Source organism: Miniopterus natalensis, chromosome 2 (assembly GCF_054644295.1).
Source record: "Miniopterus natalensis isolate mMinNat1 chromosome 2, mMinNat1.hap1, whole genome shotgun sequence".
NCBI classification, from domain to species: domain Eukaryota; kingdom Metazoa; phylum Chordata; class Mammalia; order Chiroptera; family Miniopteridae; genus Miniopterus; species Miniopterus natalensis.
Genome location: NC_142082.1, coordinates 70,180,766 through 70,469,123, shown reverse-complemented (window position 1 = coordinate 70,469,123; position 288,358 = coordinate 70,180,766). Strand labels below are relative to the sequence as shown.

The 288,358-nt window shown below is 38.0% G+C and overlaps 5 protein-coding genes, 5 non-coding genes and 3 pseudogenes across 14 annotated transcripts; 9 read left to right on the top strand and 4 right to left on the bottom strand.

The window, feature by feature from the left end:
- Nucleotides 1–7,716: 7,716 nt before the first annotated feature.
- MTRF1 (mitochondrial translation release factor 1) lies at nt 7,717–57,803 on the top strand. Of its 4 annotated transcripts, XM_016205407.2 has the most exons (11): nt 7,719–8,010; nt 9,593–9,707; nt 10,207–10,632; nt 16,179–16,270; nt 17,854–17,935; nt 18,118–18,225; nt 25,988–26,160; nt 32,475–32,592; nt 44,934–45,070; nt 47,978–48,076; nt 56,989–57,803. In XM_016205407.2, the coding sequence occupies exons 3-11, from the start codon at nt 10,215–10,217 to the stop codon at nt 57,103–57,105; spliced, it is 1,344 nt and encodes a 447-aa protein (XP_016060893.1). In that variant the 5' UTR covers nt 7,719–8,010; nt 9,593–9,707; nt 10,207–10,214; the 3' UTR covers nt 57,106–57,803. The 4 variants fall into 4 exon arrangements, with proteins under 4 accessions (XP_016060894.1, XP_016060893.1, XP_016060895.1 ...); XM_016205408.2 differs by lacking the exon at nt 9,593–9,707 and having other exon boundaries at nt 7,717–8,010; XM_016205409.2 differs by lacking the exon at nt 47,978–48,076 and having other exon boundaries at nt 7,720–8,010.
- A 12,511-nt stretch (nt 57,804–70,314) lies between these two features.
- Nucleotides 70,315–74,956, top strand: KBTBD7 (kelch repeat and BTB domain containing 7). Its single transcript, XM_087814311.1, has one exon. The coding sequence runs from the start codon at nt 70,582–70,584 to the stop codon at nt 72,622–72,624; it is 2,043 nt and encodes a 680-aa protein (XP_087670437.1). The 5' UTR covers nt 70,315–70,581; the 3' UTR covers nt 72,625–74,956.
- Nucleotides 74,957–79,004: 4,048 nt separating this feature from the next.
- On the bottom strand, nt 79,005–86,505 carry LOC107531329 (ADP-ribosylation factor-like protein 2-binding protein pseudogene; annotated as a pseudogene).
- Nucleotides 86,506–87,919: 1,414 nt separating this feature from the next.
- On the top strand, nt 87,920–88,022 carry LOC148093700 (U6 spliceosomal RNA). The gene has a single exon (XR_015714199.1). It is a non-coding gene; the product is annotated as a U6 spliceosomal RNA (small nuclear RNA).
- A 1,551-nt stretch (nt 88,023–89,573) lies between these two features.
- LOC107531353 (rRNA-processing protein FCF1 homolog pseudogene) lies at nt 89,574–90,085 on the top strand (annotated as a pseudogene).
- Nucleotides 90,086–100,744: 10,659 nt separating this feature from the next.
- LOC107531373 (kelch repeat and BTB domain-containing protein 6) lies at nt 100,745–105,258 on the top strand. Its single transcript, XM_016205400.2, has one exon. It carries the CDS (start codon nt 100,926–100,928, stop codon nt 102,936–102,938), a length of 2,013 nt encoding a protein of 670 aa, XP_016060886.2. The 5' UTR covers nt 100,745–100,925; the 3' UTR covers nt 102,939–105,258.
- A 2,438-nt stretch (nt 105,259–107,696) lies between these two features.
- LOC148093699 (U6 spliceosomal RNA) lies at nt 107,697–107,799 on the top strand. Its single transcript, XR_015714202.1, has one exon. It is a non-coding gene; the product is annotated as a U6 spliceosomal RNA (small nuclear RNA).
- A 9,667-nt stretch (nt 107,800–117,466) lies between these two features.
- Nucleotides 117,467–117,657, bottom strand: LOC148093698 (U2 spliceosomal RNA). The gene has a single exon (XR_015714117.1). It is a non-coding gene; the product is annotated as a U2 spliceosomal RNA (small nuclear RNA).
- A 235-nt stretch (nt 117,658–117,892) lies between these two features.
- LOC107531328 (cytochrome c oxidase subunit 6B1 pseudogene) lies at nt 117,893–118,492 on the bottom strand (annotated as a pseudogene).
- Nucleotides 118,493–122,391: 3,899 nt separating this feature from the next.
- On the top strand, nt 122,392–122,495 carry LOC148093697 (U6 spliceosomal RNA). The gene has a single exon (XR_015714194.1). It is a non-coding gene; the product is annotated as a U6 spliceosomal RNA (small nuclear RNA).
- Nucleotides 122,496–133,272: 10,777 nt separating this feature from the next.
- Nucleotides 133,273–166,088, bottom strand: WBP4 (WW domain binding protein 4). Its single transcript, XM_016205399.2, has 10 exons — nt 165,965–166,088; nt 164,922–164,994; nt 162,454–162,516; nt 162,245–162,368; nt 154,422–154,589; nt 151,700–151,746; nt 151,159–151,234; nt 149,107–149,300; nt 145,567–145,730; nt 133,273–134,557 (listed from the first exon to the last, which is right to left on the bottom strand). Coding segments are annotated over exons 1-10 (1,122 nt in total). The 5' UTR covers nt 165,967–166,088; the 3' UTR covers nt 133,273–134,346.
- A 166-nt stretch (nt 166,089–166,254) lies between these two features.
- ELF1 (E74 like ETS transcription factor 1) lies at nt 166,255–280,417 on the top strand. 2 transcript variants are annotated; one of them, XM_016205398.2, is made up of 9 exons: nt 166,255–166,769; nt 225,292–225,641; nt 252,832–253,012; nt 262,572–262,679; nt 263,747–263,911; nt 268,682–268,765; nt 269,497–269,689; nt 271,103–271,552; nt 279,138–280,417. In XM_016205398.2, exons 2-9 carry the CDS (start codon nt 225,570–225,572, stop codon nt 279,739–279,741), a joined length of 1,857 nt encoding a protein of 618 aa, XP_016060884.2. In that variant the 5' UTR covers nt 166,255–166,769; nt 225,292–225,569; the 3' UTR covers nt 279,742–280,417. The 2 variants fall into 2 exon arrangements, with proteins under 2 accessions (XP_016060884.2, XP_087670436.1); XM_087814310.1 differs by lacking the exon at nt 166,255–166,769 and adding an exon at nt 194,663–195,054.
- TRNAE-UUC (transfer RNA glutamic acid (anticodon UUC)) lies at nt 166,800–166,871 on the top strand. Its single transcript has one exon. It is a non-coding gene; the product is annotated as a tRNA-Glu (tRNA).
- Nucleotides 280,418–288,358: the final 7,941 nt, after the last annotated feature.

Genomic DNA, 288,358 nt, shown 5'->3' with positions numbered 1-288,358 from the left:
CAGAATCCAGGGCAGCACCCTGTAATCCGACAGATAAATATTTCTTCAGTAAAATATATGAATATTTATTCCCGGGGGATAAATACAGAGATAAATAGCCTTACACTAGTCCCAGTCAGGTTTGCCTGACAAATTGGTTTGCATTAAGACAGGTTTGCCCATCAAATAAGTTACAAAAAAAAAAAGCCTTCAGTTTTCAAATATTTCTTTTCATTGAAAATAAGGTTTTTCAGAGCTTTAGGGATTTGGGTTTTTCAGAGCTTTAGGGATTTGGGAATTACTGTATTACCACAGTAAAAACCAAAAAGGGATAAGATTGAAATAGAATTTGGAAATCTTGGAAGCTGTTCATAAAATAAGCTTTGAATTTGATCACCTCTCCACTTTGGCAAAATTTTAATTTTTTCTTTTAAAAACTACAAAGCAAAGGCAACAACAAATAGTTGATGAGGAAAATTTTCTCTTTACAACAAATTAGGTTCTGAAAACAGAATGCTAAAATATCACCATTTGTAACCTCTAATGATGCAATGGACCTAGGCACTCTTAAGTATCTACTATAATTTTTAAAGGACACAACTAAATATCTTCCTTTGGAAGTAGCTAACCCACCTATAAAGTAGTTTTGCCCAAAAAATGTAAATCTGAATCTGATCAAGCTTCTAGATCCCTTTATAGAAAATACGGGGGGGGGGGGGGGAAGAACATGATAAACACAAGTCTAGAACAATCTAGACTGTGTGAAACCCTTCAAGACAAAGGATCCAGTTTCTTCAACAAATATATTGCAAAGAAAAAACACAAACAAAAAGAGGAGGTAACCTATAGATTAAAACAAACCAAAACTATAGCAACAAATTGCAATGTATGGACCTTATTTGAATCCTAATACCAACAAACAACATGCCCCAGACCAAAAGTAACACAATTAGGGAAAAATTTGAAAACTGACTAGATATTTGATAATGTTAAAAAGCTTTTTTTAAGGGTGATTATCTATTTTAAAAGTCTTTATCTTCTGGAGCTACATAATAAAATATTTATAGATGGAAAAATAATGTTTTATATTTGTTCCAAAATAATACAGTGAGGGTAGGGAATAGGGGGAGGGAGGAGGGCAGGTGAAATACTGAGTTGATAACTTTTGAGAATTCAATGATGGGTGTATGGGGTTCATTATATTGTTCTATTTTTTAACATGTTTAAAAATTTTAATAACAAAAAGGGGAAAAATAGAGAGATACATGTCTACACACACAGTATAGATTACATTGTACTCCTGAATTTAGACCATTTTGGATCTAAGTTGGAAAACACATTAATGCTTATAATGGGAATTTGAAAACTACTTATAAAGGGTACTTGAAGGAGAAAAAGATGGAAAAATGAAATTTATTGAAATAAAGGTTTGAAAATGTACAATTTAAAACCAAAGTAAATGATTTAAGAAAAATATTTAGGATGATAATGGAAGAGAAATTTAGGATGACAGAAGAAATGAAATTACCAAGAAGTTGTAAGAGACAACACTAAATGATCTTGTTAACAAAGTTGACTTCACCCAACAGTAATACTAGTTTAGCAAAGGAAAAGGGAGTTTCCAGAATTAGTCTTTGAACCGTCTTTGCTTTTTTTTTTTATAAGAGTAAAAGGAAGATAGTAGGTTGACCTTTCAAGGCCTCTTAAACACTTTTGACAGAAAATTATTTGAGTGCTCTAGTTTCAATAATGCCAGCAGGTGGCGCATTTCATCTCTCTTTTTTTTTCAAGCTAAGAAAAATCTGAGAACCAGTATAAATACAAAAGAAATGCTGCCTTTTCATTCTTTGTATTCTGCTTGTCTAGGGGAAAATAATAAGAATATAAGGAAAATGATCTTTGTTTTGCTACTTTTTTTCCACCTTAGAGCCTGAATTTTGTATTAAATTGCTACATAATTCCTGATTTCATTTTTTTTCTACAGTAAAATATACCTGGTTAAAATCCCAAACTGTTGCTAATCTTCACATTGTGGGATGTTTTAAGATGCAGTCAAGAGCCTAAACTCCAGGGAACCAGAAAGCCAAGTGCATCTTCATAGTGTGCTATGAGCCATAGTGTGCTATGGCTTGTGTGCTGGGATTTTATGTTGCTTTCAGTGCCTGTGAAATTTTCCCAGATAGGACCAAGGGTTTCAACTTAGCCTGGAACAATCTCTACACCCACTCTGGTCTGGTTCCCCAAAAAATGTCCAGGGCTGAGGCAGTTTGGGTGCCCTGCTTCTGTAAGGGAAAGCCCTGTGGATGCAAAAGGGGATCGAATGGGAAGTAACCTCTCAGGGTGATCTGATCATAAAGTCCTAACTGGGCAGGTCATGGTAGGTAGTCATGCCCCAAGCATATAATGTCTTTAATAAAAGGTTTATTTTTTTAAAATATATCTTTATTGATTTTAGAGAGAGGGAAGGAAAGGGATAGAAACATCAATGATAAGAGTCATTAATTGGCTGCCTCCTGCATGCCCCCAACTGGGGATCGAGCCCACAAGCTGGGCATGTGCCCTGATGGGGAATTGAACCCCAATTGCCTGGATCCTAGGTCAACGCTCAACCACTGAGCCACGCCCAGCCGGGCTAAGGCTTATTTTTGTCAGAAGTAAGCCATGTCCATTCTTTCTGTGCATCCAGGTTAACACACCTTAGAAATAAATCTTGTTAACTATCCTGAAATACAATCTCCGCCCGTCTTTCTCCTATTTTCATGTACTGCCCTCCTTAATTTCAAATGCATAAAAGAAACTGCAAAACTGTTATTCTCCAGAGCATTTAAGATCTTGCTCCTCAGTAAATGTCATCAGTTTGGCTCAAATACACTTTGTAAAAATTCTCTACAGCAGTAATTTTCAATCAGTGTGACCCAAGACTTTTAAAAACATGCAATACCTGACTATTTTAGTCAGGGGCACTGACCTCCTTTCCCTTATATTGTCAAATTAAAAAATGGTAATAGGCCTGGCTGGGTAGCTCAGTTGGCTGGAGCATTGTCCTGATAGGCCAAGGTTGCAGGGTTGATCCCCGGTCAGGACACATACAAGAATCAAAAACAGCCCAAGTGCCCATCAGTAGATGAGTGGATAAAAAAGCTGTAGGACATTTACACCATGGAATACTACGCAGCTGTAAAGACAAAGAATCTCGTACCCTTTGGGACAGTATGGATGGACCTGGAGAATATTATGCTAAGTGAAATAAGCCAGGCCGCGAAAGACAAATATCACATGATCTCGCTTATACGTGGAATCTAAAGAACTTAATAAACTGATGAACAGAATAGATTCAGTGACATGGAAGCATAGATGAGACTGATGAATGTCAGAGGGATGGAGGAGGGCGGGTGGGTGGAGGAGAGAGTTACCAAAGAATTTATGTGCATATATACATAACCCAAGGACATGGACAATGGTGGGGAGAGGGACTGGGGAGGGGCAAGGAACGGGGTGGAATGGGTCATTGGGGAGAAAAAGGGACATCTGTAATATTTTAAACAATAATAATAAAAAAAAAGAATCAACCAACGAATGCATAAATAAGTGGAACAACAAGTTGGTGTTTCTCTTTCTCTCTCTCTAAAAATCAATCAATAAAAGAATTCTTAAGTGACAACAGCCAACACAATACTTGTTCAGTGTGAATGAATTAAAATTATACCTATTCTTTTTTGTCGGATTTACAAAAAATATATTTTTTGGTGTGCTGCAGAATTTTAGTAATTAGTTTATATGTGCCATGAGATGAAAAGGGTTGAAAAATCACTGCTTTACAGGTTTGGACATTTGTTAAATCCACAGCCCTAAGTGGATGGTTTATTGATGTGGGATCCCTGCAGGACACAAATCAACCTTCTGTTAGTACTGTAGACATGAGTGTCCTAGGAATCTTTTTTTTTTTTTTAATCCTCACCCAAGGGTACTTTTTCCATTGCTTTTGAGAGACAGTCGATGGGAGAGACAGAGAGAGAGAGAAACATCAATGTGAAAAAGACACATCGATTGGCTGCGTCCCAAATGGATCCCAACCAAGGCGGGGGATCAAGCCTGCAACTAAGGTACATACCCTTGGCTGGAATCAAAACAGGACCCTTCAGTCTGCAGTTCAACACTCTAACCACTGATCCAGGCCAGCTAGGTCTGTTCTAGGAATCTTTAAAATGATCTGGAGGTCTCTGAAAGTGAAAATCTGTGAAAATCCCCATTTTCTATCTCTTTGGGTTTTGGCTGACTTGCTCTAAATGGATCTGAAAAATGGCTCCACCTATTTTGTTGTTTTAGATTGCTTCAGGTTGGAGGGAGACAGAGGCCATTTAGTTTCTCAAACAGATGCCAAATTGTCAGTGCTTGTTACAAATTCATTTAACAAAAGAACTAAAGTTGACTTTTTTATTGATTTTTTTCCTTAGAAAGAAAGAGTAAGGGGGAGAAAGAGAGAGAAAGAGAAACATTGATTTGTTGTTCCACTTATTTTTTAAAGATATTTAATTGACTTTTAGAGAGGAAGGGAGTGAAATATCAACGCAAGAGGGAAACAGTGATAGGCTGCTTCCTGCACACCTTCCGCTGGGGAATGAGCCCGCAACCTGGGCAGGGCATGGGAATTGAACCAGCAACCTTTTGGTGCACGGGATGACCCCAACCAACTGAGCCACACTGGCCAAGGCTGTTGTCCCACTTATTTATGCATTCACTGGTTGATTATTGCATATGCCCTTACCAGAGAGGAAACCTGCAACTTTTGCATATCCGGACCATGCTCTAACCAAATGAGTTACCTGGCCAGGGCCAATAGTCAACTTTAATGTGAGAAATATCTCAGACATGTTTCCAATTTAATCAAAATGCTGTTTTCTTCCATTAAATCAATTTCTTTATTATTTCTTCACATTTTTATCCTGTAATATAAAAGACTCTTTAGAAGTTATTTAACTTCATAAAATCATTCAATAATAACAACTTCCATAAGGCTTTTCAATCAAACGTTAAAGAATCACCCAGCTGGGTGGCTCAGTTGGTTGGAGTGCTGTCCTGTACACCAAAAAAGCTGCGGGTCTGATTCCCAGGGAGGGCACATACCTAGGTTTTGGGTTTGATCCCCAGTCAGGGCGTGTTTGGGAGGCAGCCAATCAATGTTTCTCTCTCCTCCCCCCTCCTCTCTCTAGGATCAGTAAGCATATCCTTGGATGAGCATTAAAGAAAAGAATAACTTTTTTCTTTTATAGCTTTCTTGTTCACAATAATGCTCAGCAGAAAGCTTCAGGAAATCCAGAATACTACAGAGGAAAATAAACATTACCGATAATTCAGCCAGACTTTTAAATATATATGCATTACATATGGTTTATTTATTTATTTATTTATTTATTTATTCTTTATATATTTATTGATTTCATAGAGAGGAAAGGACAGGGATAGAGAGATAGAAACATCAATGATGACAGAGTCATCGATGGGCTGCCTCCTGCACGCCCCCAACTGGGGATCGAGCCCACAACTCAGGTATGTGCCCTGACTGGGAATCGAACCCTGATCGCCTAGATCCTGGGTCGACGTTCAACCGCTGAGCTACACCCAGCCAGGCAGTATGGTTTTTTAAAAATGAAATAGTTTGCTGATATTTTTAGCATCCTCTTTCACTTAATAATATATTATGAACATCTTTGCATATTAACAAATATAAATATACCACATTACTTTCTTAAAAGACATGGAGGAGGAAGCAGTATTTATAGTACCAAACAGAAATGTCTTTAGGGATTTTTTTAAATTAGGAATAACATACATAAAGTACATAAAGTTGCATGTATATTCCAATAAATTTTTACATATCTATCTTAGTGTGTTTGGGCTGCCATAACCAAATACCAGACTGGGTGGCTTAATTAAATAACAGAAATTCATTTCTCACAGTTATGGAGGCTGGGAAGGCCAAGATCAAGGTGCTGGCAAGGTGTGTATCATTCTGAAGCCTCTTCTCTTTACTTGTAGGTAGTTGCCATCTTGCTGTATGCTCACATGACCTCTTTGTGCTTGTGGGGGGAGAAAGGGGGACAGAGAGAGACCAAAAAAGCTCTTTGGTGTCTCTTCTTATAAGGGCATTAATGCTATCAGATCAGGGTCCACCTTTAGGACCTCATTTAACCTTAATCACTTCCTTAAAGGCCTTATCTGTACAGTCACATTGAGGTTAGCTTCAACATATTAAATTTGGGGGGGGGGAGGGTTGTCACAATTCAGTCCATAGCAGTAAGGCTTATTTTTTAAAAGGAGAGTAAAGCTTTATAAATAATACTTAATTTATATATCTACACACATCAAAAGAAAGAAAGTATTTTATTGTGTAATGCAGGAGAATGACTTATATGGTCCTTTGGAATTTGTTCTCTACTGGGACATGAGCTCCAGGCAGGCAAAGATTTTTGTCTTTTCTATTCATTGCTAAATTCTCAAGTTTAGAACAGTGAGCACATAATCAGTGTTCAATCTTTACTGAATGATTGAATGTTTTTTTCTTTTTGTTTTTTTGAGAAGTGGAGGCAGTATCAGAGCTTAGGAGTCACAGATCACTAAGGATGATTGATTGCCTTGATTGAATCTCTGCTCTGTCACTTACTAGTTCTTCTACCTTGCACAAGTTACTTAAGCTCTCTGTGCCTCAGTTTTCTCTTATGCACAATGGGTAATGTCATAAGGATGAGATGAATTAATAGGTTTAATATGTAGCAGACAGAAGTAGATACCTCGAAGTAGGTAATAAATGTTGGATATGTATTTACATTTATGGCTAATTCTTCTGATATGTATGGTCATAACCTAAAATATCCTGTGAAGTTGGTAATATGGGATTCTTTTTGCACTTTTCAGGAAGAAATAGTGTTAAAAACCCACACCTGGAACCTACATGTTCATATTAACCATTGTCACCCCAATAAATTTAATAAAGTGTTTTTAAAAATTTTTTAAAGGAAGAAATATTGTAAATGTGGTTGCTAATGACTGTATCCCACTGGAATATTTAAAGGCAATTTGTTTGCATTTTCCTGGAATTGTTTATTATTTGGATTTTTAAATTATTTAATCGGTGGTTTACAAGCTACGAACCTAAGTTGAGCCCCTAAATTCTGTATGTGCATGCAACATCTATAAAATCACTAATTTGTATATAACTATAGTCTTTCTTTTGGATCCCGTTATGACTTTAAAAATTACAAATTTATACTCTCATTTAGTCATTAGGTATTTTCTTAGGCAATGGAAGCTGAAAGTACAGCTATTAACAAGCAGATTCCACTAAATTTTTGAATGAGAAGGGGGTCCTCATAAAAGAAATTAAAGAATCACTAATTTAGTAGCTCCATATATAAGGAAATTCTTGTAATTTTACATTAAACATATGATACATCTTGATTTCTTAATCAAAACTGTAGAGAATTCTCTCCTGAGCTTGCCTTACTGAAAACCAAAGCTCCACCTTTGGGCCAGGGGGTGGGGGCGGGGCGCCTGTGCCGAGATAAACTACAACTCCCAGGACTCCTGGGTGGGTACTACTGGGAGTTGCAGTACATTCTACACTCCACGCTCACCGTCTCGCGCCCCCGCCCCCTCGGGGATCCCGCACCTCCAGGCCACCTCCACGCCTCCTCCGGCGCCCTTCGTATCGCAACCCACGCCCCGCGCTCCTGCTCTGGATAAGTACGCCACCCTGTCGCCTCATGGGAATTTCTCTCGCCTTGTAACTTTTTTCTTTCTCGCTTTCAGTTTCTTCTTTTGTTTCCTGTTTTACCTCATCGTTTTAACGAAGCCCAAGCACTACTCCGCCGGGCGAGTGTCCAGACAGAGGTGAAGCCGGGAATCAGCTATTAACCCGGAAGGAGTGACCCAGGAAGTGAAAGTGATTCCGTGCTTTTCCGGCTGAAATGTACCGGGTTGGAGAAGGTTCCGACCTCAGCGAGGAAAGCTGACGTCCTCTCTTTTTTATTTTAGGTACTCACAGTTACTTTCTCTTTTATGATCTTAAAAAGCCTTTTTTCTTTCTCCAGTTTGTTTTCCATGTTGTGTTTTTATGGGATCACTCTTTTTCACTGAGTTTCCCAGTATGGTTTACAAGTGGTGCTCTCGCCCCCGATAGGGTCAGTCCGCTGTACGGACGCTGAGACTTGCTCCAGAGTATCAGAGCTGTCGGGTTAACTGTGGGGGGGAGGGGGGGAGACAAATTTCTGTTCTCAGGTGTAATCCTGGAGAGTAAATGTCTTGGTCTTTTACCCCCTTAACATCGAGGTTCGTGACCTTGAGAGTTATTCTACTATGGTGCCTGAGATGGAAATTTTAGCCAGAAGTGTTCTAACGAAAATGTTTACCATCCTTTTATTCTGTCCGTTTTCAAGTGGACACACCTCTGATGTGCTTGAAACTCGGTGTGAAGACACACAGAGGCTTCTGGAGGACTGTAACTTTTGTGGTTACTGGGCGTAGATGGATTCTTCCACAGCCCTTCTAAAATGTGATTCAGTAGGTTAAAGTTCATTAGTAGAACCCTGCACACTTTGAATATGTTCTTTCCTAGGTGATAATGATATATGAGTTAGTAGGCTTATAATGATCAAATGAGCTAATATTGAATGCACCTCCTAGCATAATAGGAACACCAGAGACAATAAAGGTTGATTTTGATACATTTTGACCTTTATTTCAACTTTGAACCACAGGATTTTAGGGGCAAAGTGTTCTTCTTCGAACCCTTTCTTACTCAATAAAATAGTTGTGTACTTTTATTAGCTCTTGCTTATCTCTGTTAGAGGGGAAGAGAACAAATAATTATTGTACACAACCTATTTCACCTAACTTGTAATTTTTTAAGTAACTTTTTTTTCCTTGATTGTGAAAGTAATACATGCTATAAGTGTAGAAGATTTGGAAAACACTAAAAAGTAGAAAAGTAGAAAGCAAGCAAAAGGTAGTCATAATCCCACAACTAGAAACCATCTTCTGAACATTTTGATGTATTTATTTTTTAGTTTTCTTTTTTCAAAATATTCTGTACTTTTTTTACCTGTATATCTTGTATTGTGGATAAAATTCAAAAAAGTAATTGAGATTATATTGTTTTGTACAGTTGGTCCTTGAACAATGCAGGTATTAGGGGCAACAACTCTGCCCCCACTCAAGAATTTGCATATAACTTTTGACTCCCCCAAAACTTAATTACCCTTATCCCTGAGTATACATGTTGTATTGGTTGTAGAACCCCCAAGGATACCAAAATCCCAGCTGCTCAAACCTTTCTATAAAATGGTATAGAAAAATGCATGCAATTGGACCTCTGCCTCCACTAATTCCCAACAGCAGATTGAAAATACTGTTTTCAGCCATGGTTGGTTGAATCTGCGGATGAGAAACCAGTGGATACAGAGGTCTGATTATATATTTATTGAAAAAAATCAGGGTGTAGGTGGACCTGAGTAGTTCATACCCATGTTGTTCAAGGGCAAACTGTAATTATCACCTTTGTCCCTTTTTACCAGACCTACTTTTCAGCCTGTTAATATTTGAAGCTTTCTTCCTTTAGGATTTCGGCTGAAAGGGAAGCATCTTTGAAGAGTGATTGTAGAACTGAGAATGAAAAGCACAGAGCTCTGAATAGGGAACCTGCATTCTAAAATCAGCTCCATCTGCCTGGCTGAGTAAATAATCATGATTAAGTTACTTGACTTCCTTGGACATCTGAATACCTAAAATTAAAGAGTTAAATAAGAAAATAGTTGCTATTTACATCAAACTTTAGAAATCTATGAATATGTAAACCACCTAAAGTTTGCATGAGTATTTTTTACCTTTCAAGTGCTTGTTCATGTACTCAATTCTAGATTCTGGATACTTTCTAGAAAATAGCTGAATTAACCCATTCTATTGATTTACTTATTGGTTACAGTCTTACATTTGCCTTAATTTTATATGTATTGAGTGGGTAGAAAACAGTGCTTTGTGCTTTCTTGATTTATTTTAATGAATTCTTTTCAGAGGTTTGAAGAATTCTTTTCTTTTTGTGAGTTATGGAATTTGAGGACTGTTTGGAGCTGGCTCAGGCAGTAAACTGAGCAAGATTTCTTGAGGCTCCTTCTAACTTTATTATACCTGTAGAGTTTCTTTTTTTCCAGATTGTGTTTATGTATTATATTTCAGATGCTGAGATGAATCGTCACCTCTGTGTTTGGCTCTTTAGACATCCATCTCTTCATGGTCACCACCAGTGCTACATCCACCCCTTTTTTCATCAATTTACACAGATACATCTTGATACAAGGCTGTGGGTTTTTAGCCAAAACAGGGATCACATTTTCCGTCGTCTGTTAAATAAGAATTGGTCCAAGAGATATTGTCATCAAAACACTAAGATGCTCTGGAAGCAAAAAGCGCTACAGAAATATATGGAGGACCTAAATAAGGAGTATCAAACACTTGATCAGTGTTTGCAGCATATCTCTGTAAATCAAGGGGACCAAAGGTCGTTGAATCGAAGACATGCTGAGTTGGCACCACTTGCAGCCATTTACCAAGAAATTCAGGAGGCCGAACAAGCAATTGAAGAATTAGAGTCAATGTGTAAAAGTAAGTAAAAGATATGTGTGTGTACAAGTACAGGATTGATTTTCTAAGTTAAAGTTTTATTGAACTAAGTCTTTAAAAAGCCTACAAGTAATAAGCTTTACACTTGGAAAGGACAGGACTCTCTGGGTATTAAAAGTATTTCAGCAACTAAAGATCAACTATTAAGAGACTGAACTCCTCATGGTGCTTGCCAGGAAGTTTTTAGGGTCTGGGAAACCTTTTTAGAAGCATTTAATTTATGGAACTGACCCTTACTGAGCACTGCCCTTTAGTGCTACATACCAGGGACACAAAAATACAGTTCCTACCCCTCAAAGGACTTATTTGGTCTAGGTATTATTTTATCACTCTTTAGCCATCTCATCCTAATCACTCCCTTCCCTACTAGCCTTAGGCAACAACTAATCTACTTTCTATCTCTGTAGATTTATTTACTTCAGGCATTTTATATAAATGGAATCATATGGTATGTTGTCCCTTGTGACTGGCTTTTCTCACTTAGCATAACATTCTAAAGTTTCATCTATGTTGTAGCCTGTATCCATACTTCATTTTTTTTTTTTTTTAAACCCTCACCAGAGGATATTTTTTCCATTGCTTTTCAGAGAGAGTAGGAGGGAGGGAGAGAACAAGAGAGAGCAAAACATTGATGTGAGAGACATCAATTGGTTGCCTCCTGCACACGCCTGACCAGGGCCAGGGATCAATCGAGTTACATGCCGTTGACTGGAATCGAACCTGGGACCCTTCATTTCACAGGCCAATGCTCTTAACTACTGAGCCAAATCAGCTAGGGCCATGCTTCATTTTTTTTATTGCTGAATTATATTTCATGGTATGGGTGTACCACATTTCATTCACCCATTCATCAATTGATGAATATTGAGTTGTTTTCACTTTTTGATTATTATGAGCAGTGCTGCTATGAACATTTGTTTGCACATAGATTGCTCTGTGTGGACATATATTGCTGAGTTGTATCGTAACTCTATGTTTAACCTTTGGAGGAACTGTCAGATTGTTTTCCAAGTGGCTATACCATTTTCATTCCATCCCCAGTGTATGAGGGTTTGAATTTCTCCACATCCTTGCCAATCCTTGTTATCTGCCCCTTTGAGTCTAGTGATCTAGTGGGTGTGAAGTGGTATCTCCATGTGATTTTTATTTGACTTTCTCTGATTGATGTTGAACATTTTTTGTGTGCCTATTTGTCATATCATCTTTGGATAAATGACTGTTCAGATCCTTTGCCCATTGAGTTATTCGTCTTTTTTTATTGATTTGTAAGAGTTTATATTATAAATAGTTCTTTTATTATTATTTTTTTTTTTATTGATTTGAGAGAGAGAAAGGGAGAGAGAGAGAAACATCAGTGTGTTGTTCCACTTATTTATGCATTTATTGGTTGATCTTGTATGTGCCCTGACCAGAGATTGAACCTGCAACCTTAGTGTATCGGGGCAATGCTCTAACCAACTGAGCTGCCTGGCCAGGGACAGACACAAGTTCTTTATCAGATATATGATTTCCAGAAATTTTTTCCCATTTTGTGGATTGTTCTTTGAAACACCACACTTTAAAATTTTGATGATGTCCATTTATCTTTTTATTTTCTTGTTGATTATGTTTTCGGTGTCATATATAAGAAACTATAATCTAAAGTCACAAAGATTTATATTGTTGTTTTCTTCCAAGAGTTTTATATTTTTAGCTCTTACATTTAGGTCTTTGATCTACTTGAGTTAATTTTATATATAATGTGAGAGGTGTTTATTTTTAATTTTAGTATTTCTTAATATTGGTATTGCCTTAATATTTTTTTCTCTTAGGAAAATTTTTTACAGTGTGCAGAAGTTGAAAGAAAAGCATAATGGACTAACCTGAGATTTTAACATTTATCCAGAGTTTGCTATTGGCTTTTAGTTTCTAAACTTTCTTCTGTGCTCTCTTCTGTTTAATTGAGCTTTAGAAATGTAAAGCAGCCCTCGCTGGTTTGGCTCAGTGACTAGAGCATTGGCCCGAGTACTCAAGGTTTGATTCTGGCCAAGGGTACGTACCTCTGTTGTAGTCTCCATCTCCAGCCCTGGCCGGGGCACATACAGGAGGCAATCAATTGATGTATCTCTCTCACATCGATGTTTCTCTCTCTCTCTCCCCCTTTCACTCTCTCTGAAAAGCAAGGAAAAAAATACCCGCTGGTGAGGATTTAAAAGAAAATAAATGTGAGCATTGTCAAGTTCATAATTATACCTGTGAAGCTCTGGGTATCCAAAGCCTTATATTTGCCTGCCTTCCATTGGTGGCACTACAAATATCTCACCTATATTTAATGAGGATTATTTTTTACTCTTTAGCATAATGCCATTCAAATTTGTAATTAATTAATTTTGGGAAAGTTTCTTACATGTAATAGAAGGTTACTGAATGCTTTCTAAATTGAATTAACTTCTTTAATCCTTGGTTGGATTAGATTGTTTCTAAACTCTCTTCTAGGTTTACAGTTCTACAATTCTGTAATAATAGTAGTACTGGCTACATTTACTCTACAAAACTGGAAGTTTTAGCCATACTAGATTACTCACAGTGTGCTGGATAATGGTTGCCATCTTTAGACAAGAAGTGACCACCCCAGATTACTCCAAAACATTTTATTTGGATGTATATTTAATTTGCCATTCCCTTTTTTTTTTTAATTTATCTTTATTGTTGAAAGTATTACAGGTGTCCCATCCCCCCCCCAATTGACCTCCTCCACCTCGCTCCCACTCCATCCCCAGGGCCCCACCCCATTATTGACTATGTCCATGGGCTATACATACATGCATATAACTTCCTTGGTTAATCTCTTCTCACCCTCCACCTCCCTTCCCTCTTCCCTCTGAAATATGATCATCTGTTACATGCCTCAATGTCTCTGGATCCATTTAGTTCATCAGATTCTCTTGTTCATTAGCTTCTTAAAAGAAGACCCTTCAACATTTCCTGTAGTGCTAGTTTGGTGGTGATGAACTCCTTTAGCTTTTCCTTGTCTGAGAAGTTCTTCATCTGACCTTCAATTCTAAATGATAGCTTTGCTGGGTAGAGTAATGTTGGTTGTAGTTCCATGCTTTTCATCACTTTGAATATTTCTTACCACTCTCTTCTGGTCTGCAAAGTTTCTGTTGAGAAATCAGCAGTCAGTCATATGGGTGCTCCCTTGTAGGTAACTAATTGCTTTTCTCTTGCTGCTTTTAAGATTCTCTCTTTGTCTTTAACCTTTGGCATTTTAATTATGATGTGTCTTGCTGTGGGCCTCTTTGGGTTCCTCTTGTTTGGGACCCTCTGTGCTTCCTGGACTTGGAAGTCTACTTTTTCCCCCAGGTCGGGGAAGTTTTCTGTCATTTTTTCAAATAGGTTTTTCAATTTCTTGCTCTCTTTCTTCTCCTTCTGGCATCCCAATAATATGAATGTTGGGCCTCTTGAAGTTGTCCCAGAGACTCCTTATGTTATCTTCATATTTCTGGATTCTTTTTTCTTTTTGCTCTTCTGGTTGCATGTTTTTGTTTCTTCATTTTCCAAATTGCTGATTTGATTCTCAGCGTCCTCTACTGTTGATTCCCTGTAAATTATTCTTCATTTCACTTCCTGTAGCCTTCATTTCAAATTGGTACTTTATTATGTCATTGATTTTCTCAGTTATTTTTGTCATACTCTTACTAATATCCTTGAGCATCCTTATAACCATTATTCTGAACTCTATCTGTTAGCTTGCTTGGATCTATTTCATTTAGTTCCTTTTCTAGAGATTTCTTCTGTTCTTTCTTTTGTGACATGTTTCTTTGCCTCTACATTTTGGCTGTTTCCTGGTGTTTGTTTTTATGTATTAGGTAGAGCTGCTATGTCTCCTGGAATTGGTAGAGTGGCTTTATATAGTAGGTGTCCTGTAGGGTCCAGTGGCTCAGCCTCCCCAGTCACCTGAGCTGTGCCTTCTGGGTGTTCCCCTGTGTGGGCTGTGTTCACTGTCCTATTGTAGTTGAGCCTTAGTCGCTGTTGGTGTCCCTGGGAGGAATTGACCCCCAGGCCAATCAGTTGTTAGGACCAGCTGCAACTACAGCTGAAGAGCTGCTGTGCTGGATACACCCCTATGGGACAGGATTTACTTCAGTGGAGCTTTGGTGTTCACCGAGTGTGCCCCTTGAGTGTGTCACTTGTGGATGTGGTAGGGTTGTAATCCAGCATGGTCGAGTCTGACCACCAGGTGCACTGTCTCTGGGGCCTCCTGGGAGGTGCAAAGTCAGCCTCTGCCAGTGCCTTTCCCAGGGCCACCCAGCATGAGCTACACAGCCAACTGTAGTTGGCTGCTACTTGTGCTGGGCTTGGAGGTGTCCAGGAGAGGCCCAGCTATGAGCCAATGCAGGCTGCCACTAGTGCCAGGCCTGGGACCACTTATCAAGGTGTATGGGGCCCGCTGCTGCTTGTTTGAGAGATTTTAGGAAAGTCTTAAGCATGAGGCTCAAGAGGCCACTTGCATAGAAAAGCCACTGGAAATGTCCTGGATGAGCCTGCAGGTGGGGAGGGGCGGGGCCTCCAGGAATCACTGGGGCAGGGCCAAAGTGTGAGTCAGATGCTGGCGATTCAAATATGGCCCCTACCTGCCGGCTCTGTGCGGGGAGGGATCGCCAAAGGAGCAATGGCATCTGCCAGCTCCTCTGCCTGGGGGGAAGCTGCCCCTCCAGCTCTCGCCCCAACTTCAGACAGGTTAGTTTCTCCCCAAGTGTCCCAGGTTCCTTTCAAGCTGCTGCCCAGCGCTGAGGCTCAGAGGGAGGGCGTCCGAGTGAGTCTGTGCGTGGGCCCTTTAAGAGGAGCTGCTGGGGCTCCCGCAGCCTCTGCAACCCTCAGCGACCACCCCCACTGGTTTCACAGCCTGGAGTTGTGGGGACGTCTCTTCCCAGCCCTGGAGCCCTGGGCTGGGGGCCTTCTGTGAGCCTGGGACCGCTCCCTCCTCTGAGAAACCCCCACTGCCGAGATTCCCTCCTGGGTTTAACCCATGGCCCTGGGTGTGGGCCCACAGTGCATCTCCACAATCCAGTCCCATCTGCCCGTGTCTCTGCCCCTCCTACAGTTCTTGGTGCTGCTTCAGTTCCCTGGTTGTAGGGCTTCTGTTCAGCCAGATTTCAGGAGGCTCTGAGTGATGGTGGTTCTGTATTTTCCTTGTAACTTTGATGTGGTTGCGGGAGGCAGCGGTTGCATCTGTTACCTACGCTGCCATCTTGTTTCCTCTTCCTGCCATTCCCTTTTAAACCTGTTTGATTAATTACTGATTTGTATAATTACTTACAGACATTCAAATCACAAGCTCTTGGGGCGAGATTGTGCTTTTCACACTGAAATTTTTGGAAATACTTTACAAATACTTGTTTATTGATATTCTCTAACTATTCTAACTGTTCTTTTGTATAAGCCCTTGCCTTCATAACTGAAATAAAACTTAATAGGCAGAGATTAGGTAGTTATTTAAGAGCCTCCCTGTTAAGTATTTAAAAACTTTACCATTGTTACTGTTGTAGGTCTAAATAATCAAGATGAAAAGCAGTTACAAGAACTTGTGATGGAAGAGAGGCAAACCATTGCTCAAAAAGTCAACATGTTATACAGTGAGGTAAGTTTTAGGAGGTAAACTAATCTCAGTAGTGTTAATATAAAGAATACTGTTCTTGCTAGGTTATGCACTGGTGCTCAAAGTGCTTTCCAAATACCAGTTATTAAATCTTCTTTTATAATAAGTGATTAGGCTGGGTTTAGTGCTGTAATTTGCTACAGAATGAGATTGAAGAGATTGTGATAGATATCAAAGAATAACCTCCCCCACCAAACAGCAATATTCTAAAGTTGAATCTATTAACTTGCCAGGCAATGGAACATATGCTGATAAGGAAATTAGGGGAAGCACCAAGGGTTTTTATTTTTTTATTTTTTTAAAAAATATATCTTTATTGATTTCAGAGAGGAAAGGAGAGGGAGAGAGAGAGATAGAAACATCAATGATGAGAGAGTTATTGATTGAGCCCGTAACCCGGGCATGTGCCCTGACCGGGAATCGAACCCTGATCGCCTGTATCCTAGGTCAATGCTTAACCACTGAGCCATGCCCTGCCAGGCACCAAGGGTTTTTAAGTCTTAGAAAGGGGGAGTGGTTCATGATGATGTGTTAAGGATTGAAAATTTGCATTTTGAATAGAATGGAATGAATCCAATGCTATAGAGACAGTTGCTTAACACAAGTCTTTAGCTTCTTCCAGCTCAATGGACAATTTGTCTAAAATCACAGAACTCTATACCATGTTCTCCTCTGTCATATTTGCCATCTCCTGCCTTCAGTCTTCCCTACTCTGGGAATCCAGTGGAGAGGAGCTTTGTGAGGGGTTGAAGGGGATGAGGTGGAGGTATTGGTTTTTGTCACTGATTTAACCAGCTAATCAAAGTAAGATGTCTGATTCTAATATTCTCTCCCATAGACTAGATTATTTTTAACAGAGATAGAGTATTTCAAAAATTGACAGTGGGGAGTATTGTGACACGTAGGTACTTTTAGTTTGATTTGAAAGACCTTTTAGTAATTAAAATAATAATAATAATAATGGCTTCCCTTTTCTTCTTAAAAGGAAGGCTGGTTACTTTCTTTGTTAGTATGCTCCTTTTTTTCTTGTCACAGCTAAGAAACTATTTGAGCCTTATCTTGGGAGTCCTCAACATGCTCTTTAAACAAAGCAATTCAACTGAAAAGGCAGGGCACAGTCTGGTGCTCGCTGTCATTTATGTCAGGAGAGAATATGCAATCATGTGTGAAATGAAGACTTTCAAAGCTTTACTTTATTCATTAGATGAAAGAAGCTACTGTTCAGAACTAATAAGAGGCAAGATCTGAAGAATATTGAATGGAACACTGGACTTTGATCTAAACTTCTGCATTTTAGAAAATTGAGATAATCTGATAGTATTGTAGAGAACATCCTGACAAGTAACTTCATTGTTAACATGAGATGATCACTTTAGGTCTAATTAGGTCTACTTATTAAAGCATTTTAGGAGTAGACCTCATTGGGATGCTGTATGATTTTGTTAATTACTTTTTTTTTTAATGTTTGGGGGTCTTTAAGTTTAAGTAATAATAGTAAATATATTTATATATACATACATATATACCATATACACACTGATGCTTATAATTTTTCTCTTTTTTAGCTTTTCCAGAGTTTAGTGCCAAAGGAGAAATATGACAAAAATGATGTTATTTTAGAGGTGACATCTGGAAGAACCACTGGAGGTCTGTAAAATAATTTTATTGTAAATAATCTAAGAAATACCTAAATTTTACTTTGATTTGACACACTATAATTTTAAAAGTTTCACTTTTGAAGTAGTTACTCGTTTCTTAACAGGCCTATAATTAAGAATGGTTCTCTTAGAAATTCATGCTGACTGAATATTTTTTGTGTTTTCATTTAGGTGATATCTGCCAACAATTTACCCGGGAAATATTTGACATGTACCAGAGTTATTCAGGCTATAAACACTGGAAATTTGAACTTCTGAATTACACACCTGCTGATTATGGTAGGTGCAGTTGAGGATTCTGTCCATAGATAATGCTGAGCTTCATTAGATCTATGTTGTCCTATTTTTTAAAATACTTGCTCTGTATGTACTAAATACTGTGACATAGGCTCATCAGTCCCAGTGGCTTACTATAGTAGAGTTTTTAACTGGGAGAAGAGAGTGAGAGGCAGGGAGATAGCCACCTAGGAAGGAATAGCTGAAGAGGAGAAAATTTCTCTATGGAAGATAGGTATATACCTTGCCCAGAAAAGCATTGCTTTTTTGTTCAAAGCAAAGCTATATTAAGGTTTTAACTCTAAAGAACTTTATCATTTATGTGACATATAATCAGAAGGTTTACCAGTTCAACTAAGTAGCTAATGATATGTTAGATTTTTATGGGAATGCAGAAAAAGTTAATCATTAGTCTTTATTTTCCATCTAATTGGTCTGATAAGAACTTAAACAACATAAACAATAGCCAGCAATGCAAGCCTTTAAACTTGCAAGTATGTTAAGTATGTTAAGTAAGAACATGTGATGGTAATTTTTTCCCCATTCTTTTAATCCACCTGGAAGTAGTTGTCTGCTTGGTTACACAGTGATACACTGTAGTAGACAGAGGGTCATGAATAATAGGCCACAAACTATCAAAGTGAAGAAAGAGAATTAATGTAAATTGAACAACCTAGGGAAATGAAAACCAGTATACAGCATAAGTAAGTGTGCTTGGTACAGATTTTAAATACAGCCAGTGAGAGCAGAGGGAAGGAACAACCTGAGCAGCAGCATGGTGATGGGCAAGATTTTGGTGTGTGTGTAGGACAGTGAGGAAGCCGATTTACCCAGGGCACATTCATGGTGGAAGTAACAGGAAGTAGATTTGAGTGGGTAGAGTTTGAACATCCTTGAAAACTGAACAGGCCTTGATTGTTAGGGAATAGAAAGCTGTTGAAGATTTTATTCATAAGAATATGACTTGATAAATACACATTTTAAGGAGGTTATTTTGACACAATCTAAAGAATGGATTGAACAGATTTGATTTAATGCAGATTGCAGAGAGGTTATTAGAGTAATCCAGATACGACTGAGAGTTAGAATTTGGAGTAGGGAGACGCATGAGACACCTTCAAAGGCAGAAGGGGCAAAATTTGGTACTGACCAGATACAAGAGGGGCTGTTGCTTGCCCACTGTGTCCTGTGTGCAGCGGAGGTGGTTTGATCCTTGCAGTCCAGTGAGATGGATATTAACCCGCTCACAGATGAGAATGTAGACTCACAGAGTAAGTAACTAATCCAAGATTACACAGTAAGTAACAATCCCAGGATTAAATTTAAGTCTGATCCAGAGCCACACTGCCTCCGAGTAGTCTATTCTGACATAAAGGTGAGCTACCGGGATTCTAACCCTTGTAAGCTAGCAAGATTGCGACTCACTCACACCATTGAATGGGATAGAAGTTGAAAGGTGGAGCCAGCACATTTGGGAAGAATAATGGTAAGTGGGCTTTGAATTATGAAGTTTGTGATTATACTGAGCATTCATTTAGAAATATCCAATAAATTGTAAAGTTGTGTAACCAGAGCTTTGGTGAGAGAACAGAATTGAGGAAAGATATTTGATAGCTGTTAGCACAGAGGTAATGTCTGATACTGAGAGAACAGGTGAGGGAGAGGCCAAGGCACCAAACCTTGGAGAATGGCCACATTTAGAAACATAGACGAGTTGGCAAAAGAAAAGGAGGAGTCCGATAAGTAGAAAAAGGATAATATTATGGAAGCAGGAGAGGAGAGTTTCATGGAGAATAGAATCATAAACAGCAGCTTATAAAAGGTAGAAGAATGGGAAATGTCATTAGTGACCTCTGAGATGTATATTCTGAATCCAGCTTTCAAGAATGAGAGGGAGATGAACTTAAGAACAGGAAGAGATTTTGTTTCAGGTACGTAGAGCAGCCTAAACAATGGTTGAGAAACCTTTTTTTTAGGCACACTGACTCATTGGCAAAATAAAATAAAGATATTTAAAGTAAGATATTTTTCAAAAAACAAAACTTTTAAATATTTTTCTCATACCTTTAAAATCAAAGACTAGGAATAAACCTCTATTTATTGAAATTATAATGCTTAAAAATTGGTTGATTGATTGTAATTAGGAGAAGAAAACAATGTGGATAGAAAAACACTAAAATAGAGAAAAAGAAAAAAGCACCTACCTTTAAAATATGTATATTAAATGACACAAAAGGGGGTCCCAAAAAATGTATACACACTTTAACAGCTGATAGCTCAATTTTGAAAATGAAATGTATTTTAATAAACACTGCCTTTATAATTATTCAAAGTGTGTTTATAATTTTTTGGGACACCCTATATATGTGTATATATAAATTTAATGTTTAATTGACATAGAGAGGAATTCCACAGAGATATACACAGCACTAGAAGCTGAGTGAAAAAAACACACTTCCTTACAAAATTTCATAAATCAGGTGACCTAAAGTCTTGTAGTTTTTGTTTGTTTGTTTGTTTGTTTTTTAGAGAGAGCGAAACATCGATTTGTTATTCCACTTATCTATGATTCTTGTATTTGCCTGACCAGGGATTGAACCCACAACCTTGGCGTATTGAGATGATGCTCTAACCAACTGAGCTACCGGCCGGGGTAAAGTCCTGTAGTTTTGTGACTATAGATACAAATAAGGACAATACTCAACCACACATAAATATTCCAAGCTAAATTTTAGATTACCAGATAGTCGTTGTGCAAGCAGTGGAGGGTGATGGCTTTTGATATGTAGTATAGATCTGTATTACTTTGTGATATCTAATGAATTGAAATATTTTCCAAGTTAAAGGGATTCTATGACAGGTGTTATGATATCTCTTCCCTCCCAAAGGATTAATGTTTATAATTATGTTTTGTTATTGTCTGCTCACTAGTTGAATTCATGGAGAGGTCACTTAAAGTTATCTGGTGGTTAATTTTATATATCCAAAAGACATACTTTTCACCACAACAGTGAAAAATAAATTTGTGAGGGGAGCTCCAGCATCCTTGAAGAGCTTTATGATCATTCTTCTTTGTAGACAGAACAGGCCTTACAATGGGAACTCTGGTAGCTGGATTGGGAAAACTAAATGCAATTGGAGTAATTGGATCTCAGGGTGTCAGGGGCTAAGTGGTGGCTCTCAGTGGCCAAAGGCAAGATGGGTTTGGTTACCATAGCGGACAGCAAAGTCAAAGCAACAACTGACTAGTCTGATTTGTGCAGACTTATGTTGGCTACCTGATTGACCATGGTATCCCTAGAAGTAAAATAGAATGAAAGGCTACTAAATTCTTACTTGATCTGTATGAGCACTTCTAAGTCAAATGAACAAAAGTCTAACCTGAATCATAAAAACAGAAATCATGGCCACTCAATTAATTCCTTGAGCCAGTTTACAGACTCAAACCCCTTGAATGAACAGGAGGCTAAGTTCTACTAAAGAACCGGGTACACTGCCAGAAATTTATACTGTAATCTTTCTCCCAGCCTTCCCCAAAGGGACCTATGCTTTTTTTCCCAGGGTAACTGTGCCTTGCAGAAAAGGAAATAATCAGATATTTAACGGATTTCTGGGCACTGGATCTGAAATGACACTTATTCCAGGAGACTCAAGATGTTATTGTAGTCCATTCGTCAGGGGAGGGACTTACGGAAGTCAGGTGTCAATGCAGTTTTAGCTCAGGTCTGTCTCACAGTGGGCCTAATGGATCCCAGAATCATCTTGAGGTTATTTCCCCTAGTTCTGGGGTGCATATTTGGAGCAGATACACTCAGAAGCTGGTAGAATCCCTACAATGGTTCCTTGACCTGTGGAGTGAGGACTGTTATGGTGGGAAAGGCAAGTGCAAGCCACTAGAATTGCCTCTACCTAGGAAAATAATAAAGCAAAAGCAGTACCTCATTCCTGGGGAATTGTTGAGATTAGTGCCACCATCAAGGACTTGAAGGATACAGGGGTGGCTGTTCCCACCACATCTCCATTCAGCATTTTTGGCCTGTGCTGAAAGCAGGTGGATCTTGGATAATGACGGGATAATTGTGAACTTAACCAGGTAGTGACTCCAATTGCAGCTATACTAGATGTGGTTTTGTTGCTTGAGCAGATTAACACCCCTTCGTTCCTGGTATGTAGCCATTGATCTGGCAAACACTTTTTTCTTCATACCTGTCAATAAGGACCACTAGAAGCATCTTGTTTTCAGCTGGCAAGGCCAGCAGTACATCTCTGTGCCATCTCAGAGGTATATCAACTCTCCAGCCCTACATCATAAGTGAGTTTGCATCCTTCCCTTCCACAAGATATCATACCGATCCAGGCGAGCCAATAGTGTAGTTTCAGTTACTATTGGTACTTGTTGACAGCTGTCAGCACTGCTAAATGCTCTTTGAGTATTATCTCAGTAATTCCTCACAACAACCCTTGAATTCAGAGCTATGTCATATGCTTACATATGCCTTGAAGCATTACTCAAATAATCTGCAATATGAATGGCTCCCCCTTCAGGTGTGCAGTGCTGTAGCCCAGGTTATATATTATTATCATTTATAAATAAGGAAGCAGAAGCATGGACAACTTAAGTAACTTGCCTGTGGACATACAGCTAAGAAGAGGAGGAGCTTGAATTTGAACCCAGGCAGCCTGAGATTGGCTCTATTAACACAGTAAAGTTGCAGCTTTCTCCTTTTCACCTCATATAAATTCAAATATTTTCATTCAACATGATGTAAAGGGGTGGGGGAAATAATTTTAAAAGTACACAATGAGCCCTGGCTGGTGTGGCTTAGTGGTTAGAGTGTCGGCCTGCACACCAAAGGGTTTCAGGTTCGATTCCCAGTCAAGGGCACATACTTAGGTTGCAGGTTTGATCCCTGGGCCTGGTTGGGGCACGTGCAGGAGGCAACCAATTGATGTCTGTCTCTCACATAATGTTTCTCTCTTGCTCTCTCTCCCTCTCTCCCTTACTACCTCCCTCTCCCCCTTCTACTCTCAATGGAAAAAATATACTAGGTGAGGATTAACAAAAAAAAATACACAATGATTGTGAGATGGGAAATTTAAATTGTTGTGGCCTCACTCTCAGTTCCTGGGTATCTTTCATAATATGACCATCTTATTACGCTGACTGTGAATGACAAGTTTTTCATATTATCTACCCTTGAATGCATGTTAGCTTCTTTATCTGGTAGTCAAAAATATAAACTAATCTGTTTAGTCTCTGCAAGAATTCCAGCTGTGTTGGACTTACTAAGAGGTAGTATGTTAATTTCTGATAAGTGATTGAAAATCCTAAGGCATTTTCTAGGGTGATCTAAAACTATACCCAATTTTTGTTTAACATGCTAACTTCAGAAACCAAGTGGGTTCAGTCTGACTTCATAGTACTGAGTCCTCATTAGAAACATTAGGAACAGTGGCAGCATAGTTTTCCATCCCGCTGAGTCCCCACATAAAAACAAGCAACTAGATAGCAAAACCAAGAATCCATAGACAACATTTACACTAAAACTAGTTGCAAGGTATCTTCACAGAACACCAAAATACAAGAGGAAGGGACAAACCACCAACAGCCATAGGATCTGTATAGTATAAACATCTGTGGAGGAAGAAGGAAGCAATGGGGTGGCATCTGACAGACCTGAAAACTGGAGAATCCTCCTAATAACTAAACAATTATTTCCTGAAATTTGAAGGCCAGTTGAGAACATGAGCTGAACCTGGGAGTGGGTCTTCATACCTTAGGTAGGAAGACCTGAAGGGGCTGGAGCAGTCTAGCCCCATGACATCTCAAAACTGGACCATTAGGCACACTCTCCCTCCGGGGAGCATACTCCCATTTTTCCCTTCCCTGTCTTCTCCCATGGGCATGCATCCCCTAAACTCATTGCAACCAGGGGAGCAAATGGGCAGCAGCAGCTCATCCCAGGCTAACCCCCTGAACCTGTCCCAAGGCCCCCTTTTCTCTGACTCTCCAGTGAGCTGACAGCAGCCCTGCCTTGGCTCACTTTTTTTCTGTAATGTTTCTAGAGAGCCAAAGCAGCCCCACCTAGTCTCTCTCCTGTTGCTTCTTCTACCCCAGGCCCTTCCTTGTTTCACTGTCCCCAGCTTTAATGTAAAAAAAAAAAAAAAAAAAAAGATTTTAAAAATACCCTGGGCCATTAGGGCTCCCTTCCAGAACAGGTTCCCACACTAAAGAAAAATTACTGCAGGTAGAATCAAAATTGAGCAGGACAGGGATAAGAGAGAAAGGGAGGATAAAGTCTAGACCAAAGTCAGGGAGAGGAACAGAGCCAGGAAATCTCAGAAAGCAAGGTACTACTTATTTGAACATTACACAAAGCCAGAGAATTCTGAGAAGTTAGAAAAACCTTCCTGGATTTAGCCTCTTTTTGAATTTAAGGAATACTAGTTTCACATAAAAATGAGCCAAAGAGCTTCCTTCTCCCATCCATCCTTCCATCCATTCATCCATCTAGATATGAATATATTAAGAATTTAGAAACTAAAAAAAAAAATAGAAATATGGTTTGCAATTGGATTCAAAAGGCAACTGCTGTGCTAATTCCTATCCTTTTAATACACGTCTACAAATTATGAGGTGGTAGTCACCAGGACTCTCAAAATCTTAAATCACGCTCCTCATGCAGCTGTTATGAAACAGCTCTCAAGAGCCAGTTTAAACCCAGTGAGTTCATGTCAGCTCCAACCTAATACTAAGCTCTCACTATGTGCAAGAGACAGGAGCTTTGGGGAGGGCTGGAGAAAAAAATAAGAGCCATTGGAAAGTACCAAAGTCAAATTCCATACAAAGTTTTATAATCTAATAAAATCATTGGACTTTTTTATTTAAAGGAAAAAAAAAATATTAGACTTGGAGAAAAAAGAATCTGTGACTTCTAAACGAAAGAAAATGAGATTTTCAACAGACTATTTGGTAACAACACTTTGTGCCAGAAAGAGATGGAGTTCACTCAAAGGAAGGAAGTTTGAGTTAAGGATTTTATAACCAGCAAAACTGACTTATAAGCATAAGGGTACTAACTGTTATCAATATCTAGGAATTCAGGAAATACTTTTCCCATGATCCCTTTCTGAGGTATATACTAGAAAACAAAACCAGACAATTAAAATGTTATCAAATAAAGAGTAGGGTGAGCATTATGTATTTGGGTACCTGTAGAACTAGGTCCAACTGCGGACTAAGAAGCTAGTCTAGGCATTAAGATTCTTTTGTGATAATCTTCCCACTCAACAAATAAGCAAGGGCTACATTTCAATAGATCCTTGAAAACTTGGAAGGACCTATAGGGTTATTCATCATTATCAAATTATGTAATTGAGCATTCTTTTATATATGGCACCATGTTAGCCTAAGATGGCATAGGCTAGTTCAAGCAGAAAAGTCCTAGTATTTTTTTTCTAAAAGTATTTTTATAAAAGTAGAACTTGTTTAATATAGAAAATTTAGAGAAAAAATAAATATAAAAGGTAAAATAAAAGCCTGCTTGCTATTATTCTGTTCCTCAGAGGTAACCATACATAATATTTTGGTATGTTTCTTTTTATATATTAATACATTTACATTTGGAAAATACAGTTTTGTACCTACTTTATGTTCTCATCTCAGGTAGTATACTCACATGCAGGCCTTAAATTAAAGATATTTAAGATCTTGATCCCTTTCAAATTAGAATTCATTAATAATTTCTGGATATTTTTTTCCTAGGTGGGCTACATCATGCAGCTGCCCGAATTTCTGGTGAGAGTGTCTATAAGCATTTGAAGTATGAAGGTGGGATTCACCGAGTCCAGCGAATCCCTGAGGTGGGCCTGTCATCAAGGATGCAGCGTATTCATACAGGAACAATGTCAGTTATTGTCCTCCCTCAACCAGATGAGGTAACCTTACCAGGAGACATTGAAAACTTACTCTTTGTAAATGGGTGTTACGCTGAAAAGTCTTAGCTTCTAGGAAATTCAGTGATTTCTCAGGGTTACTTATTGAACTTTACAATCACTTTTGGGAAATCTTTAACTCTTCCCCAGGTAAAGGTACCCCTCTTATCCCTGACCAAGATGTTTTGTTTTGTTTTGTACTAAGTAGAAGTCACTTTTCTTCATAAAACAGAATCCACAAAACTTTTTAAATGTTGTTGCCTAAGTTTTAAGAAAAAAATGAATTGTACAGGTAATATTTTGAGGTCAGTGATATATCTATATGGGAGTCTATATCTTAGTTGAATACATCCATATTCCCCTATTTTTATTTTTCCCAACCTTTTAAAAAATTATATTAAACATACACAAAGTTGAAAGAATACCACACTGAAAACTTTTATTACTTTCACCTTTTATAACCTTCCCCTGGAGTCAGTTGTTTACATTTTACCGCATTTGTTTTGTTTGTGTGTGTGTTTTGTGTGTGTACCCACAGGAATATATATATAATATATAATATATATGTAGGGTGTCCCAAAAAAATGTATACACACTTTAACACCTGATAACTCACTTAATTTTGAAAATGAACTATATGTTAATAAACACTGACTTCATAATCATTCAAAGTGTGTATACATTTTTTGGGCCACCCTGGGTTAAATCTGAAAAGAAAGAAACACTGGAGTTAATAATTATTCAAAATGTGTATATATTTTGGGAGGATACCCTATATAGTTTTTTTCACCTTTAATTCTCACCAGAGAATATGCCTATTGCTTTTAGAGAGAGGGGAAGGGAGAGAGAAAGAGAAACATCAGTCATTTGCCTTCCCGTATGCACCCAACCAGGGACCGAACCTGCAACCTAGGTAAGTGCCCTGACTGGGAATCAAACCCGCAACCTTTTGATGTGCAAGACGAAGCTCCAGCCAACTGGGCCAGGGCTACACACACACACACACATACATGTGTGTGGGGGGGTATATATATACATATTCAAAGAACTATTAAAGGTGCCTGTCCAGCGTGGCATAGTGGTTGAGCATCAACCTGTGAACCAGGAGATCACCGTTCAATTCCTGGTCAGCACACATGCCCGGGTTTCGGGCTTGATCCCCGGTACGGGGGGGGCGTGCAGGAGGTAGCTGATCAATAACTCTCTCTCATCATTGATGTTTCTATCTCTCTCTCTCTCTCCCTTCCTCTCTCTGAAATCAATAAAAACATATTTTTTAAAAAAAGAACTATAAAGGATATAGCCGACACTATGAGATTTTAACTCACCTTCCCCCCCCAAAAAAATCTGTAACTTAAATCTCCAAAGAATAAGGCATTCTCTTACCATAAACTCAATACCATTACTATGAAAATCAAAAATGGTTCTCTAATATTATTGTCTAGGAAAAACTTCTGTGTATTCTGTCTAATACTTCTGTACTCCAAACATTTGGGTATTTTTCCCCATCAAACAATTCACCAGTTCTCTGCAGACACCAAGTGTGGGTGTCCTACAATTTAATTAAGTGTGCCACTGTCTACCTGGAATTAGCATCAGATCTCACAGGCTAGGGGTTCAACTCACAAGATTGCCTCCCTTCTCATTTCAGAAGCCAATAGGAAACCCAGGTGTTGCCTTGCTTCTGACCAACTGGAAGGTTCCCACAACCCCTTCCTTGGGTTTGGTAATTTGCTAGTGTGGCTCACAGAACTCAGTTTACTTACTAGATTACTAGTTTATTACAAAGGATAAAATTCAGAAATAGCCAAATGGAAGAGATGCATAGGGAAAAGTATGTGGAAAGAGCTGCAGAGCTTTCATACCCTCTCCAGGCTTTCCACTCTTCTGGCACCTCGACATGCTCACCAACCTGGAAGCTCTCTGAACCTTACACTTTTGGTATTTTTATGGAGTCGTGATTGATTAGATCATTGGCCATTGGGGATTCATTGAACCTCTAGCTCCTCTCCCCTTTTGGAGGGGCTGGGTAAAGCTGAAAGTTTAAACTCTCTAATCACGTGGTTGGTTCCCTTGGCAGTCAGGCCCCATTCTGTGGTTATCTAGGGCAGCACTTTTCAGCCTTTTTCATCTCATGGCACACATTAACTACTAAAGTTTCTGGCACACCAAAAAAACAGGTATTATTTTGATTCATTCACACTGGACAGCTATTGTTGCGTTGGCTACTGTTATTTTTTATTTGACCATATAAGGGAAAAGAGGTCAGTGTCCCTGACTAAGTAGTCAGGTTTTGCATGTTTTAAAAATTCTCTCAGAACACCGGTGTACCTCTCTTGCCATACCATTGTTCCTACCTCGGCACACCGGTTGAAAATTGCTGATCTAGGAGCTTTCTAGAAATTACCTCATTAACATAATCTCAGATTTGGTTGAAAGGGGCTTGTTATGAATAACAAAAGATACCCATATCATTCTTACTCTTATCACTTAGGAAATTCCAAGGGTTTTAGGAGCTCTTGCCAGGAACTAGACAAAGATCAAATATATATATATTTTTACTAAAAAATCACAAAATCAGCCCAGGTAAAGTGGCTCAGTGGTTGAGCATCGATCTATAAACCAGGAGGACATGGTTTGATTCCTGGTCAGGGCACATGCCCAGGCTGCAGGCTCAATCCCCAGTAGAGGGTGAGTAGGAGGCAGTCGATCAATGATTCTTTCATCATTGATGTTTCTCTCTCTCTCCCCCTTCCTCTGTCTTAAATCAATAAAAACATTTAAAAAAAAATTTTTTTAATCACAGTTATCTAATGTCTAGTGCATATTATAGTTTCGCCACGTCATCTTGTTTTTTTAACTATTTATTTATTTATTTATATTGAGAGAGACACACACATCGATTAGTTATTCCATTTATTTATGCATTCATTCGTTAATTCTTGTATGTGCCCTGACCAGGGATCAAACCTGCAACCTTGGCATATCAGGACAATGCTCTAACAAACTGAGCTACCCAGCTAGGGCCTCATTTTTTAATTTTTATTTTTTTGTTAATCCTTACATGAGAATATTTTTTCCATTGCTTTTCAGAGATAGTGGAAGGGGTAGGGGGAGAGAGAGAGAGGGAGATGTGAGAGAGACACACATCGACTGGTTGCCTCACGCTGGGGAGTGGGGAGTGAACCTGAAACTCAGGTATGTGCTCTTGACTGGGAATCGAACCTGCAACCCTTTGGCATGTGGACCAACACTCTAACCACTGAGCAACACCAGCCAGGGCCCCCCAAGTCATCTTAAAAGTATTTTTGGATCTATTTTTTTTAACCAGGATCCTGTCAAGTTTCACACATTGCATTATTTGTTAATTTCTGTAAGCCTGGAAGTCTCCCAACATTTTTTTTTTTTTAAATGACATTGACTCTTTCAAGAGTCTAGACCATTTGTCTTTTAGAATGTCCCACATTCTGGATTCATCTGATTGTTTCCTCATGGTACTCTTTAACTTGTTCCTTTATCCCTGCGTTGTATTGAAAGTTATATCTAAATGTCCCATTCTGTTCAGGATACATGTTTTGAGCAAGAATACTTTATAGGTGTAGTTATGTTCATATTGCATCTTATCAAAAGACCCATAATATCCGATTGTTATACTTTTTAGTGAAGATTAGTTTGAATGTTTGTTTAAGACAGTAACCACAAAAATATCTCTATTATAAAAATGTATTTTTCCTTTTGCAATTATTAAGTAATCTGTAGGGTACACATAACTTATTCCCAACAACTTTTCTTCCATGGTTTTAACATCCATCTTTTCCTGATCAGTTCTTTAGTTTGGCTTTGCAACATGGTGAGTTTCCTTTTTCTCTTTTTTAAAATTTTTTAAAAAATTGATTTGAGAGAGAGAGAGGAAGGGAGGGAGAGAAACATCAATTTGTTCCACTTTATCAATTTATATATTGTGTTTCATATATTGACCTCATTATAGATTTATTGATTTGTTTTTTTAAATTCAGTGAGTTATAATCATTATTGTTTCTAATGTTCAAATAGTCCCAGATTTAGCCAGTAGTAGCCTTTATAGGGTAACTCTTTTGAAGTGACTCCAGTGTGGCTCAGGTTGGTTGAGTGTTATCCCATGCACTGAAAGGTCACTGATTCAATTCCCAGTCAGGGCACATACCCAGGTTGTGGGTTCGATCCTTAGTCAGGGTGCATATGGGAGGCAACCAATCAGTGTTTCTCTATTGCATCAATGTTTTTTTTTTCTCTCTCTCTCCCTCTACATTTCTCTAAAAAAATTGATAAATCATATTTTGAAACTAAATAAAGTTACTTAGTAAATTAAGATTTCTGTCCTTAGAATATAACCCACCAAGAAAGCATAGTCAGAACACTATGTTCAAAGACAGTCTGAAATAATGTTTTTCTGTGTGGTTATACTGTTATTATGGTAAGTACTTTGATTTATTTGTTTCTGTTTATATTTAATTTTAGGATTTGATTTTTTATTCTTTTTTATCTAATTTTATTTTTGGTGTATGTAAGTATTTATATGGGTCAGAAATCAAAACCATAGAGTTATCTTGGTTCCTCTTTACTCCTTCCGCTCAATTCCCAGCTATTTGCTTGTTTTCTTCATATCTTGAAAATTAAATTCATTTAGTGGAGCTTCATTTTTCTAAAAGAACAAGGACTTACTCTCTTAATCAACACTAAACTTTTTTTGTATATTATTAAGTCACTGTTTCTGTGTTCGGAATTCCCCAAAAGTCATTTGGTAGTTTCAGTAACATTTGGGAGACTATCACATACAATATCTACGTATTTGCTATGTAACTACTTCATATACTGTAATCACAAGAAATGGGAAATTACTCTTCATCTCTTTAATGTTTATTTAGGTAGCCAATAATGGCATATTTTAACAAAGGCTATATAATCTTTTTCTTGTACACTATAGTACTCATTATAGAGGAAACAAAAGAAGAACCAACTAAGCTGTATATTAAATTCTAACCTTGACCCTTTATTAATGTACTTTTCAAAGAGAAAAGTCACACTTGTTGTCTGTCAGATAAATAAGGGATAAATTTGGAACAGAATGTTGGATCTCCCCTCAAAAACAGCGTACTTAGTAACTATTTTTACTATATATGGATATAGATATGGATATGGATATATATATATATACGTGTGTGTGTGTGTGTATATCTCCAAAGTCAAGGTCATGCAGGGTCATGCTCTCTCCAAAGCTTTTAGGGGAGAATCCTCCCTTGCATCTTCTAGCTTCTAGTGTCTTCAGGTGTTCCTTGGCTTGAAGCTGTACAACTCCAATCTCCGCCTCTGAATTCACATGTTCTCTCTCCTCTAGGTGTCTCTTCTAACGACAGGTCATTGCATTTAGGGCCTATCCAAATACTCCAGGGTGGTCTTATCTTAACTCAGTTACATCTGCAAAGAGCCTTTTCCAAAACAAGGTTCCAATGGTTAGAATATGAACATATCTTTTTAGGCGCCTTCATTCAGCCCAGTAATAAGTGTGCGTGCACTCACACAGTCGATTCTCATTCATAGTGATGTTGTATAAAGTTTCAATGAATGCTGACTGAACGAATACTGAACCATTTCTCCTAGGGGAAATATGTATAATCTCACATAGATTATAACCTTAAATCCTAAAAACGACCCATCCTGGTAGATTCCTTTTTTTTTTTTACTTTAAAAGAGAAAATGAGATTCAGAAGTGTTAAGTGACTTGCCTGAGGCCACCTTACTAACAGGTGCCCGAGTTGGGATTCAAATCCTGTTCAGCCAGCCTCAGAGCTGGAGCCATGGGCCCTTTCCTGTCTTCATCCTCTGGTCATACTGAAACAAGAAAGCATAGTGTCACCTTGTTTGTCCGTAGCTGGGGATGTGCACAACTTGAATTTTTTGCTGCTCTGTGCATGTCTTCTAATGACTGAAAGTGCTATAATAATTGATTTTTGGAAACAAATTTTAGCGAGTAGGTGAATGTGCAAACACAGAATCAGGGAATGAGGATTACGTATATTTTGTATATTTTATATCTAATGTAGTTTTGTGGGATGATGGATAATGAAACTTGAAAGATTGCATAACTTAGTGACCTCATAGCATCTTAAGTCACTTGAAAAACAGTATCCATTGAAATAGGGAGTTTATTTCACCTCTTATTTTAATGGCTATGATTTAGGACACAAAGTAATACAGTTTATTTGAAAACTTTTGTAATAAATTTAGCATTAAAGTATTCATTGAATGTAAAATTTATTTATGTTAGCTTTTTCTTCTAGGTAGATGTGAAAGTGGACTCCAAGGATTTGCGAATAGATACATTTCGAGCCAAAGGAGCAGGAGGCCAGCACGTTAATACAACTGATAGTGCTGTCAGACTTGTCCATGTCCCCACAGGTAAGCAAGTCCCTTTGCTTTTGTACTTTTAAGCTTTTTTCATGGCTTATAAAACTATTTAGTATTTAGAAGGAAATAGTCCTATATTAGTGCCTGGTTCCTTATACAAACTCTTTAAAGGTGACATTGGGGTCATAGGTTTGAGGTCCCTAGTGTGTTCATACTTCGCTTCTGTTTGGAGAAGATAACTCTCTCAAAGGAGGCAGAGAGGGAGTGGACCTATTCAGAGAAGCTGTCCAGGTATGCTGCACAGGGGTAAGCCCCAGCCTAAAAACAAACTTGAGAGTAGCATTGGACATGCCACTGTGATGGATCTTTTGTCACCATGCAGACTGACTGTTAGCTCCATTAGGCTCTGCTGCATGAATGCACTTATTTTGAGTACTGGTAGTTTTTGTATACTACAAGGTAGTTTTGCAATCCTTAATGTGATTTTAAATATTCCTATCATTTTTCAGATTTTTAAACTTTTTAAAAACTTTTAAATTTTTTTTCTTTTTAAATTTATTTTTACATGACACATATATGGTTTTTAAAGTCCAGTGGTAAAGTCCTATAACAAAGAACAGCAAGCTCCCTGGACCTCTTCCTCCCCCTCCTTCCTTCCCCTCCTTCCTTTCTTGACCTTAAATTTCTATTACTCGGAGGCAATCACTTTGAACTCTTTTAGCTATATTTTTGGGTTATTATCTCAGTGTTTTTAATTAATAGGCAGGTCTGATTGAGGATTTTGGCTCTTACAATATCTTCTTTTCCTATTCCTAATATTTTGTCAAAATTAATCTTCACTGTTTTCATATGAGGAGCAGGTAAATAGTGTTCACTGCTGAGCCAAGTAATATCCTATGATTTCATTTCATAAAGTTCATAATTACGTCATTGTTTTTTCATTTGCATAGTTTTCTTTGACTCCTACATCTTTCATAAGCTCTGTAAAATGAAATTAACCCAGTGTTCTACAGGGCTAATGCTTTTGACAACATATCAGACAGAACACTCCATTATCCTGCTCTAGTCTGGACAAGTTGCTCCCTAGGGCTGCAGTCAGGGAATTCCCTTAATTCCCTTAATGTCTATTTTGTGTTGGAGCCTCCTGTTTCTCAGATTCCATCTCATTGCTCTTAGTTTACTCTCTCATTTTAGAGCAGTTCACCTTTAAGTGGCTTCCTGAGAAAAGGTGCATGAGATGTAAATATTTTGAGACTTTGTATTTCTGAAATAGTTTTATTCTCACACATCATTGATCATGAACACTTGTTGGAAATCATTTTTACCTGGGACATTTAAGGCTATTGTAAATTATTGTATTTGTTGCTTTCAGTTTGGACACTCATGTTCTTTCTTTATTTTTTTAATTGAATTTATTGGGGTGACATTGGTTAATAAAATTATATGTTTCAGATGTACAATTCTGTAATACATCATCTGTATATTGTATTGTGTGTTCATCACCCCAAGTCAAGTCTCCTTCCATCACCGTTTATCCCCCCTTTAACCTCTTCTACCTCCCCCCACATATCCCTCCTTTCCCTCTGGGAATCGCCATACTGCTGTCTGTGTCTGAGTTTGTTTTTGCTTAATCCCTTCACCCTTTTCACCCAGCCCCACAATGCCCCTGCCCTCTAACAGCTGTCAGTCTATTCTCTACCTACAGACTCATGCCCTTTAGTTCTGAAATTTTTGTTCAATAATTTTTTTACTCATCATTGTTTTTAATTGAATTTATTGTGGTGTCATTTGTTAATAAAATTATACAGGTTTTAGGTATACAGTTTTATAATACATTATCTGTATATTGTATGTGTATTTACCACTCCAAGTCAAGTCTCCTTCCATCACCATTTATCCCTCCTTTCCCTTCTTCTACCTCCCCCCATACCCCTTCCCTCTGACAGTCATCATACCGTTGTCTGTGTCCATGAGTCTTTCTTATTTATTTTCTTTCCTTAATCCCTTCACCCTTCTCACCCAGCCCCCAAACCCCTCCCCTCTCACAGGTGTCAGTCTGTTCTTGGTATCCATGAATCTGTCTCCACTTTGTTAGTTTATTTTGTTCATTAGATTCCATATATAAGTGAAATCATGTGCTACTTTTTTTCTCTGCCTGTCTTATTTCACTAAGCATAATATTCTCCAGCTTCATCCATACTATCACAAAAGGTAAAAGTTCCTTCTTTTTTACAGCTGAGCAGTATTCCATTGTGTAAATGTACCACAGCTTTTTTATCCACTCATCGGCTGATAGGCATTTGGGCGGCTTTCAAATTTTGGCTATTGTAAATAATGCTACAGTGAACATAGGGGTACATATATTCCTTCAAATCAGTGTTTCGGGTTTCCTTGGATATATTCCCAGAAGTAGAATCTCTCGGTCATAAGGCAGTTCCATTTTTAATTTTTTGAGGTAACTCCATACTGTTTTCCATCATGATTGCACCAAACTGCAATCTCCTTTCTCCACATCCTTGCCAACACTTGTTTGCTGATTTATTGATGATACCCATTCTGACAGGTGCGAAGTGATACCTCATTGTGGTTTTAATTTGCATCTCTTTGATGATTAGTGACATTGAGCATTTTTTCATATTTCTGTTGACCATGTGTATGTCCTCTTTGGAGAAGTGTCTATTCAAGTCCTTTGCCCATTTCTGGATTAGATTTGTATTTTTGGTGTTGAGTTATAAGTTCCTTATAAATTTTAGATATTAAGCCCTTATCAGATATATCAGTGAGTATGTTCTCCCATTCAATGGGTTGTCTTTTCATTTTTCTGAAGGTTTTCTTTGCTGTGCAAAATCTTTTTAGTTTGATATAGTCCCATTTAATTTTTTTGTTTCCCTTGCCTCAGGAGACATATCGGAAAAAAAGTTGCTATGAGAAATGTCAAGATCTTACTGCCTATGTTTTCCTGTAGAATTTTATGGTTTCAAGTCTAATGTTTAAGTCTTTAACCCATCTTGAGTTTATTCTTGTGTATGGTGTAAAGAAGTGTTCTAATTTCAGTTTTTTGCATGTACTTATCCAATTTTCCCATTACCATTTATTGAAGAGACTATCTTTAATCCATTGTATGTTCTTGCCCCCTTTGTCAAGTATATATATATATTTTTTAATCCTCACCCAGGGGAATGCTTATTGATTCTAGAAAGAGGTGAAGGGGGAGAGAGAGAGAAATAATGATGTGAGAAACATCGATTGGTTCCCTCCCATACGCACCCCGACCAGGGATCTAACCCACAACCTGGGTGTATTTGCCATGACCATGACCAGGAATTGAACCCATGACCTTTTCTTTGCATGAGATAATGCTCCAACCAACCACCTGAGCCACACTAGCCAGGGCTTAGGTTCCTTTTCTAATAGTTCATTATTGGTATATAAAAATGGCAACTGATTTCTGGATATCTATTTTGTGTCTGGCTACTTTATTTCTTTATCAGTTCTAGTAGTTTTTCTGGTGAAATCTTTAGGGTTCTCTATATACACTAGCATATCATCTGAAAATAATGACAGTTTTACTTCTTCCTTTCCAATTTAAATGCCTTTTATATCTTTTTTTGTCTGATTGCTGTGGCTAGGACTTCCAGTACTATGTTGAATAAGAGTGGAGAAAGCAGACGTCCCTATCTTGTTCCCGATCTTAAGGGAAATGCTTGTTTGCCCATTGAGTATGATGTTGGCTGTGGGTTTGTCATATATGGCCTTTATTATGTTGAGGTTGTGTTCCCTCTATTCCCACTTTGCTGAGAGTTTTTATTACAAATAGGTGCTGGATTATGTCTAATGCTTTTTCTGCATCTACTGATTTGATCATGTGGTTTTTATCCTTCATTTTGTTTATGTGATGTGTCATGTTTATTGATTTGCAGATATTGTACCAACTTTGCACCACTTGATCATGGTGTATGATCTTTTTTTAATGTATTGCTGGATATGGTTTGCTAATGTTTTGTTGAGGATTTTAGCATCTGTGGTCATCTGAGGTATTGGCCTATAATTTTATTTCTTTGTAGTGTCTTTATTTGGTTTTGGAATTAGGATAATTCTAGCCTCATGAAATGAGCTTGGGATTCTTCCCCACCTCTTGAATTTTTTGGAATAATATGAGAAGGATAGGTGTTAGTTCTTTGAATGTTTGGTAATATTCACCTGTGAAGCCATCGGTCCAGGATATTTGTTTGTTGGGAGTTTTTTTATTACTGCTTTAATTTCACTAGTTGTAATCTATCCATTCAGATTTTCCGACTCTTCCTGATTCAGTTTTGGAAGATTATATGTTTCTAGGGATTTATCCATTTTGTCCAGACTGTCCAATTTGTTGGCATATAGTTGTTCTAATATTTTCTTACAGTCCTTTGTATTTCTTGGTTTCAGTTGTTACTTCTCCTCTTTCATTTTTTATTTCATATATTTGGGTCCTCTCTCTTTTTTCTTGATGAGTCTGGTTTGTCAAAGGTTTGTCAGTTTTACCTTTTAAAAGAACCAGCTCTTGATTTTGTTGATCTTTTGTATTGTTTTATTAGACTCTCTTTCTGCTCTGATCTTTATTACTTCCTACCTTCTGCTCACTTTGGACTTTGTTGTTTTTTCCCCCCTCCACTTCCTTTAAGTGTAAAGTTAGTTTGTTTATTTGAGATTTTGTTTGTTTGTTTCTTGAGGTAGGCTGTAATGCTGTGAATTTCTCTCTTAGGACTGCTTTTGCTGTGTCCCATAGATTTTGGATTGTTGTGTATTCATTTTCATTTGTTTTCAGGTATCTTTTGATTTCTTCCTTGATCCCATTGGCAACCCATTTATTGTTTAGTAGCATGTTATTTAGCCTCCATGACTTTGTGTGTTTTCATTTTTGTGTGTGTGATTGATTTCTAGTTTCATGCCCTTATGGTCAGAGAACATGCTTGATAATGATTTTAATATTCTTAAATTTATTGAGACTTGTGGGTTGTTTTTTTAATCCTCGCCCAAGGATATTTTTTTCCATTGATTTTTAGAGAGTGGAAAGGAGGGAATAGGGAGGGAGAGAGAGAGAGATAGAGATAGAGAGAAAAACATTGACATAAGAGAGACACATCACTTGGTTGCCTCCCGAATGCCCCCAGCTGGGCAGGGATCGAACCTGCAACCAAGGCATGTGCCCTTGACTGAGAATCAAACCTGGACCCTTTGGTCCACGGGCTTACGCTCTAACCACTGAGCAAAACCAGCCAGGGCTATTGAGACTGGTTTTGTGTCCTAACATGTGGTCTGTCCTACAAAATGTTTCATGTGCACTTGAAAAGAGTGTACATTCTGCTGCTTTGGTGTGAAAGGCTCTGAAGATATCGATTAAATCTATCTGATCTAATGTGTCATTTAAGCCAGTTTCCTTGTTGATTTTCTGTCCAGAAGATCTGTCTTTTGATGTCAGTGGAGTGTTAAAATCCCCTACTATGGCTGTATTACTGTCAGTCTCTCCCATTATGTCCATCAAAATTTACTTTACATATTTAGGTGCTCTTATGTTGGGTGCATAAATGTTTATAAGACTTATATCCTCTTGTTGGATTGTCTCTTTTTATCATTATGTTGTGCCCTTCTTTGCCTCTTACTGCCATTGTTTTAAAGTCTATTATAAGTATTGCTACCACAGCTTTTTTTTCATTTGCATTTGCATGAAATATCTTTTTCCATCACTTTACTAAAAGTAGAGTCTGTGTGTATCTTTCGTTCTGAGGTAGGTCTCTTGTAGACAGCATATATATATGGGTCTTGTTTTCTTATCCATTCAGCTACCCTATGTCTTCTGATTGGAGCATTTAAGCCACTTACATTTAAAGTGATTACTGATAGATACGTATTTATTGCCATTTTACTGTTTTCACTATGTTCCTGTTTTGCTTTGTTTTTTTCTTCCTCCTCTTCTACTACTACTTCTTAAAGCCAGGCCCTTTAACATTTCTTGTAATAGTGTTTTGGTGATAACAAACTCCTTTAGCTTTTTATTGTCTGGGAAGCTCTATCTCTCCTTCAATTGTAAATGATAGCCTTGCTGGGTAAAGTAGTCGTGGTTGTAGATCCTTGCTTTTTATCTCTTTAAATATTTTATGCTAATCCCTTCTGGACTGGAATGTTTCTGTTGGAAAATCAGCTGATAGTCTTATGGGAGCTCCCTTGTAGATAACTTTCTTTCTCTTGCTCCTTTTAAGATTCTGTGTGTCTTCTTTGGGACTCTCTGTGCTTCCTGGACTGTGTATCTTTTTCCTTCACCAGGTGAGGGAAGTATTAGATCATTATTCAAATAGGTTCTTGATTCCCTTGCTAACTCTCTTCTCCTTCTGCTATCCCTATGATGTGGATATTGTTATGCTTCATGTTATCCCAAAGGTTCCTTAAATTATCCTCAGTTTTTTATTAATTTTAGAGACAGGGGGTGGAGAGAGATCAATTTGTTGTTCCACTTGTTTATACATTCATTGGCTGATTCTTGTATTTTCCCTCACCTGTGATCAAAACTGCAACCTTGGCATATCGGGATGACACTCTAACCAACTGAGCTACCTTGCCAGGGCTATCCTATTCTTTATCATTCTTTTTTCTTTTAGCTGCTCTGATTGTGTGTGTTTTTTCTACCTTGTCTTCCAAATTGCTGATGGGATCATCTGCTTTATCCAACCTACTTTCTATTCATATTTCCAGTGTTTTTGTGTGTGAATGTTTTGTTTTGTTTTGTTTTGTTGTTGATCCTGACCATAGATTATTTTTTCCATTGATTTTTAGAGACAGTGGAAGGGAGGGAGAGGAAGAGAGAGAGAAGAGAAACATCAGTGTGAAAGAGACATGTTGATTGGTTGCCTCCGAATGAGCCCTTACCTGACCCAACCAGGCTCAGCCAGGGCCAGGGATGGAACCTGCCACCCAGGTACATGCCTTCACTGGGAATTGAACCTGCGACCCCTTGGTGCACGGGCTGATGCTCTAATCACTGAACAGTACTGGCCAGGGGCCTTCCAGTGTATTTTTTATGTCAGTTACAGTATTCTTCATTTTCAACTGGTCCTTTTTCATGGGTTCTATATCTTTTTTCATGCTGTTGTAGTTCTAAGTTTCTTGAGTGTTCTCGCAATCATTACTTTGAACTCTATATCTGATTATTTGCTTGCCACCATTTCATTTAGCTTTTTTTCTGGAGAATTGTCCTGTTTTTTCATTTGGGCCCTGTTTCTTTGTCTCCCCATTTTGATTGCCTCTTTGTGTTTGTTTCTATGTATTAGATAGATCTACTATGACTCCCTGTCTTCATAGGGTGGCCTTATGTAGTAGGTGAATCCCAGTGGTGTAGTATCCTTGATCTCCTGAGCTGGGTACTCTAGGAATATACCTTGTGTGGGTTTTGTGGGCCCTTCTGTTGTAATTAAGTCTTTTTTTAAATCTTTACCCTCGGATATATTTATTGATTTTTTTTTTAGAGAGAGATGGAGGGAGAGAGAGAAAAACATCAATGAGAGAGAGAAACATTGATTGGTTGACTCCCATATGCACCCCAACCGGGGATTGAACCTACAACTTAGGTATGTGCCCTGACTGGGAATCGATCCCACAACCTTTCAGAGTACGGGATGACACTCCAACCAACTGAGCTGCACCAGCCAGAGCTGTAATTGAGTCTTGATGTCTGTTGGCCCATTTGCGGGTTGGATCAATCCTCAGGCCTGCTGACTGAAGCTCAATTCTGACCACAAAGTGTGAGCTGCTGTGTAAGTGTTGACCAAAAAAGAAAAAAGAAAAGAAAAGAAAAAAGTGATATTCTTCTCAGTAGGGTTTAGCGCCTGCTGCAGTCGTCCTTTGCATATGCTGTTTGTGAAATTGATTGGATCCTGCTTTGATGTTGTATGAAGTTGGTCACTTGGTGTATTGGTTCTGGGCCTCTTTGGAGGGCCTCTCATCTAGACCAGTGTCTGATGTTGTCTGTGCCTGGCCCTCAGCAACCTGTTTGGAGCTACATGCAATCCACAGTTTGTGGCTGCCTCTGCTGTGCTTGGGTGCACATGGGGGAAGGACCAGGCTGCACTCGCAGGCCAGCTTTTATCAGCACTGGGCCCGATGTCAGGTCAGCAAACGTCCCAAGGCACTCCAAGATCCTCCTATGCCTGCCTCCACCTGCTGCCTGCCTGTTAGGCTCAGTTACTGAAAGAGCCTTTGATGGAATTGGGAGGATGTGGCTATGGGACCTCCCATGAAGGGCAGCTGCTGTGCTGTTCAGGCTCAGGGAAGGTGGTGGATATGGTCCCTGCCCCAGAACTGTAGGACACGGTCAGTCCCAGATTTTGCCCCAACCTCGGCGAGGCAGAGCCATTAGGCAGCAATCCATTGCCTCCAGAGCCCAGAGGTTGGGTCTACTGGAAGCCGGGAGGGTGGTTTTATTAGATCTCCTGTGAAAGGGCAGCATTGGTCAGGCTCATAGGAAAGTGGGGGGAATGGCCCGTACCCCAAAGTCAGACCACTTAGTCACTGACACCCACTGAGTCCACCTAGACTTCTACACCCCAGCCAAGGCAGCTGACTCCTCAGCAGGGCCTAATTTCCACAGGGTAGGGAGAGAGGTAGTCAACAGGGTGGGGTAGTTGCTTTCTGAGCAGGTTGATGCCACTCCGAGGGGTGTGCTCCACCCAAAAAAGATGATGACTACAGTATCGGAGAATGACTCAATATAGGGATTCTGGCGACTGTCCCCCAGCCCCCTCCCCAGAGCCACAAACCCCAGACTCTCCTCAGGCAACTCTAGTTTGCTTTGCCCTTTCTTGGCTGGAGCCCAGGTTGAGTGGTTGTGAATGAACTTTCTGCATTGGCCTTTTAATAGTGTGCCTGTGTCTCTAGTGGATTCCATCTCTCCCTGATGGACAGAAACCCTGCTGCTTTTCACAGCTGGATTTTATGTGGGCTCCTCTTTCTAGTTCTGGTACTTTGGGCTGGGAAGCCCAGCCTGGGGTTTAGGCCCCACGCTTCTCAGGGGGAACCTTTGCCACTGAGATATCCCTCCAGAACCTCAGCCACTGCCTATAGGAGCAGGGACAGCCCTTCTTGAGTCTGTGCCGTTCCTACCAGTCTCAATGTGGCTTCTTCTGTAAGTCCTTGGTTATAAGACTCTTCTTCAGCTAGTCTTCAGTTGGTTATTAAGGATGATTGTTTGTTAATTTAATTGTATTTCCAGTTTGGTCCTGGGACTGGGTGATTGTAGTTCCAGATACTCCGCCACCATCTTGAAAATCTAAACTCACAACATTTTTATTGTTGTTCTTCAAATTTTTATTAGTGAGATGTTAGACCTCTTGGATTTATTGTTTAATTTTCTTTTTTCCTTTCACATCATGTTACACTTTGTGTTTTTGTTTTTCCAACATTTATTCTCAGAATTGTCCCTTTCTCATAGCATCTTTTTATATTGTTGATACATTTTTCTTATTTTATTGCCCAAAGATATTAATTTTAGTTTCCCTGAAGTTTTCTTCTGCTTCCTGCAATGTCTATTTCCTCTAAGTTTATTTTATTATTATTTTTTTTTTTTTTTTTATTGATTTCTGACAAAGGGAGAGAGAGACAGAAACATCAATGATGAGAGTCATTGATTGGCTGCCTCCTACGTGCCTCTACTGGGGATCGAGCCTGCGACCCAGGCATGTGTCCTGACCAGAATCAAACCTTGATGTCCTGGTTCATGGGTCAGTGCTCAAACACTGAACCACACTGGCTGGGCCCCTGAGTTTATTTTTTCTGTTTGGTTCAGTCTTGCTTGCATGTTGGAAATGTCTAGGGATCCTTGGAGGTTCTAAAAGTTCTGAGTGCATAGGTGCCACTTACCCACTTGTAAGTTTCATTGCAGGGCAGTTAGGTGATTAATCAGCTCTTTCCTAGGAACCCCCAAATGCCAGTGTTTTTAGATCTTTTGTCTGTTGGGTAGTTTTCTCCTGAGAAGGATCCTCCAGGGTATAACTGAGAGTAAGTTTAAGGTCTCACTGTTCAGTAACAAACTTTTACTAATCCTCTTGTTTTCAGTGCCATGCCTCATATTTGCCCTTCTTTGTACCTAGTATCAAATCTTTAACTGTCCTTATGTAATTCTCTAAGGACTGTACCTCCTGCCTGCTACAGGTTGAGGGAAAGGCTTCACGATCTACCTCAAAACTTTGTGTTTTTAGTCCTCAAGTCCTTAACCCCAACTTCTGAACTATCTGATGCCTCAGTTCCTACTCCTTTCTGGCACTCAGCAGGGCAAATTGGCTTGTTTCTGGTCAGCATCTTCCTCTACAGGGAGCTTTCACCTTCCTCCCCTCTACTAAGACATTTAAATTCTTCCATCTGCTTTCTGTCTGTATATATTGTGTTTGGGGGCTACATACATCACCTCATTTTATTTCAGATTGAGTTTGTGTTTCTGTTTCTTGTTCTTATTGTTTTAGTGTGATTTTTATTTTTTTATTTTTTTAAAAAACGTATCTTTATTAATTTCAGAGAGAGGAAAGGAGGGGGAGAGAGAGAGATAGAAACATCAATGATGAGAGAGTCATTGATCGGCTGCCTAGCCTGCAAACCGGGCATGTGCCCTGACCGGGAATCAAACCCCGATCTCCTGGATCCTAGGTCGATGCTCAACCGCTGAGCCACGCCCAGCCGGGCTTTAGTGTGATTTTTAAAAGAAAGAGGAGGGCCCGGTTCAATTCCCAGTCGGGACACATGCCACGTTGCGGGCTCAATCCCTGATAGCAGGAGGCGGCCGATCTATGACTCTTTCTCATCATTGATGTTTTTATCTCTCTCTTTCTCTCTCTGAAATCAATTTTTTAAAAAAAAGAGAGGAGGCCATCTTGAAATCAGATGTCACTTAAAAATTTTAAATTCATTTTTAGCCAATTATTGCTTGTACTGTTTGTAATAGCAAAAGTTAAAACAACCTAAATATCTAACAGTAGGATAATTTTATTATATCTCTTAAGTTTTCTATATTGATTTTTATTCTTTAAGGAACTGTAAAAACTTAGAATATATACATGAGCAAAAAAAGAACAGAAAGCATCCATAAACACACCATTAACCATTGTTGGTATATATCTTTGGTGTGTATCCTTTCAAGTTATTTTCTATACATATAGAAATATGTCCTTTATCACCAAAAATGAAGTTATAATTTGTGCAGCTTACCGGAATTTACCTAAGAACTCTACAAATTATTGGATATTTGCGTGTTTTACCTCATATTGTAGGATATTGATCTATATTATAAGCAGTCCAGAAGTTTGCCATGATTTTAGTATCTACTGCAGGGGAAACTTGGTGTTTCTTCTATTTCTTTCATCCTAAGAATGGAAACTATGGTCTTGATAGAATCAAAAGTGAGAACTGTAGATCATTCTTCAGTTTTCTCCATGCACATTTTCTCCATTTGACTCTGAAGAATCACATGCTTTTTAAGCTACTGCTTCTATATAGCTGCATTGTTATTTAATCTTTGATTATATATAACATTTCATCTGATTTAAGAACCTATTCATTGAAAAACACACGACTTTTATTTCCATAAAGAAACATAAAAAACACTGCCAATTATATGACATGCCAATGATTGTAAGATGCAATTCAATTTCAAAGAAGTTAAAGAAAATTTAAGGGCTTTTTAGAATAAAAATATGGTATTTTTGTTCTCATTTATAATTGAAAATCTTTTAAATAACATACATAGTTATTCAGCAAATATATGTTAAATACCACTTAGTACTATTACTGCCTATAACTTAAAAAACCAATTTCTTAATCCTCACCTGAGCATTGGTTGTTGTTTTTTTAATTAACTTTTAGAGAGAGAGGAAGGGGGAAAGAGAGAGAAATGTGAAAGAGAAACAGGTGTAATTTCTGAAGTATGCTAAATCTAAAATGTATTTAATGCGCCTGGCTAGGCATGGCTCAGCTGTTGAGCATCGACCTTAGATCCAGGAGATCGTAGTTTGATTCCCAGTCAGGGCACATGCCCGGGTTGTGGGCTTGATCCCCAGTGGGGGGCATGCAGGAGGCAGCCAATCAATGACTACCTCTCATCATTGATGTTTCTGTCTCTCTTCCTCTCCCTTCCTCTCTCTGAAATCAATAAAGATTTTTTTTTTTAAATGCAACTTACTATAAAAAAAATAAAATAAAATAATAAAGTGTATTTAATCTTGGTGATCTTTCCCTGATTAACCTTTCCCCCTTTAAAATAGTCCTCAAGTCTCAACCCCTCCCCCCAATTTTATTGAACTACATGGCTGACACCTCACTTCTATCTTAGTTTGGCTTGTGGAGGCTACAGCTTACCTCTGACCCCTGTTATTTTTCAGGGCTTGTAGTAGAATGCCAACAAGAACGATCGCAGATAAAAAATAAAGAAATAGCTTTGCGTGTGTTGAGAGCTAAACTCTACCAGCAGATTATTGAGAAAGACAAGTGTCAACAACAAAGTGCTAGAAAACTGCAGGTAAGATTTGTTTGGTGTAATAATTTAATACCTCTGTACAAAAAGTTTTATGTGGGAAACATAGTATTTGTTTTTGATCAAATGGAAAACTCTTAGAGCATAGGGAAACATGCTGATTTGTAAATAAGCAATAATTTTAAATGCATTTGAACTGACAGATTATGACTAAAATTGGACATGCCCACTTGCAAGTGAGTAGATGACATATGCGTAAACTAAAAATTATTTCCCAGTTGTTTCTCTCCAGTGGTTACACATAACTTTTTTTAAGTTATTTATTTATTTATTTATTTATTGTTATTTTTTAATCCTCACTTAAGGATATTTTTTCCGTTACTTTTCAGAGGGAGTGGGGGAGAGAGAGAGAAGCATCAATGTGAGAGAGACGCATCAATTGGCTGCCTCGGGCATGTGGCCTGACCAGGGCTGGGGATTAAGCCTGCAACCGAGGTGCATGCCCTCGGCCAAAGTCCAAATCGGGACGGATGCTCTCAGCACTGAGCAGAACTGGCTAGGACTCTATCATAACTGTTTTGAAAGGAAATTAGTGTAAAAGACAACGTAATTCTCTGGAAATTAAGAGATTTTTAGATTTTTAAAATCTGAAAACCTATGCTTTTATTATAACTTTATGTGAGATCAAAAATACATGGCACTGCAAAAAACTGGTAACAGTGATTGCTAGATGGAGCCTGGGGACAGGGAGTAGAAGATTTATTTTTCATTATATGCCCTTTTATACTTTTGGAATTTTGTACTGTGTACATGCACAGTATTATTTCTTCAAATATATAAGTAGATGAGTTCTAAGCAAAATGAATAAATGTCATTGTTTTAGGTAAACAAAGTGTTGTATGATTTTAAATTCCAAAAAAGTAGTTTGTTTTTGAGAGAGAGTGGAAGAAAAAGTGGAATCCAGAAATAACTGTTCTTAGATCTGTATGCATCAGTAAATTTGGAAGATTTTGTGGCTTTAGGATAATCAGTTGCATAAAACTAAACATTGTTTTTTTTGCCTAGATGTCCTAGTCTTTTCTCACCTCTGCCCTTCTAGTTTCCCTTAACCACATTCTAATTTGCACGTAGCTAAAGCAACAGGATAAATAATATATTAATCTTCTGTTAGTGGTAACCCCAGGTTGTGGCACAGCACCAAGTGTATACATTTACAGGCAGGAATGCTCATTTACAAACCATTACTTCTTGGCTAATAAGTGATACCATAAATATTGTGAAAACTGCCACATTTGATTTAATGAAAAACATTGGGATTTACTTTCCATTTGACATTTTGGGACTAGACGTTTCACATAGTAATTTTTAAAATAAGTATTCAACATTGGCCTTATGCAAATTGTGTATCTTCTTCATCTGTTTTGAGAAACCAGAAAAGAGTTTAGGTAAACAAAGTGTTGTATGATTTTAAATTTTAAAAAAAGTAGTTTGTTTTTGAGAGAGAGTGGGGAAAAAGTGGAATCCAGAATGCTTCCCAATTAACTTGTCCATCTGTTTGAAATTTTCTTAGTTGATACTTCTAATGCTTAGAGTTTTTCTTCAGCTAATACATACAGTAGCTTTTATGTGGAAGGCATTATGCCAGGTTCTGAGCCCTGGCTCCGCTTATCACCTGAAGAGCTTTGCAGGTGCCTAGGCTTCACTCTTAGAGATTCTGCTGTAGTTGATCTGGGTAGGGTCCTGGGCATTGATACTGTGCTTTGAGGTAGTAGTTTCCGAACTTGGCTGGTTACAGAATGATGGATAGGAAATGTTTTAAAAATGCACAATCCCTGATTCAGTATGTCTGAGCTTGGGCTTTGGAATCTTTAATTAAAACTCTCCTGATGATCAGCCGTATTTAGGAGTTTTATTTCATATTATTTGCTTTAGAAAATAAGTTACAGAAATGTCTTTTTTGTCTTAAAAAGTGAAGTGAGAGAGAGGATATTGTATGCTGCGGAAGTAAGGGAGATGCACAGACTAAGAAGGTTACAGATAATCACAGCATAAGGCAAACTTTGGTGTGTGAAGATTCCAAGTGTGTGCAGTTTCAAAGAAGGCAGGTATCATATTTCAATTGTTGGGACCAGGACTGGCAGAGGTGGCAGAGATGGTTAGGAAAGGGCATCCCTTGAGATGAGGTTTTAGCAGAGTTCACGGGCACACATATTAATGATATGGTACAATAAATAGCATTATGAGGTACACATCATTTTCAGAAATAACATTGGGGAAGTTGGCCACATTATGAAGTGCCTTGAATTCTGAGTTGAGTCGTGTCTGCTTAGAAGATAAGGAACCAAAGAAGAAAATTGATCAGAAAACTACTTCAGGAAGGCTCACTAAGCAGGGTAACACAATGTCAGCAGAGAATTGCAAGATTAATCAGGAGATTTTACAGGAAGTAATGAGCCTTGAACGATAGTAGAAACAGAAAGGGCAGGATGTAATGAGAGACCCTTGGAACCATTGGAAGTGGGCAGTTAGAGAATGGGATGAGTTGAAGGTGGCATCAGTGTCTGTATCAAAGCCTGTCAGATAGTAAGCTCCCGTGAAATGTTTGTTATATTGCAGGATGTCAGAGTTTTCTACTTGGATCAAAGGGAACATTGTGGTGTCATTTATAGAAACCAGGAGGAAGAACTGATTGGGGTGGAAAGATAATTTGGTTTTATACATACGGAGTTTGAAGTACCAAAGAGATGTAAATTCTTTTCCCATAACTAAGCTTTAAAACCTGTAGTCTTAAACATTAAGTTCTGCTCATTTTTGCTCTTTGCTACTTTGTATATATAACTTTAGAAAATATTTAAACTGTTAAAATAGGAAAGTAATTTACAAGTACTGTTTTTTATTGTAAAAGAGGTAATCTTAAAGTTAAAATATGACTTGCTTTTTGTTATGGCACAGGTGGGAACAAGAGCCCAGTCAGAGAGAATTCGGACATATAATTTCACCCAGGACAGAGTCACTGACCACAGGATAGCATATGAAGTTCGTGATATTAAGGTACTATCACTGAGTATGCTTTATGTACCTTCGACTTTTGAAGAAAGTATAGTCCAATTCTAGACAGTAATGTCTAAATTTCAGCAAGTAATTTAAAATCACTAAGCCAGTTTATGTTAGGTAGTCCCCTAAAATTTGCAAACATTTTTATTAGTTTGCTGGTAAGAAACATGGTCTTTATGCCAGTTTGGAACAGCTATCTTGTAAATTCTAATTTTTTTGTTATGCAGCCACAATGTATTAACATATTTTAAATATAGCCATGCACCGCTTCACCAGGGGGATATGTTGTGAGAAATGCATCATTATGTGATGTCATCGTTGTGCAAACATCAGAGAGTGTACTTACACAAATTTAGATGATATAGGCTATTACACACCTAGTTATATGGAGCGCCTATTGCTCCTAGGCTGTAAGCCTTTTCAGCATGTTACTGTACAAAACAACATGAGATTACATCAAGCACAAAATTAAATGCTGCAATCAAGAGACATGGTAAACACGAGATGTAGGAGGTTGCTGCCAGTGTAACCGGGCATTCTGTTTTACAGCAAACATTTTTTTTAATCAGGAAAAAGAGTACACTCTAAAAATAACAATTAAAAGTATAGTACAGTAACTATATAAACCAGTAACATAGTTTATTATTATTATCAAGCACTATGTACTGCGCATAATTGTATGTGCTACTTTTATACGACTAGTAGCACAGTAGGTGTGTTTGCAGAAGCATCACCACAAACACAAGAGTAATTCGTTGTGCTAGTACCATAAAAGGGCTACAACGTTATGATGTCACTAGATGATGAGAATTTTTTTAGCTCCGTTGTAATCTTATAGGACCACTGTTGAATTGCAGTTTGCTGTTGACTGGAGTGGTGCTATGCAGCGTATGACTGTATACATGTGTATCAGTTTTCTATTGCTGCGTAACAAAGTACCACAAACTCTGGGCATGACAGAGCAGAGTTCACTGCTCCACGTCTCACAAGGCTGAAATCAGGGTGTTGGCCAGATCGCATACCTTTCTGGAGCTTAGAGCCCTCTTCTGGGCTCATGTGGTTGACAGAATTCCATTTCCTTCCATTGTAGGAGAGAGGCTCCCATTTTCTTGCTGGCCATCAGCTGGGCGATGCTGCTCGCTACTCTTCAGGACCCATGCAGTTACTTGCTATATGGTCCCTCCACATGCCCTCTCCCACTTTGAACCTCTTGCAGAAATGGCTCAGGCCCTTTTAAGTGCTCACATGTTTAGGTCAGGCCCACCTGGGTAACACTCCTTTTTAACTTAAAGTCAGCCTAATTACTGGAGTGATATTCCATCATAGCCACAGTTTTTGCCTGCAGTTAAGGGAGGGAATTATGCAAGGTGTGTGCACTAGAGGGCATCTTATGTGCCTGCGCACCACAAATGTGTATTCTTTAGATTGAGGTGTTACAGTTATAATGTTGAGGAAAAGACAATGTCAGTTTGGTTCGAATGTTAACCTTACTAAATCCCATCTGGCCAGGACCACTGACATTAGTACATTAATGATGAAGCACAGAAAAATTTCCCTTTTGCTTCCACTGAGGGCTCAGTGAACTAGGTCCTTTACAGGACTGCGTGGAAAAAGCAGGAGACACAGTTTTTATCCTTTCCTTGGTGCAGGGATACCTAGGGGCTCTGTCACTTGATTCTAGTCTATTTTGTACTCAAAATTAAAGTTCTAATTTTACAAAGGAAATGTCTACTTATTTATTGATTGATTTTTAAGGAAGGGGAGAGAGAGAGAAACATTGATTTGTTGCTCCACTTAGTTATACATTCATTGGTTGATTCTTGTGTGTGCCCTGACTAGGGATGAAACCTGCAACCTTGTTGTATCAGGACTGTGTTCCAACCAGCTGAGCGACCCAGGGCTACATTTTCTAGTATTTAGAAATTTCTGTGTGTCTTATGCCATTTCCTCTGTTTTCTCAGCAATTTAAGGCTGCCTTGCATAGGAACTTAAGTGCCTTGTTGAAAAGGAGAAAATATTTGCCAACTTCCCTTTCCTCAGGAAACACACCGTAATAACCAAACACATTTGATCATATTGTTCTAATTACACCACAATCTTTCAGTTATTTTTCTAGTAGTGGTGATGATTTTCTATGAGACAGTGACATTCTTATAACTAGTAATATATTTTAGAAGGGCACATAGGTGCTCGGTATAGTATTTCGCCATGAAACGGAAGCAGGTTAACTGGCTTTTATAGTTATAAAATATCTGACTTTGGCCTAAATAGTAACATGTTATTACTAACCAAACAAGCACATCAGAATCAGAAATTACAGGAAAATCATATTGGTATGCTCTAATAATCACTAACCAGCTTATTGGAAAAAAAGAAAACATTCCATATTAGTGAAAGGAAAAAATGGCATAAAAAGTGTTGTAGTAAAGCATTAAAGTCTGCATGCAGGAAAGACACTAGTTTAGGAACTGAATAGTTAAGTAACTGAATAGTTGTGAAAGTGGCAAGAAAAGTGGCAAGGGCCTTAACCCCAGGGCAACTACTATAAGACAATGGAAGGAGTGGAGAGAAAAGAAAGTGGATGCCTGTGGGACTCTGTTCTCTCCTTATTATCTAGACCTTCTCTCTATTCCACCCACATAGTTCCTGATGGAACTGCTATGTTCTTACATGATCATGACCCTGACCCAAGACAATACTTGATTTGTTTGAAGTTTGAACACGTCCTAGCCAATAAGTTCCTTCCCAGGATTTTTAAACACAGAGGGTCATCCTCTCCCTTGGTGACTAAAGCTGAAATACATAAGTTTACAAGAGGTTAGAAGCCACATTTCCAGCCATGGAGAGAAAGCAATCTTCAGTGAGAAAAGAATGAAGCTGATATAGTGAAAGGGGCAAAAATGAGAACTGGATGGAAAATATCCTAATGAGATGAATTCCCATATTCATTTACTCCTGAGGCCCAGCTGCATTGCCAGGGTGGTGGCAGCAGCCCTGTACCTCCCTACCCTTGGTGTCTGTAAGGTCACCCAGTGTTCCTATGAATTCCCTTGTAGGTATTTTTATTTTTAGTTATGTAGATTATAAGTACAGGCTTCCATGTGATACACTATTTTGTATTTTTATTGTTTCTCAAAGTCCTTGCGCACATTTCTTAGCATCAGCCTACTTCTTGTCCTATATTCCATTTACACTGGAAATTTCCCCTGCCTTGCGCCTTAATGTACAGTTGACCTTTGAACAACACAGGGGTTAAGGATGATGAGCCCTCATGCATTCAAAAATCCATTTATGACTTTTGATTGACTCCTCCAAAACTTTACTAATAGCCTGCTGTTGACCAGAAGCCTTACGAGTAACATAAACAGTTGATTAACACATAATACATTATATGCATTGTATACCATGTTCTTGTAATAATGTAAGCTAGAGAAAAGAAAATGCTATTAAGAAAATCATAAGGTTCATCTGTGAGTTTTTTTAGATTGTAGCAAATCTCCAAAAGATTTGCCAATATATTTGAAAAAAATCTGCATGTAAGTGGATCCACTCAGTTTAAGCCCATGTTGTTCAAGAGTCACCTATACTTTGTTTCCAGGTCTTTCTTCATACTTATTCCTTATTTTTTTCATTCATTTTTTATTACTATGAAACAGTAATTTTCATTACTCTTGGCATATTTTTTATGTGTATGTTTTTTTTCTTTTTTTTAAAGTTTATTTATCTTTATTGTTGAAAGTATTACAAATGTCCCCCTTTTTTTCCCCATTGATCCCTTTCACCCTGTACTCCTCCCCCCAGGCCTTCACCACACTATTGTCTGTGTGTGTGGGTTATGCATAAATGCATATAAGTTCTTAGGTTAATCTCTCCCCACTCACCGAGCCACCCCTGCCTTCCCTCTGAAATTTGTCAGTATGTTCCATGCTTCTATGTCTCTGGATCTATTTTGTTCATCAGTTTATTTTGTTCATTAGGTTCCACATATGAGTAAGGTCATGTGATACTTCTCTTTTTCTGACTGGCTTATTTCACTTAGCATAATACTCTCCAGGTCCCACCATGATGTCTCATAGGGTAAGGGATCCTTCTTTTCTACAGCTGCATAATATTCCATGGTGTAAATGTCCAAGAAGATGCTTGGTATGATTTCACTCTTCTTGAACTGTAGAGACTTGTTTTGTGTCCTAACATGTGGTCTGTCTTTGAGAATGTCCCATGTGCACTTGAGGAGAATGCCTATTATGCAGCTTTGGGGTGAAATATTCTGTAAATATCAGTTAAATCCATCTGATCTAGTGTGTCAGTTAGAGTCACTGTTTTCTTGTTAATTTTTTTTGTCTGGAAGAAATATCCAGTAAGTTAGTGGGGTGTTAAAGTCTCCTACTATGACTGTATTGCTGCCCATCTCTCCTTTAAAATCCTCCAGAAGTTTTTTTTGTGGATTTTTTTTTCCAGCCTGTGTGAGTCTTTTGTTCTAAGGTGGGTGTCTTGTAGACAGCATATATTTGGGTCATATTTTCTTTTTTTCACATTTTTATTGATTTCAGAGAGAGGAAGGGAGAGAGAGAGAGATAGAAACATCAGTGATGAAGAGAGTCATTGATCGGCTGCCTCCTGCACACCCCCTTCTGGGGATTGAGCTCGAAACCCAGGCATGTACCCTGACCAGGAATGAAACCAAGATCTCTTGGATCATAGGTTGATGCTAACCGCTGAGCCATGCTGGCCAGGCGGGGTCATGTTTTCTTATCCATTCAGCTACCCTATGGTTTTTTATTGGAGCATTTAATCCATTTATATTTAAGGTTATTGATGGTATGTACTATTGCCATTTTATTTCTTTATGCCTATGTTTCTCATTCTCTTTATTTCTTAATTTCCTCCATAGTTTCAATTTCTTTTCTCATGCTTTTGAGCATTTTTATGATCAGTATTCTGGACTCTGTATTTGATAGATTGCTTATCTCTATTTCCTTTAGTTCTTCTGGAGAATTCTTTTGTTCTTTCATTGGGGACTTGTTTTTTGGGGTTTTTTGGTCCCCCCACTTTGACTGCCTATTTGGATTTATTTCTTTGTATTAGGTAGATCTGCTAAGACTCCCAGTCTTTTGGAGGGTCTCTGGTCCAGGCCAATGTCAGATGCTGTTTGTGACTGGCCTTGAGTACCCTGTTTAAAGCTTTCCACACTCCACAGCTTGTTGTTCCCTCTGCTGGGGCTGGGGGCTGGGTGTATTTGGACAGGACCAAAATGCTCACCAAGGTCTGCTTTCCCAAGCCCTGTGTCCAGAAACAAATCAGGCAAAGACCCAAAGCACCCAGAGGGTGATTGTTATTCAGTCTCTTAATGAGCCTCAGGCTGTAGAAACTCCATGGGGTGGGGCAATTGCTTCCACTCCCAGGCAAAAGCTGCTTAGATGGTAAATGTCTGCCTGGGAAAGATACCCTTTGCTGTATGGGGGAATGACTAGGCACAGGAATCCACATGGCTGCCCTCTGAGCTCTGTTCCCCAAGCCAGCAATCCAGGATTCTCCTCACACTGCTCCAGTCTACTCTTCCCTCCCTCTGCTGGAGCCCAAGGTGAGTGGCTGCGCACAAAATTGTGTGTGTTGGCTCTTTAAGAGGGTGCTTGAATTTCCAGCCATTTCTCTCTGCCAGACAGAAACCTGGCTGCTTTTCACAGCCAGATGTTATGTGAGCACCTTCCTCAGTTCTGGTGCTCTTGGCTGGGAAGCCCAGCCTGGGGTTTAGGCCCCAGAGTCCTCAGTGGGAACCCCCTCAGCTGAGATCTCCCTCTGGACCTTTAGCTGCTGCCCACCCTCTTGTGCCTCCTCACTTCCTGCCAGTCTCTATGTGGGCTCCACTTTTCCTCCTTGGTTATGAGTGTGCTCTCCAGCTAGTCTTCAGTCGCAGTTGATTATTCGGGGTGGTTTTTCTCTATTTTAGTTGTAATTCCAGTTAGGTCCCAGGAGAGTGTCAGTGTAGCTTCCACTCAGTCTGCCACCATCTTTAATCTCCTGATTCTTTTGACTATAATGCTCTGCTTGTCTCTGTTGGAGAAATACTATTTGATTTTTAAGATCTAATTCAAACTTTTTCTTTCCCTGATGACACCTTCTTTCCAAAATAATGGCTCCCTTAAGACCCTTTCTTCTTTTCTTTGATAGAGTGGGAGGGAGAAAGGGGGAGAGAGAAAGAGAGAGGCATTGATTGGTTCCCTCCCGCCTGTGCCCAGGGAACATGCCTGCAACCTAGATACGTGCCCTTGACTGGGAATCGAACCAGAGAGCCTTCAGTGTGAGGCTGACACTCTATCCACAGGCCCACACGACCAGCGCAAAACCTTCTTTATTTTTAAATTTCTTGCACAATATTATGATGCATACCTATTGCCTAGCTCCCCACTAAATTATGAGCTTCTGAAAAGTAGGAACTATAGCTCCTTCCTCTTTAATCATTTTATCTTTAGCACTCAAGTTAATCCAATTGAGCTGTGAATGTGATGTGGTTATTAGGAAGACATAATCCTAGCTACATAATTTCCAAATGAAGAAGTCACCGTGACAATGCTATAATAATTTGAGATCCAGACACACTAAATTTATAAGAAATTTTCATATTATGCTCAAAGTGTATAAATCTTAATTAAAAATTTTCATTATAGTGCTTTTACTTTCTGTTTAATTTTTAAGTTTTATTAAGTTTCACTATATGCCAGTGTTTAGTGGAATACAAAGATAGTAAGGCATTCTTTCCCCCTACAGTTTAACTTGAGAGATAACTTAAGTGTATACACTTAACCTAAAATTCAACTTTAAGACCATTCAGGAAAGACTAAATGTAAGATAGTTCATGCCAACAGCAAAACTTTAAATGTTCTGTGTTCTGGATGCCCACATTAAAATATTTCCATGAAACCAATGTCTAGACTTTGAGCATTTCTAAAATATGAGAATGTGCTAATTCATTGATGCCAACAACTGTAACAAAACTTCTTTAACACCGGAAACGTACTTGAAGTTATCATTTTAGTCATTTCTCGGAAAGGGACTTTATGGAAGACTATAGGGAGGTCTAATTGAAACAGTGTTCATTCAGTGGAATTATTTGGAGGTTAACATAAGAGAGAAAAAATTTTCTGAACTTTTTATTTTGAAGTTTTCAAGCACACGTTTGAAGACATGTTCAATATACACCCTGTACCTAGATGCAACAGTTGTGAACATTTTGCTGTGTCTGCCTTCTCTTCCTCCACTCTCTCTCTATACACACCAGTATTGCTATCAAACCATTTGAAAGCAAGTTGTACACCTCAAGATACTTGTCCCCTAAATATTCAAGCGTAAATATTTTTTATTACACAAGACTTCCGGATTTTAAGACTCCTGTACAGTATTTCCAGTTTAAGAAAAAAAAAAAAAAAATTATAAACCACTTATGGATTAAGGAATTTATTTTATTTTATTATTTTTTGTAATCCTCACTGGAGGATATTTTTTCCATTGCTTTTCAGAGAGAGTAGAAGGGAGGGAGAGAGAACAGTGATGTAAGAAAGACACATCGATTGGTTGCCTCCCGCATGAGCCCCAGCCAGGGCCAGGGATCGAGCCTGCCACTGAGTTACGTGCCCTTGGCTGGAATCAAACCCAGGACCCTTTAGTCCAAGGGCTGACCCTCTAACCACTGAGCCACACCAGCTAGGGGTGGATTAAGTAATTTAAATTTGGGGGGGGTTGGCATGAGATGTGTGAGCTGGAATGTTCTGGGGGGCTTTAGCTGAGCCAGATCCAGAGTATTCGGCAAGACAGAGGATGTCAAGGAACAGTCTGTACTTTAGCCTGGCAACAGGATGCCTGGGGCATTAGGGCATTTCAGTCGTCTTTTCCCTTGTGAAATAACGTGATCTGAATGAAAAGGATGGCATTTTCAGGACAAGAATAAGAAGCCTTATTTTTCTAGGGTACAAGAGGAGAAAGGATTCAGCAAATATATCCTCCCTAAGGTGGTTTGAGAACTTAGAACTGTTTTGTCAGAAAAGTCAAGCAGAGAGGAATATTCAAGAGAGGGGGATGGTAAATTTCAAAAGATGATTCAGATCTCTGTTTTGTTGTCTCCAGAGTTATTGGAAAAATCCAAATTCTACAAGATTGATTTTTAAACAAAATACAAATTTAAACAGTTTAAGATAGAATATGCCCTAGCTGGTTTGGCTCAGTGGTTAGAGCGTCGGCCCTCAGACTGAAGGATCCTGGGTTCGATTCTGGCCAACAACACATACCTCAGTTGCAGGCTTGATCCCTGGCCCTGGTAGGGATGTGTGCGGGAGGCAGCCAATCGGTGTGTCTTTCTCACATCCATGTTTCTCTCTCTCTCTCCCTCCCACTGTCTCTGAAAAGCGATGGAAAAGATATCCTCAGGTGAGGGGTTAAAAAAAAAAAAAGATAGAATATAATTCTATTTACTATTTTGCATTCACTTTTTACATAAAAAGCCATACTAACCAGAGTTATGTGGTATAGGACAGGTTACTTGTTCTCCTTATATGCCTTTTTTTCCCATCTAAAATTAAACACTTTTTTCCATCTGTTAATTCAGGACTTTATAACATGGTAAAATTTAGTGATGTAAGATTTTTCAACTACTTTGTAAACCCCCATTTAAAGACAAAGTATTGTTAACTATGTTGCACTTAGGCTTAAACTGCTACTTTTCAATAAAAATGAAGAATACGACTCAATAACAATGAGCATCCTTCTAAGTTAGCAGTTGTAGTCATTATATTATAGATTAATAATTCTTTGTTGCTATTAAACAATGACTGTAAAGAGACGAAATAAATATACACTTAAGTCTTTGCTTCATTTCTTCTTTATTTCTACTAATCAGATTTTCGTAACTCTCTTACCAGAAATTTTTATGTGGGGAGAAGTGCCTGGATCAGCTAATTCAGCGACTGCTTCAATCAGCAGAGGAAGAAGCCATTATTGAATTTTTGGATGAAAACCTTAAATCAACAAAATGCTGATTTATTATTTATTATTACATAAATGAAATGGACCTATGCCAGGAAGCTGACTGAGGCATGGGAATCTTTGAGAATGTTCATAAAGTACAGCTAAAAATACACAATACTTACAGATAGGTTTTTGGGTTTTTTTTAATTCTTACCCAAGGATATGTTTATTGATTTGAGAGCGAGAGAGAGAGAAACATTGATGTGAGAGAGAAACATTGACCGGTCACCTCCCACACGCGCCCTGCCTGGGGATCCAAACGGCACCCTAGGTATGTGCCCTGACTGGGAATTGAACCCATGACCTTTTGGTGTACAGGACGATGTTCTAACCAACTGAGCCACCCAGCCAGGGCCATACAAATGTATTTTTTAATGAATCAAGTCACATTTCTTGACCTAAAAGTTTATTTAGGTTTTCTGTAAAGTACACACTGTAGAAAACAAGCATACATCATTGAAAAGAAAGTCGAGAATTATGTGATTTCGGAAAGATCATTTGTTCTTTTTATATGCCTTTGTTTTAACCATCTATAAATTAATTTAAACACATTTTTCTCTATTCAGGACTTTATAACATGGTAGGATTTAGTGATATAAAATTTGTAACTTTGTAAACCCCTATTTAAAGACAAAGTATTGTTAATCATGTTACAGTTAGGGATTAAACTGCTACTTTTCAATAAAAAATAAATAAAAGTTGTAAAGAATATGAGTCAATAACAGTAACCTCTAGAATACAGATTGTAGAGCTCTTTGAGAGCTGAATGAATTCTCTATCCAAACCACGAGCCAATATTTGAGGTAGACTCTCGCTTGGCTTCTCTTACTGTTCTTCGGCTTAACGTCATGAGCACGGGCAGGTGTGGTGTGAATTGAGTAATTGACTGCGGTTGGTTTTGTGCAGTGATATATAAAACCTAGTCCTTACCTCGCAGAGATTCCAGTTGAGTGAGGGAGCCCAAAGAAAATCGCCAGCCCGATACCGAGTGGCATGATGTGCAGCAGTCCTCGCTGTCCACGGAGGATACGTTCCCAGGCCCCCCGTGAGTGCCTGAAACCGCCGTAGTTCCTCGTGTCGTGTCACACCGCTGCAATGTCGACGAGAAAACACGATTCCCCGCCAGAGCCACCGTCCGTGGAGTCTGCACATTCTCCCATGTCTGCATGGGTTTCTCTGGGCACTGGTTTCCTCCCACATCCCAAAGATGTGCACACGAGGTGACTGGCCTCTAAATTGTCCCAGGCTGAGTGGATGTGGGGGTGAGTGCGCCCTGCAACGGGAAGGTGGCCTGTCAGGGTGAGTGCCGCTGTTCGCCCTGAGCTACTGGAATAGGCTCTCGCCTCCTCGGACCCTGAACTGGAATAAGCAGGCTGGAAAAGGATCATCTCACTTGTTTTTATTAATCTTTCTTAAATGTACACATAGCTATTTATTTCAGTGCTTAATAGAAGTGTTTTGGGTCTTTATTTAGAAGTTGGGCGATGTGTTTGTGACCAGAAATGTGCTGTAGGAATGTAACTCTTGTTTACATCAATTAGCCCGTGGTAAAATGGTTTCATCATACATTGTTTCAACCTGAAGTTTTCAAGAACCTATGGATGATGTTAAGTGAGGACTTACTGTATATACTATGTGTTTTCTATACCTACATACCTATGATAAAGTTTAATTTATAAACTTAGGCACAGTAAGACATTAACAACAATAACATAATAAAACAGGAAAATTCTGACAGTATACTGTAATAAAAGTTATGTGAATGTGCTCTTCTGGTACTGTGCTCACCCTTGTGATGACGTGAGATGATAAAATGCCTGTGTGATGAGACAAAGTGAGGTGGATGGCGTAGGCATTGTGATGGAGCATTAGGCTACCGTAAGGGTTACTCGAACATAAAGCACTTCAGCCCTAGCGTGTTTGGCTCAGTGGTAGAGCGTTGGCCCAGGCACTGAAGGGTCTCAGGTTCAATTCCTGGTCAGGGCACATGCCCAGGTTTTGGGCTCAATCCCCAGTGGGAGGCACACAGGAAGGGGCCAATTGATGTTTCTCTCTATTCCTCTTTCTGTTTCTCTAAAATCAATAAAAATCACATATATATATATATATATATATATATATATATATATATATATATATATATATATTTCTAATCCTCACCTGAGGATATTTTTTCCATTGCTTTTCAGAGACAGTGGAAGGGGGGGGAGAGAGAGAGACAGAGAGAGACATTGATGTATCCGATTGGTTGCCTCCCACATGAGCGCCAGCCTGGGCCAGGGGTCAAGCCTGTAACCAAGGTATGTGCTCTTGATCGGAATCGAACCCAAGACCCTTCAGCCGATGGGCTGACACTCTAACCACTGAGCCAAACCAGCTACAGCTCAATAAAAAACCTATTTTTAAAAAATACCAATGGTATATTTTACAGATCTAGAACAAATATTCCAAAAATTTATGTGGAACCAAAAAAGATGCTGAATAGCCTCAGCAATCTTAAGAACAAAGTTGGAGGTATCATAATACCTGATATCATACTATACTACAAGGCCATTGGAATAAAAACAGCCTGGAGCAGGAATATAGATCAATGGAACAGAACAGAGCGCCCAGAAATTTACCCCACCCCTTTGTGGTCAATTAATATTTGACAAAGGTGGCAAGAGCATGCAATGAAGTGAAGACAGTCTTGTCAATAAATGGTGTTGGGAAAATTGGAAAAGTAGATGCAAAAAAATATGAAACTAGACCACCAACTTACATCATACACAAGAGCAAACTCAAAATGGATAACAGGCTTAAATGTGCCCTGGCGGGTTTGGCTCAGTGTTTTTGGTCCACACAGTGAGGCATTTATGAATTGCTTCCAGTACTCAATGCACAGTTCCAATAATCCATGTGCAGTGTTTTAAAATCTTACATATTATTTGTTCTTTATATATTAAAATTATGTATTGAATCTAAAAATGCTAAACTTTATATTATTTTATGTCATTTCATAATAATTATTTACCAAAAATTGTTATCTTGGAATAGTATATCTTACAAAAACAACTTTTTAAAATCAATTACATTATAATCAAGTCTATAACCATGCCATTTTAAGTTTTGTCATTATTTTACTCTGATACATTTACAAATATGTTACATTTTGGAAAAACTTGTGAAAAGGACTCTGACTCTAAATTACAGATTTCTAAGCAGGTCATCTCTTTGAAATAGATAAAGATTTATAGAACTCTACAGAATAACTGGATTCATGGAAATACTGGCAAATAATCAGGACAAAAATTTGTTATATGGGACTGAATGAACAGAATTATTATTGTTATGACTTTGTTCAAAATATTGCTGATTTTTAAAAGAAATCTTTTTGTTTTCCAGATATTAGAAAACTTGTGTCCCGTCCCCCCCCCAGAACAGTTTGGTAAATTATACCCTCATAAACAACATTGAAGCATTTATATTTTTCTCCCTACCTAATCCCTCCAAAATTTGGTAACTCTTCAAGGAGTATTATTTTCATGATAATACATTTACACAAGTCTAATAAGAATCTGTTCTCTTTATAATAGGACACATAAAACCAGGTTCCAATTGTGGTTTTATTAACCAAGTCTTTGACTAGAATGTTATAATCAAGAGAGACATTCCTGGACTCTGGATGTCACCCAAAAAGCTTTAAAAAATAAAAATTGACTTTAAAGCCAATAAAAGCTCTTTGGAAAAATGGCCTGATACCTTGCTTATTTACATGGTTCATAGCAGTCTTTCCAAGTAAGGAACGACTGCTTTCCTTAAAGATGCCAAAAAAAGAACCTGAAGACATTTTGGGGACCTCAAGAACTTGAAAAATCCACCCTATAGGTACTGCTGGCAAAGCCAGATGGCAACTGTGTGGCTTGGCTTCTGCGCCCTTTGGGGCTGACAAGCTCAATCTAAAGATTCCTTTAAGTGAAATTCCAACAAAGATTTTAAAAAGTCTATATAATCAATGCTACTCTTGTATTTATGCAAATAATCAGGTGAAATTAAAATGGGACTTAATACAGTCTCTTTAATGAGAAATGAAATAATTTTAGGGGAAAAAATGTGTTTCAATAAAAATCACAATGCCCAATTGTGAATATTGGACTGTAGTGCAATTGATTGTCTTCAAAGTTTAAAATTTTGTTTTTAGTCTATAAACTGAACAAATTCCTGAATTCTAGTTGTCTTCAACCCTCCAAGTTAGTGTTTTATTTTTCTCCCATCCTTTGACTTAGAATTATTGAGAACTAATGCAGTGCCAACCATACAGAATTTACCTGAACATCTGACGACATCACCAGAAATATGTAAACTACAAATTAAAAAATCTGTCAAATTGTCACTGCTTACTTTTATTCCAGCAAAAGAAACTTTAAGCCTTCTTGACTGAAAATCTTAGACCTAGAAACCGGCTTATAATTTGCTGTCATCATTAACCTTTTTTTCTTCTATTTTCATAGACACTCCTTATTAAATACCTGATTGCTTGCTTACACAATATAGGTCTCTCTTTGAAAACCCATCAGCATTACTGCCTCCTGAAATAAGACTCAACAATTTAAACTGACTTATTTTCAGGACTAAATAATTGAGTCAGTAAAGTATGGAACACTCTACCAACTTCGCTTCTGGAATGATACAGCAATTCCATGTCAGGATGATGATGCTTTGGGGACTCCAGCCTATTCCTACTTTGGGAAACCAGCTAACAGCCTGTCTATTCCAACCTCTGATTTCATTCCGTTTTCCCCCTTAGATCAGGCAGGAAGAGACCTCCATACCCTATATAGTCAAGGACCACAGCCCCTATCAGCAGGAAACAGTTACTGAAGGTAGACCTTCCTCATCACCCCTGAAAGATTTTAGGGCTGGAACTCTCTGAGGGCGGAATGAGACAGGTCAGTAAACCAGGACAAGTGGAATAGGGAGAGGGAGAAAATTTAGATGCCAAGCAGTCTGCAGTCACCTAGTAAATCCTATCTTCCCTGAAAAGGACACTTGACTGGTTTGCACTTCTCCCCACGCAGAGGGTAAATAGCTTAAATCTCCCTACTCAGGGAGACTGATAGCAGAAATCCAATTAGTGCCATTTGCCAACCACACCCAAGGACAAAAGTTAGAATAAATCTTATTCTGGTCTATCAGCATAAAGACGAATATTCTATTAATCTTCCTCTAAGACTTCCCCTAAACGCCCAGCCTTTAAAACCCCTCAAAATGAAAGTCCAACAGGCACTCCTTCCCAGGAGCAGGCGCACACTTCCCACTCCCCCTCTGTCCCCACAGGCATGCATTTCTAAACTCCAAGGGACTCCACAAGGCTTGTAAAGGGCAGCAATGGGCAGGCAGTTCATCCTGGGGAAACCCCAGAACCTGTCCCCAAGGTTCCCTTTTCTCTGACTTAGTGAGCCAAAGCAGACCAGCCGAGGCTCACTTCCCCAGCCCTTTCTTGTTTCACTGTCCCCAGCTTTAATAAATGTCCTCTGAAATTCACCCAGACTCATGCTGTGAAATGTTTCCTATTCGAAGTCAAAACCCCACACACTACTGGCTGGCCCTAGGCAGACCCGCCAAGGCCAGTGTCCCCTTTCTGGTAAGAAGCTTTCTAATTTTCACTTTTCTGTTTATTATTAAGCGCCATTTCAAATTAATTTTTGTATATGGTATAAGGTAGGGATTAAGGGTAATATTTTTTTCAACTCTCATCCAGTTGTTCCAGCACCGTATGTTGAAAAGACTTCTCTCTCTCTCCATTGAATTACATTGATACCAGTGCTGTTTCTAAAATTTTAAATTCAGTTCCTCAGTTACACTAGCCACGTTTCAAGTACTCAGGAGCTACAGGTAGGTGGCTTCTAGTTACCATATAAGTCAGGGTAGATATAAAATATTTGCACATCATAGAAAGTTCTGTGACAGCAATGTACCTACTAAACATTTTAGATTCTGCGAAAGGTAATCTAAACCAAATAACATATGGACAGATATAAAAATTACTGAACTTTATATTAAGTACCTAGGGTAGTCAAATTCAGGGACAGAGAGTAGAACAGTGGTTACCAGAGCTTCTGGAGAGGGGGGAAGGAGTTACTGTGAATGGGTACAAACTTTCAGTTTTGTAAGATGAAAAGAGTTCTGGAGATGGATGGTGGTGATAGTTGCAAAACAATGTAAATGTTCTTAATGCCAAAGAAATGCATTTTTTAAAATTGTTAAAATGATAACACCTTTTTTCAAATTATAAGGGAATGTTTATTTTAGAAAGTTACATAGGTACTAGAAGTGAGCCAGCTGGGCTGCTTAGGCTCAGGAAACAAGTTACAGAAGCAAAAGAAGGGCCCTGGAGCTTAGGAGAGGGAAAGGCATAGGTAATGTGCCTGGGGCAAAGAAAAAGAGGGCAGGAAAGGCACAGGTGTGCTCCCCAGAGGGAGAGCTAAAGTGGTAACTTTTATGTTAGAGATATTTTCCAATATAAAAAAATTTAAATTGCTTTTTCCCCAGTTGGTGTTTAGTGCATGCAAGAAAGCAATCAGTGTTACTAATGACTTAATTCTTTCTAGTGTATCTGGCAGATGGATACCCAACAGGTCCAGAGGAGATATTGAAAAGCAGAGGCCCACTCTTTCTTGGGATATTTCTAGTAAATCCACTTCAGCTAATAGGAAAAGGGAGAAAAACAATTTGAGAATTATTCTCCTGCTGTGTGTTATCCACCTATTTGTGTAATACTAAAGATTTCATTCATTAGGTAACGGTAACACATGGCAGACTAGCCCAGGAGCAGTCTGGTTTTTAAATGAAAATTCCTTAACTAAAAAAAACCCTCTAAGCATTTGATTTTGAAAATTCAACCAGCAGACAATGTGCGCACACACACACACACACACACAGAAACACCATACTTTTGTAAAGCATCAACTCTACTATATAAATTTAAGAAATGTCAGGTCATGTATGTATACTCTAAGCTCTGAGGACCTTGTGCTTTTGTACAATACAAAGTCTGTTTGTTAAAATATTTTAATGTATCCCTAGCCAGTTTGACACAGTAGTTAGAGTGTTGGCCTGTGGACAGAAGTGTCCCAGGTTTGATTCCACCCAAGGGCACGTACCTCGGTTGCAGGTTCGGGGCACATGCTGGAGGCAACCAATTGATGAATCTCTCTCACATCCATGTTTCTCTCTCCTTTCCACTCTCTCTCTGAATAGCAATGGAAAAAATATCCTCAGGAGAGGATTAAAAATATATCTATATATTTTTTTAATTTAAAACTCTCGTTAAAATTTCTTAATAAAAAACAATTCCAGAATCTTCAACTAATTTGTAGAAAGGAAAAGAAATAGTATTAGACAACTTGAAAATACATTAAGAGGCTATGAAAATAATCTTGCTGGGGGTGTGGAGGTACGGGGGGAGAGTGGAATGGGTCAATGAGGGAAAAAGGGGGACATCTGTAATATTTTCAGTAATGATAAATTTAAAAAAATAATGAAATGGATATTCAATTAAAAAAGGAGAAAACTTCCCTAAGCTAATGAAGGAAAAAGCCACACACGTTCAGGAAGCACAGAGGGTTCCAAACAAGAGGAACACAAAGAGAACCACACCAAGACACATCGTAATTAAAATGGGAAATGTTAAAGACAAGGAGAGGATATTAAGGCTGCAAGAGAGAGACAAGCAGTGACCTACAAGGGAACCCCCATAAGACTGACAGATTTCTCAACAGAAACTCTTCAGGCCAGAAGGGATTGGCATGAAGTTCTCAAAGTAATGAAAAGCAAGAACCTGCAACCAAGATTGCTTTATCCAGCAAGGATATAATTTAAAATTGAAGGTGAAATAAAGAGCTTCCCAGACAAAAAAAAGGCTAAAAGAGTTCAGTACCACCAAACCAGCATTGCAAGAAATGCTAAAAGAACTGCTCTAAGAAAAAGAAGGAATAGTGAGAGAAACGTACGTCAGCAAAAAGGGGGAAAATGGCATTAAATAAGTATATATCAATAATAACTTAAATGTAAATGGAATAAATGCTCCAATCAAAAGGCATAGGGTAGCTGAATGGATAAGAAAACAGGGCCCATATATATGATCTCTACAAGAGACCCACCTGAGAGCAAAAGATTCACACAGGCTAAAAGTGAAGGGATGGAAAAAAAATATTCCATGCAAATGGAAATGAAAAAAAAGTTGGAGTAGCAATACTTATTTCTGACAAAATAGACTTCAAAATAATGACCATAACAAGAGACAAAGAAGGTCACTACATAATACTAAAGGGATCAATCCAACAGGAGGAAATAAGCTTTATAAATGTAGCCCGAACAGAAGTGGCTCAGCGGTTGAGCATTGACCTAGGATCCAGGAGATCGCTGTTCGATTCCTGGTCAGAGCCCATGCCCAGGTTACAGGCTCGATCCCCAGTAAGGGGTATGCAAAAGGAGGCCAATCAATGACAACTCTCTCATCAATGATTTTTCTCTCTCTCTCTCTCCCTCTACCTTCCTCTCTCTGAAATCAATAAAGATATATTTTAAAATAATAAATAATAAATAAATAAATAAATAAATAAATAAATAAATAAATAAATAAGCACCCAATATAGGAGGACCTAAATACATAAAAAATTTCTTGGTGAACTTTAAGAGGGAGACCGACAGCAACACAATCATAGTGGGGGACTTTAACACCCCACTGTCATCATTGGACAGATCATCAAGATAAAAAATCAGGGAAACACAGACCTTAAATGAGACACTAGATCTAATGGATTTAATTGACATTTACAGAACATTTCATCCCAAAGCAGCAGAATACACATTCTTCTCAAGTCCACATGAAACATTCTCAAAAACAGATCACATGTAAGGGCAGAAAGCAAATCTCTACAAGTTCAAGAAGATTGAAATCATATCAAGCATCTTCTTGGATAACAATGCATTAAACTACAAATCAACCAGTATAAAAAACCTCAAAAATATTCAAACACATGGAGGCTAAATAGTATGTTATTAAACAATGAATGGATTACCAAGGGGATCAAGGAAGAAATAAAAAGCTTCCTGGAAAAAAATGAAAATGAACCGACAACAACTGAAAATCTATGGGACACAGTGAAAGCAGTCCTGAGGGGAAACTTCATAGCATTACAGGTATACCTCAAGAAACAAGAAAAAGCTCTACTAAACCATCTCACACGACAACTAAAAGAATTAGAGAACAGCAAAAAAAGTCTTGAGTAACTATAGGAAGGAAATAATAAAGATCAGAGCAGAAATTCATGACATAGAGACTAAAAAAAAATACAAAAGATCAATGAAACCAAGAGCTTGTTCTTTGAAAAGATAAATAAGATCGATGAATCTTTAGCCAGACTCAACAAGAAACAAAGAGAGAGGACCCAAATAAATAAAATCAGAAATGAAAGTGGTCATATAACTGACCCAAGAGAAATACAAAGAATTGTAAGAAAATACTATGAGCAACTATATGCCAACAAACTAGACAACCTGGGTAAAATGGACAAATTCCTAGAAACATACAACCTTCCAAAGCTGAATCAGGAAGAATCAGAAAATCTGAATAGGCCAATAACAGCTAATGAAATTGAAGCAGTAATCAAAAAACTGCCAGCAAACAAAAGTCCTGGATCAGATGGATTTACAGGTGAATTTTACCAAACATTCAAAGAAGAATTAATACTGATTCTACTCAAACTATTCCAGAAAATTCAAGAGGAGGGAAAACTCCCAGCTCTTTTTGGGGCTAGCATCATTCTAATCCCAAATCCAGATAAAGACACTAGAAAGAAAGAGAATTACAGGCCAATATTCCCGATGAACATAGATGCTAAAATCCTCAACAAAATACTAGCAAACTGGATCCAGCAATACATTAAAAAGATCAAACACCATGACCAAGTGGGATTTATTCCAGGAATGCAAGGCTGGTATAATATCCACAAATCAATAAATGTGACACATCACATAAACAAAATGAAGGAGAAAAATCATATGATCATATCAATAGATGCAGAAAAAAAATTTCAACAAAATCCAGCACCCATTTTTGATAAAAACTCTCAGCAAAGTGGGACTAGAGGGAATGTACCTCAACATAATAAAGGCCATAGATGACAAATCTACAGCCAACATCATATTCAATGGTCAAAAACTAAAACCATTTCCCTAAAAACAGGAACAAGACAGGGATGTCCGCTTTCACCACTCTTATTCAACACAGTAGTGTACTGGAAGTCCTTGCCACAGCCATCAGACAGGAAGAAAACATAACAGGTATGCAGACTGGAAAGGAGGAAGTCAAACTGTACATAGAAATCCTTAAAGACTCCATTGAAGTACTACTAGATTTGATAAATGAATTTGGCAAGGTAGCTAGATACAAAATTAACATCTGAAAATTGACAGCATTTTTATACACCAACAATGAACTCTCAGGAAGAGAAACTAAAAAAAAACACAACCATTTACCGTTGCAGCTAAAAAAATAAGATACCTAGGAATAAACCTAACCAAGGATGTAAAAGACCTGTACTCAGAAAACTACAGGACACTGTAAAAAGAAATAGAGGAAGATATAAACAAGTGGTAGAATATACCATGCTCATGGATTGGAAGAATTAATATCATTAAAATGTCCATACTACCCAAAACAATCTATAGATTCAATGCAATCCCTATTAAAATACCAACAGCATAATTCACAGAGCTAGAACAAATATTCCAAAAATTTATATGGACCAAAAAAGACCCTGAATAGCCACAGCAATCTTGAGAAATAAAAACAGAGTTGGAGGAATCACTTTACCGGATATCAAACTATACTACAAAGCTATTGTAATCAAAACGGTCTGGTACTGGCACAACAACAGACATATAGATCCACAGAACAGAACAGAGACCCCAGAAATAGACCCACACCATTATGGTCAGTTAACATTTGACAAAAGAGGCAACAGCATACAATGGGGTAAAGACAGTCTCTTCGATAAATGGTGTTGGGAGACTTGGGCAGGCAGGTACATTCACATGCAAAAAAATGAAACTACATCACCAACCTACTCCACACACAAGAATAAACTCAAAATGGATAAAAGACCTAAATGCAAGTCGCGAAACCATAAAAATCCTGGAAGAAAACATAGGCAGTAAGTCACAGCTCACTTAGTGGAATTTTCACTGATACATCTCCCAGGGCAAGAGAAACAAAAGAAAAAATAAACATATGGGACTACATCAAACTAAAAAGCTTCTCGTCCCCTTCTTGTATTTTGAGAAATCAGTCTCAAAATACAAAGGAACCCCATGGTGTGGGAGAACATATTTGCCAAGGATGCATCTAATAAGGGGCTAATTTCCAAAGTGTACAAAGAACTCATACAACTGCACAAGAGGAAGACAAACAATCCAATTAAAAAATGGGCAAAAGACCTGAATAGACACTTCTCCAAAGAAGACACACAGATGGCCAAGAGGCATATGAAAAAATGCTCAATGTCGCTAATCATCAGAAAGATGCAAATTAAAATCACAGTGAGATATCACTTGACACCTGTCAGAATGGCTACCATCAACAAATCAACAAATGAAACGTATTGGTGAGGATGTGGAGAAAGGGGGAACCCTACTGCACTGCTGGTGGGAATGCAGACTGGGGCAGCCACCATGGAAAACAGTATGGAGGTTCCTCAAAAAATTAAAAATGGAGCTGCCTTTTGACCCAGTGATCCCACTTGTAGGAATATATCCTAAAAATCCTGAAACACTAATAGAAAGAATATATGCACCCCTGTGTTTATAGCAGCACAATTTACAATAGCTAAGATCTGGAAACAGCCCAAATGCCCATCAGAAGATGAGTGGATAAAAAAGCTGTGGGACATTCATACCATGGAATACTACAGCTGTAAAGAAAAAGAAAAAAAAGGATCTCTTACCCTTTGGGACAGTATGGATGGTCCTGGAGAATATTATGCTAATCGAAATAAACCAGGTAGAGAAAGACAAACATCACATGATCTCACTTATATGTGGAATCTAAAGAACATAAACTGATGAACAAAATTGATTCAGTGACATGGAAACATGCATCACATTGACAAATCTCAGAGGGAAGGTGGGGGTGCATGGGTGGGGAGAGATTAACCAAAGAATCTATATGCATATATGCATGATCCATGGACACAGACAATAGTGTGGTGAAGGCCTGGGAAGGGAAGTGGGGAGTGGGGGGTGGTGTCAATGCAGAAAAAAGGAGACATCTGTAATATATTGAATAATAATAATAATAATAATAATAATAAGGCTATGGAAATAATCTTGCTGGGGGGGAGTGGAATGGTTCAATGGGAGAAAAGGGGGGGACATCTGTAATACTTTCAAATATAAAGATAAATTAAAAAACATAAAACGGATACTCAATTTTTAATAAAAAGAGAAAATAATCTTGCTCTCTAGGAGATTAAGTGTCGATAGATACTGGCTCATCTACCTACATTCCTGATTTGCCTATTTAAGGCCATCTACAAGTGCTGTTTTCTATGACGTCATTTTTGTCTATGACATCTTAATGAACCTATGCATATCGTTTATTATTGAAACTAGTGTAATACCCCTCACAACCTTTCAAAAGAAGCATCATGAAAAACTGGCAGTTTCCTTTGCACAAATTGCTCATGGTTTCAAATTAGGGGGATGTCTCATTTTTCAAAAATTCTAAAAGGAAAGCTAACAATGTTTAAATCTTTATATGCTAGGCACGGCGTAAACACTTAATTTCTGTTCTAATCAACAAACATTTATTGGAGCTTCCTACATCCTAGGCAATTTATCTCAGTCCATCCAAACACAATCTTATGAGTACTATCCCTATTTTATAAAGAGGGAAACGTTCTCTTAAAGAGATCATGTCACTAATGCATATTAAAATGGAGCAAAGCCAAAGCTAAGCCACCAGATCCTGGAGAATTACCGCTTTTCTGATTTTGTTAGTCAAAGCAGGCTGACCCAAGAAACCTCGCGATATTATTACTCAAACTACTACTCCCAACAGGCAAAGCGGCGTCAGCTCAGCAGCCTATGCGCGTGGGTCTGAGGGCCCCGGCGTGCCTCGAGGCGCGAAAGGCAGCCTGGGAGTCGCAGTTCAGGACGGCTGTCGGGACTGCCAGCGCGGCGGCGGCGGCTCCCTGGTGTCAGCCCGCGGGCAGTGACGGCGAGCTGAGGCAGAGAAAGGGCGCGGAACTGCGAACGGGTGAGTCAGGCACCCCCTACGCGATAAAGGGAGCGGCCCCGCTGCCTAGTGCGGAGTTAAGTAGGTGCGGCCCCTGCTGCGCGCTGTACCGTCGTTGCGACAGCGATAGCAGGGTGAGTGAGGAGGAGCCAGAGCCCGCTCCTAGCCTAACCCGTGCTCGCCCTCAGCTCCCGCCGCCATCTCCACCATGCAGTCCCGGGAAGACGCTCCCCGCTCTCGCCGCCTCGCCAGTCCCCGTGGTGTGAGGCGGCCTAAGAGGATTTCCAAACCCTCCGTTTCTGCCTTTTTCACGGGCCCAGAGGAGCTGAAGGACACGGCCCATTCTGCAGCCCTGCTGGCACAGCTCAAGTCCTTCTATGACTCTCGGCTGCTGTGTGATGTGACCATCGAGGTGGTGACGCCCGGCAGTGGGCCTGGCACAGGCCGCCTTTTTTCCTGCAACCGTAACGTGCTGGCTGCCGCATGTCCCTACTTCAAGAGCATGTTCACGGGCGGCATGTACGAGAGCCAGCAGGCCAATGTGACCATGCACGATGTGGATGCCGAGTCCTTCGAGGTGTTGGTCGAGTACTGCTACACAGGTCGCGTGTCCCTGAGTGAGGCCAACGTGCAGCGCCTTTACGCCGCCTCCGACATGTTACAGCTGGAGTATGTGCGGGAGGCCTGTGCCTCCTTCCTGGCCCGCCGCCTTGACCTGGCTAACTGCACCGCCATCCTCAAGTTCGCTGACGCCTTCGACCATCACAAGCTGCGATCCCAGGCGCAGTCCTTCATAGCCCACAACTTCAAACAGCTCAGCCGCATGGGTTCAGTCCAGGAGGAGACTCTGGCAGATCTGACCCTGGCCCAGCTGCAGGCTGTTTTGCGCCTGGATAGTCTAGATATCGAGAGTGAGCGGACAGTGTGTCACGTTGCGGTGCAATGGTTGGAGGCGGCTCCCAAGGAGCGGGGTCCCAGCGCTGCAGAAGTCTTCAAGTGTGTCCGCTGGACACATTTCACTGATCAAGATCAGGATTACCTGGAAGGGCTGTTGACGAAGCCCATTGTGAAGAAGTACTGTCTTGACCTTATTGAAGGGGCCCTGCAGATGAGATATGGTGACATGTTATACAAGTCTGTGGTGCCAAAGCCAGACAGCAGCAGCAGCAGCTCTGTTGTATCCACAGCAGAAAATCCACCCCAGAGGCTGGGTATGTGTGCCAAGGAGATGGTGATCTTCTTTGGACATCTTCGAGATCCTTTTCTCTGCTATGACCCATACTCTGGGGACATTTACACAATGCCATCACCTTTGGCCAGCTTGGCTCACACTAAAACGATCACCTCCTCAGCTGTCTGTGTTTCTCCAGACCATGACATTTATCTAGCTGCCCAGCCCAGGAAACACCTCTGGGTGTATAAACCAGCCCAGAATAGTTGGCAGCAACTTGCAGATCGCTTGCTCTGTCGTGAGGGCATGGATGTGGCCTATCTCAATGGCTACATTTACATCTTGGGTGGGCGAGACCCAATTACTGGAATTAAGTTGAAGGAAGTGGAATGCTACAGTGTTCAGAGGAACCAGTGGGCACTGGTGGCTCCTGTACCCCATTCCTTCTATTCCTTTGAACTAATAGTGGTTCAGAACTACCTTTATGCTGTGAACAGTAAGCGCATGCTCTGCTATGATCCTAGCCACAATATGTGGTTGAACTGTGCTTCTCTTAAACGTAGTGACTTTCAGGAAGCCTGTGTCTTCAATGATGAGATCTATTGTATCTGTGACATCCCGGTCATGAAGGTCTATAACCCAGCCAGGGGAGAATGGCGGAGGATTAGTAATATTCCCTTGTTCTCAGAGATCCACAACTATCAGATTGTCAGTCATGGCCAAAAGTTGCTCCTCATCACTTCTACCACTCCACAGTGGAAAAAAAACCGGGTGACTGTGTATGAATATGATACTAGGGAAGACCAGTGGATTAATATAGGTACCATGTTAGGTCTTCTGCAGTTCGACTCTGGCTTTATTTGCCTCTGTGCTCGTGTTTATCCTTCTTGCCTTGAACCTGGTCAGAGTTTCATCACTGAGGAAGATGATGCACGAAGTGAGTCTAGTAATGATTGGGACTTAGATGGATTCAGTGAGCTGGACTCTGAGTCAGGAAGTTCAAGTTCTTTTTCTGATGATGAAGTCTGGGTGCAGGTTGCACCTCAGCGAAATGCACAGGGTCAGCAGGGTTCTTTGTAAATATTTTGAATCACTAAGATGTTTCTACTGCTATGTAATGTATTTAAAAAAATATTCTTTTCCTAAAAAAAAAATTGATTAGGACCGCAGATTTGGTTTAGAAAGGCTAATGTTTGAATTACTAATGTTAAAAATTTTAAACAGTCCATGAATCAACCTATATAATAATTTACTATGTTAAAAGTCAAGATTAAAATATGCAAAAAAATGAACTATGTAATTCATTAGAATGCTTGGTGGTTTTTTTCATTGTTCAAATATTCATTGCACCAGTGAATTGTATTAATTAGTTGCACTGTTTACATTTTGGTTATCTAATATAGTCTTTTGTTAACTTTAATTCTATTTAGTGCCTGCCGTAAGGAATTTAACTTTTTAATTTTTAGAATAGAAAATTAGACTAGAAACATGATAGGGTTTTGAAGATTTATATTTTCCTTCAGAATAATGAAAGTAATAGATTTACCAAATTTTAAAGTATTCTTTAGTATTCTAAGTTAATCTAGTTTGTTAAATTTGGTTTGGTTTTCTTCCCTTTTGCAAATGAAAAAAATTGAACATATAAAGCTTATTAAATAGTGATTTCATTTTGATATAGTGCAGAATAGAAAAGCCCACAGAAAGTAAAAAATAAAAAATCAGGATTCCATGGTTTTAAAAAAATTTAGCCTCTGATTTTGAAATGTAAAATGTATTTTTGCTAAATGACCATTTTTCTATCTTAAAAAACATCCATTCTAGTAGAGTCACCAAATACTGAAACACCCTTCTAAACCAAAACCAAACAAAAAACCCAAGGTGATATGTAAGTTCATATTTTTCATATGCAACCTGATACATGCTTCATCAAATCAGAGAAACTATCCTTTTCACTAGACAAATCATTGAATAACGTAAATTTTGTCCATTGGTGACGCCTTGTCTTAAAAAGTTTATATGCTCTCCTAAAATATTTTGGCTGTATAGTTTTGGTGTTTGTCTTAGAGGATTCTTCAGCAGGAAGTGATTTATTCTTTACTGTTTTGTGAGGTAATTCTGGTTTTGAAAATATGTATAAGCTAAAAACAGTATTTTATTGAGATCAGTAGTTACTGTGTCCATCAACTATAAAATCAAGGGCCAGCAGAGAACTTTAAAACTTTTAAGCCGTGTATAGAACGGTTTTGTGTAGCATTGAAATATTCTGTCAGTTTTGTAAGTTACTATAAATGAGTATCAGTTTGAAGGTATTTTTGTATTAAAAGTTGACCGTTAAAGAACATAAGTGGATGATGGCATTTGGGGCCAATAGTGAAAGTATATTTCCTTTAAAATATTTCCCTAAGCAATGATATACATGGTTATTTTATTAGGGTATTTATATCTGTTCTGTATTTCTCTGTGAACCAATGTTCTAGTCTTTGGTTTTTTTCATTTTTATTTATTTATTTTTTTGTATCACCATGATGTGAGGGGAAGGCCAGAAATAGAAACTAAATTGCACAAAATTGACATTGTTAAATACAAGAACATATAGGTGCTTACCTTTTAAGAGGGTCTGTAAATACATAAGGTTTTCATAATACCTATACATGGTAAATGGTGTACATATACAGATGCTTATGGTCCATAAATTTTTTTATACCACTTAGAATTATCTTGGATCTTTGTTCAATAACAGGCTAATTCCTTTTCTCTGTTAATTCTCTAGTGACCAAATACATTTATTATACCCTGGTGGAGTACTGAGGAGTGTGCTCTGGGATGGGGAATTGAATTTTGAATGAAAAAAAAGAGGGAAAGAAAAGTATTAAAACAAAACAACACACAATGTTGTTTTCTTAGCCATTTTGATTGGCCATTTGAAGAGCCCACAAGACATTCCTGCTTAACATTATTTCTAGTGAAATAAAGCAAATATGTTTTAGTGGCCTAAGGCTAACTTTTGTTCCATTGATAACAGGGATGGTATAAGCACTGCTTTTAACAGAAAAGCGAGTTCTCTAGAGTGTTATTTTTTTGGCCAACTTTTTTTCACCCGTAACTTCTGTTGATACCTTTTTGTTTTATAAGGTTGAAATAGGACAATGCTTATCTCAACCATATTATTCATCTGCAGAATTAAGGTATGCAACCAATTGATAAAAGACAAATCTTTTAAGTTGTCATTCTCAACTTTTAAGTTAGGTATAAGCTAGTTAGTAGTAATATATTGGTTTACAAAGAGGTTTTCTTGGGAAGGATTTTGGTTTCGTGATGTGTTTGTGAATTAGGGAATAGGTGTTAATCATTATTTTAAAGATAAGTGATTTGTACATGGTTAGTTACAAATAAAACTGGCACTAGAACCCGGGCCATCTGATCTCTTAATTTAGTGTTTCTGCTAAATGTGTGAAACCCTTACTTACACATTGAGTGACACAACTAGAATGATGAAATCCCTTCCTGACAGGAAAGCACCTTTATCTCAGTATGCATTTAATTGGCACACTTTTAAACAAATGCTCAATATAATGTCATTTTCAGGGCTACTATTTGTAAGATCTAGAATGATCTTAATGTTTTGTATCTGTGTGCCTCTAGTTCAAAAACCTTAGAGAATCCAAATTATTTCAGTACTTTAAAAATTCAAATGATAAGTGGCTTTGGAGTTTTCAAAAGGGTAAAAGACTACTTTTAACAAATAACTTGTTTAATTTGGGTTTAGTATTAAATTTAAGTTATAGTTTGCTACTAACTGCTCATTAAACTAGGGACTACTGTTTGCCTGAAATTATTTAAGTGTAATTTTAGTTTATAACTCATTCATCATGTTAAACTTCAAAAGAAATTTACTTGTCTTTGTCCTTTTTAAAAATATATATATATATTTATTGATTTAGAGAGGAAGAAACATCAATGTGAGAGAGAAACATCAACTGGTTGCCTCCTGTATGCATCCCAACCAGGGATCAAACCAACCCACAGTCTGGGCATGTGCCCTGACTGGGAATTTGAACTGACGGCCCTTCACTGCATGAGATGACACTCAACCAGCTGAGCCACACTGGCCAGGGCTAATGTTTACTTGTCTTTGAAATTGTAAATTGCGATATGTAGACTACAGTCTGCTTTAGATATGAACTCCTGGAGTCAATTTATGTTGCATGCTTCTTAGCTGTTTTACTTTGCCTCTGTCCTATCATGTATCTCCTGTAGCTTTTCTTTCTTTCTTTTTTGATTTTAATAACCTATTTTATTTAACCCAATCTATCAAAAATATTATTTCAAAAGTAATCAATACTGTTAAAAGTGATATATTTTACATTCTTTTTTCATACAAAGTCTGAAACTCTGTATTTCACATGTACCGTAGCATACTTCATTTTGCACGAGCATGTTTTAATAGCTATTTGTGGCTACTGTATAAGACAGTACAGACCTAGATTTTTGTGACTTTCCCCTAAAACTGAAATCATTTCTCAGTCTAGGGACCCTGAGGTGCTGGCCCATAGAGATCTCTCATAACCTCTTAAAAATTTCAACACCTTTTCATCATTACAACTTTAGAAGAGTGTTCATTAAAGCAAATGTGATAAATATGAAAGTATTAAGAGGCAAAATTACTTATAGAAAATATGACTACCAATCTTAAGAGAATTAATTGATAAGCTATTTTAGAACCATTGAGATGGTTAAATATATACAAAACAGTTTTTTTTTTTTAATATATCGATTTCAGAGAGAGGGAGGGAGAGGGAGAGAAAGAGAAACGTCAATGATGAGAGAGTCATTGATCGGCTGCCTCCTGCACACCCCCTGCTGGGGATTGAGCCTGCAACCCAGGCATGTACCCTGACTGGGAATCGAACCGTGATCTCCTGGATCTAGGTTGATGCTCAACCACTGAGCCACGCCCGGCCGGGCAAACCAGTTGTTTAATGGAAAAAAAGGGTATACAGAAGCTGCCAAGTCTGAGAGTACCAGATAGGCAATAGGTTTTGTGCCCTCTCCTTGACTTTGGGCCATTTAGTCACCCCATCTATTCCATCATCTCCTGTTCCTCATTTTTTTAACCTTGTGGACTAAACATGGTCCAAGACACTGGGGAACAGATACTGTTGCATACCATTCCCTCCATTTTTGAGACATTTTCTGAGAAACTATCCTACTGTGGGCAGTCACCTGTCTCCAGTGGAATCAACTTTTTATATTCTCACCTCCAAAGCAATTTTAGCTGCTTGTAACCATATCTTTTTCTTTTAAATTTTACTCACAGTACAAAAGTATTTAATAGGTGCCACATCAGTACAGAAAACATAGCCAATAGTTTATCCTTTAAAACCAGAACAGTCAAGTGAAAAGTCAGTACAGATTCTTTTTTTTTTTTTTTTTTTAAGGAAACATATTTTATTATGATTTCCCTACAAGTTACCTTCCCATTTGCTTTGAAGATTTTGTTGTCACAAATGATGACATTTGCAGTCTTCCTGTAAGAGGGTCTTCATGAAGGAAAGTGAAAGTCGATGACCTTGTGCATTCTGAAGCAGGGCTAAAGAAGTAGCCCTAAGTTTACTGATCTATAGGAAGCTAAGATGAAGATCAGAGAGCTTCTTGAGAATGATCTGTGGGCAGTGGCAGTCAACTCAGATTCTTATTTTTACTTAAAAAAATAAAAATCTAAGGTACACATTGGGAATTAAATTACTATTTTTTTTCTTTCTAGAGATGTGACATCCATGGTTTCTGGTTAGTAATGTTCTTCAAACATACTAAGCCAGCAATTTTCAACCTTTTTCACCTCTTTGCACACATAAACTAATTACTAAAATTCTGCAGTACAACAAAAAATATATTTTTTGCCAATCTGACAAAAAATAGGTATGTGTGTATATATATATTTTTTACTCCTTTTTAAACATGCCTTTATAGATTTCAGAGAGAGGAAGGGAGAGGGAGAGAGAGATAGAAACATCAGTGATATGGTTCATCATTGATTGGCCGCTTCCTGCACGCCCCCTACTGGGGCTTGAACCCGAAACTCAGGCATGTGCCCTGGCTGGGAATCGAACCGTGATCTCCTGGATCCTAGGTCGATGTTAAACCACTGAGCCACACCCAGCTAGGCTAGGTATAATTTTTTTATTCATTCACACTGGGCGGCTATTGTGTTGGCTGTTGTAATTTTTTTTTCATTTGATAAACTAAGGGAAAAGAGGTCAGTGCCCTTGACTAAATAGTGAGGTATCGCATATTTAAAAAATTCTCGTGGCATACAAGCATGTTGCAGCACACTGGTTGAAAATTGCCATGCTAAGCATGTGTACTAAATCAAAGCAGACAGATGAGTAGAGAAGTTGTTTGCTATCTCCTATTCCTGCTGAGTTAGGCCAGTAGAACATGTCTTGATAGGAAGATTTTGTCAGGAAGAATTGCAGAACCCCTACCCCAACAGAAAACCTAATAAACTGATTTATACAGAAAGGGTTTTAAGCAAACCCACACAACACTTAACATGCTCTAAGTAAAGGAGAAAATGATAACTTTTGTCTACTTCCAGCATAAGGACACATTCACTGGTGCCCAGTAAAATAGGAGCGCCAACATAGAAAGCATTTTGCTTTTATAGCACTAACAAAAAACACAGCATATACTACTTTGATCTTTAAGGAGGTAATCGTGAAAGTCCCACTATTACATCCACTTAGGTTGGCCTGAGTATTCATCTATAAAAATATTTTTTCAAAAATGCTTAAAAGAAATTTCTAAATACAGCGGGTCTTCATCAGGAGCAGCAGAAGACATGGAGATACAGGGACTGCAAGTGCAAGACTAGGAATTAATTTTCACATGTAGCTTTTAGGTAAAGGACATCTTTCACTTGATGCCTACAGCCAAGACTATCTATGGCAATTGGAGCTCCAGAAATCTCAAGACAGGCCACTGGCTTGTGCCCTAGATAAATACTCCTGAACAGTAAAAATCCCATTGAGGCTGGAGGACTGAAACTTGGATGCATGGAAAAAGCTGTAAGTGCACAAACAGATTCATGCAAAGTCTGCTGGGACAAAGAGGGCTGGTCACCGTGGGTGCTGACATACCAACATCTGCGCTGGGGAAGGCCCCCCAGGTGGAATGCTGAGTGTGGACTTGCTCCAGAGGAGCCTGACTCAGAAGCTGCTAAAAGAGGCATCTACTTGGGGAGAAGTATCAAGGTTACTGAGCATAAGGTTTTTCTGGAGAAATAGGTCCCAGGAGGGTCAGGTAATTTTTTTTTTTTTTTTTGATCCATCAAAACTTACTGAAGAGTTGCAGAACAGAGCCAGTCTTTCCAAGATCTATCCTTTTGCCATGGGCTGAAATCTCTCCCAGTATACTGGGCTGCTAATGTCCAGAACAATCTCATTGCCTAGAGATGGGACCTAGGGCCACAGATTGTTCTGCAAAGCTGGCACAGGGGATAATTTACACAATGAAATCACCACCAAACTACTGCTTGAGTCCAGTTCCCAGCCTTTTTCTGTTCTGTAGTCCAGAAACATTTCTTTAAGTGCCAGAAAATCAGTAAACATGAGCAGCACGTCAAATACGTCACCAGCTACTTCACCTTTATGGTGCTGTGATATTGTGAAAGCCGCCATGTTAAACCCAGGAGTCTGCTCCTGCAGCTGTTCTTCAATATACTTTTCTATCAAAGAAATATATTTGTTAAAAATAGGTGTGTAGGTGAGCTTATTCTCTTCTCTGTCTTCAAACTCCTAGTAGTACTTGTCTGTAAAATTTCTCTAATAACTGAAACTCATCATCCATGATAATGTCCTCTAAATAATCAACCACAGCATCAAATTCTGCATCAGAGGCAGAAGAGAAAGACAGCCTGAAGAAGCTCTTTTCCTCTAGGCAGCGATTTTCCACCAGTGTGCTTCAATACCTATGTAGTCAGGGGCACTGACCTTTTTTCCCTTAGGTTGTCAAATAAAAAAACAGCCAACACAACAATAGCTGTCCAGTGCGAATGCCCAGTCTTGAACCATAATATATAGGTCATATAGTGGAGTTGCATTATTGATCACATAGTATGATATGGTTGTGTCTGATTGGTTAACTCTTGGTATCAGAAATCCTTATATACAAGTATAGGCACCTGATTTTTTTTTTAAGTTACTTTGGAGCAAATGGTAGATCGTTATTATTATTATTATTGTAAATCAATCAAAATTCTATCTTTTTGGTGAGAGTGTTGAAAAATATATCCTTTAGTGTGCCCCCAAATTTTAGTAATTAGTTTATGTGTGCCATGAGATGAAAAAAGTTGACAGTTGCTGCTCTAGGGCATCCATCACCTACATCTGTTGGCCTTCTACCTGGTCTGCGTGTGGGTTCCAACTTCCATTCTGCTTCACAGGATCCCAGCCAGCAAAGGGGAGGCCTGGCCACCAAGGAAAGCAGGCTCCCAGCTCAGCCTGGTCAGAGCCTGATGCTAGGCCCTGGCCTGAGGCTCCCCGGCTGCAGCCACACCACCGACAGCCAGGCCTCTCTGCTGGGCCAGGCCTCTACGCAAGCTGGGCTGAATTGCAGCGCTAGTTACTCACATCAACTATATCTTAATCAGGAATATATGTGGGGAAGTGGCAAATGCTTCCTTAATTCTGGGGAAACTAGCAAATAGCAATGGTTCAGAGTCTCAATGATATGGCTTTTTTTGTACAGAGAAGATATTATAGGGCAATGTTCCTCTTAAATGGTTTGAATTTCTGTATGTTGTTCTTGTCACTAGGTAATTCTTGATTTTTTTGTCAATAGAGTAATAGAATATTAGAGCCTAGTTTTCTCATCTAAACCCAAAGAACTTTAAGTAATATGCCAATGATCACATTGCTAGTTATTAGCAAAATCGGAATTACAACTGTGTTTTCTGTCCCTGAATCAGGGAACTTTTTAGTATGCCCTTTGCCTCCTGTATAGCATTTATGATGAAATCTATGCCATTTTTTCAGTGTGAACACCATCTCAAACATGGAACTTGGAAAGTAAAATTTTTGTTGATCTGCTTGAACTTTACTTGGCCCTCCAATCTAGTAATGCACCTTAGGGCACTGAGTCTGGAATTACTGCACTGCTTACCAAGAACTCTGAATAAAGGGAGGCCCAGACTTGAAGCAAAGCCATCTTAGTACAGTTGAGAAAGGAAATAAAAAATTGGTTTTAGTTAAAAATAAAACCCAAGAAAACCTCCATAATCAAATTATGATTTTTCACATATTAAAATATAGTATTCTTTTTAGTATTATGCTTATATTTTTAGTATTATATTAAGTATTTATACTATTTATATTTTTAGTATTATATTTTGATCCTTTCAGTTTAGATAAAGTAATCTCTAAATCAGAGCATTGAGCTAACTTAATAAATATCAAATTGTTCTTATTTAAATTCAGTTATGATATTAAATATGTCAAAATAATAAGGTATACTTTCTCAAATACTACCTCTGTTCTGTAACTCACCAAATACCAGTTGAATGTAGATTTAAGGAGTAATAAAATTGCCTCTAAATTTGAATCAATTTGCATAGTATTGTACCTCTAATTTAAAGAAATGATCATGTCATATTTTATTTCAAAATGCAATCTAAACTTATCAATAGTCTGCACATTATTGTGAAGTTTTGAATTATAGCTGGAATCAACCTTAGAGTTGCTATATGATATAATAATGCTTGAGGTCTCTGAAATGTCAACGATTCATCATATAGTCAGTTCTGATTTTCTAGGAACTCAGGTCTTTTTATCCCCCCCATGTTAGCTATCTACTGGTTCTGTGAATGTTCAAGAGAAGAGAACTGGTATCAGTCAACTGTATTGCTTGTCAAGAGACTCAGAAGATTTGGGGAAAGGTGAGGCACAACCCAGTGTTTAAAGTAAGATGGGTTCCTACTCACTTTTCTGCATATGTTTTTCCAGTTTTCCCAACCTCACTTGTGGAAAAGAATATCCTTTTCCCATTTGGTATTCTTGGCTCCCTTGTAAAATATTTGTTCACCACGTATGTGGGAGTTTATTTCTGGGCGCTCTATTCTGTTCCACTGATCTATATGTCTATTTTTATGCCAGTACATACTGTTTTAATTACTATAGCCTTGTAATATAGTTTGAAATCAGGAAGTGTGCTTACACCACTCACAGAAATTAACTTGAAATGGATTAAACACTTAAACATAAGCCCTGTTACCATAAAACTCGTAGAAGAAACATAGGAAAGCAGCTCCCTTGACATTGGTCTTTTTCTTTTTTAATCCTCATCTGAGGATATTTTTTCCATTGCTTTTCAGAGAGAGTGGAGGGAGGGAGGGGGAGAGAAAGAGAGAAGCATCGATGCGAGAGAGACACATCGATTGATTGCCTCCCATACTCGCCTCCAGCAGTGCTGGGGGTCGAGCCTGCAACTGAGGTACGGGCCCTTGGCCAGAATTAAACCCGGGACCCCTCAGTCCTCAGGCTGACACTCTAACCACTGAGAAAAACTGCCTAGGCTCCTTGACATTGGTCTTGGCAACGATTTATTTTGGATATGACACCAAAAACGCAAGCAATAAAAGCAAAAATAAACAAGTGGGACTACAAACTAAAAAGCTTCTGCATAACAGAATGAAAAGGCAACCTGTGAAATGGGAAAATATTTGCAAACCGTGTATCTGATAAGGGGTTAATATCCAAAGTATATCAAGAACTCATTCAACTCAGTAACAAAAAACAAGCAATCCAATTAAAAAAATGGGTAGAGGAACTGAATAGACCTTTTTTCCGAAGAAGACATCTAAATGGCCAACAGGTACATGAAAAGACACTCAACATCACTAATTATCAGGAATGGCTGTCATCGAGAAAATGAGATAAGTGTTGGCGAGGATGTGGAGAAAAGGGAACCCTTGTATACTGTTGATGGAATATAAATTGGTTCAGCCACTATGGAAAACATTATGGAGAGTCCTTAAAAAATTAAATATAGAACTTCCATATGATCCATCAGTCTCACTTCAGGGTATATATTGAAAGGAAATTAGAACAGGTTATTGAAAAGATATCTGCAACCCCATGTTCATTACAGCATAATTTACAATAGCCAAGATATGGCAACAACCTAAGCATCTGTCAACAGAAGGATGGAAAAAAGATGTACATATACACAATGGAATATTATTCAGCCATGAGAAAGAAGAAAATTCTGCCGCTTGTGACTACAGTGAAGGACCTTGAGAACATTATGCTGAGATAAAACAGAGAAGAGACAAACACTGTATGGTATCACTTATATGTGGAATCTGAAAAAGCCGAACTAGTCACCTCACCTCTATGAAATTTTATGTTTCAGAAAGGGATGTCTCACAAAAGTAAGGCATAACAACATTCCGGCATTTTCTGTGCCTGAATTATTTTTGCAGTGGTATGTGAATGTAATCTACTCATTAACACCTCAAAGTCCAGCTCATTAACCATAGTAACCTACTGAAAACTTAGTTGCTTGCCCAGTTCTTATGCTGACTTCACATTAATCAGGCTATCCTCGTATATTTGAGATACACATACAGTATCTTTTGTGTGTTTGTGAAAGCCTCAAAATAGCTGCAGAATATTTTGAATAATTGCTTCTTTCAACTGTGTGATATAATTTTCATAATTATAATTTCCATTATGAACAATGATATTTTTTTTGCTTCATTTTTAAAATGAGATTATTGCCCTGGCCAGCGTGGCTCAGTTGGTTGAGCGTCATCCCATGCACCAAAAGGTTGCTGGTTCGATTCCCTGTCAGGGCACATGCCCAGGCTGTGGGCCTATTGATGTTCTCTCACATCCGTGTTTCTCTCTCCCCCCCTCCCTCCCTTCCCCTGTCTCTCTAAAGTAAAAAATAATAATAATTTTGAGATGATTGTACATTCACATGCAGTTATAAGTAATAATTCAGAGAAATCTCATAAACTCTTCACCCAGGGTCCCCCAATGATAACATCTTGCTTCATTATTGTACAATATCACAACTAAGAAATTGACATTGCTACAAATCATTGGCATTCATATACATATTACCACTTCTACATGCACTCATTGGTGTGTGTATATTTAATCCTATGAAATTAGAATATCAGTACAATTAAGATACAAAACAGTTCTAACAAATAACTTATGGCTATGCTTTTTTAACCACAGCTGCCTTCTTTACATCTCTAGCCCTTGTCAACCCATGGTTTGTAATCCTAATTATTTTATTTAAAGAATATTATTTATTGAATCATACAGTATATAACCTTTTGAAATTTATCCAAGTTATCTTGTGTATCAATAATTCTGGATGTAGACACTTGTGAGTGGTCCAGTAACAACCCCCTAAATATATGCTCCTTAAAAACAATGACAACACCAGCAAAAATTCTCAAAATAAATGTAGTAGAACTTTGGAAATTAACCAAAGGCTGGCAACATTCCAGAAAGTGTTTAATAAAAAACAAAAACAAAAAAACCCTGAATCTCCAGCTCCATGGGAGCCTGGAAATTCAATAGTTTTGCAACTACCTATAGTAACTGTGAAAAAGAGCAGGTTAGCAGTCACTGGAGTGGACAGGATGGACTTGGAGTTCTCCAAACGCTCGTTCTCTGGAGAACGGAGAATTGTCAGCTACCACTCCCAGGTATGTATTTGCCCAAGAGAACTGAAAACATATCCAGAAAAAAATTTGCACACAAATGTTTTGACCTGTCTGATAGCTAATTTAAAAGCTCCATTATCGGGACTTTTCTTTATTTGACCTATTTCATAATACACTCTATGAAAACAGCTTGACATACAGGGCATTTGTGGGGGGGGAAATCAGTGGCACAAAAACAACGAAAACAGATAAATTGGACTTAATCAAAATTAAACTTTTATGTTTTATATGATATCAGTAAAAGGAAGAGACAACCCATGCAAAGGAGGAAAATACTGGCAGATAATATATCTGATAAGGGACTTGTATCTAGAGTATGTAAAAACTCATATAATTCAATAAGAAAACTACAAAAAACCCAATTGACAATGGAGAAAGTATCTGTACAAACATTTTCCCAAAGAAGATATACAAATGTTCATCAAACACATGAAAAGATACTCAACATCAGTAGTCTTTAGGGAAATAAAAATCAAAACCACAATGTGATACCACTTTACACCCACTTGGATTACTATATTCAAAAACAAAACATCAACAACAACAAAACAAAATAAGTGTTGGCAAGGATATGGCAAAACTGAAACCTTTGTACCCTGCTGGTGGGGAATGTAAAAAGGTGTAGTTGCTTTGGAAAACAGTTTGCAGTTCCTCAAAACATTAAACAGAGCTACCACTCCCAGGTATGTATATGCCCAAGAGAATTGAAAACATATGTCCAGAAAAAAACTGGCACACAAATGTTCATAGCAGTAATATTCATAACAAACAAGTAAAAAACAAAAACCAAGTGCCCATCAACTGATAAATGGAATGAAACACTGTCAGTATCAGTGCAATAGAATATTTGGCCTTAAAAAGGAATAGAATTCTTATACATGCTACAACATGGATGAACGTTGAAAACATGATTTAAGTGAAAGAAGCCAGTCACAGAAGAACACATATTGTATAATGAATATGTGTTGTTCTGTGTGAAATATCCAGAACAGGCAAACCTGTAGAGACAGAAAGTAGATTAGTGGTTACCAAAGCCTGGGAGGGTTAGGAGGAAACAGTGACTGCTAGTAGGTATGGAGTTTCTTTGGGGACGATGAAAATGTTTTGGATTTAGTGGTGATTGTTGTACAACATCTGGATAGTTTGATATGAAACAGTACCCATTAAAAAACTACAAACATGCCCTAGCTAGTTTGGCTCAGTGGTTAGAGCATCTTTCTGTGGACCGAAGGGTTTGATTCTGGCTAAGGGCACGTGCCTCTGTTGCAGGCTGGATCCCCAGCCCTGGTCGGGGCACTTGCAGGAGGCAGCCAATCGATGTGTCTCTCTCACATCAATGTTTCTCTCTCTTTTCCTCTCACTCTCTCTCTCTCTCGCTCTCTCTCTCTTTCTCTCTCCCCCTTCCACTCTCTCTGAAAAGCAATGGAAAAAATATCCTCAAGTGAGAATTAAAAAAACCCAAAAACCACAATCCTTATTTTCATTTTGAATCCACCCAGTTCAAGAGGAATTCAGCCAGAACAAGAAGAAGAGGAAGAGGAAGAGGAAGAGGAAGAGGAAGAGGAAGAGGAAGAAGAAGAAGCAGCAGCAGCAGCAGGGGAGGAGGAGGAGGAGGAAGGAAAGGAAGAGGAGGAGGGGGGAGGAGGAGGAGCCGCCCAGCTGGTGTGGCTCAGCGGTTGAGCATCAACCTAGGATCCAGGAGATTGCGGTTCGATTCCCGGTCAGGGCACATGCCCGGGTTTTGGGCTTGATCCCCAGTGGGGGACGTGCAGGAGGCAGCCGATCATTGACGACACTCTCATCATTGATGTTTCCATCTCTCTCTCTCCCTTCCTCTTTCTGAAATCAATAAAAATATATTTAAAAAATAATAATAATGATAATAATGCTTCAGTTAGTTTTTTTAAAAATTATTTTTATTAATAAAGACTATAAGACTTCATTCATTCTTTACTCCACTTTACTAAAGCTCATATACCCTTAAAGTCAAGATTTATGACATATCCATATTCTATACTGGAACAACCGTTCTCTGCTTTGTCCAGTATCAGAGCCCATTGTTTGACTGCCTGCAGGGCCTTTCTCACATGCTGGAATTCTTTAGTGCATTGATTTATTTACTCAGTATTATTACCTGTCTCCTCCACTAGAATGTGCACTCCATCATAAAAGGGACCATGTCTATCTTTTTCACCAGTTCCTAGCATAGTGCCAGACATGGAGTCGGTACTTGTGAAAGAAGAAATAAATTAATGTATTTGGTGTTTGTTTGCATTTTTATAACAAATGCCTGCATTTATAGATGTCATCATTTGATGAGTTATCTGCTTTGAGGGAGATCTATTATTGTACCTTTTTTTTCTGGTTGTTATAGCAACCCACTGGTCTCCAGAGCTACAAGATAATTCTGATGCACTCATTTTCCCAGAAAACCACAGTATTTTCCATTATGAAATAATGATGCTATTACAAATCACATTTTTCACACAATAAAGGGGGCATTGAGAGGTTTTCTCTTTATCTTTTATGAAGATGGCAGAGAATTAGAAAGGAAATCTTTTCAAACCAGTAAATGCTAGGAAAAACAAAACAGTATGACACACATTTCCACTCCTAACCTTTTCATATTTCCTCCAAGTATACCTTTCCACAAACATCTGTGAATTTGCTTGGGTTTTTTATCCAAGCTTTTATGGAAGTTTTGAGTGGTAATTGTTTAAAAACAAGCTCTAAAGAGCTTTGTTACACCCTATATATTTTCTCCTCATACATTGTCTATTGTTTAAATTTTCATGTTAAATTAGCAAATGATAAAAGTTGAGATTTTTCACTGAAAAGGCCCAATATAAGACACCTCTATCCCTCCTCCCCACTCTCACATTTTAGGGAAAGGACTTGATAAAGGTTTTATTAAACTGGGTTTGTCATCATAGAATACTCATTATTATCAGTTTAATAAAACAGGTTTATCTGGGCCATTCAACCAACCATGAATGTAGTTTTTAAAACGCAGAGTGTATTTTCTAATGATGGATACATTCATGCTATGCTGTATTTTCTCTTCTGTAGGTTTTGGCCCCATGTACTAGGGAGAGTCAGGCACCATCCAGTTCCAAGGTAGATCCTATAATAAATACTCCCCTATACCCTTTCTCTGTGCAGTTCTGAATGCTTTTCTCATACATAGGGCTGTAATACCCACTAGTAAGCAGTACCATTATCTTATCTAAAAAAAGTTATATTGCAATTAGCTTACGTCTTGGGCTTTGACATTGTAGAACAGAAAAATACAATAACAGAAATAAAACAACTGCTCTACTGGATGGGCCAAATTGTAGAATGGAGATGACAGAGGATCAATAGAATTCACCCAATCTGAAGAACAGAGAGGAAAATGAAGTAGGAAAAAATAAACAGAGCCTCAGGGACCTGTGGGATGATAATAAAATAACCAACATTTATATCACTGAAGTCCTATGGGAGGAGAAAGAGAGTGGGACTGAAAGAATATTTGGAGAAATAATTGCTGAGAACTTCTCAAATTTGTTGAAATACATAAACCTACAGATTCAAGAAGCTGAGCAAAACCTAGATGGGATAAAACTTAAAAATATCTATTCAAAGACACATCATGTGTTCTCTTCAGTATCACATATACTAAAACTGGAATGATACAGAGATTAGCAGGGCCCTGCGCAAGGATGACACCCAAATTCGTGAAGTATTCTATATTTTTCAGTGATTGGCCTACTCTGTTCTAACTTGGGTTTATTTAAGTAAATTTGCAAATTAAAAATAAAAGACATAATAATTAAAGTACTCGAAACTAAGACAAAGAAAAAGTCTTGAGGGAAACCAGAGAGAAATGACAAACCATTACCTTTAGGATAACATCGATTTGAATAACAGTGTATTTCTCATCTGAAACTATGAAGGACAGAAGGAAGAACTACCAACTGCAAAGCCCACATCCAGCAAAACTGCCCTCCAGGAATGAAGGGGAAATAAGGACAGATGAATAAAAGTAAAAAAAATTGTTGCTAGCAGACCTATATTTAAAGATTACAAATGATATGGTAAAAGAAATTACCTTGTCTATTAGGAAGGAAGATGGAACAACTGAAAGAGCAGAAACATGAGTACATACAAAAGTATGTCTTGTTAATCATACAATGGTATATTTTATAAATCATGTTTGATGGTTGAAACAAAAAGAACACTGTCTAATATTCAAGATAATAATGATTAAATATAGGGAAGGTAAAGAGACCTATAGGGAAGTAGGGTTTTCACACTTATCTCAAAATGGTAAAATGTTGATTATAGTAGACTGTGGTAAGTCAGTAGGTATATTTTAATACCAAAGCAACTGCTAAAAACTATACAAAGAGATGCACTCAAAAATATTACAAATAAATACATACTAATCCCTGCAAATGTTTAAGTAACCCACAAGAAGGCAAGAAAGAAAAAATGGAACAAAAACAAGAGAAAACAAGGAGAAAATAAATAATGGGTAACATAAAGGCTAGCATATTGATAATGACATTAACTGTAAGTGGTCTAAAAACACTAATCAAAAGAGGAAGATAAAAGAGTGGATTTAAAAGATAACCCAATCTATTGTTCTTAAAAAAAAACTCATTTGAAATTCAGTGATATAAGTAGGTTAAAATAAAAGGATGGAAATAGGTATACTATGCAAACACTAATTTTTAAAAACCAAGAAAGACTATGTTAATGTCTGAGAGTAGACTTTAGAGCAAAGAAAATCATTAAAGTGGAGTTGAGATGACAAAGGAAGACATTAAATAATAATAATATCAACGGACTAAGAAGACATAATGTCCTCAAATGTGTATCTACCAAACAACAGAACCTTAAAATACATGAAACAAAAACTGATAGAACTGAAAGGGAAAATAGACCGCTCCATAGTCATTACTGGGGAATGCAACATGACCTCTTAGCAACTGATATAATTAATAGATAGAAAATTAACAAGGACATAGGAGATTTGACTATCACTCCATTAAATAATAACAATATACACATTTCTTTTCATTTGCCCATGGAACATTCACCAAGATGTACCATATCCTGTACGTAAAACAAACTCGAACAAATGCAAAATAATTGTTATCACCTGGTGTATGTTTTCTGATCATAGTGGAATCAAACTAGAAATCAAAAATAGAATCACAATTTAAAAAGTATCTAAACACACAGAAATTAAACAATATAATTAAAATAATCCATGCAAAAGAAAACAAGGAAGTATATGACTATGAAGGGAATGCTTAGTGTCAGAGATCAGACACTTAAAGGAAAGGATAGATAAAAACTCAAGGAAAGACCCCCCAACACCTTTCCTGCTTATTGTTCCAATATAACACACAGCTGGGCCCACTTTACCACATCCTGGTTGGTACCAGCTTTATCAATTTTTCCATTAAGACCAAACTGGACTTAGTGAAATCAATGAAGGACTGTCTGTATGCCGAGTGTATCCCTTGTATAACTGTGTAATGGCTGAAATTAAGAAATTGGGACAGAAGTATCAAGGGTTGCCAAAGATCCAAGATTTGAACAATTACTATGCACATAGGAAGGGAACCTATGCAGATGACTGCTTAGTACAGAGAGTACTGCTCAGCACGTGTGACATTGTGGCCACTGGTTGACCTGGACCTTCAAGGAATAATCAGGATTATCCCTGGAGTTCTCATCATGTACGTTTTTAACCATAGGTATAACATTGAACAGATGCCAGATGATTATGGAGCACCTCGGTTCTAATTCTTAAAAAAAGAGTTCCTCTGCTTTTCTTTAACTTTCTCTGTTGCCAATTTATTAAACATAGCCCTAAGCATGGCCCTAAGCCGGTATGGCTTAGTGGTTAGAGCATCATCCGTAGCACTGAAGGGTCGTGGCTCTGATTTCCAGTCAGGGCACATACCCAGGTTCCAGGTTCCACACACAGGGAAGGCAAATGATGGCCATGTCCCTCTCACATCGACGTTTCTCTCTCTCATCCTCTCCCTCTCTCTCTACAATCAATGAAAAGAACATATCGTCAGGTGAGAATTAAAAAAAACAACATGCTACAGCATGAATTATTATTCCATTTACCTATTTGCTCTGTTATGAGCTGAGTATGGTTTAATATATTCACTTTTTGATGTTATTTTGAAAATATTTTGTATCATTTTAAAATTTGTTGCATCTTTTTGTAAATGAGATGACTACTCACAACTTTTAAAAAATCCGTATATTAAAGAGGAAATTTCAAAGAATAGAATTGATGCCCTAGCCAGTTTGGCTCAGTGGTTAGCGTGACGACCTGCGGACTGAAGGCTCCCAGGTTCGATTCCCGCCAAAGGCACATCCCTCAGTTGCAGGCTCGATCTCCGGCCCCGGTTGAGGTGCTTCCAGAGGCAACCAATCGACGTGTCTCTCTCACATCGATGTTTTTCTCTCTCTCTCCCTTCTACTCTCTCTGAAAAAGCCATGGAAAAAATATCCTCGGGTGAGGAATAAAAAAAATTTAAAAATTAAAAAATCAATAGAATTGACTGAAAATAAAAATACAACATACCAAAATAAGTTGGACGCAGCTAAAGCATTGCTGAGAGTGAAATTTAATGCTTGCATTAGACATGACAAAATGACTCAAGTAAATAATCTAAGTTCCTACCTTAAAGCACTAGAAAAAGAAGAAAAAAATAAACCCAAGTCAGTAAAGGGAACAAAATCAGAGCAGTTAAAATAGAAAATAAGAAAACATTAGAGAAAAATCAATGAAATAAAAGATTGGTTCTTTTTTTTTTTTTTTAATCCCCACCCGAGGATATTTTTTCCATTGCTTTTTCAGAGAGAGTGGAAGGGAGGGAGGGAGAGAGAGAGAGAGAGAGAAACAGCGATGTGAGAGATAAACATCAATGTGAGAGAGAAGCATCAGTTGGTTGCCTCCCACACGTACCCAGACAGGGGACTGAACCTGAGACCCGGGCCTGTGCCCTGACCCGGAATCGAACCTGCAACATTTTGGTGCACAGGACGATGCTCAACCAACTGAGCCACACCAGCCAGGGCTCTTAAACCTCTGTGATTGTCCAAGCAACCTATATTATTTTTTATAGCTTCCAGTGGTTGTGGGTGTGCCAAGATTAGTTAGTGTCCCAAAGGGGAGGATCTTAGCACCTAGATTCAGGCTGTTTGGAAGCTAGACTCTCATGCAGCAGCTTCTAAAGAATGCAAACATATTCCCACTGGCCACCAGAGCCGAAAGATCTGGAGGTGTCCCTCAGGCGGCATTCGCAAAAATTGGGACTCCATTTGAGTGTTTAAGCTCCTTTCCGGGAGATCCTCCCGAGCTGTAGTGTGGCAGAGGGAGCGTGGAACAATAGCAACCCTGGCATATGCTCCCCGAGAGCACCTCTGCGGCCTCTAGATGCGGGCTAAACCTGAAGCCTGGCCCTAAGTCGGCAGCTCCAGGGTAAGCAAGCAGGCTCTTTCACAGAAAGGCTGGGGGCGTGTTTCAATCTGTGCAGTGCCCTGGGGGTGGTGGGCTGTCACAAACTCTCTCTCCAATTGTTACAATCCCAGGGAACCCAGGAATGCAAGCCCCCTGGCCTCCAGAGCCAGGTGGTTAAGGGACATGGCCTGGGGCCAGCCACAAAAACCAGGTCACCAGGCTTGAGTAGAAGTTCCCCCTCTGGGAGATATTGGCACTCTGGGGCACAGCAAAGGGGGAGTGCAAAGATGGCACCTGCTGGCAAAAGAAAGAAGAAGAAGGAAAAGGGGAATAAAAAGGAGAAAGAAAAGGGAAAATAATTGTTGACCACTGGTTCTAGCAAGGCAGAGAGCACAGAATACAGCACCTGGCCGCTGGAGCATGAACTTGGCACCCAGTGTAAAGAAGGGGTCAAAAGGGTGCCTGCTGGCTCTTGCCATGCAGAGCGCGAGCGAGACGATGTCACCCACTGTTATCTGGGAAACTGGGGTGTCCTTTTCCCCACTGGGCGCTGGTGGTGGGGTCCTTATTATATCTCGAGAAAAATAATTTTCTGAGACTGGCACAGGAGGATGAGTGATTTTTCTTTGCGTGAAATTACACCCCTGGGCTTCCAAAGTCCTATTCCAGTCATAGAAGTGTAGCTGGGGTTTCACTAAAGTTAAAAGCAAAGCCAGTGTCCAGAGTTTCCGTTCCATGTTGCACCCTGGTCCAGTTCAGCATGAGGCCAGCAGCCGTCCATTAGTCCACTGTGTGTGGGGGGACCCACATGGCGGTGGGTCACGTGGGCGAATGTCAGGAAACGGGGGCGAAAGAGCCCATCAGGCCTGGAGTCAAGCACAATACACCAAGAGGAACCAGGAGGGCTAAATCCTTTGTTTAGGGGATTAAGTTTCCCAAATTTCACGCCCTTGTGGTAGCCACATCCATTCTGGTCAACGACCTGTTCCTCAGTGTGACTGACAAGAAAGTACTTTCCCAAGGTCACCCCAACTTTACTGGGCATGTGTCTGTTCCCTTCCCTCAGGGATCTGTAGGGAGTAGGCCTGCGGCTCCCCGGGGAGTGTAAAGCCTTAGCTTCCTTAGGGGGGTAGAACTGGGATAGGGTGGGCTGGAGTTGGCTGTTTCCCTTCTCCCACCTGGCAGGCTAGAGCCAAGTTAGGCTCTGATAAGACCTCAGCAGGTTAGGCGCTGGTTAACTAGTTTCTCCTGAGGGCAGGCCTTGTTAAGAACAGAGTGCTTTGGTGTATTTAAAAATGGTGCCTTTCCCCTCCCTTCGGAACTGTGAGGGAATTTTTCTCCCATGTTTACTGTAAAAACTTGTCAAGCTCCTGCAGGTAAATCTCACGATATCACTGGACCCTCTGGAATTTTTAGCTCTAGACTGGACCCTCTGGAATTTTTAGCTCTAGAGAGTCGTTGCTGAGCCTCCAGCAATTTGCCCATTGTATTTCAGGTTTTCCTGCCTTGGCCCTGGTTCCTGCAGCAGTGACTGCTCCTGGGGCTCTGCTCCGGTAAGGTAAGGCGTTGCTCCCTGCTTCTCCTGTGTGTGCCTCCAAGCTTGGGGGCAGCTGTTTGCCCTGTGCCCTCCCCTCTCTTGTGGATCCAAGAAGAGTTGCTGATTTTTCAGTCCGTTCACCTTTGTACTTGTTGTTAGGACAGAGTGGTGACTTCCAAGCTCCTTACATGCAAAACCAGAATTGTCTTGCGTTTTTTTAATTATGAAACATAAAGTACGAGCAGTACCCCTTTAGCTTTGTAGCAGTATTGGTGGTTAGAACACAGGGTCTTTTGGTGGTAACTTTTCTAGTCAATTAAATTTCCAGTTTGAAGATCACGTAAGGCCTGTGGTAGGAAAGGAAACCTGACCTGTTGATGATGAATATGAGTGTATTTAATAAGACTTTTGCAGTACTTAAGGGATAGATGTTGGCTTAGATAAAATTAGGGTCACCTAAGGACCAAAGGAGGTAAGGAATCCTCATTGGCCTGCCAGGATTATTTCATAAGGGATTAATCAATGCTGACTGGAGGTGGAGGATTCAAGGATCATCAGGCTAAGTGTAGGACTTCGGACATGCTGAGTTCCTCAGAGTTTGGCTAGTTTGAATTTAAGAGCATTGTTTGCCTTAAAAAGCATTGTTTTATTTTTCCAGAGGCTTGAGGGTGGTAAAGATAGTAACATTTTAGGCTATGAAGTGAACTCCTCTATCACAAGAGAGGAACAAAGGGATCCCTCAAGTTGGGGAAATTCTTTCTGGCAGCAGCAGCTTGATTGCTGAGAAAAGCTTCTAACCATCCTGAAAACAAGAATTTCCCCTTTTCGTGTATAAAAAGGGGGAAAGGTGATGAATAATTGGAAAGTCCAAAAGCAAGAGAAGAGCATAGAGAAATATTTAGGTTTTGAAATGCACACGTGGAAGGAGAGTCCCAGTTAGGGGGATCTGTGCTGTTTTCTTATTCAAGGCTAAGGAGAGAGGCAATAGTGAAAAAGCTAGCGAGCCAGTTCCAGCAGTAGCCAACTAACCCTAGAAACCCTCAGAGCTGTCTATTGTTCTCGGGGAATGGGGAATTGATGACGAGTGTTAATACATTTAGGGGACAAAGTTTTCCCTTCAAGAGAGACAGCATGTCTTAGATAATGCTCTTGAGAGGGCTAAATAATTGCATTTTGTTTTTAGAAACTTTATGTCTGTTGTGGGCAAAAGCTTAGAGCAAATGAGTTGTCAAAACCGGGTAGGCAGAGAAGGAGGTCATCTACACATCAGATAAGGAAAGAATTGCAGAGAAAGATTAAATTTCTCAGGTTTTCATTTAGAGTCCTAGAAAAATAATTAACCCCTATGGCATGGCGATAAACCCCTGAGGTGTGGCAATCTATGTGCATTGTTGATTTTTCCATGAGAATGCAAAAAGGGTTTTGTGAGTCAGGGTGAAGGGGTGTACTGGGGAAAAAAACAAACCAAAAAAAAACACACACAAAAAAAACACAGAACATAAACTGAGGACTGTGAAGTGAGTGATATTGGATGGGATATAAGCTAGAACAGTATTGGGGTTAGGAACTAGAGGAAACCTGTGTTTAACTGCTTTATTGCTTGCAAGTGTTGGACTAGTCATGACTGGCCAAGATCCCCTGCCATTGGGATTCTTTACTGTGGGGGTCAGAGTATTACAGGATGTATTGATAAGGCCTTGAATCATAGGTTGAAAATTTTGGAGGGCTTCTAATTTTAAGTATGTTATGGTAATCTTCGGAGTTTCATGGAAGGGTCTATTCCCACTTCAAGAGGTTCAGTCTCCCAGATTTGGCTTATGTCAGTGGGGTGAGCAGCCCAGAGGAAGTTAGGAATTTTAGTGAACATAGTTTGTACTGAAGTGTTTGGGGTTTTTTATAAGAGCAAGAAAAATCTGATGCTCAATGAGAATCATAAAAAGAAAAAGGTACATAGATATGGAGTTAGGGACTTCAAGGGTGAGGCAATTGGGAGGGAGAAAAACCACCTGATATTTCCGTAGGAAAGTAAGTCTATTCCCAGAAAAATTACTGGGATAGTAGAGCTAAGCAGAAAGCTATGCTTTGTAGTGAGAAGTACTAGTGAGGCAAAAAGCGACGTAGAAAAAGGCAAGTCATGTGGTAGGTTATCACGTCCCACTGCAGGCCTGGTTTGTGTACTCCCAGGGAGGGTAGTGGGAAAATAAAAGCTGTTCCTATTCGTTTTCTAGGGCTGACGTGGTACTTTGTTATGCACCACAGACTGGGTGGCTTAAACAAAAGAACTTACCATTTCACATTGTGGAAGCAAGAAGTCCAAGGTCAAGATGTCAGCTCCTCCCGAAGGCCGTGAGGGAAGATCTGTTCTAGGCCTTTCTCCTTGGCTGGTAGGTGGCCGTCTTCCCTTTGTGTCTCTGCACATCCTATGTCCTCATTGCCCCTTGTCATAAGGACACTCATCATATTGGATTAGGGCCCACCCCAAAACCTCATTTTAACTTGGTTACCTCTGTAAAAACCCTGCATTCAAATAAAATCACATTCTGAATTATTAGGGGTTAGGGATTCAATATATAAATTCTGGAGGAATAATAGTGTTAATGGTGAAATTGTTGCCTTGTGTCCACTAGGAAAGTGATAAGATGTCCATCAAGGGTGATGATTATTCCGACTTATACATTAACAGTTAGTTAGTTGTTGATTTCACTTACATGTGGAATCTAAAAGGCAAAATAAACAAGCAAGCAGACAGGAACAGACTCATAGATACAGAAAACATTTTGCTGGTTGCCAGGTGGGAGAGGGGTTGGAGGGATGGGTGAAAAAGGTGAAGGGATTTAGAAGTACACATTTGTAGTTACAAAATAGTCTGGGGATGTAAAGTAAAGCATAGGAAATATAGTCAATAATGTCATAATAACTATGTATGGTCTCAGATGGATACTAGAATTATTGGAGTGATCACTTCATAGGTTCTATAAATGTCTAATTACTATGTGGTACACCTGAAACTAATATAATATTGTACATCAACTGTAATTTAAAAATTTAAAAAAGGAGTGAGTTAGTTCCCCTAAAAATAAGGGTTTCTCTGAGGAAAGTCATTAAGAGATGGAGTTTTGGCTTCTTGCTCACTTTTGCATTTCAAGGTTGGTTAATACCAAATCTTATGTCCCTTTTCCTTATAATATCTGTAATTATCTCTATCTATGGAAGTTTTAGAGGGAGCGATTGTCCTGGCTTGTTCCCTTCAAATAAAGTTGTAATGTCTTGAGTTTGCATTGTTTTTGTTTTGTTTTATAAATATGTTTTTATTAATTTCAGAGAGAAGGAGGGAGGGAGAGAGAAAAACATCAATGATGAGAGAGTCATCGATGGGCTGCCTCCTGCGTGCTCCCCACTGGGGATCCAGCCCAAAACCCGGGCATGTGCCCTGACCAGGAATCAAACTTTGACCTCCTGGTCCATAGGTGGACGCTCAACCACTGAGCCACGCCAGCCCGGCGAGTTTGCTTCATTTTGATTTGACCTTTTCTGCAACAGAATCCTTGTGATGTGGAGCTAGTGTTTGTATTTCAGAGAGCGATCACCTTACTAATTTACAATGTGTTTTGAATAATCTCTCGAATTTCTAGTCAAAACCTTAATGAAGCTAGTGACTAAGGTGGGAAGGGTTCAGTTATTTAGAGGGAGACCACTTGAAGAGTGGCTGGCCCATTTGGCTTTTCAAACAATAAGGTGGCATCTCTGGGACCCACTAGTAGTAGAATAAGTTGTTATAAGTCATGGATCCCAAGAGAATACACCCCAAGATCAGTCTGAATTGATTACTAGATTATTCCCTATTTTTATGGAGGTCCAGAAAGACTTTAACAATAACATGTAAATCTGAGTGAGATCAAGGTGTTACTGGACAGGGACCCCCCTAAAGTGTGTGGGTTTTTGACTTTATGTAAGAAAGATTTCACAATACAAGTCCAGGTGATTTTGAGAGTGTGTTTATTAAAGTTGGCGACAGTGACACAAAAGAACTTAGGGTAGAAGGAACAACAGGAGAGAGATTAGGCAGGGCTGCTTTGCTCTCTAGAAACATTATAGGAAAGAAGTGAGCCAAGGCGGGGCTGCTGTTAGCTCACTGGAGAGTCAGAGAAAAGGGGGCCTTGGAGACAGGATCAGGGGGTAAGCCTGGAACGAGCTGCTGCTGCCCACTGCTCCCCTGGTTGCAAGTCTCATGGGAACCCTTAGAGTTTAGGAGGAAGTAAAATGTTCATGCCTGAGAAGGGGCATGGGTGTGCTCTAGAGCAAGCCACATCGAGTCTTTGTCCTAAGGGCTTTCTCTCTCTCTCTCTCTCTTTTTTTTTTCTAGAAGTTTGAATCTTAGGGGAGGATTTCAGCAGAATATTCATCAGCTATCCAGATACATTTGTAATGTGCTGATGCATCAGATTGAGAGTATAGGGGAGCTTTAAATTATTCTTTGGTCTGTTTTACTATTTTACATTTATCTTGGGAATGTCTGGCTCTAATGGGGTATTTGTTATTTGCACCCGATTTTTTTGTCCTTGGGTGTAGCTGGCACAAATGGCATTAATTGGGTCTTTGTTCTCTATTTCTCAGACCAGGGTGGTTTAAGCTATGTATTCTCTGGTTAGGGAGGGGAGGTATAAACCATTTGCTCTCAAGTGTCTTCAGTTAGGGGAGATAAGGTCCTGTGATTCGCCAGCTGACTGTAAGTTGTTCAAATTGTTTGGCCTTCTTTAATTTTCTTGTCTCAGTTTCCCTATTCCACGTGCTCAGGAATTTTCTTAGCTTCTTACTATCCTTCCACAAAGGATTAAAGAATACCTGCTCAGGTGGGTGCTCAGTTCATTGACCTTTCCTCACAGGTTAAGAAGGACCCAATAAGGGTCCTTATCATTGGGAGTTGGGGGCAAAGTAGTTTCATGGAGACAGGGAGGGGTAAAACGGAAGAATAGAGACTGAAGAAAAAGAGAATCCACAGAAAAAGTAGGAATGGTGGGTAGGAGCAAGGGCTTGGTTGGTCACATGGTGAGTTCGGTGAGGACAGGATCCTGAGATTGTGGACTAATGGTAAAAGAGACAGTCTTTAAGAGACTGTACAGTTTCAGATAGACCAGAGATACTTTATCTTCAGCCCCTCATACTAAGCAAAATAAGCTGACCATTGATGAGATCTTAGAGCACCAAGATTTGAAGGTGCGTTGTAAATAGACAGGCTTAGGGAAAATTCCAAGTGTCCCAAGTGGACCACTGGAGTTGTAAGTTGTCCTCTGTAAAATCCTGGCATTTTGGGAGGTAATAATCTGAATTTTCACCTTAGTGGTGAAGCATATAATTGGTGAGAATTCTGAATACCCTTGAGAGGTGGGTTGAGAGTTTCCTTTAATACTAAGGTTAAACAATAGCTTGCAACAAAACAAAACCAAGAGATGGCTATAGGCAATTCCTTATAAACTAAACATAGCCTTCCCATAGGATCTAGCAGTCACACTCCTTGATATTTACTGAAATGAAATGGAAACTTATGTCCACAAAAAAAACCAGCACGAGTGTTTATAGCAGGTTTATTCACAATTGCAAAAATTTAACACGAACAAAATTTCATTCAGTAAGCGAATGGATAAGTAAACTCTTGTATATCCATACAATGGAATATTATTTACTACCAAAAATAAATGAGCGATCAAGCCATGAAAAGACAAGAGGAACCTGAAATGAATATTGCTAAGTGAAAGAAGATATCTTAAAAGACTATACACTGTATGATTCCAATTATATGACATTGTGAAAAAGGTGAAAATGTTACTAGAAAGGGGACCTGGCCCTGAATGGGTCTGCCTAGAGCCAGCAGGTAGTGTGTGAGCTCTTGACTTCATGCAAGAAAAATTTCACAACATGAGTCCAGGTGAATTTTAGAGGATGTTTATTAAAGCTGGGAACAGTGAAACAAGAAAGGGCTGGGGAAATGAGCCTAGGCTGGTCTCACTAAGAAGTCAAAGAGCCTTAGGCTGGTTTAGCTCAGTGGTTAGAGAATCCACCCGAAGACTGAAGGGCTCTGGGTTCAATTCAACCCAAGGGCATGTATGGCTGTTACAAGCTTGGCCTAGGTCAGTCTGATATGCTTCTTTCACATCAATGTCTCTCTCTCTCTCTCCCCTCCCATTCCACTCTCTCTGAAAGAGCAATGGACAAAATATCCTTGGGTGAGGATAAAAAAAAAAGAGAGAGAGAAAAGGGGGCCTTGGGACTCGACTGGTGTGGCTCAGGGGATTGAGGTTTGATTCCCAGTCAGGGCACATGCCTGGGTTGCAGGCTTGATCCTCTGGTGGGGGGCATGCAGGAGGCAGCCAATCAATGACTCTCTCATCCTTGATGTTTCTCTCTCTCTCTCAAAACAAAACAAAATTTTTGAATTTTTATGAGTTTATTTGAGCCAAACTGAAGATGTATGCTGGGGAGTGGGATCTCAAATGCTTCCCCAACACAGGAAATCTTTAGGGCAGTGATACTATTCTGTAGGATACTGCAGTGACGAATACATGACGTTATATATTTTTCAAAACCCGTAGAACTATACAACAAAGAGTGAACCGTAATGTAAACGACAGACTTTAATAATAATATGTCAGTATAGGTTTATTACTTATAATAAACGCCTACAGTAATACAAGCTATTAATAGGGGAAACTCTGAGGAGGTGGAGTATATGGGGGCTCCTTGAACTTTCTGCTGGATTTTCCAGTAAACGTAAAACTAATCTTAAAAAGAAAATCTTTTATTTAAAAAATATAAACAAAACTTAAAAGGGATCTCCGCAGAACCGTGCAGGGTTTTAAAATTTTTCCTACAGACTCATGATTTCAAATGAGTGGGCACCTCATTTTTCATAAACGCTATACGAAAAGCTAAAACACTGAAACTTTAGATTATAGGTACTGCGTAAGTACTTTTAATTATTCTACTAATAAATATGTACTCAGAGAATCCTATGTATCCTATGCAATGTGTCTCATGTAATCTTAAAATAACGCTATCAGAGAGTCAAACAAATGATAAATGTTAGAATGGCGTCTAATTTGTATTCCAAACTCAAAATTCTACCATAACACGCAATCGGTGAGAATTAACTATTTTTAATTTCGTCAGCGCTGAAACAATGAACGGCCGATAAATCTCGCGATACTATGGAAACTACTACTCCCGACATGCAAAGCGGCGTCAGCACAGCAGCCTATGCGCGTGGGCCTGAGGGCCCCGACATGCTTGGAGGCGCGAAAGGCCGCCTGGGCATCGTAGTTCTCCCGGAGGCCTAGCGGTACTGCCAGCGCGGCGGCGGCGGCTCTCCCGGTGTCAGCCGGCGGGTCAGTGACCGCGAGCTGAGGCGGAGAAAGGGCGTGGAGCTGGAAACGGGTGAGTCGGCGCGGTCAACGCGATAAAGGCAGGTGGCACCTTGGCACGGGGCTGAGTCAAGTAGATGGACTCGGGTGGCCGTCTCTCCAGAGACACCGTTGTCGTTGCGACAGCGATAGCAGGGTGAGTGAGGAGGCGCCAGAGCCCGCTCCTAGCCTAACCCGTGCTCGCCCTCAGCTCCCGCCGCCATCTCCACCATGCAGTCCCGGGAAGACGCCCCCCGCTCTCGCCGCCTCGCCAGTCCCCGTGGTGGGAAACGGCCCAAGAGGATCCACAAGCCCACGGTGTCTGCCTTTTTCACGGGCCCAGAGGAGCTGAAGGACACGGCCCATTCTGCAGCCCTGCTGGCACAGCTCAAGTCCTTCTATGACTCTCGGCTGCTGTGTGATGTGACCATCGAGGTGGTGACGCCCGGCAGTGGGCCTGGCACAGGCCGCCTCTTCCCCTGCAACCGTAACGTGCTGGCTGCCGCATGTCCCTACTTCAAGAGCATGTTCACGGGCGGCATGTACGAGAGCCAGCAGGCCAATGTGACCATGCACGATGTGGATGCCGAGTCCTTCGAGGTGTTGGTCGAGTACTGCTACACAGGTCGCGTGTCCCTGAGTGAGGCCAACGTGGAGCGCCTTTACGCCGCCTCCGACATGTTACAGCTGGAGTATGTGCGGGAGGCCTGTGCCTCCTTCCTGGCCCGCCGCCTTGACCTGGCTAACTGCACCGCCATCCTCAAGTTCGCTGACGCCTTTGGCCATCGCAAGCTGCGATCCCAGGCGCAGTCCTTCATAGCCCACAACTTCAAACAGCTCAGCCAGATGGGCCCGATTCGGGAGGAGACTCTGGCAGATCTGACCCTGGCCCAGCTGCTGGCTGTCCTGCGCCTGGATAGTCTAAACATAGAGCGTGAGCAGACAGTGTGTCAGGTTGCCGTGCAGTGGTTGGAGGCGGCTCCCAAGGAGCGGGGTCCCAGCGCTGCAGAAGTCTTCAAGTGTGTCCGCTGGACACACTTTACTGATGAAGATCAGGATTACCTGAAAGGGCTGCTGACCAACACCACTGTGAACAAGTACTGTCTTGACCTTATTGAAGGGGCCCTGCAGATGAGATACGGTGACATGTTATACAAGTCTGTGGTGCCAAAGCCAGAGTGTAGCAGCAGCAGCTCTGTTGAATCTGCAGCAGAAAATCCACCCCAGAGGCTGGGGGTGTGTGCCAAGAAGATGGTGATTTTCTTTGGTCACCCTAGAGATCCCTTTCTGTGCTGTGACCCCTACTCTGGTGATATTTACAAAGTGCCCTCACCTTTGACCTGCCTGGCTCACACTAGGACTGTAACCACCTTAGCTGTCTGTATCTCTCCTGACCATGACATCTATCTAGCTGCCCAGCCTAGGAAAGACCTCTGGGTGTATAAACCAGCCCAGAATAGTTGGCAGCAACTTGCAGATCGCTTGCTCTGTCGTGAGGGCATGGATGTGGCCTACCTCAATGGCTACATTTACATCTTGGGTGGGCGAGACCCTATTACTGGACTTAAATTGAAGGAAGTGGAATGCTACAGTGTTCAGAGGAACCAGTGGGCACTGGTGGCTCCACTACCCCATTCTTTTATCTCCTTTGACCTAATGGTAATTCAGAACTATCTTTATGCTCTCAACAGTAAGCGTATGTTCTGCTATGATCCTAGCCACAATATGTGGCTGAAGTGTGTTTCTCTTAAGCGCCATGACTTTCAGGAAGCCTGTGTCTTCAATGATGAGATCTATTGTATCTGTGACATCCCGGTCATGAAGGTCTACAATCCAGTCAGAGGAGAATGGAGGCAGATTAATAATATCCCTTTGGTGTCAGAGACCAGCAACTACCGGATCATCACTCATGGCCAAAAACTGTTGCTGATCACCTCTCGCACCCCACAGTGGAAAAAGAACCGGGTGACGGTATATGAATATGACATTAATGGAGACCAGTGGATTAATATAGGTACCACATTAGGCCTCTTCCAATTTGATTCTAACTTTTTCTGCCTCTCAGCTCGTGTTTATCCTTCCTGTCTTGAGCCTGGTCAGAGTTTCCTCACTGAGGAAGAGGAAATACCAAGTGAATCTAGTACTGAATGGGATTTAGGTGGGTTCAGTGAGCTGGATTCTGAGTCAGGAAGTTCAAGTTCTTTATCTGATGATGATTTGTGGGTACAGGTAGCGCCTCAGTGAAATGCACAGGAGCAGCAGAGTTTGTTGTAGATAGTTTGAAACACTAAGGTGTTTTTACTGCTTTGGAAAGTATTTAAAAGAAATACCCTTTCCCTTTACTGGAAAAAAAAGTTGATTAATTCAGGTTTTCTTTAGAAAGGGTATTGTTTGAAATACTAATGTAATTTAATGTTACAGAATTTACGCACTCCTAAAAATAAACCTATTTAATAATTTACTGTTCTAAAAGTCCAGTATTGATTTGATTGTTTAATATGTTTATGTTTGATTATGCTAATTTTGCCTTCCATTCTGTTTAATGCCACAAGTACAGTAACTGGAAACTTTAATTTTTAAAATAGAAAACTGACTGGATAGGAATTACTAGATATGGTTTTGAAAGTATATATTTTCCTTCAGAACAGTATAGTAGAGTTCCAAAACTTTAAACTAGTGGGGTTTACAAAATGTGATCTAACTTAAATATAATTTGCTAAGTTTTAGTTTAGTTTCCTCCCCTTTCGTGAAGAAAAGATGCATATATGTTTAATGTGACTGAATGGTGATTTATAACGTGGCAGAATGTAATACTGTACAGAATGGCCATAAGCCCACTGATAGTAAAAACAACAACAAAAAACACAGGATTCTACTGTTTGAAAAGAAATGTCAGTTTTAAATTTGTAATATAAAATGTGTATTTGCAAATACTGACCAAGTTTCCATCTGAAAAGAATTCCATTCTAGCAGTGTCACCAATCATCTACAAAACTTAAACGAAATCAAAACACCAGTAACTTGCTTTGTAGGTTCATATATTTTTATCTATACTTAGTACATGCTTCATTGATTCAGAGGAATAATCTTTTTTTCTATTGGACGTGATTGTGTAAATTTTTATCCACTGTCTTAAAAAGTTATTGTGATTCTTAAAATATTTTGGCTGTATAGTTTTGGTGTTCATCTTAGAAGATTTGTCAGGAAGATGTGATTATTCTTTACTGTTTTGTGAGGTAATAATTGGTTTTGAAAATATGTACAAGCTAAGAACAGTATTTTATTGATCAGTAGTTACTGTATCTATCAACTATAAAATCAAGTGCCAGAAAAGAACTTTAAAACTTTAAGTTTTAAGTATAGAACTGTTTTTGTGTAGCACTGAAATATTCTGTCAGTTTTGTAAGTCACTAAATGTTATTATCAGCTTAAAGGTATTTTTGTATTAAAAGTTTACAGTTAAATAACATAAGTGAATGATAGCTTTTGGGGCCAGTAGTGAAAGTATATTTCGTCTAAAATATTTCCCTAAGCAGTGGTATATATGGTTATTTTATTAGGGTATTTGTATCTGTTCTGAGTTTCTCTGTGAATCAATGCTTCAGTCTTTGTTTCTGTCACAGTATGTAAGGAAAAGTCCAGAAACAGAGACTAAATCCCATAAAACCAACATTGTTAAATACAAGAAAATATAAATGCTTACCTCTTGAGATTTACTAGATATGGTTGTCATTATTCATATACATAAGAAGTGACCAGATGCTAATAGTGTATAAAATTCTCTATACTCAATTACAATATTTTCCTAAATCTTTTAATAACATGGTCATGCCTCATCTGTGTGTATTTGGTAGTGACAGAATGCCAACATTTCATACACCGTGGCAGAGTACTGAGGCAAGTGCTCTCTCAGGTGAGAAACAGAACTTTTGAATGATATGCCATCATATGAAAAATCCAGAGAGGGAACATGCAAGGCTTTAAAAAAAAGTCTTCTGAGCCATTTTTATTGGCCATTTGAAGATTTTACAGAACATTCCTGTTTAACATTTTTGGTGAAATAAAATGCTTGTCCTAGCAGTATGTATTCCTCAAAAGGTCAGATATGCTTTTAGTTGACTAAGGCTAAGTTTTGTTCCACTTGACATCAGGGTTGTTATAAGCACTGTGCTTGACACAAAGCTCTTTCTCAGTGGTGGGTTTTTGGAGGTTTTTTTGGCCAACTTTTTCTTTACCAATAACTTCTTTTGATAGCTTTCTGTGTTTTCATGTTGAAATAGGACAATGCTGATTTCATCCAAATTATTCATCTACAAAACTAAGGTATGCAACCAGTTTATAAAAGACAAATTCTCCAATTTGTCATTTTCAGCCTTTCAGTTAAAGCCTAAGCTAAATGGTAGTAATGTCTTCATTTACAAAGAGGTTTTCTTAGGAAGAATTTTGGTTTCGTGATATATTTGTGAATTATTAGATGTTAACCATTATCTTATAGGTAAGTGATTTGTATGTGATTAGTTACAAATAAAACTGGTACTAAAACCTAGACACTCTGACTTTTTAATTCAGTGTTTCTGCTGAATGTACACAACCCTTGCTTATACAATGAATGACATAACTAGTAGTGTTGAAACCCCTTCTTGACAGAAAAGCATCCTTGTTTCAGTTTTCCAATAAGTCATCACATCTTTTAGCAAATTCTCTGTATAGTGTTGTTTGCAGGACTACTATTTATAAGATTTATAATAACCTTAATTATAGTATTTTGTAAATTTTCCTATAATCTGAAGCTCAAAGAGCCCAAATTTTTGCAAGTTCTTTTTAGTTCAAATGATAAATGGCATTATGGTTTCCAAAAGGATGATGTAGAAATTAATTTAGCAGTTAGGTTTTCTTTAGTGGGTTAAAGATTGAGATTAAACTATAATAGCTCTTTTTATCATTTTTAATTGAGCTGGAATTTAAAAATTGTTTGTATCTGATCTTGCTGAGAATCTGGGGAAAGCTTTTGATCCATTGCCCCCAAAAAGCAAGTATTCATAATTTTATATTTTCAATTATTTATGACACTTTGGAAGCTCATCAGAATCAAGGTAAGAGCACTTGTGACAGTCTCTTTTTTCCATACCTACTTAAAAACTTCCTTCCACACTCTTTTCCTCATTCTAATGAACTTTAAAGGAACACTTATTTTATTAAATTTGATAAAGTAGGATAATATCAAGAGGCAGAATTATTTATAGAAAATGTGACTATCACTAGGATACCAAGAGAATTAATATTTTTAGAACCAAGATGGTATAACATATACAAACCAACTTAATAGTAATATAAAATATTTAATAATAATAGAACAAAAGATCCTGTTCACAGAAGCTGCCAAACCTCAGAGTACCATAGAGGCAATAGGTTTCATGCAGAATAGGGAGAAGGACCCCCTCCTTGACTCTGAGCACTTGTCACCCGGGTCTGTTTCACCAAACTTCTATTCCTCACATCTTCAACCTTTTGGATTCAATGTGGTCCTAGGTACGGGGAGAGTGGGGAACAGATGTTTTGCATAACATTCCATCTTTCTCCTGAAACAGCCTACCCTGTGGGGAGTCACCTGTCTCTAATGGAGTCAAACTTTTACATTCTTACTTCTGAAGCTAAAACTGCTGCTTAGAACCACCATATCTCAATCAGAAACATTCTTTTGGGATACACTATTAGTTAATTCTGGAACACTAGTTAAAAAGAACTTTATGTAAATCTCAGACAAAGTATTTCTTCCAAAACAGCTATGTTTGTGCCTTAAAGAAAGAAAAGAGCCAGGACTCTCAGTTGTGAGCAATATTACCTTAATTTAGATCATCTTAAGAAAATCAAATGGAATTTTTTGCCCATTGTAACTGAAAAATCCAGTAATGGCACTCGCTTTAGGCACAGCCTGAATTCGAATCTCAGTGTCTTTGAGGCTTTCTTTGTACAGAGGAGATATCACAGATGTTTTCTCTTACCTTATACATTAGCCAGGATCCAGGTGTGGTTATATATACAGAGACCCTATAGTTTTAATAAGATAGACTTTTCTCATACAAAAGTTCAATCCATTATGTTGGCCCTGATCTAGAAGGTCATCTGAGACCAGGTTTTCCTGTTTCTCATTCGGCTGCCCTTAGAGTGTTGTCGCGGTCCACATGGTACAAGCTGGTCCACCCTCCTGTTCATATTCCAGTCATCAGGAAGGGGGAAAGGAGAAGCGGAGGGCATGACCCTTCCCTCTAAGGGAAGTTGTGTACATCGCTTCCAGTCACATGACATGGGTCAGACCTTAACTGCATGGCCACACCTCATTGCAAAGGTGCTTGGGAGAGGCAGGTTTTATTCTGGGTGAACATGTATATAGTTAAAATTCAGGGATTCCTTCGTATAGAATGGAGGAGAAATAGCAATCTGCCATTGCTATTTAACCATGCGTCAGGCCAGGTTTTATCACATGGCAGCCAAAACGATAACACCATCCCAGGGGTTACTGCAGCCGACACAGCATGGACCAGGCCTCCCACCCCAGAAAGACTTAGGGAGCTCCCTGGGCTCTTGCTGTTGCTCTGTACAGTAAAGGCAAGAGCGCTTGATCTTGTTTTGATTAAATAAAGCTTCATAGACTAATTGCGTACTGGTACCCTAGATCATAAGCCAAAGTCTAGTGTTGTCATTATATCATGGAATGTTCCAACTTCCTAAAAGGAAAGAAAATAGCACTAAAAAATGGCTCTGTGTAATCAATGGCACTATTATCTTAAACAACAAATGTTGCTTCTGTTAAATAAATGAGATGTCAGAACTATAGAGTAATAATAAAAACTGGAAATTTCTTTGAGCAAGCTAGGCTGTTTAGCAACATTCTAGCATTTTCTGTGCTTGGATCATTTTTGCTATGTGAATGTAATCTACTACTCTCCCCCTCTTGAAACCCGGATCATTAGCTACAATAATCTATTCAAAACTTGTTTTTTTGTGCTTGCTTCAGCAGCACATATACTAAAATTGGAACAATAGAGAAGACTAGCATGGCCCCTGTGCAAGGATGACACACAAATTTGAAGCATTCCATATTAAAAACAAAACAAAACTTAGTTTCTTGATGAATTGTTATACTGACTTCAGGTTAATCATGTCACATTTTGTGTTTGTGACAACTTCAAAAACAGTTGCTAGAGGATATTTTCAATAAGTGCTTCTGTCAAATACATGATATAACTTTTATCACTATAATTTTTATTACAAAAACCCATATTTTTAAAAAACACTAAAAAAAACCCCAAAACTCATTTTCATATAGAATCCTAACATCTGCCAGCAAGTGAAGGGTAATATTCCCATTGTAGTTTTGTTTCTATTCTTATATTAATAAAGACTATAGGACCTCATTTTCTGTTTCACTTCTACCAAATCTCTCATAAGCTTAAAGACAAGATTTTTCATATATACTGTGGGTTCTTCTCCATGTTCTGTACACACACTGCTTATTCAGTATCATGGTCCCGTTCCTTTCTTTCCTCTCACATGCTGGAATTATTCAGTTTATTGATTTGTTTACTCTGTACTATCTGTCTCCTGCACTAATTCTGTCATGGAGGGACCACCTCTGTCTTTTCCACAGGTGCTAACATAGTGCCAGGCATAGCACAGGCGTTTGATGAATATTTGTTGAACAAAGAAATAAATGTTTTGGGTGTTTCCTTGAATTTACATGAGAAGCCATTGCATTTAGAGCTCTCATCTTTTTGTTCAATTTTGCAGCTTTGAGGGAGAGCTATTATTAAACTCTTTTGCCTGGTTGTCATAGCAACCTCCTGGTCTCCAGAGCTACAGGTTATTTCTAATGGGCATATTCTGCCAGACTACCAAACACTCAGTGTTTTCAATGATGGGGTAATGATGCTATTATAAAGCACATTTCTCACAGTATATATTTATCTGTCTTTTATAAAGATGATGGAGAATTAGCAAGTAAGTATGTTTAAAGCAATGCAAGCTAGGGGAAATAAAGCAGTGTGACACATGTCTCTGTTCTGAACCCTTTCATACTCCTTCAAGTTCTTTACATTCTCATAAGCACCTGTAAATTCAGGTGGGTTTTCTGTGCATGTTTTTAAGGAAGTTTTTAACTAATTGCTACAAAGCAAACTCTAAAGAGCTCTGTTACAGCTTAAATACTCTGTCTTTTTCTCTCTCTTGCTCATTTCTTAAATTTCATATTAAATCAGCAAATGATAATAGTGTTACAAAAATTGAGATTTGCTCTGAAAAGGTCCCAAATCAGGTACATCCCTCCCCCATTCCTTCCACTCACATTTTAGTGGCAGGAAGTGAGAAGGGTTTTATTAAACTGGATTAGTCATCACAGACAATTCATTATTATCAGTTCAATAAAACAGGGTATATCTCTGGGCTATTCAACTAGCCATGAACGTAGTTTTTAAAAGGCAGAGTCTAAAAGGGATTTTACGTGTATGTCACACTGTATTTTTTCTTCTGTAAGTTTTGGTCAAATGTACTATGTAGAGTCAGGCACCATCCAGGTCCAGGGTAGATCTCATAATAAATACTTCATTACACCTTTCCTCTGTACAGTTCTAACGCTTTTCTCATACAATTGTAATACCCTTCAGTAAACAATTGCATAACTTTATCTAAAAGGAATTACATTGCAATTAGCTTACCTGGGCTTTAACATTACGAAAATAGTAACTACATCAATACATTCAACCTCTTCAATAAATAATATGTAACTAAGTGAAATATAAGTCATTCACAGAAAGACAACTACTATATGATTTCACCTATATGTGAAATCTAAAGAACAAAATAAACAAAACAAATAAGATAGATGCAGAGAACAGACTGATGGTCGCCAGAGGGGAGAGGCTGGGGGACTGGGTGAAAAAGGTGAAGGGGTAGAGAGTACAGGTTGGCAGTTACAAAATAGTCCTGGGGTGTAAAGTACAGCATAGGGAACATAGCCAATATTGTGATAACTATGTGTGGTGCCAGGTAGGTACTGGCAATATCGGGGGAACACTTGGTAAAGTATGCGATTGCCTAAGCACCATGATATGCACCTGAAACTAATACAAAATAATGTTGAATGTAAAAAAATTTTAAATAAATAATATGTAGTAGGGACGTCAGGAGGACAAAGAGAAAGATGAGGAGGGACAGTGTCGTGGGCAGCGTGTCAAGACTGAAGATCTTGGTACCTGAACCTTTGGGGTATTTTGACATATGTACTTTTAAGAGCTTCATTTTAGTCTTCTAGAAATCTCCATGCATTTTATTCTTTTAAATAAGCACTGGGGGGAAAAAAAGCACTGAATATTACACATTAGGTAATACGTGAAACCTTTGAGACAGCTAAATCTAGATATCTGCCTACTATTAAAACTTGAAAATGGCATAATAGAAGGGAAGGTGTTGCCAGGGTGAGGATCAGATGTTCAGCCACACAGATCTTGCAACAACTGATAGACAAAGTCACCACATCACAAGTCTAGTTCTTTTTGTTAGAAGTTGTATATTCAATTATTACTACTTCTTGATATGGTTGGGTTTAGGTACAGAATCAAATTAAGCAAAGCATCAAGAATCAAATAAACAAGCCATAATATTGACATATTAATTTACAATGAGAAAATACAACTTTTGTGATCAGGGGGGAGTTCCTAACTCCCGGTTTCTTCCTGGAGTGTGAAAAGTTTGGACAATGAATCCAGTGCCCCAAATGTTAAGAATGCCACCCAAGGGCCTGGCTCCCAAATCACATAGCCCTGGGAGCCAATCAGGCTTGTTATTTGCAAGTGCACCAGATCACATTAAACAAAGAAGCAATTTCAAATGAGCACTGAAGCACTTCCCACAGCTATCTCCTGCACCAGCACAGAGGGAACAGGCAAAAACACCCACCCTCCAGTTTCTCAGTGAAAGGGGTCCTACTGCATACTTTCCTGACTGCAGCCGGAAGGTCTGGCTTCTCTCTAGTCAACCTATATCTTGGTGCTGACCGGAATTCTCGCAGGAGCCTGAAGGAGCCCTTGGACACTTCCTCTCCATGCTCCCTCAAGCTCACTCCAACAATAAAACCAAATGTCCAGTTTCTCCCTGGAAGGACCTTGTCCACACATTTAGCACCCCAACTTTAATGGCTGCCACCTGAGGGACTGGCTCCCAAATAACCTAGCCCGACAGCTGACAGGGCTCAACACTGCAAGTCCTCTGGCATCACATTAAAAGAAGAAGCAGTTTTACACAGAAGTGTGAACATGCCCCATGTCTATCCTCTTGGGCTAAACACAGAAGGAGCAAGCAAAAATGCTAGGCTCTCAGCTTTTTCCTAGAAGGTGTTTGATTGCACACTTTTCCAGCTGCTGCCCAAGGGTTGGTCTTCTAAGTAGCCTGCACCTAGGAGCTGAGAAGGCATATGACTAGTAGTCATCTGAGGGCTGAAATGGCCATGTGGAAACTTTCTGTGCCTTTCCCCCAGGCATAAAACCAAGTCTCCAGCTGCTATGGGGAAAGGGCTTATCCACACATCCAGTGCCCCACCTTATATGACTGTAAGCTGAGGGACTGGCTCCTAAATTACCTAGCTCTGGGAGCTGACAGGGCTCAGTGTTCGTGAGTCCCCCGGGACCACAGAGAGCAAAGAAGGGAGAGGGAGAGAGATAGAAACATCATCAATTGGCTGCCTCCTGCACGCCCCCTGCTGGGGATCTAGCCTGCAACTGGGGCATTTGCCCTGACCGGGAATTGAACCAGCAACCTCCTGGTGCATGGGACAACGCTCAACCAACTGAGCCACACCGGCCAGGCAAAGAGGTATTTCTACAAGGGTGAAGAAGTAGGCTAAAACGCCCAGCTCCAAATTTCTCTTTGATAGGTGCTAGATTGCATATCTAACATCTTGACTTTCCTTGTTGCTGCCTGAGGGTTGGGTTTACATTTAACTTTGGGAACCTGAACAAGTAGGTATGTGGGCATTTTCCATGCCATTGGAGCATTAACAGGTCTTGGCACACCCTAATCTTCTGGAAACCACTAAAAACAAAGATGGTGATTTGGATGTGCACAAAGAATTGAGAGGCAGCCAGGCACTTGGGCCAAGCTGATTGGTGAAACTCATCTTCTACACAACACTACTCCTTCAAGACTGAGAGAGGTGGTTGTTTTATCTGATGATCTGAAACCAACATGGAGAGTCAAAGAAAATGAAAAAACAGAGAAATGTGTTCTAAATGAAAGAATGTAATAAACTCCCAGACAAAAGACCTTAATGAAATTCAGATAAGTGATTTACCTGATAAAGTGTTTAAAATAATGGTCATGTCCGGCCAGGCATGGCTCAGTGGTTGAGCATTGACCTAGGATCCAGGTGATTGGGGTTCAATTCCCTGTCAGGGCACATGCCCGGGTTTCGGGCTTGATCCCCAGCAGGGGGCGTGCAGGAGGCAGCTGGTCAATGACTCTCTCATCATTGATGTTTCTATCTCTCTCCCTCTCCTTTCCTCTCTCTGAAATCAATAAAGATATATTAAAATAATAATAATAATAATAATAATAATAATAATGGTCATGAAGATGCTTACCAGGTCAGGAGAACCATATATGAACAAAGTGAGAATTTCAACAAAAAGAAAATATGAGTACCAATCAAATCACAGAGCTAAAGAGTAAAATAACTAATTTGAAAACTTCAACAGAAAGGTTCAACAGTAGATTAGATGAAGTGGAAGAAAATGTTCAGCAAACTCAATGATAGGGCAGAGAAATTCATCCAATCAGAGGAGCAAAAAAAAACACAACACAGACTTTCCCAGAAAAAACTAAAGGAGGTCTCATCACCACTAGACAAACCTTACAAGAAATGCTAAAGGGAGCTCTTCAAGCTTAAATGAAAGGATACTAATTAGTAACATGAAAACATATTAAAGTATAAAACTCACTGGTAAAGGTAAATATAGAGTTAAATTTAGAAACACTCTAATATTGTAAAGATGGTGTGTAAATACTCATAACTATATTATAAAGATTAAAAGACTATGGATGAAAAAAGAGATTCTATAGAAAATAACCTCACAGGGTGATCTGATCATAAATGACCACTGGGCAAGTCATGATGGGTTGTCATGCTCTAGGCATATAACTTTTTAGTAAAAGGTTTATCTTTGCCTTAAGCAAACCCTGTCCATTGTTTCTGTGCATCCAGGTTAACCACCCTCAAAAGAGCACATAAATTTGTTAACTCCTGTAATCCAATCCCCACCTTGCTTTTTTTGCATCTCCATGTAATCTTCCTTATGTTCCCTCCTTAATTTCACATGCATAGAAGAACCTCCAAGACTCATTCTCTGATGCATTTGAGATCTTGCTCCCAGCGTATGTCATCAGTTTGGCTCAAATAAACTCTTATCAAAATTCTCTATAGGTTTGGACATTTCTTATGTTGACAAAAGTATTAAAGACAACTATTGTAACGGTGCAGAAACCTTATTTTCTTTAATCTGGCCTTTTATTTTTATTTTTTCCCTTTGACTCAAACTGGCCTCACAAAATGCCCTGACTCACCCACCTCCCCTCTCCCTTGCTTAATCATTAAGCCATCAGGACAATGAGATTCTGGTCAGCATCCCGTAATCTTAAAAACAAGGTCCTGGGTCTATTGATTATTGAGACAGAGTTTTCAATCAAACTAAACATAACATCTCAACTTCAGTTGTGTTCAGCTCTGGACCAGGTACGTGGAACAATCTCGCAGAAAAAATTCTTGTGAAATTGGACAGAATAAGCCCCTGGCTGACATCAGGACCACATGCAATGATCAATTACCCCTTACCCTAGCACCACCAGTCAGTACAGACCACAACCCTAACTCTAATAGTCACCATGATTAGTGATTTTTTCTGTATATAATCCATCCCCTGGAAGCCATGGGAGAGCCAGGTCTTTGAGCATAAGCTACCTGTGACTCTGGGCATGGCACCATCTCCTTAATAAATCTTTACTTTCTCCGCTGCAAACTACTGTTCATGTCTTATTGGGCTTTGATGCATGCAGGCAAATGGACCCCTTTCAGTCCTATAACACTAGTCACAGTAATTTGCTAATGAATACACAATATAAAAAGATGTATCTTGTGACATCAAAAACATAAAATGTGCCCTGGCTAGTTTGGTTCAGTGGTTAGAGCATTGGCCCGTAGACTGAAGGGTCTTGGGTATGATACTGGTCAAGGTCATGCACCTTGGTTGCAGGCTCACTCCCCAGCCCTGGTTGGGGGCTGTGTGGGAAGCAACCAATTGATGTGTCTCTATTACATCTCTCCCTCTCTCTCCCTCTCTCCCCCCTTCTCTCCTCTTCTACTCTCTCTGAAAAACAATGGGGAAAAAATCCTTGGGTGAGGATTTAAAAAAAAGAAAGAAAGAAAAAATATAAAATTTGGGGAAGGAGAGTAAATATGTAGAGCTTTTGGAATGAAAGTAGATTTTTTAGCTTAAAATAGACTTATAATTCTAAGGTGTTCTATGTAAGCCTCATGGTAATTACAAAACAAAAACATACGGTAGATACACAAAAGAATCAAGGAAGAAAATTATCAAATCACAAAGGAGGACAAGAAGAAAGGAACAAAAGACATATCCTTACATATAAGTAATCACTTGAATACAAATGGACTAACTTATCCCATAAGGAGACTCAGAGTTGTTGCATGGATTAAAAAAAAACCAACAAGACCCAATTATATGTTGCCTTCAAGCTTTAAGAGCATGGGATGGAAAAAACTATTCTATGTGGGGAGAAATAAGATGGCAGTGTAGGTAACAGCTGCACCCGCCGCCTCCCGCAACCACATCAAAATTACAACTAGAATACAGAACGACCATCACTCAGAGTCTCCTGAGACCTGGCTGAACAGAAGCCCCACAACCAGGGAACTGAAGAAGCATCGAGACGGTAGGAGGGACGGAGACGCGGGCAGGTCGGGGCTGAATCAGAGACGCTGCGGGGCCCAAACCTGGTGCCGGGCTTGAAACCCTGGAGGGAATCTCGGCGGTGGGGGTTTCCCGGAGGAGGGAGGGGTCCTAGCCCCACAGCAGGCCCCCAGCCCAGGGCTCCAGGGCCAGGAAGAGACGTCCCCACAACTCTGGGCTGTGAAACCAGCGGGGACTATCACTGGAGGACACGGAGGCTGCGGGAGCCCCAGCAGCTCCTCCTAAAGGGCCCGGCACGGACTCACTCGGACGCTCCCTCTGCGCCCAGCGCCGGGCAGCAGCCTGAAGGGACCCGGGACACTTGGGGAGGAACTAACCTGCCTGAGATCCGGGCGAGAGGTGGAGGGGTGGCTTCCTCCCAGGCAGAAAGGCTGGCAGAGGCCATGGCTCCTTTGGCGAGTCCTCCCCGCACAGCCGGCAGGCAGGCGCCATGTTTGAATCACCAGCACCCGACACTCACCTTTGGCCCCGCCCCGTGGTTCCCAGAGGCCCCGCCCCTCCCCACCTGCAGGCTCATCCAGGCCATTTCCAGCGGTTTTTCTGTGCAAGTGGCCTCTCGAGCCTCCTGCTTAGGGCTTTCCTAAAATCTCTCAAACAAGCAGAAGGTTACCCCATACAGCTTGATAAGTGGCCTCAGGCCTGGCACTAGCGGCAGCCTGCATTGGCTCATAGCTTGGCCTCTCCTGGACAATGCCAAGCCAAGCACAAGTAGGAGCCAACTATGGTTTGCTGTGTAGCTCATGCTGGGTGGCCCTGAGCAAGGCACTGGCACAGGCTGACTTTGCACCTCCCGGGAGGCCCCAGAGACAGTGCACCTGGTGGTCAGACTCGACCACACTGGGTTACAACCCTACCACATCTACAAGTGACACATTCAAGGGGCACACTTGGTGAACATCAAAGCTCCACTGAAGTAAATCCTGCTCCATAGAGGTGTCTCCAGCACAGCAGCTCTCTGGCTGTAGTTGCAGCTGGTCCTCACAGTCCATTGGCCAGGGTTCAGTTCCTCTCAGTGACGCAAACAGCAACTAAGGCTCAACTACAACAGGAGAGTGCACACAGCCCACACAGGGGAGCACCTGAAAGGCCCAGTTCAGGTGACTGGGGAGGCTGAGCCACTGGATCCTATAGGACACCCACTACACAAAACCACTCTATAAATTCCAGGAGACATAGCAGCTCTACCTAATACATAGAAACAAACTCCTGGAAGCAGCCAAAATGTGGAGGCAAAGAAACATGTCACAAAGGAAAGAACAGAAGAAATCTCTAGAAGAGGAACTAAATGAAATAGATCCAAGCAAGCTAACAAATACAGAGTTCAGAATTTTTGTTTATAAGGATGTTTAAGCATATTATTAGGGAAATAACTGAGAAAATCGATAACATAATAAAGTACCAATTTGAAATGAAGGCTACACAAACTGAAATGAAGAATAATTTACAGGAAATCAATAGTAGAGTAGAGGATGCTGAGAATCAAATCAGCAATTTGGAATATGAGGAAACAAAAAACACCCAACCAGAAAAGGGAAAAGAAAAAAGAATCCAGAAATATGAAGATAGTAATAGGAGCCTATGGGACAACTTCAAGAGGCCCAACATTCATGTTATTGGGGTGACAGAAGGGGAAGAAAGAGAGCATGAAATTGACAACCTATTGAAAAAAGAATTACAGAAAACTTCCTCTACCTGGGGAAAAAAATAGACTTACAAGTCCAGGAAGCATGGAGGGTCCCAAACAAGGGAAACCCAAAGAGGCCCACAGCAAGACACATCATCATCAAAATGCCAAAGGTTAAAGACAAAAAGAGAATCTTAAAAGCAGCAAGAGAAAAGCAGTTACCTACAAGGGAGCACCCAGACAACTGTCAGCTGATGTCTCAACAGAAGCTTTGCAGGCCAGAAGGGAGTGGCAAGAAATATTCAAAGTGATGAAAAGCATGGAGCTACAACCAAGATTGCTCTACCCAGCAAAGCTATCATTTAGAACTGAAGGTCAGATAAAGAGCTTCTCAGACAAGTAAAAGCTAAAAGAGTTCATCACCACCAGACCAGCACTACAGGAAATGTTGAGGGGTCTTCTTTAAGAAGAAGCTAATGAACAAAAGAATCTGGCAAATTAAACACATCCAGAGACATTAACGCATGCAACAGATGACCATATTTCAGAGGAAAGAGGGAAGGGGGGGTGGAGGGTGGGAAGAGATTAACCAAAGAGGTTATATGTATATAAGCATAACCCATGGACACAGTCAATAACAGGGTGAAGGCCTGGGGAGGGGGTGGGAGCGAGGTGGAGGGGGTCAATTGGGGGGAGAAATGGGACACCTGTAATACTTTCAACAATAAAGATAAATTTTAAAAAGAAGCCCAGCCGGGCGTGGCTCAGCGGTTGAGCATCGACCTGGGATCCAGACGATCAGGGTTTGATTCCTGGTCAGGGCACATGCCCGGGTTGTGGGCTCGATCAATGACTCGCTCATCATTGATGTTTCTATCTCTGTCTCTCCCTCTCCTTTCCTCTCTCTGAAATCAATAAAGATATATTAAAAAAAAAAAAAAAAGAAATAGTGGTGATGGTTGCACAACATTGTGAATGTAGTTAATTCCATAAAATTGTACACTTAAAATGAATTGTACATTTAAAATAAAATTTTATGTTATTTTTAAATTATGTCAATTTTATGTTATTTATATTTTACCACAATAAAAATAAATTATTAAAACATAATATCTTCCCTCTTCTTAAATTCCTGAAAGGACTGCAATACCAGGTCAATGTGCTGAGTTGACAGAACAAGCTCCTATTCCATTTCCCTGCTCCAAAAATTCATTTAATATATTGTCCTAGGATAGAGGAGGTGTCAGATATTAAACTGATAAGAATATATACTACACTTGATCTTAGCCAATAGGCCAAAATCTATAAACATACTTTTTAAATAGAGGGTTTTTTGTTTTTAATTAGTACAGATGAAATAAAAGAAAACAGCTTTGTAGAATCAATAATGGAGTGACATTTTAAAATTTTAGGTTTTTTATAAAATACTTTACTAAAAACTACTTACTAGTTAAGCCATGATTCAGGATCCCTGAGTGGGCTGTACCCAGGTCCCCCTTCATGTCCGTGGGAGACAGATGGACGAGGTAGATGGAGCTAGTTTAGATTTTCCCAGGAAATGTGCCTTCTGCCAGGCTGTCCTCCCAGGCCAACACCCAAGGTATGGGGCAGAGGGACCTGTTTGCACATGGGTACCATTCTCACACAGAGACATCAGCCTTTTTAGCAGTCATTGCCTTCTCACAGAGGTGAAAGTCCAGGTAGTTCCGCCAACAGTTCCTGGTCTGGTTCTGGTTGGGGAAGCAGCTGTTAAAGAGGACAATCTGGTAGTTCTTGATTTTGGTCTTGATGTCTTCTGCCCTGTTGCTGACTCCTAAAGACACCCCAAATTGAGCTCGCAGCTCAATTTGACCCTCAGCAAAGACCTTTGAATTTTAGTTTTAAGCTCAGTAAGTAAAAAAATAGTTACTATAAAAGTAAACATCGTATGAATTCCAAATCATAGTATGTTACAAGTGAAGTGTATAAAAATAATGACTGTATAATTTTGTACTCAAGCCTTGAATCTCTATGATGTAGGAATCAAATAACTACTGGCTTTCTTACTACTTCTCTCACTCTGCTTCATCTACATCATCTTTGCAGCCTTCTAGTCCTCTGCTCTTAATTGTTTCTGGTCTGCTAACTCCTGTTATGGCCATTTTCTGGTATGATGTTGATGACTCCCAAATCTGAATCTCTGGTATATTCAGAGATTTCTCCTGAGCTCCAGAATATATATCCAGTTATCTTGTTTCATTTATGTTCATGCTGAACACCTTCCAGACCGAACACTTTATCTTTACCCAATCTCACTTCACTCAAGCTGCTTCTCTTTCCACATTTTGTTTCCTATTTCCATGAATTGCTTCCTGTCCACTTGGTTACCCAGCCAACAGCTCAGACATCATATTTCCCTTGCTGCCCACATCCATTCAATTACTGAATCCTATTAAGTCAGCTCCCCAGATAGAGTTATAACCTACCCACTTTCCTCCATCCCTCCTGTGTAGCCCAAATATGTGCTGGCTTGGACTTCTATGATAGCCTTGCAACTGGTTTCTTTTCTGATTCAGGACTTACTACATTGGAGTTCACAGACCCCAAAGTATTTGTGGACTGAATTCACAGAATTCATAAACCTTGTTGGGGAAAAAATTATCTTTATTTTCACTAACCTGTACCTAAAAACTTAGTATTTCTTTTTTATGAATGTAAACAATGACTTTATTACCAATAAAAATCATAAGTATTTTCATATCACATTACATTGATGCAAATATCTGAAACTCATTTATATTTATTTGTTTTTTTGAAATTTGGTAGTTATTAATAACATCCACTGCTAGATCTTTTTATTTAAATATGAAGGACATATATTACTATCTTATACTTAAAAATATTTTGGTAACTGTATTTTAGAATAATTGGTTTTGTATGTAATCCTAATAGATTTATTGAGATGTAATTCACATACCATATAATTCCCCTACATAAAGTATATAATTTAATAGTTTTTATATATTCACAGAATTGTGCAACCATCACCACCTCAATTAATTTCTTTTTCTGACTTGGAGTGGTGAACACATAATACAATATACAGATGATGTATTATAAAATTGTACCCCTGAAACCTATATAATTTTATTAACCAATGTCACCCCAATAAATTCAATAAAATAAGATATAAAAGCAAAAACAATTTTTCATTACCTTAAAAAGGAACCCTGTACCCATTGGCAGTCATTTTCCACTAATCTATTTTCTGTTTCTATGGACATTTTAGGCCACTGTAATCATACAATATGTGATCTTTTGTGTCTGGCTTCTTTCACTTAGTGTAATGTTTTCAAGATTCATCCATGCTGTGGCATGTATCACTACTTCATTCCTTTTTATGGCCAAATAATATTCCATTGCATAAATATACCATATTTTATTTATCCATTCTCATTTGATGGACATTAGGGCTTTTTAGACTTTTTGGCTATTATGAATCATGCTGCTATGAACATTCATTTATAAGTTTTTGTGTGGACACATAATTTCAGTTCTGTTCTCTTGGGTATATGCATGTTTAAATTTTGAGAACTGATGCATTAGTTTCCAAAACTGCTGCACCATTTTGCAATCTTATTAACAATGTAGGAAGATTTCAGTTTCTACACAGTAAAAAATTGTTATTATTTCTTTTTTTATGTACTTAAAGTCATCCTATTATATGAAGTGCATTCTCATTGTTGTTTTGGTTTGCATTTCTCCAGTTATCAAATGCCTAATGATACTAAACATTTTTTTCATGTGCTTCTTGGCCACTTGTATATCTCATATAGAGAAATGTCTTCTCTGATCCATTGCCCATTTTTCAATTGGGTTGTCTTTTTATTGTTAAGTTGTTCCTTCCTTAGTTTCAGCAGGCCAGGTTGTTCAGGGCCTCAGGGGTGGAGCTTCCTTCCAGGGTGGAAGGACTGGGGCATTAGAACAAAGTATCCTGCCAAAGAATATTATTCTTCAGAGTTAAAATATAATGGGCCCTGCCAGATAACTCAGTTAGTTAGAGCCTTGTCCCATATGCCAAGGTTGCAGACCAGTTCGATCCCTCAGGGCACATCCAGGAAGCAACCAATGAATGCATAAATAAGGAGTATGGCAAATTGATGTCTGTCTCTCTCCCTCTCCCTCTCTTTCTTTCTCTTCCTCCCTTCCTCTCTTTCTCAAAATCAATTTTTAAAAAATCTAATGGAATTTTCCCTGGTAAGTTTTGCACTTGCTTGGGATCCATGAGTCCTTTCTTCTTTCTAATTTTTCCCTTTTGGGATGGGGATGTCTATCCTATGCCTGTCCAACCATTGTACTTTGGAAGCAGATAATTTGTCTGGTTTCACAGGCTCATAGCTAGAGAGTAAATTTTTGCCTTACAGTGAATCATAGCTTGAGTCTCTTCTACACTTAAGATTATATTTAGGTGAACTTTGGGACTTAGAGCTGATGCTGGAATCGGTTCAGACATTTGAGCTGTTGGGATTGCAGTGAATCTATTTTGCATGTGAGATGACATGAACTTTGGGGATCTAGATGGTGGGCTAAATTGTGTCTCCCCCAAATTCACGTGTTAAAGGCTTAATCCCCAGTATGTTTAAATGTGATTGTATTTGTGAAACTGAGGGTCCTTATGATTTTGATTAGTTTTAAATCCTAGCTCTAAAAATCACCTCTTCCCCGGTCCCCCACCACTCCCAGAGACCTAGCCTTTCCCCGGAATAATCAACAACTCTGGGGGCAGCAGAAGGCAGTAGCCCCCACCTGACTAATGGTGACAGGGTCCCCATCTCTGGCAGGCTACAGATAACATCCTGACCTAAGTTATATTTCAGCTCCTGAGCCCTAAGGTGAAATGACCCCTGGCTACTTTACCAAGAGATGCTGGAGCTGTTCTCAAGACCTGAAAAAATAACTCATTACCTTTACCTCACCTCCAACCATCAGCTCCCAACACAACCCCAACCCCTAACATCTAACCCAGAGGTGGCTTGTGATTCCCCCCCCCCCCATGATCTGTAAACTACACATCATTGGGGAGCTCCTGCTTTTCAGCAGTAGCTCCCCTTTTTCCCGGGTGGTGCTATTTATAATAAAATGGCCAACATTTCTCTATTGCAATGCTTGGTGTCTCTAGCACCTGGTGGACAAACTCTTTCTGTTCTGTAACACAAATGGCAACTCCTGCGGGACTCAGCCCAGAGGGGGCTTTCTGCCTGCAGCTCAACCCTTGGCTGGTGGGGGTCCCCCCAGGTTCTGTGGGAGCAGCTGCCTGGACTGATTGTTCGGTGGGGACAGGCCTGCAGCGTTCACCACGGGCCGGGGATGGCCGACCATGGAGCTTTCATTTTGCAGTGAGAGAAAGTGAGTCCTTGGGTTAGGGGGCATCTACTGGTGAGTAACCTTGTGGATAAATATCCCGGGGACACCCCTGTGACTTTTGGTTGGGGCCTTGAAAGACTCATTTGGCTTGGTTTGAGGATCCCCCTATTGGTTGCATTAGAAAAAGGCTCCTGAGAGGTTACAATTAGCAGCTGGGGTTGATTACTGGAGTTATATCTGTTATTTGTTGAGTTTGTGTCTCAACTCAGGTGTGGAATTTTGTTTTCAACGGGAAACTGGTTTTGAATTTGGTTTAGAGCTGGCAAATTAAACCTGAAAGTATTGTATAGTTGGGGGAAAATGTATGGATGGGAGTGAGATATGTTGTTTGTTGATGTTATTTGTTTTACAGCATGCAAAACTTTGGCCATCTGAGCAGAATCTTAAATTCGTTCATCTGCCAGAAACATAATCTGGATCTAGTTTTTCTCTGAGTTTTGAATCGTACCTGGAACATAAAGGCGAACGATTTAAAATGAAAACTATGAGATCTCTATTAATGCTTATCTGTATGTTTATGTATGTCTACGTGTGTATATTCTAGATATAGCATATTTCTACCGTTGCATGCTAATTTGTAATATTAAATTGTCTTAAACAAGTGCTTATATGAGAATGCTCAAAAATAGAACATTCTGTGCTCACTTTGGCAGCACATGTACTAAAATTGGAATAATACAGAGATTAGCATGGCCCCTACGCAAGGATGACACATAAATACATGAAGCATTCTATATTTAAAAAAACAACAAGTTAACCCAAATGCTTTTCAGAATCACATGATTTTGGAAAATATTTGATGTTAAAGCTGGTCCTGAGTTTGGTTTGGTTAAATAGGGATATCTTTAGACTCATCAGCATTAATTAATAGTTTTATTTTACCTGGGTTTATTAGTCAAATAAGTAAGTTCATGTTATTTCTGTTGCAAAATTTGTCATCAAGAAAAATAATTTGGTATAGGAATATTTTTATAAGTAATCTAAACTTAATTGTTAGGAGAAAGTAAATTAAATAAATGTAAATGATATAAAAAGGTTTCTTTTAACTTAACTCTTTAGCAATAATTATATCGTATGTGTACTTAAATGATTTTCTGAATCTCTTTGGTAACGTGAAACTTTAGAATTTTACTACGTTAAGTGAAATGATTAAAAAACAAAGGAATACCTAGATATTTCTAAATAACATGAAGTACTGAAACATTAATTGCTAGGGAAGTCTAAGTTTACCTACTTTTGAACTGTTATTACAGAGAAACTAAAGAATAAATTTAGATCTGTTAATGAAAATGTTTGTCTTTGCAAGTAAAGGAACCTACATTTCTAAAGGTTATGAAATGGATTCATAAATTTGCCAATCTAAAGAATGCTGGTTACTTACATTTTAGTTGTCAGTAAAAATTAAGGTTCTAAGCATTATAAATTCTAATTAATATGAAAAGAAATGATGTGTGTTTTTAGTGAAGGCAGGTGTAAACTATGAAAATACATTTTGGAGGAATTAAAAGAAAGTGGTTTGTTATAAAATAAAGTTGGTTATTTTAATAAGTAAGAAAAGACAAACTAAGAAGGATTAGCATAGTTGTAGAAGGTCTGTGGGAAAAGAAATTTTATGTATGGTCAAGCTGAATAAGCTTAAGATAAATTTAATAAAGTTAATTTAAGTACCTAAAGTGAGCTAATAAAGAATTAAAGCTTGGTTCTCTTTCACACTGTCAAAAGGACAAAGTTTTTCTATATTGTTTTGCTCCAGATAAGATATGAGGAGTTTTCTACCTAGAAAGCAAGTGTTCCATATTTTGTTAAAAATTTTTGTGTGTTTTAAAGAAAATTTTCTTAATGAGATATTGATTACTCAAGAAAACAATCTTATCAGTTCTAAGAACTAGGCTTTGATAATAATAGGTAATCTGTATTTATGTTTGACATCTTTTATTTTCACTTTGACTAAATGGATAACTTAATATTGTTTCATAATGATATATAATCTTTATGGTCAAACTTCCCAGGGTGCAGGATGTGGAAATGGCTTTGGGTTATTTCAGTGGGTCCCTGGAATGCCTCAAAGATTTGTTCCCTCTATATAAAAGAGAAAATTTAAACTTATTAGGTCTATTTGATATACTAAAATTACATGGAAAGCCTTGTCAAATAAAGAAATAATAATTATGTTGTATTTGTATGTATATATTTTTATAACTAAAAATGAATTTTCAGGAGATTATAATCTCCAAGAGTCTGCAATGTCCTGGTATATTATTTTCATTTGTAATTCTAGTTGGTTTTAAAAAATGTTGTGTTGCAGAGAAAAACAAATCTTTGTCAATTGCATTATAATCAGATCTATAATCATGTCATTTTAAGTTTCTGTCATTTATAGACAATCATTATTTTACTCTGATACTTTTGCAAATGTGTTTTATCTTCAGAAAGATAGAGAGGACTCTGGTGACTTATTCTAAAATACAGGCCTCTGAGAATAAACTTTCAAATCATACCTTTAAAATGGGTAAAGATTTATAGACCTCCACTGCATAACTGTATTCATGAAATGCTGGCAAGTGATCAAGATGAAAAAGAACTGATTATGTGGCACTGAGTGAACTGAGAATGATTATGATTTTTATGAATTTTTGTTTAAACTATTGCTGATTTTTAACCTTTTGTTTTCCAGATGAAAGGAAACCTGTTTCTCTTAAACTACTATGACTTAGCAATTTGTTAAAATTATACCTTATTAAACAGAGTAAAAACATTTATTTATTTTTCTCCATATTTGATCCCTCTAGAATTCAGGAACTTTTAATGAATATTTTTATTTTCATGACAATATGATTATTTGCATAGGTCAATAAGAATCTGTTCTCAAAATAGATCCAGAGACATAGAAGCATGGAACAGACTGATGAATCTCAGAGGGAAGGCGGGGGTGGGGGAGTGGGTGGGGAGAGATTAACCTAAGAACTTATATGCATAACCCATGGACACAGACAATAGTGTCGTGAAGGGGGGTGCAAGGCGGAGGGGATCCATGGGGGAAAGGGGGACATTTATAATACTTTCAACAATAAAGATTAAATATTAAAAAAAAATCTGTTCTCATTATAAGAGGATATAGTTGGAAACTGGTTTTCATTATCAAGGCTTTGACTGGAATGTCATGTTTGAGAGAAATGCATAGGCTCAGATATGGCAAGACAGCTTTAATGAATTAAGATTGGCTTGTAGAGGGCAATAAAAACTCTTGGAAATATACTGGCCTGGTATCTTGCTTACATGGTTCCCAGCAGCCTTACCATGTGAGTAAAGAATGCCACTTTTTTTTAAAATCCTCACCTGAGGATATTTTTTCCTTCTTCTTTTTTTTAAAAAATATATCTTTATTGATTTCAGAGAGAGGAAAGGAGAGGGAGAGAGAGAGAGATAGAAACATCAGTGATGAGAGAGTCATTGATCGAGCCCACAACCTGGGCATGTGCCCTGACCAGGAATCGAACCCCGATCGCCTGGATCCTAGATCGATTCTCAATCGCTGAGCCACGCCCGGCCGGGCATGAGGATATTTTTTCCATTGCTTTTCAGAAAGAGTGGAAGAGAGGGAGGGAGGGAGAGAAAGAGAGAGAGAGAAAGAGAGAAACACTGATGTGAGAGAGACATATCAATTGGGTGCCTCCCGCATGCACCCCGATCAGGCCAGGGATCGAGCCTGCAACCGAGGTATGTGGCCTTGGCCAGAATCGAACCCAGGACCCTTCGGTCCAAGGGCCGATGCTCTAATCACTGAGAAACCTGGCTAGAGCAAGAATGTCACTACTTGGCAGATACAGAACACTTGAGATATTTTAGGGACCACAAGAAGAGAGGAACTCACCCAAAACCTATAGGCATTGCAGGCAACACCTGATGGCAAGTCTTTGCCTTAGCTTTTCTGGCCTTGAGAGGTTTTTTAAAGTTAAGTCTGAATATTCCTTATGAAAGATCCCAGCAAAGCAGATTTAAAAGTGTCTCTATGGTCAAGTTTATTGAAACTGGGCTTTGCAAATAAATTAGTCTTAATTTGGATATCTTTGGTAAAAATAGGGGTGATTCTAGAGACAAAAAATTATGTTTCAATAAAAACTATAATATGCCTTTGTGTGGACATTACATTCTAGTGCTGTTCATTTTCTTTTGGGTTTGGTTTTGTTTTCTACTTGTAACCTGGACTGGATACTGAATTCTTCTAGCTTCTAATATTTGCCTATGACTCTCCAAAACATGTTTCCAATTTTTTCCCCATCCTTTAACTAGAAACCATTGAGAACTAAAACTGCCTTTTTCCAAAGCCATGCAAGCTAAAAATGCACAACTTGGTATAAAATTCAGAAAATCGCCACAATGTTAAAGTAATGTATGACATCATCACTTTGATGATGTCAAAATATAGTGATGTCATACATTTCTTAAGCTCATGTCTGAGTAATCTCAGTGACTGATGATGTCTAAGCCACACAGCGTGTTCACCTGGGCAACTGATGACATCATCAGAGACATTTCAAACCACAAAACATACTCCCGGCCTTACATCTAGAAATCTTGACTGACAGCCTTACAAACTCAGAAGCTGGTTTGTAATTTGCTCTGAATGTTAACCTTTGTTTTTCTTTTGTTTCTCATATCTCATCTTTAGGACTAAAAACAGGATTCCCAGGGAAAAAGCAAAAATTATGGTAGTACCGATATTCATGGTAAACCTGGAACTAAAAAATATTTTCAACTAAATGTAAGACAGTTTCATTCCGCGAATACTGTACCCCACCAATCAAGTTTTCTTTAATCACTTGTGCTTTTGGCATATGTCTAAGAAGGCTTTTTCTAACTTTAGGTTATGAAGATTTAATTCTATGTTTTCTTCTGTAAAAGTTTTATAGTTTTACATTTATGTTTATGATCCATTTTATTCTATTTAGTTTTTATTTATTTTTAAAAATATGATTTTATTGACTTCAGAGAGAGGACTGGAGAGGGAGAGAGAGACAGAAACATCAATGATGAGAGAGTCATTGATCAGCTGCCTCCTGCACGCCCCTCACCAGGGATCGAGCCCGCAACCCGGGCATGTGCCCTGACCGGGAATCGAACCACGATCTCCTGGATCGTAGGTTGATGCTCAACTGCTGAGCCACGCCAGGCTGGCTATTTTGACATCATCAGAATGATGATGTCATACATTTCCATTTGAATTTTAGGATCAGCTAGAAGTTTGATAATGATTGTGTTGAATCTAGATCAATTTGGTGAACATTTCTGTTTTAACAGCATTAAGTTTTCCAATTCCTTTCAACAATAACTTGTAATTTTCAGGGTATATAGCTTGTACTTTTCTTGAATTTATTTCTAAGTATTTCATTCTTTTTGATGCTATTATAAATACAATTATCTTGTTACTTTTTTGTATAATCCTATGTATTTTATTTCTGTCATTTAAATAATTATTCTGAAATGAGATCGATAGAGTTCACCAGATTATCAAATATGTCCAAAGGGCAATAAATAAATACATAACTACATAAATACATAAATAAATACAATTTAAAAACCCTGCTATATGTTGCAGCCAGTGATCTTTATAAAATGCAAATCTAATCATGTCTTTTCAATGATTAATGCTTTTAATTGTCTGTCCATTTCCTTCAGATAAAAGCCCAATTTCCTTAACATAGCTTGTAAGCTCCTTAATGCGTTGCCACCACTTGCCTTTCTGGCCCATCTTGTGCCTCTGTCTCCTCTTCATACTTTGCACTCCAATCATGTAAACTACTTTCAGAACCTTGAAAACACCCTTCCTCTTCCTCTCCTCCAGACCTTTGCATGTCCCTCGTCCCGTAACTCTCTTCTCTTTTATATTTTATAATTCACCTCATGGCCCAGCAAATTCTGGCTCCCTTTTCAGTTCCCAGATTAGATTCCATTTTCTCCAGGAAGCTTTCCCTGACTCTGACGTCTGGGCTGGTGCTCCCTGGATGAGCTCTCAGGGCCTCCCGTGCTTTCCCTGGCACTGTGTGTGTTAATACTTGCCCATCAACTTGTCTGTATCCTCACTAGATTGTATCACAGCAGGGGTCTGCCTCTTTCACTGTTTTCGCTTGTACCCTGCTGTCAGGGACAGAACTTATCTGGAAAGACATTTCTAATTCTGATGTGTTTTATTATCCTCAAGCCTTTGTAATCTCCACCTTTCTATATATAATACCATGATTTCCCCACATTCTAGTCTGAAAACATTGGGATTATCTGTGTTTCTTTTTACTTTATCACTAAATTGCAGTTAGTTGTCATACTTGCTCCCAATCTCTTTTTGAAAAGGAGTTTTCTTATGTAGATTTTATAGATTATACTGTAGATAAAATGTTTATGCTTGGCTACATTGCAAACGATGTCCCACTCTGTAAGGTATATTGATAGTGGGGAAAGAGTGTGCATGTGTGGGGATGAGGCACATACGCAGGAACTCTCTGTCTTCCTTTCAATTTTGCTGTGAATCTAAAACTGCTTTAAAAAAAATCCGGTTTTTATTTTTTATTTTAATTAAATTTATTGGGGTGACATTGGTTAATAAAAATATATGTTTCAGGTATACAATTCCACATCATCTGTATATTGTATTGTGTGTTTACCACCCAAAGTGAAATCTTCTGTCCCGACTCATCCCCCTTTACTTCCCCCACCCCCACCCCCTTCCCTCTGGTGATCACCATACTGTTGTTTCTATGTGTTTTTTCCCGCTGAATCCCTTCACCTTTTTTACCCAGCTCCCCAATCCCCCTCCCCTTTAACAGCTGTCGGTCTGTTTTCTGTATCTATGAGTCTATTTTGTTTATTTTGTAAAAATATCCCTGTTTTACAGATGAGAAATTGGAAGTACAGAGAGGTGCAATAACTTGCCTGTCTTACTAAGGTCTGCCAGGTACAGACAGGGATTGGCAACGATCAGTCTGGCACTAGAGCTTTTGTCTTCAACCAGTGCACTTTTCCTTTTCTGAATCTTCCTTCTTTTACTTAAGAACGTATCTTGCAAATCTATCCATGAAAGCACACACAGAGCTCCTTTTAAATGAGCCAGTTTTGTGGACCTTGAGGCTGTTTCTAATATCTGACTTAGGAGGAATGCTACATTAGTCTTACACTTGTCACCTCACGTGTGAGTAATTACAAGATAAATTTCTGTAAGTGGAAATGCCAAGTTAAAAGATATGGCTAACAGATACTGAAATTTAAAATTTTGGCATTTTGATAAATTGCTTCCTATAGAGGTTGAATCAATTTATACTGTCCTATGAATATACATGTTGGATATGGTAAAGTAGGCATGGCCATTAGAGATCAGAATGAGGCTTGGAAGAAACTTTATTATACTCACAGATTTCAGAGAGGTCACTAATGCCACATAGGGTCGCAGGGAAAGTACCAGATTTTGATGCAAGACAGGAGTAAGGGGAAAGTCTAGGCCGAAGCCTTTTTAAAAAAACTTTGTTGATTGGAGAGATGGAGGGGGTGGAGGGGAGAGAGAGAGAGAGGTGAGGAGAAACATAGATCTGTTGTTCCACTTATTTATGCATTCATTGTTGATTCTTGTATGTGCCCTGACTGGGGATGAAACCTGCAACCTTGGCATATTGGGAGAATGCTCTAACCAAATGAGCTATTTGGTGACGGCCTAGGTCAAAGCCTTTATTGGCATTTTGCAGAAAAGGCAAGGCAGGGCAGAGCATTCTGTTTGGGATTGGCCAGTTTGAATAATTCCTGTGGACTTTGGGCTATAGTTACCTGGTATCAGGCCCTGGGATGACTTAGGGCAGAAGAAATAATGGCTTGGTGTGAGTTAGATAAGGAGGTGGCAGGGGCATGGACTTGGGATTGATTGGTTTATATATTAAAGATGTGCTCTGGGGCAAGCCCTTTGCCATCGCTAAGACAGGGATATCGAGGTTCCCCTGGAGTTTGGAAGGGGGTGGGGGGTCACCACCGCCCCTAGCTCCCAACCAGCTTCTTCAAAGGCAGGAGGGCAGAAGGGTGCCACCCTGGTCCAGGGCGCTCACGGGGACTCGAAGGAACTAACGGGTCTTCAGGGCTCCTGCAAGGCCCCCCCCCCCCCAGTTCAGTAGGCGTGACCCCCACCTCCGGGTGGCTGGGCCCCGCGGCGGCTCGCACCGCCCCCCCCCCCCCCGCACCCGGGGCCCGCGGGGGGACCGCACCTGCCACGGGGTCAGCGATCAGGCAAGTGAGTTTCGACCCGTAAATCGGCGCCTGCGAGAAGCGTTATTGTAGCGAGTTCTCTCGCCTGTTTAAAAAGATGAAGGGTCCGCGGCGAGGGGCGGGGCGGGGGCGGGGGCTGTGCCGCGGACCCGGCGCTCCTCTTGCTGACCCGCAGCGGGGTCTTCGTAAAGCGCTTGGCTGCATAGGTGAGGGTGCTGGGCGCCCCCCCGCTGTGAGCCCTGGGGGGGGGGGGGCCCTGTTCTCAGGTCCCCGAAGAGTCGCTTCAAGGCTGGCACGCGCGAGCAGATGTGCTCTCCTATCATCGCCACCACTTCCAGAGGCCTCGGATTAGAGACCGTGACACTCAGCAGACGTGCTTCATCTCCAAGCCTCGCGGCGCCGCGAAACGCCCGCGTTTCATCGTCTCCGCTTCACGGGTGGGGAAGCCGAGGCCCGTGGCCGGGCCGCGCGAGGCCCCAGCAAGCGGCCCTGCTCCGCTGATGGCACCGTCCTAAGGCTGTGCGGAAGGGAGTCCAACCGCAGCAAAGAAACGGCAACAAAGATGAAACGGGGTGAAAAGGAAAGAATAGAGTAAGAGGGGAACTGGGGGGGGGGGATTTGTTAAGCCTCCTAAATTTGCTTAAGGTGCCAATCCCCTGTGCCAAGTTCTCTTACAGTGCAGCTCCCCGACCATAAAACTGTAATTCGTATACACAGAACACCCTCTATCCTGTTTCTCAGCTTTGTATTTCTTTTTTATTTATTTATTTATCTTTAATATGTTTCTATTCATTTCAGAGAGAGGAAGGGAGAGGGAGAGAGAGAAGCGTCAGTGATGAGTGAGTCATGGATCGCCTGCCTCCTGCACGCCCCCTACTGGGAATCCAGCTGCACTCCAGGCATGTGCCCAGACCCCGAATCCAACCTTGACCTCCTGGTTCATGGGTCCACACTCAACCACTGAGCCACACAGGCCAGGCTGCTTTATATTTCTTTACAGCATTTATCCGCTTGTAATAGTCTATATAGTTTATGCTTTATTATACACACACATACACACACACATTCACGGAAGCTCCATGCAAGCAGCAAATTTTGTGTTTGCCGTTATATTTCTAGTAATCCTAGAAGAGTGCTTGGCCCTAGCAAGCTCTCAGTACATGTTTGGGGTGAGGGGGAAGGGAGGAGGCCTACATCTTTTGGGACCTAAGAGCATCCCCGCGACAGCTGAGAATACAGCCAAAGTAGTAACAGGAAGAAAGTAGGAGCCAAAACCTTTGGTGCCAGATTTGAAAGAGCTAAGTAGTCAATTTTTAAGAAGACTTAAAAATATATGCTTGTGAGACCATGCTAGAAAATAGGTTTCTCTTATCCATCTTGAGAAAAGAAAAAAATAAATAAATAAGCCCTTAAAAAAAAAAAAAAAAAAAGACAGGGATATCCCTGGAAAGGGGTAGCTAAGACAGGGATAGCTCTGGCCAGCAAGCGCTTAAGATACCAAAACATAAAAAAAGATCGAAAGCATATACTTAGCAGTTATAATGCCACCTATTCTCTCACATCTTCACAAACATTAACAAATTACTTGATCTTTGGTCATCTGATTGGTGAAAAATGTCTTCCGATTGTACATTTATCTAAATTTCCTTTTTTGATTTTTCTTGATTTCATTCATTTACTAAACAAATATGAAGTGCTTCTGACATGCCATGTACTTATGGTACGTGAACAAAAGAGACAAAGCCCTTGCCCTAAGGAAGCTTACATTTCAATAAATGTGTAGGGCCCATAGGGAGAAAACGACAAAATTTAGAGAGACATAAAAGAACTAAATGAAAGACACTGTTGACAGAATCGTTATCAGAAAGAGGGCAGTTATTACTAACTCAGCAGGTGTAGCATGAAATCAGCCTTTTTGGGGGAAGGCAGAGGTGTCAACATGGCAAAATGTTACTTGAATAATGGATATGGAAAGATAGTATGAGGATATCTGCTTTACCAGGTATTAAAATATAAAAGCACAATAGTGAGATTAGTGTGGTAATGGCACAGAGACAACCAGAAACAGATTCTAGTTTGTGTATGGTATGCCTATATAAACAAGTACCGTACTATTCTAATGATAGTTTCTCAATACTTAAAAATCAGGTAGAGTTGTTCCCCCAGTATAGTTTTCAGAATTTATAAAAACTGCATTAAAAAACAAAAATCACTTTTGGCTATTTGGATCATGCTTTGAATGTTTCATCCAGAGAGCAGACTTCATAGATCCAAGTGTCATAATGGTTGCCCACATACTGCCATTGTTAACATCCTTAGGAAAAACCAAACAAAAATCCCCATGGTGGTCACGGGGGAAGGGAGTCGGAGATTACTGGGACTTTAAAACTTATTTTGCTATTATCTGTATTTTTATATTTATAATAAAAATATATAACTTTTATAACCTCCCACCTATATCTATATACAAATATAGATATATAAAATAGAAAAATTAAGGGAGAAATGACCATACCAAACGTTTAACTTCTGAAAAAATCTATGTAAGTTGATAGGTTTTCTTACTCCTTCAAAGCAAATAGGAAAGTACTATTTTTTACTATTCAATTTACTAAAATTTTTGTTAAGTCTTTTCTGAGCAACCTTTAAAATCAGTTTGTTTAAGGAGATTTACCTTCGAACTTCTAATGCTGCCTTATTACAAAGGTAAAAGAGTTAGTTTAAAGAATGCATCAAAGAGCCTTGGCTGGGCGGCTCAGTTGGTTGGAGCACTGCCTGGCACACGGAAAGGTTGCAGGTTTGATTCCCAGTCAGGATACATTCCTAGGTTGTGGGCTTGATCCCTGGTCAGGGCAGGTATGAGAGGCAACTGATCAATGTTTCTCTTTCTCTCTCTGTCTCCCAAATCAATAAACATATCCTCAGGTGAGGACAATGAAAAATAAGTAAATAAAAAGAATGCAATAAAGAGAAACACTTTACACAGTGAGGTGTGGTTTTAAAAATGTTTTCAATTGTGCACTTTGTATAAACTAAATGTGAGTAAAATATAGCAGCATTCTATTTACAATCTTACCATCTTTTCCAACTGAGGAATCAAGGAACAAAATACATTACTTAGCTAGATGACAAATGGGCTATAGAGAACCTAAAATACTTCTTTATACATTCATTAAATACCCAAATAAGTAAATTAAACAAATGGAAAAACAAACCTCCAAATACTCTCTCCAATGCTAAGTTGACTCTGATATGTATTAGAAAAACAACAAAAACACCCCAATTTTAATTTACTCTTTCATAAAGTTTTTAATAAGCTATCATTTTCTTACATGTACACAAGTAACCTTAAAAAGACAAATATTTACTACAAACGTTAAATACTGTACAATTTATAAAAAATAGAATTTTAAGAATTTGGAGTAATAAAGAGAAAGTATCTACTTCAAATTGATTAAATAAGAATGGTCCACTTTTTTAAGAATACTTAAAATAAATTTAAGAAATTTAACCAGAAAACAAATTTCTAATTTGTGTAAGGAAGGGAACACTAAAAACTTTTACTGAAGCCTGAGACCTTACTATTTTTGTTCAAGCCTTCATCTACAGAGTTTTAAATAAACCTTAAAAAAGATTTTCCAGTATATATAAATAAGGCTGCTAAACAGAGTGCATGACTGGGGGGAAATGACTACGGAAGAATGTGAAGTTGTGAATAGGGATATGCCTTACTTTCATATTCCCAGTTCCTAACATCAATACCTAGCTCAAAGTGAAAGTGCTTAAGCAATGGTTGTTGCCTTGAACTAAACTGGGCAAACAGTCATTTGTGCCCCCGGTCCCATTTGCACTCTACCTGAGCTGCTGTCCTTGTTTTTGGTCCTTGACCTTAAATTGAGTGACATAAGCCAATATGCATATACTTCCTACATTAGCCTTTGACAGGATTCTAAGAACTGAATCTGTCAGTGGGCTGTGAATCTTCTCTTATGTGGTCTGATTCTTACTTCTTGGATAACAGTTAATATCAGTGTATGAAAGTAATGCATTTTTAGTGCAGGATAAGAATGTTCATATGAGTAAGAATGGAATAAAGGTCTTGCTTTTCCAGGTTTTAAAAAACAGATACATAGCATCTTATGACAATTAGCATTTTTTAGACACTGAACATAATACACTGTAATACAATGCAATGTGGTAGGCTTCCATTTTAGGAACAAAAATAAATTTCACATGAAAAAAGATTTATTTTAAATTCACATAAAATACATTTAGAATAAATCTAAATTTTTAGCATTAAAGTATTTAGAAATAACACAGAGAAGCTTTTAAGAGTGTTCAAAATGCTCTTTTCCAATTATTGATCATCGCCTCGTTGTCTCAAATTTCTAGATTTTCCATTTTCAATTCTTCTCTTTTTGAATACTGGGGCCACTCCATCTGCCATGACTCCAAGAGAAGTGACTGTTTTTTCCTTAAAAACCACTTTGGGTTCCCCACCAACATCAGCTTCTGAAGTTGATACACATTCATTTTCAGTGCTTGGAAGTTCTAAATCTACCTCTTCACTGGAATAGAAAGTAAAAATAAAACGATTACTTGACAGAGCAAGACAAACTTTCACATAAATGGTGGGTAAACCAAAGTCCCAAGATTGTCTTTCTAATAGTGAGAAGTCAGTCATTTTGGAGTAAGAAACTATTTTAAAATACATTATATAAGATATTGAACACTTAGTTAGGTCGACACATCAGGAAAAGTCCCATCTATTATTTTATTCCTAATGCACAAAGCATTTGTTCTCTAAGGAAATGTTTGTGCTTATGTATGATTAACAATACAAGTTTTGTAGGTGAATAAGTGAGAGGTATTTATGGAAGCTGGTTTTACCGTGGACTGACAAGGACTCTGGGGGCTCACACAGCAAGCACAAGATGAAAACCATGGAATCTCAATGTCCTAGTATAGTAAAGACTACATGTGGTTGTTTGCCTAGTGCCCTTTTACTAAGGAACTTCAACCATCCACATGGTTAGTATAAATATTTAGTTGACTTGTCCAGAGATCAGTACCTGCTTAACATAAGCGTATCATGGTATTCTACCCTCTACATAATAAACAGCCCATGAAAGAGCAAGTAACTCATGCCACACCCATTATTCCCATCCACAAGCTTTTTGAACATGGACCAGAATGATCATTATGTTTAACTTTGCAGTGGCTAGAAGTATAAAACCTGTTGGGAATAACATATTCTCCCTATTTAGAGAAAGGAGTTCTACAGAGATTAGGAATGGGAGATGGAGAATTCTGCCAATATTTCAGGCCTGGTCAGTAATTCTGAGGCCCAGCTCAATTCCTGCCCCTCCTACAGCTTACAAATAATGCCTGAAAACTTCCCAAAAGTGGGGAGAGATTTTTACATCCAAGTTGAAGCTAATATAGGTGACCTCAAAATTGCAATCCGAAAAGATTTTCTTCAAAACACATTTTAATAAAACTGTCTAAAATCAAAGGCAAAGAGAATTTAAAAAGCAGCAAGAGAAGAAAATTTTACTCATACAGGAGAATTTCATAAGGCTATCAGAGAATATCTCAGCAACAATGCAAGCCAGAAGAGAATGTGATGATATATTCCAAGTGTTGAAAGAAATACAATGCTAATCAAGAATGCCTGGCCAATTAAGGTATCTTTCAGAAATGAAGGCAAGATAAAAACTTTCCCTAAAAAAACAAATCTGAGGTTATTCTGCCTTACAAGAAATGCTGAAAGGAGTTTTTAAAGCTGAAATGAAAGGCTGCTAATGACTAAAATAAAAATATACACACAAAAAATGGTAAAGATAAGCAGGTTCAGAATACACAAATACTATATTAGGGTTGTGTGTTAACTACTTAACTCTAGTATAAAAGTTAAAAGACAAATACATTAAAAACAGGACTAGCTAAAACAATTTAATGGGTACACAATATATAAAGATGTTAATGCTGACATCAAAAACATAAAAGGGGGCCCGGCTGAGCATGGCTCAGCGGTTGAGCGTTGACCTAGGATCCAGGAGATCGGGGTTCGATTTCCGGTCAGGGCACATGCCCGGGTTGTGGGCTCGCAGCCGATCAATGACTCTCTCATCATTGATGTTTCTATCTCTCTCTTCCTCTCCTTTCCTCTCTCTGAAATCAATAAAGATATATTTAAAAAAAAACAAAACATAAAAGGGGAGTAAGTAAAAATATATTGTTTGTGACCAAAAATATGTTGTTTGTGACTAAAATATACTGTTAGTGTAAAAGAGACTATTTTATATATATATGAAGTTTTATATAAGCATTATGGTAATCACAAAACAAAAACCTAAAATAGATTCACAAGCTATAAAAGAAAGGAATCAAAGCATACCGCTGTGCATAACCATCAATTCGCAAAGGAAGGCAGCAAGAGAGGAAAAACGGAAAAAGGGAACTACAAAATAGACAAAAAACAATGAATAAGATGGCATTGGTAAACCCAAATATTATTCTAAATTTAAATGGATTGAAGTCTCCAATCAAAAGGCACAGAGTGACTGAATGGATAAAAAAATAAGAACCAACCATATGCTGTCTACAAGAGACTCACTTCAGATTTAAGGATACATATAGGCTCAAAGCGAAGGATGGAATAGGGTATTTTATGCAAGTGGAAACCAAAAGAGATCAGGAGTAACTATCTCAGACAAAACAGACCAAGCCAACATGGAAACAAGAGACAAAGAAAGTCATTACACTATAATGATAAAGGGGTCATCAAGAAGATATTAACAATTGTAAATATATATGAAACCAACATTGGAGCACCTAAATATATTAAGCAAATACTAACAGATCTAGAGGGAGAAACAGACAGCAATATAGTAATAGGGGACCTCAATAAACCATTTTCAACACTGGACAGATCATCCAACAGAAAAATAAAGAAACACTGGACTTGGAACATACTGCATATCAAATGGAACTAACAGACATATATGGAACATTCCAGCCAATCACAGCAGAATACATTCTTCTCAGGCACACATGAACATTCTCCAGGATAGATCATATAAGTCACAAAGAATTCTTAGCAAATTTAAGAAGACTGAAATTATACCAAGTATCTTTTTCAAACCACAATGGTAAGAAACTAGAAATCAATAATAGGAGGAAAGCTGGAAATTTCAAAATATGTGGAAATTAACACACTTCTGAATAATTAATGGTTAAAGGGGAAACCAAGTGGAAATCAAAACATATTTTCAAAAAAATGGAAATGGAAACACAATATATCAAAACCTATAGGATACTGCAAAAGTGGTTCTAAACGGAAAGTTTATAGGGATAAATGCCTACAGTAAGGAATAAGAAATACCTCAAACCTAACTTCACACCTCAAGTAACTAGAAAAAGAACAAAGGCCAAAGTTAGCATAAGAAAGAAAACAACAAAGATCAGAGCAGAAATAAATAAAATAAAGACCAGAAGAACACTAGAACAGACTAAGAATCTAACAGATGGTTTATTGAAAAGAAAAACAAAATTGATGAATCTTTAGCTTGACTAAGAAAAAAGGAAAGATGCAAATAAAATCAGAAAGAGACATTACAACTGATATCACAGAAATACAAACAACAACAGACTACTATAAATAATTACATGCCAACAAATTGGATAACCTAGAAAAAATGGATACAACCTACTGAGTTATGATAAAATAAAAAATCTGAACACACTAATAACAACTAAGGATACTGAACCAGTAATCAAAAACCTCTCAACACAAAAAAGCCATGGACCATACCTAGCCAGTGTGGTTCAGTGAGTAGAGCACTAGCCCATGCACCAAAGGGTTGAGGGTTCGATCCCCAGCTAAGGGCACTTACCTGGGTTACAGGTTCCCTCCCTGCCCCCAGACAGGACACAAGCAGAAGGCAACCAGTTGATGCGTCTCTCTCCCATTGATGTTTCTCTCTCTCCCCACTCCCCCCTCCCTACTTTCTTCCTCCCTTTCACTCTCTCTGAAAAGCAATGGAAAAAAATATCCTCGGGTGAGGATTAAAAAAAAAAAAAAAAAAGCCACGGACCAGATGGTTTCACTGGTGAATTCTACCAACCATTTAAAGAATTAACACCAATCCCCCTTCAACTCTTTCAAAAAATTGGAGAGAAGGGAACACTCCCAAACTCATTACAGGAGGCCGGCATTACCCTGATGTCAAGTCAGATAAGGACAATACAAGAAAAGAAAACCATGGGCTAATATCCCTGATGAATATAGTTGCAAAACTCAACAAAATAGTGGCAAACAGAATTCAAGAACCATTAAAAGGATTATATACCATAACAAAGTGGGATTTATCCCTGGGATGCAAGGATGGTTCAACATTTGTAAATCATTTGTGATATACCACATCAATACAATGAAAGATAAAAATCATGATAATCTCAACAGATGCAGAAAACGTATCTGATAAAATACGCACACCTTTTACAATAAAAATGCTCAACAAATTTGGTATAGAAGTAACACAGCTCAACATCACAAAGACCATTCAAGACAATATCATACTTAATGTTGAAAGATTGACTTTCCTTTAAGATCAAGAACAACAAGTCAAGGGTGCCCAGTCTCACCACTCTAATTTAACATAGTACAGGAAGTTCTAACCAGAGTAATCAGGAAAGGAAAATGAATGAATGAATAAATAAATAAATGGCATCCAAATTGGAAACGAATAAGTAAAATTGTTTTCAGATGATATGATCTTATATATAGAAAATCCTAAAGACTATACAAGAAAACGGTTAAACTAATCAATGAATTCAGTAAAGTTGCAGGACACAAAACATACAGAAATCAGTTGCATTTCTATGCACTAAGAACAAAACATCTAAAAAAGAAAGAAGAAAAACAATCCCATTCACAATAGCATCATAAACAATAAAATTCTTAGTGATGAATTTAACCAAGGAGGCAAAAGATCTGTACAAAACTATAAGGTACTGATGAAAGAAATTGAAGAAAACATAAACAAGTAGAAAAATATTCATGTTCCTGGATCGGATGAATTAATATTGCTAAAATATCCATACCAGTCAAAGCCATCTATAGATTCAATGTTTTAGTGAAAACAATTCCAATGGCACTTGTCACAGAAACAGAAAAAAATAAACCTACAATTTTTGTGGAACTACAGAAAGACCCCATATGGCTAAAGCAATCCTGAGAAAAACAAAGTCAGAAGCATATTTCTTGATTTCAAACTGTACTGCAAAGCTATAGTAATCAAAACAGTATGGTACTGACATAAAAATAAACACACACAGACCAATGGAACAGAACTGAGTGCCCAGAAATAGGCCCTCAAATATAGGGGTCAACTAATATTTGATAAGGGAGCCAAGAATATTCAATAGAGAATGTATATCTCTTCAGTAAGTGGTGCTGGGAAGAGGAGATAAACACGAAAGAATGAAAATAGGATCTTGAAGCAGTATCTGCATAGCTATGTTCATTGCAGCATTACTCACAACAGCTAAAATATAGAAACAACCTAAGTGTCTTTCAATGGATAAATGCAATATTATTTAGCCATGAGAAATAAGGAAATCTGCCACATGTGACAACATGGATGGATCTTGAGGGCATTACTAAGTGAAATAAGTTAGGCAGAGAAAGACAAATTTTGTATGTTATCGCTTATATGTGAAATCTGAACAATCCAAAATTCAAAGAAACAGAGTACACTGGTGTTTACCAGGGACTGAGGGGTAGGGGAAATGGGGAGAGTAGTCAAACTTATAACTTCAAGTTGTAAGATTAACAAGTTCTGGGGACCTAATGTATAGCATGGTAATTATAATTAACATTATATTATATACCTCAAAGGTGGTAAGATACTAGATCTTAAATGTTCTCACCACACACAATTATGTGACATGATGGAGCTGTTAGCTAACACTATGGTGGTAATCATTTTGCAATGTGTTAAATATGTCAAACCGTATGCTTTAAATTTCCTCAATGTTATATGTCAATTATATTTCAAAAAGCTGGGACAAAAATTATAGAAAGTTTAATGTATTACCATGTTTTAAATTTTAAAGTCTTTATGAAATACAAGATTTTAGGGGGAAATGTAAGTTACTGAAACTGACTAGTACTCAAGAATTAGTAGCTGAAGATATAATCCCCATCTGCCACTTCTTCCCCAAGAACAGCTGCAGTACATAACAGTTGAAATCTTAGGAGATGAACTAGGTACCAAGGGCGTACACGGTCGGTCCTAAATGAGTTAATTTGTCTTTTTTAATGTATTCCCCATAATAAATTAGAAATTAATTAGGAACTACTACTATCCTATTTTACAAACGAAGAAACTGAGGCTCAAAGAGATAAGGCAGCTTGTCCAGTCACACAGATAGAAATCAAGAGACTAAAAAAGATATATAAAAAAATTATATCTCCCTCCCAGAACTTGAGGATCAGATCTTACAAGTAATTTCTTTTAAACTTTCTAATCCCAGAGGAACTATTAACTATTCTAGAACATTAAAAAATGAAAAACTACCTAAGTCATTTTATTTAACATAAGTTAAACACCAAAACCTGGTAAAGATATCACACATTTTACAAAGAAAAGCAAAACTAAACTACAGACCACCATTCCCCAAACTGTTCCCCAGAGCAAAGCTATGACTACTGAAACTTATCAAAATCAATTTCTGATAATAACCCCTGAAAAAATCTAGAAATAAAGCACACTTCCTTAACATAAAAATAACCTAATGGACTTAGGATCGATCTTAGGCCAACAGTCAATATAATCTTCAATATAAATTTTAGACATTCCCATTGAAATGAGAAACAAAACATAAATGCCCACTATCATTGCTATTATGTAACACTGGGTGTAAAAATCTAACTAAAATAGGACATGAAACAAATAGAGAATAAAATCAAAAGAAAAAAAATCACAAAATATTTGCATGGAACTTTTCCAAGTTTCTACATGGAAAACCCAAGACTCAAAAGAATAAATTATAAATAACAATATAATTCAGCAGCACACTGAACACATAAGTTTTTTCATGCCATATTTACTGGCTAAAGAAATAAAACATGGATTTAATCATTTTTTTTTTTTTTAAAAGCAAAACACATAAAAATTTATTCATGTACTTAATAAACCTTTACTGAGCACCTATTATGTGCTAGGCACTGTTCAAAAACTGTAAAATTATACATGATGACCTGAGTAAAAAGAGGCACAACATTTTTGGATGGAAATATGGAATACTAAAAACATGCTGAGACGATCCAATGGAAGAGGAACTTTCAGAAAATGCTAATAAAGTATAAATTTTTATGATGCTCCTAATCTTTAAATAGGTATTCCACTTCTAGAAATAGTCAGAAACGTGCAGAGTAAATACATCCATATAAAAATCAGAGTTAAGTTATATAAACAAAAAGTGTAGAAATAACCTAAATGTCAACAGAAAGAGAATGGCTCAGTAAAATCAATGCACACCTAAATGATTAAATATTACATAGCAATTAAAAGTATCATTTATAAAATGTTAGCAAAATAGGATATTAACAATAAAATGCTAAGAAGGAAAAGATAAAAACTGGGGAAAATACTTCAAAATGTTAGTATCTCTGGGCAGCTGAGAAAGTTATTCTTATGCTTTTCTTCATTTTAAAAAACTGTCTATAATAAACATATGTGTTACTTTTAGAGAAAAAAAAAAATCCTTAAGAAATTAGGCTAATCTAGTTACGAAGTCAGACACAATCAGTCATACATTGAACTGGCTTAGAGGTTAAAATTTAATGAGAATGGCTTTAAAATATAGTTATCACAAGAAAAAAGACTCAAAATCTGAGAAATCTCAACTTTGAAGTATGAGATACTGGTATAGTAGAATCATCTTCCTATTGTAAATCACTTAAGAAGTTATTTAGGTCTGAAGTAATGTCGTCTATTATTTCTGCAACTTCAAAATACACAGTCAATACGTTTATCATGGTCCCTGTATTAAATATGTATTAAATACATACTTCCTAATATTCCATTAATATATACAATTTCAACATTTCATAATAGTAACAATTTTGTTTTTTATTTTTCAATTACAGTTGACATACAATATTAGTTTCAAGAGTACAACCCAGTGATTAGACATTATATAATCTACTTAGTGCTCATCCTGATAAATCTCGTACCCATCTGTAACCATACATAGTTATTACAATATTACTGACTATATTCCCTAGGCTGTACTTTACATCCCATGACTATCCTGTAATACCAACCTATACTTCTTAATCCCTTCATCTTTTTTCAACCAACCCCACAATCCCCTCCCACCTGGCAACTATCAAAATGTTCTCTGTATCTATGAGTCTGTTTCTGATCTGCTTGTTCATTTTTTAGATTCAATTGTTGATGGATATGTATTTATGGCCATTTTATTATTCATATTTTTTATTTTATTTTCTTCTTAAAGACCCTTTAGCATTTTTTGTAATACTGGTTTGGTGGTGATGAATTCCTTTAGTTTTCTCTCGTCTGGGAAGATCTTTATCTGTCCTCTATTCTAAATGATAGCTTTGCTGGGTAGAGTAATCTTGGTTGTAGATCCTTGCTTTTTCTCTCTTTGAATATTTCTTGCCAATTCCTTCTGGCCTCAAAGTTTCTGTTGAGAAATCAGCTGACAGTCTTACGGGAGCTCACTTGTAGGTAACTAACTGCTTTTAAGGTTCTCTCTTTAAACTTTTGCATCTTATTTTTGATGTGTCTTGAAGTGGGCCTTTTTGAGACTCTGCGCTTCCTGGACTTGCCTATTTCCTTCACCAGGTTAGTGAAGTTTTCCATCATTTTTTCACATAGGTTTTCATTCCTTGCTTTCTCCTCCTTCTTGCACCCCCATGATGCAAATGTTGGTATGCTTGAAGTTGTCCCAAATATACTATCCTTGTTTTGAATTTTTTTTTTTCTGTTCTGATTGAGTGTTTTCTGCTTCCTTATCTTCCAGATCTCTGCTTCATCTACTCTACTGTTGATACTCTGTAATGTACTCTTCATTTCAGTTAATGTATTCTTCATTTCTGACTTTTTTGCTTTCTAGTTGTTTTTATGGTTCCTCTTTGTTGAAGTTCTCACTAAGTTCATCTACTCTTCCCCGAAGTTCATTGAGCATCCTGATAACCAGTGTTTTGAACTCTGCATCTAGTAAATTGTGTGTCTCCATTTTCTTTTTCTGGAGATCTTTCCTTTGTTCTTTAAGTTCCTTTTCTCATTTTGGCTGCCTCCCTGTGTTCTATGTCTCCTGGGCTTGGTAGAATGGCCTCATATAGTGGATGTCCTGTGTGGCCCAGTGACACAGCCTCCCTCATCACCCAAGCTGGGATCTCCAGGTGATCGCCCATCATGTGAGCTGTGTACACCCTCTTGCTGTAGCTGAGCCTTGGTTGTTGTTGGCATGTCACTAGGAGTTATTTACCCCTAGGTTGATCAGCTGCAAGGACTGGCTATGACCACTGTGGAGGATCAGTTGTGCAAGGGGCCAATACCATGAAGCAGGACTTACTTCAGTGGGGTTCTGAAGCCTGCTGAGTCTGCCCCTTGAGTGTTGCTTGTGGGGGTAGTTGGGTGGTGCTCTGACATGGTCTGATGCTGTGCACAGGGTATGCTGGCTCCCAGAAGGGGTAGGACAAAGTCAGCTGCTGCCTGTGTTCTGCCCGGGGCCACTGGCATGAGTTACAAAGCAATCCTCAGATGGCTGCTACTTGTGCTGGGCTTGGAGGTGCCCAGGTGAGACCAATCTGTGAACCAAGGCTGGTGGCTGCTGCTAGTGCTGGGCCTCTGGCAACTTATTGAGAGATTAAGGGGCATTCTGAGGCCAGATGCTGCTTGTTTCAGAAATTTTAGTAAAGTCTGAAGTATGAGCCAAGACAGGTTGTTCATCTGGAAGAGTCACTGCAAACAGCTTGGGTGGGCCTGCAATTTGGGTGGATCTGGGTCTCAGGGAATCAGGGCAGGGCAAACAGTAATAGCCAGGTTGGTGGAGACTCAGATATGGCACCAACTGCCAGCTCTGTGGTGGGGAAGGCTCAGCAAAGCAACAATGGCCTCTGCCAGCACTTCTCTCTGGGAGAAAGCTGCCCTTCCAGCTCTTGCCCTGATTGAAAACAATTCAGTTCCTCCCAAAATGTCCCGGGAGCTTTTGAGCGGCTGCCCCAGTGTCGGAGCTGTGAGCCAACGAAGTCTGTGCATGGGCCCTTTAAGAGAAATGCCTGGGACTCCAGCAGCCCTCCATCTCACTGAGCCACAATCACCATTGGTTTTTATAACCAGAAGTTATGGTGACTTCATTCCTGGCAATGGAACCCTGAGGTGGGCAGCCTGGTGTGGGGCTGGTACCCCTTGCTTCTCAAGGGGAACTCTGCAGCCGTGCTATCCCTCCCAATTTTTACCTGCCACACTAGGGTTTGGGACCAGCCTGTTCCAGGTCTCTACCCTCCTACCAGTCTTGGTGTGGTTTCATCACATCCTTACTTGTAAAACTTCTGTTCAGCTAGATTTCAGGTAGTTCTGAATGAAGGCTGTTCTGTAGTTTAGTTGTAATTTTGATGTGGTTGTGGGAGGATTCTTGTACCACACTTACCTATGCCACCATCTTGAGTAGAATCCATCTTAGAAAAATTTTCATAGTAGTACTGTAAGCTATGTTAATGTGTGTTATCCCTAGGGAATCAATTCTAATTAGAATAGCATATACAATAGTCCAAAACTTGCATTACTCTATCTTGTGAAAAAATACAACCTTTTCATTAAAATAGTTTTAACAATAAATTTCAAGTATCAACAGACTAGTCACCTTATATTACCATTTCAAAGAATTAATGTGCTGGAAAATAACTGCTTAACTAATTTATTTAGCAGATACTTTTTTTTTTTCACCTGAAGATATTTTAAGCAGTTAAGAAACACTAATCTGTGAAGCTAGAAGTGACAGCTTCTTTTACGGTATAAATGCTTCTAAGATAACAACTGATTTAAACACATAAACTAATAATATAAACCAGGTAACATCTCACCATGATCTTGTTCAATTGATAAAACTCTTTTTTGAAACTGGCTTAAAAACTTTTGTTAAACTCTGTCATACGTCATTTTGAAGACAGCAACAGCTTTTCATTTTGCTTTCAGGTGTTTCATATGCAGCATTTACTGAACATGCAGATACTTATTTCACTCATAGGGTAACGATAATGTGAGAATGCTTGTGTATGCATAATTGAGTTAATGTGTAAATGAGTGGTCAATAGAAATGTCATGTTTTGGAAGAAATAAAAACAATCATTAGCTTACTTTTAAAAGTAACCATTAACTCACATTTTAAAACATTAGAAAAATGCAACTGCTCTAGAAATAAAAGAAATAAGCTACACTTTTAATGAACACTTTATCCTTCAAAGTAGTGACTATAATTTATTGAAGTACTGGACATAAAATGCTTATAACAGTGGGATCTCATTTCAGGTACTTACTGAGACTCAACTTCTTGTTTAATTTCTTGCCATTCTCCATATGGGTTTGATTTTTTATGAGCTTTGAATTTTTCTTCCTTTGAACCTGATGAATTCTGCTCTTGGCTATTTTTTTCTTTCTGTTTTTCTGGTTCAGTTCCTTTATCACTGTTTTTATTTTTTTCCTGAAATATCAAAGTCAAAAAATATCATACTACCACGACAGAAACAAAATTTCTTGCCCAGCCAGCATGGCTCAGCAGTTGAGCATTGACCTATGATGCAGATCACAGTTTGCTTCCCGGTCAGGGCGCATGCCTGGGTTGCAGGCTTGATCCCCAGTAGGGGATGTGCAGGAGGCAGCCAACCAATGACTCATCATTGATATTTTTCTCTCTCTCTTTTTCACTCTCCTTTCCTCTCTCTGAAATCGATAAAGGTATATTTTTAAAAAACTAAACATTTCTTTGAGTCTTATTACGGATTTATAAACAATAATATATTAACTCACTTAAACAGTTTAAATTTGCACATAAAACAAATGTACAAAGATTAGGTTTTTCATCACATCTAAAATCACACACCATAGCCAAGGCTGCTTTTTAAAACAGAACATGATCTATTCATGTTCTGCAATTAAAGACATACACTGGCCTTTTTTATCCTCTTTTCTGTTCTCTCTCCTTCCTTACACATCCAACACTGACCTTCCTTTATACTGTGCTCCTTTTGAGTTTAATGCCATGTCACTGGACCCTTCTACTCTCCTTATCTACTTAAAGAACTCTGAAATCTGTCTTTATGTTGAGTACAATGCCAGAACTTTACTGTCCTATATAACTGGTAGCTACATAAAATTAGAAGACACATCCTGGAGGTAAAAGCAGCACCCATGAGAATCCCTGGATAGGGCTGGTGGTTCTATGGCACCCCTTCATCTGGGATAACAAAGCCCTGTGACCCCAGTTTAGCAAGTGGAATAGGGACTAGACTTAAGCCTCTTTGCAACTGCACAACTGTGGGTGGCAGTCCTGGGATGCTGTTTTGTTTGCAATTCTTTGAATGGATATTAACTCATTCCCTCGTGCTCCTGGTATCACAGGACTAGGAGTCAGTATCTGCTTTCTCTTAGCAATCTTCATTGTTTCTAGGCCGTGACATTTTTCTCATAAAACATTTTTACTAAGGTCATGATACTTTTTACTTTGATTCTCATGCAATTAAATGCCTCCTCTTCTGAGGTTCACAACACCACCTTCTATACAGTTCTCTTCCGTTCCTCCATATATAATCTAATGACTTCTGGCCACTACTCTATATTCACTGATAACTGTGGCAATTCTGGCATCGTTCTCCCTATTGAAATTATTGTCATCATCCTAGAGCTTAAAAATTCCCTAGCCTCAGTTTTGTGAGCTTCAAAACTAATGATTTTGGTTTCACTATACAGGCATACCTCAGAGATATTGAGAGTTCAGTTGCAGACCACTGCAATAAAGTGAGTCTTGTAATCTTTTTGTTGGTGGAGGGTCTTTCCTTCAATTTGTAAAACACGAAATATCTGTGAAGTGCAGTCAAGCAAAGTGCAATAAAACAAGGTATGCCCATATTAAGCCACCTAATGGTATATATGATAGATTAAAAGTAGTTTGTCCATGCCTGGCCGGGCGTGCCGCAGCGGTTAAGCATCGACCTATGATCCAGGAGACTGAGGTTTGATTCCTGGTCAGGGCACATGCCCAGGCTGCAAGCTCAATCCTTAGTAGGGGGCATGCAGGAGGCAGCCAAGCAATGACTCTCATCATTGATGTTTCCATCTCTCTCTTTTCCTCTCCCCTCCTCTCTCTGAAATCAATAGATATGTTTAAAAAAAAAAAAGTAGTTTTTCCTTGCCCAACCCTCTTTGCTCAGTGGTGAGAGCATTGGCCCAAGGACTGAAGGGTTCCAGCTTGGATTCTGGCCAAGGGCACATACCTCAGTTGTAGGCTCGATCCTGGGTTGGGGCTTGAGTGGGAGGCAACCAATCGGTGTCTCTCTCTCACATCTATGTTTCTCTCTCTCTCTCCTTTCTACTCTCTGAAAAGCAATGGAAAAAATATTCTCAGGTGAGGATTAAAAAAAAAAATTAAAAAAAGGTAGTTTGTCCTTGTTTATCTGAATTTTGTAGTATTTTGTTTGCTTGAAATTAATAATATCGGCACCAGGTTGAATGCCAGGTTACCTAAACTTGACTACGAACACTGTGAAATGGCTACTACTATAAGATCTTTGCTTCTGCTCCTCTACAAACTGAATACATCCCTTGCCCTAAGTTCCACCAAGACTTACTGGGTAGGTAGAAAAATGTCAGGCAATGACAAGATCCTAGCTGTGGCCTCAAAGTACCCTCTCTCCAGCATCCTCAATATTCCTTCGCCTCTCTGGCCAGCAATCTCAACCATGGACCAATGCTATGTATCTTGTCTCCTTTGAGACCTGGGCTCCTGAGTGTTCCTGGAAAGGTCATAAAACTAAGACCAGTAATACTGTATAAATTTGTTTTTACTTTCCCACCATGGCTGGGCACTCAGCACCACCTGTCAATCCTCTTAACTTGGTTCATTTCCTCTATCATCCCAGCTCAGTGACTATTTCAATACATTAATGTCAAGCTTACCACAGTTCTTCACTCTCAGCAAGCAATTTTGATTTCTTTATGAATGAGTAAACTGAGACTAAATTGCACGACTCTTTCAATTTCCTCTCTGATACCAACTCATCTGTAGCCATACCTTCTTATAGAAAATCAAAATCTTACCCTCTTACAGAAAATGAGTTTATCCCTTGTTCAAGACCAACCTACCCACTTACCCTTGTTAGTATTCCCTTTCTACCTCCTTTGGTGTCCCTCTCAACAAAAACAACACTACCACATCTCTCTCATGATTAATATGTAGCCAACATCCTATCATCTAATTTCTGCTTTCATTTCATATCCAAACCATATATACCACATAGTGAACCACTTTTAATCCCCCTGTAATCTGAGTTCTGCCACCCAAAACTCTGGTGAAACTGCTACAAGGGGATCAAGGACTTCATTACTGCAAAATTCAACAGACATTTTTCTTTTCCTAGGCCTAATTAATCCCTGATGCTCTCTATTCCTTTAACTTCTGGGATATTAAATTCTCATCCTACCTTGTAGGCTCCTCCTTCTCTGCCTGCCATTTAAATGTTTAATGTTCTCCAAGGTCATTTTCCTAGATTACTGCACCCAATCTGAGATTTAAATTACTGCCAGTATGGTGATGATGCTCAAACAGCATCTGTAGCCTAGACATTCTGATTTTCATGTTCAGGCAGCTCTCTCAATGTTACAGAGGCAGCTCAAGCTTAAAAGATCTAAAAATAAACTTATTGTCTTACTATCAAACAGATAACAATAAATGGTACAACTATTTATCCAGTTGCCGAAATACAGGTCTTGTTTTAAATCTATCTTCTATCAGAAAACTGAAGAAAGTCTGTAGAGCTTTTTGTAAATTGATAAACTTTTGTAAAGAGTAATCCAGAACTTACCTTGAACTTTATTTTTAGCTTTGGTGTGTCTGCAGAGACTTCTACTTTTTGTGCTTCCTGTTCCCCATCAGAATCACTATGTGACTCTGATGATTTGGACTCCTCTATGGTTCCAAGTGATTTTTCACTGACTTTACTAGAAAGCAGATCGCCAGAGTATGGAATGAAATCATCGGGTTTTTCCCATCTGGATTCTATTCAACACATTTTAATAGTCATGTTACTTGGTTACCAATTCAATTCAGAAGTAATTCCCACTATAATGCTTTAAATGACAAAACTGTATTTCACACCATTGCTTAATCAAGAAGATAATAAATGAGAGTTCTGTAAGCTCTTGCTCTTGTATCTTTCAGAAATTTATTTCAAACAATCTTCATTCACTAGACGTTATCAACTACAGCCCCGATGGAAAGAGGCCTAAGAACTAGGCAATACTTTCTAAGGACTACCACAACTTAACTGACACCAATTTCAGGAAACATATGTAATAATAAGTAAGAACACATCAGATTTCCTGAAATGTATTTACCACAAATATTTCCAGGGATCTTTACAAAGTGAAATCATGCTGTAAAAATCTAAATCAATAGAATTTGTCATTTTTATAATGGGGGGGGGGGGGGGGAAAGACTCGATTGAACTCTACTGCCACCCAGTGGTTTATTGGGCTTTTAGTCAAATGATAGCATTTCTAATTATCTTGCAGCTATTCTATATTTTTAGTTTAATAAATGGAAGAGGAGTGCTAAAATTTATTGCCCAATTGGGACAGTTTTAAGAGTGAAAGGGGCTCTATTAATAATCACACTGGTACAGATATAAACAAAAACTTTTGAGGACAAATCAATACGTATATTCCGTTTTTAATATAGGGTATTTTCAAGCACTAATAAAAAATAGTACTTTCCTTTGTCTCTATTTCACATAAGTAACAAAAGAATTGCCAGAAAATTAACAATTTTTTAAGCATCTAATATGTACCAGGCACTGTTTTGGGAACTTTATAGATACCTGACTCCCACAGAATTCATGATTGTCTCTATTTTACTTAAGAGCACCTATAAACTCAATGACTTGCTAACAATCATATACCCTGTACGAAGCTGTCCGTTAAGCTCAGATCTAACTCTATAGCTATATTATATATTACTTAATCTCTACAGAGATTCAGTACCTTAACTTAATTGAGACAGAACCACTGCTATCATTGGGAGGCTAAGTATCCACTTAGAGTTTTAAAGGGCCTTTTTCTCCTAAAAGACTTAATGCTATGCAGAGGGCTTTGGTTGGTAGGAATAAAAAAAACAAAACCCTCAAAAACTTACCAAAGTTACACCAATATTATAGCTATTTTGGCAACTTTAACTGCAGAATAAACCATCACTTGAAAGCCAGTTTTATGAAATTAAAGTTTTAATTTGAAAACAGATAATAATTAGGTAACAATAATTAGGCATATTTTATAAATACTTATGTAACTGGAACATTATTAAACTGATAAAAATAAAAATTTGGGTAAGAGGTTAATCAAAGAATTTATATTCATGTACGCATAACCCATGGACACAGACAATAGTGTGGTGAAAACCTGGGGAGGGGGTGGGAGCAGGGTGGAGGGGGTCAATGGGGGAAAAAGGGGGACACCTGTAATACTTTCAACAATAAAGGTAAATTTTTTAAAAAATAAAGTAAAAATTTGACAACCTTAGCCACTGCAAAAACACCATCAGTTTTGTTTTTGAAAAAAGGAAAAGACAAGTTGATCCAGGTGATTAATATACTTTCCAAAGTAATGATTATATTTCTAAAATAATCATGATAAAAATCAATAATGGTAGAGAAAGTAAAAATGACTCAATTTTAAAAATTTATGTAGTAGCAGTTGAGAATTACATAGCATAGTGTAGTATATTACATAGAAAAATCCTTCTATTTTCATTGTATTAATACACACTTGCTATAAAAATACATTATATGTACTAAAATCCTCTACTTCAGATTTATCAAGTATAATTTTAGATAGTTAAGGTAATCAAAGGTAATACTTACCTCCTGTTTCTGTATTATAATAATAGGTATAACCATCTTCGCTTAAACCTTCTACCCAAACAGCCTTCCCTGCTGTCTAATAAGAGGAAAAAAACAGCATAGGTGGAAAACAATGGGGTTATATATTAGAGGCAGTATTAGCCACCCTTTCCTTTCCTCTTGAAACCACCCTTTCCTTTCCTCTTGAAATGGGGGTGGTGGTACTGTTCATGGCTAGGAAGCTTGGTTTGTGTTAATCGTAAGCCAATTTTCAGAAAGAGAATGTCTCACCTCTAAAGCTAGGAACAATTTTTCACAGATGGACAGGGGAGATGTGAATGGCAACTAATAATATTTGCCCTGTATGGAGTTTTTGGATAGACATCACTTTTAACTTTTACCCAGTCTTCTAACAAAAGGATTATAGGAAGAAAGGAATAAAGAGTTTGGGATGGAGGGGCTTATTTGAAGGTAAATTTGCTTAATAAAACTCCACTAAGCCCTCCAGAAGCCAATAACTTTAAAGAATAAAGCAAAGAGACTATTAAAGCACTGCAGTTACCTTTTTTAAGTTTCCTTGAAATCCTTCAGGTTTCTCCCACTGAGATGCTTAAAGCAAAATACATTGCATTTATAAAATCTTTTTGCTTAAAAAAAAAAGTTTCCAAAAAATTCAATTTGGCAAAACTGTACAAGCTATTCAATGTGTAGGTCTATAGTTAAACACTAAGGTATATAGTTAAAAACATAATTGAAAAATAAAAGGAACCAACATATATCCCAGCAGAACAATACATGTGAATGCTATGGAACCAAGGAAGGACAGAATGATTACAAGGTGCTGGTACTTCCATAAGAAATATTAGAGTCAGGCAGGGCTTCTCTTAAAGATTTCATGAAATTCAGGCTTGATAAATCTGGGAGGAATGACATACAGCCTTTTGACATCTTGGGAGGAGAGAGTGAGAAATGGAATGAATGACTCAAAAGAGGAACAAGATGAAATATGCAGGAATTAAAAACAAGTATTGCAGAGAAAGTAAATAAAGTAGGGTGGTGAAAAAGGAAGCAAGCAATAGGCACTAGAAGGGAGAAAAGACATAACAGTTTCTATATAAATTTTAAAAACATAATCCCTAGAATAGGGACAGAATGATTACAAGTCATTCTGATTATGATTATAATAATTTATGATTCATTGCTAAACTATAACAAGCACTTCATTTAAGGCGCAATGCAAACTGAATTATTATTACTATTTCTATGTAGTCTGAAACTGACTGTGATTCTAAAGATCATAATAATGACAATAATGATAGTCCACAGTTTTCTTCATGATTAACTCTTTGATCTCCTTTCCTGCCTTCCTGTCCATTCTTAACTTTTTTTGTGTGGCTTTTCTTCTATTCATTCCTTTAATATATGTACTACCTACCATGTTACTCTTTGTTCTCTTTTTTTTTCCTCTTGTGATCTTATATACTCCTAGAAGTTAACATAATAACTACATTCCAGACTCATTTTATCTTCCTAACTCCCAACTCTAATCAATTAGCTACTGAAAATTGCCACACAAATATTCTAGTTACCTCAACCTCAACATATCCAAAACTGAATTACTGCTCCGCTTAAACTTACTGTTTCCCTATTTTATATTTCAGTAAAGGGCACCATCATCCTCCCAACCCTCCATGATATGGCCCCAACCTATTTTTCTAGCCTCTTATACCATGACATTGTTGAAGAACTTTATGTTTTACCTCCACCAGATAATTATTTCCCAAACTTTCAAACCTTCTTTATTCTTTTTTTTTTTAATCCTCACCCAAGGATATGTTTTTTATTGAATTTTTAGAGAGAGGAAGGGAGGGAGGGAGGGAGGGAGGGAGGGAAAAGAGGCAGAGAAATATAAATGTGAGAGAAACATCCATTGGCTGTGTCTCCTGTATGCATCCTGACAGGCGATTGAACCTGAAACCTAGGTATGTGCCCTGACTAGGAATCAAACTTGCAACTTTTTTTTTGGTGCATGGGACGATGCTCCAACCAACTAAGCCACCCAGCCAGGGCTCAAACCGTTTTTAGAGTTATATTGTTCTACCTGTCTGAAATGCCTGCTATTCCGTCATAACAAACTACTGCAATCTTTTTCAATCAAAATACCTATGAAGTATCTGCACCATGTCAGGCACACTGTGTTAAGTGCTAGAAATACAAATGGTATGATGACATCATTCCTCACATCCTCATTTTAACTTACAGATCAGCTCGTAAGTAATTTCAGTGATAATCTCTCAGATTCACATAATCATAATTAATTCCTATTTTGGCTCCCATATAATCTTAATTACATCTCTAATACATCGTAGCTCTTTAAAATTCCTCCTTGTATCCTGCTTGTTTATTTCTGATACTAAATTTTATGTTTTTGGAGAGTAAATAAATAACAAATGTATTTATTTATGCCAGAATTTATATGGAATAAAAATCCCAAATACATTAAAAAAAAATAAAAAATGTCTTTATTGATTTGAGAGAGAAGGGAGAGGGGGGGAGAGAGATAGAAACATCAGTGATGAGAAAGTCATTAACCACTGCCTCCTGCATGCTCCCCCCATATTGGGGATCGAGTCTGCAACCTGGGCATGTACCCTGATTGGGAATCAAATGGCTATCCCCTGGATCCTAGGTTGATGTACAACTGCCAAGCCATGCTGGACGGGCAATACATTTCGTTTTAAAGGAAAATAACAAGATGTTTTTGATAGTTTTACTAAGAAATACCACTGTGTGTTTTATTAGAAATTGATATCAAAAGCATTAATTGGGGAGGGGTACTTTACTAAGTAAATCAAGATAGCTACAAAGAAGAAGAAATCAGTTTCTGATTTCCAGTCTGCTTTTGGATAGAAAATCTCCTCCACAAAATATTTTATTTCAAGAACCCCTGCAATTTGCAAAGTGGATCTGAAATAACTTAATTCCATGTAAAATGCTTTACTTGCAATGTAGTTCATTGTTTTAGAAGGTTTTACTGAGAAAATATAAAGCTTTAGTTTATTTGTAGGGAACCCACTACTAAGGATTTAAACTAAGACACTGAGTCACTATTAGAAAGGTACCTCCTTAAAGGATACATACATATATATATATATATTTTACCATTGTGGCAAAAATGTAAAGATACAGACTTTCACTGTTTAAATATTCCAATATTAACAAGAAGTGTAAAGACAAAATAAACTATTAGTCATTCTCTGCAATTCAATGCATACATGACTTACCTCCTGTGATAAGATCATAATAATAATGGTAACCCTCAGAAGTTATGCCTTCTACCCATCTGCCCTTTGAAGGGTCTTTTTTCTTTTTCTTCTTTTCTTTCTGCTGATTTGACGCAGAGGGGGGTGGGACAGTGCTAGGTTTTGGTGATATGCTTGGCTCTGAAATTTCTAGTGGAAAGATGAGAGAAGGGTGAAGTAGACAACATAACCCTCCCCCAGGATAAAACATTAATAATGTTATTACAATAAAAAACCTGACCCTACAGGACACCTACTATGCAAAGCTACTCTACCAATTCCAGGAGACATAGCGGCTCTACCTAATATATAGAAACAAACACCAGAAGCAGCCAAAATGTGGAGGCAAAGAAACATGTCACAAATGAAAGAACAGAATCAATCTCCAGAAAAAGAATTAAATGAAATGGAGCCAAGCAAGCTAGTAGATGCAGAGTTCAAACCAAAGGTTACAAGGATGCTCAAGGAACTCAATGAGAATGCCAAGGATATTAGTAAGACTTTTAAGGAAACTAGTGAAATCATCAATGATATAAAAAGAAACAGTCAGAAATGAACGCTACACAAACTGAAATGAATAACTTACAGGGAATCAACAGTAGAGCAGAGGATGTGAGAATCAAATCAGCAATTTGGAACATGAGGAAACAAAAAACACCCAATCAGAAGAGAAAAAAAAAAAGAATCCAGAAATATGAAGATAGTGTAAGGAGTCTCTGGGACAACTTCAAGTGGCCCAACATTCACATTATAAGGATGCCAGAAGGAGAAGAGAGCAAGAAAGTGAAAACCTATTTGAAAAAATGATGACAGAAAACCTCCCCTACCCTGGTGAAAGAAATAGACTTACAAGTCCAGGAAGTACAGAGGGTCCCAAACAAGAGGAACCCAAAGAGGTCACAACAAGACACATCATAATTAAAATGCCAAAGGTTAAAAACAGAGAGAATCTTAAAAGCAGCAAGAAAAAAGCAGTTACCTACACGGGAGCACCCATACGACTGTCAGCTGATTTCTCAACAGAAACTTTGCAGGCCAGAAGGGAGTGGCAAGAAATATTCAAAGTGATGAAAAGCATGGAACTACAACTAAGATTGCTCTACCCAGCAAAGCTATCATTTAGAACTGAAGGTTAGATCAAGTGCCTCACAGATAAGAAAATGCTAAAGGATTTCACCATTACCAAACCAGTATTACATGAAATGTTGAAGGGTCTTCTTTAAGAAGCTAATGAACAAAAGAATCTGACAAACTAAATAGACCCAGAGACACTGAAGCATGCAACAGACTGTTGTATTTCAGAGGGAAGAGTGAAAGGTGGTGGGGAGTGCAAAGAGATTAACCAAAGTAGTTATATGCATTTATGCATAACCCATGGACACAGACAATATTGGGTTGAAGGCCGGGGAGGGGGTGGGAGCAAGGTGGAGAGGGTCAATGGGGAGAAATAAATGGGACACCTGTAATACTTTCAACAATAAATATAAATTAAAACAAACAAACAAAATACCTGTAAGATTCTTTTGGCAGCTTGACACATTATTATAAAGCTCATTTGGAAAACTAAACATGTACCAATATCCAGGAGAATTACAAAAAAGTGAAAGGGAAATCTAGTACTACCAGGTATTAAAACTTATTCTAAAACTATGTTAAAAAAGACAAATAGTGTAAAACTGATCCAGGAATAGGCAAACATGACTGAAACAGCAGATCCCTGGTATTTCCTATTAGAGGGAAAGAGAGATCATTTAATAAATGATGTTGGACTGACTGGCTATTTGGAAAAATGTTAAGCTATTTACCCCTCCCTAGTACCTCTCATGTTTTTATAGCAATATAAATTCCAGATCAAGGATATTAAAAAAACAAAAACAAAAACAAAAAAATCCCTAAAGTAAAATAATGTTAAATTTGACTACATAAATATTCAAATATTGTATATGGTAAAAATAAAAACAAATATATATCTCCAGAAAAATGACAAATATAACAAATGTGACAGAGGATTAATGTTTCTAACAAAAATCCCTTACAAATCCAATACTGTAACAGAGAAATGGTCAAAAAGTACAAAGGTAATTCAGAAAATTAATTTACCTTCAATAATATTCAAAGAAATATATATATTTTTGTATTAGATCACTAAGCAGAGAAAAGAATGACCAAATCCAGTGTTGGTCTGTCTAATCTATGGATGTGGAAAAAATAGTTAAGTTTCTATGGCTTTACTTTTTTCTAAAGGACTGGCCAGTTATTCCCAATACCTATTAATAAATTTATTTTTAGCAAAAGTATAAATCTTGGAGACATTTCTGGAGCCACCTTGGTATTAAATATAAATCTATAAAATATATTCAGACTTAGATTTGGCAATCTTACTTCTAGAAAGTAAACTTACAGGGATAAATACGAAAACAATCATACCTAAGGATGCTCACTGAAGCATTCTAACAATGAAAAACTCTAAGTGACCTAAATGTTAACTGGGAAGAAATTAGTTAAATAGATGTTGGCATTTTTCCCTTTATTAAACACTTGTTACAAGTGTCATTGTAATAAGCAATTCATACCATTATATTACTTTACTATTTAATTTTAGTAAAAATTGAAGGTCATATAGCTAGCAAGAGATAATTCTTGACTTGAAACCTGTGCTCCTAACCACTCTGCAGCCACAAAAAATGATGTATACCCTTAGTTATTCAAAAGAAAAGATGTACTTGACATATAAATGCAGGAAAAAAATAATTTCCAAAAAGACCATAGCATAAAATGTATAACTTTTTAAAAAAATTCTGAAAATTCTTTGTACTGCACTGTCATACTTTTAAAGGAATATATACCTTATTCAGAAAAACAAGGCTATAAAAATAAGAAAAATCCACTTAAATAGAAAATGCTGAGATTTATTTGCTCATAGGGCATTATGAATTCTCTCAATCCATGTAACTGATGAGATGAATTTTCAAGTACTACTCTTTAATTCTGCAGGAATGCCAACATCCTTTTCCCCCTTAAAATAAACATATAGCTTTATCTTTATGAAAATAATGCTTCCCCCATTTTATTATTTATTTATTTATTTATTTATTTTTAAAAATATATCTTTATTGACTTCAGAGAGAGGAAAGGAGACGGAGAGAGACAGACAGAAACATCAACGATGAGAGAGTGATTGATCGAGCCCGCAACCCGGGCATGTGCCCCGACCGGGAACCGAACCCTGATTGCCTGGATCCCAGGTCGACGCTCAACCACTGAGCCACGCCCGGCCGGGCTTCCCCCATTTTAACTAATAATACCCAGGATAATATATATATAAATTAAAAAAAAATGTTTTTATTGATTTCAGAGAGAGAGGAAGAGAGATAGAAATATCAATGAGAATCTTTGATCAGATGCCCCCTGCACGCCCCCTACTGGGGGTCGAGGCTGCAACCAGGGCATATGCCCTGACTGGAATCTGAACTGTGATCTCTTGGATCATAGGTCGATGTTCAACTACTGAACCATGGCAGCTGGGCCAGGATAATATTTTTCAAGTCTGGTTACATCTGTTTTTATTTGATGAGGGCAATGTTAGTTAACCGCTATTCTATTAAAAACTTAATTGAAAGCAGCTTTTATTAAAGAATACCATTCCATGCTGACTATTCCAACCATTATGTAAGATCAACAACTGTGACTTGCAATATGCCTGGTTTAAGGACAATGAATTTATCACAAAGAAATGATCATGAAAAGTTCCCAACTTAAAGTCTAAATTCAATGACAAGATAGATGAATGTTTTTATTTGGAACTGAGTATCCTCAAACCCTCAAATTATTTACTTTCTTGCTGGCAAAGATGTGGCGAAAAGGAAACCCTCAGACATTCTTGGTGGGAATATAAACTGGTCTAATCACTGTGGAAAACAATATGGAGGTTCCTCAAAAAATTAAAAACAGATTTATCTTACAATCCAGCAATTCTACTTCTGGATATAAACCCAAAGGAAATGAAAACAGGATCTCAAAGAGATATATGCACTCCTGTGTTTATTGTGGTATTATTCACAATAGCCAAGATATGGAAACCTAAATGCCCATCAACAGATGAATGGATTAAAAACATACAGTATATATACACAATGGAATATTATTCAGCCCTGGGAAAGGAGGATATCCTGCTATTTGTGACAATATGGATGGGACCTCAGCACACTGTGTTGAGGTAAGTCAGAAAGAGAAAGACAAGTTCTGTATCTCTCTTCTTTGGGGAATTCTAAAAAATTCAAACTTGTAAAAAACAGAGTAAAATGGTGGCTACCAGGAAATGGGGGGTAGGGGAGTAAGACTGATGCTGTTTACAGGTACAAACTTGCAATGAGTGGTAAATAAACCATAGAGATCTCATGCATAGAGCAGGGATTTTCAACTGTTGTGCCGCAAGACTTTTAAAAACATGCAAAACCTGATTAGTCAGGGGCACTGACCTCTTTTTCTTTAGATTGTCAAATAAAAAAATGACAACAGCCAACACAACAATAGCTGTCTGGTGTAAATAAATCAAAATTATACCTATGTTTTTTGTCAGATTGAAAAAAAATAGAATATATTTCTTTGTGTGCTGCAGAATTTTAGTAATTAGTTTATGTGTGCCATGAGATGAAAATGGTTGAAAATTGCTGGCATAGAGTAATAAATACAGGTAAAAATGTGCACTACAATTATGTAATGTGATGAATATCACTATAATGGCAATGGTGCTACAATATATGTTTATCAAAGTAACACACTGGAGAGAGGAAACAAGATGGCGATGTAGGTAACAGCTACACCCACGGCCTTCCACAACCACATCAAAATTACAACTAAAATACAGAACAACCACCTCTCAGAGCCTCCTGAAATCTGTCTGAACAGAAGCCCTACAACCAGGAAACTGAAGGAGCACCAAGAACTGTAGGAGGGGTGGAGACTCGGGGGGATCAGGGCTGAATTGCAGAGACACATCCACCGGACCACACCCAGTGCTGCAGTTGCAACCCGGGAGGGAATCTCAGCGGTGGGGGTTTCCCAGAGGAGTAAGGGGTCCCAACCTCACAGCAGGCCCCCAGCCCAGGGCTCCAGGGCCGAGAAGAAAGGTCCCCACAACTCCGGGCTGTGAAACCAGCGGGGACTGTCCCTGGGGGGATGCAGAGGCTGCGAGAGCCCCAGCAGCTCCTCTTAAAGGGCCAGCGCACAGACTCATTCAGACAGGCTCCCTCTGAGCCCCAGCACTGGGCAGCAGCTTCAAAGGAACCTGGGATACTTGGGGAGGAATTAACCCGTCTGAAATCCGGGCGAGAGCAGTAGGGGCAGCTTTCTCCCAGGCAGAAGAGCTGGCAGAGGCCATTGCTCCTTAGGCGAGTCCTCCCCATACAGAGCAGGCAGGCAGGCACCATATTTGAATCACCAGCACCTGACTCACACCTGCCCGTCCCCACCTGCAAGCTCATCCAGGCCATTTCCAGGGGCTTTTCTATGCAAGTGGCCTCTCGAGCCTTATGCTTAGGGCTTTCCTAAAGTCTCTCAAACAAGCAGCAGCGGGCCCCATACGGCTTGATAAGTGGCCCCAGGCCTGGCACTAGTGGCATCCTGCACTGGCTCATAGCTTGGCCTCTCCTGCACACCTCCAAGCCCAGCACAAGTAGCAGCCATCTATGGATTGTTGTGTAGCTCAGGCTGGATGGCCCTGGGCAAGGCACTGGCACAGGCTGACTTTGCACCTCCCGAAGGGCCCCAGAGACAGTGCACCTGGTGGTCAGACTCAACCACACTGGGTTACAACCCTACCACATCCACGAGTGACATGACACACTCATGGGGTGCACTTGGTGAACATCAAAGCTACACTGAAGTAAATCCTGCTCCATAGAGGTGTCTCCAGCACAGCAGCTGTCTGGCTGTAGTTGCAGCTGGTCCTCACAGCTGATTGGTTTGGGGGTCAGTTCCTCCCAGTGACGCAAACAGCAATCAAGGCTCAACTACAACAGGACAGTGCACACAACCCACACAGGGGAGCACCTAAAAGGCCCAGCTCAGGTGATTGGGGAGGCTGAGCCACTGGACCCTACAGGATACCTACTACACAAAGCCACTCTACAGATTCCAGAAGACATAGCAGCTCTACCTAATAAAAACAAACACCAGAAAGCAGCCAAAATGTGGAGGCAAAGAAACATGTCACAAAGGAAAGAACAGAAGAAATCTCTAGAAAAGGAACTAAATGAAATAGATCCAAGTAAGCTAACAGATAGAGTTCAGAATAATGGTTATAAGGATGCTCAAGCATATTAGTAAGAGTATGACGAAAATAATTGAGAAAATTGATGCCACACGAACTGAAATGAAGAATAATTTATAGGGAATCAACAGTAGAGTAGAGGACGCTGAGAATCAAATCAGCAATTTGGAATATGAAGAAACAAAAAACACCCAACCAGAAGAGCAAAAAGAAAAAAGAATCCAGAAATATGAAGATAGCATAGAAGCCTCTGGGACAACCTCAAGAGGCCCAACATTCGTATTATTGGGGTGCCAGAAGGAGAGGAAAGAGAGCAAGAAGTTGAAAACCTATTTGAAAAAATGACAGAATATTTGCCCTCCTGGGGAAAGAAATAAACTTACAAGTCCAGGAAGCAGAGGGTCTCAAACAAAAGGAACCCAAAGAGCCTCACAGCAAGACACATCATAATTAAAATGCCAAAGGTTAAAGACAAAGAGAGAATCTTAAAAGCAGCAAGAGAAAAGCAATTATCTACCTACAAGGGAGCACCCATATGACTGCCAGCTGATTTCTCAACAGAAACTTTGCAGGCCAGAAGGGAGTGGCTAGAAATATTCAAAGGGATGAAAAACATGGAACTACAACCAAGATTACTCTATCCAGCAAAGCTATCATTTAGAACTGAAGGTCAGATAAAGAGCTTCTCAGACAAGTAAAAGCTAAAGAAGTTCATCTCCACCAAACCAGTGGTACAGGAAATGTTGAAGAGTCTTCTTTAACAAGAAGCTAATGAACAAAAGAGTCTGATGAACTAAACAGATCCAGAGACATTGAGGCATGTAACAGACCATTATATTGAAGAGGGAAGGGGGGTGGAGGGTAGGAAGAGATTAACCAAAGAAGTTATATGCATATATGTATAACCCATGGACACAGACAATGATGGGGTGAAGGCCTGGGGAGGGGGTGGGAGCGAGGTGGGTCAACTGGGGGGGAGAAATGGGACACCTGTAATACTTTCAACAAAGTAACACACTGTACACCTTAAATTTATACAATGGTTATGTCGAATGTATTCAATTAAAAAAGGAAAAAGGAAAAAATTATCTCCTAGCGATAGTTGGTTAATCTGTCCACAAAAGGCTAATTCACTGTAATTCAACCATATAAACAAACATGATTGTTTTCACCATATGGCTAAAGTGAACTGTAGTTATAATGCAAGGCCTATTTTTCAATAGATCCTTTTAGCCAAATAATTAGAATACCCAGAAAACTCAAATGTCTCTGAAATGAATCACTGACTTAAGACAGAGCTAGGACTAGATAACCACCCAGGTAGTATAGTTGTTGTGAATGGAGGTGTTAAAATATGAGGCTTTAAAAGCAAAACAGAAGTGCATGAACAAACTCCCACAGTCTAAATAGGACTATGATGCACATAAAAAACACTGAGTATACCCTGAGTATATAACCTCTTTATGGAAACAATAAAAGCTAACTTAGCATGACCTCTGATGTTACTTTTAAAACATGTTGGCTGTTTTTTTACCTGACTCTAAGCCAAGCCTTTTCAAATCCTCTTGGTATGCTTTCAGGGCAGCTGCCTCCATTGCAGCAAACTCCTTTGATGCCTTTTCTTCTTCTTTTGCCTTATCCAGGCTTTTCTGTTTAATCTATGCAAGACACATATAAAAGTGAAAGCTAGATAAAAGACTGATATTTACACAGAAAAACTTGCAAAAAAACAAACTAAATTACCTCACTGATCCTCTTTGCCACATTTTCCTTATGATTCTTTCCTCTTTCATGAAATTCAACACTCTTGAAAATGAAAAAAAGAAAATACAAAGTAAAACTACATAAACATCATAATGTTCACATTAATGTATCAGTAAATTTGGGAATGGAACATAAAATTAAAACTAAAATGACTGGCAGAAAAGACAAAAAATAATTTTAATGCAAATTGGCCCTTTTAATCAAATGATGCTACAGAACTGAACTACATTATTTATTATTATGCCTTCTGACTAGGTCTCCTTCGGTGCTTAAAATAAAACTACAATTACCATATTAATGGAGAAAAATACAAGGTACACTTGATGACTAATCTAGTGACTATGATTGCAATGAGGACTCAAACAAGACATGAAGCCAAAAGAAGAATGGAAAAAAATCTAACTTCAAGAAACACCTCTCAACATACAATGTCAAAAGCAGTAAGTCTCTAAAATTTATACTCCTCTATTTGCCACATTAGGTAAGAGACAATAACCAATGATCCTTAGAACTGTAATCCTTTATATTGGGAGGAAAGCAGACATTAAAAAACTTACCCTGAACTGTAAACAAATACTTTTATATAATGTGGTAATTGTACAAAATGTGAAACTCTTATGCAGAACAATTTGGAATTATCTATCAAAATTAGACTGCCACATTAGAGAATAAAGAGGCTGCCTAAAAATTAATGTGGAGAGAGCTTCAGGATATACTGTTCAATTAAATAAAACAAAACAACTATGGTGCAGTATAGTGTATATAAATAGTATGCTACCTTTTATATATGTTGGAACAAGAATGTACGTCTATATGCACATAAAAACAATAGAAGGATAGATAAGAAAATGAAAAAGTAGTAACCTACGAGGAATGATGGTAATGGATGAATGAGGACAGAGGTGGATGACCGAATGTTATTACCTGTTTAAAACAGGCAGAAACGCTTCCTATGGTTGTATACAATAAGAATTATCTGGTAAAGTTTGCAAAATGAGTTTTATAATTCAAATCTTACATAATGCATTAGTTGAGCTACTCTAAAGTATTATGAATTCCTTTTTAAGTGTGACTTTTTAAAGCAAATGTTCATCCTTTATTTATTTTATTTATTTACTTAAAATATATCTTTATTGACTTCAGAGAGAGGAAGGGAGAAGAAGACAGAGAGATAGAAACATCAATGATGAGAGTGTTGTCATTGATCAGCTGCTTTTTGCACACTCCCGACTAGGGATTGAGCCTGTAACCTGGGAATGTGCCCTGACCGGGAATGGAACTGCGATCTCCTGGATCCTAGGTCGATGTTCAACCACTGAGGCACACCCAGCCGGGCCATCCTTTATTTTTCATATAGTAATTTTTCTAGAGTTTATTATATACCACAGACTATTACAGGTCCATTAAAAAAACTGATTTTGTTTAAGGTTAAATCGGTGTGTATTAGCAATTCAAGGAGATGAAGAAAGACTATCCAAGAGAGATTATTTACTCTACATAACTCATAGAATTCACTGAACTGCTTGGGTATCTCCAAGGAAGAGACTATCAGTGATTTGTAGGTTTTAAAATCTGTGGCATTTATTTGTAAGGATGGCCTATGTTAAACAAGATAGTAAAGAACTTTAGAACTTTGGGTCTTTATTCAGAAAGACACAAAACAAAACAAAACCCGAAAGAAAAATATCTCCAAACTCCTTGTAGACAATAGTAAGTAAATGTCTACCAAACAAACATAACATTGATACAGATAGGGCTAGTCTCCTTTTGTGTATCCAACTCTACCAAGTAAACAGGATATGAATATGTAATATATATTTTACCCTAGGCTATAGGTACTATGTACACAGTACTATGACATGCAGGAGAGGGGTTAAAAAAAAACATTTTGTTTTATGTCTTAAAAGCTGAAACTAGACTAAGAGATACAGTAATGTGCTTAACAGAATTGCTATTTTCATATTCCATGACAGAGCTAATAAAGTTCTTTCAAATTTAAGCATTTATAGACATAAAGCTCTGCATCAAATATATTTATCTCTAGAGCAAAAAAAACATGCAAGAAAAACAACCGATGTTTCTTTTTACATTTTAAGGGTTTTCCACTTTTACTTTTCTTATGTGATAGTGTTACAAACACCACCATCAAAATTGGATGTTTCATAGACATGGATGAGATTACCCACACTCACTGTTCATTTTCTGAATTTGACTGAGGGGCCATAGTGAAATAATTGGGCTTAATAGATATATATTTATATTTAGGCTGATGAAAAGGAAGAAGGCACACAGCTTTCCTACAAGGAATGAAAAGATAACAGATATCTTTCAATGTTTTGAAAAATCTAGAGCAATGCATATGAAAATGTTTTGTAAACTGAGTTTAGATTAAAAAAAGAACACTTCACATAAATACATCAGAATCTCTAACAGTGGAATTGTCATACAGGCCTATTGTCCGCTATCCAGCACTTGCAGTAATCACAGAATTTCTTTGGTTGTGACTTCCAGTAGTCGGCCCTAAAAAAGGGAAAAATAAGTCTAAGCTTATTTATAATTTAAAAACGTAAAATTTTGCACGCTTTACATCTTCTTAGAATTTGAAATAAAAGCCTCTACTATTGAATCTTGTCTCGTTACACACAGCACCCTGTTTTATTATGTCTGACTGAAGCAGTCCAATTGTTGCCAGTTAAGTTAGAAAAGTCTGCACCGCATTTAAAACTCCTTTAGATAAAACAGCTTAAAATCCTCCCCTCCCAACTTTGTTACTGTCATCAGTGTGAAGAAATAAGTAACATCTTAGGGAAGATTTATCTTTTCCATCCCTTTCTGGCATTTTGAGAAGTTGCTGTAATGGAAGTCTGAAAAAACTCATCGAGTTTGCTTTAAAACCAAGTTACTTCCAACAAAAGAACAAAGCACAAGACTCCTCTGGTGGGAGACAGTGGCTCCTCCGAGACCATCAGTTAATACAATTTGTTCTTGAGCCTCAGGGCAAGAGAGAGTTGGAAAACCCAAGGGACCTCTCAGCTAGCGAGGCAAGGAAAAAGAAAATCATTCCTTTAACCAGGGCCGACCGCTTCTAGCAGGCGGAGTCGTCAGCGGTGGCCGCGGTCCAACCCTGAAGTTTCACAATACCCCGAGGTTCAAGCTCGACAGACACCGAAAGGCGGCCGGCGACCCCCGACTGTGCAGGCGAAGGGAGCGCTCCCGCGGCCTCGCGGGCGGCCATCCCACTTCACCTGGGCCAGCCTCCCTCCCGAGAGCCGGTCCTCCGGGCCCCCAGGGCGCTCCGCGGGGCAGCCTTTCCACCCCGCCCAGAGAACCAGCCCCGCCGGTCCCCAGCCGGTCCCGAGCGAGTTAAGAGCGGGCCCGTCACGCCTCCAACCGAAGGGCGGGGGGGCTGGTGGTGGAGAAAGAGACCCGGCGGAGGACGGGCGGGCAGAGAAACAACGCACCCTTGTTTAGAGCTTGAGACCCAACTCACATGACTGGACCTGCCGCTCCGCGCGTCGCCCCCGGGTCCGGCTCAAGCTCGCGTTCCCCACGCGGGGCGAGAATCGGCGCGGCCCAGCGCGAGGCCCACCACAGCCTCCGACCCCGACACCTCCCTCCTCCCGGACCAGGGTTCCCCGGTTCCCAACTACGGGTGCCCGGATGACTCAATCCGCGTTCAAACCTCCTCCTCTTCCCCTCCCCCCACGGGGGCGGGACTCCCGACTCCCGAGAGGTGGGGTCGGTATAAAGAGGTTGAGGTCACGGAGAAGGGGCAAAAGCTCGACGGGACCTAAGCTGAAGGACCTTAACCTGAAGCCTCAAGCCCCCGCGTCATCCCTCCTCCTTTCTCTTCCTCTGGGATCCAGAACCTCCACCCTTCTTCTAGGCTCGCTGGCTCGAGGCCAAGGAGCTCGCGCGCCGCCTCCGCCCCGAACGCAAACAGCTGTTCCCCGGGACGTCGCCGCCCTCAACTTTGCCAACTACTCCGCACGCACTTTGACCAGCGGAGCAGCCCGTACCTGTAGGCTGGGGGTCGTTGGCGGAGTTTAAAAAAAGAAAGGTGAAACAGCTGGTTTCGGGGCCACGAGTTGCTGGGGTTTGCTTCAGAACTTTCCTGAGGCGGCGGTGCGGCCGCGCTCCCCCTCCGCGACGCCCGCGCCCTCGGTCCGGGCTTGTTCCCTTGCCGGGAGCGCGTGGGCAGAGGAGGGAGAGGCTGGAGTGGCGCAGAAGACGCGGCGGGAGTCGCAGCGACGGGGACTGGAGAGGAGGCAGCGGCGGGCGCGGGCGCTTGTCAGGTGAGTCACCGCGGCGTCTTCAGCAGCGCTTCCCATATGGTCTAGCGGTTAGGATTCCTGGTTTTCACCCAGGCGGCCCGGGTTCGACTCCCGGTATGGGAACGTCCTGAGATTTTCTTTCTTTAAATTTAATTTAAAAAAAATTTTTTAAAGGCACGGGCAACTAACTTATTCATTTCCAATGACAGGCTCCCCTCACCGGGTGAGTTTGTGGAAAACGAGACTTAGTGTACCGGTTACTTGCGCCGTGACCCGGGCTGCGGCTTCGAGAGTCACGAGTGCTGCGCCGGGCGGGCTGGAGGAGCGAGTGCGCTCGGGCTCCCTTCCCTCCCGCCCTGGGCCTGAACCGCCGGGAAGAAGTTTCACTTTCCTTGGGGCTGCCCTCCCGCCGCTTCGGTCCCCAGCGGTCCTTTTCCAGAAGCTCGCGAGGTGATGATTAACTCTGGCCTCGCCTTATCTCCTCCCCGCGCGCCTCTCGGGGGACCGCACCCTCCTCGGCTGCCCGCTCCCGACAGTCCCAAGTGACGCGGGGCGTGTTTGCCCCCTGCCCTCGGCATCCGGTAGCTCGCGCCCCGCTAGCAGCCCTCGCAAACTCTCCGCTGGGTGGTAACGAGACCCCCTCTTCCCATCACTAAGCAGGCTCCTGGGGGGCGCTCGCGTAGAGCAGGCGGGAGATCCCCCGCTTGGCGAGCCCGGGTGCCCGCGGGTGCGCTCTCCCGTCCGCGCGGCTGCCAGTCGCCCTCCCGCAGCGCCCGAGCCCAGCCGGCGAGTTTGTCCCGACTAGACGTCCAGTGCACTGGCTGCAGCTCACAACAAGCCCCTCAGACTCTTGCTTGGGAAGGCCTCGGGGGAAGGGAATCTTTTCTTTCCCCTCCTTCTTTAAAAAACCTCACATAAGCTGCGGAGAAGAAAAATACCACTACGATGAGATGTATTTGAAAAAGAAAATTGGCTTTGCATAGGGTCTAGCTCCTTGGGTGCCGAGGATAGATAATCCTGGGGTGGAGGTGGGGCTTGGAAGAGAGAATATTGGCCGGAGACTGGGAAGGGGATGCTATAACAAAGTTTCACTGTATTTTTAAATATAGAAGCCTTGTGTTTATCACGAAGAAGGGGCAGCTGTGTCTGCAGCATGTGAGCTGTAAATGAAACAAAAGCGTTATATTGAATGCAAGCTGAAATTAGAAAATGGGGTGAGCTATATAATGTTTAATCTATTGTGCCTCTGGGACAAATGAAGAAGGAAAAAGTGGCTCTTGTGGAGGGTTTCTGGTCAGTGCGGTTACTAAGAACAGAAGTTTTGCGTTGCCAAACTGTTTTATAGGTTTAACTGCACAATGAGTTTTGAAATAATCTGTTAATATGATCTTCGTGATTAAGGGTTATTATGTTTACATTGTAAATAAACTCCACAACTAAAAATATTTTAAATTATCTTTATTAATTCAAATATTTGAACATTTTCTCTGTACCAAGCATCATTAGATGCTTTTGAAAGTTACTGGTGTTCATTCAGGTTCTTTATGTTAGAAGGTAGCGGATAGAATACTGAATGGAATCATAATTTGGCTCTTGTGATTAGCTATATGACCTGTGTAGATCTTTCACTTCTCTGTGCTCTGGGTTTATAATCATAAGTTCTTGATAATATACAACACAAACTTTGCTGAGCACTTCTTAAATAGGTTATGAGAATGGAAAAGTTTCATTTAAATAGTGGGATTGTGTGATTATTAAGAAACCACTTAAGAATTATGTCTGAGTTTGGAAGGGAGGAAAGACAGCTCTGCCTTGTAGTCTCCAACGAGAGCTTAATTCTTGACCTTGCATTTTGTAATAACTTGGTATCGTATTGTACCAAATGGTGCTGAAGTGAATATGGTTTTTACTGAGCACCCAGTAGCAAAAAGCTTTGCTTTGTTTGTACTTGAGGGTATGTTGAGGGGAGTGGTTTGGTGATAATGTTTCTGTCCAGGATGCAGACTCATAGAGTTTTCTACCAGGCAGCACTGAGTAAGACAGCATCTGTGCTGTGGAAGTGCTGTAGGAGCACAGAGGCGAGAAATCAGTTCTACTCAGGGAAGAGGACTGGAGGAGAGACATGGAAGGGAGAGTGTTTGTCCTGGACCTTGAAAAACTGGTTGGGTTTCTCCTAGTGGGGAATGTGAGTCAAAAAGCTGAGGTGAGGAACAAGTATGAGGTTGGCAAAGAGTCTGGTTCTGCAGGAGCACACAGTGCCTGGAGGGAGAGCCGTAAGAGATGAAGCTGGGACTAGATAACAGGTTCTTTTATCAAGGGTGTGACATTTATGTCAGTAGAGTTTTAAGAACACTTTTTGTCTCTGGGGGGAAAAAGGCAGTAATATGTGAAAATGCTTGTTTTAAAAGATCTAAGCAATGGAAAGACACATCGAATATTTTGTGTTCATAGGTTTTATGTTTAGCAATTGAATATTAATTTTTAATTAGTAGAATGGAGAAAAGCAGTCAGTTAATTAGAATTCAATAAAAAAATGAGATCTAGGTTTAAATTATGAGGATGATTGCAGCTATGTTTTTATTGGCTTGCTTTTTAAAAAATGACCTTAATATTCTAAGAGCTGCTACTTGCTGTCAATAAGGCATATACCTTAAATTGGTTAAGACTAGATAATAAATTTGTAAGGATTCTTCATATGCTTGTAACTCATATGAGAAACTACCAAAACACCATTGGTACTCATGCTTTAAGTGTTTTGTCTTGGGCCATAAAATAAAGTGATAACGAATTAAATGTCCTGGATTTACCCAAATAGCCTCTTTAATATTTACTACTATTAGTTGCAATTAGAAGATATGTTAGTTCAACAAGTGTTTGCATAGATGGACACCTGTATTTAAAGAAATATAAGGTATTACCCTAGCAGGTTTTGCTCAGTGGTAGAGCATCAGTCCACAGACTGAAGGGTCCTGGGTTGGATCCCAGCCAAGGGCATGCACCTCGGTTGCAGGCTAGATTCCTGGAACCTGGAGCATGTGTGGGAGGCAACCAGTCACTGTCTCTTTCTCTCACATCAATGTTTCTCTCTCTTTCTCCTCTCTCCCTTCCACTCTCTCTGGAAAGCAGTGGAAAAAATATCCTCAAGTGAGGATAAAAATTTAAAAAAAGAAATATAAGGTATTAAAAAAATGATTGCCCAAGATTATCTGGTCTCTGCTTACCTTCCCAACTTCACCTCCTACCTTCTCTGCCTCTTCATTATACTTCAGTCACACTGGCTTCCTTTTTATTCCTTGAACTTGCCAGACTTGTTCTTTTCTCAGGTTTATTTCTTGCTGTTTCCATGCCTAGAATATTTCCCCTCCAGCTCTTCACATCTCAGGTCAACATTAACTTCTTAAGCCTTTTCTGACCATCCTAGCTGGAGACCCCCTTTTGTTCTGGTTACTTTCTGTTTGGTTTACCTTGTTTTTTTTCCTCCTTTTTCTTATTTTATTTATTGTGGTGACATTGGTTAATAAGATTATATAGGTTTCAAGTGTACATTTCTATGGTACATGATCATTGTATTGTGTGTTCACCACCCAAAGTTAGACCATCTCCTGTCACCGTATACTTGGCCTCCTCCTTTTTCTTATTATCTAAAGGTAACACGTTTATTTTTTTTGTTTATTTATTGTCTTATTCCACTAGAATATAAGTTCCATGAGCTAAGTATAGTGAGATCATTCTTATTCTACAAGATTCAAACAGTAGAGATGGTGGAACCCTCACACATTGCTGGTGAAAATGTAAAACGATGCACTTATTTTGGAAAAGAGTTTGGCAGTTCCTTCAAAATATTAAACATTGAGTTACCGTATGACTCAGCAATTCCACTCCTAGGTATATACCCAAGAAAAATTAAAACATAAGTTCACACAAAAACTTGTGCACAAATATTCATAGCAGCATTAGTCATAAGCAGAAAGTGGAAACAACCCAATGTCCATGTGGTGTATGCATACAATCGGATATTATTTGGCAATAAAACGAATGAAGTACTAATACATACCACTTCATGGATCAATCTCAAGAATGGTATTCTAAGTGAAGGACACTAGGCTGAAAAGATCATATCTTGTATGATATCATTTACATTAAATTTCTAGAATAGGCAAATGTATGGAGAAAGAAGATAGATTATGGTTACCTAGGATTGAGGGGTGAGGGGCTGAAATAGGAGGATGAGAAGTGACTGCTAATGTGTAGGGATAAGGTTTCTTTATAGGGTGATTGAAATGTCCTAAAATTAGATTTGATGATGACTGAACAATTCTGTAAATATACTAAAAACATTTCTATTCTCTTTGGGTGAACTTTATGGTATTTAAATTATATTTCCATAAAACTGATAAAAAAGATTGAAGCAATAAAAAGCATATAAAATATTTGTCCCTACATTTTTTATTTATCATTTGGATGTTAAATATCTAAAAATAATTATGGAATAATTTAACACTGTAACTCTAGCTCCTAGATAGTCGAGGAATGTAGCAAGTGCTCAGTAAATAGCTGATGAAGGAGGTTAAAATATACAAATATTTTAATTCTGATGGAGTGCATGGTGGGATAACTGCTCAGAGGGGACTAAGCCAACGGTTGGTTATAAGGGTTTGAAGGTCTCCAAAATATCTGGATTTGTGTCAAGGGAATGGGGAAGGGCCTCCTCTAGAAGGCAGTATTTGAGATGGGCTTTGAAGTCAGTTTAGCCTTTAGCTGGTAGAGATGATATGGTGGGAGGTGAGGCAGGAACAGAGGTACATTAATAGTTATTAGCATAGCACATTTTGGCTGAACTGAGGGAACAAGTAATATAGGAGTGGGAAATAGGAAATAAGGCTACACAAATAGATTAGGGTCTATAGCAGACAATGATAGTGCTGGCAGATCTCCTCTGGTGTCTTTTTGTTATCTCCCAACCCCTAGTGTTCTTCCAATGGCCCATACTTGGGAAAGAGAGCAGTAAGTGTCTGGGGGCTTATCTCCTTTCCCCTAATAGTTCTCAACCCAAGATTTTCCAGTCAGGAGTATAACCTTGGAGCAGGGACTTTGACTTGTTCCTGTTGGTATCATCAGCACTTGGAGCAGTGCTTGGCACTCTGTAAGTATTTAGAAAATATTTGAATGAATGAAAACCAGGAAGTTGCAAGGTCCAAAGTGAATTTTATTTTACAAATCCCCTTGACTCTTGCAGAACATTTAGATAGAAGATTTTGGAAGGTTCTGATTATGAAGATCCTTGAATTTGGGGATAAGGAATTTACTTAGCTAGGAGAAGAGATTTCTGGTAGCATGATAAGTGTTTAATGGAATTAATTAGGTAAGTGTGCAGGATGAACTGAAGGTTGGAAGGATTGTGTCTGTGGTGTCCACTCCCACCTTCCTATTCCTGTTCTTGCTGTCATTCTCCCTGGGTTAGGCCTCAACCAAGGTCAGGGTCTGCTGTAGTAAGTAATAATCTGTAACAGCTCTCCTTACCTTTAATCTCTTTCTAAATAAGGTAGTTGCAGCAAAATAGAAAGGATCAAAGGAGGTATATTTAAGGAAAAAATTTAAGATATCAGGAAGTAAACACTTCTAAAAGAAATAGGGAAGTTACAAAGGATAGATTTTTTTTTTTTTTTTGAGAGGACAGGCAGCTTTCATTCCTAGGGTTGGTCAGACAGTAAATTTTTATTGCCCACCTGTGGGTGTATGTGTGTGTGGGCTTTTTGAACATTGTAATTGTACATTGAACCCAGAGACAAAGTTACGACTGTGAGACTGCCACCCTGTGGACAATATAATTTAGAACTAAAACCCTCAATATTGTAATAAAACTTAATTCATTTGAAATTCACAATTTTAGAACTGCTTATGGTTCTTCAACATTGGCATATGGAGTTATGCTCATTAAAAAGAAAGTTGAAATTAGTTTTCTGAGGCTTTTAAAGGAACAATTTAAAATACCATCAGAAAAAGTTACAAAGAAATTCAAGAATGCTTTTTAGATGGCATGCTTCTTTCCTCCAGTAATTTCATATCAAAGAGGGGTTTTTATAAATTGATTTGAGGGAGAGAGATTTGTTCCACTTATTTATGCATTCTTTGTTTACTTCTTGTTTGTACCCTGACTGGAGATTGAACTTGCAACTTTGGTGTATCCGGACAGTGCTCTAAACAACTGAGCTACCTGGCCAGGACTTAAAGAGTTTGTTTTTTAAAACATTGTGGTATGTAGGCCTGTTGTAAAATGGTCTTTTTTTTCTTTTATTGTACTACTTTTATCCTATTTTATAATAACCTACGGTATTATTCTTGAGTTATATTTCTTGAGAAATACGTGAAAACTCCCATGACTTTTTTGGGTCTAATTTCCATTTTTTGTGAAGTTGGATTTTATTGTTAAAAATTCTCCATGCTTTGATGAGTTGCCTTAATTGTAATTATGTAAACAATTTGGATTTCATTATAGTGTGTGTTATTTAGGCAGTCTGCTCACAAATTAAACTGATAAACTAGCTTGAATCAAAATGAAATGGTGATTGTGAAAGACTTATTTGCTCTGCAACTCAGGAAATGGTTCCATCTTGAACTCTGCAAAACTTTCCCAACAAATGAGCTGTGATTACAGCCTAATGTTGTAAGCGGCTTACACACTTGTATTCCCTGAGGTGTCAGGAGGGGTGGGGTTTTAGCGTTGAAATTTGTGTTACCAGTTAGGCAGAAATGGGCTGCAGCAGCATTCTGATGTCAGCAATTGTATGTTCTTTCTGATTGTGATATCCAGGCTGATGAAGAGAATAGATGAGTATCTACTGAACTCCTAGCCCCTTAAGTTACCTGATATTCACCTTAGGGACCTTACATTTTGGTAATGGGGAGATTTTTCAAAAATAATGTTAATGATTTTAAATATTTCTCTTGAGTATTTCTGAAAAGTGCAGCATGACAGACATGATAATATACTTTAAATGTTTATTTACTCTTTTCAAAGTAAATGTATGGGATTGTGGGTGACTTTTCTAAGTTATTTTTTGCTACATTTATATTTTATATTCTACAGTTGATGTATACTGTGTAATTTTAAGCAAAGTAGACTATAAATTATGAAAATGCAAATGTTTAGGTAGGCCCATACGGTTTGCCACAGAAACAGTATTATTTAGGTATTGCTTAAGGACAGTAACTTTCAAAATACTTCATGGTCTATTTTCTTTTTTCCTAATATTGGAACCAGGAGCCAATAAAGGTAGAGATATATTTGTTTTACAACCTTCTTTAATGGTTTCATTATCATATTGTTTTTAAAACTATAAATGACAATGAACTTATAAAAAAATTTTAGTTTAATGTTTAGCCTATACTTAAGAAACTTTGTTCTCACACAGTATCTGCCTTTATTTCCTCCCATTGCTTTTCAGAGAGAGTGGAAGGGGGAGAAAGAGAGAGAAAAACATCAATTGGTTGCCTCCTGCATGTACCTCCACCGGGGCCGAGGATTGAGCCTATAACCAAGGTATGTGCCCTTAACCAGGAATCAAAGCCGAGAACCTTCAGATTGGGGGCCGATGCTGTAACCACGGAACCAAACCGGCCAGGGCAGTATCTGCCTTTTGTGCTAGAATAGTAATTTAGGATTAATGGTAGTTAGCATTCCCTTTTACTGTTCACACTGGGGTTCATTTTCACAAATGTAAATATAAAATCTTTTGTTCTTTGAAAATTAATTTTAGCATACATCACTTGGTTTTTGATAAAGCAGTAACAACTATTCCATAAGTTTTGTATGTGTGTTGAGTGCGTGTGTGCAAATTTTAATAGGTTTTTGATTTTTAAAAGCAAAAACTATTTACTATTAAAGAAGTACCTTTGCTTTAAAACTTTTTTTTTTGCTTTATTTTAGATCTCTGGAAAGGTACTTAGCTAATGACTTCTAGATCCAGAGTCCTTCTAGATAGTCTTAAGTTTTTATTTGTAGTTTAATCTTTTAGTTGAGTTAAAGTTTCTTTTGGATTCAAAATACCATGACCAACTTGGCTGGTGTGAACCAAGAGGTCACCAGTTTGATTCCTGATCAGGGCATATGCCCAGGCTGTGGGCTCAGTCCCCAGTCGGGGTCATGCACGAGGCAGCCAATCAATGTTTCTATCTTGTCCCTTTCTCTCTCTCTGAAATCAATAAAAACATTTTTAAAAAAATACTATGACCAGGATACATTTCCGATTTAGGATGTGTTGATACCTTGCTTTTTGTGAAGCTTTTTATCTGTTTCAGTATTTAATTAATTCAAGCTTTTAAGGTTATCATGGGATTGGTTTTACCCCAGCTTTCCTAACATCAGTGTTTATCATGATACCTCCTTATACCAAGGGACACAGATGACCCTATTAAATGGGAAGGATGGGGCCCTGCCACTCAGTCACCCACTGAATAAGGCAGGCGCTGACCTAGTTGCAAGAGCTTAAGTAGGAAGGAAGTGTATGATGGGAAGGCCCTGACCACAGGCAAAGTCCCAGCACACAGGTTGGGGTAGGGCTGAGGGGAAATATTCTGATGTCAGGTGGTAGAACATAGGCATAAGTAATTAAAAACTCTTAAGCAGGCAGTTGGCATCAGGGAATTTCAGATTTGAGTGGGAATGCCTTTTCTTTATTTGTTCTCCCTTGTTTGTTTGTTTGTTTATTTACTTGCCATTTCACACCAATCATAATTTTATTGTCCCTTAAACTCCTGCTTTGAAAGACTTTCTCCTTTTTCCATTTTCGGTACCTTCTCGAATGTCTTTTGTTAGTTTATAGAGTATATTTTAAGAGGGTTATATTTACCATGTTTGTAGGAAAAACAAAGCACAGAATGTTTGTGTAAAAGCAAATCCATAACCTCACACTCATTTGAATGGCTCCAATAAAAAACAGAAAATAACAAGTGTTGATGGGGTTGTAGAGAAATTGGGGCCATCATATACTGTTCATGGAAATGTAAATGGTGCAGCTACTATGGAAAACAGTATGGCAGGTCCTAAAAAAACTAGAGATAGAATTATCACATGATCAGCAATTCCATTTGTGGCTATGTAACCACAGAACCAGCTCAAAATGGTCCTATCCTGTTTGATGACCAGGATATAACCAGAACTTGAATACTAGAACCCTTTCAGAAGCCAAGGGTCTGTTACCCAGGAAGATCTGGTGTTTACATCCCTTTACCATGAGTGGCCAAGTTCCAAGGTCCTTCAATTAAAACTTGTTCCACCCAAAATTATGCTAAATGAAATAAGCCAGGCAGAGAAAGACAAATACCACATGATCTCATTTATATGTAGAATCTAAACACAATAGTCTGATGAACAAAATAGATTCAGTGACATAGAAACATGGAACAGACTGAAGAATCTCAGAGGGAAGGTGGGGGTGGGGAGAGATTAACCAAAGAATTTATATGCATATATGCATAACCCATGGACGCAGACAATGGTATGGAGTGGGTGTGGGGTGGAAATGTTCAATGGTGAAAAAATGGGACATCTATAATATTGAACAATAAAAGGAAGGGGAAAAAGTGATAAAAATAAAAAAAATAAAAATACACTCTCCCCCCCCCCAAAAAAAAACACACAAACTTGTCTGGCTAGATATGGTCAAGATGGTGGTGTAGGTAAACGTGATATTTGCATCCTCCACAACCGTGCCAAAATTACAACTACACTACATAACAATCATTCAAAACCACCTGAAATCTGGCTAATGGAAGTCCTACAACTAGGGAATTAAGAAGTAGTCACATTGAGACTGGTAGGAGGGCATAGATGCAGAATGGGCTGGTCTCACACCCACATGTGGTGCTTAAAAATTGGGAGGGGTATCTCAGCTGCAGAAATCTCCCCTAATGAGTGAGGGGTACCAGCCTCACATCAGGACCTCCAGCCCAGGGTTCACTGCTACTAAGAGAAGTCCCCATAATGTCTGGCTGTAAAAACTGGTGGGGATTGAGGCTAAAGGAGATGTAGGGCTGTTCGAGTCCCAGGCATTCCTCTTAAAGAGCCTACACATGGACTTATTTGAACTCCCTCCTTCTGAGCTCCGGCCCTGGGGCAGCAGCTTGAAAGGCACAAGAGACGTTCAGGGAGGAACTGAATTGTCCAGTATCAGGGCAAGAGTGGGAGCAGAGCTTTCTCCCAGACAGAGGTGTTGGCCGAGGCCTTTGTTCCTTTTCTGAGCCCTACCCCCACAGATTTGGCAGGCAGGCACCATATCTGAGACTGCATTAACCTGACTCATACTGCCTCACTCTGGTGATTCCCTGAGGCCCCACCCAGTTTTCAGGCCCACCCAAGCTGTTCCCAACAGCTTTTCTATACCAATGGCATGTCTTGGCTCATGCTTCAGATTTTCCTAAAATCTTTCAAACAAGTAGCTTCTGGCCTCAGTGTGACCCTTACATCTTGCTAAATGGCCCCAGGCCTGGCACTAGCAGCAGCCAACCTTGGTTCACAGCTTGGCCTTACCTGGGCACCTCAAAGCCCAGCACATGTAGCAGCCATCTGCGAATCATTTTGTAGCCCATGCCAGCTGGCCCAGGGCAGAACATAGGTGGCAGCTGACCTTGGCCTGCACTTCTCAGAAGGCCCTAGAGCCAGAGCACCCAGTGGAGAGCCTCGGACAACATCAAAGCACTACCCATCTCCACAAATGGTACACTCGAGAGGCGGACTCAGTGGGCACCAGAGCCATGCTGAAGTAAGTCCTGAGATGTGAGGCTGGTCCCTGTATAGCTGGTCCTGCATGGTGTTTGGTGGTCACAGCCAGCTCTTCCATCTGATTGGCCTGGGGGTAAATCTCTCCCATTGACATGCCAGCACCAATTAAGGCTAAACTATAACAGAAAGGTGTACACAGCCCACATGGGGGACGCATCTGGGGTGCCTAGCTTGGGTAATGAGGGAGGCTGTGCCACTGGACCCTGCAGAACACCTACTACATTACGCCACTTTACCAAGCCCAGGAGACATAGAAGCTCTACCTAATAGAAACAAACACGGGGAAGATGCCAAAATGTGGAGACAAAGAATTGTGTCCCAAATGAAAGAACAGAACTAAACTCCAGAAAAAGAACTAAGTAAAATGGAGGCAAGCAATCTACCAGATGCAAAGTTCAAAGCACTGGTTACAAGGATATTCAGTGAACTTAGGGGCAGAGTAGATCAACTTAGTGAGAACTTCAACGAAGAGAGAGGAAACATAAAAACAGAGATAGAAAATATAAAAAAGAAACAATCAGAAATGAATACGGGATTAACTGAAATGTAGAATATATTACAGGAAATCAACAGTAGAGTAGGTGGAATAGAATCAAATCAGTGATTTGGAATATAAGGAAGCAAAAAACACCCACTCAGAATAGCAAAAAGAAAGAATACCAAAAAAATGAGGCTAGTGTAAGGAGTTTCTGGGACAACTTCAAGTGTACCAACATTTGTATCATGGGGGTGCCGGAAGAAGAAAAGAGCAAGAAATTGCAAACCTATTTGAAAAAAATGACAAAACTTCCCCAACTTGGTGAAGGAAATAGGCATACAAGTCCAGAAAGCGCAGAGACCCCAAAACAGATGAATCCAAAGAGACCCACACCAAGATACATCATAATTAAGATGTAAAAGGTTGCCTGGCCAGGTGTGGCTCAGCGGTTGAGCGTCGACCTAGGATCCAGGCAATTGGGGTTCGATTCCCGGTCAGGGCACATGCCCAGGTTGCAGGCTCGATCAATGACTCCCTCATCATTGATGTTTCTATCTCTCTCTCCCCCTCTCCCTTCCTCTCTGAAATCAATAAAAAAGGTACATTAAAAAAAAAAAAGTAAAAGGTTAAAGACAAAGAGAGAATCTTAAAAGCAGCAAGATAACGCAGTTAGTCACCTACAAGGAAGCTCCCATAAGACTCAGCTGATTTCTCAACAGAAACTTTGCATGCCAGAAGGGATTGGCAAGAAATATTCAAAATGATGGAAAACAAGGATCTATAACCAAGATTACTCTATCCAGCAAAGCTATCATTTAGAATCAAAGGACAGATAAAGAGCTTCCCAGACAAGAGAAAGCTAAAGGAGTTCACCACCACCAAACATGAAATGCTAAAGGGTCTTCTTTAAGAAGAAAGAAAAAAAAGATTAAAAATAGGAACAATAAAATAGCAATAAGCAAGTATCAATCAATAATTAAATCTAAAAAACAATCAGAACAGAAACAGACTCATTGATACAGAGAACATTTTGATGGTTGCCAGATGTGAGGAGGCTGGGGAGATAGGTGAAAAAGGTGGAGGGATTAAAAAGTACAAATTGGTTGTTACAAAATAGTCATGGGGATGTAAAGTACAGCCTTAGGGAATATAGTCAATAATCCATGTATGGTGTCGGATGGGTACTAGCTTTACCAGGATGATCACTCACTAAGTATGTTACATAATGTCTAAATCACTGGGATGTACACCTGAAACTAATATAATGTGAACTGTAATAAAAAAAATAAAAAATGATTAAAACTACATATATAGCAAGATAAAAATGGTCAGAGAAGACACATTTAAGATAGGGTGGTAGAAGCAAAAAGGAAAGGAAAAAAAACTTGCCCACCACAGTTTCACATACCTGTTTTCCCTAGCCCCTTAAAAACCCTTGGCCTGGTCCAGTAAGTGAGATGGATTTGAGGTACCACCAGCTCTCTCATCTTGGTTGGCGTCTTCTCAGTCAGTAAACCTTTCCTTACTCCAAACTTCGACGTTTTTAGTTTTGGCCTTTCGAAGGATTGGGCACACGGACTTTGGTTCTGTCTCAAAAAGATATTTGTACACCCGTGTTCGTAGCAGCATTATTCACACTAGCTGAAAAGTAGAAGTAACCAGAATGTCCATCAGTGGGTAAATGGATAAACAAAATGTGGGATATTTTTTAGCCTTAAAGGGGAGGGAAATTCTGACACATGCTACAATATTGAGAACATTACACTAAGTGAAATAAGCCAGTCGCAAAATGATGAATTCTGCATGAATCCACTTATATATGGTACCTAGAGTAGCCAGAATCGTAGTGACAGAAGTAGAATGGTGATTGCCAGGGGTTTTAGAGAAGAGGAATGAGGAGTTGCTTAATGGGTATAGAGTTTCAGTTTTGCAAGATGGAGAGTTCTGGAGATTGGTTGCATATGAATGTACTAATTAGTACTAAACTATAAGCTTAGAAATGGTTAAAATGGTAAATTTTATGTTACAATTTAAAATTTTAAAAGGCAAATAGCCCAGCCGGGCATGGCTTAGCGGTTGAGCATCGACCTGGGATCTAGGCGATCGGGGTTCTATTCCCGGCCAGGGCACATGCCCGGGTTGCGGGCTGCAGCCCATCAATAACTCTCGCATCATTGATGTTTCTGCCTCTCTCTCCCTCTCCTTTCCTCTCTCTGAAATCAATAAAGATATATTTAAAAAATAATAAAAATAAAAAGGCAAATGTATTTGGATGTGCAAATTGAAAGAGTATAAAAGCATCTGTAATGAGATTAAAGTTACTGATTTGGTCAATATTCAGGTATTAGGTTCTGGGGATGGAGAAGTAGACTTGGCCTCTTGATGGGAGAAGAGGCAAAGTCACATTGCATACAGAGAAGTATGAACAAATTAGTAGCTGTTACTGCAACACTTTACCACAGGAAGCAAAAGTGTTAGCTACCTGAATATCCAACAGAAAAGCTTCCCAGGAAGTGAGAACAGGCTGTGCAAAAACCTAGAGGGGAAGAATGTTTGATGTGTTTTTCATGGGATAGCAAGGAAAGGTCAGTGTGACTAGAAGAGAGGCAACAAGTAGGAAGTACTATGAAGTACGATCATAGAGGCTGGGGCCAGGGTAAGATCTTGCAGTCCGTGTAAGAAGTTATGAAGACTTTTATTTTTGTGTGAAAAGAGGAGCTATAGGAGGGTTTTTAAAGCAGGAGGGTGATAAGACCTGACTTACCTTCTTAATTAGATTACTTTGCTGCTGCTTTGAGACTAGATTGTAGGAAGAGAAGAATTAAAGCAGTGACTGCAGTGATGCAGGTAAGAGATGATAGTAGCTTGAAGCATGATATAACAATGAAATTGAATGGTTATAGGGTCTATGTTCTGGAGAGTGAACCAACAGGATTTCTTGACAGTTTGGATTTGGGTATATAACAGAAAGAGGAGTCAAGAGCCAAGGTTTTTGGTTTGAGCAACTAGAACTGGAATTATTGAATCGCCACTAAGATGACTGGAGAAAACTGTGAGTACTGTAGGTTTTGGAGGAAAGATCAGGAATTCAGGTTTGGATATGTTAAGTTTGAGAAGACTATCAGCCATTTGAATGGAGTTGTCAAGTTGGATAGAGGAATCTGTAGTTTAGGAGCAAGACCTGGAGATAGAAATTTGAGAACATTAAAATACTTAGAGCATTGTATATGTCCAAGAAATACTTCCTAAAATGATTGTAAATCCAAAATACTTTTAAGTTTTAAAGTTTCTTTGTACCAGTGATACAGTTTTAAATATGGAAGAAAAGCAGCAAAGCAGTTTAACTATAGTTAACATAACATGTATCCTTTGTGATGATAATAAAATAGTTCAGAGAAGTCATTAATTTTTCCATCTGTGCAGTATTATGAAACATGAGTAATAGGAGCTGTAGCGTATTTTTATTTGAGTATTCCTTTTTACTGAAACCTTTACCGGCTTGCTTCTAATTAGGGAAATTCATTGACAGGAGGCTTTTAAGGCCCAAAAGGAACAAGACCAAAAGTTGAAGGAAAGGGCCACATTTGGATAATTAGTTCTAATCTAATGGAGTTTTTCTTTATTCTCTCCTTCTCTGTCTGCCTGTCTCTAACTTTATTCATACTCTATTAACAGAGTAAGATGTTCAGGTGTAAACACTGGACTAATCCAGAAGCTGTTCTCTCTCAACAAATGCAGAGCTGTGGGCTTAATCCCCAAACAGGGGTGCCAAAAACAGCCTAACCAACCTATTCATAGATTTCAGACTATTCAGGAAAGTTAGAAAGGGGCCTTGCTTTGTATAACTTAGACTTACACAGACTTGTGAATGGTCTGGATTGTGTAGAAGAGAAAAAGAATGATTTATCATTGAACCAATATTTAGTTGAACTTCCAAATGTTTTCATTCAGCAAATATTTATTGAACAACTGTTTGTGGGTCAGGCATACTATCAGGCTGAAATAAATGGCCAATGAGGTATGTAAACAAGTAATAGAAAAAGTACAGTATTCTTCACCAGATATTCCAGCAGGGTAGGCAGGAGGAGTTATGAATGAAATCAATTCACCTTTAGGTCCCCCAAACTTATCAGAGTGCTTTGCACATTGCAGCAGTGCATAAATGTATGTATGAATGGTTAAACAATGTGATTCGTGCTTCTCTGTTAGATCATTTACAAAATACTGTGGGAGCATAAAGAAGGAAGAGGCCAGTTCTTTCTTTTAATGATGGAGGGCAGAAAGACTTTGTACTCACTGGGTGGGGAAGGCTAGAAAATGTGGAGTGAGAACTAATAAATTCAGCAAAGCTGGATTGTGGGGTCTGTGTTAGGAGGTAGAATGGCTACAGGTGAGGCTTTAATTAAGTAGACCAAAGTCAAGATGCAAAAATATCTTGTATTGAAATTTATTCTGGGGGGTCTGGTTAGGCCATTGAAGGTCTTTAAAAAAAAAAGGAATATTAAGAGGTAGAGTGTATGAGAAATTTCTTTAAAGAAGACATCATTCTTGAATTCAGAAATCAAATGTTGATAGAATTTTTAAAGTCATAAACATATACATTGGAACGAGCATGGATAATAAGTCATTTATAGTAAAGCCTGCTTTGTCCCTTTCAGATAACATATACGATCCTTAGTGTAGGTGTAAAATCTGTACTAGGTAATCAAACTTACACTAAGGTACTCAAAATATGCAGGATAGCATTGGTTTGTTTTTGAAAGAGAAAAAATGTATTTTTGCGTTATGAAATTATTGCAAACTTTACTTTTTCTTAAAGATTCTGGCATTTGATTTTTTAAAAACTTATTTCAAAAGGATTTTAGACTTACAGAAGAATTACATAAATACTACAGAAAGTCCCTGTATATTCTTCATCCAGTTCCCACTAATGTTAACATCTTACATAATCCCAGTTCAGTGATCAAAACTAAGAAATTAACATTGGTACAACACTATTAACTTTATTAGGATTTTCAGTTTTTCTACTAATGTCCCTCTTCTGTTACAGATCCATCCAGGATATACTACATTGCATTTAGGTGTCATGTCTTCTTAATCCTCTCAAAATCTGTGATGGTTCCTTGTCTTTTTTACCTTGACACTTTGAAGAGTACTGGGCAGGTATTTTGTTGAATGTCCCTCAATATGATTTTGTCTGTTTTTCTTGTGACTATGGACTGGAGTAATTAATGGGTTTTGGGGGTATTGAAATTTTTAAAAATTGTTTTATTTTTAAAACGATCATAAAATAAAATTGACTCTTTTGGGGGCGGGGGTATATAGTTCTGTGAATATTAGCACTTGTAAATTTGTGTAGCCACCACCATAATCAGAATATAGAACACAGAATTCCGTCACATCTCAAAAGTCCCTCATGTTTTCCCTTTGTAGTTACATCCTTCCCCTAGTTCATATCCCTGTGAGCCCTGATCCGTACAGTTTTGTCTTTTCAAGAATGTCTTACACATGGAATCATGTAGTATGTAACCTTTTGACACTGGCACCTTTCGCTCAGCGTAATGCTTCTGAGAGTCATCCAATTTGTGTTTATCAACAGTTTATCCCGTTTTATTGTTGAGTCTGGATGTACTGACACTATGTTTGTTTACTTCCCCTTTTTTGATAAGTTTTGAGAACACATAATGTTGGCACTATAATCAATTTAAAGTGAATATTTTTGTGTGAAATAGGGATTTATCATTATTCCTTTTACAGAAGTTAAAACAGAGGCTTAGAGTTCTAGGTCATACAACTGGGTAACAGTGGACTTGGGACTCAAACCTGGGTAACCCACTCTAAAGCCAATTGGACTTTTAACCATTGGACTATGTGGCTAGTTGCTAGTGTTGTCCCTGTTTGGATCAGCAGTGTAATTAAAAGAAACTGAAGTTTTTGTTTCTTTAACATATCCTAAAATTTTCCTAGTTTTTTGTTTATATTTGGTTCTTTTTATTAAAAAGCAAAAATAATAGCAAAGTATTTTTTTTTTATGTTGCTGGGTTTTAGTCTTCAGGGCTAAGCATTCTGTGATTCAGGCCTAAAGCAAAAAACTCAAGCCAAGTAAATTATCAGTGCACCTTCAATTACAAATTAACCAGAATATATCCACTGATAAGAGTTAAAGCTGTAATACTAAGCTTTTTCTTAATGTCCTTGAAAACGGATTTTAATTTATTTTATAGATAAATAATAAATATCAAATATAGATATAGACAGCCTGAATTAGTCTAGTTTATTATTGTTTGTGTGTGTGTTTTAAATACAGTACTTGTACTATGTTTCACAAGTCCAGGTAATGTTGTTGTTGTTTTTTTAATTGATTTTTAGAGAGAGAGAGGAATGGAAGAGAGAGAAATGTCAATTTGCTGTTCTACTTATTTATACATTCACTAGTTGATTCTTGTATGTGCCCTGACCAGCCTTCAACCCTGAAACCTTGACTTATTGGGACAATGCTCTAACCAACTGAGCTGCCTGGCCAGAGCTGAATCAGGCTAGTTTAAAATAAGAGGCTTGCTTTCTATTACATTTTCTTAAATTTTAGTCATAGCAAAAGATGTCTTTTAAGAGCATAGAGTTTTGATGTATCTAAGGAACTTTTCTGGGCTTGTAATAAAGGACCATTTGCTTAAATATCTTACTGCCATAAGATAAAAAAAGATTTCTAGAATATTAGTTTTAGATTTGGGGGTGGGTGGGTAGATAGTTGTGTGTTGTTTTTGTTTTTACCTTTTATTCGTAAAGTATAACTGAATTTTGGAAGCTTTTATAAAATTTCAACTTACTCTTTTGAGTATGTAGTAATTTTATGTATTACTCTCGATAAACAATATAAAAATTTGATGAGGAGACATCTTTTTAAAACATAGCCTTAGTGTGATTTTTGTTTTCAGTTCTTCAGATACTTTTCAGAGGTCTTGCTTAGAGAGACTATAGAATCATAAAAGTCAGAACTGAAATGGATCTTCAAAATTACTAGATCTCTAGACTCTACCAACATTTTACAAAAATGGAAATTGAAATCCCATGGTAGTTTGAAGTAATTTGTCTACAGTCACAATTGATTGTAGAAGCTGCATAATATAGTTCCACCCTCAGGTAGGTTACCAGTTTATCAATTTAGACACAAACTTGTGCATAATTAACTGCAGTACAAAATGGAATGTTCTGAGCAGTAGAAAAGGGGAACCTCTTTTCTTAAACAGCAATCACCCCTCAACCCCCCCACTCAAATCTTTTCTTGACCTCTTCACAACAAAATTACTTTCTATCTTAATTTCTTACCTCTCATTCTTTCTTTTAACTCATCAGATGCTTTGTTTGTTTGTGTTTTGTCTTTTTTATATTTACCATACCATGAAGAACTCTCCTTTCAAAATCAGTGATGATGTCCATGTTGCTAAATTCAACTGTCATTTTCCCCCCCAGACCTCATTTTACTTGTCATCATTTGGCACAGGTCTTCATTCCCTCCTCTTGGAAACACTTTTTACTCAAATTCCAGGATAATATCATATTCGCCATGTTTTCCTGCTGCATTTTTGGGTACTGCCTACTTTGATTGTTCTACCTCATCTCCCCCACCTCTAAATATTGGAGTGTCCCAAAAGTCTATTATTGTTACCTTTTAAATCTGTAGCTTTTATATATATACATATATATATATATATATTATATATAAATGTTAGTGACTCCCAAATTTATATATCTAGCCCAGACCTCTGCTCTGGGTTCAGGACTTTGTCTTCAACTCCAACTGGACAATATATCCAATTTGACATCTCCACTTGGATAGCTAATGAGCATCTCAAACTTAATGTGTTCAACACTGATCTCCTGATACTTCCCTACCCTAAGTGATTGCCATCCGTAGTCTTTCCTATCTCAGTTTTCGCAACTGCAGTCTTCCAGTTGCCAAAAATGGAGTTTTGAAGCCTTTTTTCCCTGCACAACCCACTTTTCATCTATTTAAAAATCTTCTTGGCTATTCCTCAAAAAAGAAAAACATGTCCATAATTTATGCCTTCCTCTTTTGCTTCCTCTTTTGCCTGTGTTATTATTATCTTTTTTGGGGGTTATTGCATTAGCTTCTCTTTGCTCCCATCCTTACCCCTCTGCTTTCTGTTTTCAACACAGCAGTTAAATCTTATGACTTATGTACTCAAAACTCTCCAGTTAAAATCTCTAAAGAGTGAGGCTGTTAGTTTCAGTACTTTTCTCTTCCTGTTACTCTCTTCCTTATTTTCTCTTCTTGAACCACATTTGCCTCAAATATCATATTAGGCAAGCTCCCTTTTAAAAGTCTTTGCACAGGCTTGCTTTTTTTTTTTTTAATCCTCACCTGAGGATATTTTTTCCATTGCTTTTCAAAGAGAGTAGAAGGGAGGGAGAGAAAAAGAGAGGGACATTGATGTGAGAGAGAGACATTGATTGGTTGCCTCCCACACGAGCCACAATCAGGCCCAGGGATCGAGCCTGCGACCGAGGTACGTGCCCTTGACTGCAATTGAACCCGCGATCCTTCAGTCTACAGGCCAATGCTCTAACCACTGAGCAAAACCGGCTAGGGTTGCACAGGCTTTATTCTGCCTGGAATGTTCTTTCTTAGATATAGCTACACAACCAGAGGTCTTTACTCAAAAGTGACCTGGCAAAAGTAAGTCCAACCGAGCTGGTTTATCTAAAAGGTCATACATATTCTCTTTGCTGTTTTATTTTTTCCTTCTTCGTCCCTATCACTAACATATTTTATTTTTGTCTTCTCTTTTACTTATAATTAACATTCTATATATTTAGTTTATAATGCTTGTCTCCCTCCTTTGTTAAAACATAGGCTCCATTATGGGTAGGGATCGTTTATCAATGTGTTTCTTTTGTTCACTGCTGAATAGCAAGGGCCTAGAATAGTGCCTGGCACATAGTAGGTGCTCAGTAAATATTTAAATGAATGAGTATCTAGGATTATCTCAGATCAGTATTAACTTGACATTGATCAAGGCACGTCTCTCTCTATAGAACTCCTTTCCCTATAAGTGGGGCTGTTGAGGGAAGCCTTCATGCAGAAAACACATTTGACTTGAGACTATAAAGGAAGGATCAGTAGGCAGAGAGAAGGGATGGGTTAGGAAATAAGCTAAGTACTTTCCAAATCTAGGGAAGGCTAACAAATAGAAATGGAGCAATCCAGAAGGTTTCAAAAGCCTGGAGTGTCTGTGTGTGAGTGTGAGTGAGTAGGGGTGGGAAGAGAGGAGGGGGGAGAGAGCGAGAGTCAGAGAACAGTGGGGAGAGGTGAGGAGTGGGGAAGATAGAGGCTGGAAAATGGTTAAATTGAGGTCAGATTATGAAAGTCTTAGAAACTATGATAGATACTCTAGCTTTTTATTTTGCTTCTAGGGAATTGGTTTTTCAGCCACGAGTGATAATCACATCACTCAAGAGTTCTTTAGGAAACTTTCTCTGATAGCAGAGTGAAAGGTAAATTGAAAGTAGGCAGTTGGTGGTAGGGAAAGGGACAATTAGGATGCTGTGTCATTATATTTCTGTATGATGCTTTTCCCTGAAGAATAGCAAAGGAGGAGCTTAGAATTTCCTTTCCATAACATGTACAGATTATTGAATAGTAAGGTGACAAGTGTTCTTTTGAGTGATTGCTATGTCAGGAGCACAACCTACATTAGGTACTAGGATTAGGGAGCAACAGAACAGTGGTTCTTAAAAGCCTGGGCTCTTCCCACACTACTGAATCTGTTTCTAGGAGTAGGCATGTATCTTCAAAAAAACCTTCTCCAGACAATTCAGAGGTGCAGCCTCAGATACCATGTTGTCTTTAATATGAAATTTAAAATTTAACTGCAAGATAAAAGATCATGCCTGTATGAAACAATTTGAGATTGAAGTCAGCATATTACCTAGGAGCATCATAGAGAATATAATTGTACAGTCGATTCTTGGTTATTTTTCACAGGAAAGGAAAGAATAACACCCAAAATAACATGACAATAGAATCTTATTACACAGTTAATTACAGGAATCCAGCTATGTCAAATCATGGGCCAAATCATATTTTAAAAAATATTTCACTGTGGGAGGAAACGATGGCGGCATAGGTAGCAGCTGTACCCGCCACATCAAAATTACAACTAACATACAGAACAACCATCGCTCAGAACCTCTTGAAATCTAGCTGAACAGAAGCCCTACAACCAGGGAACTGAAAAAGCATCGGAACCGGTAGGAGGGGCGGAGACGTGGGTGGATCGGGGCTAGATCGCAGAGACTTGGCCACAGGCCCACACCTGGTGCCATGGTTTAAACCCGTGAGGGAGGGATATCTCGGCAGGGAAGGTTTCCCAGAGTGAGGGGTCCCAGCCCCACAGCAGGCCCCCAGCCCAGGGTTCCAGGGCCGGGAAGAGAAATCCCCCAACTTCAGGATGTGAAAACCAGCGGGGACTGTGGATGATGGTCATGGATGGTGCGGGAGTCCCAGGCAGCTCCTCTTAAAGGGACCACACACGGACTCAGATGTGCTCCCTCTGAGCCCCAGCGCTGGGCAGCAGCTTCAAAGGAACCTGGAACACTTGGGGAGGAACTAACCTGCCTGAAACTGGGGCGAGAGGTAGAGGGGCAGCTTTCTCCCAGGCAGAAGAGCTGGCAGAGGCCATTGCTCTTTTTGGTGAGCCCTTTTCCCACACAGCTGGCAGACAGGTGACATATTTGAATCAACAGCACCTGACTCACACCTTTGACCCCGCCCCTCCCCACCTACAAGCTCATCTAGGCCATTTCCAGTGGCTTTTCTATGCAAGTTGCCTCTGGAGCCTTATGCTTAGGACTTTTCTAAAATCTCTCAATCAAGCAGCCTCGTGCCCCATACGACTTGATAATTGGCCCCAGGACTGGCAATAATGGCAGCCTGCATTGGTTCATAGCTTGGCCTCTCCTGGACACCTTCAAGCCCAGCTCAAGTAGCAGCCAACTGTGGTTGGTGTGTAGCTCAGGCTGGATGGCACTGGCAGAGGCTGACTTTGCACCTCCCGGGAGGCCCCAGAGACAGTGCACCTGGTGATCAGACTCGACCACGCTGGATTACAACCCTACCACATCCACGAGTGACACACTAAAGGGGTGCACTTGGTGAACACCAAAGCTCCACTGAAGTAAATTCTGCTCCATAGAGGTGTCTCCAGCAGAGCAGCTCTTTGGCTGTAGTTGCAGCTGGTCCTCACAGCCGATTGGCCTGGGGGGGTCAGTTCCTCCCAGTGACACCAATAGCAACCAAGGCTCAACTACAACAGGACAGTGCACACAGCCCACATAGGGGAGCACCTAGAAGGCCCAGCTCAGGTAATTGGGGATACTGAGCCACTGGACCCTACAGGACACCTACTACACAAAGCCACTCTATAAATTCCAGGAGACATAGCAGCTCTACCTAATACATAGAAACAAACACCTGGAAGCAGCCAAAATGGGGAGGCAAAGAAACATGTCACAATGGAAAGAACAGAAGAAATCTCTAGAAGAGGAACTAAATGAAATATAAGGATGCTCAACCATGTTAGTAAGAGTATTATGAAAATAACTGAGAAAATCAGTGATATAATAAAAGTACCAATTTGAAATGAAGGTTACATGAACTGAAATGAAGAATAATTTACAGGGAATCAACAGTAGAGGATGCTGAGAATCAAATCACCAATTTGGAACATGGGGAAACAAAAAACACCCTACCAGAAGAGCAAAAAGAAAAAAGAATCCAGAAATATGAAGATAGTATAAAGAGCCTCTGGGACAACTTCAAGAGGCCCAACATTCATATTATTGGGGTGCCAGAAGGAGAAGAAAAGAGACCAAGAAATTGAAAACCTATTTGAAAAACGAATTATAGAAAAATTCCCCTACCTGGGGAAAGAAATAGACTTACAATTCCAGGAAGCACAAACAAGAGGAACCGAAAGAGGCCCACTGCAAGACACATCATAATTAAAATGCTGATGGTTAAAGACAGAGAATCTTAAAAGCAGCAGGAGAAAAGCAGTTAGTTACCTACAAGGGAGCGCCCATACGACTGTCAGCTGATTTCTCAACAGAAACTTTGCAGGCCAGAAGGGAGTGGCAAGAAATATTCAAAGTGATAAAAAACATGGAACTATAACCAAGATTGCTCTACCCAGCAAAGATCATTTAGAACTGAAGGTCAGATAAAGAGCTTCACAGATAAGAAAAAGCTAAAGGAGTTCACCACCAGACCACAGGAAATGTTGACGGGTCTTTTTAAAGAAGAAGCTAATGAACAAAAGAATCTGGCGAACTAAATAGATCCAGAGACTTTGACTCTGGCAACAGACAGTCATATTTCAGAGGAAAGAGGGAAGGGGGGTGGAGGGTGGGAAGAGATTAACCAAAGAAGTTATATGCATATATGCATAACCCATGGACACAGTCAATAACGGGGTGAAGGCCTGGAGGGGGGTGGGAGCGAGGTGGAGGAGGTCAATTGGGGGGGCGTGGAACGGGACACCTGGAATACTTTCAACAATAAAGATAAATTTTAAAATATTTATTTCATTGTGTAGTAAAGTCCTGTTATGCTACAATTTACCCTCAGTGAACCATTTTAGAAAAGTTATTCATTCACGTCTTTGAGTTTCTGCTATGTGTTGGTCCCTTAGTGATGAAAATACAGTAGTGAGCAAAACCAGGCAGAGACATGGCACGGCCCCTTTTGCCTTTGGTATGCTTCTTAAAACACACAGACACTTCTCCAGGAGGATTTTCTTGTGGATGGGTCCTAATAATCTGCAGAAGCAGGAAGGAGGCCTTGGTTTAATTAACTATATTTTAAGTTAAGCTCATATTTGGAAATGCTACACATTGTTCAGAACCTGGGATTATGCTTTGAGAGGTATTAATATCAACAAAATTAGTTCTGTGCCACTGAAAGATTTATAACAGTAAATCTCAGTTGTTTAAATTTTATTTTTATTTTTAAATAATGGAGAATATAAATTGGGTCATTTATCATTTTAATGGTTTAATCTTTTCTTTCATGTCTGGTGGTGATAGCATGTTATCTCCTGACCTAAGGGCCAGATTCAAACCAAGCCTTTTTTTAAGCCCAGGTTTCCTAAACATGAAAATTAGACCGTTTTATATTTTCACTTACTAAAAGTTTTCAAATTTGAGTTGAAGGATAAGAAGTAACAATAAAAGGGAAGAAGTGAGTCCTTGCTGACACGATAAATTCTTTTTATAAGTTCTGTTTTAAAGAGTGTCTTAACTTCAGTTGGCATTTAGTAAATTCATTCAATTAACCTAATCTTTCTCAGCTAATTCAAATACAAATGTTGAAAATGCCCTTGGGCAGCCATGACAGCTTTGTATATAAGGTATATAATGATTTTATATATATCAAATTTTAGAAATAAACATACCCACAGTATGTATAGTATATGTCCATCACAAGTCTAAGTTGCCACATTTACATGATAGTTGGGAGATTTAAAGTTTGTGATCCTGTAGTATTTGATACTAGTTGCTTCTACTATGAAGTATAATAATAAATGTTTATGAAGTACTTACTAAATGCCCAGTACTATATTAAGCACTTTGTACACATGAACTGTTTTTTTTTTAAAAAAGGTCAGGTTTATTGAGATACAGTTTATATATAGTAGAATTTGCCCTATCTAGGTATACAGTTCTATGATTATTGACAACATAAATAGATCATATAACTCAACTGATGGTCATTGGTGCCAATTCAGTGCCAACAGGAGTCCCCAATTTAGGGTGCAGTGAAAAAGGAAACTTTATTCAGTGTAAAACAGCTCAATTGTGATACAACAGAGCTGTGAAAACAGCATGGGTGTAAGATGGCCCTGGGGCCAGGTGGTCCTGAGACCAGGTTCCTCTCTAGCTAGACAGCTCTGCTCCTCAGTGGTCTTCTCCGCTTGATGCTAATCTGCTCCACTCCACTGTAGTCTGCTTCTTTTCTGCCAATCTGCTCTGATCTGTGCTGGTCTGTTCTGCTCCAGTGAGACATATTTGGTATTTCAGCTCAGCCAGGTAAACCCAGTCTTCAGGCTTCAGTGGAAAGGAAAAGTGTACTCTCAGAATCAGTGGGGTGCTGCCTTATATAGACAGAAGTGGTGCTCCTGGCCCCTGATTGGTCTGTCCTCATGCAAATAAGGACTCCAAATCCTTACATTTTGGTCCAAAAGGAGCTTTCGTGATTGGTCAGATGGGGCTCCTTTGATTGGTCGGTGAAGATTTGATGGAGAGGATATAGCTGCAGCTCCAGATGGATGGGGAAAGCCTCAGTGCTATTGGTTGAAATAGGATTCAACCAATCCTATTGAATAAGGGCTGGTTCAGATGGCCCAAACAGTGCAGGCAGGTAGTTCAGTGCAGGCTTCTCCCTGAAGTGCAGTTTACATGAGAGGCCCCTGTGTAGAAATGGCTGCTGGGCTCAGTCTTTTTTAAAAATTTGAGCTGAGTTAGCTACCAGGAGCCCTTATTAGTAGGTATCTTCTTTCTCAGAGTGCACATAACCAATACCACAATCATCATAAAAAGAATATTACTATCATCCCTAACAGTTCCCTTGTTCTCCTTTGTTCTCCCTTCCCTCACTCCCAACCTGTGGCAACCACTGATATGGTTTCTTACTTTTTTTGGTGTGTGTTTTTTCCCCCCTGTGGGTTGATTAATTTGGGCTGTGAATAGAACCAAGATCTAGTTCCTGTGGGTGGTAAAATAATGCTAATCGGGATGCCCCTGGTAAAAGGGGCAATATAACTCTGCAACTCTGGAATCATCTCTAATTTAATAGCGACTCTGGAATCATCTCCTTAGGAAAAGCTAAAATAATTGTTTCTGTTGAGGAGGGATAATTATTTTTACTTTGGCTCTTTAACTTCACTTCTATATATGTGTGACCAGAAATACTACTTTTAAATTACAGTCCAAATATGTGCCATTATCAAATAACGAGTTTTATACAAATGGATTTTCTCAGTAGCAGAAGCTTATCCTTTTATGTATCCATATTTCATAAAAAATTTCACACACTTGATCTTACTCACTTTGTCTTTAAAAACCTTTATTGTAATAATGCTCACTTCGAGACACTTAACTGTATGGTGATATACTTAAGGAGAATATAAAATGTATTGGCCTTATAGGCTAGCTTCAGATCCCAGTACTTTTTACATTATATTTATTTGTAGTTTTATAGTTTTTAATTTTTATTCTCTCATTACCAGCTTTGCCACTTGTTTGTTTTGACATCATCCATTCTCTATTGCCTCTTTCACTCCTTATAATTTCTAATTAGCTGAATGATAATCAAATTACTAGGCTTATATGGATGTCATCTGAAATAAGTTTCAGCTCTGGGAGACGACTTGGGCTTTCCAGTGAACGTTTCCTGTGACTGCTCAGAGGGCCTTTTTCTTGGTGTTGGGGTACTGAATAGTCACTCTGGATAAATGAGCTAAATTAAACTAAATATGACATTTGACAATAGAAAAAGTGATGTGTTTTTCTTTTTAACATAATTTTTATTAATAATTTGTTTAACCACAGGGATTATTTTAATAGAAAGATAAGCAAATCAGGCAGTGTTCAGTGGAATGGAATAAATAGGTACTTAATGGGCAACAAGACTGTTCATTGTCGTCATGTTTTGTAGCAGTTTGTAAAGTTTCTAAGTCAGTGAAAGCTTGTCCTCTCAGCTGTGCCTCTAGTAAGGCAGAATAATCACTTCCAACTAATTAACTAAAGGGAGAACACCTTGCCAAAGCCCATTTACTTTTTGTAAAATATTAGGATGAAGGCTAGCTAGTGACTTGCATTTCATCATTTAAAGTGCTTTTGGAGAGCATTAGCTTTCAAGCCATTTTGATAAATTTAAGCTCTTAGAATAAATTAATATTCACTCAGGGGACAGGGTAAGTAATTGTAGTAATGTTTCAGCTGCTTGGGCACCTTGTCAGATGTACAGTAGCTTGGAGAGCAAAACTTCACTGCTCACACCTTTGTTAGCACCCTCAGGCTAAACATGTATGATACAGTGGCCATAGCAGGGTGCTTGGCATCTGGTACGCTTTTACTTGTGGAAAATTTTGTTTGAAAGTTAAATTAAACTTTGGCTATCTCTTGGAAGTAGAGTTATGAACCACGATTGCATTGGTAATTTGTTTAAAAGAGTTTTATCAAGCTTGCAGTTCTATTTTAAATCATTTTGTTATATTGAACTTCGCTTCCTTTCTAACCCTGCGTTTGTTGTTGTTTTTTTAGTATAAACCAGATTAATTCCCACTTATTTTTCCACTGAACTTTGAATTTTCTAGTGGATATTATCTGTTTAGTAAACTTATAAATCTGCATCTGGTTTTGCAGTTTGCTAGCCTTTCCAGATTACATAGTAATATATCCCTTTCATATAAGGGTTAATGAGTAGCCAGGTTAAACTCACCAGTTCAGTGTTACATTAAAAGCCAGAAAGTTTTTCTGTCTCCCTCCATTCCCTCCCATGCTTTTTTACTTTTATTTACTTGATATAAAAAAAATAAAGTAAAATAAAATTAATTTTAAATATCAAGATTTTCTTTTTTAAAACAACATTAAGATTTTAAATTTTGCCTCTTTGCAGATTTTGGTTGTATTTTATTGTTAATTTTAAATTATGGTAATTAACATAAGCTGAGTAATGGTTTAATCAAGGTAGATCTTGCTTTTTGGCTCTACTTTGCTTCTTTTTCTATACCTCTCCCCGTTTTTACCTGTAGATTTGCATATTTGACCTAGCAGAATAATTGGGTCCACAGCAACATGGGCGTGCCTCCCTTAGAAACACTTAGTTTCATGTATGACTCATAAGCTGAAGCACAGACACCACTTCCCCAATCTACAGGAGCCATTTTAACAGCATAAAACTTGCCGGATTGCTTTTATTTTCAAGCCCAAAGGACAATATCTAAAGATAATGAGAATATTTGAAGGTAACGTTGTGTTTTGGGGTGTTTGATTCTGGCTGTTTCCTGAGCAGATAAACAGAGGGTGGTTCTTACCTGTCGAAGAACATGGCTGAGTGTGTTCTTTAACTCTGAAAAAATGTAGTCAGTCACATGCCTGATTGCATTTAAGTACCAGGGGGAAACAAAGCATTCAAATTCTGGGAAGTTTTAGACCTTCTTGGTAAAGCATTCTTTATGCTTTGTGTGATTTCCGCCCCCCCTGTATGACTTGAGAATAAAAGATTTTTCTTTCTTTTTTAGATCACAAAGCAAACTAGGTCAAATTTTAATTTTTAAAAATCTAATTGTATTTTGAGGGTAGCCAGAAGTTACAATTAAATAAACTGTACTTACTCATCTGTGATATAGGTGTTAAGAAAAAAATTCAGGAGCAATGGTTTTGTTTTGGCATTTTAGTTAAGGGGAAGTTTTGGGATAACTCAGTTATAGATGTTGCTCCTTGACTGTTCGATCCTTTTTCTTTTTTCTTAAGTTAATGAAATGATACTAAACATTTAATTTTGAAAACAAAACATAAATTTAAGAAAAATGAAAAGTGACTCAAATAAAGAGGAACAAAGACTAGAATGATTCATTTACTTAGAAAAAAATAATAAAGTTTTTAAAATTCATACTGGAAACTTGTTCTGAGTAACAGCCGCCTTAGAAGCATAACTAGCTACTAAGAAAACAGTATTTCAGTTTGTGTGAAAGGTATTGGCCTTCCTTCTGTTCTTAAAATTTGCTTGTTTTGTATTTTAAAAAGAAAAAGAGAAAGAACTCAGGGACAACAGTGTTTGGGGAGGGGGATGGAGGTAGAGGGAGGCTATAGGGGGATAAATGGTGATGGAAAAAAGAAGATAAAATAAAAATACTTTTCAGTGGAAAAAATATAAATAGGAACATACACAAAAAAAGTAATATCTTTCGTAAAAGAAAAGATTGTCCAGTCTTTTCCTGAAATATTTATTATTATGAAATTCTGAAATTTTGGCAAGTGCACATTCTGGTGTGCCTTTAAAGTTCTAGGTACTCTGAGAAGGTGGATACAGTAGTATTTTAGTTTTGAAAATTATTTGTGAAACTAAAATTTGAAAGTAAAGTTAGAATATACAATGATTATAAATATAATTTTTGGAAATAAAACTGGCCAAGTCATTTATTATTGACTGTGATTATATTTAGTTGGCTCCCAGGAATTTGCTTCTAAGTACTTTAAGGCACACCAGAGGAACAGGAAGATAGAAAGCCAGTTAGTTATTATTTCTCAGTCTTTTGAAAGGATTATTGATATTAACAGATACATTTTGTGGTCTTATGAGAAAGGCACTGCAGACATTTTACTCTTAGCCATTTGCTATCATCTTCGTTGGCATATTGCCGATTCAGTCAGCCTTCGAGTAAGCAGAGGCTGTATTTTTACTTCTAGTCTGGTTTGTGTGAAAAATCTAATGAGACTTTTTTGCCTTAAAAATAATTTTTTTTTTTTTTAGTTTTTAAAAGCCAGTGACCCATAAGAATAATTAAGGGGCACACAAATAAGCAAATAATTAAGATTTTATTTATTAAAGAGAAGTAGAAGAATTTAGTTTCTTAAAATTAAGGTGCAATTTAAATAAAACAGGTACTGGTCATTTATTTCAGTTTCTTATTATGTACAGAAGGCTGAGATGGGGCTTCAAGGAGAAGGGAGGAAAAAGAAAGCATGGAAGCAAGAGCAGGCCATCAAGACTAATTAAGTAGTCCCATTCCCACCATTTTCCTTTTGTAAGATTGAATATAAGTTTAAACCAAGTCATCAGAATTAAACTTAGAATTATGTATTTACACAACTTCAGTGCTAAAAAAGACTGAAGATCATCCAACTGCCTCACTTTTATAAATGAAGAAACAGACACAAAAGAGGTCCTGTGACTTGCTCAAGGTTGTGCTGTGCTTAATGGCAGGGCTTCCAGCCCTGAGCTGCTCATGCTAGTCCACCCCAACAAATGATACTTTGTTTGAAATGGTCTTTATTTCCTTAAAAGTAAATAATGCCTTAATTACACTGCTTGGTGATAAAAAGATTCAACCAAATAAATTAACCAATGATTTTGAAAATATGTTCAAATTAGTTTTCTTTTTCATCAGAGAGATGATACATTTGTTTAACTTTTACAGTTTTTTCACTATTAGAATTTTTTCATAGTTGGAATATTGTTTTGTGACATTGCTTGTTTAAGATGGGCCTAGGGGAGGTGAAAATATAAGAAGCTGGGAATTTACTTTGAACTTCTAGATATACAGGTTTATTTCTGCTTTAATTTTACCTCATGTTCTTTTAGGAGGGCAAACACTGTTTAATATGATGCCTTGTTCTATTAAAGTGTGTATGTGTAGTGGGGAGTATTTTATGTATAAAACTTTTCATATGAGTTTACAAAATCTGGAGGTCTCTAAACTAACATAATACTTACCTTGAATTTAACTTTCCCGTAATTAGTAATCTCATTCCGTTTGTCATATCCTTTCCCCCCTGCTCCTCTGAGAGTTTACATACCAGAGGAGGAATCTTCTGGGGAATACAAAATCTTTGTCTATTAACTTTTTGATGTGTTTTATTGGGGTGGTTGAAATGACTTCAGCTCTGCCTTTCTTTACATTTGGAATTTGGATTTTTAAAATTACTTTGCATATAACTGTCAAATCTCCTAATTTCTGAGTTTCCTAACCCAATTCAATATTAGATCCTCCACAATGTGGTCATGATTGTTGTAAGCAACAAACAGGGCACAAAAGGCTAGAAAACATGGGCCTGATCTTCACTAACTTAGATTCTTACTAGGAAAACGGGGCTTGGTAAAATAGGTGAAGTAAGTAAAGAATGGAGCCAAACCACTAAGAAGTTAAATTCAGGTTCATACTGCCTCGAGAGGAAAAATGGTTGAGACTTAAAATAGTCAGGAAAGTTTGTGGATCTTTAGGAATAGTAAGTATTGAAGAAAAGTGCATTTGCCTAGGTTAAGAAGAGTATCCTCACTAATACGAAAAAGAATATAAGCTCTTGAGATCAGAGATGTTTTCTTCTGTTTCTCTGTCTTTTTCAACCTTTGAGAAACTACCAAGCACATATGAATAGGCAAGTGTTATTTGCTGCATTAAACCATGGCTACTCAGGCAGGTCCTGCTAAATTTAAGGATGGCAAATCTTTAAAAGACATGTGATCCTCAGCTTAATCTCTGTCTGGTGTCTTCACATTGTAACCATTCCAAGAAAAAAATAACAACTACCTGGTTGTATACATTTTAAAGTGGTAGTTTTCAACCTTTAGTGTAGCAATCTGCTGGCTTCAACTCAAGACATTCTGATTCATTAGGCCTAGCATTTGTTTTATCAATCTGCATTTTAAATAAGTACCCTAGATGATTGTGATATAGGTGCTCATAGGCCACACTTTCAGAAAAAGAGTTTACAAGTTTAGGGAGAGCTATTAATCAGTTATTTAGCATTGTAATATTTGAAGTTTTAAGCAACAGTACAGGAGTGAGCAAAAGTAGGTTTACAGTTCTGAGTTCGCATAACAGTTTATTCTTATATTATTATTTATTCTTGTATTATATATTTTTCATATGAACAACTATAAACCTTTTGTCCACACTGTATTTTGAAGCCCACAGCCCCTAGTAAGTAAGGAAGGTGACTGCAGTAGTTTATTATCAATATTAGGACTTATTTAGCTGCCTCTCCCTACCTGTTATCCCTTCCTCTATTCCATTTTCTGCTGGGCTGTGTCTTTCAACTTTGTGGCTCTCCTTCTTTCCTCTTCTGTAATTCTGCTTTCTCACTCCCTCTCCCCAACCCGCTGCCATATTTTCCACAATATTTAACGAAGCTAATTATTTTTGTTTTTCCAATGTAATTGGCCTCCTCTCTGTCTCTCAGTGAACCATCACTCTGCCAATGTCTGTTGTGTGTTTTTTTAATTCTATCTGGTGCTTTGTGGTGTCTCTCTCTGTTCCCTTATCCTTGGAGTTCTAGGGAAAAAATTCCCTTCCTGATTTATGGTAGCATTTACAGCCTTTGAAAACCTCTCCAGGGAAATACACTTTTTTTTTTTTTTTTTTGTAGTTTGAGTCTGGGAGGGAGTAATTTATTTTCCCCATGTGATGCTTAGATATAATTTTTTAGGTTTCTTTGGACATTTACATCACTGATTGCGTATTTGTAGAGTTAGCTTTATATTACATCCCATCTAATGGAACATAGGTGTTCACAGACTCTTGCAGGGATGGGAAGAAGAGTCCCAACAGTTTAATGGTCTGAAAATAATTATTGCTTCCATCAGTTGTATTTCCACCAGAGTATTTTGCTCTTTTGCTTCATATAGATGACAGAAATTAAATTAGTAATGTCACTGAGTCAACTGAAATGATTAGAGCAATTTTCAGCTATTGGAGCAATCTTTTTCTCCCATTAGTATGGAGAACCTACTAAAGAGACGTTTTTTGTGTCACCTCTATCTTTGTGTCTTGTTCAATGGTCTCTGTACTTTAATGAAAATGACTGTTGATCTATACTCAAATGTCTGGACATCCCACTCTTTTCAAAAAAATAACTTGTGCTATTTGCTTTGTTAGCAGAGAGAGAGAAATTATGCGGCTGAGCTTTGGTAGTACAAATTTTTGTGCAGAACATTTTGATTTTCTCTCCTCCAGTTATAAATATCTGAATTAACACCATCCTTATAATCAGAAAACTGTTCCTAAACTTTTCACTTAATTTTTTTCCCCTGTATAGGAATTCAGAACTCTTCTTTCATTTGCCATTTAATTGCTGAGCAGTAGGGTATCAGCTCTTTTTTAACTTCTTATTTTGTAGCCTGAGATTGATTGCTAGCATAAAAAAAAGCAACTATAAACAGTTTGATTGCTTTTTGGAGTTTGTATAAGGATTTAACAATTTTTTATATTAAAAAGTTATCAAAGTCTGGCTGGCGTGGCTAAGTGGTTCAGTGAACCAGGAGGTCACAGTTCAGTCCGGATCAGGGCACATGCCAGGATTGCCCACTCGATCCCCAGTAGGGGGCGTGTAGGAGGCAACCGATCAATGACTCATCATTGATGTTTCTATCTCTCTATCTCCCTTCCTCTCTCTGAACTCAATAGAAAAAAAGTTACCAAGTGATATATGTACATTGTTTAAAATCTTATAGAAGAGCCTATAAAGAAAAGCAGCTTCCCTCCTCTACCCCTCCCAATCTCAGTCCTGCTGCCCAGAAGCAACCACTTCTTAGGTAAGTTCTTTTATAAAATTTGTGTTTTCTTGGATCTATCTTTGTCCTGCCTTCTATCTTATATATTAGAAGCTCTTCAAGGTAGCAGGAACCAGTATGACCTTGCATGATGTAAAGCCATGTAAAGTTCATTTATCTATGTGATGGATTCTCTGTCATGTAACTGTCATTGTGTTTGTGCAAAGTTGTATGGGACAATTTAAAAAATCTAAATTAAAGAAATTTGCTTATTTTCTGTGTTTTAGAAGAGTCCTGTAATAGTGAAACTAAAAAAGTTTATAGTAAAACTATAAAAATGAGGCATTGGCTTGTTAGTTTATGTGCATCATATTTTTTATATCAAAATATTAGATGGATGCTTGGTATTGTAATGGGACAATTCATTATCCTTTTTTCTTTAAAACTGAAGTGTGCCTGTAGGAGAATGTATAAAACATATGTAGTTTGAATATAGTTATAAATTACTCGTGTGAAAACAACCTAGGTGAAAAAATAGAGCATGTTCATTACATTAGAAGTCCCCCACTCCTGCTCATGTTTGTTTCTCTTTAAAAATAACTACTATCCTGGCTTTTGTGATAACCTTTTCGTTATAGTTTTACCCCTTTGAACTTGATGTTGGTGGAATCATACCATATGTATTCTGTAGTAACTTGCTTCTTTCACTTAACTCTGTGGGATTTATTTTAATTTTAATTGCAGTGTTGTGTTCCATTGTCTGCCTATATCAGGGTGTATTCATTGTCTCCTGTTGATGACATTAGATTGTTTCCAGTTTGGGAACATTCCTGCACTTGGTTACTGGAACTTATGTACAAAAGTTCTCTAGGGCAGTATCATCACATTGAGGTATGTGAAGAGTGTACAAAGAGTATAGTATGGAGAGAATGGGTAGTTTAAAATGGTTTAGAGTTCTTCATTAGCTTTCCTAGGAACAAGATGCCTGCTATTGATGCCTTTTTACATGTTTAGCATTTTACTGTGTTATATGGCCTGGGGTAGGGGAAGAGAGTTGTGTGTGTAAAATCCTCCAGAACCCTAAACAAATGGGCAATCGATGCATTCAGAGTATGTTGCAGACATAAATATATTTGACCACTAAACAGTTTAGAGTGTCATTTGTTAACTATGATTCAGTTATTTCAAACATAAATTTGAATAAAAAATTTTAAAAATAAAATAGGTACAATATAGTCCAAATTATGTACATAAAACAGTACTCTGATACATATAAAGATGGATATACTGGGCAACATCAGTTTTAGAACAGAGGAGGGATATATAGTAGACTAACTATATTTGACTTTTTTCCCTTAAGAATCTGAAACAAAATATGGTAAAATATTAATGTAAAGCTGGGTGATGGATATGAGAATGTATTCTCTTTCTCTTTGCTTGAACTATTTTATGATAAATTTTGCTATATAAGGGTTAGTTTATTTTTGTCCCACAATATAAATAACTGAGAAATAATGTTTAATTTGCTGAAATTGATTTGAAAAATGCTGAATAAACTCTATATCAGTAAAAAATGTTAACTGCCTATTTCAATGAAAGGTATTACCTAGGTTCAGAACTAAGTTATGTGAGGCTGTATGTCTCATGTAACTAACAAGATGGCTCTAGGCATACTTCTGATGGGTAACGTCCAGTTAAGATCCATTAACACGTTGGAGCTATAGTTTGCAAGAAATAATTTAGTTTAGTCTTTAGAATCATCGCACATTCAAATATTCAAAAACATATATTAGAACAAAAATTAAAAAACAATTGATATATTGACACTGATAAAATTTAAGTAGCTAATATCCCAAGGTAGACTTTTGCATCTAACAGGATTTTTTGACGTAATCAGTGTTTCATCTTGCTTCTTGAAGATTCTTACTATAACTGAAGCAATTCCTGTACCTTTAGTGGGTTGTGGTTTTTTGGTTTGTTATAAAGTTGATGTGGAATCTTTATGTAAGGCTTCTAAAATTTAATAATGTGTGAAAATTGCTATAAAAAGTGAAAACATAGATCTTAATCCACATTTTTTATTTTGTAATAATTTCTTGGCTCTCTTTTCTGAAATATTTCCCACAATATATGTGTAAGTAGTAACAGGGATAAAGAACAACAAATGGAAGTAGAAGTCATAGGATTTTATAGTTAGATTCTTATAAGTCAGTATAGTTCAGTGGTCTCCTGTGTTTTTTTATTTTATTTTTATTGATTCATCCAACAATTATTTATTGTCTGCTAGGCATTATTCTTAAGGCTGAAGGATATAGTAGTGAACAAAACATAGAAACTTTCTCATAAATTTTATATATATGTATACTGTAGCAATTCACTTCCATTTAAAAATATATCATAATGTACATAAAGATTAGAGAAAATGACAGATAGGTTAGTGGTCTTCAAAGTGCTCCATGTGATCTATTGAGATATGCAAAGCATAATAGAATTTATTTTTTAACAGCTTTATTTTACCAAGGGAAAAAAAATGTATCCCAGAGAATTTTCTTTTCAATATACCATTTTTCTGAAAAGGAACCCCTCAAAGGGCATTTAATAAATAATAGCCTATACTTATAAAGAACTTGTATATTTATAAATATAAACCATGGACATTTTATTTTAGTTTTATTTTCTGAGACATTTTTAAATATCCCATTTTTAAAATACCACACCAATCTTATCAGAAGTCTCTTAAGTATTGGAAAGCTAACAAGTTCAAAGTAGTGGAGACAAGTTTTCCAAAATATGATTTTCAGTTGAAAGCTTACATTTTATCATTGGTGAGAGATGCTGTTAATTGTTTTCCTTGAATTGACAGGCTCACTATTCATTTTTGAGAAATTGTCTGCCAAATATGCAATTTTGAATAGTAAGTAGTGTTTTTCAAGTAAAAAATAGTGTTCCATGAAAAAAAGCAGCTAATTTAGCTCACAATTCAAACGATAATAGCATTAGTGCTTTTCTTTAAGACTACCATTCTGTTTTAGTATTTGACAGAAATACTTTATGTATACTTCCCATTTTATACAAACACTAAAAAGGTGTATTTAATGGTTGAAATTTAAGAAAAGAAAAGTGAAACTGCCTCTTTAAAAATGTGAGTGCCTAGTGGTAATACAATGACTAGTATGGTTTGGTGACAGCCTCGATTCATGCAAAGGCACTAACCTTTGCTTTTGTACCATCAGTGGAAATAATCAAAATGGTGAAAAAAGACAAATAATACCTTTGTATTACTGGGAAAATAGTTTTGACCTCATTAATTCCCTGAAAGGGTTTCTGGAGCCTCTGTGGGTCTGAGGATTACATTGTGAGAATTGCTATAATAGTGCAACATTGGAAATAACCCAAATGTCCAAAAATAGGAATTGGTTAAATAAACGATGGTACTTTCACACAATTATGTGATAGAATATAATTTTATTAAAGTTTATGTTCAATATGAGCTGTTACATGTATTTTCCTATTTTTGGTGCCTATCTAATGAGAAAATCAACATTTCTCAAAGTGAAAGGGTTGATTCTGAGCCTCAGTATTTCTATTTAGATGGTGATTAAGAAAAGGGAAATTAACAGGTAGAAGGAGGCAGTTACTGGCTTCTTCCAGTCTAAGGGCTTTCTATGCAATAACTTTGAGTTTAGTTTTCACAGTAAAAGAAGTTGGCAGTGGTTTCAGTAATTTTTATATGCTTTATGGTAATAGGTGAAATATGCCTTCAAATTAACATCTTCCTGTAGACTGCATTCCTCATTAGGCATTATCTGATTTACATTTTCCTGTTATATTATATTATAATTCTTAATTGGGAGAACTTTAGTTGCTGTATGTTATTTAGCTTCAGAGTGAATTAAAGAAGTGAGTTTCTAAAACAAACTCAGCCAGAGATTTTCTAATGGCAAGTTGGAACATATTCATCCTGATGGAATCAGCACTGTGTCAGTGGTGATGGCAGAGCCTGCACCTTTTAGTCAGAAAGAAATTGTTGGGGTTAGGCCCCCCAGGCTGCTTGTTCAGATCTCCATACATGGCATCTCTAAAGTGAACTATCTGTCTTCTGCAGAAAGTTAATAGTTTCAGGTGTTCAACATAGTGATTAGAAATTTTTCTAACTTACGAAGTGATCACCCTGATAAATCTAGTATCCATCTGACATCATACATAGTTATTACAATATTATTGATTATATTCCCTATGCTGTACTTTACATCCCTGTGACTGTTTTTATAACTGGAAATTTGCACATTTTAATCTCTTTCCTCTTTTACCCATCCCCTCAACCTTCCTCCCATCTGGCAACCATAAAAATGTTCTCTATCTAGGAGTTTGTTTCTGTTTTGTTTGTTCATTTATTTTGTTTTTTAGAATCCACACATAAGTGAAATTATATACTATTTGTCTTGATCTGATTTATTGCATTTGGCATAATACCCTGTGGGGTCAATCCATGTTGTTTGCAGATTGCAAGATTTTATTCTTTTTAATGTCTGAGTAATATTCCATTGTATATATGTACCATCTCTTCATTATCCATTCATCTATCTGTGGACACTTCAGGTTGCTTTCATGTCTTGGCTATTGTAACTAATGCTGAAATGAACATATGGATGCATATGTCTTTTTGAATTAGTGTTTTAGGATTCTTAGAATAAATACCCAAAAGTGAAGTTGGTGGGTCCTTCTTTGTCTCTTGTAATGCCTTTCTTTTAAAGTCTGTTTTGTCAGTGGGGGGAAGGAGACATTTGTAATGCTTTCAACAATAAAGATAAATTTAAAAAAATAAAGCCTATTTAAAGTAATTATTGATAGGTATGTAGTTGTTGCCATTTTATTATTCATATTTTTGATCTTTACTTTTTTTCTTCTTAAGAAGGTTCTTTTAACATTTCTTGTAATACTGGTTTGGTGGTGATGAACTCCTTTAGCTTTTTCTTGTCTGGGAAGCTCTTTATTTGTCTTTTATTCTAAATGATAGCTTTTCTGGGTAGAGTACTCTTGGTTGTAGATTTGCTTTTCATCACTTTTAATATTTCTTGCCAGTCCCTTCTGGCCTCAAAGTTTCTGCTGAGAAATCTCCCTTGTATGTAAATAACTGCTTTTCTCTTGCTGCTTTTAACTCTCTTTGTCTTTAACCTTAGCATTTTAATTATGATGTGTCTTGGTGTGTGCCTCTTTAGGTTCATCTTGTTTGGGACTCTCTGTGCTTCCTGGACCTGTATGTCTATTTCCTTCACTAGGTTAAGGAAATTTTCAGTCATTATTTCTTCAAATAGACTTTCAATTTTTTGCTCTCTCTCTTCTCCTTCTGGAACTCCTATGATGCAAGTGTTGGTATACTTGATGTGGTCCCAGAGGCTCATTAAACTATCCCTTTTTTTTCTTTCTTTCTTGTTTTTTGTTGTTGTTCTGATTGGGTGTTTCCACTACCTTGTCTTCCTGATTGCTGGTTCAATCCTCCACTTTATCTAATCTGTTGATTCTTGCTAATCATTTCTTCATTTCAGTTATTGTATTTTTCATTTCTGACTGGTTCTCTTTTTAAATTATTTTTTCAGAGAGAGTGGCAGGGAGGAAGAGAGGGAGGGGGGAGAGAGAAACATTGATGTGAGAGAGACACATCAACTGGTTGCCTCCTGCACGCACCCAAACTGAGGGTGGGGAGCAAACCCAAAACCTAGGTACATGCCCTTGACCAGAAATTGAACTCGCTTCCCTCTGGTGCATGGGAAACCACTGAGCAACACCATCCAGGGCTGACTGGTTCTTTTTTGTTTTCTGTTTCCATTTTGGTTTCCTATTATCTTTGTTAAAGTAATCACTGCGTACATCTACACTTCCCCTAAGTTCATTGAGCATCCTTATAATCAGTGTTTCTAACTATTCATCTAGTAGATTGCCTGTCTGTATTTTGTTTACTTCTTTTTCTAGAGTTCTGTTTGGTTTCATTTGGGTCATGTTTCTTTTTCTCTTCATTTTGACTGCTTTCCTGTGTTCGTTTCTATGTATTAGGTAAAGCTGGTACATCTCCCAGTCTTGGTAGAGTCACCTTGTGTAGTGGGTGTCATGTGTGGCCCGATGGCACAATCTCCCTGGGCACCTGATCTGGGTATTCCTGGTGTGTCCCTTGTGTGGGTTGAGTGTTCCCTCTGGTTGTAGCTGAGCCTTGATTGCTGGTGGCACATCAGAGAGGGATTGACCTTACAATCTGAGTGACTATAGTGGAGGAGCTATTGTTCAGGGGCTTACTCCATGGACCAGGATTTGCTTTAGTGGGGCTCTGGTGCTTGCCAAGTCTAACCTTTGGGTGTGTTGTTTGTAGAGGTGGTTGGGTGGTGCTCTGGTGTGGTCTGAATCTGGGCACTGGGTGTGTTGGTTCTCGGACTTCTTAGGAGGAGCTCTGGTGCAGGCCAAGGTCAGCTGCTGCCTATGCCCAGTTTGGGGCCACCTTGTATGGTCTATAACTGATTTGCAAAGGATTGTTGCTTGTGCTGGTCTTGGAGGTGCCTGGAAGAGGCTAAGTTGCAAACCAAGGCAGGCTGTCAGTAATGCCGGGCTTGGTGGTGTTTAGTAAGAGGTAGAGGTCATGCCGAGGCCAGTTGCCGCTTGTTTGGGGTTTTTAACCTTTGAGAGATTTTAGGAAAGTCAATAGCAGGAGCCAAGACTGCCCATTTGTATGGAAAAGTTGCTGGAAGTGGTTTGTGTGGGCTGGCAAGTTGAGTGGGGCTGTGTCTCAAGGAATCACCAGGGTGTGGCTAATTGGTGTAAGTCAGGTTGGTAGAGTCCGATTTGGCACCTTGCCTGCACCTGCCAGCTGGGTGGTAGAAGGGCTCAACAAAGTAACAATGGCATCTGCCAGTACTTCTGTCTAGGAGAAAATTGCTCCTCCGGCCCTTGGCCTTGATGCTAGACAGTTCAGTTCCTCCTCATATATCCCTGATGCTTTTTGAGCCTGCTGCCCTGTGCTGGAGCTCAGAACAAGTAAGTCCATCAGCAAGTAAATCTGTTGAGGGCCCCTTAAGAGGAATGCCTGGGACTCTAGCAGCCCTCTATTTCACTTAGCCACAATCCCAGCTAGTTTTCACAGCCAGAAATTATGGGCACTTCTCTTTCATGCACGGGAAACCTGTGTGGGGGAGCCTGATGTGGGCTGGGACCCCTTGCTCCTCAGAGGGGACCTCCACAGCTGAGGTATTTTTCCTGATTTTTAACCCCTACCTGTGGGTGTGGATAAGTTGTATGTCTCCACCTCTCCTACCAGTCTCCACGTGGCTTCTTCTGTATAGTCTTAGTATAATAGTACTTCTGTTTAGCTAGACTTCAGGTGGTTTTCAGTGATGGTTGTTCTGTAGTTTAGTTGTAATTTTGTTGTGGGGGAAGGTAAGCACAGTGTTTACCTACATTGCCATCTTGACCAAAGTCTGCTTTGTGCATATTTGATATTTCTCTCTTTTAATAGATGCCTAATAATCATGACTTGAGGAATGATATTTTTCTAAGCACTAAGTTCTAGAGAATGTTTAATGTTTACTTCCTTTACAAATAACCTTTGTGTTTATTCAAAATTTCATGTCTTAAAGAAACTTGTTAAAGTATGCTGGAAGAATATATACAGTATGATACTATTTATATAAGTTTAAAATGTACCATGCAAGTTCTGGCTGGTGTCGCTCAGTGGTAGAGCATCCACCCACGCACTGAAGGGCTGTGGGTTTGATTCCTGGTCAAGGGCACATACCTGGGTTGCAGATTCCTTCCCTCGCCCCAGTCATGGCACGTGCACATGTGGGAGGCAACCAGTCGATGTCTCTCCCTCACATGGATGTTTCTTGCTCTCCCTCCCTTCCACTCTCTCTAAAAATCAGTGAGAGCCCAGCTGGGCGTGGATCAGCGGTTGAGCGTCAACCTGGGATCCAGGCGATCGGGGTTCGATTCCTGGTCAGGTCACATACCCGGGTTGTGGGCTCGATCAATGACTCTCTCATCATTGATGTTTCTATCTATCTCTCCCTCTCCTTTCCTCTCTCTGAAATCAATAAAGATATATTAAAAAAAAAAAAAAAAATCAATGAGAAAAAAAAAATCCTCTGGTGAGGATTAACAACAACAACAAAAAAATGTACCATGCAAAACATATATACCTATGTATTAAAGTATAAAGAAAAATAATATGAAGATTTGGATTTAAATTAGAGTAATTAATTGGAATTAATGTTGTATTTGTTTTAGTTTGAGAGACAGTTTGAGACAATTTGTATTTAGAAACAGATTTGTTGTATAAATCATTTTATTCAAAATGTTTTATGTGAACTTTCTTAACTACACATTATATTATCTGTAGATCTATGAATCAGAGGCAAATTTGTGTAATTTTAGAGGATAATTTACAACCTTAGTTTTGGGAATACACTGAAAGGAAGATGTAGTACTTCTACCCTCAATAAAATAAAATCAGTTGCACACCATTGTTAATATATTTGATTGTTAAGAAGGTGTTGGATACAGGTTCTCTGTAGCTGTCCTGATACTTTTCACCCTTTAGAATAAGTTGACCATTGGAGCCAGAGGCAGTGGGAAAGGGATCTTATGTGTAAGGAAAATGGGTACTTTCCTCAAGGTTCAGGAGCACTTATTCCTAGAGATTTGGGACAATTGAGGTAATACATTTACAAGTATGAGCAGAAAGAAGTGTTCTAAAGATATTCTATGAAGGCACTAATAATAGAAATAACTCTTATACTCTTGAAAAGAATATACACTCTTATACTCTTCCATTGAAAAAATACTGGGTAAAAATGAAATTGTTTTCCAAGCTATTCATTTAAGAAATGTTACTTTGAGAGCATAGTTCCATACTTAAAGCTGATTATTAGGTGTATATTAAGTTCTGTTTAGAAAAGGGAGGTCACAGGAAGCTCAAGATAGGCTAAGGTGCAGTAAAATACTGATTCACTGTGGGTATTGACAAGGAGAGGAATAGTACTAAAGCCAGGTGAAATTGTAGTTGTAGCTTACAGCTTAGGTAAGAATTGACCAATATGAATGGAGACTGTAGCTGCATTTTTCCCAAGTTTTATAGAATATAAGTGTTGAATTGAGGTGATTCTTAAAAATTATTAGTTCAGCCCAGCTGGCGTGGCTCAGTGGTTGAGCATTGACCTATTATCCAGGAGATCTCAGTTTGATTTCTGGTGAGGGCACATGCCAGGGTTGTTGGCTCAATCCCCAGCAGGGGGTGTGCAGGAGGCAGCTGATCAATGACTCTGTCATCATTGTTGTTTCTATCTCTTTCTCTCTATCTCCCTCCTTTCTCTGAAATCAATAAAGGCATATTTTTCAAAAAAAATTATTTGTGAGGCAGCTAGACATGATGAAAAATGAGCACCTCTGTTTTAGTTGCAGTTAATTGGAAGTTTGCTTAAAATGACTTAACAGCAAGAATTCATCTTTTAAACATTTTTAATTAAAAAGTTTTAAAATTTATTTTTTATTCAAGTATAATTGGCATAACATTATATTAGTTTCAGGTGTACAACCTAATGATTTGATATTTGTATACACTGAAAATGATCATCACGATAAGTCTAGTTACCATCTATCACCATAGAAAGCTACAAAAATGTTTTTCTTGTGATGACAATTTTTAAGCTTTACTCTCTCAGCAACTTTTAAATATTCACTACAATATTACTGACTGTAGTAACCATGTTATACATTACATCCCACGAATAATTCACCTTTTGAAAATAGAGTTTGATTTGGTTTGTGTATAGTTGAAAGTTGAACATAAATGAATAAATAATATGAGCCAAGTTTGGGATACATAGGGAAGTGGCCAACGGAGTAGAGATATAGTTTGATTTGGGGGGGGCACAAATTATCATCAGAAGAGTGCTGACAAACCATAGTAAAAATGACCAAAGATCAAAGAGGCAAGCTATCTTTCCTGCTTTGGTTTGAGTCAGTTGCCTGAAGGCTTTTTTAAAAAATTTTTTATTGGATGGTACTTACCCTTTTTGAGAGGTAAGGTAGGAGTTGGGAGAGTGGTCAAGTGTTACTTATCTAACCAGTTGGATGAAATAGTTTGAGGGATTATTCTATTGTTCAGACATTTGATTTTTTTTAGCTCAGTTATTATGGTTTCCAAGTCTCAATTTGTAATTTGTAAGGGTTTTACTACTAAGAACACTTCTTCATTAAACTATGAGTCTTTGTGTGCATTATGAACTTGGATCCCAACCTTAAAATACCTTTTTATTTGTTGTTTTCATAAACACTCTTCATTTGTATGTTATATTTCTGACACTCTATTTTGACACATTTGCACATAAACTATTGGACTATTTATAAAACAAGACATAAAGATGTAGCAGAGAAGGCAGGAAATACTTGATGTTCGTATACCATATCTTGTTCTCTGCTTCCTGTCAGTTAAACCACTGTGAGAGGAACAGAGACACAGATGTACAGTTGCTGCTTTAATTTCCCATTAGGGAGACCAGTTAAGTATAAAGTTTGTTTCATTAAACTTTTGTCGCTTGTTGATCCTGGGTATGTTGTAGACTTGTTTTGTATTCTATGGAATGTATAGATTACAATTAGATGTGTTATATACAGGAAATATAACTTTTACGTAATTCAGAATGTGTTTACTTTGTGAAATTTTTATAGGCCGTAAAGATTGGCTGTTTGTATATGGTATACATTCAATTGAAATGATAAGTTAATATTTTGATCTTGAAATTTTAGCATTTATTTATTTTCGTATTTGGGTTATCAAGACTCTTTAAGACTTTTAAAGCATCTTATGGTACACCTTTAAGATAATGAAAGGAAGTCACAGAGGTTGACTGATCTAAGAAGCTATAATTAGTAAATGGCAGAACTAGGATTTTCTTTTTTTTAAAATATGTTATTGATTTTTTTTAGTGAGAGAGGAAGGGAGAGGACGATAGAAACATCAATGAAACATTGATTAGCTGCCTCCTGCACACCCCCTAGGGCATGTGCCCTGACCAAGAGTCAAACCAATGGCCTCTTGGTGCATGGGACGAGGCTCAACCAACTGAGCCACACCGGCCAGGCCAGAACTAGGATTTGAATGCGGTCTTCTGATGCTAGATCTTTCTTTTAAGAAGAATAGTTTTGTCTTGTTTTTCACTAAATTGCTGTTTCATCTATTATTTATTGATTTAAGCTTTTAGGTTTACCTTTGTTCCTTCTACCTGAAATGTCTCCCTACCCCCACCACTTCCCCTCACATTCTCTTTACTTTGAAAAAATAGATGTTACTAATCCCTAATAAAATGGCCCACATGTCATTTTTTTGAGAAGTTTTCTCAGGTTCTCACAGGTATTTCTTTCTCTCTACTCCCTGATCACTTGATTGACTTATTTATTTACATTGTTCTGTAGTTATCTGTTGACATGTTTTTCTTTCTTTAGGCAGTGAACTACTTTATTTTTGTATACCCAGTACCTAGCACATAATAGATTTCATAAATACTTATTAGATGAATAAATACATGCCCAAATTTCTTTTCTTCATTTTAAAGTCAACAAGCTGATTAAAGAGCTGTAACGTGGCTCTTTTCTACAGTATTCCTTTATGGTTTAATTGTAAGAAACAATTTCATTGTGATTTCTCTCCTGCTTCTGCCCTCCCCTGTTTGTTTTTGCTATTTATAGAAATCAGTTATATTAGTGAAATTATTAGTGTTTCCATCCTAGTTAAAAGTGATGTTATACAGGGTGTCCCCCCAAAATGTATACACACTATAACAGCTGATAGGTCAACTTTAAAAATGAAATGTATTTTAATAAACACTGCTTTTATAATTGTTCAAAGTGTGTGTATACATTTTTGGGGACACCCTATATATTGGTCCACTAAAAAAATGTAGCTGAGAATAGTTTAGTTTCTTAGATTGCTGAGCATCAAAAGTCTTTTACTTTTATCTTTAGATTAATCTGAAGAAAGTGTCTCGATCTTCATTGTAGTTCTGATTTCTTTGCTGAATAGAGGGAATGATTCCTTTTAACACTTTTTACTTCTCCCTATATTACTCTCTGTTCTTGTCTCTAAGTCTTATGTACCTCAGTGATTTTTGGCTTGTAAATTGCAGTCTTATTATTAACAGAGCAAGTTTGTTTTTGCAAGTAGGATATAAGTTTAGACTTGCCTATTCTAGGTATATATTTTTAAAGTTCATGTATTAATAGTTTTGCCAGCTGAAAAATTGATATAGGTTATCAACAGAGCAAGATATTTTTTGCAAGTAGGACTTTAGACCTGCCTATTCTAGGTATGTGTTTAAAAGTTCATATAGTAATAGTTTTGTGAGCTGAAAATTGATATAGGTTACTATCTTATTTCTAAAAATGAAATTTAAATGATCAAATGAAAAATAAAGTCAAATCTAAGGATTTAAATCTCCTTTTTAAAGATGGAAGGAAAAATTATAAAGCTATATGAATTTCATTTTTAAGAAGTTTCAAAAGAACCAACTAAGTAGTTCTTTTGTTTATTGAAACCTGATTTTGGCTAGACATATGGAAAATAGTTCATAGGGTTTTTGAGTGCCCTTTTATATGTGGGGCTTCCTGTTTTTGTGCCATTTGTTCGTGGTGTTTGGTGAATTTCTCTGTTTGAATCAGAAGATACATGTATATGTGTCATTTTAAGGATAGTCAGTGAAGCCTAGCCTACCACCGGTTGGTTCTGGCAAGTGAGTACATGATGTGAATTCTATAAAATGCTAAAACAGACATATGAAAACACTAGTCTTTTGCTATTTTAATTAAGAATTTCAATAAGTAAATATTTTTTATTAACAAAAGTAAATGACCTTTGATCATGTGGCCTAATTTGACTTTCAACACAATGTACTCAATATTCTCTTAAATGATGTTAGTTAATAATGAACATATAGAAAAAATTTAAATGTCTTTTGCTCTCAAGTAGTTTATAGTCTTAACGTGGGAGAACAAGCTTTGTATCCACTTCTGCTGTATTATGTATATTATTGTGATTAGCATTTGTCTTAGCTGATGGACTGTGATTACCCACAGGGAAAGACTGTGTCTTAGCCACTTGTCTCTTTTCCTATCTGGCAGACAGGTCCCTAGTGAGTGCTTGCTAAATAAATAAAAGAATATAGATAGTACTGATAAGATCTCTGAAGGCCATCTAGTATAGGAAAAGACCAGTACAGGAAGAATTTTCTCTTATTTGAAGTGTTTATATTTGTAAAGGGGATTTTAAAAAATCCCAGTACACTTTATTGTTAAACTTCAGTTCATTCAAATTAAAAATTAAAGTGAGCCCTGGATGGTGTGGTTCAGTGATTAGAGCACCACACAAGCCCCGAAGGGTCTCCGGTTTCATATCTGGTCAAGGGCATGCACCTTGGTTACAGGTTCCATCCTCGATCCACGTTGGATTGTGTGCCGGAGGCAACCAATAAATGTGTCAACCAATAAATGTGTCTCTCTCACATTGATGTTTTTCCTCTCTCTCTCTGCCCCCCTCCCTCCCTTCTGCTTTCTCTAAAGATCAATGGAAAAAATATCCTCCTGTGAGGATCAACAACAACAACAAATTTAAAGTGAAATAGGGGCCCTGAGGTTACCTCTAACTTAATGAACGCTGCCTCGAAGAAGTCTGCATTTGGATTTAGCCTTATCTATTTCCACTTCCCATCTCCTTATGTACTTACATCCTGTCTGAAAAGTAAAACATTTCTCCCACAGGTCTTACTCTCCACTACAGTGGGAGAGGTCATAGTTCTGTGTCCAAATGTTGGGGCTTGGGAGGTCATGGGAGAGAGACATAGAAGGAGACTGGCAGAAATTTCTAATCATAGGTTGTAAGATAACAGCTTATATTGCCTGACAATCCCACATTTTTAATGCAGAATATTTTGAGGGGGAACATAATGTTCTGATTAAGATTACTAGATTAGAAGCCCGATGAAGACAGAAATTTTCGTCTGTTTAGTTCACTGCTGTGTTCCTAGCACTTAGAAATATAGTCTGGCATATTGTAGGTACTGAGTGGATGTTTGTTGAATGGATAGAATAGATGAAGTCAGGACTCTCTCTGAACACCTTGAGTATTCCTTTAATAGATATTTATCATGGACCATCTGTGTAAAATATGAAAGTATGATGGTGACCATAACAAAGTCCCTGCCCTTATTTTGTTGGCTCTCATATATCCTCATATATATAAAGTGAGGTGTATATTTCTGAGGTGAAGATTAAATGACTGTTACATCTACTAAGGCAACTTTGCCTCCGAGAGTAAGGCAAAGCCATAAAGCAGAAAATACCTCCAATGAAGCGTCAGGTTTAATGCAGCCTTAATTGGTCAACTAGACATTTTCATTTCTCTCTAAACATCACCCTGGAAGACAGTAAAGATTCCTTGAATGTTGGTAATAGAAACTTGTATCTGCCATGCATATCACATCTTTTTCATTGAGTAACTATATCAGCATTATCTATGCAAAATATGTAATACTAAATGACAAGATACAATTATTTATAGATGCAACTAGTTCATGTATTTCAAAGTTTCACTAGTATCCAAATGGATGTAGAGCAGTTTTGATGTTCAGTTGAATAACATAAGAAAGGTTATATGGTAATGAGTTATATCTTTTTGAAAATCTTATTTTTTTCTTTCTCCCTTCTTCTAATCCTAGGCAAAGAACAAAAACTTGAAGTAAATTAAATTAGTTATTTTCATTTGTTTTAAATAATTTTCCACACCCTGGGTAGCTTAAAACTAGTGTTGAGAATCTCTATTATAAGTAATTAATGAAGAATTTAAGGAGGGCAGTATACACTTGGTGGCTGGAAGCTATCAGTGTAGCAGTCAAGCTATGGAATGTTTGTTTAAGCAGTTCTCATTTTTGGATGGTAGTTACCAGATCCCACATATGTAACTTGCATTGGGCTTTGTAAACATAGGGACCACACTCTGATGTTGCAGTCTGATTTGAAAACCTCTAGGAACTTTCCACTTCTTCCCAAATCATGCCTAAATTCCACTGCCTGTCTTTGAAAATTCTCCATAATTTAGGTTCGCTTTACTTATTTAATCTCATTTTCTACTATTTCCCATTCTCAAGTCTTTGCTCTTGTCAAGCTACTATCTCCAAACTTACTTTGGTTAGTTTTGATTCTCTGCACACACACGCACACTAACACACTCTGTACTTTACTGTCCTCATCCTATGAAATTTCCTTTAAGGTTGAGTTTAGGTCCTTTGTTGTCTGGGAAGTGTTTCCTTAACTCGTTTGACTGTCCCCTCTTCTGAAATGCTGCAGGACTCACCAGCTTTATTAGTATTTAATTAAATACTACCTTTGGTGTTCGGTTGTCTCGCTTGGTCTTATTTCCTGAACTACATTTTAAACTTCATGGGAACAAGTTGATGTGCTTCTTCCTCTCCCCCCCCCCCCCCCCCCCCCGCCTTTTCCATAGTACTGAGCTTAGGGGAAGTTCAATAAATATTTACCAGTTTTTTACCACCAAGCCAATCAGTTAGAAGCATAGTTTCTTTTGAAAATGGATACTGTGGGATCTTTTGTTTAGCTCTTGGTATATATCAATTAAGTATAATAAAACTTTTCTATCAGAGAAAACCTAAGGCAAGGGGCTTTGACACACTTTTTATTTATTTACTTTATTATTTTTAATACTCACCCAAGGATATTTTTTCCATTGCTTTTCAAAGAAGCGAAAGAGGGGGAGGAGGGAGAAAGGGAAACATCGATATGAGAGAGACACATCGATTGGTTGCCTTCTGCAAGGGCCCTGACTAGGGCTGAGCCTGCAAAGGAGGTACATGCCCTTGGCTGGAATTAAACCCCAAACCTTTCAGTCAGCAGGCCGACGCTGTAAGCACTGAGCCAAATCAGCCAGGGCTTAACACACTTTTAATTAACAGTAACTGAAATAGATTCAAATGTTTTAAAAATTGATTGAGAAATTATATTATGAAAAATGAAAGATCTAAAATTTTAACTATTCTGTATTATAAATCTTCATATTACTTATGAATAGTACTTAAAGTTTACTTCTAAGATTTGTACAACAGGAAAATATACTTAACATGTATAATTTGTAAATATTACTTATCTGTATTTTAAGTATATGCTATAATACTAAACCCATGCTTTCTACTTCTCCTTTTCATTTTTCATCTTGTGGTTTTGCTACTTCTAGTTTTTTGGTGCCATTAAGTTTAGAATCTTAGGTGAATGCCAGGCAGTTATGAAGATGGTTATAGGAAAAATCTCATTTTAAGGAACTTCACACAGAGCACCAGAAATTGTGTGAGAACTTATGTAAAATAGTTTTCAATTCTTTATTTAATTATTTATTTTTGAGAGAGACAGACAGAAATATCAGTTGGTTGCCTCCTGCACATGCCCTGGCTGGGAATCGAACCCACCACCTTTTGGTACGGGACAATGCTCCAACCAGCTGAGGCACATTGGCCAGTGCAGTAGTTTTCTGTTATTTAAAGAAGAAAAGGGGTGGGGTGCACTAAGAAAATAGTAGGTCTTTCTCAAATTTGGGGAGCTGGAAGTTTTGTGCACAAGGAATCTTGAGGTCCATCAAATTGTTGGTAACTTGGGAAAAGGTGAAAATATTTTGCTTCTCTGGAGTTTATATACTTAAGTCTGGTCCCACTGTGATTTGGAAGAGAACTCTATGATCATAGATATAAAAGATTGTATCTATACACGGAGAAATCTGGGTTGAACATGGCAATGAGCACAGTTGGGGGGTGGGGAAAGGTGTGTCATGTAGCAACCTGGAAAAGGTAGTACATACAGGGTTCTAGGGGGAAGTGGGGCAGAGCTGACTTTGGCTTCTTTAATGCTGGAGTGGGGTAGGTGGCCATGAGGGAGTATAAAATTCAGAAATGCTGTAATACCTGATTTTGAGATGAAAGTGAAGAGTATTAACATTGCGACACTTTTAAGCTTGATCCATGAAGATTTCTGTCTGCTTTTACAGTCTAGGTGTTCAGATATCCTGTTTACAAATCTGACTGGCTATGTTTTTCCTCATACCTTTTGCAACATCATGAAGAGCCACTTAAGTGACTCTTCACCTAAGTGACTGTTAATGAATTTGAAGTTTTTCCTATAGGTAGTGGAAGCCACTGATGCGTTTTAAGTAGAGGAGTAAGTTGATCGTATTTTCATTTTTAATAAATTACTCTTCCTGTAGGGTGAAAAACCACTGGAGGGGAGCCCTAGAGTAAAGGTAGTAAGGACCCATCAGTTGAATACATGGAGCAACTGTCACCTAATAATGCAAATCCATGGCCATTAAGCTCTTTATATGACCTTTAAATTCTGCTTTCAGCTTATGGTGTGTGTCTCTGTAAGAGTGGAACTTCTTACGACAGAATACAGTTTCTTCTAGAAGAGTATTGTGTAATGTGGGAGTTGGGGGTGGGGAAAGGTGTGTCATGGAGCAAAATCTCCTGGGGGACTTGACCAACATATCCCTAGCTTTTCCTCTTCAATTTGGGCCAGAGTGAAGCACTATTACTAATAAGAATCTGTTATGTTCTCAGATGGGGGAAACCATTGCAATAGAGCAGCGATTTTCAACCTTTTTCATCTCATGGTACACATAAGCTAATTACTAAAATCCTCTGGCATACCAAAAAATATATTTTTTACTGACCTGACAAATTCATTCACACCAGACGGCTATTGTGTTGGCTGTTGTCATTTTTTAATGTGAAATCTGAGGGAAAAGATCAGTGCGTCTGACTAAATAATCAGATATTGCATGGTTTAAAAATTCTTATGGTACACCAGAAAACTGCTGGACTAGAGTATATCTTCTAAGAAGATGAAAATATTCAAAAGGAGAATAAACAACCACAGAAATGAAACAATTTCCTTGCAAGTTGATTCTTGTTATAGCAAGAAAATTTTTAACTACCCCAATAGGTTTTGTTGATAAGCACATTTTAGCATGTCTGTGTTTCCTGGATAGGTGTGTTTTTGTCACAGTTCAGATATAGGGTGCTAGAGAGAAGGAAGTTTCTTCAGTCAGTTTGTTTGCAAAATAAAAAGCACCAGTTAATAACATTTTGGTAATTATCGCTTTCAGCCTTTTGAGAAAGAAGGTAAGCTTTTTATATGACCAAAGTTAAAGCAGTATCTGATTACTCTTGGATATTTCTCTTTGGTTTTAAATTCTCTTGTTTTCAGAACATCCTCAAAAAAAGGGTTAATCTTGAGACCACAGGTATGGACAGGTCTAGGTATGTGATCTGTTTGGCTGTTCTGCAAGGTACTATAAATGCTGCCAGAGTGTAATCTGACACCAGGTAAGGCCCAGTGGCCAATGATGGAAAGTGGAGAACAATGTGAAAGAACTGGAATTTCAGGTCTGGGTAGTGAGTAATTGCAGTCTGCCCTCAGTGGCCGGGAACTGTTCATCTCTGGGTGTCAGCATAAAGGTGAAAGCATAGAGAGAAGTCATCCTGTTCAGCTTGATTATATTGATTTTGTGGTTTTTTGGAGTTTTTTGTTTGTTTTTTTTTACCTTAACGTGGTTGAAGCTAAGGTGAGCTTATTCAGGTTTCCAAGGCCTGCTTCAGTTTTGCATATGTCACCAGAAGCCTGACTGAGACTTCCTATGTAAAAAACATCAATTTGTGCCCCATTCACACAAAAATAAAACTACTTTTGAAAAAGTTCTAGATACTTCCCCTTACTCTCCCCCCGCCCCCACCCCTGCCCCGGCTCCCCGCAACTTGCAGTGAAAGATGCCTAAAGCAAATAATTACTTAAAAGATATTGGTGGTAATATATATGGTACTTTTGTATGAATTCCAAGAACATATTTTAAAACATTTAAAATTTTATCTTAAATTCCTTGAATATTTAAAATAATTTTAATTTAAAGGTTGGAGTATAGAAACATTTTCTTTTTTAATTAAGTTATGATTTGTTTCTCTTGTGACATTAACTTGTATTTTCCCCCCTTCTATTTTGTGTATAGAATACATGATTTAGAGAGGGCTATATAGTGAGATTTATTTTACAACTGGTTTCTTTTTTTGTTTGTTTCCTGGTTCAGTGAGGACTGAGAGACTAACTACCCTTGTTTGGGAAGTTCAAATCTGCTTTCTTAACTGTAACTACACTTTGGTGTGGTTAACGTTTTTTTCCATATCCACAAATTTTTATATGTGATAGTAATATGTATTTAAAGAGCTAGCAAGAAAAATGTCACTAGAATTTTAAAGTACTTCAATGAGTTGTTAACTTGTGGTAGCTTTATAAAAAGGCTTAATAATGTTTCCTTTTCATCTTTTAGGCTGAGTGAAGGTAAAGCAAGATGGTATGATAAGATAGTACTTGGGAAAGAACAGTAATAGTAAAACGTTAAGATTTAAGGCAATAATAGAAAAATCTACAAACTCCTGCTTTAGTTGTTTCAAGTAAAAATATGATTGAAAATGATTTAACAGGCATCAAGAGGCTGCACGAAATAGTGTAGAGACCATTGCTATATATATTTTTCCAGATATTCTGCTAAAGAAGAATACTTAATAAAGTTCTGTTAATGTAGAGAAAGGGGCATGACTGGGAGTTGGAGCCTTTCTTGCTTTTGTTGCCATTAACTGTCTGTGTGATCTTGGGCAAGTCAGAGTGCTCCAGCCGAGATTAATTAGCTGTTCAATTAATACATTATCCTAGGTAATTCTTATATCTTTTCCAGCTCTAAAGTTGTATGATTCTATACTTTTAGAATAGGCAGGCCCTCGGAAGATTGTACAGAAGTATTATTTTCATTTCTGCTGGGAGCTAATATGAAGCATTCTATCATATTAGAAAACAAACTAAAGTCTATTCTACAAGAATTCCAGTCATTACCGTTTATGGTTTATTGCTTGCTTCTCATTTCCATGGCTTCTCTTCTTTTCTCTCACTGTTTTTTGTTTGTTTATTTTTTAAATATATATCTTTATTGATTTCAGAGAGAGGAAAGGAGAGGGAGAGAGAGAGATAGAAACATCAGTGATGAGAGAGTCATTGATCGGCCGCCTCCTGCATGCCCCGACTGGGGATTGAGCCTGCAACCCAGGCATGTGCCCTGACCGGGAATCGAACCCTGATCGCCTGGATCCTAGGTCGATGCTCAACCGCTGAGCCACGCCCGGCCAGGCTCTCTCACTTTTCTTATTCTATTTTTCTTTAATTTTTGTTGCATTTCTTTTAATGTAATTTTCCCCCCCAAATATACCTACTTTTCTTATAATAGGTATGTCTATATGGTGAGAAGGGTCACTTATTAGGTTACCACTTAATGTAAAAATACTTTCTGTTCAGGTACTTGGCATCTGGGGTTACTTTAGAATTCCAGTTATCTAGATACTTCCAACCCTTTAAATATATGTATATATGCATATATATACACACACACACACATACACACAAACACTCTCTGAATACTTTATGAGAGGTAGTCATTCAAATTAACGATAGTCATTCTGTTGCTCTAAGCTGGTGAATTTTACCTTCTTTGGGCCAGAATTGTCTTAGGTAAAACTCTTTTGCTTTATTTGTTTGATTGGGTTTTTTTATTTATCAATTTTTATATTGAGTATAATGAGTTGGTAGCCTAGTAGCTTCCAAAGGGTAGCAATGGCTTTTTAATATAATTATGAATTAATGGGTCTTTAGACCCTGTGTTTAAAACCCTTTTGCAGAAAACCTAAATTTGCATTCAGTCAGGGATGAGGAAGACAAGTGTTAGGAGTATTAAAAACTGATTTTGATGATTATATGTTTTTATAATGCCTGATATCTTTGATAATAAATTAAACACAAATTAACTATTTGAATTGGTTGTAGTAGCCAGTGTGGCTCAGGGTTTTGTGTTTACAATCAGTAAATTCATTTCGTTTGGAACAGACATAATGGAACTCTGTGTTAAGAGAAGCTTGCCAGACAGGGTGAGGTCCTAGCTCTGAAGCACCTGGGTTTATCAAATAATTGTCAAATTTTTAGGCACTGGAAAAGAATTATACTTTTGTTGGTAATGGGCTCTGGTGTTATTTGTTGAAGTCTGGCAAATAGTTGTGGTAAAGGAAGACTCCCAGGAAGTGTGGAAATGAGCCTTAAGAAATAATTAGTTACCTGGAATGCACCTGTTACATCTCTTGCACTATACTTAGACTATAATGAAGCTAATGTTTATTGAGTGAAATTTATATGCCAGGCATTCTGCACATGCATTTTGCATCTTATCTTCACAACTCTAGATTTTGGTGTTATTTATTATACCCATTTTACAAAATGAGGAAACTGTGGCTCATACCTATTTTGCAGAAAGAGGAGACTGACATTAAGTTACTTGTCTAAGGTCCCAATGCAGAAGATTCAAACCCAAGTGGTCTGACTCCAGAGCCTATGCTCTTGTTTTGCTTGCTTTACATTTTACCTTAAATCTGAAGCTTTGGGGGGTAGATAAGTTAGGAACCTTATTGCTGAGACATTCCTCTCGCATGTCTCCTTGAAGAATAAGAATATGCTCCTGACCCAGTTAAAAAACATGAGAGCCAGGTAGGGAAGTTTTTATTACTTGGTAGATGCCCAACTAGATGACCTCTCAAAATTGCAAATAAGTTAACTGTTTATGTCTTTGTGTTGAATGAACAATTATCACTTATATTTTTCTTACTTTTTAAAGACTGACACTTTGAAAATGAAATATGTTTGAAAACTATTAACACAGCCGAGTGTCCCCCAAAAATGCATATAGCTAATGGTTAGTAAATAAAATAAATTTTAAATTTACAAAAGACCTTATAGAGTAAGGCAGAGGGCTTTTTTCCTCTTCAATTTGAGCATCCATGTTTATCCATACAGGAATAATTTTGAGGAATAAAATGGTAAGTTCAATGTTGGACATGTTTTAGACACATTGACTGTGAGGGACACTGAGGTGGATTTATCTATTAGACAGTTTAATGAGTGGATTTAGAGATCAGGAGCTGAACTAGAGATGGAAATTTGTTTTTCCCCCATTTGATATATGTTTTTAATTAGAAATCTGTGTTCTAAACTACCAAGCATAAAAGATAGGGGTAGATTTGGAGGCAAAACTATATACTATAATCCTGGACAGAGTTCTGATTTAGGGAATGAGGATTCTAATTGTAGTTCTATTGTCCTTTCAGACTGTGAGACCGTGGGCACTGAGACTCAGTTTACTTATGAAAACTTGAATCATTGATCTAGATTTTTACTCTCATCTATTACCGAAAGCATTTTAATCCACGTTGTTATTTAAGTACCTGTAATATGCATAGGTGATACCTCTGGATCAGGAATTAGAAAATTTTTTCCCAAGAACCACCTTTGGTGACTTAGGGTAAATAACTATTCAGGGAAGAAGAAGAGCAAAAAGGGGAAAGAGTGAAAAAAGACAGAGTCAAAGGCCTAATTAAGCCAGTAAAATAGTTCAAGAGCGTTTCTTTACTGACACATTTTCAGTTTGTAAACTTCTATATTGAAAGGAACAAAAGCTACCTACCAGAGTAAAGGTGGCTCTATCCTAACATGGCTTAACGAAAATGGACAGTCATTTCACTTTTAGTTTATTGCAACATTAAAGCACAGTAGCAGTGTGGAAGTGCTAGTAAGAAAAGGTACATGATTGTAGTGGAAAAGAAAGTGAAACTTAACTTTACATAGATGTGTTCACATTGGTAGTGTTACAAAATCCATTCGAACAAATGGATTTTGGAATAGTTTTTGAATTTAACCTTTTACAGAGAAACTTTTGTATTAGGATAATGGTTTCCCCGTTATCAACAGCACTATAGTCATTGTTTATATGGGATATATGTAGAAATAGCTTAAGTATCTAATAATAGATTTTTAAAACAGTATCTATCATTAATATAATTCTATTTATTATTACTATGGGCATACAGGTTTGGTAGGTACAGAAGAAATTTTAGACAATGGCTACTTTCCCAGAGAGTCAAGGGAGGTTTTGCTTTAATTATCTTGGTACCTGGCACATTGCTTTGCAAATAATAGGCACTCAAACATTTATTTAGTTCAATTAGGGGAACATAATTTTCAAATGTGAGACAATATACAATTAATGCTAACTTTGTAGGATGGGAAGTAAGTGCTATATTTTTGAAGGTTCATATCAGTCAAGACATAGAGGTTAGGAAGCTTTGTGAAAGAAATGGTATTTCAGTTGAGCATTGAAGAGTGGAAAAGATGCGAACTGGCGCTGAGAAATGGGAGAGGTATTCCTGGAATGGGAATAACAGAAGTTGAGAAGGGAGGCAGGAAATACTGTAGTTTGTGTGGAGGACCATAGGGAGCCTAGGATGGTAATTTAAAGGAAAAGATTATAAGTAATGTTTGTCCAAGGTCAAATGTATATCTTATGTGTATATGCCTGTCTGTGATCAATTTAGGTCAGAGTACTTTTCCCCCCCTTTTAGATAGAGTGCATTGTTCAAAAACTACTTGAATATGCTAAAAATACCCAATGTTGGAGTTAACTTGTAAAGGGGTGGGGTGGGTGAATGTGGGAAACTGCTGGGTTTAGTTTAGAATTTAGTTCAGAATTTAGAATTTAGTTTAAATTTAGTTCAGTCAGTAGAAATGTCACCTGAATTGAATTATTAGCCCTTATTTTATTTTGATATATAGTTAAGGACATCATAGTCACCCATGATGACCCCTAGAGTCCAGAATATATAGGAAATTTGCTTTACTGAAATTAGGAAACCGAGTATATGATTTGGCTAGCACATGCTAGCTGTATTTAAGTTTTCAGGGAAACTCGTTCAGCAGCTCAACTTTATTCCCGAACTTACCTCTTTAAAATTAATTGTAAATGCTGTTTCAAAGAACTGGATGTTATTTAATGTGATATATTTTTATATCTTTGTCTTTTCATTTTCATTTATGGTCATAACCATATGATGTAATATTTAATAAAATTAAGATAAACTTTTAAATTAAAATTTTCCTTTTACTTTTGTAAGTAGTGGTAATTTTTAAAAAAATAGACAAACATCTTTGGAAGGTAATTTTTAAGCATTTCTCCCTCCGCTCTGAAATTGTTTTCTCTCTTAAGTTGCGCTTCTGTTTTTTTACTATTGTAAAGTGCAGTTCTTTGCATGTTCTAATTTGCCATGACGTGGTCAAGTGCTGTTTCCTTCCTGTTGCTTGCAAGCCTGTGCTAGAGATAAGGATACATTTCAGTGCATTAAAAAAAGAAGCCACTGAAGACAGGCTTAAGCATGGTAAAGCATTCTACTTATCAGAAACCTTTTTAAAGAACAGAGCAGGCTTTAATTTCTGCTTAGTTTTAAAAGCTCTTAAAATAGTACTTATTAAACTTTAAATGTATTAGACAGACTTTTAAATCCTTACGTATTAGGCCTAATCGAGATCCTGTGTGAATGTTTCTATTAGGGCAAAAATACACGTTATGAAATTACTCATGGAGTAGCATTTCCTATGTATGTGGTTTGCTGGGTTAGTGGAAAGAAGAAAATTGTTTAAATGTCCTTTATTGTAATTACAGACCTAGTTGTTGCTGGGTGGATGTATGTATGTTTTTAAATTTTTGGTACTTTAATAGTTTAACTGGGGGGAGGGGAGAATGGCTTCATTTTCAGTAATGAGAGGTGATTTTATCTTAGTAGGAATGAAATCTTCAAAGAAAATATGTGCCTAACTTAAAAAAAGTCTGTGTTCATTAGTCATGTTCATTTTGTTTGATTTAGTCATGTTGATTAGTCATGTTAATGTAAAAACATTAACAAAAATACTTTGGAGACACTGCCCTTGGATATCAATTGTTATATTCTAAGTGGGTATGATTTTGTAACTAACTTAAGCTTTTGTTTTTCAGGCGAAGAAGTTCCGGAGAAGAAAAATTTCAGAAAAATTGCCTCAGTTTGAATAGAGTATCAGAACATTTGAAGCACTTTTCTAAAGAAACCAAGAAAATTTGAAGCACCTTCCCTAAAGAAAACCTGTGTATACAGTAACTTCACGGACTTAGCTGGCTGGTTTTTTTTTTTTTGGTTTTTTTGTTGTTTTTTTACCCAAATTGTCACTGGATTCTGCTGCCTGATACTTGAACCTGTTTGGATTTTTCTCATGTGGATCTAAGGGGAATGCTTTATTATGGCTGCTGTTGTCCAACAGAACGACCTAGTATTTGAGTTTGCTAGTAACGTCATGGAGGATGAACAACAGGTATGACACCCAGAGAAAAAATTGGATTTTAATAAATTTATTATTGTGATTTCTCCATTTGTATCAGAAATTACTTACTTTAAAAGATGGTAGGAGAAACTTTATTCATGTAAAAATTTAGACATTAAAAATATGGAGGTAGTTGTGATGTTATGTTTTAAGTACTAGTTAATTCTTTACAGAATCTTACTTTTAGCTATGATGTGGTAACAAGGAAGTAATACTTTTGGAGTTAAGCTTGTTTTCTGTAAAATAAGATTTAAATACCTTAAGTAATTATCTGAAAAGTTCTAGAAGCCATACTAACAAAACATGTAAAATTTTTAATAGTATATGACGGGTTGTAATAGTTGCTTGCAGTTATACAGTTTTAATGTATGTGGTTAATTAATATTTATAACCCTAGGCTATTTTTTCAAGCTGATAAAAATATGTTAGCAGTCCTATAATCATATATCATTTCAGTCCAAAGCATATGTGTCTGAGGAAGTTACTTTATTTCTCTAGATCTGGATTTCATCATCGTTTGAGTGAGGGGATTGAACTGAAGAATTTCTAAATTGGTTCTTACTGAATTTATACAAGATATGCAAATTACTGTTTCTAGAATGTAAAAAGGATCTAGGAGATATTAAAAAAGGATCTAAGTTAATTCTGGCCTTTCTTTTTTGGGCGCAGCAGTGGGCTAGGGGTTCTTGGGACTTTATAATTTATTTAATTTTAAACAGGCTATATGGGCCGTGATGTGGGCGAAATGGTATAAGTGTACTGGGAAAAATATTTGGGGGACTGGCAGGTGTAAAATGCCTAATAAATTTGATTTATATACTGAAATAAGCCTAATTTCAAATACCTAACTTTAATAGATCAATTATAATATGTCAAGCTTGTATTCTAGATGAAGTTACTATTGATAATAGAATCAATTCTTACTTTTGACAGGGCATTATACTTTCTTAGCTGTTTGTATTGTCTATTGAAATTACAGAATTCTAAAAAATTATAAATAAAACTACAAAAGATCAGAATTTGGATTAAGGTGCCTTAAAATTAAGATGAGCTTTGGGTAGAGAGGCAAAAAGTTTGAGGGAGAGGATTGCTTGGTCCCAATTAAAAATAAATTAATACTTATATGGATTTAATCTAGAGATAATAGAAAAGATATTTTAGGAGGAGAAAGTGTTTTGAATTTGCTTTAAAGCAGACATTTTTGTATATCTTAAGATTTAAAAACAGTGTGTTTACTGTGTAACCCTTTTAGATGAACGATCCCTCGCTTGCTGTGGTGAGGTTTGTTTTCGGGATGTGGCTGCAGAGGACAAAGCTCTAAGCCACTAACTGGTGTGCTCCAGTGCAGTAGCTTTGACACATTTTGACCATAAGAAATATATTTTTTACATTATGGTGCAGTATTCATACATGTGTCTATATAGCCTTTAAAAAGTTTTGTAAAATAATACTTCCCCTTATTATGTATGGTACACTTAGTTTATCTTGGAGAGGTTACTAATGTTTTTGGATAGGGAGATAGTGCTTTTAGCTTAACATCAGAATGCACATGCGTATATTTTCTTAAGTTATTTATTTTTATCTAACAAAAGGAATACATATTAGTTTTGTGCAAGTATTATTATAAGGACTTTACAAATATTTAAACATATAAGGCAAGTGTTATTATCTGTATATTATAATGAGGAAATTGAGACATGGAGAGAGGTTAAGTTGCTTGCCTAAAACCATACCATACAGCTGGTAAATAGTGGAGCTGCATTTGAACCCAAGCAGTTTGACTCTCACTAAGGATGTTGAACACTTTTGCAATGATATATGCCAATCTTATTGTATTATAATTAGTGTCAACAATGTTTGGAATACAGTGGTACCTTGGTTTTCGAATGTAATCTGTTCCAGAAGACCGAGTTCTGAAACGTTCGAAAACTGAGTGATCAACAGCCGACAGCTAGGTCTCAGGGTCTTGCCCTCAGTGGAAGCTGTATGGCATGGTCAACTTCTGAGGCGTGTTTGAAAACCAAAGCATTTACTTCCAGGTTTACGGCGTTTGTAAACCGAGGTACCACTGTAATTGGCCAGGTTTAGAGTTCAATCTTTGGTACAGCAAACTTAACTGATTCACATGGGGGTAGATCCAGTAGTGTCAGTTTGTTTGCTTGTTAAATTTGTTTTTAATTTAAAAAATAATACCATGTCAATTATAAAAGAAGTTACCTAATATGAAAATATGTAAAATAAATAGTGCAAGTCTCTCTTCCTCCTCACTCCTTAATTCTATTCTTCCCCCAAAGATACCAGTATTGACTATTTGATGTTTAGTTTTTGTAGACAAAGGCCTAAACAAAAGAATACTATATGTACGTACAAACCTATATCCAGAGGTTGTTTTTAAGATACAAATGAAAGTATGCCAAACTGTTTTTGTGACTTATTTGTTTAATGTATCATTTATTTTTTCACATGATGGATGGATCATTTTCTACTTTACTGCTCTCTGATCGTGGACAATTGGCTATTAACAGCATTTCGCTATTATAAACAGTATTGAAATAAACATCCTAGTTTGGGTGTGGTTAAGAGCTCAGATATTGGAGTCAGAACACCTGAGTTTGAATCCTTATGCCACCTCTGTGACCTTAAACAAGTCCCTTAACCTCCCTGTGCCTTGGTTTCCTTATCTACAAAATGAGAATGATAATAGACCTAGTATTATAGGATTGTTATGAGCATTAAATGAATTGATGTATATAAAGCTCTTAGAACCATGTTTGGCACATAGCTGATATTTACCGAGCACTATCATTTTGTTATTGCATCTTTCTTTGTGTGTGTATAATTATATAATAGTATAATATTGTTGCACATTTGTGTGATTACTTCTATAAGATTTCTAAAAGTAGATTTACTAAAAGCATAAACATACTATCAAATCATTCTTCAAAAAGGCTGTATCAGTTTCTGCTACCACCAATAGTATATTTCCTAAACCATTGCTAACAGAAATCTTATTTTTTCTTTTTGGTCAGTCTTTTTTGGTGAAATTACATTTTACTATTTTAATTTGATATTTCCTTTACTAGCAGTGAGGCTGTTGAATTGTTAATTATTGCTATTTTTCATTTAAGTTTCCTTCAAATTACTTACTAATATCCTTTTGCCCAGTAGTTCTTTATATATTACGGCTATTACATTAATATCATTGTCTTCTAACTAATTCACTGTACAGTTAATGATTAACTCTCTTTTTGTGACACAAGGCTGATATTTTGTCCCTGCCATCTTTTAACAGTATAATATCTTTTGCCCTATAGAAATTTTAAATATTTATGTTGTAAAATTTACCATTTTTTGGTGTCTACTAAGCTTTCTTCACCCCTAAAATTATTAAATGTTCTCTTTATATTTTCTTCTAGTATGTTTTACATATGTTTTGTTCTTCTGTTCAGATGAAATCTACTTCTATAGAATGAGGTATAGGAATCTGACGATTCTCTTCTCCCACAAATGAGAATGCTGGCCCTTCACCACTTATTGAATGTTTTGTGATTTTCACACTAAGACTGCCACCTTTGTTATATACTAAATTACCATATGTTCATAATTTAGTTTTGAACTTGCTAGTGTATTCTGTTTCATTTAACTGTTTTTTATTGTGCCAATAAATATCATAAGTATCACATTGCTTTCATAAGTATCACTTAATAAATTTGACATTTCGTAAGATTTCCCCCACCAAAAAAAAATTGGGGGGTAGAGTTTTGAATGAATTTTCGAATCAGCTTGTTAAATTACATAAAACCTCTGTTGAAATTTTAACTATTCAAAGTTTAAAATTATTTCTGTCTTTTAAAATAATTAATTCTTTTTTATAGTCCTATATTGGTTTGATTAGTTGGTTCTTTATAAAATCACTGTTTGAAGGCTCCAGATTAGAATATATTTCCTGTTTTCAGCTGTGGCCTGCGATTATAACTGTAGTTGTCTAAAGAAACTGACACCATTAATGTCTGGTTGCCACCACCTTAATCATTTTCCCTTATATCAATTCATACTCTTCTGAAAATTGCTTGGAAAAACTCCTTTGGGCAGGGATTGTAGGTGGGTGTTTGAAAAGGAAATATCAACATTGTTGGTGTTGACAAGCCACTTAAAAATCTGTTTTTCCTGTCTATTCCAAACTGGGAATATTTGTAGCTTGGAATGAGGGAGGTATTTCTGTGGAAGAGCAACACCATCAGAATTGAATTGTGGTAAACTTTTACTTGAAGGTGCCTCAGTTTGACCTTATTAAACAGGCGTGTTTGCCTGGTGAGTATACGAGAATAAGAAGAACGCTGAAGGCTGTGGAGACTAGTTTCTAGAGAGAAGGAAACGACTATATGTTCAAATATTCCAGAATTTAATGAAAGTCAGCTGGTTGTTTAATGTTTTTTATAATTTTGATATATTATTATATCATTTGATATATCATTTATAATTTTGATATGTCATGTTTTCTCAGTTATTGGTTCTAAAAGTAGATCTTAGCACATCATAGTTATTTATGCTTAACAGAGTTAGCTCACTATGAGAAGCTTTATGACATGCTTGGGAAAGTGAAACAAGTATTTTTATAGAATCTCATCACAATATAAGAAGGTGGTCTTATGACATTCCTTCTTAAGATGTAGATTGGCTTGCTCAGACTGTGTACTCCTAGGGGCTAAAGGGTAAACAGTGCCTTGTTTTTTTTTAACAAGCTGCCCAGTAATTCGAATGCACTGTTTGGGAATCACTACTTAGTGTGACAGAGGTTAGCCCAGAGCACTGTGGATACAGAGAATGGAGTCTTTGACTGCATTGCAGCTTAGGGAAAGTTAAATTTGAGCTGGTTCTTGAAGAACCATCCAGTTTATCTGGCAGACGAAGAAGTGATCTAGAATAGGAGAGTGTACCAAAACTTCTGATGGATTTCTCTTGACTGTATAAGCAATCTAGACACCTTAACTTATGCTTAGAAGCTTTTCATAGCTTTTTTTTTAAAATCCTCACCCGAGAATATGTTTATTGATTTTAGAAAGAGAGGAAGGGAGAGAGAGAGGGGGGACATCTATTGGTTGCCTCTCATATGTGCCCCAACTGGGGATCGAACCTGAAACCTAGGTCTGTGCCCTGACCAGAAATAGAGCCCGCAACCTTTTAACGTACTGTACGACACTCCAGCCACAACATGCCACCTGGCCAGGGCTGTTTCTTCTTTATACTACATTAACTTTGCTAGCCTATGGTATAATTTTCCCAAATACTGTTTCCCCATTGTTTGATCTCCCACATTCATACCTGTTACTTAAGCTCTAATCATCTTTCCAGATCTTAGGACAAACCTACTTATTCCAGGAATTTATCCTAAAATCATCCTTCCAGGAATTAACAACTTTATCCTGTTGTTCATATATCACTTATTGTCAATGTCACACATTTGCCATGTTAAATTTATATATATACACACACACACACATACACACACACACATATATATAAACTAATTTCCCCCAGAGAAGTGCTAAACTACTTGAAGAAAGGGAATGCCTCCTTCCCCTAATATCTCCCAATACATTTAACATCATTTATAATACATTTATTGGTTGAGTCCTCTTAAAAATTTTTTTCTTTCTCCTGGTAAAATGATGTGGGATATATGTGTGCTCAGTTATGGCCCTTATCATATCAGAAGACCTTTGAATGATAAGAGGTGATGTCCTGTCCTGTCCTGAGACCTCTCTTGAATACAGTGTACGTTTTTCTGGGAGCTATTTGTCCACATTCTCACTTAGTGCATGGGCAATGTGACCATATCACTATAGTTCCAAGACCAGAAATAAATATTCATGGAGCATGTGTTCAATGAAAACCATCTCAAAGTAATTTTTAAAAATTGTAACTGAAATTATAAATAAGTAAAATCCATTAAATGACTAATCACATTTATTAAATCTGGTTGGTAGGCACATGGATGTGTTTTCTGTCTACTCTGTTATAGATTTAAATTTAAAAAAAAAAAAGAGAAAAACTAACCTTCATATAGAGTTTTTCTATTTCTTGGGAGATTCCTTGAAATTGCAGAGAAAGTTTTTCACGTGGTTGCATCTTGAGAATGAGGTTGTATTCTGTAGACTGAGAAAATATACATAAGAATATAGATAACACCAACCTACCATTTTCCAGCTGGAATGGTAAAATTCTGTTAGGTTAGGGGTTATGTGTTGTATCTCAAAATTAGAGTAGAAGGAATGAGTTGATAGTGCTCAATGGGTAACTTGTTCAGCACCAGTGGTATGGAGGACAGGAAGTTGGAATGGTGATACTAACCTATGCATGGACACAGTGGATTCTCTGTTATTTACATACAATTACAGGTTTTATGAACCAATCTACCTGTTCCTGTTGCCCTCTTTTTTAATCTTGGCAGATCAGGTTTATCAAATCCATTAAAAGTTTGGCCATCTGTAAAACTAACATACAGAGGTTACTTGTTTCTTTTCTATATATCTGGAAAAGCCTTCATCATAGGAGTTGTGCCATAGAGCCCCCAACACAAGCCTGATTTATCTTTGGGAAAAGTCTAACTTTGCGTAAGGCCTGAGGCCCTCTTCAGGTTATGTGAAAGGACAACCCTACCTATGGCCTAGTGTTTGGCCTGACTTATCTTCCTGCCGTCTATTGGCAGCAAGGAAGCTGATGGTTATTTTGAAGGAGGAGCTGGCAAGGGGAATAGTAGGAACTTTTTATTACTCTCTTTTGTAGGATCTTCTTTTAATGTCCCTTAGCTGTCACACAGAGGCCCCAGGACAACGTCTTAAAAAGAATATGGATGACATCATTGTGTAGAGTAGGACATGGACTAATCAGGCTCCAGAAACATTCACTGATGAAATTTAGTAACTAGTGTTTACTGAAGATTTTGTCCTGCAGATTGTGCTATGAGCTTTATACAACAGTCTTATGAATTAGGTATTCTAATTCTCACTTTACAGATGAGGAAAGTGAGGCTCAGAGAAGGGAATCAGTATTTCTATTTATCCATTTTGTATATCTTTCCCCAAAATGCTATTCTTTTAATGAGGTTTGTGTTTGTCAATTCAACTTCCATTCTCTCTCCCAGAAAGTGCTTAATCACCTAGTACAGCTTTACTGGGGAAATAGGAAAGTAGTACATTTTTGATGCATTCAGTTTAGCTATGTGATCTTGAAAATTTTGCCACCTCTCCATTTCACTTAACACACAACGTATAAACCATTATATAAACAGATAGTATCATTGTATTATTGACTTTTTTTAAGCCAGAGTCACCGTCAACACTATTTAGACAATATTGATGAAGTAATGTCCTTTAATTTAGTGAAGTAAAAAGAAAACTGATTGTTAATGTTTTGTTAGAGTGAATTTAACAAATGATGGCCCCGCCCGGCCGGGCATGGCTCATCGGTTGAGCATAGACCTGGGATCCAGGCGATCGGGGTTCGATTCCTGGTCGGGGCACATGCCCGGGTTGTGGGCTCGATCAGTGACTCTCATCATTGATGTTTCTGTCTCTCTCTCTCCCTCTCTTTTCCTCTCCCTGAAATCAATAAAGATATATTTTTAAAAAAATAAAAAATGATGGCCCCAATAATGTTCATAAATCTAATATGCCTAATGTTAAATAAGTTAGCATACAGCCAGGATTTTTTTTAAACTCAGCAGCCAAAATTCTCAATATTAGGGCAATTATATTTTTTTGGGAAGAATTATATTATAATGTAATGACTGGTGATATATTTGTGAGCTTAATATGTTTCCTCTGTTCCCGCCTAATGTGACACTGAACACTAAAGGTATGAGGCAGGCCCAGGAAAGTTGCCTGGGCATTATGGGGATTGGGGTTAGGTAAGGAGAATTTTCTGTACCTAAAAGGTGATATTTTAGATGACAATTTAAAGATTTTTTGTATTTTATGGTTTTGTATGACTTGTGCACTTATCCCATTACGCTTTATTTCCTGCTATGGGCAGTAAAACTGAACAAGAATATTTAGGGAAAATTCCATTTATGTTTAGGAAAGCAGCTACAAGGAAACTCAAGTAACTGGTAACCCCTCCCCCCTTCCCTGCCCCAACACATAAGCGCATTCAAAAATAATTTGGTATTTAAGATTAACCTGTCAGATTGTTTTTGTAAAAAAAAGTTATTTATTTGTGTGAATCCAGATCAACTGCCTCCATCTTTGACGTAGTATTGAATTCTGAAAATTGATATTTCTTGTCAATTAAGAATCTGTGTGATGTGGCATCAAGAATGTCAGTTTGGGAACCAGGCACCACCACTTACTAGCTTTGTGAATTCAGACAAGATTTTAAATTTCACTGAGCTTTGATTTCCTCCACCTTATAAAAATAAGATAATTAGCTCCCAAGGTTATGAGCTTTACATGTTTTTGTAAAGTGTTAGCAAGAGCCTAGTACAAGGGAAGTAGTCAATAAACATGGGAGTTACTGTAGTAATGATGAGTTAAATTAAATGTGTAAGAAGCATTTTGTGCTCCATCATGTACTTTATATTACGTAATTGTTTTGGGTATGTGAGGCAATGAAGGCAAATTTTATAACTTGGATAGTAGTTAGACAAAATCATTTGGCTTTTTTTCCTAATGTTCTTTTTTATATATTTGAGAATGACTGCCTTGGTTCTAGACTAAGCCAATAAACTTGTCACTCAGGATTTAAAAAATCTTGCAGATTCATTCTATGAGGGAGCACTCTCCTTTAACATTATAATATGTTGTTTGTTTTGACATAGTTTGACTTGGAGTTGATTTTTTTTTTTTTTTTTTGAGTGATTCTAATTTCTGTCATTGCCTATGATCAGCTAGCTAGTATGACTTTTTCATTCTGGAAAAGTCTTTGTTACAACTAAACTGCCTATATTCAGGAAACTCTGCCTCATTTTATTCAGCGATTCATACATATCATAAGATTCTTGTCAAAGTTCATCTTTTAGAAATAGGAATTGATTCTTTAATTATGATTTTACTTAAATATTTGCATGTAGAATCTGCATGTTTAAAAACATTTATCAATCTGGTAGTGACTGCTGTGATGTTAGTTTGTAAGTAAACATTTAAACCTGGTTAAAATTTGCTACACCTCTCAAAATGTGCCTTTTTTTTTTAACCTTGTAACGGATTTTGTTCACACTTATCCAGACACACACACACACACACACACACACACACACACGCACGCACACACACGTGTGCGTAACCCTCCAATATATTGAACTTTGAAAGTAGGCACTCTAATAACAAAACTAAGATTGTTTTCAGTGACTGTTTTACTTTTCGAAATTCATGGCCAAGTTGTGATTTATCCTAGCTGAAAAAAGAAAAATCTGGGCAAAGACTAAAGAAGGCCAATTATTATGAAAGACCTAAACTGGGATTAGATTTAGCTAAATCAACTCCTCAGGGATTTACAGTTTCAAACATTATCTTGGGGAAGTCTGGAGAAAAGACCATTTCACTAAGACCTTTCTATTTTTCATAGTGCTGTGCAAGAGAGAAGCTAGGCTTCTTCAGAAACACTTGTCTCTACTGGAACCAACAGAAATAAAATAAACCTTTTCAGTAGCAGCTCTTAATATAGTGTTCAAACATATATATATTTTAAACCCAAGCTTTTAACTAAGATGAAACTTTTATGATGATTATAATTATCTGTAGGATCTGTACTTGTAGTCTTTTGTAGTATTAAGCTTGTGGATTCTGGAGTCAGATTGCCTGGGTGCAGAAGCTCTGCCTCTTCCTAGCTGGTTGACAAGTGTCAACAAAACAGCATATTGTGGTGGGGATTAACTGGGATAAACCATGTGAACTACTTAACTTTCATCATCATCATCACCACCACCATGTTGGAATACCACTTTATTTTTATTTTCTATTTAATTATGTAGAATTATATTAAAGAACTCTCAAAGATAAAGATTGGGGAAGGACACTTTACATAGCATTATAGTGAGTTTCCTTTTCATTAGATTAAGGAAGTACTTTGACTGTGTTAATTACCAGGTATTTTAATCATTTTTCCCTTATACGTAATAAGCCACTGGCTGTAACATGATATTTATCTGCATCATAACATACATTTATTTATTTATTTATTTATTTATGATCCTCATTGAGGATATTTTTTGCATTATCTGCATCATAACATACATTTATTTATTTATTTATTTATTTATTTATTTATTTATTTATTTATCATCCTCATTGAGGATATTTTTTGCATTGCTTTCCAGAAAGAGTGAAAGGGAGAGAGCGAGAGAAACATCAGTGTGAGAGAGACATATCAACTGGTTGCCTCCCTCTCGTGCTGGGCCGGGGCGGGATTGAGCCTACAGCTGAGGAATGTGCCCTTGGCTAGAATCAAATTTGGGACCCTTCAGTCTGGAGGCCAGCCAGTCTAACCACTGAGCGAAACCGACTAGGGCCATCATGACATTTATAGAAGGTACATAATCTATAAAAACCTAGCATATTGAAGACAGAGTCATTGAGAAATGAGGGGACTAATAGAAACACATACATTTTGTTGCCCTGATGCTGCTTTAGATGTTAAGCTTTGTGCCAAGAAAATGCAACCTGCTTTAATCTTGAGTAAAGTATAAAAATAACACTGCCTAACATTTTGTAGAGCCCTTTATAGTTAGTCTTCTCCACATGCACCTTGATTCTCACAAATCACCCTGTGATATTCTTCCCCATTTAAAAAAAAAATAATAGCTTTATTGACATATAATTCACATACTATAAAATTTACTTTTTAAAAGTGTACCATCTAGTGGCTTTTAGAATAATTCTCAGGGTTATGCAACAATCACCACTATCTAGTTTTAAAACATTTTCATTACTCCAAAAGGAAATCATGTCCCAGCTAGGAGCTTTCCATTCTTATCTCCTGAGTTGCTGTAACTACTCTTCTGCTGTCTACAGATTGCCTATTCACGACATTTCATAGAAATGGGTTATACAATATCTGCCCTTTTGTGTCTGGCTTTTTTTCACTTAGTGCAGTGTTTTGAGGGCTCATCCATATTGTGGCATGTATCAGTACTTCATTTCCTTTTATGACTAAATAATGTTCCATTGCATGGATATACCATATTTTTCATCCATTTATCCACTGATGGACATTTGGGTTGTTTCCTCCTCTTTGCTATTATGAAAAATACTGCTATAAATATTCGTATACAAGTTTTTGTATGGACATATTTTCAATTCTCTTGTTAAACCCCTAGGAGTAGAATTGCTGGGTCACATGATAATTGTATGTTCAACCTTTTGAAGAACTGCCAGGCTATTTTTCAAAGCAGCTACACCATTTTATAATTCCACAGCAAGGTATGAGGGTTCCAATTTCTGTACATCCTCATCAACATTTGTTATTGCCTCTGTTTTTTATTTTACATCCCAGTGTGTGTGCAGTGGTATTTCATCATGGTTTTGATTTCCCTAATGACTAATGATGATGAGCATCCTTTCATGACCTTATTGGCCCTTTTACAAATGTCTATTTAAATCTTTGACCCATTTTAAAATAGTCTATTCTGAATATACATCTCTCTCTCTTTTTTTAATGTTTTAATTTATCTTTATTGTTAAAAGTATTACAGATGTCCCCCTTTTCACCCACTGATCCACTCCCCCCTGCACGCCTCCCCCCAGGCCTTCACCACACTATTGTCTGTGTCCGTGGGTTATGCATATATGCATGTAAGATTTAGGTTAATCTCTCCCCACCCACCCACTGCCACCTTCCCTTTGAGATTCATTGGTCTGTTCCATGCTTCTATCTTTCTGGATCTATTTTGTTCATTCGTTTATTTTGTTCATTAGATTCCACATGTGAGTAAGATAAAGTGATACTTGTTTTTCTCTGACTGACTTATTTTCCTTAGCATAATACTCTCCAGGACTCAACATACTGTCTAAGTCTCCTTGAAGTAGTAGAGACTTGTTTTGTGTCCTAACGTGTGGTCTATCTTTGAGAATGTCCCATGTGCACTTGAGGAGAATGCCTATTCTGCAGCTTTGGGGTGAAATGTTCTGTAAATGTCAATTTAGTCCATCTGATTTACTGTGTCATTTAGAGTCACTGTTTCCTTGATTTTTTGTCTGGAAGATCTGTCCAGTAAAGTCAGTGGGGTGTTAAAGTCCCCTACTATGACTGTGTTGCTGTCTGTATTTCCCTTACAGTCCTCCAGAAGTTTTTTGTTCTGTTTTGTTTTGGGGTTTTTTTTCCAGCCTGTGTGAGTCTTTTGTTTTGAGGTGGGTCTCTTTTAGACAACATATATTTGGGTCTTGTTTCCTATCTATTCAGCTACCTTATATCTTTCGATTCGAGCATTTAATCCATTTACATTTAAGGTTATTATTGATAGGTACTTATCTATTGCTATTTTATTTCTTTATGCCCAAACCGGCTAGAGGAAGTACTCCTGTTTTTAATTGTTTTTTCTTTTTGGTTCTCTGATTGAGTGATTTTTTTCTACCCTGCCTTCTAATTCGCTGATCCGATCCTCAGCTTCCCCTAATCTGCTGTTCATTCCTTCCTATGTATTTATTTCTGCGATGTCATTTTTAATTTCCTTCATAGTTTCCATTTCTTTTCTCATGCTGTTGAGCATCTGTTTATTATCAGTATTCTGAACTCTAAATCTAATAGATTGCTTATCTTCATTTCGTTTAGTTCTTCTTCTGGGGAATTCTTTTGTTCTTTTATTTGGGACTTGTTTTTTTGACTTCCCATTTTGGCTGCCTGTTTGGATTTGTTTCTATGCATTAGGAAGATCTACTAGGACTCCCAGTCTTTTGGATGGTCTCTGGTGCAAACCAATTCAGATGGTGTTTGTGACTGGCCTTTTGTATCCTGGTTGAAGGTTTCTGCACTCCACAGCTTGTGGCTCCCTGTGCTGGGGCTGGGTGCATTTGGAAAGGACCAAGATGTGCACCAAGGTCTGCTTTCTCAAGCCCTGGTTCCAGAAGTCAATCAGACAAAGACTCAGAGCACCCAGAGGATGATTGTTATTCAGTCTCTTAATGAGCCTCAGGCTATAGAAACTCCACAGGGTGGGGGGAGAGGTTTTCCAACAGGGTGGGGCAATTGCTTCCACTCCCAGGCAAAAGCTGCTTGGATGGTAAATGTCTGCCTGAGGAAGATGTCCTCTGCCATATGGGGGAATGACTCAGCACAGGAATCCAGATGGCTGCCTTCTGAGGTCTATCCCCAGAGCCAGGATCCCTGGATTCTCCTCACACGGCTTTAGTCCATTCTGCCCTCCCTCTGCCAGATCCCAAGAATGGCTGCACACGAAACTTTGTGCCCTTTAAGAGGGTGCCTGCGTTTCTGGCCACGTGTACTGCATTTACTGCTATCTTGACCAGAAGTCTTCTTCCCATTTTCTGTTGTACAATATTATCTCATTTACTGCTGACTAAGAAGAAGAACTATTATATTAGAATTCTGTAACAGATACCTAGTGTAGGGTTACAGAGGCACCCGGGGTATTGTTTGGGATAACCTAGCTTATTTACTAAAGTTATTTGGATTCCAGTTCTGATTTAATATTATTCTAGAGTATCTGTTAGTGGATAATTTGTCTTATTAGCTGTTTATTTTCTCATTAATTTTCTTTTTTTTTAAAAATTTTTATCTTTATTGTTGAAAGTACTACAGGTGTCCCATTTTCCCCCCCAATTGACCCCCTCCACCTCACTCCTACCCCATCCTCAGGCCTTCACCCCGTTATTGTCTGTGTCCATGGGTTATGCATGTATGCATATAACTTCTTTGGTTAATCTTTTCCCACCCTCCACCGCCCCCTTCCCTCTTCCCTCTGGAACATGATTGTCTGTTGCATGCGTCATTGTCTCTGGGTGTATTTAGTTTGTCAGATTCTTTTGTTCACTAGCTGCTTCTTAAAGAAGACCCTTCACCATTTCTGGTCTGGTGGTGATGAACTCCTTTAGCTTCTCCTTATCTGAGAAGCTCTTTATCTGACCTTCAATTCTAAATGATAGCTTTGCTAGGTAGAGTAGTCTTGGTTGTAGGTTCTTGTTTTTCATCACTTTGAATATTTGTTGCCACTCCCTTCTGGCCTGCAAGGTTTCTGTTGAGAAATCAGCTGATCGTCATGTGGGTACTCCCTTGAAGGTAACTGCTTTTCTCTGGCTGCTTTTAAGATTCTCTCTTTGTCTTTAACCTTTGGCATTTTAATTATGATATGTCTTGGTATGGGCCTCTTAGGGTTCCTCTTGTTTGGGACCCTCTGTGCTTCCTGGACTTGGAAGTCTATTTCATTCACCAGTAGGGGAAGTTTTCTGTCATTATTTTTCAAATAGGTTTTCAATTTCTTGATCTCCTTCTTCCCCTCCTGACTCCCCAATAATACGAATATTGGGCCATTTGAAGTTGTCCCAGAGATTCCTACACTATCCTCATATTTCTGGATTCTTTTTTCTTTTTGCTCTTCTGGTTGGGTGTTTTTTGTTTCCTCATGTTCCAAATTGCTGATTTGATTCTCAGCGTCCTCTACTCTACTGTTGATTCCCTATAAATTATTCTTCATTTCAGTTCCTATAGCCTTCATTTCTGATTGATACTTTATTATGTCATCAGTGGTCTCACTTGTTTTCTTAATAATCTTACTAAGATCCTTGCATATCCTTATAACCATTATTCTGAACTCTGTATCTGTTACCTTGCTTGGTTCTATTTCATTTAGTTCTTTTTCTGGAGATTTCTTCTGTCCTTTCCTTTGTGACATGTTTCTTTGCCTCCACATTTTGGCTGCTTCCAGGTATTTGTTTCTGTGTATTAGGTAGAGCTATTATGTCTCCTGGAATTTGTAGAGTGGCTTTGTGTAGTAGGTGTCCTGTAGGGTCCAGCAGCTCAGCCTCCCCATTCGCCTGAGCTGGGCCTTCTAGGTGCTCCCCTATGTGGGCTGTGTGCACTGTCCTGTTGTAGTTGATCCTTGGTTGCTGTTGGTGTCACTGGGAGGAATTGACCCCCAAGCCAATTGGCTGTGAGGACCAGCTGCATCTACAGCCAAAGAGCTGCTGTACTGGAAACACCCCTATGGAGCACTCCATTTACTTCAGTGGAGCTTTGATGTTCACCAAGTGCACCCCTTGAGTGTATCACTCGTGGATGTGGTAGGGTTGTAATCCAGCGTGGTCGAATCTGACCATCAGGTGCACTGTCTCTGGGGCCTCCCAGGAGGTGCAAAGTCAACCTCTGCCTGTGCCTTGCCCAGGGCCACCCAGCATGAGCTACACAGCAAACTGTAGTCGACTGCTACTTGTGCTGGGCTTGGAGGTGTCCAGGAAAGGCCAAGCTATGAGCCAATGCAGGCTGTCACTAGTTCCAGGCCTGGGGCCACTTATCAAGCCATATGGGGCATGCTGCTGCTTGTTTGAATGATTTTAGGAAAGTTCTAAGCATGAGGCTCGAGAGGCCACTTGCATAGAAAAGCCCCTGGAAATGGCCTGGATGAGCTGCAGGTGGGGAGGGGCGGGGCCTCCGGGAATCACGGGGCGGGGCCAAAGGTGTGAGTCAGGTGCTGGCGATTCAAATATGGCGCCTGCCTGCCAGCTCTGTGGGGGGGAGAGCTCGCCAAAGGAGCAATGCCCTTTGGCAGCTCTTCTGTTTGGGAATAAGCTGCCCCTCCACCCCTGGCCCCGATTTCAGGCAAGCTATTCCTCCTCAAGTTTCTCAGGTTCCTTACAAGCTGCTGCCAGATGCTGGAGCTCAGAGGGAGCGCGTCTGAGTGAGTCCATCCATGCGTGGGCCCTTTAGGAGGAAAGCCTGGGACTCCCACAGCATCTGTGCTCCTCAGCCACAGTACCCGTTGGTTTTTACAGCCCTAAGTTCTGAGACTTCTCTTCCTGGCATTGGAACCCTGGGTGGGGGGGCCTGTTGTGGGGCTGGGACCCCTCATTCTTTGGGAAACGTCCACCACCGAGATAACACTTCTGGGTTTAAACCGAGGCACCTGGTATGGGACTGCGGCCAAGTCTCTGGGATTCAGCCCCGATCCGCCTGCATCTCCGCTCCTCCTACCAGTCTTGATGCTTCTTCAGTTCCCTCGTTGTAGGGCTTCTGTTCAGCTATATTTCAGCAGATTCTGAGTGATGGTTGTTCTGTATTTTAGTTGTAATTTTGATGTGGCTGGGGAAGGCGGCGGGTATTGCGGGTACCTACGCCTCCATCTTGTTCTCATCAATTTTCTTGACAGAACTTGATTTTTCCATTTATATTTCCATTAAGAGAAGATGCAGAACCATGTGAGGATTTGATATGTTACTTGAGGTACTGCACTGAAATATTTTTAAAATTTTTGGAATGGTAGCAATCAATATTTGGTATTTTGTTGAAAATGAAAATGCACTAGTAACAACAACAATACCTAGGGAAATTGCCAGGAAACAGTCACCACTTGCAGAAAACTGGCAGGCCCAGAGTTTCATATGTGAGTTATTTTAAATTACAATGAATTATTTAAATAGTTTCAGTTCAGAGAGAGAAGTTTCCTAATTCATTTTTACAAAGCCAACACAACAGTGATACCAAACAAAACATGGCAAAATGGGTGCACACACATGAATAATAGGCTAGTCTGAAGATATTTTGTTCAAATATATCAGATAATATTTATTTTCTCTTATCTTTGCTTAGGTCCTGTGGGTGAAAAGCATTTTCCCATTTGATTCTCACAGTGACCCTGTACAGTATCACAATTTTTATTATCCTCACTTTATGAATAAGGAAAACCTCTCTACAACGGAGTCTCAGAAAGATTGAATGAAAGAATCAAATGTTATAATCAAATGTATAAACAAAGTTTTCAAGTGACAGCACCTACATTAGAATTGAGTCTTTGACCCAAGAAAGCCCAAACTCTTAACCATTATATTAGGAGAGAAATGAGATCAAAGAAATCTTGAAGGAAAAAGAGAATCTGGAAAACATTAAGTAATTTTTCATTTATAGTAATTAGAACTGGGATAGGTAGAATTTTCATTTTCAAATACATTTGTGTGTTAAAAATTTTTTTTAATGTATCTTTATTGATTTCAGAGAGAGGAAAGGAGAGGGAGAGAGAGATAGAAACATCAATGATGAGAGAGTCATTTATTGGCTGCCTCCTGCACGCCTCCGACTGGGGATCGAGCCCACAACTCGGGCATGTGCCCTGACCAGGAATTGAACCGTGATCTCCTGGATCCTAGGTCAATGCTCAACCACTGAGCCACGCCTGACTGGGCAAAATTTTTAAAAATTAGATTCATGTACTACACTTTTAGTCAGGAAAACTATGCTTTATAAGTTAGACCAATGTGTTGTGCCATATGTATTGCACTACATAGGCTTTTCTGACTGATTGCTATAACTGCTTTTCATTTTAAAAAAAAAAAAAAAAGACTAGAAGAAATGTGCTCCCATAAAGAGAGCTTAAGTTAATCAACAGAAGTATTGTTTGCAGATAATTAGCTGTTTTAATAACAGAATTTTCAAAATATATAGAGAGAATTTGGCTGTGAATACTTTTTACAAATTTATTTATTTTTAATTTATTGAGGCAATATTGCTTAATAAAATTACATAGGTTTCAAGTGTACAGTTCTATAATACATCATCTGTATATTGTATTGCATGTTCACCACCCAAGGTCAAGTCTCCTTCCATCACCATTTATGCCCTCTTTACCTTCTTCTACCTCTTCCCACCCCCCTCTTTTTTTTTTCTTTGCTTAATCCCTTCACCTTTTTCACCCAGCTGGGCAGTCCCCTCCCCTGTGACAGCTGTCAGTCTGTTCTCTATGAATCTGTTTCTATTTGTTTGTTAGTTTATTTTGTTCATTAGATTCCACATATGAGTGAAATCATATAGTATTTGTCTTTCTCTGACTGACTTATTTCACTTAGCATAATGCTCTGGGGTCCATCCATGCTGTCACAAAGGGTAATATTTCCTTTTTTTTTTTACAGTCCTGTAGTTCATTGTGTAAATATATCATGGCTGTTTTTTCCAGTCATCTACTGATGGACACTTGGATGGCTTCCATAGCTTGACTGTTGTAAATAATGCTGCAGTGAACACTGGGGTGCATATATTCTTTTGAATTAGTGTTTCAGGTTTCTTTGAATATATTCCCAGAAGTGGAATTGCTGGGTCATGTGGCAATTTTATTTTTAATTTTTTGAGGTAACTCCGTACTGCTTTCCACAGTGACTGCACTAGTATGCGTTCCCACCAACAGTGCACGAGGGTTCCCTTTTTTCCACATCCTCACCAACACTTGTTTGTTGATTTATTGACAATAGCCATTCTGACAGGTGTGAGGAGAATTCTCATCAAAACTTTGCATTGAGTCTTGGAGATCTTTTGCACGATCTGGCTTATGTTAGTACATCAATTCCAGAAATTGTTTAAAATGTACTTTGGAAATTGGTTACAGTTTGGGGAGGGAAACTATATGGAAAGAGGGCAATAATGTTGTATATTCTTGGAATATAAATATGTTCATATAATAATCAATTTCAAAAATAATTTAAAAATATATCATGGGAAGTTATTTACAGGATTTTAATTTTGATTCTTTATGTTTATCAATGACACTAATTTTGTGTGTGTATATCCACCTAGGTGTTCTGTATCTAGAGATTTTAAAAAATTTTATTATGGTTTAGATGAGTGAATGAAGGAATACCTACTATCATAGCATTTGATCTGGTCCCAGTCTCATCCCCTCAACTGCTCTGCTTTCACTTCCACCCCAAAACAATGCTCAGAGCAAAAAGAACTACAGATAGTGAATTGAAGACATTTTGAAGTTTTGTTTCTCCCATTAGATGGATCTCTGCTTTTTAAACTTTTTATTGAAGTATAGCATAAATACAAAAATATGTATAAATCATAAGTGTATACAGTTTTATAAATTTGCACAAAGTAAACATACATAGGTATCTAGCTTTTGCTTTTGGTTGAAGCTAAATGGTTGTTGCTGAGAGCAGATTTTTTTTCTCACTAGCTTTCTGAAAAGACTATATTCATTAAAAACAAAAACAAAAACCGTGCCTGTCATTGTAAGATTGTAGTGATCCAAGTTTTTCCCCCTACCTTTATTGAGATATAATTTACTTATAACATTATTTAAGTTTAAGATGTACATACACTGTGATGATATCTGCATATAACTAGTAAGCCAAATTCTAAGTGTTTATTTCTATCTAAATCAAATATTAAGGGCTTTATCAAAATATTTTACTGAATGATTACTATATGTCATACAGTACAAAAACGATAAATTTACATATTATTTAAGTCTTACAACAGCTTTAGAAGACGGTACTGGTCTTATTTTAGATAGATGTGGAAACTAAAGCCTAGAGAGGCTGAATAATTTGCCTGAGTTCAAACACCCAGGGCATGCATGTGCATTCTCGCCTGTTTGAGGTCATTCTGACTTTAGAGTCTGAGCACTTACTGTTACATTCTGTTTTCACTGTGTGTATTTCTAGTGCATTTGCTCCATGGTAAATATTGTCAGATTGTGTTCTGATAGAGTAAGGTATTGGGTTTTTGTTTTTGTGTTTTTTAAAATCAAAGGTGAAGGAAGTCATTTCAAAGCTGTGTCTTGTTAGGATGCAGCTTTGGGGCAGCATTCTGATTGGAAGAAAGGACACAGGAATTCATTTCAGAGATGTGTTTTCACAGCAAGTGTACTGTTTAGTTTGCATGTTTATTGGTTGGCCTTGGAGTAGGGGCAGCTATTGAAAATTATGGGAAGAGGAAGGCCCCCACACTACTTTTGGTATTGCCTTTTCTTGAGGCAAAACATTGTATAAACTACTTGAAAGTGTGCTTATTTTGCACCTATCTTAAAGAAGGAATATCTACAGTGGGGAAATTTTTAGATGGTTTTTAACCTACTTTTCTTTCAGGAAAACATTTAATAGTTATTTCACTCTAAGCTGTTTATCATAGAGGACCTTGGCAGGATGTTTCACAACTGCATTCCAGTCTGAGTCCTGTTAGAGAAGCTTGGCGAACAAGTTATTTGAAAGTACTTTCGCTTTTTATATCCAAAAATCTATTGAATAAACTTATTTAACAGAGTTGGAGTAATAATCTATAGTTTCTTAAATATCCACCTAAGGCCTTGGAAAGTGGTATGTTGAGGAAGCAAGCAAGCTTAGTCATTGTAGTAACATATTGTACTGTTTACAAACTGGTCACTTTCCTTCTCTTTTTAACTTGATGGTATTGCCACATATGCCACACCACATGGCCGCTGTATAGTGAAAAATGTTGAAATTTGGGGACCTATCTCTCTTTCCTGCTAAAACTTGGTTTGATTTTTATTATTGCTAAAAAATATGTTAAAATTTAGCTTTTGCCCTGGCCAGTGTGACTCAGTTGGTTAAAGCGTCATCCCTTACACCGAAAGGTTGCAGGTTTGATTCCTAGTCAGGGCACATACCTAGGTTGTGGATTTAATTCCTGGTTGGGACGCATACAGGAGGCAACCGATTGATGTTTCTCTTTCTCTTCCCTCTCTCTAAAATCAATAAGCATGTCCTTGGGTGAGTATTAAAAGAAAAAAAGTTACCTTTCAACTCTTGTCCTAAATTTACCTGAAAATAATAGAAGGGAAAACTGTTATGTTTATTTTTCTTTCTGGAACTGTTAAGACCTTCAATAAAGTTATAAAACAGTTGAAAGTTAGTTTATCACTACAATTTAATTTGCTTATAGAAATTGAGGCTTTGAAAACTCTGGCCTTTAACAGATTTTAATTCCCAAAGTCTTTCTGTTCCCACCCATCATTTGTAACTTATTTTGATTCTATTACAAAAACAAATGGAAAAATAATCTGTAAGTGCCAAATAGCAAGAGATCTAATAATAAAATAACTTCGGTTTTTGTGGGGGTTACTAGTATCTTATACATTGGCATAAATAGGGTTGACTCAATTTAGAGAATGCAGTTTTGAATCTTGTAATTCTTTAAAGCAGTGGTTCTGAACCCTGCATGCACATTGGAAACACCTGAGAGCTTTAATAACAGGCCCGGTAACAAACATCCCCAAATATTCTGATTTATTTGATCCCAAGTAGGGTCAGGTATTAATAGTTTGGATGTTTCCCAGTATAAAGTCAAGGTTGATAACCACTGGTGGAGTTTACTGAGGTTCCCTGATTCAAATAAAAGATAACGAAGAGGAGAAGGTGCTTAATATGATTTTTTAAATGAGAAGTTTTAGAGATGTGGAGATTTTTTTTTGTTTTTGAAGTAGCTACCCAAATGAAATACAGTATTTTTTTTCTTTTTCTTTTTTTTTTAATATATCTTTTTTTATTTCGGAGAGAGGAAGGGAGAGGGAGAGAGATAGAAACATCAGTGATGAGTCATTGATTGGCTGCCTCCTGCACAACCCGTATTGGGGATCGAGCCCGCAACTGGTGATGTGCTCTGACCAGGAATTGAACCAGGATCTCATGGATCATTGGTCTATGCTCAACCACCGAGCCATGCCCAGCCGGGCGAAATGCAGTATTTTTCTTACGTCAATACTGTATTGTTTAGAGGGGAAAAGGGAAAAAAACTCTTTATATGTTCAGTAGAGATGCAGCCATCAGAGGCATAATTACATAGTGCATGTCAACAACAGGATAATATTTTTTCCATATTATTTTCCATCTGCAGTTGGTTGAATCCATAGATGCAGAACCCACAGATACAGAGGGCCAGTTGTAGTAACAAGAACACATATATCTTTTATTGCTATAAATTATAGAAGTTATTTAGGGTAGAGGAGACCATTTGTCAAAAGATAAATTAAATTGTATCCTGTTATGGGCTGAATTGCCTCTCCTGACCTCACCCCACCTCCAGATTGGTACGTTGAAGCCCTAACCCCTAGTATCCCAGAATGTGACTTTATTTGGTAATAGGACCATTGTGGATGTAATTAGTTAAGATGAGGTTATACTGGAGTAGAATTGGCCCCTAATCCAGTATGATTGGTGTCCATATGAAAAGGGAAAATTTGGACACGAACACATACAGGGAGAACACCATGTGAAAATGAAGACTAGAACTGATCCCTCCCTCACAACCCTCCAAGGAACTAACTGCCAACACTTTGATTTCAGACTTACGGCCTCCAAAATTGTGAGACAATAAATTTTTGTTGTTTAAGCCCTTAACTACTAGTTAATTCCACCCTAGCAAACTAGTACAAGTCCCAATGTTTTATTTATTAAAAAACTTATATCTAGGAAAATTCAGCATTTGAAATTTTGCCATGCCTTCAATTAAGAGGTTGAGAACCATATCTCCATAAGGAATTTTAGAATGTAAATGTTTTGTTATGAAGTTCTTAGGTTCCTGACTCATACTTTAGCCAGTTGCTAGTCAATAAGTTTAAAAGGCAGGAATTTATTATAAGCCCAGATCAGCAGCTGGAGTTTCTGGAGTGTGTATTTTCCTTCTGTTTATGGTAGTAGAGAGGAGATTCTTTGCGATCATCTGAGAGCAGTTTCCTAGTTGTACAGTTGACCCTTGAACATCTAGGGAGTTAGGGGTGCCGACCACCTGTGAGGTCGAAAATCCAAGTGTAAGTTGGCTTACACATAGACAGTTGGCTCTCCATAAAGTCAGATTCCCGACCATGGATCAAAAATACTGTTTTTGACTATTCTAGATCACAGTTGGTTGAACCTATGGATGTGAAACCTGGGGAAATGGAGAGCTGACTATATATTTATGGAAAAAAACCACCCAGATATAAGTGGACCTGCGTAGTTCAAGCCAGTTTCCAGGGGTCAGCTCTATTTTGTATATTCAGATTCAGGTGTGTTACCTAAGATTCAGAGTTCGTTTCTTTTGTGTATATGAATTAATAGCACCCTTGAGAAATTAGAGATGAACAGCTTTGAATATATATCTTTATTTCGGTGGACTAGAAAAGAACAGCCAGTGCTTTTCATGAGAGGAGCAAGTATCTGAGAAGGAGAAGACAGTATGGCTAAATTGGGAGTGATCCTGGGAAGTCCCTGGGATCCAGGAGCAACTGGCTATGCCCACAGGACAATTAATAGTGGATTCGGATTGGAGAAGCCTGGCAAAAAATAATATTGAAAGTCATACCTCAGCACAACTTCTTACCTATTCTGTTTTTCTAAACATATAAATATGCCAACAAAACAAAATGCACCATGTTTAAGGCTGACTATAATAGTGTACAGGTAAGGAACATGGACCCTGGAGTCAATTTAAACTAAGGTTTTACCACTTACTAACTGTATGACTTGTGGTAAGTTATTTCCCGATGTATAAAATAGATAATCCGATGTATCTTCCTCGTAGGAATTAGTGATGGTTAAATAAGGTGCTAATCTATGTAAAGCAATAAGCAGAATTCCTGGCATATATTAAGTGCTAATAAATGTTAACTAATAGCAATAGCAAAGGCAGGTATGTGTCCAGGGTGTATTCTACTTCTGCCACCGCTCCATTTTGTCCAGAGAATGAATAATCTCTTCTATTGAATGTTATAAACTTAGACATAAACTTAGGATCCATACCTTTAAAATACATCTTAACAAAAGAAAACCTGGAAGTGCCTTTCCAGGATCAGCTGGTGCTTCTTTCAATTAAAGTGAGGAAAATAAGGCCGTGACAGTAGGATTAGAAAAGGCCCTAGGTCTCCTGGTTCACAGTCTTTGTTTTTCACATGTTGCTGTCTTCTAAATCACAGAATCATGTGACCCTTTTCTTTTTTTTTAAAGGGGGTAGGAGGGTTAATCTCTTAATTTTTAAAATTTAAATATGTCTTTATTGATTTCAGAGAGAGGAAGGGAGAAGAGGGAGAGAGAGAAACATCAATGATGAGAGAGTCATTGATTGACTGCCTCCTGCACGCCCCCTCCAGGAACTGAGCCAGTAACCAACTGAACCATACCAGCCGGGATCATTCTTAATTAAGCTTTTGCTTCAAAGGAAACTAATTTTTTTCTGTCTACTTTTCTGTGTTTGACATTTTTCTTTAAGTAGTTTAAAATTATTGAAGTCTTTGAACTGAAAGAAAAATGATTGTTTAAAGCAAATTAGAATATTTTGGTTGATTAGACATAGATTGTCTCTGTTAGGGAACAAAAAACTGGTAGCAGTGGCTGCCTCTGGGGAGGGACTAATAGTAGATTAGTAGATTAGAAGCAGCATTGGTATGTGACAAGGTGTTCCTGGGACCTATAAATTCTGGAGGATAATCCATTCTTCCAGTTCACTTACAGATTAGTAGAGTAGAACAAGGAAGAAAGTAGTAACAAGTATCTGTAGTTATTTGAAACTACATAGATTCGGTTAAAATGTTGGAGATATCCCTCTTAATAGCCACACTCTTAACACGCATTACCCAGATATCAGGGGCTCAAATAGATTTGGATAAGGAGGAATACTTTGGTTTCATTTGGGTGAGGACTGCTCCTGTGGATTGCATCAGCGTGTGTCTGACTTAGTGGGTGGCCCTGGGTAAATTTTTAATCTGACTTCTTATCTGCCAATGAGTAGAGATGGTAAGCCCTGTTCTTACCTAGTATTAAGATTTTGCAGTATAAAAAGAAGTAGTGTAAAAATTAACTCAATTCTAGGTTCAGCCTTGTTAGAGCTTAACTTGAACTCTTAGTAGAGAAGTGTGTTAGCAAGCGCATGTTGTTCATGCTAGGTTGGATTCCATGTGCAGTATTCAACTCAAAGACAAAGGGAAGGCCAGGATCAACTATGCTTTGGCCACTTTATATGATACTTTACCGTGTGTGTGTGTGCGTGCGTGTGCGTGTTTTACAGTGTAATGTTTGAGTTACTTTCTGTTTAAAACTTATGACTTTGAGAGACAGTTTACTTCTAACTTCCTCTTTTCTGAAATAGGAAGAAACATTTTGAAATAAAACAATCCAAATATGTTTTAGGGTTATTACCTATAAATTTCAGAGCATAGCATTCAAGAAAGCACTGATAGTATCTGCGGTTTAGCACCTACGATAATCATATATTTAATTTAGGCTATTAAATTCTTACAATAGATGTAATAGCCTCAGTGTGCAGTGCTACAAACATATTAATTTTTTTAAATTGAGCCTGCTTAGTTATAAGGAAACCATAAATAACATTTTTAATATAGCAGACTTAAGGAAAATAACAGAGTTCCTGAAATTATTATCTATGGACAGTAACTTTTTCTTACATTTAAGATAATACTTTATGGGGATATGTTTAAGATTCAGGGTAGTTACAAAGTCTTGAGTTATCTTCCCATAAGATACTTAATTACAAAGGGGAAAATAGTAATTTCATAGTGGATAAACCTGGTAGACATCACCCTAACTAAATGATCAAAGTTAATGTCACTAGTAGTGGGACAAATAGCTGTTTCGGACCTCCTGGTATGATGTCTTTGAAAGGACACTACATTACTTCTTGGGTATTCTTGCCAAAAATGCAAAATGAATGTAATCATGAGTTAATATCTCACAAACCCAAATTGGGGGACATTTTACAAAACAAGTGACCTGTATTCTTCAAAAGTCTCAAGAGCGTGAAAGAAAGAAAAACTGAAGACCTGCTCTAGATTAAAGGCAAATACATTTTTCCAGATTAGGAGAGTTGTCATAATGATCATGATGAAACCTATGATCCTAGCTTGGATACTGATCCAAAAAAATTTTTTTTCATTTTTTTAAAAGGATATTAATGAGACAATTGAAGAAATTTGCATAAAGTCTGGAGATTAAATAATAGTAATATATCACTGTTACTTTCCTGGTTTTGATCACTGTACTATCTTTATATAAGATAATACTCATGTTTTTAGAAAACATACACTGAAGTATTTAAAGGACCAATATGTCTATCACTTTCGAACAAATCATAAGAAATATAAGTGTAGAAATAATATAAGAGAATGATAGACATGATTAAATTTTAAAATCTGGGGAATATGGATGAAGTTTGTAGGGAAATCCTTTGTTCTACTTTTTACAACCTTTTTAAGCCTGAAAAAAAATTTTTTAAATATGATATTGATTTCAGAGAGAGGAAGGGAGAGGGAGAGAGAGAAACATCAATAATGAGAGATATTGATTGGCTGTCTCCTGCATGCTCCCCACTGGGGACCGAGCCCTGAACCCGGGCTTGTGCCCTAACAGGGAATCAAACTGTGACCTCCAGGTTCATGAATTGACGCTCAACCACTGAGCCACGCCAGCTGGGCAAGCCTGAACTTTTTTTTAAAAAGGAGATAGTAACTTAATGAGGTTTGTCACTAATTAACTGATTTTTCTTTTTTTGGCATCAATAAGCTGTTTATTGAATATCAGTGCTTTGCGGGGGATGATGATTTGCAGAGAAATGTTAATATGAAACTTGGCAAATGAATAAACAGCCCTCATTATTACATTATAATTTATGTATACATTATATCAATACATTCAAAAAACTTTTTATGTAGTTTTCACTTTAACATTAAATTTCTTGCATAAATAATTAACTGATTTTTGAGCAGATTTTTCAAAATCCTCTCTGGATCAGCTTTGTTGTCTGTAAAATGAGGTGACTTGAACTAGATTACACTTTAAGAGTCCTTTCAGTTCTAATATTTTGAGATCTTATAACTAGAAAGAAAATGAAAGTTAATTTTCCCATTTGAGTCAAAAGCTGTTGTTAAACACAGCCTGTGTGCCAAGTGGCAGTGTAATATTTATTTAAACTCCCAGATATTTTTCTGTCAAAGAAACTTTTGTTGAGATTTTATTTAATTGTACATTTGTATGCAACTTCTCATGCATTAATGATATTAGTAAATTTAATGTGATTTAAAAGTATACTTTCCCTATGAAAACTTGGTTGTTAAAACTCAAGATTAATAATGAAAGTTTATGTGGTCTTAAGAGGTATATATTCATAGCAGCCTAGAAGAATTGTCAAGGTACAAATAGCCGATGATATGAAAACTAAATTGATGTTCAATGTGGAATACTTTTTTGTTATATTTAACAAAAGCAAAATTTTGTTAATCCTTTTTTCCCCTCACCTCTCCCAGCTTGGTGATCCAGCTATTTTTCCTGCTGTAATTGTGGAGCATGTTCCTGGTGCTGATATTCTCAATAGTTACGCAGGTTTAGCCTGTGTGGAAGAGCCCAATGACATGATTACTGAGAGCTCCCTGGATGTCGCTGAAGAAGAAATCATAGATGATGACGATGACAACATCACCCTTACAGGTAGGTGTGCGTGCCTACAGCAGCACCTTAACTTCAGCCTAGTTTTAGGCGATGTCCTAACCCCAATGATTATGGGGGCATCCAAAGTCCCTAACTTGGTTTTGAATAACTATTACCTGCAGAGGCTAGAGCCCTGCAGGGAAAAGGAAATTAACGTTTTCTTTCTCATCTGCCTGTGTTTCATAGTGCTTCCTCCCCTCCCCTTTCTTTTTTCCTAAATATATTGAGAAGAATGTGACAAAATAAGGAGGCATGCAAGAGGAACCAAACCAGCTTAGTTCATCAAGTCCTCTCTGAGCACTTTTTACATACCTAGCTCTATATTCCTGATAACTATGAGAAGTTGTTAGTAGGGAAAAAGGTTTGAAAGGTGTTTTTTTTAACTGCCATTGCATAAAGCTAAATAGGAGGCCATGATCCAGATGCAGCATAAGGTGCTGAGGTTTAAAGAAGAACCTCTTCTGGTTCAGTCAGAACTAGGAGGATATTTCACACTTGAAGAGTTCACTGTTAAGTGTGAGGTATAGTGGTAGTGCTATTTTCTTTGGTTTTAGAAACTGGTAGTATTATACATTTACATGCAGAGATATTAGAAGTATTTGAGAAAACCAATTATTTGGACGCAAAAGTTATTTATTCTTAAATTAAAAACAATAGAAAATTAACATTAGCACAATATTATTATCTAAATCTAGACCTTATTTGTATTTCACCCATTTCATACTAATGTCCTTTTTCTGTTCCAGGATCCTATCTGGAGACTCACACTGAATTTAGTTCTTATTTCTTCATAGTCTCTTCCAGTCTGTAACAATTCCTGTCTTTCCTTGTCTTTCATAACCTTGATACTTTTGAGGAATACTGGTTAGACACTGTAGAATATCTCTCAGTTTTGTGTGATCTTTTCTCATGATTGGGATGAGGTAAATCCATTTTAAACAAGAATAGCATCAAAATGGCATTGTCTCCCCAGTGCATCATATTAACGTAATTGATTACTACATTGTCTCACCTGGCTGGTGTGGCTCAGCGGTTGAGGTCACCCCCGGAACCAAGAAGTCACTGGTTTGATTCCCTGTGAGGGCCCATGCCTGGGTTGCAGGCTTGATCCCCAGTAGGCAGATTGCAGGAGGCAGCTGATTGATGATGTTTCTCTGTCATCCACGTTTCTATCTCTCTAGCCCTCTCCCTTCCTCTCTCTCTAAAAATCAATAAAAACATTTTTAAAAAATACATTATTTCAATTCTCACAACAGAAAGAAAACTGAAAGTAGAGAGATTAAATTACATGATTTGCCTAAAATCACACACCAAGTGACTGAGCCCCCATTGATAACATTGATGAACAACACTTAGTTTGCCTGTTTTTTAATAAAGTATGTTCATATATATTCATATTTTTTGTTTGGGGAAACCCAGCGAAAGTTCTTTTGATAAATCTAAATTTGTTTCTCCCATATGGATAAGGGAATTCATCAGGTTAGAGGTTTCTTTTCATTGCTGGCTGTGATCCATTAGTTTTGTATAACAGAATGACCACCGCTTTGCATATATCTGTTGTGTAGCTAGTAACATTTTTGCAGTGTATTTTGAATTCTTGATGCCTTAGGGAAGGCTATACTACTCTCCGGGAAGAGTAGTATAGTCTTCCCGGTTTTAGTCGTCAGGGAAGCTATTAGTCCTCAAAGAAGAAATAGAGCCTAGGAAAACAGATCTTAGATCTTTAAGAGAAGGAATTGCTTCTTCCTTTCAGTGCTTCATTTTCTTAGGCTTAGACTTAAAGATAGCTGATGACTAGATACAGACAGGTTCCTTCCTTCCTGGAAAATAGAACTGGTATGGAATGGGTCCAGAAATCAAACACATCTTGAAAACCAGATTCATTTTTCGCATATTTCTTCCTTACCTTATCTCCCAGCTTTGTTTAACTTTTCCATCCTTGTTTGAGCAATGTCTTGAGAAGGCAAAGAACTTGTAGTCCGGAGTGGGAGAGGGAAGAGTACTGCACTTTGGAGCCATTTCAGGGGGAAAGAGAGAAATGGGAATAGAGCACTTTATAAACTGTACATATCAGTCATAGGTAGCTCTGCAGATGATATTAAGGAATATTATTGTTAATATTTATTGTTAATATTTGAAAATATAACAGCATTGTGTTAGTTCCTTATCTTTTAGATACCTATACTAAAATATTTAGAGATAAAATATGGTGTCTCGGATTCCTTCAAAGTAACCCTTGATGTCTGTAAGTGACAAACAGGTGAAAGACACTGACCATGTGTTGATAATGGTCGGTGCTGAAAATGGATATGTAAGAATTCATTATACTATTTTCCATAATTTTGATTTTGTTTTAAATTTTTAATAATAAAAATGTTGAACGATTTTTATGGATTTGAGGCTTTTGTTAATGACTGCAGCTGTTATGTGTAACACTTGATTTCAAATTCTCATGTTTATCAAAACTTTTTTCTCATTGATTTATTTCATATCAAGTTTGAAATAAATTTGAACCTATAAAATGAATGTGTAACGATAAAATAGTACTTTTATCTGTTCATATGTTGGAGTTCTATTTAAGGTTTTATTTGAAAAAAGATTGTGCAATTAAAAATTTTTGTAAATAATTTGACTATGAGCTCTTACCTATGTGGTGATTCTTTTTCCATTACCAGTCTTTGAAGATCTAAAAGTGAAATTATTAAAGGGCATGGTAGAAATTATATTTCCACAAACTGAATGACTTTATTAGTAAATCTTTATATTTTTAAAAACTATATATACTTTTTTTTGGTTTATTTTCTTTCCTGTTTCATGTGAGACCCACCAATTTATTTTGCATTTCCCAACCTAAGTGCTGAAGCTGAATGAAATAAACACAGTTTTACAAATTAGACCATTGATTATTAAACCTGTTTAGCTTCCCTCACATTTTTAAATTTTCAGCTGGTAGCGTGATTTCTATATAAAACCGTGGAATGATTTCTACTGTATATGAACTTTAAAAAGTAGGGGTCAGGACAGCAGGGGTCAGGATAGTATGCTACCTTTTATTTAAGATAGGTAGAAGAATATAAGTGTGTATATTCACTTATATTTAAGAACTAGAAAGATAAACCAAAAAGTAATAAAATTGTTCCTTACAGGGAGAAGAAGGGGACCGGTATGAAAGCTAGAATTCTCTAAATGTACTTTGTTTTGTAGTTTTTACTTTGGAACCATGTAAATGTTTAACAATTATAAAACAAAAGGAAATCTAAAAATCAAGAAAATTAGCAATCTCTAAAATTGAAGCACACTGAAACAAATGGACCTACTTATGTTATTAAGTTGCTGATATAATCATACAGAGAAGAACTACTTAAAGTGGTGTTTAAGGGTTTACATTTCCCAGTGGGATATAGCCTAAAAGGCAAAAACAAAACTGCTAAGGAGCCCTGGCTGGTTTGGCGTCATCTCCTGCACCAAAAAGGTTGCTGATTTCCATTCCCTGTCAGGGCACATGCCTGAGTTTCGGGCTCCATCCCCAGTAGGGGGTGTGCAGAAGGCAGCCTATCAATGTTTCACTCGCACATCGATGTTTCTCTCTCTCCTTGTCCCTTCCTCTGTCTCTAAAAGTCAATTAAAATATTTTTTTTAAATGTGAAAGATAGTTAAATTGTTTTCAGTAATTGTTAGTAATAATATGGTTATTATTACTTTTTATTTTAAATAAAATTTTTAATTGATTTCAGAGAGAGGAGGGGAGAGAGAGAGAAAAACATCAATGATGAGAGACAATCATTGATTGGCTTCCCCCTGCATGTCCTCTAACTGGGGTTTGAGCCTGCAAACCAGGCATGTGCCCTGACCAGGAATCAAGCTGTGACCTCCTGGTTGTTGGGTGGACACTTAACCATTGAGTTGATTGTAATTTTATAACTGTGTGTGTGAGAGGGATATTGGGGTAACATTAAATAAGTAATGAAGTTAATGTCATATGAAGCCAAGATTTATAGATTAAAATGTTAACTTGTTATACAAATATTAAATTGCAAAAGTTGAATATTAAATAATTCTGTAAATAAATTATATGTAAATAAATCATGCAATTCTAAAAATGAATTCTATAATGCTAAATTTGAGTTGAAAATACTAATGTGAACTTGTGATGTATTTTCTTAAAAAAAGTTTCTAGCCAAACATGGGACAAACTTGAACATCAATGAGGACAATAACTACAATGGATTGAAGCATATCTAATATGTGCAAATCCATGCTCTCATAATGGTACTTATCCCCCAAAATGGTCACCAATAGGTGATGCTGTTAACTATTTTGAAAATTGATAAATTAAGATTAAGAATCAAACATTTATTTTTTCTTCCTTATATAAACTATATCATTGAGTAACTGGATTATTAGATGAGAAGTTTCTCTTTATAGTAGTATTCCAGCTAATAAATAAAAAAGGAATGATAATAAAATGTTTTCATTTTGTAATCTCCAATGAATTGATAGGTGAAGATATTGAACATCAACAGCTGATAATATCACAAAAAGAGCACACCCAGCATTTGAGCCTTTTAATGGAAGAACACATTGTCACAGATGAAAAACAGCCTTCCCCACCAAAATTTAACCAGAATTTGATGGAGCCTCTAGAACTGACTGCCAGTTTAGAGGAAATATAGTAAAACATGTTAAACTACACAATGGAAGTACAATTAGCAAAATCCAGACTGTGGGAAATTCTACAGCACAAGCTGCTTAATTTCTTAAATGTAAAAAAAAAGAGGTAGAGAGTGATATAGAAATGAAAAGAAACTTGAGAACCTATTAATCAATTGCAATGTGAAGACCTTATTTGGATCCTGATTCAAACAAAAATCTGTCAACTTCCCCACCCAACTAATTGGATATATGAATGCTAATTGACATTAAGGGAATATTGATTTTTTAAAAATGTGTGATAATGGTATTATATTTGTTTCCAAAGTATATCCATTGTCTTTCAGAGACACATTGTGAAATATTTACTACTGAAATATTAGGATGTTTAGAATTCATATCAAAATAATATGAACGTGCAGGAGTACATAGAGATATAGACAAGACAAGGTTGGCCATGAGTTAATAATTGTTGAAGCTGGGTGATGGATACATATAGGAGTTCATTATATTATTCTGTTTACGTTTGACTATGTTTAAAATTCTCCAAAATTATTTTTAGGAAATCAACCCATTCTTTAATTTTGGCCCCTGAAAAGGCTTAGAAGTAATGGACCATCCAACAGTAATGAACACTCCTAGTATACAAATTATGGTCTTTAAATGCACTTTCCACTAAAGATACCAGAGTACCTGGGAGAAACTACTGATTCTGAGTTTGGGGCAGGAAATGTACAAGAATAGCCTGTAATATCTTAACATGTCAGAAAGCACAGAAGCTATTAAAAATTACTCAGGTCATGTATAAAAGACCCAGGAACCAGCTTTAGTTCCCAGTGGTCAAAGATGGGGACATTTAGAGGATCATTAAGAATTACAACCACAAAGGATTAAAGAATATCAAATATGTTAAAATCTAGGTATTCACAGTGATACTAAAAAAGTAACTCAGTGGTAACTTTTGGAAGATGCTAGGAGCCCATTTATTATTCTAAATTAAGCATTTAACTTGCCTTTATTGTATGAATCATGGCTCGGAGTAGCCAGTTGATGAAGACAAGTTCTTTATAGAGAAGTCTAGTTAATAAATTCTGGAAGAATGATAGGATTAGAATCCCTAATGAAACCATGGGTCTAGGCAACTGTCATTAATAACTGCTAAAGCCATTAGGTGAAAGGCTAGTGGAGAATTGTATAATGGATAGATCAGACTGACAGCTCTTTAATCTGATTCCCAATCTTAGAAGCACTGAAAGAATACAGGAGGCACATAGGATAACACAGCATGGCCTTTGAAGTATTCTTGCCAAAAAAAATGGAATGTGAATCTAATCAAGCTTTAGATATAGCTACTAATTTACAGGAAATACATCAGGGGGTTGGGGTGTGGTATGGCAGGTGGCAGGCAGCACAGATGTAATCAGCAGATGTGGGGAATTATGGACACATGATCCTGTTTCTTCTCTGAGAAGTAGCAAAAAGAAAAAGAAAAAAGGAGGCAGTACATGTTAGCAAATGTCAATGCACAAACTTCCTTTGGATCCTGATTTAAACAAACCAACTTTAAAAAAACCCTGAGACATTATTAAAGCTGGGCCCTTGATATGTGCAGTTTATTATATGATCTCTTCTTTTGTATATGTTTGAAATTTTCCATTCTAAAAAGTTTGACAGTTAAGTGACTTGAAATTTTCTTGTTGTTTGTTCTTAATCGTTAGGCAACTAACTTGTTACACATACTAATTTTATCATTTTTATCCATCCAGCAGAGTTTTAAATACTTTATAAAACTTATTTATGTAAATGAATATCTAGAGTTATGTAAATGTTTAGAAGATAATAAAATTGTTGAGTTATCTATCCTTTATTTGCCTGATTTTTTAAAAATTTAATTTTAGTAGGATTTTTTTTCTCAGTTCGTAAAATTTCAAAGCCTTTAATATGCTTTTTAAATCTGCCTTAAATTTACAAGATTTAAATAAAAGGCTTAGGTTTTTACTAGGAAGTGTTACAGTGCCCTGCTTTAATCTTTTTGCTATGATTTTTGAGGTATTTATCTTTTCCAATTTTAACTATTATCGAGAAAATGGACTTTTAAGAATTTGTTTTAATAGAATATATAATTAAAATTTAATTGATTTATTTTTCATTATAATTAGGACTATGAATAGTCTCTGTCCATCAGTAGTCTCCTAATGAACTTTTGTGCATCTTTACATGAAAATGAAAAGGACATAAACTTTTAGGAATAAAATCTAGTCAGAAATCTATTCAAGTCCGGCCGGGCGTGGCTCAGTGGTTGAGCGTCGACCTGGGATCCAGGCGATCGGGGTTCGATTCCCGGTCAGGGCACATGCCCAGGTTGCAGGCTCCATCAATGACTCTCTCATCATTGATGTTTCTGTCTCTCTCTCTCCCTCTCCTTTCCTCTCTCTGAAATCAATAAAGATATATTAAAAAAAAAAGAAAGAAATCTATTCAAGTTCTCTAGGGTGCTTTTTGTAGTAACTCAGAAATGCGACTACTTGCCTTAAGAGGAAAATTTGAAAGCTTTTGAAAGAGGAAGACTCCATGAAGGGTTAAATTGCTGTTTAAAAAATCCAGGCTAGATTAAAACCCTTGCCTCTTTTTGTATTGGCTGTCGTCTTGTTCTTTGACCTCTATGTGACCTATAGATATTTGGGTTCAAAGATAAAAGCTGAGGGAATGAAGCCCCAAAGTTTAGAATTCTGCAGATACATTTTTCATATCTTGAAGAAGGAGCTTCTCTTCTGGCTTGTCAGGTTGTAGGGACTCACTCCCAGCATTAGCCTTTTTTTTTTTTTTTTACTGGAGAAAACATTCTTGGTTAGGAGTTTCTTCCTAACTGAGAGGAACTGAACAGCTCTGTATGAGAATTATCCTGACTCTCTGATCCTCCAGCAGGTAATCCCTTCTGTCATGGGATTCATCCCTTGGGAAGGCAGTCAGCCAAATTAATTGATGTAGAAAAGCAAGTTAACTAATCTGCTGTTGTGATATAATCTTTAGCAATTATATATTTTGTTTTATAATGGTATAGACTAGTTATCTCATTTTATTTTATTTTTTTTATCCTCACCCAAGGATATGATCATTGATTCTTAAAGAGGGAGGGAGGGGAGAGAGAGAGAGAGAGAAACATTGATTGGTTGTCTCTCATAGGCACCCTGACCAGGGATTGAACCCACAACCTACATACGTGCCCTGACCAGAATCAAACCTGCAACCTCCTGGTGTATGGGACTGTGCTCCAGCCAACTGAGCCACCTGGCCAGGGCTCATTTTCTTTAAATGAATAATACTTATTCTCATGCCCTTTCTTCTACTATTATTCTTGTTTTAATTTCTCTCTTTTCCTCTCAAAGTGTTTATATCCTAGCTATGGTAAACTGGATTAGCCTAAGCCCGTCTCTTTAGGAAGCCTTCTTAACTTACAGCCATACAGGGCGCCTGTACGTGAGTCTGTTCTATAACATAAAATTAATCACTGTTATTTCCTTAGATGGTATCTGAGTATCAGTTAGCAATAGATAAGGAAAAGGTTGTTTCTTATAAACTATTGTATCTTCCCATTTCCCACCACAGTTGTTTAAGAATGATAGGTATTCAATATTATTGCCAGTTGACGCCCTAGCCAGTTTGGCTCAGTGGTTAAGAGAGTCATCCACGCACCAAAGGGCTATGGTTTTGATCCCCAGTAGGGGTGTGTACAGGAGGCAACCAGTCAGTGTTTCTCACATCGATGTTTTCTCTCACTGTCTTCTTCTCTCCCTGTCTCCCCTTCCCTCCCTCCCTCCCTCCCTCCCTCCCTCCCTCCCTCCCTCCCTCCCATTCTCTCTAAAAATCAGTGGAAAGAATATCCTCAGATCAGAATTAACAAAAAAATAATTTAAAAAAAGGCCCTGGCTGGTGTTGCTTCAGTGGTTAGAGCATCAGCCAAAGGGTCGAGGGTTCCATTCCCAGTCAAGGGCATATACCTGGGTTGCACGTTCAACCCTGTTGGGGCATGTGCAGAAGGCAACCAATCGATGATATGTCACAGATCGATCGTTCCCTCTCTCCCCCCTCCCCCCTCTCTCCACCTCCCTCCCCCTCTCCTTACACCTTCTCTTAAAAAAATTTTTTTTTTTTTTGAGAAATGATTAGTGGTTTCTCCAGAATATGAGCTCTCTTTTGTATTTTGTGTTTTTTGGGTTTTTTTAAAATATGTTTTTTTTATTTTTTTTAGAGAGAGAGGAAGTGGGGGGGGAGAGAGAGAGAAGATCAGTGTAAGAGAGAAACATCAATAGGCTGCCTCCCGCATGCCTGCTGCTGGAGATTAAGCCTGAAGCCCAGGCATGTGCCTTGACCTGGAATCTAACCAGCCACCCTTTGGTGAGCAGGGTGAAGCTCAGCCAAATGAGCCACACCAGCAGCCAGAGATCTTTTTTTTTTTTTTCATCCTCACCTGAGGATACGTTTTTATTGATTTTAGAGACAGAGGAATGGGGGGGGGAGAACATCAATGTGAGAGGGAACTTTGATTGATTCCTCCCCCGACCCAACCCCTGACCAGGGATCAAACCCACAACATAAGTATGTGCCCTGACCTCGAATCAAACCTGCAACCATTTTGGTGTACCGGATGACACCCCAATCAACTGAACCACCTGGCTAGGGCTTGTTTTCTTTTCAAATAAAAGCCTCACTCACATCTTACAGATTTTTAAAAGAAATAGACAAGTATTTAATAATCATATATAGTGTAGATTTTATATGTTGATACAAAGTAAGTATATAAAGCCAAGTATTTAAGTGGATGTATCCTGGCTCAAGACATCAGAATCTATGCATTTTAGGGCAACAGATAGCTTGTACTAATTCTGTTTTTTCTCTAAATGTATTATAGTTGAAGCTTCCTGTCATAATGGGGATGAAACAATCGAAACTATCGAGGCTGCTGAGGCACTCCTCAATATGGATTCTCCTGGCCCTATGCTGGATGAAAAACGAATAAGTGAGTGGTTATTTTATTTATTGTGGGGGAAGGGTGGGGGGCAAGGAAAGTGACTTTATTTGGAAAGCAAACAAGCCAAGAAGATGGCAGCCTAGGGTCCTAAAGAACAGTTCTTGATAACGTACTGAATCTGGCTTCCTTTCTTTCAAGGGGAGGGGGAAACAGAGGGGTTTGAGGTCAGGGGTGACTAATGACCGCAGACATCAGGTTTTAAATTCATGTTTTCCTTGGGGCTTTTCTCACAAGAAAGTAATTAAATTCAAAATTAATTAATACTAAACCAATTTAAGATGTTTACTGAATATTCTCTGTGCACACCACTACATTAGACAATAGTGTTATACAAATGAACACATATTGCCTCTTTCCTCAGCCTTACAGTTCAATTTTGAATACAGTTATTTATGTAAATAACTATAAAAACCAAAAGTAAAAGCCATGAGAGGGATAACAATATTTTCTGAAAGGAGAAAGAACTCTAGCTGACAACATCAGAGGCAGCCTTTAGGGACGGAGTGTTTTTACCTGGGCTATAAAGGACAAATAAGCTTTTAATGGGTAGAGGAGACAGGAAAGAGTATTCAAAGTAGGAGTGGATTGAGCCAAAGACACGGACCTTTAAGAAACAATCAAATGTTGTAGATAAAAATGTTTTGGTATAGCTGAAGTGGAGATGAAATCGGAAAGGTAGGTTTGATTAGACTGTGGAAAGCTTCGGGTAGCATGCTATGTCAACTTTATTTTTGTTTTTCAGGTGTAAAGTTTTTATGGAGAAGAATCATAAGGTTAGATCAGACTTGGGTTTCGGAGCATAAGTTTAGCAGCACTGTGAAGAGTGGAGACAGACTGGTGATAGGAAGTCAAGTAAGGGAGACGTTGACATGGTGCAGTCAGGCCTGGACTGGCTGGCATAGGATATCTGGTTTAGGACAGAGGAAATAAAAAGCAGGGACTAGATTTCAAGATTTTATTTCTATTTTATTCTTTATAGAAGCAGGAAATTATTTTATAAAATTATTTTGATTTATAATACAAAGTTGATCATTAGTTGATTTTGTTTCCATTAGATAATAATATTTTTAGTTCATCTGAAGATGACGTTGTTGCCCCAATCACCCATGTATCCGTCACATTAGATGGGATTCCTGAAGTGATGGAAACTCAGCAGGTTCAAGAGACATATGCACACTCACCGGGAGCCTCCTCACCAGAACAACCTAAGAGAAAGAAAGGTAGGTGGCTAATTTGTTTACAGGAAACAATCAAGTCTTGATCTGGAATCTAAATATAATTTTTATATAAGGATACTTCTAACCGAATAAAACTTACATAAGAAATTGAGGGTACAAAACATAAATTAAGAGATATTTCTTCATATTAGATTTCTTTTGTAAGAAATTAGATTATTTTATGCATTTAAAATATATGGTCTATCTTACAGAAAAGGTATAGTCCACCTTTTCAAAGCCTCAATCTTTTATCTAAACCCTTTTGTCTACACTTAGAAAGAGCTTGGGGATAGGGGCAGGTCACCTTACTCCAACGGGACATAGTTTGAAAACCACCAGCATAGATTCCAATATAAGATTCCAGTGGGAAAAATACGAGTTGGACATAAACAGGTAAGTAATTGAAGAGGAAAGTGTTAGAATGTTTTAAAGGGAATTTTAACTTTTCACAAATTTGGACCATTCTTACATTTTAAAGTCTAATTCTCTTTCCATTTTATTGCATTCTGATTCTACTCCAGCATGTTTAATATTTTTATTTTAATATCTTGGTTAATGGCATCGCTACTAGGCACCAAGTAATCTAACTTCATGTAAAAGAAGGAAAAATTCCAAGAGCCAAAAATGAAGAGGAAAATGAAAACAGTACGAATGAGCTGACACTTCAGCAGCTCTGAAGGGCTGAGAAGGACATGTCAGTCTTGATATTTAGGCGGATTGGGTTTTATTTCCCGTGTAGAGGCAGATGCTTAAGTCTGGTCCAGTGCTAGATGGGGCCTGGGACAGAGACCTCAGCATGTAATTGAGGTCCTTGAAAGGCTAATCCCTCAGGAGAATAACAGTTTGTACATTGGCACAGATAACCAAGGAAGCTTTACTTCTCAACTGTGGCTCTGAGTGGAGAAATTCTTCCTTTGAAAATTCATAATCCTAGGCTTGCCTTAACCTAGGTTTGCAATTAGATTTTAAACTGTCACTGTCTTTAGGAGTTCCCAGCCAAGTAATTTACATAAAAGTGACCCCAGGCTAGCAGTAACTTTGGGACACCAGGCAGAAGCTCTTGTAAAATTGTTCTGGCAAATCATGCATTTAAACGAGGCTACATGGGATTTCCTCAAATAAAACCATGTCGAGCCCTGGTCAGTGTGGCTCAATGGTAGATCATCAGCCCTCACACTGCAGAGTTGTGGGTTCGGTTCCCAGTCAAGGGCACGTACCTGGGTTGCAGTGTCATTCCCTGGCCCAGTCATGGTGTGTTCAGAAGGCAAGCAATCGATGTGTCTCTCTCATATCAATGTTTCTCTCTCCCTCTCCCCTTCTACCCCTCCCTTCCACTCTCTCTAAAAAAAAAAAAAAAAAAATCAATGGAAAAAAGATATCCTCTGTGGGGATTAACAACAACAAGAAAAAAATTTAAAAATAAAAAACCCTGTTGAAGGTGAATTCACATTTCAGTATCAAAATGTGTGAGGAAGACAATTCTTGAGTGAGAAGCAGCTGACATAGAAAACCCTAGGATTAGTTCTGTAAGAACTTCAGATAATAGAATTATCAAATAGATACTTTCAATGAATGTGTTTGCAGTTATTAAAGCAAAAGAATAAAAAAAGTGTCAAAGAATAAGACTATTAAAAAATACTGGGAAAGAACTTCTTCTAGGTAAGATGGAATAAGAGAACCTGACTTGGCCATGATTTTTTAGATATGACAAAAAGCTCAAGCAACAATTAGGCAAAAATTAATACATGGAACTACATTAAACTAAAAATATTCTGCACATCAAAAGAAACAGTCAACAACATGAAAAAGCAATCTATGGAATGGAAGAAAATATTTGCAAATCATATATCTGATAAGAGGCTAATAGCCAAAATATATAAGGAACTCATGCTATTCAACAGCAAAATAAAATCTGATTTAAAAAATGGGTAGAGAGCCTGAATAAATAGACATTTTTCTAAGGAAGACATACAGGTACATGAAAAGATGCTTAGCATCACTAACCATCAGGAAAATGTAAATCAAAACTGCAACGTGCTATCACCTCACACCTGTTAGAATGGCTGTCATCAAAAGGAGAACAGCTAAGTGTTGGATGATGTGGAGAGAAAGGAGCCCTCACTCACTGCTGAGGGGAATGTAAACTGGCACAGCCACTATAGAAAACAGTATGGAAGTTCCTCAAAAAATTAAGAGTAGACCTACCATATGACCTCCCTCTTCTGTATATCTACCCAAAAATGTGAAAACATTTATCCATAAAGATATATGCACCCCTGTGTTCATTACAGCACTATTCACAATGGCCAAGACATGGAAAAAACCTAAGTGTCCTTTGATGGATGATTCAATAAAGGAGAAATGGTACATATATACATGGAGTACTACTTAGCCATAAAAAATGATGACGTATTGCCATTTGTGAGAACGCAGATGGATCTTGAGAGTATCATGCTAAGTGAAATATCAGATGGAACAGGACAAGAACCGTATGATTTTCACTCTTACGTGGGGTATAAAATAGAAAGCGACAAATGAACCAAACAACACAAGCAAACGAATTCATAGACACAGGCAACACTACAGTGGTTACCAGACGGGGAGGGGGTGTGGAAGGATCAAAAGGGCAAAGGGTGGCAAATATGTGGTAACAGAAAGAGACGAGACTGGGCGGTGAGCACACAATGCAATACACAGAAGATGTATTATAGAATTGTGTAACTGAAACTTACTGTTATTAACCAATGTTACCCCAAGAAATTTAATTTAAAAATTAAAAAACAATGACGAATGCTTGGTGACCTGTGAATTGGCAGGGTGGGCAAAGGTAGTGATGGTTTCACAGGTGTCCACAATGTACTTTCGGGGGTGAAGACCATGCTCATTATCTTAAATGTAGTGATGGTTTCACAGGTGTATACATATGTCAAAACTTATGAAGTTATCAACTTTAAACATATGCAGTTCATTGTATATCAACAAAACTGTTTTTAAAAAGTAGAAGGTGAACTTCCTACTTATTGGTGAAAGGCTGATATGGTCCTGCCGGGAAGTCCAGTTGGTTAGAGTGTCCTCTTGATGCACCAAGGTTGCAGGTTCTCTCTCCAGGCAGAACATATACAAGAAGCCACCAGTGAATGCATAAAGAAGCGGGGCAGCAAGTTGGTTCCTCCCTCTCCCTCTCCCTCTCCCTCTCCCTCTCCCTCTCCCTCTCCCTCTCCCTCTCCCTCTCCCTCTCCCTCTCCCTCTCCCTCTCCCTCTCCCTCTCCCTCTCCCTCTCCCTCTCCCTCTCCCTCTCCCTCTCCCTCTCCCTCTCCCTCTCCCTCTCCCTCTCCCTCTCCCTCTCCCTCTCCCTCTCCCTCTCCCTCTCCCTCTCCCTCTCCCTCTCCCTCTCCCTCTCCCTCTCCCTCTCCCTCTCCCTCCCCTTTTCCTCCCTCCCTCTCTCTCATACCCCCTTCCTCTTTCCCTAACAAATCAATGCAAAAAAATTCAGTACCAAGCTAGGCTGTAATTCACATGAAGCTGTGCATGTTGCCCCCGAATAGTAAGGAAAAGGCTGGAGGGGTGGGCCTTGGGTAGGCTGTGTGTCTGTCATGACTAAGCTAGTGGTGGAATACAGTGGAATGAAGAAGATGGCATCTATCAGAAAGACACAGGTACATAGAAAGCACAGAGGGAGTGATAGGAGGGACAGGAGCTAACTGAATTCTTGGCTGCTAATACTTGTTTTCACTAACAGTCAACCAGAAGTATCTGCCTCAAGAGTGGGTCCTCTGAGGTAGCTGCAGCGATGGGAGCTGAGACACCTGGCTGACCAGGCTCCACATTTATACACTTGGTAGTCCTGACGGGCCTGAAGAGTGACATTTTTTACGCTCTTCTCTCTGACTCATGTTCGCCCTTGAGAGAACCAGCCTCAAGAATGTTAGGGTCAGAGGTACTAACTAAAGTATCCAATTATGCTTAATCTTTTATTTTTCATGTACTGAATGGCAGTCTGTTCAGACAGCATGATCATTTCTACCTAAATCACAGGCAACATTGCCAACAAATTGTGATTCTAGATAAGTGGCAAGAAAGAATTACAACAAGGCTTTAGAGTAGTTGGTTGATCCAGACTAAGGCTGCACAAAATACAGTTTAACACTCCTGGAATGGACCTGTTTAGAGATTGGATGATGGATAACTATAAAGTTTGTTTGCTGTAAACAGAAAAGTACAGAAAAATGAGATACTTAACACACAGGAAAATAAAAAGTTGACTATGTGGTTTACCAAAATTTTGCCTCATTTAATTTTTGTATCTCTAGAATTTGGGGAAGTTTCCAGTTTGAGAACTAACTATGCAGAGATATATTTAGAAGAGAGAAAAGCTAAAAATTACTTTTCCTACCTTAAAAAACTATTGGCATGGGGTTTTTTTTAGCTCAAGTTTTGTCAGAATCAAGAATATTCCACTGAATTTTAAGAAAGCACTGTCAGTATTGTCAACTCAAAGAGAAGATTAATGTTTTAAACTTAACCTCATGTTTACAAATGAGACAAAATATAATTTTCAACCTATTTGTGATCTAAGCTATATAAATGTTAAATTTTTACTGAATTTATTTTTTAGTAAATAGTACTTAAGGAAACTATATGTGATCCACCTATAAAGTGTTTGGCACTTGAAATTTAGGATGGACAAAATATCATTTACATATAAACAGCTAAATTGTCCACTCTTTCACACTTTTGAGGGCAAATATTTATGCAGAGCTGTTCTGCTTTCAGGGAGAAAAACTAAACCACCACGACCAGATTCCCCAGCCACTACACCAAATATATCTGTGAAGAAGAAAAACAAAGATGGAAAGGGTAAGTACTACTGTAATTTCCTTATAACACTTACGGGTCAGATAACTTTCAGATTGCTTTAAAATTTCTGCATATTGTAGGCAGAAACCACCAGCTTTCTTGACATATTAAAATGGATCTTATTGCTGCCACATGCTTATAGGATACACTTGCCACTTTCTGTAAAGAGCATGGTAATAATGTAGCTAAAGAAATCCCTTTAAAAGATTTTCACTCACCTGTCCAAATAATCCATTCATTCATGTAATAATTAGTCTCTTGGAAGAGTTCAGCCAGGTTAGGTTTCGGTTTATAGACATTTTATTACATTGTGTTGGAGGTCTAGTATTTTAGTAACTCCTGCCCAAATTTGAAGAAAAGTTGTTGTGACTAACCCACTGGCTTTTTAATATAAAGAGAACAACTATTGAAAGGTTTTGTACAAGTCTTTTTCACTGTTTCTTTATGTAATGGCTCTTGAAGTGGGGGGGAAATTGTTTCAAAGTGCTTTCTCCCCTAAGTCACTTCAAATCTAATTGGCAAGATTGCTCTGTCGAGATATCTTATATGGGACTAATAAAAATATCTATATTAGGCTCTAAAAATTATAACCATTATATTACCAGTACTAACTGAATTGTGTAATATCTTTGTGTAATTATAGATGGAACTTGTAAGACTTTTAGTTGTGTTTTATTGTGCTCTTTCAAATAAAATTTTGGTCAATTTTAAAGAAATTGCTTCTGTTTCAGGAAACACAATTTATCTTTGGGAGTTTTTACTGGCACTGCTCCAGGACAAAGCTACTTGTCCTAAATATATCAAATGGACCCAGCGAGAAAAAGGCATTTTTAAATTGGTAGATTCTAAAGCAGTATCCAGGTTGTGGGGGAAGCACAAAAATAAACCTGATATGAATTATGAGACCATGGGAAGAGCTCTCAGGTATGTGAAGTTTTTGTAGTTCATTGTATTAAGAATATAATTTCCTAAATACTAGAAAAAATAGATTAATTATAGAAAGTTAAAGAATTTAAGAAATGATGAATTTTGTATATTGAAGTGCTAAAACCACACTACTTATAGAAATCAATGTACATTTAAATTGAAACCTTATTTCAATCTGGGAAAATGTTTGCCTTCCAAAAAAGATCTTCATGCAAACAGATATTTTATTTATAAAGGAATCAGAAAGTGTTAAGCTATTATCAGTTATTGTAAATTGGTCATAGGCCTGATATGTTTTGAGACATTAAACTTAAATTCAGCACAAAATACAAATAGTGGTGATGCAGGTAGTTAATAAAGGGTGCATTTTTAAACGTAAATCTCCAGTACGATTTGTAATATGGTGGCATAAGTCATTGCTTTAAGGATAATGTTAAACATTGAAAATTTTCAACTGGTATATAATTTTATTCAACTCACTTTTAGTTTTTCTGTGATCATGTCACATGTTCTTCAAGATTGCATGTATTTGAGAAAAATTTATTAAAAGTAACAATGATGTAATAACTTGATAACCTTAAACTAGAACTGTGTTTAGTTACAGTTTTTTTTACTTACACTTTTTTGCTTATTGATTTAATTTAAACTGCCAAAATTTTAATCCTTTCTATTTATACATCATTAAATTTTATATAGAAAACTGAATTAAGTTTACAGAATCAAATTTAAACTGGTAGGGATGTTATAGGAAGCTATGGAAGGGACATAGTTTCTTGAGGTTGGTACTCGATTTCATGATTCTAGCAAGTTAACAGAAGGGTAGGGAAGGAAGAAAAGTGAAGGCTAGAATAATCCATATACTTTATCAACAGTCCCCCAATTAGAATTGGTTTTAGATTCAGTTGGTAATAGGGACTTTACTCTATCTTTGAGTAAATGTGTATTTTACATATATTTAGAAAATAATGTTTTTTCTTTTTATTTCATAATTTTTAAAAAATTTTATCTTTATTGATTTCAGAGAGAGAAAGGGAGAGGGAGAGAGAGAGAGAGAGAAACATCCATGATGAGAGAGTCCTCATTGATCGTCATTGATCGCCTGCCTCCTGCATGCTTCCCACTGGGGATCAAGCCCCCAACCCGGGCACGTGCCCTGACTGGGAATCGAACCTCGATCTCCTGGATCCTAGGTTGATGCTCAACTGCTGAGCCACACCCAGCTGGGCTAGAAAATAATGTTTTTAATTACAGTCTTATATAAAATAATTGCCCTTCATTTAGAAATTCTTTTCTTCTTTGTTTCCAACTTTAAACTTTAGTTTATGATTTAAGAATTTTTATTTTGGTGAATATTAGTTTCATTTATGTTTAATTGAATAAAATATTGATGGAATTGTCTGCTTTGAATAGGTACTATTACCAAAGGGGTATTCTGGCAAAAGTAGAAGGTCAGCGCTTGGTGTATCAGTTTAAGGAAATGCCAAAAGATCTTATTTATATAGATGATGAGGATCCAAGTTCCAGCATAGAGTCTTCAGATCCATCACTGTCAGCAACAACCACTTCAAGCAGGAACCAAGCAGGCCGATCCAGAGTATCTTCAAGTCCAGGGATAAAAGGAGGAGCCACTACAGTTCTAAAACCAGGGAATTCTAAAGCTACTAAAACCAAAGATCCTGTGGAAGTTGCACAGCCATCAGAAGTCCTGAGGACAGTGCAGCCCACACAACCTCCATATCCCACCCAGCTCTTCCGGACTGTTCATGTCGTACAGCCAGTACAAGCTGTCCCAGAAGGAGAAGCAGCCGTAATCAGTTGCGTGCAGGATGAAACATTAAATTCTTCTGTTCAAAGTATTAGGTGAGAAAAGTAATGTTTACTGACGTGTATTATTATGTGATGTTCCTAACCAAGCCATTATTTGTTAAGTGGGTCAAGATTCAGAGTGAAAATAAAAATGATAATAGATTTCAAGCTAGATTGTTTGGTCAACAGATTATTTCAGCAGCAGTGTATTTCAGCCCTGATTGTACAATGTTTCCTTTATTTTTCACTTTGACATTACTTGATGTTACTCTAAAGTCTAGTCCACTATACCTTTTTATAACTGGATTGGTCTGTACAGTAAGGGATCCACATATAAGAAAACCCAGAGAATGGTTTCAGATCTTTTTTCAGAGTCAGAAGCTGTAAAAATTCAACAAAAGTGTACATATTATGACCTTAAGGAATGCATTGAGTTCCAAGATATAAACATTATTCCTTGGGAAAATCCTGCTGTGGAACAGTTAGTTCCAAAGTTCAAACAGGTAGGGAGGGCCAGAACTTAAGGTCCTCTTTTTCAGGCTTTCGGAGTGGTAGAAGTTGGCTTAATCGAATCAAATTTACCTCATAGCCTCAGGAAAGATACGAAACAAATCGATCAAGAAAATCCTATCTGCATTAGAGTGATGTTTTGCAGAAATTTGGGACTGGTCTTGGCTGATTTAAAATGGGGAAGAGGGAAAGAGGGAGAAAATTAGATAACATTCCATTTTTCTGTTTCTACTGTCATGAATTTCCAGAATGTGAATTACAATAAAATATAGGAGCCCTTGAAAATCTAATAAAAATGATTCTTGGATTATTTTCCTTGGTTGACTTCAGTCCTGTATTTGTATATTCCAGAATATAGATGCTGGATTTTTGGAATAAGCAAACAAAATCTAGAATCGAGATAAACTTAGGTGGTTCAGTCTTTCTTGTATGGTTCATTTTAACCTTTGACATTGTGAAAATTGAATTCTTTTACATCTTTAGTGGACGTGCAAGGGATAAAAAGATCACATTTCTTTTTTCACTTTAATTGGGCAGGAATGATACATCTTTAACTGACATTAAAGAAGTACTTATTTAGCTCTCTATTTCCTTTCAGTGTTTTATTTTCCTCCAGATCCTATCGGTTACATGTGATGACTCATTATGGAAGTATGTGGTTCCTTCCATTGGTTTCTAGGCTCTTTGTCATCTTATCATTGTATGTATTTGTATTAATAAGAAACATACAATGATCACAGATAATCACTGGGAGTGCTGCCCTCCTCTTCTTGGAGTATTCAGTGTTTTTTTAGCATCTGTAATCAAAGCTTCCTTTACAGACCTTCAGAATACCTCCCCCCCCCCCCCCCAAAAAACACACACCACAGTACCCATCTAGCTCTGAAAGATACTAAATTGTGATCTTATTTAGGATACTTTATTACTCTGAATGTCAGTTTCTCAGTCAGATTCAGTACCAGACATGAGCCCTGGCCAAGTGGCTCATTTGGTTGGATTATCCTACTGTGCATCAGACGGTTGCAGGTTCAATTCCCGGTCAGGGCACATACCTAGGTTGTGGGTTTGATCCCCAGTTAGGGTGCCTACAGGAGGCACCTGATGTTTCTCTCACATCAATGTTTCTCTCTGCTCCCCCCCACTTCCCCCCTCCTTCCCCATTCTCTTCCTCTCTCTCTAAAAATCAATAATTAAAAAAGAAAAAAAAGATGAAAATATTGTAATTATCTTTGATGTACCTCTCAGAATTTTCACTTCAGTGTCTCCGAGAGCTCTGTGGACTCTGCCTGCTTCTTGCCTCTAATATTTTTTTCTCTTCAGTCCAATCTGTATATTACTGCTCCTCATAGCTTTGTTATGTTGCCTTCTTCCAGTTTTTGTTAGATCTGTGTTGCACACAGAGTGCAGTTCAGTTTCTGTGGCCTCTGCTGCCAGCTCTTACTCTCTGTTCATAATTCTTTCCTTGCTCTCCGGCGAAAACTGACGACCTTTACCTCAGTCTAGTATGTAAACCAGGTGTTTCAGTTTACTTTAATGCCTGTCTCCTCCTATATATTTAAATCTGTAGGAGCCAGAAATTATTCATTGTCTTTTTCCTAGCATCTAACATAGTATCTGGCATATAACACCTCGTCATATTTATAGAATTTATTTTGAAGTAGTGTATATATTCATTCTTTAATGTCATAGAGCAATGAGTTCTCTAGGTGGACTACTTAGAGCATGAAGTAATACAAAATTTAATTTTTTAAACTTTAAAACATACTTCCTTATTGTAGAAATTATTCTATATTTATATGTATGTATCCAAATACATTGTTAATTATTACTTTTACCTTTAAAAAAAAGTCCTCTCATTTGGTTATATATTTTATTTTCAACCCAAAAGTCCTACTTATTTTAAAGCTGTCAAAGCTTTAACTGAATGCACTTTATTCCCTGAAATTACTAGATATGGAAAGGCAAAAGTTAATGAATAGCAATACTCTTTGAAGACCGACAGCTGCTGAATATAATTATTCAGGTTTTGCTATTATGGTGTTTCTTTCTGTTACATAGAAGGAAAATAAGTGTTAAATAAGTTTCAAGCAAATTGTACATAACTTTGAAATTTTAACATATTATTAGATTAGTCTCTATTAATTTATTGTTTAGTGATTTCTTTTTTTATTTGTATTTTTAATTACCCTAACTTTTTATTATGCAAAAATTCAAACTATGGAAAAGTTGAAATAGTACAATAAATACCTATTTACTATTTACCTAGATTTTCAATTGATAGCTTTTTACCTTATTTGTTTTCTCATTATATATTTATTTATGCCCTTTTTTTCTCTTTGGCAATTTATCATTATGGCACTTTACCCCTAAAGATTTCAATCTTCAACTCTTAAAAATAGAGACATTATCCTAAATAACCATATTATCACTTCTAAGAAAATTAAAAATAATTTGGCTATGTCATTTTTTATTTTATGACTGCTTATTAATAAAATCAAAGGTCTTTTAGAGATTTTTTTCTGTAGTTGAAAGAAGGTGGAATACATATGACTTAAAATTAGGTTAATTATTAAGTTAATATCCAACAAGAGCTGACACTTAAAACACTCTGTATTTCATATATATTTCATACAGTTCACATATATTGATGTATAGAATCCTCATGCTCAATGAGGTGTAGGTAATATTATTCCTATTTTACAGATGAGGAAACCGAGGCAAGGAGAGGCCAAGGAGCCTGGTCACCTCTAGTAAGTGGTGGAGACAGTGTTTTAATGCAAGCAGTTTAATTCAAAGCAGTGAGCTTAATGATTTGCCATACTGCCTGTTGATTCACATAAATTGCATGAATTATCAGTTATTTACAATGAAGTAGCAACATGTTTTTTATTTTCCCAATTTCTTTCCTTTGCTCATTTATTTTTATATCACATAATTGCATGTATTTATGTTGAAATCGATTAAGCTTTTCTTAATTGATCTATGATATATGTGGTCTGGTTTATACAAATTTTAATTTTGACTCTGGTTTCATGTTATTCAAAGAAATAACAAAAATAAACCTTTGGTAAAATATTTTACTAAAATTGTCCCTTTATGTACTTGGAAGTCCATATACTTAGCATAACCTCTTTCTCTATAATATTTATTCAAGCACTAATAGTTTGTTTTAGGGTCTTTTAAATAGATTAGCCTCTAAAAATGTATAATGTGTAAGTTACCTTAAAAGCAGTGTAATGGAGTCCTCCAGCCTTGTGAATTATTAGATGTGACATTGAATTATATTAATTAACTATTGAGTCTGTTTCCTCATCTACAAAATAGATGATAATACTTAACTTTACAGATGTTTATAACAGTTAAAAGACATTTCCTGACATCTGAGTAGATACTCAACAAAAGCTAAGTGTTATACAGTCATGCACCACATGACGACATTTCTGCCAGTGATGGAGTGCATACGTGATGGTGGTCCTGTAAGGTTACAGTGGAGCTGAATTTCCGTAAGACATGGCAGGGTATGTGGTTCAGGAGGAATTTTTTTTCTCTGGCGGGAGCGATATTGGTGGGCCTTGGAAACAGATTCCCACTTACTCGGAGCACCTCAATTTTGAGAGTACAGATTACATCCCAGGCAGACAACCACTGACCTTTTCCAGCACAGAGGAGCCTGTACCCACAGCGCTACAACCCCCGCAAATCTGGCTTGATCGTCTTCAGAGTACATTGCCGTAAAATTTTTCCTGAGGGCCTAAGATCCTGTGCAAGACACAGGTCCACAGGAGCCACCTTAACAAGTATTAAGTGCTGCTGCCACTTTAGAAAAAGCTCTCTGTGGTGGTGTGGAGCCAGCCTAGCCCGTACCTGTGCTTTGGAAATGTTTTCAGGTTGTAATGATGAAAACTATAAATAGGTTTTATTTCTTCCGTCAGTTCAATGCTGGAGAGAGCTCTTTGTGCCAGGTAGGGTCATGGAACCAAAAACAGATTTTCAAAGTCAAAATACTGAGTCCTCAGGTTCCACACCCTCTCCATGTTAAACAGCTTCGTGTGTGTGTGCGCGCGTGTGAATACCACAGAGATTCTTAATCTGACCACTGCTCCAACATGCAGTAGCCAAAACCATGTTGCCATGACAGTTCACTACATTCCTTTATCTTTCCATCTTGATTTCTTCTTCCTACCGATCCTCGGGCCGCCTTCCTCTCCCTCCGGACAGTCACTATTACAGTGATCCGCCACCTCACCCAGCCAGTTGCTGCTCATTGTTTCCAGTCAGTCCAGCCTACATCTCTGTTCCCGGAGCAGCATTGTCAGCTTCAGTTGTTCCATTCCTGACCCTGTTGGGAAGAAGTAGAGGAAGAGGTTGTGGGACAGTGTTTATAAAGGCTGCTGTAGTGTACAGTAATGTCCTAGGCCTTCACGTTATCTCACCACTCTCTCCTTTCCTTCTCTAAAATCAGTAGATAAAAAAGAAAAATTCTTGTGGCACACCAGTTGAAAATCGTTGATTTATGTAAACACATGGACTAACAATGCATTTCTCAGAATGTATCCCTGTCAAGTTTGAGGAATTTTAAATTACCAGTATTTTACCAGCTGGTTATAAGAAGCTTAGGTATTTAAAAAGTAGTTAACTGTAACATAACCTTTTAAAAAATAATATAATTTTACCAGACACAACTGACAGCTTCATCATTGATTAAGAAAAATATTAAAAATTCCTGTGGCTGGGAAAAGGCTGCATAATATTTTATCCTATAATCTCTGAACTTTTTATTAGTGAAAAGTAATTGTTTTAGAATTTGTCTAAATAAACCAATATATTTACATTGTACATAAGTATATACATTTCCTGGCAGATGGCAGTCAGGTATTTCAATAAAAGGACATTTTTGAACCAAGTCTAGTGTTAGGCCTGATTAGCGATATGGAAAATTTCCAAGCACGTTACTGCTTTGCTCCACACCTGAGAGAGAGAGGAAGGGAAGAGGTGTGGATTGGAGAGCTGTAACTGCCCACAGTTTAAAGATATAATAGTAAATATTCATCTTTTGCTGAAGTTATTCGAGGACTTAGGAAGTGACAGTGTGTTGTAATGGTCAAGCACATAGGCTCGGCTGTCAGGTGGCCTCTTACCTAACTGGTCACCTTAGGCAAACTGTTCACGCTCTTTGTGCATTAATTTTTCCATATGTAAAAAGGGGATAATAGTATTTACAGGGCTGCAAGGCTATACATGTTTATAGATAAAATCTATGCTTACTATATGCCAAGTACTATTCTATCTATATATACATGTACAGGAACTCTTGGCATGGTAAGCCTTGGATCTTTTTTATTTGAAAAAATGGTATATGGTTGTAGGGTCAGGTACCATACCTAGGCTCAGATTTTACACAAGATGTCCTGATTCGGGTGGGCAGGAGGAGAAGGGAGGCACAGTGTATTTTGGGAAAGCTCCTTGGCTCCCAAAGTTGTTCTGTATCCTTCTGATTCATCCCTGCTTGCCCAATAATAATAGTACATCTGGCCTGGATTCTTAGCCACACCCTGCCCACCTATCCAGTCTGCATTACCTGACTTATATTCTCATGTAGCTCTGTTCTTCACTGGAGCTGCTAATATCCTGCTGTGGACTGATCCTGACAGTGGTGATTTTGGTGGCAGTCTGAACTTGGGAATCAGTGTCGCATGAATGGGTGAGGTCTGAGTCACCCTGTGTCTTTCCACTTCCTTTGAACTTCTGAGTTGCACTGAGTCTTCTTTTCACCTTTCCACCTAGTGCATTTATTTTCTCCTCCATAATTTTATTTTTCACATATGTGGCAGGCTACATAACTGTAATTTACTAAAATTTACCTTGTAATAATCTGGCAATAGTTAACATTTGGTTTATGGGACTCATCTAGCTATTAACCATTTGAAGTAGCAATAATCTATCTTCTGTAAAATAGCTTTATAGAATTCAGAGAAAACACAGTTGAGATCCAGATGCTGAGTTTTTAAACTGCATTTGTTTTTATTAACAATGGCTGTAACTATAAATTCCACAGCTGCAAACTTTTAAAATTAGATTGACTCAGGATCATTTATGTACCTCTTTATTCAATAAGTGGGATTAACAATCTTACATAAAATGGATTTTATTAAAGGATTTTACGTTAAATTGTAGATTTATGACTAAATTTTGTGACAGTTATTTGAGCCGAGAAAACAGCTAAAACACACTTCTATTTATTTTACCAAAGCTTGGCTTTATTTTTTGCTCCCTCTGCCAACCTAAAGAACCCTCACAAGTTAATTATATTCATGACTTGTTTTATGTAATATATGATAGGAACTGTGAAGTATTAAAATTCGTCTCATAATTCTTTCACTTACGAATTTAATGCTCAGGTGTTTTTTATTTTAGTCAATTGAGCATTTTTTCTCTCTATATATATAGGGAAACAGGTTGAAAACAATTATAATCATGAAGTTTGGTAATTGTGGATGAGCATGTTGATGACATTCTTTCAAATATTAAAATAATGAGAGTGATTCAAACATTTTTTAAAAAATTCCTCATTTTCTTTCAGGCAGTTTATATATAACTTTTTCCCCCCAAAATATGTTTTTATTGATTTTTAGAGAGAGGAAGGGAGAGGGATAGAAAAATAGAAACATCAATGAGAGAGAAACAGCACTGTTCTGCTGCCTGCATGCCCCCTACTGAGGATCAAGTCCACAACTGGGCCTGATTGCATCGGTGACCTCTTGGTTCCTGGGTTAGTGCTCAGCAGCCGAGCCACCCCGGCGGGGCTCATACATAACCTTCTTGCCAAACATTTTGATATCTTCCCCAACAAAATTGCTTTCCCATTTGTGTTAATGTGGTACTTTGTAGAGACTTTTTTTTTTTCTTACCAGGTGTTATCATAGTTAATGGCCTGAGAGTTTTGTGTTGGGCATTTCTGTATGTACAGTGTTTACTGCAGGGTCTGACATGATGTTTGTTACGTTGAAAATATGGGACATAGCATTTCAAATACATAACTTGTATTTTGTCAAAGTGACTTGTCAATGTTAATGTTTTAAATAATGTAAACTGTGTTAACTTTCTCACTTTTATTCCCTAATCTCAATAGGACTATACAGGCTCCAACCCAAGTTCCAGTGGTTGTGTCTCCTGGGAATCAGCATTTGCATACAGTAACACTCCAGACAGTGCCAATCACGACAGTTATAGCCAGCACAGACCCATCGTCGGGTGCTGGCTCTCAGAAATTTATTTTACAAGCCATTCCATCATCACAGCCCATGACAGTACTGAAAGAAAATGTCATGTTACAGTCTCAGAAGCCGGGCTCTCCTCCTTCGATTGTCTTGAGCCCTGCCCATGTACAGCAGGTTCTTACTAGCAATGTTCAGTCCATTTGCAATGGAACCGTCAGCGTGGCTTCATCTCCATCCTTCAGTACTACTTCACCTGTGGTGACCTTTTCTCCTCGCAGTTCACAACTGGTTGCCCACCCACCTGGCACTGTAATCACTTCAGTTATCAAAACTCAAGAAACAAAAACTCTTATACAGGAAGTAGAGAAAAAGGAGGTCGAAGATAATTTGAAAGAAGACACTGAGAAAACTGAGCAACAGCCACAGCCTTACGTGATGGTGGTTTCCAATTCCAATGGATTTACTTCTCAGGTAGCTACAAAACAAAATGAACTGCTAGAACCCAACCCTTTTTAATTAAAATACCAAAAGAATTATGGATGATTGTTTTTTAATTGAACATTTCCAATTGAATGCAAACTATCTGACTCTAAGACAAATTCTAAAGATGTTCCTAATTTTGTAGTTTTAAAAAATAATAGTTAACTTTGACTTTATTAGATAAAGGAGGAAAACCAAAGTGTTTCTCTTTGTTCTCCAAATGTTTCAGAATTCAGTTGTGAAGGAACAGGCGTTTTATACTATGAAGACATTCTTTTGAGATTTTTTTCAGTTGCTATATCATAAGCATTTTTAAAGTTTCTTTTTAAATTTTACAATGTATGACCTTTTCTGATTCTTTTGTAAATACAGTACTTAAATAGAAGATGACAGGAAACTTATATAGGAACTATTTTCATTTTGTAAGTTAAGTCTTGACTCTTTCAAATGCAAGACACCTATTTTATGCTTTGTTAAAATTATGATTTCACTAGATTGACTTTTAGTTGGCTGCACTGTACATTGAACTATGAATATGTAAAATATAACATTAAAAATTGAAATGCGCCCATGATGATGGTTGAACCTGTTTCAGAAGCAGGGTAATATAAAAGCATCAACCTAAGAGTGGCCTTCCTAACTAGTTTTGCAAGCTACTTGTTCTTTTTAGGCTTCAGTTCTCATGAAAGGAAGGAATGCATTTAAATTAAGATTAGATGATCTTCAATTTCAAGTTCTAAATTTTATGATTCCAACTCCTATATTTTAGAATTATATCAATTAAAACAGCTTATTTCCTACCGTAAGTATAGTGAAAATATTGCAGAAAAAGTGGCCCTATAAATTAATTCTATTATCTGTAAGATTGCTATGAACCTGAGTTCTTCCTAAATACTTCATTCATTAACTCTTTAGGCCTCTGTGCACTGTGGTCCATTAGTAAGTTTATGTTGCTGAGTACTAACTGATACACCGCTGTTCTGAAAGAGTCAACACTCTTTTTTAGGGGCTTAGAAAGCAAACAAGCCCTGGGTTAATCAATTTGAGTAGTCAGTTGCTATAAAGGCGTAATTGCTTTATATTTTGGATCTTTTTTTTTAAATTGAGAGTGGGGGGATTGCATACAAAGATAATATACTTGTATATCCAACTTTCTGAAATAATTTTTAGATCACTTTTTCAGCTGTAAATAATGTACATTTAATTTCACAAGAAAAATTGTTTTCTGCAAATTTTCTGGTATAAGAAAAAGAAATTTTTGTAGATGAAAAAATCATTTTGTTTAGAGGTCTAATGTTATATGTTTTCATATTACAGAGTGAATTTGTATTTAAACAAAAATTTAAATTTTGGAATCCTCTAAACATTTTTGTATCTTTAATTGGTTTATTATTAAATAAATCATGTAAAAATTCTCAATGTTTGTGTTTTCAAGTAAATATTTCTTAAGAACAAATATACAGAAAATGTTGCTAGTATTTACAGTGTTAGTAAATGCTTATATTACAAACTCCATTAGTCAGAACTGCAGAATGTCATCCTTTTATTTTTCCTTTCTGTCATGCCAAATGGCAGTTTCCAGACATCACACAATGGATTACAAAGCTCCAAAAATTAGAAAACAATAAAATGTTCTCAGCGATAATATTAAACATAATTTTAAAAACAAGTTTTCTAGTTAGAAATTAGTTGATTGGTTAACAGAATAGAATAGAGAAGAGAAACAGAAAATATAAGAAAATTACAATCTCAATCCTATACCCCTATATCCAGAAGTTACTTTATTTATTCATTTTCTCATGTCAGTTAATATTCTTCCAAAATGTCATTTTAAAAGGAGCATTCTTATCTCTAACGAGGGAGAGATGCTGAGAAGGATCTGAATGAGCAGGCCTTGCTGAATTTCCCCAGTTTACTACCCTTTGCTCAAGCCCTCTTATTCTTTTTTTTCACAACTTTTCACTCTTCATCAAATCTAGTATAAAAACTCATGCTTAACCATTTCTTGGAGTCTTCCTTTCCTTATGAAGGCTCCCATGTCACATAAGACTTGTATTAAATAAATTTGCATGCTTTTCACCTTTAATCTGTCTTTGTCAGTTTGATTTTTAGGCCCAGCTAGGGACACTAAGAGGGGTAAGAAAAGTTTTTCCCTCCCCCGGCACTCTCTCTAGCCGTGCATCCCCTAAAATAATCTCGTCATACTGAACTCCTGAAGGGGCATAGCTCTCACTCAGTATGTGGCCTTCGTACATCAAATCATTGATTCAACATGTATTTATTAAGGAGAAATACCTGTGATGTCACTGTCACTGTGCTTAACCTATAACCCTGCTGCTTTCCTCACTTTCCATTCATTCTTTAACCCTCTTTAGTATTGCATTTGCCCTTTAGTATTGTATTACCCTGAAATTACTGTTGCAAAGATCACTAAATAGTAATCAGTTTCCATATTGCCAGATTTCTATCCTTCCTTGACCTCTCCAGCATTTGATAATCTTTTATAACTCACTATTCCTTGAAACTCTCTATTGCCTTATCTCTAGTACCCAACTCTTCCCTGTCCTCCCCCTGCCTTTATAACTTCTCAGTGTTCCTCTTGGGTTTCTCCAGAGACTTCTTCAAAGGTTGGCTCTCCCCTTAATTTTACCTAATGGTCATTGTTCTTCTCATACTCTTTGCTTCGCTTTGTCCCACTCCAGTCTGTTCTCCTCAATGCAACAGGAGTGCCAATTTAATCATTCAATCCCTTCGGAGTGGTTCCTCACTGTCCTCAGATAAAAGTTGAGGCCCGCACAGTCTCACCTCTTCTTGATCCTGCCAGCCTTCAAATTTTACTCTGCAAATCACACTGTCAGGATTAGGATTCTTTAAATTGCAAGAAACAAAACCCAATTCAAAATTATTAAATAGCACAAAACAAGAAATCTGGAATTAGGAGGTTTCCAGGTTGGTTAATTTGGGAGCTCAGTGGCCATACTAAGCAACCAGGTTTCTTCCCTCTTTCTGCTTTTCCATCCTCAGGACTTTGCTTTAGTCTCCAGGATGACTCTTGCCATGATTGCAAGATAGCTGCAGTAGTTCCTTCTATGTTTCTGTTTATCAGTAACACCCTGAGCACCATCTCTTCACAGCTTCTTGGCTACATTGGTCATATGCCCCTTAAACCAATTGCTGGCTAAAGAAGCAGGATTACCATAAAATGACTTAGTCGTGTGTTGGAGAAATGGGACAGCCAAACAAAATTGGGGCTCTGTGGCAAGGAATAAGGGTGAAATGATGCAGCCTACTATTGCCCATACACATCTTTCTTCCTATACATACACTTTCAAAAATGTTCGTGCCTAAAGGAAACATGAATTCCTTTCCCAAAGAGAGATCCGCCAAAGGCTCATTCAATTACTTGTTCCTTTTTCATGACTAGTCATCAAGGTGATGGGATTTTCCAGATCAGCTGTGGCTCCCTAGTTTCTTGTCCTCCACAGCCACATCTAGTATGAGCATTGGGAAGAATACTTTCCAAGGCTTCTCAGCTTTAGAATACACTCCTTGATGCTGTAAGTTTGATTCCCTCTCTCAGGGTCCCCATTTTCCCAGCACTGTGTCCTCAGTGCCTTCCATTCTGCCTCTTCCACCTGGCTTGTTATACATAGTAGGGTCTTTTGTAGTAGTCCACTTCCAAATACCAAATTGTCAATTTGGGTTCTTGGTCATTAGTAACAGTGATGGATTCTGGTTTTCAGCATAAAATATTTTATTAGAAGGATGTTGTGTAGCTCACAGAACAGACAAAAGGACTAGAGAATCAGGATCAATCTGAGTCACAATGCTAGGAACAAATTGCAAAACTACACTGTAAAACTGGTCCTGAGAGGAAATTATAGCCACTCTTGCCAAGCATTAAATACTGAGTTTTCGCCCTGGCCGGTGTGGCTCAGTTGGCTGGGCATCATCCAGTGCATGTAGAGGTTGCTGTTTTGATTCCTGGTCAGGGCACATGCTCAGTTATGAGCTTGATCCCCTGTGGGGGATGTGAAGGAGGCAGCCAGTCAGTGTTGCACTCTCACATCTATGTTTCTCTCTTCTCCCTTCTCTCTCTAAAAAATCAGTGAACTTTTTTAAAAAAATACTGAGTTTTGTACCAGTAAAACTCAGAGTAGAGTTTTGTCTCTACTGCAATAGGAATTTTATTTTAATATAGATGGTACTTCACCTAGAGAGAATTAACCATGGTCCTTTTTTGATGCATGGTGTCAACTAGCTACTAATTTATGTGATTGGCAGAACCTAGGTCAAGTGTCCAGGCCTTTAACTCCAAGGGTAGTTGAGAAATCAAGTTCAGCTTCTCAACTAGTTTGGCATTTCAGCTTCTGTAGAGGAAGTTGCCACACTGGGAACTAAGATTTAGCTAATTTCCCCCAACATAGAAGAAGGCTTAGATTCTGAGCTGCCCAAAAGAATGATCAGGCTCCTCTATAGAGCAAATCCAGATTTTGTGGGGCCTGAATTAACACAGTTTGGTGGTTGGGTGGGTAAGGGGGCCTTATTTAGGAAAAGCACAAAACTAGAATACCAAATTAGCTAGAGGGTTTGAATCGGCTTATGCAAACGAACAGCTCTAAAGCTGTAATTGCCAACTCTTTGTGTTCCCTCTAGTTTCCAGACCTCTACGTTTGCTGTAACTCTGCTTGGCACAGTTTATCTCATTCTATTTGGCTAACTCCTACGTGTTCTTCAGTCCTCAACTTAGACATATTTCCTCTGAGAGCTTTCTTTGAGCTCTTAAAACCTTGCCACAGCTGTCACAGAGTCCTTTAATTTCTCCCATTTGGGCACATATGACACTAAATAATTGTCTGCTGATATGTGTCATTCCAACACTAGATTATAAAGAGCCAATGTTGTAGTCAGTACCCTCAGTCCCAAGCATAACATCTATACATAGTAGGCACTCAATAGTTATTAAATATGTGGCTAGACTACATATTTTCCTTGCCTGTTTTCATGCTCATGTTCTCATGTTGCTAAATACTATCTGTATGCTGATTACCAATTCTTTTATTCAGCTCTGAACATGTTTTTAAAATGTCTTTGTAGAGCTATAATTGACATGTAATAAACTGCACATAGTTTGAGAGTATAAATTCATGAAATCACCATAATCAAGCAGTGAAGTTATCCATATGTTTGGTGAACTGTACCCTAGTTTCCTTGTGTCCCTTTGTAACCTTTCCTGTCTTGCTGTTCCTCTCTGCGTTTGGCCCATTCTACCCCTCAGACAACTACTGATCTACTTTCTGTAACTATATATTAGTTTGCATTTTCTAGGATTTTATGTAAATGGAATCAAATAGTATGTGCTATTTTTTGTCTGGCTTTCACTTATTATAATTATTTTGATATTCATCCATGCTATAGTGTGTATCATTCCTTTTATTGCCGAGCAATATTCCATTACATGGATATACTACAGTGTGTTTTTCTATTTACCCATTGGTGGACATTTGGGTTGTTTCTAATTTTCAGCCATTACCATTAAAGCTGCTATAAATATTCCTCTACAAATCTTTATATGGACATGTATTTTCATATTTCTTGGGTAAATACCTAGGAGTGGTCTGGCTGTGTCATATAATATTGTATCAATTTACATTCTCACCAGCAGTGTATGAGTCTTCCAGTTGCTCCATATCCTCTCCAACATGGTCAGTCTTTTATATCCAAGCCATCTTAATGAATGTGCACTGATTTCACATTGTGGTCTTAATTTGCATTTTCCTAATGACTAATGATTTTGAGCACCTTTTCATGTGTTTCTTTTGTGATCCACATATCTTCTTTGATGAAGTGATTGTTAAAATTTTTTTGCCCATTTTTAAATTGTTTTTTTTATGACTGAGTTTTGAGAACTCTATAAATCTTGGATACAAGTGCTACTGGTCCTAACTTGTGTGCCTGACACTTTGAAAGGCCAAAACTCAAAACATAAGTTTGGAGTACAGAGAGGTTTATTGATCGAGAAGGCACCAATGAAGAAGATGGGAGACCTTGTCTTCAAATCCATATTTAGAAAGTACAGAGTTCAGACTTTTTTATGCCAAGGGAAGGGAAAATAGAACTGTTTTTGTAAAAACTCAAGCACCAAGCAGAATTCCTCTGATGATTAGCATGTCTGAAGCAGGAGCTATTAGCCTGAGGCCATGGGAACAACTCAGGCTTCAACAAGATGGAGTCAGAGAGACCAAGTGTTTCACTCTGTTACACAAGCTCTTCATCAGATATATGACTTGCAAATATTTTCAAAGTGCAGAAACTTTTAAATTTTGGTAAAGTCAAATTTATCAACTTCTTTTATGATCATAAAAGAAGATGTGGCTTTTGGTGTCATGTCTAAGAAATCTTTTGCTTAATCCAAGGTCACAACAATTTTCTGTCTTGCAGAAGGATTTATAGGTTTGAGTTTTACATTTAGATCCAAGATTCACTTTGCGTTAACTTTTGTAGATGGTGCAAGGTATGTATTAAAGTTTACTTTTTTGCTTTTGTATATCCAAAAGTCTAAAAGGACTATCCTTTCTACCTTGAATTACTTTGGACTATTGTTGAAAATCAGTTGTCTCTATATGTATGGGTCTATTTATAGACTCTATTCTGTTCTATTGATTTGCCTATCTTTGTGCCAATGTAGAAGGTTGATGTGTTGAAATCAGGTAGTGTTATTTTTCAAAGTTGATTTGGCTGTTCAAAATCTTTGGCATTTTCATTTGAATTTCATAATCAGTTTTTTTCAACTTCTAAAATGGAAAAAATTTTTGATTTTGCTTGGGATCATGTTGAATCTACAAACCAATTTGGAAAGAACATGAGTTAGTCTTCGGACTCATGAACATTGGTGTCTCTCTATTTAAGTGTTTTTAATATGGTTTGTAATTCTCAATGTACACATTTTGCAATGCTGTGTCAGATTTATTTTTATGCCACTGTAAATGTCATGTTTTAAAAAATTTCAAATGGATTGTTTGTTGATTTTCTTTGTTTTAAATCTTTCCCTCCTATTTTATTAAAGCATAAAGTGCAAAAATGCTAAGTGTACAACTTGATAAAATTTTACATCTGAACACATTGATGTAATTACCACCCAGGTCAAGCTATGTAACATTCCTGCATCCAAGAAGTTTTCCTCATGGCCCTTCCCATCTAAATCATCCTCTGATGACCTTCAAAGAATTAAAAAAAAAAAAAATCTTTGTACAAATAGAATCAATCAGGCTGTACTCTGTCTGGCTTCTTTCACTCAACATTATGTTACGTATATGCTGTCTTTTTAAAAAATATGTTTTTATTGATTTCAAAGAGGAAGAGAGAGATAGAAACATCAATAATGAGAAAGCACTGATAGGCTGCCTCCTGCACGCCCCTTCCGGGGATAGAGCCTGCAACCCCGGCATGTCCCCTGACTGGGAATTGAACCTTGATTTCTTAGTTCATGGGTCAAAGCTCAACCACTGAGCCACACCAGCCAGGCTATACTCTGTCTTAACTCATCCATATCATTGTATGTACTGGCAATTCATTCTTTGTTTTTTTAAACATTATTTTTCAATTACAGTTGATATATTAGTTTCAGGTATACACCCTAGTGATTAGACATTACATAACTTACTAAGTGATCATCCCAATAAGTCTCATGCCCACATGAAACCATACATACTTATTAGAATCTTATTGACTATATTAACTAGGCTGTACTTTATATTCCCATGACTATTCTGTAACAACTAATTTGTACTTCTTAATTCCTTCACCTTTCTCACCCATTCGCCCCCTACCCCAACTAGCAACCGTCAAAATGTTCTCTGTATCTATGGGTCTGTTTCTGTTTCGCTTGTTCAGTTAGTTTGTTTAGATTCAATTTTTGATAGATATGTATATGTTGCTATTTTATTGTGTATATTTTTTATCTTTTGTAAATCTTTTTTCTTCCTAAAGAAGACCCTTTAACATTTCCTATAGAACACCTACTACATAAGGCCACTTTACCAAGGCCAGGAGACATAGCAGCTCTACCTAATACATAGAAACAAACAAAATGAGGAGGTAAAGAAACATGTCCCAAATATAAGAAGAGAACAAAATTCCAGAAGAACAAAATAAGGACAAGCAATCTACCAGATGCAGAGTTCAAAACATTGGTTATGCCCTGGCTGGTGTGGCTCAGTCAGCTGGACTACCCCACACACTGAAAGTTTGTGGGTTTGATTTTCCTTCAAGGGCATGGAGGCAACTGACCGACGTTTCTCACATCAGTGTTTCTCTCTCCCTTCCTCTCTTCTCTAAAATCAATGGAAACATATCCTCAGGTGAGAATTAAAAGAATGAAATGAAAAAACACTGGTTATAAGGATGCTCGATGAACTTAGGGAAAGAGTAGATGAACTTAGTGAGAACTTCAACAAAGAGATAGGAAACATAAAAACAACTAGAAAACAAAAAATTGGAGACAAGATGGTGGTGTAGGTTAACGGGGTACCCATCGCCTCCCACAATCACATCAAAATTACAACTAAAATATAGAACCATCATTCAAAACCACATGAAATCTAGCTGAATAGAAGTCCTACAACTAGGGAATTAAAGAAGAAACACATCGAGA

Excerpts from the sequence above, each read along its gene's own strand:
- MTRF1 (XM_016205408.2), top strand. The coding sequence starts at position 10,215 with ATGAATCGTCACCTCTGTGTTTGGCTCTTTAGACATCCATCTCTTCAT. Across the intron at positions 10,633-16,178 it reads ATTAGAGTCAATGTGTAAAA|GTCTAAATAATCAAGATGAA; the intron begins GTAAGTAAAAGA and ends TTACTGTTGTAG. Across the intron at positions 26,161-32,474 it reads TCCTCCCTCAACCAGATGAG|GTAGATGTGAAAGTGGACTC; the intron begins GTAACCTTACCA and ends TTTTTCTTCTAG.
- KBTBD7 (XM_087814311.1), top strand. The coding sequence starts at position 70,582 with ATGCAGTCCCGGGAAGACGCTCCCCGCTCTCGCCGCCTCGCCAGTCCC.
- LOC107531373 (XM_016205400.2), top strand. The coding sequence starts at position 100,926 with ATGCAGTCCCGGGAAGACGCCCCCCGCTCTCGCCGCCTCGCCAGTCCC.
- WBP4 (XM_016205399.2), bottom strand. Across the intron at positions 151,747-154,421 it reads TTATGATCTTATCACAGGAG|CATCTCAGTGGGAGAAACCT; the intron begins GTAAGTCATGTA and ends TTTTGCTTTAAG. Across the intron at positions 149,301-151,158 it reads TTATAATACAGAAACAGGAG|AATCCAGATGGGAAAAACCC; the intron begins GTAAGTATTACC and ends TGTGTTGAATAG.
- ELF1 (XM_016205398.2), top strand. The coding sequence starts at position 225,570 with ATGGCTGCTGTTGTCCAACAGAACGACCTAGTATTTGAGTTTGCTAGT. Across the intron at positions 262,680-263,746 it reads GCTGGATGAAAAACGAATAA|ATAATAATATTTTTAGTTCA; the intron begins GTGAGTGGTTAT and ends TGTTTCCATTAG. Across the intron at positions 271,553-279,137 it reads TCTTCTGTTCAAAGTATTAG|GACTATACAGGCTCCAACCC; the intron begins GTGAGAAAAGTA and ends TAATCTCAATAG.